The 242,784-nt window shown below is 43.0% G+C and overlaps 7 protein-coding genes and 1 long non-coding RNA gene across 20 annotated transcripts; 4 read left to right on the forward strand and 4 right to left on the reverse strand.

Moving 5' to 3' along the window:
• The first annotated feature begins 16,343 nt into the window (after positions 1 to 16,343).
• On the forward strand, positions 16,344 to 52,827 carry LOC6507057 (glucose transporter type 1). The gene is given in 16 exon segments (XM_044714618.1): positions 16,344 to 16,725; positions 24,527 to 24,844; positions 29,952 to 30,110; positions 31,731 to 31,850; positions 32,019 to 32,181; positions 38,133 to 38,298; positions 38,383 to 38,520; positions 39,275 to 39,531; positions 39,637 to 39,761; positions 39,821 to 40,099; positions 40,405 to 40,682; positions 41,083 to 41,205; positions 42,985 to 43,188; positions 43,252 to 43,391; positions 44,973 to 45,076; positions 47,682 to 52,827. Coding segments are annotated over 15 exon segments (4,890 nt in total). The 5' UTR covers positions 16,344 to 16,725; positions 24,527 to 24,834; the 3' UTR covers positions 50,306 to 52,827.
• A 676-nt stretch (positions 52,828 to 53,503) lies between these two features.
• Positions 53,504 to 60,305, forward strand: LOC6507059 (divergent protein kinase domain 1C). Of its 2 annotated transcripts, XM_044714619.1 has the most exons (7): positions 53,504 to 53,853; positions 53,914 to 54,066; positions 54,138 to 54,275; positions 54,332 to 54,540; positions 54,600 to 55,742; positions 55,828 to 55,909; positions 60,241 to 60,305. In XM_044714619.1, exons 1-5 carry the CDS (start codon positions 53,704 to 53,706, stop codon positions 55,171 to 55,173), a joined length of 1,224 nt encoding a protein of 407 aa, XP_044570554.1. In that variant the 5' UTR covers positions 53,504 to 53,703; the 3' UTR covers positions 55,174 to 55,742; positions 55,828 to 55,909; positions 60,241 to 60,305. The 2 variants fall into 2 exon arrangements, with proteins under 2 accessions (XP_044570554.1, XP_001956738.2); XM_001956702.4 differs by having other exon boundaries at positions 54,600 to 55,909.
• Positions 56,665 to 100,376, reverse strand: LOC6492957 (kalirin). Of its 5 annotated transcripts, none has more exons than XM_001956701.4 (17): positions 100,244 to 100,376; positions 98,997 to 99,441; positions 93,940 to 94,483; positions 91,346 to 93,451; positions 89,387 to 91,276; positions 89,129 to 89,332; positions 73,671 to 73,965; positions 73,544 to 73,601; positions 63,568 to 63,658; positions 63,249 to 63,494; positions 59,346 to 59,405; positions 59,173 to 59,268; positions 58,982 to 59,097; positions 58,798 to 58,914; positions 58,545 to 58,734; positions 58,103 to 58,483; positions 56,665 to 58,039 (listed from the first exon to the last, which is right to left on the reverse strand). In XM_001956701.4, exons 2-17 carry the CDS (start codon positions 99,173 to 99,175, stop codon positions 57,830 to 57,832), a joined length of 6,783 nt encoding a protein of 2,260 aa, XP_001956737.1. In that variant the 5' UTR covers positions 99,176 to 99,441; positions 100,244 to 100,376; the 3' UTR covers positions 56,665 to 57,829. The 5 variants fall into 5 exon arrangements, with proteins under 5 accessions (XP_001956737.1, XP_032309539.1, XP_014764159.1 ...); XM_032453648.2 differs by lacking the exon at positions 100,244 to 100,376 and adding an exon at positions 100,145 to 100,220; XM_014908673.3 differs by lacking the exons at positions 89,129 to 89,332; positions 89,387 to 91,276; positions 91,346 to 93,451; ... (1 more) ...; positions 98,997 to 99,441; positions 100,244 to 100,376 and adding an exon at positions 83,397 to 84,154.
• A 409-nt stretch (positions 100,377 to 100,785) lies between these two features.
• On the forward strand, positions 100,786 to 102,101 carry LOC6507060 (oxysterol-binding protein-related protein 11). The gene is made up of 3 exons (XM_001956700.4): positions 100,786 to 101,160; positions 101,328 to 101,724; positions 101,780 to 102,101. Exons 1-3 carry the CDS (start codon positions 101,073 to 101,075, stop codon positions 101,967 to 101,969), a joined length of 675 nt encoding a protein of 224 aa, XP_001956736.1. The 5' UTR covers positions 100,786 to 101,072; the 3' UTR covers positions 101,970 to 102,101.
• A 132-nt stretch (positions 102,102 to 102,233) lies between these two features.
• Positions 102,234 to 161,229, reverse strand: LOC6492956 (protein bric-a-brac 1). 4 transcript variants are annotated; one of them, XM_032454286.2, is made up of 4 exons: positions 159,096 to 161,229; positions 105,700 to 105,757; positions 105,208 to 105,632; positions 102,234 to 105,154 (listed from the first exon to the last, which is right to left on the reverse strand). In XM_032454286.2, the coding sequence occupies exons 1-4, from the start codon at positions 160,623 to 160,625 to the stop codon at positions 104,183 to 104,185; spliced, it is 2,985 nt and encodes a 994-aa protein (XP_032310177.1). In that variant the 5' UTR covers positions 160,626 to 161,229; the 3' UTR covers positions 102,234 to 104,182. The 4 variants fall into 4 exon arrangements, with proteins under 4 accessions (XP_032310177.1, XP_014764157.1, XP_032310176.1 ...); XM_014908671.3 differs by having other exon boundaries at positions 102,234 to 105,136; positions 159,096 to 161,228; XM_032454285.2 differs by having other exon boundaries at positions 105,208 to 105,635; positions 159,096 to 161,228.
• LOC26514815 lies at positions 118,671 to 120,075 on the reverse strand. The gene is made up of 2 exons (XR_006506974.1): positions 119,365 to 120,075; positions 118,671 to 119,264 (listed from the first exon to the last, which is right to left on the reverse strand). It is a non-coding gene; the product is annotated as an uncharacterized LOC26514815 (long non-coding RNA).
• Positions 161,230 to 194,137: 32,908 nt separating the features above from the next.
• On the forward strand, positions 194,138 to 196,465 carry LOC123257074. The gene is made up of 2 exons (XM_044714521.1): positions 194,138 to 194,156; positions 194,207 to 196,465. The coding sequence occupies exon 2, from the start codon at positions 194,312 to 194,314 to the stop codon at positions 195,506 to 195,508; it is 1,197 nt and encodes a 398-aa protein (XP_044570456.1). The 5' UTR covers positions 194,138 to 194,156; positions 194,207 to 194,311; the 3' UTR covers positions 195,509 to 196,465.
• Positions 196,466 to 206,382: 9,917 nt separating this feature from the next.
• On the reverse strand, positions 206,383 to 233,645 carry LOC6492954 (protein bric-a-brac 2). Of its 5 annotated transcripts, none has more exons than XM_032453930.2 (5): positions 233,166 to 233,645; positions 228,650 to 230,532; positions 209,440 to 209,518; positions 208,921 to 209,351; positions 206,383 to 208,769 (listed from the first exon to the last, which is right to left on the reverse strand). In XM_032453930.2, the coding sequence occupies exons 2-5, from the start codon at positions 230,417 to 230,419 to the stop codon at positions 207,783 to 207,785; spliced, it is 3,267 nt and encodes a 1,088-aa protein (XP_032309821.1). In that variant the 5' UTR covers positions 230,420 to 230,532; positions 233,166 to 233,645; the 3' UTR covers positions 206,383 to 207,782. The 5 variants fall into 5 exon arrangements, with proteins under 5 accessions (XP_032309821.1, XP_014764156.1, XP_032309823.1 ...); XM_014908670.3 differs by having other exon boundaries at positions 233,161 to 233,645; XM_032453932.2 differs by having other exon boundaries at positions 208,921 to 209,348; positions 233,184 to 233,644.
• Positions 233,646 to 242,784: the final 9,139 nt, after the last annotated feature.

The following is a 242,784-nucleotide window of genomic DNA, read 5'->3' on the forward strand; positions in this document are numbered from 1 at the left end:
AACACTGAGAGAAATTTCTCTATTGAAAGACTAGTCTAAGAATACATTTAAGCCAAGCTCTGAAATAAAACAAACATTTAGAAAATATTTTCTTTTTAAATCTCTTTTAAATGGTGGCCTCTAATTTTCCTTTCTTCATTTTTTTTTTCCTGTATACCGCCCATTGCCATTGTTGTTGTTCTTGTCGCCCTAACCGCAACAAAGGACACACAATTTGCAGCGTTAATGTCCTGGCCTGGTTCTTTGGGGCGAATGAATGCGGAGACTAAATGTCCCGGCCATAGAGCCCCTAGAACCGTAAGCCTGGGAACGAAGGACCTTGCAAGTAATTGCAATTGACGACGCCACGCCATCAACCAGCAGAAGCAGTAGCGGCAATGTGCAACCTCCTATATGCAACCTGCAGCCTGCCACTGTGCCGCGTGCAACCCATTCATAAATGCATTTAACGTGTCGTGGCTCAGGTTGAGGCTCACAGGGTCTGTGGGCTGTGCGGGCATGGGCTGGAGCTCAGGTGCCAACTAACAGGGAAACAATTACGCGTCTAAAAGGGATGGCAAACGGCATTAGAGGACACCATTCCAATTCCCATTCCCACTCTCCATGGCAGTGCCTAGCCCACTCCCTATTCCTGATCCCTTTCTGATCCTTTTCCCGTTTCAGTTTGTGTCACGGGGGTCTCATCGTACCCGCAAACACGGACTGCCATCTGCCTAATGAGCAAATGAAGTCGATTAAAGGTGTGTCGGTCCTGTCTCGCAGTCGCAAATGGGAAATGTCCTGTCTCCATTCGCGCCAACCGCTGATTATCACGCTCTGCCATCCTAGATGCAGGCTCTCTCCTCTGAGGTTAGATTAACTCGGCACTCGCCATGCCACTAGACTTTAAGATATTAAGACTTTAAGTGTGAAATATGTATATGATGGGATGGAATACAAAAAATAGTAAGGTAAACCCTATTAAGTAATCTTCAAAGACCTTCCTTTGAATCCTTGGAAACTGTCCCATTTATGGAACATCGTCAACAATAAATATTAATGCAGAATGGCTTCATTACCTAGGGTATTCGAAGGTTGACTGCAACTCTCTACCTATACCTTCAAATGGGAACACATATGCGTGACGGAGGACAGTACGTGTCCTTGGCCAGGACGCATAGCAAATGCATGGCAGTAAGGATCCATTGTGTATTCCCCAGGCCACAGACATGAGGCTGCATAATGAGCAATAACTGGGTTTCGTTTTACTCCACTGCTAGTTCCCTTGCCTTTCTGTGATGACCTCAGCCCGAGCACGTCATTTCGTAGAAAGAAGAGTTCAACTTGTTTTTCTTTAGAGCGATTTATGATTATCCCTGTGAGTTGGTCGTCCTGTCCTGTCCAGTCCGGTCCACCTCTAATCGCATCGAACTTTATGTGGCTAGATGAGAAAAGTTTCGAGCATAATTATGCAAAAGTTTAGTTTTTAATTGGCTTTATCTGTGCATCTTAACTTTCTCAGCAATTTTTTGCCTTTGAATTGAAGCTTTAACTTTGTGGCACAAGTTCTGTTGCCTGTTTGATTAAATGCGGCCAAATCCAGCTGCAGCAGATAAAGGCCACAACTCATTTAACTGTCATGCACTAAATAACGGCACACGAAATCTGCATTCCATTCCCCAAACACACACAGATACATACTTACGTTTATGGCTTAGCTTAAGGCATTACATAATGTATACCCAAAACCCCATACAATCATCTCAACTCTGGCCATACTATGTATAGTATTTGGGAAATGGAGTCGAGGCAGCCATAATGAGATGACATGACATATAATGAGGTGTTCTGGCCAAGTGTGTGTGTGTGTGAGAGTGGGTGGGTGGGTGGTGGCTGGGCTTGTGTGGCACAAGTTTGATGGCAGCAGCGACTAATTGCTCAGATGCCAGCGATTTGAATTCAATTATTCAGGGAATTCCATTAATTTCAAATTAGTTGATCGTGCCAATAGCAACACTTAATAGCATAGTGCTTCTGAGCGATAGTCGATAGATTGCAGATTGCAGAGTAATCGATAACCCAGAACAAGGAAAACAAGGCGGGACATCCCAAAAAAGCCACAACCTACAATAAGCTACCAAAATCCCCTCTGTATCCACAAAAAAAACGGCTTCAACTTTGTTTTATGCAAGTTTTTATTGTTTAAAATTGTTTGCGGTGAAGTGTGGGGGGAGAGAGAGGTCAGGTGGGTCCTTGTAATACCCAAATCGAAGATGTCCTGCCAGGTGGATGACAAGGCGGCTTACCGCCAAATGACCGCAGCAGGCTCAGAGCCAAAGGCATGAAATCAGGGTTCCAGCCCCGCCTTGCAGATTGCAAATTGCAAATTGCAATGTGTGCAGGTTCACACAGAAAGCTTTTGTTCCCCCAAAACCACCATCCACTCCACCACCTCTCCACCACCACCTCTCCCTTGAGGAGCACCACCGGATATAAAGTCAGGGCGGCGGTGGACATTGGCCAGTCTGGTTGGCCAGAATTTAAAGCCATATCGTGTGTATTTGAGGATGCAGAGTTTTCGTTTAAGGAGTCTATAATTGATTGGGCTTAATATGAGAAAGAGTTTAATTGTTTTGGTTTTTGAATAGTTTTCTATTTAATTAAGAAAAGAATATTTTGTTCTGCCTATTCGGATATTTTCCATATTAAATACCATTAGAGCGTTTGGGGAGATCTCTACAGAGACTTCAATTCAATTATAAATGATTGAGACAAATTCTTAATTCACCTCTTCAGTTTTTCAGTGCTGCCACATTGGCCCCAGGTGTATATAGGTGTGGGTGTGCGAGTGTGGGCGTTTGAGTGGCTGGTCAATTCCTGAAACTGGACACTGGACACGGGACACTGGACACTGGCCACATGCAAAGGTGCCACAGGGGCAGGTGCCACTCCCCGCGGGCCGGTAGCATGTGTATTTTTTATGCACCCACATATATCCACAGCTGGCAGGCTCGATATATACATTCTTTTTTTTCTGTTTTTGTTTTTCATCTTGTTGCAAGAGCAGCATCACCTTTGCCCCTTCTGCTTGCCACCGACGATGTCAGCCACCAACCATCAGGTGTCGGGGGCCGACAGTATTTTGTGGCTTTTGATTGGGTTTTTCGGGCGTTAAGCAAAAGTTATAAATGGAGTTTAGGGAGCAACATCGCAGGCAGGAAACTTTTCTGCGGACAGCTCATAAATACATTAAGTGCGGTTCTTGGTTCCCCAGCAATATGGATCAAATTCTCAAAGTAATTTTTGCCCTACTAAACGGATAGACTAGCTCTTGGGATGGATGGGATCGGGGAAGAAAAAAAGTACATGTTGGAGGAGGCGGAGTCGCTACTTTGTTTGCTCACGAACTGCGGCAATGCAATGGAAAAAACACACGGCAAATGTAAATAAAATCGCTGGGAATACAATGTGGGAATGTGTGCCAAGCCGCAGATAGCTGGGCGGGAATGGGTTAAGGAGGAGCTCCGAGCCCCACCCACGGAGCCCCTCGACAGTAAAAAGCAGTAACAGCAGCAGCAGAGCCAACAGCAAATAAAAGCGAGCAAATAAAACTAAAGTAAGCAAAGGCAACTCGCGTTATTTACTAAATTTTTGCATATACAACAAACCAAACCCCGAAATGGCAGGGAAGACGATGGAGCAATCCATAAAATGGTTAAAGCAATGCTTTCGAAACACATCACACAAAAATATTTGCAATTTAACAAATTGCATAAAAAAAATGTGCAATTTAAATCAAAACTTCTCTTCTCGAAAGCAAGTAACATTTCTAGTTCGGCAAAGGACTTGCCAGTAAGCATCTTTTCTTGCAGTTCGTTGCATACTTTGTGGCAAAGTAGCCTGCAAGATCTAAGAACAGTCACAAAAGCCATAGGTCGGGATGGAAAATAAAATAGTATGTGGTGTGGCAAAAAAAACAAGGGGAACAATAAAAATTTACAACCAACCCGAAAGAGGCAAAATAAGCAGTTACTGGAGGGGGGTATGACAGCCCAAAAAATAAAGCGGCTACGCCACCAAAAGACAAAGGAAAACAAGAGGAACTCAATAAATTGTCATGCAGTAAAATGTAGTCATGGGCGTACTGGGAGAAAAGTGAAAAGAGGCAGGAGCTGGGGCTGGGGCTTCCACAAGCGGAAGGAAAGAAACCACGCGCGACTTTGTTTCAGCCGATGAGAAATGGCCAGGGAATTGGTGGAAAACCGAAAAAGGAAAAAGGAAAAGCCAAAAGGACGAGTGCACGTAAAATGCCAAGAAAGTAGCAGAGTGCAAGTGGCATGCAGATACAATCCAAGAGGGATATACATACATATATATACCTCCCTCCCTACACACACACACACACACACAGTCGTGTATATGCAACATGCACATACATATGTATGCGAATATCCTTTACATTGGTGCAATGTCTGACCGAAAATCACATGTTCTGCTGTAGCGGGAAGGATGTGATTTAAGTTGCAGTGCAACATCGAACAACCGGCAGTCCCAGCCAGCAACAAAGCCAACAAATGAGGCAACCACAAAATGAGGCAGCCCATACCTTGTGACATTTCGGTATTCGGAGTCGCGGCCTCCTGAATATTTCATGCCCCCTTGTCGCGGCATAAACTTGCCACTGCCACAGCCGCTGCCACTGCCGCTGCCACTGCCGCTTCGGTTTGGTTTCGTAAATTAAGGCGATTCTCGCTTTATTGGCTCCGGCTTCTTCGTGTTGCCTTTCGCTAATGGGGAAGCATAAAATTCCCAAAAGACAAAGGCTCTTGTATGCCACCAGGATAACTCTAAAGTCCCCTTAAATAATAAATATTTTCCTTAATAATTTGAAGATCCATAAAGAGATTTAAATTGGGTTTGGAGCCACCAATATGTTGGAATAAAATTAATAAAAGTATTTTCAATCTAAAAAGTTAATATCCCATTTTGTGGCCCAATTTCTATAGTTACTGTCGCCATTATTGCGGCATCATTTCGGTCTTTCGGAATTAAACCTTTAATTTTTGGCTCAGAGTCCGGGCTCTAACCCCTCGGCATCCTTAGAGGTATTAAACCTTTTTTATGTACCAGGATATGCGGCCGGACTGGCCACTGGATGGTGGAATGAAATTGGCGAAAATTAAGTATACGTAATGTGGGCCAGGGAAGAGGCCATTTCTTGACGCGGCGTTTACTTTGGCAAAATTGCATTAAAGTTGCATAAGTGCACACGGTTTTAATATTTAATTTGGCAAAAAGCTTTCCAAACACATACCAGCCAGGATCTGTCGCCTTCTGTCTTTCTGTCCGTCTGTCCCTCTGTCCGTTTGTCCGTTTGTCCGCTTGTCTGTTTGTATGTCTGTCCCAACGTTTTTGTGTCCTTTTATTTGGTGTCCTGCACTTAGAGCTGCCCTGGCGATAACGGCGCTGACATCCACGCTTAATAATATCCCTTTTCTCGCTCAGCCTCGCTTGGAAAAACAAAAGCGCAGCCTTGTCTCTGTGATTTTCCGCTCCCTCCACTCGCTAGGGGGTTAGATGGAGGGGTGGTGGGATAGAAAAAAAGAAAAGCGCAGCTCGCAAATGGAGATAAAAATTTGCGATGGCAAAGCTAAAGGAAGCGACAAAAAAATAAAGCTAGAAAAAACAACAGCAGCCGTAGCAGTAGCAGCAAAGTGCAGCAAAAGTATTTACAAAGCGTTATCACGCTGCGACCCTCTGTCGCCTCCATCTCCTGCCTCCTGCCTTGCGATCTCCCGGCACCAGCTCCTCCTGCCATCCACTCCCCTTTGAACTCTGACACCACTCTAGGATCCCAGCTCCCATCGCCCCCCCTCTCAACACGTTCGCTTGTTTATTTTCGCCGCTGGCGTTCGCTTCTCTAATTTCTGATGCGCTGCAGTTTCTATAGTTAAATAAAAAGGCGCTTAAGCAGGCGATAGAGAGTAATCATGGACTTAGAATGGATTGCAGATGTGGCTACAGAGTTTAAAAAATATTTATAAAAAACTATGCAGGACTATGCAGAAATCGGAAAGCTATAGCGGAAATACCAAATTACATTCTGATTCATCTCAGGAGGGCAATGGATTGAAGAATTCTAGGAAGTCATTGGAAGAGGTCCTGCAAATAAGACTCATTAAGTAATCTATTTAAAATTCTACAAGTCATAATAGAGTTAACAGTTTTCAAGTCTTTATCATTTATTTAAATTTATTCCCACTTTTCCCCCCAGCTGAATTTTAAAGGTTCGGCCCGCCATTCGAATCGCATTTCTTGTCCATCATCAGCCTTAGTGGGCTGCTGGATCCTGGGAATCCTTAGTTTGAAAGTATTTGCCGCTTTATCACCTTCCGCCTGCCGTGGCTTCTCCGAATCCCGAGCAGCTTCTGGCCAGCTTCAGCTCATCTCCTATTCCATTTGCGAGCGCTTTACGAGCTGCTTCTCAAATTTAAAGCTCATCAAGGGACAGAGAGCCTCTGAATGGAATGGGACGGGTGGAGGCAGGATGCAGGAGTCGAAATAGTTTCGCATTTTATAACTCACTTAAAGGCGTCTCTCAGGCAGCGGGCCAATTAAAATGGGAGGACTACCAGCTGATTAACTTTGGCATCTGCCACCCCCCTAATCGCGTTTTCGTACTTGAAGAATTACAGGCCCACCCCCACTGGAAATGCCATCACATGTACCTGCACTCTAAAATAAATAAGGAGTTAATAAATATATTATCCTGCTTAATAATTTTATTAACATTTTTCTCACCTTCTACTAAGGGTTAAATTTTAAAATATACTTACATTTTTTAAATAAAAACTTAACTTGTTTAGAAAATAAATTTTTAAAGTGTGCCCTTAGAGTTGAAGCCCAAGTGACCGTCGTCTTCGTTTGTTGTTGCCTCTCGTTGCAATGGTAATTGTGCGAGTGCAGCAATGACGTCATTGCACACACAGACACACACACACGCCCTGAGAAGAGGGAGTGCTGGGCTGGGTTCTGGGTTCTGGGCAGTGCTACGCCCACGTCCCTTAGAGGGCGGGGAAACGTTGCCACGGTAATTGTGTGCGCTGCTCCACGCTTCGGTTGGCAATATTGTTATGACCAAAAAACCAGGTCACAAAGGACAGCTGCCCCCGCATCCTTCTTCAGGTCCACGCCCCCACCCCCTTCCCTCCCTTTGGACGGTACTGTCTTGGCCTCAGCTTTCAGCGTGAACGCGCGCATATTTTATTTGATTTATTTATACAAAAAAAAAGACGTCATAATTTAGTAAAATGTTTAGCAAAGTAGGAAGGCAGGAGGAATGCCAGAGGGCACCAGGAGGTGAGATGGAGGAGCAAGAGGAGAAGGAGGCTGGCTAAAATCCCTGCTGGTAGTTGGTGATTTCTCAGCTTCTCCCTCTCTCACTGGCTTTCGCCAAAACTCTTGTGCTATTTTGCATTTAATATTTATGCCACTTTTCCCTCTGTTTTGCAGGCATGCATCGAGTTCCAGCCTCAACTCAGCTGCTCAACTCGTTGCTCCAGCGACTTGTCGACTTTTGGCCCAAACCGCTGACCAGGACCCGGACCAAGACCAGGCCAGGAGCGGAAAGGATCCAACGGCACGGTTAGAGACGAATTTCGAAACAGAACAGAACTGAACACCGAAACACTGAACGGAACCAGAACAGGGCAGGACAGGCCAGTCCTCAGCCATGGCTGCTGAATAATTAATGCAGTTTCGGTAAGTGCATTTGAGAAATACGTTCCATTCTGCTTCTATTTTTTTTATCCCAGTTTCCCCCAGCAGTTCCCCAGTTAAGTTTGGCTTAGTTTAGAGTTTGGCGCAAATCGCCAAGCTGCTAATTTAAATGCGCACTCGCAGAAATTTAAAATATTTAACTTGAGTTTTGGGGCTATAGAGCTTACAAAGACTTAGATCAGGATTCTTACAGTGTCCTTTTTATTCCTTCATCCGAAAAGTACTAAGCCTGACAAATGAAGTGTTTCATCGCCCACTGGCTTCGAAAGGGGGCGTGGCCTAATGTCGCTGGCCAGGCTCATGCATAAACCAATATGCGACATCGCTTCGCTTTTTCACTTCGCTTCAGTTCAGTTAGCGCCTCTGCGTTCACGCGCCGGAAGCGGAAATTGTCCAGCAACAATGGCAACAAAATGGCAGCCGCCATTGAAAGAACGGCCACCCACAGTCAAAGGAATGTCAATGAGGATGGCATGACGGCAAAAAAAAAGTGTGGTGCTTTCGGGGGAAACTGTCCACTATTTTCACACATTTGTAGAGCTCATGGATGGGGGCGAATGGGCGATAAAAGAGACAAGGGTGTGCCATTTTTGGTTACTCACTGTATTTTATAGTTTTGGTAATAAATTCCGGAAAGGGATACGACGTATGGACACTAAGCCTAAGATTCTCTATAAAGGATATTTATGAAATCTTAAAAAGTAAAAGGATAAGGTATGCTAACTAATTCATTTTCTTTTTTAGCTCTAGCTCTTCTTTTCGCTCTAGTCCTGCTGATGAACACGGTTTCCTTTTAATGTACCTCGTCCTGATTATCTCGTGTTATCCTGTTCTCTTGAAAAATACCTTACCAATTTGGTCACTATCCTGAGCGACATCTTTCAAGCAAGAATCCCGGAGTTCGTCATCCATCTCGCTGTCCACTCGCCTTTTTCCCACCCAGCTGGGCGTTATTTATGCCCTGATGCTGTTGCTGCTGCTGCTGCTGGCTTTATCTTAATGCTGTTCAGATACAACGTTTTCATCGTTGTCGTCGCTCATCGCTGTTGTCCGAGTTGTTGTTGTACACGCTTATTGCCATTGCTCAGTGCAGTGGCGTGTCCCCGGAATTTATCAAAGGGATCAGGATTTTATATTAAATTCTTTGGATACTTTTTACATCTCATATATCTTTTAATCTTGTTAGAATTTCAAATAAATACTTTAACCGGATATTCAGAGGTGGACTAGCGCCCCCCTCTGCGTAAGCCACTGGCCGTGCACTGCTTATCCTTATCCGCAACATCGTCTTGTCCTTCTCCTTCGTCGTTTGTTTTGTCATTCAATTCAATGAGGCTAATGTCCGTTGAGGCCCCTGCCCCCCTGGTTCCGGCCCATGGCCCCCTTCTCGTGGTCCTGGCCACATGGTTTTGGTGTCTCTTCTGCGTCCATTGCTTCATGCTGTTGTTGAAGTGCCATTAAGTTTAGTTGTCACTTAGCCTCTTTGCTTTTATATGCCGTTCTCTGTTCTCCCCCTTCCTAGCATGTCCTTTCCTTGCCCCTCTGCCTGGCTTCTGGCTCCTGGCCGTTTGCCGCTTGTTGTCTGCCGACCGTTGTTGTTATCCTTTTGGCTTGAACGTCTTAAGCGCCTAATGCCATGGCCATAAAAAGTCCAACTAATGCTTTAAAGTGTGCCACACATACAGAGATAGAAGAAGACTAGGACGGGGAGAGTCTTCGAAGGATAATAAGCAAGACAGGGAAAGGACTAACCTATATTGGTGATCAGCATGGTAGAAAAATATGTTAAGCAAGTTGTAATTTATTTTTTAACCAATTGAAAGGATCTTTTTTGGAAATACTTCTCCCTTAAAATGAAATTTATTACTAGAACTATAACACTTTTTTTTCCTCTGCAACAATTTCAGTTTCTTGACTGCAAGACAGCCCTAAAATTGCCAACTCTTGCCTTGGCTCGCAGGACCTCTCTTATCTGGCCGGCTTTATCGATCGTTTGCGTGTTGTCTTTTAGCTGTTTGATTTTCGGCTTTAAACGAGTCCATCCTTCCTTTTGCCACTTTTATTTTTATTTTTATTTTCATTTTGATTTTTATTCGTTTCGTTTTCGCTGTTGTCGGCCTGAAAATTGCGTGTTAATTTTCACACAAACGGAGACAGTCGCATTTTCCACGTATTCTGTTTGTACTTTTGCGGTTTTCACCCGAAACGTTGGCTCTTGGTATTTGTGAGGATTTTGTTTAAATATTTGCATTTTTATTGTTGCCACTGCCACTTCCACTTCCACAGCTGGTACTTCATTTCTTCCTTGCTTCATTAGCCGGTTTGTCTGTTGACAGTGCTTTCTGTCAGCTCCTGGCCAGATTTCCCCACTGATTTTGTACATCCTTTCGGTGAACTGGATGGCTGGCTGGATGGCTGGCGTTTAGCGGGCCAAAAGTTCATCTAAATTAAGTGCAACCCATTTTCAATTAACTTTCGACGAATTCAACTTGCTCCCAAAAACTTGTAGCCAAAAATGCAAAAACTTTCGCCCGAACTTTTCGCCTCCTTCCTCCCTGTTTTTGCGCTTTTGTTGCCTTTGTCGATGAATTTTCATTACGCTGCATATTTGTTCTCCTGGCCCCAGACTGCCAGGACGATTTCTTCTTTTTTTTTGTTTTTTTTTTTGCATGTAAACAAGCCGCGCCAATTTGTTGCCCCCTAACAAAGGAGAAAAATTTCAACTTCAAAACTTGTCAAATTCTGCAGAAACAACAAAACCGAATTTGAGTGGCACGGACATGAAGGAGTCAGGGAAGTAGGAGGAGGAGCATCACGGTGGCGGAGGTGGAACTGGAATAATTTAGTGGGCAAGTGGAATACATTTTGCACTTTAATGGTAGAGGAAGAAGTGCATTAAAAATGCAGATACAATGCCCCGAAAAATGCCTGACAGGCCACTACCATGAGTGAAAGAGGTTCCGGGGTTTAGGGCTTTCTTCCTTTTTTTTTATTGTTTTTTTTTTTGGGTTTCTCGGGTCCTGTAAGGGCAGGTCTCGGCGTGTGCTTGTGCAAATTTCAAGTTGTCAATTTATGATTATGGCACCTCGTGAAGCGAGCTAAAATGTAAATTATACTCCAGCACCGAAATGGAAACTCAAGCGAATAACAAGCCGAATTGCATGTGCGATAGAGGACTAAAGTGCACAGTAAAAAATCATTTAACTCTTTCCATACAAATTTTAGTCTTTATTATTTATGTATTTCTAGTGATATATTATTTAAAGTATCCTGAATAGGGAAGCTTTTGAATTATTAATTTAAACTCCTTTGTTTCTGTGCATTTGAGAGTTAGTATTTAGCTGCCCGTTTTAACGTTGGCTTTTATTGTAGTAGCCAAGCTCCTGCTACTGCTGGCTTGTTACATTTAACGCTTTTTAACGCCGAATTGACTGCACTCACTCAATACACTCACAAATACACTCGCTTACACAGTCGTTGTTATGTAAATGAGAATCGCGATTCAACGCTTTCCGCTCCGCTCCGCTTAGCCCCCTTTGACGTCCCCCCGGCCATTAGATTCTATCGACAGGCAGCACAGGTGCAATCAAATATTACGTATACGCCGCGTTGTGCACAATAGTTAGCAATAAAGTTGGCTTGGCAGGAGGAGGGTTTCTGCTGAAGGCCTGGCTTCCAGCAAGGAAGGCAGCAAGGCACTGACTTGGCTAGCAAACTGTCAATTTGGTCGTTGGCTGTGCTGTTGTTATTGCCTTTATTGGTCTTTACCTTATAACAACGTTAAGATGTGGAAGGGTGGGAGGAGAATATTGAATTACTTAAAATGTGTGGAAAATGAGTGGAAAGAAATGGCATTACAAGAGCATGTGACCTGGTAGCGACTTGAGTTTTAAATTGTTATCATCAAAGTGTAGTAAGTTAATTCTGAAAAAGGAAAAGGTAAGTTAATTCTTGGCTTACAGAGAGTCTCTAACCTGAATCCTTAAAGTCTGAAATATAAGAAAAGTTTGGCTCTATCAGTAGCCATCAACAGACTGCGATTGGATTCCACTAAGCCTGGCTCTCAACTCTCTATTCTTTTTGGCTAATAGTTGTTGTGTTGTGGGTATTTTTGGCAGCGGAAACCGAGGTGGGGTCTGTACGGTTTGCACTCGTTTCCGTGGAGAGCTCTCGTCACTCTCCAATCTCCACGCCACAGGCAGCGGCTCATGTGAGGGCATAAAATTTGATTGTGATTGAAAGGTGTAGCCTACTTTTGGGCGGGCGAATCTAAAATGCATGTAATCAAGCGAAATGGCAATGGGGCCAGCAAATGGAAGATCGTCAGCATGGGCGTCCGTCCACCCGTCCGGTGGAGGGGTCATACGAGGTGCAGTGCATTTGCATTTGCATTTGCAAATAACGCCCTCCGTTCGGTACTGGTCACGCCCACTGGCCAGATGCCAGGGCAAACAATAATTGAAATTTGATTTGATTAGTTTTGATATTGCGCTTGTTGTTTCTGTTGTGTTTTTTGTTGATTGTTGCTATTGGTATGCCTGTTGGGGGTGGTGGTGCTACTGTTTTTATTGTTACGTCCGCCCTTGAATGAAAATGTCAAATTAATTTAATTGTATTTTCGCTGGAGCGCTTAACATCGCCGCCCCGGCAAATCCCTTTATAATTAAGTCGTCCGCGAACTGAAAAGACCGCCGGAAAGAAAGCCATTTTACAAAATAAAAAGCAGCTCGCTTTCCGTCATAATTGAACTATTTGGTTTCCATAATTGAAATTTTCCACAGACAATTCAATAATAATTATACGGACCAGAGCGAAGAGGAGCTATGGATGCCGTCTGTCTCCTCCGGCACGTGAACTATTTAATTAAGTAACTTATTGTTATTATTTGCATTCCTTTTCGGCCGCCCGCCGGCGGCAAGGATAATTCGCAGGATTTTTCGCACGCCGATGCCTTTGTCCTCAACGCAATTAAATATATATTAAATATTTTGCGAAAGCCCCATCAGCAAAAACTATACATTGTAATAAATAACATATCCCAGCTCTATATTCCAACTTCCCACCATTGCAGCCCGTAGCCTATAGGTATTTAATATTATTTGCCCGAACTTGGCGCATATTTGGGCGCTTTAATGTGGCCATATTGATAAGCTGGGGGACGGGGACAGCCCGAATGGTAAATGATGAAAAATGCTCTGCATTTTCCGCACCTTTTTTGTGTTTCCATGCGGAATAAAAAGCCGAGGAACAGAGCAGCAGCCTTCCAGAGTAGCAGGGGAGAGAAAAGCAAATAAGATGAAAAAAAAATCAAAAGAAATAAAGAAGCCAACGCACAAATATTGGCTCGCTATTTTTTCGAATGAATTATGACTGCGCCGAAGGTCCTTTCAGTGGGTGGGTGGCGGCGCCAAGGAGTGGCGGTGCGGGCTGGCGGAGTGGCCAACCACTCAGTGGCGCGGATTGGCGGAAAAAAAGAAAATTTTCAAGAGGGTCGTTGGTTCGACGAGTGGCCGACAAAAAGGTGTTCGAAGGTAGTTGAGCAAATAGTTTTATTGAAACCGATATTAGCATATGGCTGGACTCGAAGGAGAACAAACAAAAGAAACTAGAGTGCAGGAGGAAGGAAAATGCTGACAGATTGCGGTAAGCTAATCAAAGGACTCGTTCATTGAGATTTCAATTCTTTAAGTCTTGAGTATTCGAATAAAATTGGATTATTTCACGTACTTGTGCCTTAAAGGATGGAGCTGTTTATTCCACTCGAGTAACTGCATCTTCGCCAATTATTCCTTCGATCTACCCTCGATGATCCTGCGCCTCTGTTTTCTTCACCTGACTTTCCTTTCCGACTTTGCTTTCTTTACTTTATCACGCGTTGGCCTCTTTGTTGTTTTCCTCGCCCTCCCCCACTCTCTGCTCTTTTAATTTTTTGTGGCCCTCGTACCGCTCGTCCTGCCCTGCCGCAGCTGCCTCGCAAGGATACCATTGTTGTTGGCTTTCTTTACTGACAACATAATAATAAGTTTTCTCGCTCTCCCCCTCACTGGTTTATGCTGTTTCCCCCCTTCCCTCCATTGCGGGCAACACTTTCAAAGGCCAACCTGCAGCTGCTGCTCCTCCGCTGCCAGTGCCCCTTCCTTGGAGCTTGCTCCTTGCCATCCTTGCTGTAGTTATTTGTTGTTGTTATTGCTCTTGCGGTGTTGAGCGCAAAAGTTTACGGAACGCTGGAAAGCGGGGTAAAAAATAAAAATAATAAAATAAGGAGGGTGGAGTACGGAAAGGAAGTACAAAGTTACATACTATATCCTTTTTATGCGAAAACAAATTTAAGATTTTTTTTTAATTTATATATTTAATAATATTTAATAAATTTATATTTTTGATTTCAATCATTTATTCAGAATCATTTTAATAGCCTATATATTTTCTTGCTGTGTAAACAGGCCAACTGGCCATAACTGCAAGCCATCTTCCACGTGTGTGTGTGTGTGTGCGAGCCGCCATTCCGCCAACTTGGATTCCAATTCCATGCTCCTCGCCAGCGAGGGCGCTTTACGGCGATGGCCGCCCAATGTTTTTCGCAGCCGTGTCCTTTACACACACTTTAAATTATTTATTTTTACACTTTTGCTGTAACACATTTTCAGTTGCCAGTGTGTGTGTGTGTGGGTGTGTGTGCGTGCGCTGTTTATGGCCGCTTTACTGTGGGTGTGCCTGGGTGTGTGTGTGTGTCTTTGAATTGCTGTTGCAGCCTACGAGAGCAGCAGCAACTTTTGCTGTGTTTGTATTTGCTTTTGCACATGTTCACGCTGGCTATCCTCTATCCCCGGCCACCCCGCCGGCTGCAGGAACTTGTAAATTATTTGCCTTTTGCCTTTATTCCTTACACATACGCGCACAAATTGTCTTGAGTTTATGTGTTAAACTTTACATCCCATCCTTGGGAGGGAGGGGCTCCAAGAAAATGTTATGTGGGTGGAAGTCCTATACACTGGGAACTAGAATGAACTTTAAACATAAATGAGTGCTATTTCAATACAATGTCTTCTTTTCTAACTAATACATTTTTTTAAAATATATTTTTATATATAAAGTTTCAAGAATTGATTTCTCTTGGTGTATCTAACTTGGCATGTAAATGATATGTTCCCTCGGCCACGTCCAACGTCAGAAGAAGACGAGGACATGGTCGCCTTTTATTGCTTCTACGCCTCAGCCACTCCACCCCAGGCCGAGTTGCTCTGCTTTGTTCAGCTGTCGTGACCGTTGAACAAATGAACAACATAAATAATTGCAAAAGCACACACGCACTCTCACACTCACTCTCCCATCCACACCCAGAACAGAATGTGAACATCGCAGGATTCGCAGGACTCGCAGGAACGTTTGAAGCTTTCGAATTGAGATTAATGAGCAGAAAAAGTGATTCAATGCTGGCATCTTGGGCCTGTAACCATTTCAATATCTTATATGTGGGCAGTCATATATCCTACAACATTAGAGACATCAAATGTAATGTTTCGGGGCTTAATTAAAAGGCAACTCTTGTTATGAAAGTTTTCAATGTTCGTTTTCATTACGTGACTGATAAACCGAAAAGTTAGTTCTCTAGTGTGCTACTGATTTCCCCCCTTAAGATGGAGTGGCTTCCGTTATCTATCCACCAATAATTACAAGCACTCCCGCGGCACGCTTCTGTCAATTCCCCCCAAAACCCTTCCATCCCTTCCCGATTTAATCGGCACTCCAGAGATCTGACACCCCTGTATACTAATTGCCGCAACACCCGTCGTCAGGTACTTATTGCACACCCTCAGTTACCCACTTCAGCTCCCACTCCACCCTCTCCATTCCCGGTGGCACTTAAACAACTGATAACAGACCGCAATCGAAACCGAAATCGAAATGGGAATTGGAATCGGAATCCCAATCGGAATCACAATCAAAAGCCCAACATTCGTGTAATTGCAGATACAAATGCGATTACACTAAGTAGCTTGTCTCGATACATAATAAATGTTCGAATCGAAGGGGGTGGAAGGTGTTCTATACTGTGCTATGGTGTACTGTAATGTGGTGTGGTGTGTTGTGGAAATTCAAGTATAAGCCTTGCTTTCACTTTCCGTTTGTTTGCCTTGCCCACAGCGAATTCAAGTTCGTTTTGTTCTCGGCTCGTATACGTAATTAACAACAGGGCGTATGCGTAATCTGAGGAATTAAGGGGAAAACCTTTGTGTGTATTCGTGGTTTTCCCGCCAAGTTGATGAAAAAAAAAGTGAAATAAATATACAAATTATTTATAAAATAAAGATTAAAAAAATTAAAAAAATTCTTAAATGTCTTATATTTTTAGATTTAAAAACTGCACATTTCTCTTTCTTCTGAAAATGTTACTTATCTCTCTCTTTTTTCTGATCCCCATCTCTTTTTCACACTTCCCTCTCGCTCAGCTGGTAAGCAGATCTCCAGAATTCTGGTCAGGCAGGTTTCCAGCATATCGGTTTAATCTCCCAACCCATGGAGCTCTCGCGCTCCACTCCCACTCTACCGTTCTCCGATGTGCCGCTTGGGAGGCTCCGCTTCCACAGCTCCACAATGGAATTCTTCTCTCAGTTTTATCGCGAGCTCCGACGGCTTCAGTCACTTGCCAGGCACTTGCTGTGACGCTTTCGGCTTCTAATTTACGTCCAGGTGTAAACATTGTTAATTAGGTATTGTTGGTGTGGTGTGTGGTTATTAGTGCTGTTCGGTGTTGAGTTAGTTCCTCGTCCAATCTTTATTATCAGTCGCGTAGTGCTAATCGCGGAATCTCAAGTGCACTTGCCTCATAAACTTGCCCCATCACATCTTTATTTTTTGGCCAATCACTTGAATCAATAAATAATTCCCAGTCTGGGGTTATCGCTCGCGTGCGTTTAAAACAAAAATAAATTAATATGGGACGGCATTAAATAAATTAAATGAGAGGTAAGCAGTCTTCTCGAATGTGAAAGCAAGTCTTTACCCTTCTCACTTGCTCCACTGACACCGACAGGTTACAGAGAGAAAGAAAGAAAGAGCATGATGTGGGGAGAAAGAAAGAGGTGATGGCGATGGATGTTGGATGTTGGATGTGTTGGGGCGGCGGAGAAGACAGAAATCGCGACAAGATAAAGCAATAAACGAAAATTGCAACAAGTTCGCGCGTTTAAAAACAATTGCATTTCCATTCAATTTATAAACGAAAATCACGATGCAGTTTCAGTCCAAAAACAACAACAGTTCAACTCAATTAAAAAGCTTCGACAGCCAGGCTGGCAAAAAAGATGAATTGAATTGAGTAAACACAACAACAACAGCCACAAACTTCAACGCTGCACGCCGTTACTCTTTTTCCCCACCGACATCACTTTTTTACATATTTTCGAATGTGATTACAGTAAATACTCGGTAACAGACACGGCGATTAAATTCAATATCCGTATATATTTTGAATAAATTGCATTTTTTAAAAGAAGGCTTAACGGCTGTTGGTAATCCAGATGGAAAATATTCATATTCTTCTATAAGTTTTAGGATTTAAGTGTTATCTAGAATTTTTAAGATAAGAAGAGATTAAAATTTAATTAAAATAAAAAATTTTATATTAAGAGAGTCTGTAAAATAATATAAAGAATTCTATAAAGACTATATAAAGTGTGTAAATAAATGAAGACTTTATTTTAGAGACGTTTATCAGCTAATGATTTCTAAATTACTCTAGAGATTGTTCTTTCTATTCAAGAACTTTTCATTATTATTTCCCCAATAGAGTACATACATATACAAACCCATTAAAGACCATTATCTGCCTGTTCAAAATTATCAACTAATTAACTAGATAATGCTTGAATGGCACATAACAAGCTTTAAAAATAAAATAATCAAGATTATATCAACTCAAGTAGCTTAACAAAAAAGGTTAACGAAAAAGTTACTATTCATCTTTCGATTAAAGGTGTTATTTATAGAGTGTACTTTAAACCATCTTTAATTTTTTCTATTTCCCAGTTAATACTTTAAAGCTCTGTTTTTTCACATTTTCATCGTTTATGATTTTTATGGCGCCCTTCCACGCGACTAAACAAACGCCATCAAATTTATAGGAGAATATATCACGACGCCAGAAACAACAGCTCCCCTCCCCTACGTTTTTTACTCAACTTTATCAAATGATCTTTGTTTGGGAGTTTTATGACCAACACTTTCCAGTCAGCTATGAGTGCATTTCAGCCGTGTTTCAATTTTTATGTGTAATCAAGGGAATGATCAAATGTGAAATATTCGAAAATTAATACACAGGTATTGGGGACGGAAGCCGAGGAGTGTACCTCTGCGAATGGGACTGGGGTGGCTAGAATTTCATGAGGTGCATTGAGTTTCCATTAAAAATGTGCTTAGATTGGCTTGGGGAACTGGGACCATGTCGTTTTCAATTTTTGAGAACGCACTCAGACTTGTCAAGCAGGTCCCAGTAAAAAATAGGATGAAGCCATGGCTGACACAAGAAATAAAACTCAAGACTATGCTTATCTTGAAATTATTCTCAAAATGGTGTGTAATATTTTTGGCTATTTGCTGTAAGTTTTCTTCATGACTCTGCAATTATAGTTCTTCCTTAAAATTAATATTCTAAAGGAGTACCCTTTTTCCCTTAGTGGAAAACAATTTGCGCTTTTTTGGTACACCTGCCCAGGTGAGGAGAAGCAAAAACGGCAGAAGTTTTCGCAAACATCGAATCATCAAAATTGCATTGAAACTATTTTAACTTTTCGTAGCTAAGCGAGGTGGGCTGCCGAGGCCGGGAAGGATCTGGGCAGGAGCTGGGAGCAGGGCAAGCAGGAAAGTGAGGACTTGGTGTTAGTTGCTGTTTTCTGGCAACTGCAGAGATGCCGCTTAAAAATTCATGAGTGCGAAAAGCCACAGCAGGAAAAGTCGCATATAGAAGAATGGTTGTGGGGCTGAGATGGAAGGATTGGGCAGGACCAAGGGGCAGAAGGCAGAGGGATCAAAAGGCAGCTGAAAGGGCGAACAAAGTTTCGGCAGCCAAACAAAAATCATAACGGAACCAAGGAGGATTGTGCCAGAGGATTCCATCCTTCGCTCGACTCCGGCTTCCTCTTAATTCCCCTACTCGTTGGCACTCCCTGGCCATTGGAATGAATGTTTATTGAAAGACAATGTCACTACAAAACCAGAAAGGGTAGCCGGGAGAGAATCAATGGGCAGGACGACTGGGAAGGACGACAGAAAGGACAACGACAACGAAGCTCGCGACCAGAAAAACCTCAAAAAGGCATGAAATGTCAGAGATTTGACGCTCGGGAAGCTCGGGGAAGTAGTTGGGTCTTCAAAGCCCACGGGAAAAGTGAACGTGCTCATATGCATAAGGAACTACAGGGAGTACTCGATAATGAAAATGGATTAAGGGTTGCCTTCCGGAAACTGAGTCCTTTTCGAGCTTAAGATGAACGTTATTTTTTGAGTAGTTCTTAATATTTATAGTATCAACTAAGGTTTAAATATTAAATGTTATTTTTAATACTATTTTCATTTAGTATTCAGTTGACTTGAACCTTAGTTGTACTGTATGCAAATGCGAAAAATTGCACTGGGTTCCGGACTTTTCCCAGACTCCTGTCATTGTCGCTCGGTAACAAAACAAACTGCAGCATTGCAAGAAAACAGTGCAGAAAACGAATACGAAAACAGGGCTCAAGGGGGAATAGTTGGATGGTTGTGGGTGATGGGTGATGGGTAGTGGGTGGATAGGTGGTGCTGGGACGAGTGGGAAATGGGAGCTTGGGCAGACTTTTGCTTTTCATTCATACGAAATTACCTGCGGCCAAGAGCTTAATGCCAGTTGGACTGCAAAATCCACTTAGGAAGTTGATACAATCAGTTCCTCTCCGGCCAGAGATGCAACCATTCGCTCCGGTCCTCTCCCTTTTTACCATTTTCCTACTTTTCCTTCCATTTCCCAGCGCATTCTGTGGCCAGAATGTCTGTGGATGTGGATGTGGATGCGGATGCGGACGTGGGGTCTCCACTATGGGGATGTAGATGGATTCATTAAAACGAATTGCTGCGAGTTTTAAGGCCTGTCTTGCCACGAATGCCATCAGCCAACGACAAACAGTGAAAGAATATACAAAGTTTTGTTTTTTTGACTCGACTTGAGAGGTTTATGGTTGATGGAAATTAAACAGAGATTATCTTTTAAGAAATCAAGTTAGTCATCATGTCTTTTTCATCTTAAAACTTATAACTTCAATAGTAATTTTTTCGGTGCATGCTTATATTCTTGTATGAATCCATTTGTATACGTGTGTGTTTCGAGGAGGGGAGCTGTTTTTGGGGTTTTGTTGTCGGGGCTCATTGACGTGCAACATATATGGCGAGGGAGAGCGACCCACCCACCGACCGACGGATGGGGGGCAGTGGCTGCTCTGTGGCTATTCCAGAGCTCGGTTTTGTTTGCGCCGCAAAGTATGCAACGGCTGCTGGTTGCAAGTGCCTCTGGGAAAGAGGGGCTAGTGTATCGGAGCTTCGGGGGATGTGGCTCCTAAATGAAATTTGGCTTCGCTGGCTTATTTCGGTTAAAAGTTTGCACACCGCCTCCTAAAATCCGGGCCTTCTGACTGGCCACAAGTGGAAAACGCATTAAAACAGCAAATTAACTGGAGAATAGGCCTGATGATGATCAGATCCCCTCTCAGTCTCCCCTCCTCTTTTGGTTGACTGGGAAAAAACCCGACTAATTAGGGGAAGAGGCTCACAGTTTCCAGTTGCATTCGTAAGCCAAGCTCTGAGGTCTGTTAATTATTTATGCTTTACATTTAAATGCACAGCTTAGACGAAAGCACACACTCTAGAAGGGGTTTCCATACATATTTGGAGCGCTTTGAGCTGCTCCATTTTGAAGTGGAGAGGAGGCAGCTGGGGTAACACTTCCGCATCGAGAAAAAGAAAGCATAAAGCATACAGAATACAGCACAGCACAGCAGAGCTCAGCCACACATCCAAACACACGCACACCCTTCCTATTCACCTACACACACACCCTCGAATACTGAGAAAGCCAGATAGGCGGGCATATTGTGCTTACGCATACATTTGCACAGACAAACAGACCAAAAGAGCCTCCTCGTATCCAGCATCCAGCATCCAGCATACAACAGCAGCCATACAACATCCATAGTGGAACGGAGTAGAGTCCCCAGACCGACTGAACTCCATGTAACATGTTAATGAACTGCGCCAACTGTGTTTGCACAGAACTTAGTGTAATGTAATCCTGGCCAGGCACAGGACCTCGCCTAGATCCCACATCTGCACTGCTCGAAATCGAGATCATTTTAATTAAACGATGGGGGAGATGTTTATGGGTTTTTATTTTTAATGATAAAAATATGAGACTTTCTTAAAATGTGGCATTTATCTATGGAATAGTCACTTTTTAATATTTATCAGATGACTTGTTCTTAGACCTTGTTCTTAAACAAGACAATGTCCTTCAGTTTCTCAAAGTGTATCCCACACACACACTCACTCACACCTCAACGCCCGATGTGTCGAATGTTACGCTAAGGAGTAACTTTGACATTTACCATTCAAGGCTTATGAGTGCCACCGCAGAGTGGGCCGCATAGAGACGAGGCGTGGTGCAGGACGTGGGACGTGGGAGGATGCTGTAACCCGCCCGGGCAATTGCCTTATGGTTATTTTCATAGCCCTGGCCTGGCCACAAAACTGCGAGCCAAGTGTGACACGGACATGGGCAGGGACAAGAAGGTGAAGATGGCTGGCAAGGAGACGAAAAGGAGGCAGGACTTGAATGGCAGGGATGCGGGAGGAGGTGAGTGGGAGGCTGTTTTGGGTGGGTGGTACGAAAGGACGAAAAAGCGAAGGATCCTTCTCTAGCTGGTCGGAAAGCTGGGGTTAGAAAGAGTTTGCAATGGCGACAATCCAACTGGGATTTTCTCGTTTTCGTCTTCATCTTCCTGGCCCTGGCCCTGGCACCCCTCCCTCCAACACCATGTTGTTTTTCGTGTTTTTGTTGTTGCTGTTGTGGCAGAAGGGGACACGTAAGTGCAAAGGCCTTACATAGAGGACATCATCAGGTGGAAAATTAAATTGCATTTAAGGCAATTGACAGACGACAGCACCGTGATGGTGATGAATACCCTGGGCAAGATGGGGGGAAGTGCTTTGTTAAATTATTGGATGCAAATTCTAAAAAGGATGTGCTTAGCTTACAGATTTGTCAAGTTGCCATTGTCCAGGATATTGCCTCGAGGACATTAACAGAAAATATACAAAAATTTCAATCTATATCCAGACCTGTATTACAAATCCCCCGATGACATTCAAATCGACAAGGCCTGTCATCCTTTTGGCTTAATTAATGCAATTTCCTTCGGCATTCGGTGTGCAAATCAAGGAATGCCAGTTGGATTCCATAATTATTCATATTTTTGGCCCAAAGTGGGGTGGAGAGAGCAAAATGGGAGAAGCGGGAGCAACTAACATTTGAAGGGAAAAGGACAAGTCCTGGCCACTTGCACTTGCTGCAGTGTCATATTAATTTAGTCAAGTGGCCACTTAAATTTTGCACGACAACTACAACGGAGCAGGAGATAGCCGGAGATGGTGGGGCAAGGATGACGCGGACGAGGACGAGGACAGGACGTTAAATGTGCAAATGGCAGTGGCAGCGTGTCCTGCCTCCTTCCATACTCCTATCTCTGTCTCTATCTCTGTCTTTCTCCTTTATTTTGAGGTTGGAGTATCTGTGTGAGATTTGCATAAGTGCATGGGTATTAGTTTGGGTAGAATGCCACTGACTTTTGTCAGCCGCTTGTCAAATGGGCGCCCAAAAGTGTGCAAAAAGCAAAGTGGGGGCGGCGAATGGAAGAAAATGGAAGCGGAAAGACCCAACAGAGATAGCGACTGTAGATAAAGACGGCGATAGAAAGTGAAACAGCAACAGCAGCGGCGACAAGAATGCCTAATGATTACAAATTGCCAGTGGCAATTTTAATAACCGCCACGACCGCAAAGCAATAAATAAAATTCACAATAAACACATTGCAACAAAGGAAGCCCCAGAACCCAAGGGGGGGGTAGGTGGCAATAGCGGTGGCGGTGGCGAGGAAATGGCAGCAGGAAAATCTAGATGCTAAAAGCGGCTTTAATGCATAGCTGCGATTAATATTAATTTCATGCGGTGCAGCGCACAGTTGGAGGCCATCCAACTAAGTCAACTGAGTCTATCCGGGGGATATGCTGGCTTTGCATGAGCCTGGCCTGGACTGACTTGTCCTGGCCTGGCCTGAGGGGGAGGCTGTTGCAAGTACTGCAGTTGTGCAGTTGTGCAGATGAAGATGCAGATGAAGTTAAGTTGAGGCTGCCACAAACACGCTGACGCCGCTGATGGGCCTGGCAAAAATGGGTAATGAAAGGAGGTTGATGGCGAGGACAATGCCGCCACATCATGCGCATCATTAGCCGGGCTACAGAGCCAAGTTTGCAGCGAGGCGTGGATGCACAGAGAAAAAAAGCTGTGCAACCAGCAAGTAAATAAAGATTAATGGTTATGCGGGGTATTGGATTTACTAACTTGATTATTGAAAGCTTACGAAACAGTAGTACAAGAGATAGAAGCTTGCTTCTCTTCTCCCAGTGCACTTGCATTCATTTCAGGCAATTTCGCAGCAATAGCTACCCAGCCAGCCGCCTCGCCTCCTTCTCATTTTCCAGCTCATTTCGGCTGCAAGAGATTCCTTGTTCCTTGTTCAGTTTGTGGCTCAGTTGCGAAATCATCTCGAATCGCTGCCGCTGCCGCTGCCACTGCCGCTGCCACTGCTCCGCTCGATGCCAGATAACCCAATTCTAATTGGTATCCATAACTGTGGGGCCGCAACCCAAAATTTGATATACTCGAGAGCTCTTGTCTTGTTTTTACATTTCCACAAACACCGATACACGACCACACCGGCAACGGCAACGGCACCGGCACACAGCACACGGCACACACACTCGACTATACACACTTTTGCCCCATTTGCATATTCATTTTCGACATAATCATCATCCCCGCCAGTCTCGTGTGTGATCCGCACTGATGGAAAACTATCAAATTCATGGAGTAATTAACAAAACTGGTAGGGCACGATGGTAGAGCATAGCAGGGACAGGTGTGAGGGAAAGCGAAAAGGGTTTACCAGCATTTGGGCGCCTAAAAATAGAATTTAATTTGACTTTTGCCAGTTGGCAGCCATACACCTGGGGGAAACGGTCTGGGGATGAGGATGTGGATAAAGTTACCCACCGATGTGCTGACAGCATTAATTTCACTGCGGTTGTGTGATTTCGGTGGCGAGGATTCCACCGAGTTGCTTAAAACGAGCAATAAGCATGGGAAATTAATTCCGGAAAAACCTTATCATGGAATTCAAACTGAACTGGCAGAAAAGTTTCATTTTGGATTATATTTCATTCAAATATTGATGCAATCTTAGCACTTTAAAGTCTTCCAACTATCAGGTGCTGAAAGCGTAGCTTAAAAGTTGTGTTTTTTTCGTAAAAACTATATCCTTAAGTAGAAAAGCTTGTTCACTAATGGAATCAGACGATTAGAGCTGAAAATATAGAGCCAGAGCCCCCTTTGGAGGCAAAAGTGCAGACTTCCAGCCGAGTTGAGCTCATCTGACTCATTCCTTTCGTCTTCTACTATTTTTTTTTGCAGATCCCCCGTGTACTGGAAACGGCAAAACTAATTTATGGCATTAAAAATGCATATTTTTTAGCAGTGCGTCGCCAGTTTTTATCATTTGCCAGCTGCCGCAAGGAGAGAGGACGAAGGACGGGAGCCAAGAACGAGGCATACGGCATACCTGCAGTTGTGGTGGCAAAGGAAGAGAGTGCAGACACGTTGGATGAAAATTGGATTTGACTGCGGACAAATCTGAATCCGAAAGTTCTTTAGTCAACTCCAGTTGGAACGAAGGATAATTCTCAGATTTTGCCCGGGACTGGCAACGAAATGGCTTTCCTATGTGCACCGGTAAGTTATGCTTTATTAATTAGTTTCACATCCAAAAACGAATCAGCCCCGTCATACATCATGTCCCGATACTGCAGTAAAATTATAAGGAAATGGTTTGCACTTATATCGAACATTATTCTTTACGAAGCTGGAATGTGTACGCGGCGTATACGTGATATTTTCGCCATTTAACTTTTCCGCGCTCGTCACTCTTCGTTCGCCAAGTGATTTTAATAATGTGAAAAATGTCAGATCGTTATGCTTAAACTGCCGCATGAGGCGCTATGGTCTCCTGCATTGATGGATTGCAGGCGGCAAAATTAATCATACGCCGCATATGCTGCAACAGTTATGGCCTTTAAAGTATATACACGAATGTGGTGATAAACTGGAGCGGGCTGGCTTGGTTGACTTGGCTGGCTGGTCCCGGGGATGTTGACAAATAAACACATTCAATAATACGTGCAAACTCTCTGGCTAGAATAACGAAAACAGGACATAAGCCAAGGCGAAAGCTAAGGCTCCCGCTACGTTTGGACAGATGGAAGCCGAAAATGGAGAGTTTGCTTTGTATTATCAGCATCCCGCACTGTCAATATTCCCCGTAGCTGGCCACGACGAAGGGTTCGACGGGGCGGAGAAGGAAGCATGACAATGGCGGTATTGCCACAGCCAAGATCCAGGACAAGTCACCAGCCAGCTAGTCCATTGCGCTGAAAAAAATATTCAATATTTACTTCTGATTACAAGTAAATAAAAGGGGGTTCTAATAAATGGATTAAGTCTGATACAATAGAGATTAAAATTTCATAAGGACAGTAGTAGTATTATCTAAGATGTTTAGCGAAAGGTCTTCAATATGCTTTGCATTTTTGGCAGAAACAGTGTTATCTTCACTTAACACCTTTGCTTTTTCGTCTCTGAAATTGAATATTTAACGAGGTTGTCCCTACAATATTTTTCTTTCTATGTACTTTAGTGTTCGAACCTTTTGTCTGTCTATCCTTTTGGCCTGCTGTCGTCTGCCGGCTGTTGTGAGAGCTGATTGTCAAGTGCTCGGCCCAGACACATGCTTACACAGCTATCCACAGTCATCCTGTCCCGCAGCCGCTGTCCCGCAGCCGGCCCTCAATATTTGTTGAATTTCGAGTTAAGCAAACGTGCAAGTGTATTTAATTTGTAATATCATTGAGGGACAGAGAGAGAGAGTGGCGGGAATCCTTGCAACAGTGAGGTCATTCAGCTTATACCCAACTCTCGTGTGGGTATGTGTATGGCCATTAATGCAGCGTTTAAGGATTTTGCGGTCGGAGATGTATGCACTTGAGGGATGGATGGGTGGGTGCTGTGGTGGCAGGGAATGCGAAACAATGCCGCATTCAAGTGCATTTGAGCAGCAATAATTTTTGTGGTGAGCAAAAACAAAAGCCTATTAATGAACACACAATAACAAGAACGGCTCGAATATCTTGCATTCTATCTGTGGTGTCAGGTGTACGTGTAGTTTGGATGCATTTCTCTACATATTTGTGTATGGGTATGCCTGTGCCTGTTCCTGTGCGTGTTCATGTGTATGTGTTGGGCTTTTATTTCATTTAATCAATCATGCATTTAGTTGACAAAACGTTTAAGACAAAAGCCCCCCAAGTGGTCGAGTTAAAAGGCTTTTCATCATCGGCTCAATTTGCTTTGAATTCGAATATGAATTCATAAATCTGAATAGCAATGGGTGGCAAATGTATCTATTTAAGGGCGGCAGGAGAAAGGATAAGGAGCAAGAGAAAGGAGGATCAAACTACTAAGAAACCCTTCCAGGCTGTGCGTCTAGTTAATTGAATTTTAAATTACTCCCTTCTCGAAAAATGATTAGCGGCCGCTCATGCATAAATAAGTTTTCAATTCAGTTCGCTAATTTGATTTGCCGTCAAGAGAAGGCTGGAAAACCTACAAAGGGTATCAATTATCCTGGTGAGCCTACAGCCTTGCCGCAAGGATTGCATAATGCCCGATTACTCCCGAGGGGGCTGGCATCTCGGCCAGTTAGAGGCCACTTGTCATAACTGCCAGAACCGGGCCAGTCCGCCCTGCCGACTGCAGGCAACTTTTTGTCAAAGTTTTCTGCACAAAGAGAAAAATTTATTAAGAATCGGCAAGTTCAAAGGTATTCAAAATTGTTGAATAGCTTCGAGTTAAATTTGTGAAATTTATTTATGGCGATTTTGATTGGCCAAATTCCATTTGTGGTCTCTTTGAGGCAGCTGGCATCATGCTGGCTAATAAGTTTCTGGTTTCTTACTCTATCTGCTCCAATCTTGATTGGACATAAAGTTGGGACTATCAGGATATATGTACATATGTGTGTGTTGAAAATTTGTGGCATTTTTCTGGGTGTGTGAGTGTGTGTGAGCAGAGCCTTGCACTCATACACATGAATGACTGCTCAATGCTCGGACACATACACATTCATATGGTTGACTGCTTGCGTCATCAGCATCGTCAGTGGAGTATCAGCCTTGGCATGCAGTCAAAACGCAGCTCCCGCCCAGCCCAGCCCTCCACTTCCATTCTCCACAACTATTTTTCTATGTCAGGAGGAGAGAAAGGACACGGAGGACAGAGGACGAGCGAACTGAAGCGGATGCAACTGCCCCAGACTGCGACGGAGGCCATTCGATGTCATCAACTTTGCTCTGCCGAGAGTATCCGCAAAGGCAAGGCAAACAAAAAGCTTAACCTCAGCACAAATTTAAGCAAATATTTGCCAAGCCTTCTTGCCATGCCTTCTTGCATCGTGCCTCGTGCTCCACCTTCTGCTACCAATCCCCTTCTGACCATTTTTTTTCTCTCAAACGGCCTCTTCCAAGGCAAACTCCTCGTCGTGGCCCATTCCTATTGATGCAATTGAAGCCGGAAGCAGTTTATTTTTATTTTGCGGTGTCAGCAAAGAGTTTGACATTACGCAGGTACAAGGACTAACAAGCGATGCACAGAAAAAAACCATTACCATTTGACATCTAGGATTTATTTGGTTTCATTACCAAATTAATCAGGGCAAGCCATTCCTTTATCTTATCCTAAACAGTAGCTATAAAAACATAAATTCTATAAAGCGATTATCAGATAATTATTGATTTACAATAAAATATATATTATCTGCTAAAAGCTTTGGCCTTTGAAGAAGGGATAGTCCCAATATATCTTTCAGATAATTATTTTATTGTCAGTCAGCTTATCCTTTGGCGAAACTCATTTAATTCAATAAAATAAGAGAAAAAAAGTTAGAACAGGATATTAATCGTCCTGTTTTTTAGTGTAAACCTTTCCCCAGCTGGTGAATGGGGAATTCGCTTGATGCATACACGATTTTAATCGGTTAAATGCCAGGGGAGAATGCAGGCCATATCTTCCGAGCAGCGCCAACTAATGATGCGCAAAATGTTTACAAATCATTTTGTCAATAACGACGAAGGGATAAAGCCCAGGACCAGTACCAGGGCGAGGAGGAGGGCTGGGTGCTGGCAGGATCGTCTCTGTGAGGCCCATAATTTGCCCACATTTCTTGCATTCATCCGCTGGCTGGCTCTGGGGCTGGGGCGGCCATGAAAAGGTCATTAGTGTGTGCGTGTGCCTCTCTCTTTTTTTTTCCACTCGCATGTGTATTTGTGTGTGTGACACAAATGGCCATTCAATATGCCAAGAAAGGGAAGCCAGGAGGTAGGACAGGAGCTGCGGCAGTAGCAGGAGCAGGAGGAGGAGGAGGAGGACATGAGCTAAAGCCAAAGCCATAACAGCCACATGCTTTTTTCCACAACATTAACGCAAATTGCAAATAATAAAAATTCAAAATACCGAACCGTAGAAAAAGCAGCACGTGTTGCTGTTGTTGTGCGCCACTATATATATGGGGGTATAGTGTGTGTTCGGGTCGAGGCTCAAGTGGGTGGAGGACTGGGACTGGAACTGGGACTGGGATTGGGCCTAAGGCAAAACCACAACAACGAGAAGCCATGGGCACATTTATCGCAGCCAACGAGGCATTTTTTAAGTCCTGCAAAGGTTTACATATGGGCTGGGCAAAGCGAAAAGAAAAAAATCAAGGACTATAGAAAAGGGTAATACCGTGTGGGGCTTCCCATGGTAAATGCCCGGCTATTGAGCCTTGATTGATCCATTTTCTGGGAAGTCCTGCAGTGCCAGCAGGTTGATCTTTGTGAATGCGTGCACTTAGTGTTCACTTCCACGGAACATATATTGTGGGTAAGGACATGGCCATCAGGACATGGAATTTAATAAGCTATAAACCTGAAATGGAGTTCAAACCAAAAACATTATTTTATTGAGAGGTAGCAGGGAAATCTTTGCATTCCTGAGAAGCCTTCCGAATCAAAATGAAAATCTATTTTATGCAAAGGCACGCGGTCTGGCCAAAACCTTTGAATGGTTGCTCCGGAGTGCGGACCTCCTTACTCGTATGTGACTATATGGGATTCCGGGACCTTATTCTTTGCCTTCTCCATTTCTCCGCCACTCCGACGATTCCTTTGCCGATTCTCTTCTCCGTTTCTCTGGTCCGTGACTGCCGAGGCGTTGGCGTAAATGCTTTGCGTATGCATCCATGCATGCGACGCCATCTCGTGCAGCTGCCTTTGGATATACCGCCCCCATCGGTGGAGAGCTGGAGAGCTCCCCTGCTGCTCCTGCTCCCACTCCCCCCCGCTGGCCAAGACTTTCAACCGGACCCGGATCCGGAGCTGGCATACAATTTATGTGCGAAATATGGCGCCGCACACCTTTTACTTTACGTTACCTGGCTTTTCTCTGTCGCTTCCTTTGCCTTCGCCTTGTGCCATTCGCATTTCCTTACCCTTTTGCTTTTCCGTTGTTTGTGGCCAACCTGCCACGTGCGGGACAAAATTAAAAGCCTTTGCATGCTCCACTTCCAGTCCTGGACCCAAACTATTATTAAATGCAGCCAAGTCAGGTGCAGGCGTTGGGAAACGCGAATTAATCGTAAACCAAAAAGTGCACATTCAATCTGATTTTAAGATTTGTGTTTATAGAACTTTAAACTTTATTGCAGATAACATAAATTTAACAGACATTTTGTATATTTTATGGATTATAGCTGGCCAGAATAATGACATGGCGACCATTGGTGACATATCGATGATCTCACCGCCAACGTCTTCCATCTCGAACGAGCAAGATCCGTTTGGACAGCTGCCACCGCTACCACCGCCACTGCGTTCCACCCAAGTGCTTCAGCCGCTGAGCGTGTTTCCAGGTGCCCCCTTCATTCAATTGCATATTCCGAAAGTTCCTCTTTCTCCTTTATTTTTCTCCTTTTAATTTTTGGGACTGCACGTCCCAGTCCTTTAAATTACTTGCCGCATATATTGTATATATGCCAATTTATATTTCTTGTTCTCTCTCGTTGTTTGCCTGCAGTTGCTTCCAGCTTTTGTTTGGGCATTCTCTTACTTTTTTCCTATGATTTTTTGCATATTTTTTGTATTGTATTGAGTTTGGCAAAGTTTTTGTATAGCTTTTTGGCCCATTAAAAAGTTTGTTTGCCGTTACTGTGTTGCACCTTTTGTAAAAATTGTGATTTCGTTTTCTTTTCGGTTGTGCCATTTCCAATTGATTGCAACTTTAATTGGTGTGTGGATTGGGTTCTTTCGATTGGTCCAATTGTTTATTTGTTGTTTTAGCCACATACTCGAAAAAAAGCATAGCCTGCATCACCGCCACACGTTCATAGTCTCATAACTCGCCCGTACACTCAATAAACACACACGTACACCTTACACACCACACCTGACACCAACCTGTACATCCATAGGTCCGCCACACTCGAACATTCCCACAAAGAACATTTTGTCCCAAAACTTTTGTTTAGCATTTCAGCAGCAATACCACCAGCCAGTCAGCCAGCCAGTCAGTCAATCAATCAATCAATCAGTCAAATCTCAAAAACCAATCAGTCAAACAGTCGTCCATTAATTTATTGATGCTCTCTCTTTCTATCCCTCGCACATATACAACTTTCTCCGTCTCTTTCCGACTTTCTCTTTCTATCTCTATCTATTTGTCTAGTTCCATTTGCTTGCCATTTGAATTGCCAATTTTTTGACTATATTTAAAAAAAAAAAAGAAAAATTTTTTATTTGTTCTCTACCCCACTCCAAAAAACAAAAAAACAAAGAAAATTCCAAATCATTTCAGAGTTTCGAATTTTTCAAGTAGCTCTTTGCTCTGTTTTTGAACGCTGCCACTGCTATGCTGTGTGTATTTTTTGAAAAATTGTTTATTAGAGCAACAATGCCAGATTGCAGATGCTTTGTTGAGAGTTTTTTGAAACGCAAGAATTACCTGTGTGTGTCTGTCAGTCTTTAGATACCTTTTTTGTGATGTCCATGAAAATGAAAATTGCATCGAAATCAAAGTGCTAACAAACTGCAACATTTTGTGCTCTCTATTCTTCTTCCATTTCGTCCAACCGTCCAACCAACCAACTAACCAACCAACCAACAACAATTATAATAACAACCAAAAACAACATCAACTACGTACTACAACAATATAAATGAAAAATGACAAAATCTCGACAATTTAAATATTTGCGTTTATTCTAATGTTTACTTGCGTATTTCTAACATTTTTCTTATTTTAAAAAAATATTTGTGTATCATACATAAAATGTGTAGAGTGAGTATACAAAATGGAATAATAACAGCTTGTGATATTATCCTTTAGTTTGAGTTTAATTTCGGTTTTAGTTTGTGCATTTCTCTAAGTTTTATTTTTGTGTTTATTTATATCTTTTTGTTTTTTTATTCATACTACTCGAAAAGTGCTAAAATGTGTGTTATGTGTGTTTTGAATTCTCCTCATGCCCTGGCAGTGTCCAATTTGAGCGAAGATTCCTACGATTATGTTTTTGGTGGTCGACGTAAGACTCCGCCCACAACAACGTCAACACAACTCAAGCTGACCTCACCGCCTGTGCGATTGCGACCCGAAGGTGGGTATACTTTTTGAGGGAAATGTAAAATTTTAGAGATTACTATACTTAAGTTTTAGAATAAGACTTAAGAGATCACAGCTTCTTTTGTTTAAAATGTATAGCATACTTTTTAGGGCGTAGGAACCTATTCTTAATATCCTAACTAATTCGTAATATAATATTTAGACGCCTATCGTGGAGCTAACATAAACAACGGCCGCTTCTACCGCCACTCCTTCAGCTACGCCCCCAAAAGGCAACGCCACTCGAGTCGAGATGATCGAGACCGCGAATCTAGGCTGAGATGTCATGGCGAGGACGAGGCCACACTGCGCCAATTGCTGCTCGAGTACGTAGATAGTAGTCTAATACTGATACCCACAACCTGCCCTCCGATGATCCGCTGCCAAATGACCTCGTTGTAATGGTTGGCCGGTGGCTCCACCATTTTCGGTGAGAGCCACCGAAAGCTCATTACGGGCCATTAATTTGCAGAAGCGACCAAAGGATTGCAGGCCATAAATATCCGTTTTTAGTTAGATAAATAAACTGGAATTATTTGTGTGCGCCATGTTTATTTAATTTATTAAACAAATAAAGAACGATATTTTGGGTTTCGGCGTAAATAAATTTTAATTTCAATTTTAATTTGTATATTTTTGTGTGCTATTACTGCAAACGCAGGAAAAAAAAACCAAAAAACAAACAACGAAAAAATAAACCCATAAGCATTTCCGTTTTATTTGGTTTTCAGTTCAGTTTTCAGTTGAAGTTTGTTTTTGTGGCTTGTGATTTGTGATATTAACGAGCAAATATGCAATGTATATGCCAACCGATTGTTTAATGTTCTCCTCCCACACAGATTTGCGCAAGTTATGTTCAGTTAAGTGTCCTGCGTGTGTCCTTAGACTGTCAATTATTCATTGAGGGCATTTGTGTTGTGTTGTTTTTGTTGCGCAACCCGTTCCCGATATAGATATCCAAGTATAGACCCCAAAAAACTATACCGCGCGGCCACATACGACATTCACCAAACCCCAATTGAAAAGAAAGCGAAGAAAGTGAAGCAACTATAGACATACATACATTATTGTAATAAAAGAAAAGACTCTATAAAGAAATCAATTTATCGACGACGAGTGTGAGGCGAAGGCCAAAGAAAAGCCAACAAAATGATGGGCACAATGCCACCCAGGTACATGCAAACATATTCATTCATTCCGCCCTAGCCATAGAGTTAATCTAATAGTAAATTAATTAACATTAACATTAACAATTATCAATTAATTAAAGATGAGATCGCAGTACGAACGCATCACTCATACGCCATGTATACCGAGCACACATTTTCCTTTCTTTTACGTTCTTTTTTTCTGCCCATCACTCTCATTGAATTGGTTCAGTGTCTGTCTCATTGCTCATATTAATAATTGTGTAAACGTGATTGTAACTGAAATGGCTTCTCGTACTCATTCCCATTGATAGAACTTTAATTAAAAATTGTTAATTAGCAGCATTTGTTTACCGTTTGCTGCCGTTTTGCTTTCACAACACCACCATGCCACTTTTATGTTGCAGTGTCACGCGCTGTACCATACAAAATTGCAACTCAATCGAGATGTATTTACTTTGCTTAAATGTCACTGAGTGATTGAACACGCATGTGTCCACAATTTCATTTCCACACAATGTCTGTCAATCACTCAAGTGTGCCTTCCATACAACATACAGTATACAGCATAAATGCATACAATATAGACACTTATTTATAAATATGTAACTATATATTCTATACTTCTGTACGTACGTATATAGCAGTATTTGTCTGCAATCTCCGGAAATGCATTTCGCTGGCAGTACGAGCTGTTTGAGGAGCTAATAAAATGCATTACCGGAGCTCCTTGCTGCCTCACTTGTTGTACAAATGTCTATACGTGTTCTTTTATCATCCAATTCCCCACAATAACTCTATGTACTCCATGAACTCCATGAACTCTACCATGTATCACCATGATAAACAACAATAACAACAACAACAACAACTCAACTCAACTAAATCACCGTTACAACAACAATAGCCACACGCAAAGTGGCCTGGTATTCACGCCACTCAATGAGTATGCAATTACAACCAACTAACTTCAATTACGAATCTAAATATTTTTGCTACTCCTCCCTCCTTCCCCTCTCTCTTTCATATACTCTCTCTGTATATATAGTATATATTGTAATGCAATAATCCAGAAATTTATCCCCTCTACTCCCCCTCTTATTGCACTTTTGCACACTCTTTTGGCACTCGTAGCCCATCAAATTGATTTGTTAATTATTAGAATATTTTGGCCAAAAACCCAGTCAACTATAACCCTCTCATCTTCTCTTTCTCTCCAAATATCTCTGTTACTGTCTCTGTCTATTGGCGCCCTACCCATCGCACTGCATGAATTACAATTAGAATTCAATTAAGTTCAAATAAATTAATTTAGTTTCGAAAACGTGCCCATCATCAGCTCGAGTGAAATGGAGAGAGAAAGTGTGTTTTGGGGTTGTGATTGTGGTTTCAGTATTGCAACTCGAGAGACCCTCGAAAGCAACCACAGTTGAACACTTTCCTAAAATATATATTAGGTAATCAGCTGAGCAAATAATCTTTAAATATTTTATTGATACCGGATTACTTAATCAGATTAAGCTCTCAGGAGATTTCATCGAATTAAATAGCTTGTGAAAAAGTGGAGATTAACTTGTGGTTGCGATACTCCAATGTGGCTATGTGTGTGAGTGTGGGTGGCTGTATAGTGTTTTTTATGACATGCCAAAAAGTGTTTGAGTGCCATTAAGTCGCTGTTCGCACCACACACACACACACACACATACGGACACAGGGACTCACACCACCACACACTTATTCGCAGCCATGTAAAGCCATTGACAAACATCCTTTGGCCGGGCAGTCAATCAGCATGCGGTTGGCCACTTCAGCGCCCTTTCTCTCTCTCTGTCGCTTTCGGTGTCCTTCATCCTTTTGCATGTCATCAAGTTCATAATTAGCTTAACCCCCAGACACGTCCACACCCCCAGACCCCACCATCCACCGTCCACCACCCATCGTGCTTAATCCCTTGCCCAATACATCACTCAGTCAGCCAGTCAGCCAGTCAGTCACACAATATTTTCAGGATTTTTCAACTCGTTAAATGTCCTCTCCTCCATTTGTGTCGTTTGTGTATTATTTTGTGTTGTCCTGTCTCTTTGGTTCCATACATTTCGTTTACTGCAATGAATTGCTGTACACTTTTTTATGGTTTAATGTTTTAATGTTTGCATACAACAAATCCCAGACTAATTGGCGTAACGGTCCCTTCACCAAAATTAACAAAAATAAAACTATGAAACTATGAGAATACTGTGACAACCAGAAAATTTTCGTACAACCACATAAAGTATAAGTATCAAGTTTGTTGCTCTTTGTTGGTTTTTGTTTCGTATTCGAACTTTCACCCCACATCGTGAAATATGCCGAGTAGAGAGTACGTACATTTGTTTTCCGTTCATCCGCTCATTTGGCTTTGCATATCTCACTTTTTAAGGCGAAATAAAAAACAATTTCATAATATAAACAAAATGTTAATCATGCAAATCATAATATATTGTCATGCGAAACGAATTCAACGAGACCACAAATAAATTTAAATTGATTTACAAATGCCATCGCACCGAGAGCTGCAGCAAAAGAATATATATATTTATTTTTAATAAAGAATATAAAAAAAAACAACCAGAAAAACAACAATTTGCAACGTTTGGTGAATGTCCTATATGCCAATTGGTTTGAATATCCCCCCCATCCCCAACAAATCTCCGAGCCCCCAAACAATCCGATTCGATCTGATTGATGTACTTGTACTTTATATGCAGCCCCAGCCATATATAGTCCATGTAGCTGTATGAGAACAAACGATTTTGATTTTAATTTATTCGCTGAATTTATTGTGTGCACTGAGATCTGAACCCTACAGAGCTGTGATTGTGAACCAAAAACGAAACCTTGTAAACCCCCAAACCCTGCTCAAGTCCCACCATCCATAACCGATGTACATATGAAGGTGAAACGAGTCTGAATATTTGACGGATGCTGTTGTACTCCATCTACGGATTTGGGAGGGTTAATGTGATTGAAATCCTGACCGGGATAATCCGCTGAGGGCATAACAGCTTTGTCTTGTCACAAATTTGATATTCCCTTCTCGCGCGGCAGCGGCAGCGGAGGCCAAAATGAAATATCCTTTTTGGCAGAACGGAAAACGGAAGGAATGTGAAATGGGCGGATAGGAGTAGGGGGAGTACTGCACGTACTGAAGCTTTTAATGAATGCACAAGGCAGGAAGAAATTGGCAGAAAATTTATTAAATGCTCACGTATACAAATCCTTTACACAAAACCGAAAATTCCTGCATCTGACATACGACGGCACTAACACATGGGACAGCAATTGTTTACCCAGAGAACAATAACTTTCACAGGAAACGTACGCTCGAATCTGTTGTCCTGGTTCTGGTTTCGGTTTCTGTTCTGGCTCTCGATTTTGTTTTGGATTCTGTTACGGATTCGGTTTATGTTTCGGTTTCGTTCGCTGATGTATGCATAAAATAATCCTTTTATGCTCGGCATAACAATGTCCGTGAAATGCAAAACAATAACAGAACTAACGATAGCTCCCAGCTCACAGGGAGGTCCTGTCCCGTTCCTCCCCTCTTGCATAGGCTTTGCATTAACATAATGCGCAGGCAACTCAAGCACGGCCTCGCCTACACTCCGCTCTGGCCCACGTGTCGTATGCGCATTGTGTGCATCGCCGAGAGGCTACATGGCCATATCGCAATTCCCTATCCGCCCGGCGCTGGCAACTGTTGTCCGCAACTTTTGTTGCAGTTGATTTCAATGCCACTCCCCTTTCCCCACTATCTGCTCCTTTCCCAAAGCCAAACAATGAGCAGAGCGATTTACGATTTCAGAGGTAGAAAAGCCATCGACTTATCTAGACTAAAGTTTAAGCAGAGAGTGTGGAATTTCAAATATTTAAAATTCAATTAGGCTTTAACTGTAACTTATTTTATGCCAGCCATGGCACTGTCGCTGATAAAAATGTAAATCTGAGCCATTTCCAGAATGGAAACAGGATTATGACCACAACTATGACAGGGTCTGTCTATCCATCTATCACTCGGACTAGGACTAGGACTGGGACTCGGAAGAGTTGACTTGCCAAAAAAAAAGGGGCGACTGTCCAAAATAAATGGGATGACTGTGGCTATCGTCGACAGAGGTTTTGAAAAGATACAGAGTAGAGAGTACTGAGTACAGCTCTAGCTTAAGTATATATAATGCCGTCAACTTTTCATTCTCGTGCATTGTACATTACTCTTGCCTTAACCTTAACGAAATATGCCAACAATTTACTTTAAGTTACTTTTTATGTACTTAGTGGCCTGGCTTTGTTATTATTGCTGTTCTTTCGTTCGCCTCCTTGTTGTTTCTGCCCCAACACAGAAATCCTTTCGCCAGACCTTTGGACTTCTGCCCAAGGAGTGCTGAGTTACTATACTCTTTCTAAAGAACCCCCAGCCTGTCCTGGGTCTGGCGTGCGTTTTCAGTTCAGTTTCCCAGTCTTTGGTATTTTCTGTTCAGCTTTCTGCTTCTGTTTCAGTTTCAGTTGCTGTTTCGGGCTGTGGCCCATAAAATTTATGTTGCTTCATTCCTCAATAATTGCATAGCTCAGTAAATTTTAATGCAAGCGGTCATAAATAATTTCGTTTTGTGTTTCGTTTACGTTTTGCGTTAACGTTTTGCTTTTTGCGTTTTGCCTTTACGCCAGTTGCAAAATAAATTACGTATACGCTAAGTAACCTACTCTCTTTATCTGTGTGTGTGTGTGTGTGAGTGTGGATGTGCTTGTGGATGTGGATGTGTATGTGCGTGTGTAGTAGCGAGTGTAGTAGCTACCAGTACTGAAAAGTACAAGGAATGAAATCAGCCACAATGGCATTCCTGCCAACGTACGACTAAAGTGCATTTCTGCTTGATATTTTCTTTGACTCCAAACCGCAATCTGTAATCTGCCGCCAATCTACAACCGACTATGAACCCGAAACACGACCCCGACTAAATGAAATAACAAATGAAACCAAAAAAAAACATACAAATGAAAACCCTGGCGTGACCTCAACTCACGTCATGCATTTGAATTTTTTGGCGAATTCGGAAATGAAATCCTGGGGAACCCCAACCACCCAATCATAGTTTGCAAAAGCAAGTTAGCGTGATGAGCATGAATCTGTCAGCGAAACTCGATGAACTCCAGCGAGGCGATCGACACCTGGAGACGACGGTCGCCTTGTGCGAGATCCGGACTCAGCTCCAGGAGCTGACCAAATCGGTGGAGAGCTGCCAGAGCGAGGTGTCCGAGGTGAGTAATGGATAGTACTTGAAGGCTCTTCCGGTTGAAATAAAGAATGTAAATCACTCAAATCCATATCATATAATAATACAGGTAAAGCGTGACATGGTGGCCATCAAACATGAACTGGACACCGTGCAGCAGGTCAAGGAGGAGATCGAGGAGCTGCGCGAATATGTTGATCGACTGGAGGAGCATACGCACAGACGGAAGCTAAGACTTTTAGAACAAGTTTGTAGCTTAAATTATTTGCCATGTTGTGTAATTAAATACTTGAATTTCATTTCTCTATTCATGTACAAACCGAAACACCAAGAACCAACAACCAACTACTATCCAGAGCCAGACAACCACACAAACAAACCAAAGACAACCACCCCACCCGAACCAACCAACCAACCTGAAACATCCATCCCACCAGACACTCTGAACCACTGACAGCAAAAACTGTTACCATGATGATGGACAGATGCAAATGTTCTTCAAATTGGTTTCACTTTTTGCCAAAAATGATTCCCTCAATTTTTAAATTCGCATTTAATTTATGAAATATAATCTCTTGAATTGTGAAAGTTTTGGGAACATTTTTTCCGCCAACACTCTACACGTACAGACGGCTTCTTCATCAACGTATTTTAAAGGAACTTGTTATTAATTATTTATATTATTTGTTGTAGCAAAAATTGAGAAATAAATTTGAATGGTTTGAGAATATTATTAGTTTGTTTTATTTGATTTAATTATAATTTCCCTCATCAACACACTCTCATTCATTCGACTGTCGTTTGCTTTAGTTTGGCTTGAGTTCTAATTAGATAATTGGCCTCCTCCAAAGTGTTAGGTTTGGTTTCCTTGCCGCACACTCGTTTGCAAAGCGTTTGATGGACCCGCCCGCACAGCCCCCCACCGTATCCCCAACCGTCCCGCCTTCCGCTCCCCCACTAAATAAGTTCAACACTAATGGAATTCATTCAACACCTTCCAGGGTCTCACCTTCTTCCTCACCTACTCGATATTCTCGGCGGTGCTGGGCATGCTACAGTTCGGTTACAACACCGGAGTGATCAATGCACCGGAGAAAAATATCGAGAACTTTATGAAGGATGTGTACAAGGACCGCTACGGCGAGGACATTAGCGAGGAGTTCATCCAGCAGCTCTACTCGGTGGCAGTCTCCATATTCGCCATCGGTGGTATGCTGGGCGGTTTCAGCGGCGGCTGGATGGCCAACCGCTTTGGCAGGTTAGTTATCTATTAACTTACATTTATTTAATTAGGGTTTCTTAGCTACTACTACTAACTAGTAGTACTCATACCTATATATTTATATTTCATTTATAATTACAGAAAAGGCGGCTTACTGTTAAATAATGTGCTCGGAATTTCCGGCGCTTGTTTAATGGGATTTACCAAAGTTAGTCATTCCTATGAAATGTTATTCCTTGGCCGATTTATCATTGGTGTTAATTGCGGTACGTACTGTAATAAATAATCCAATAAACTGGCTCTTAAAAGTTCTAAAATTTAAAAGGCCTCAACACGTCGCTAGTGCCCATGTACATCTCGGAGATAGCGCCACTGAATCTGCGCGGTGGCTTAGGTACTGTTAATCAATTGGCTGTGACTGTAGGTTTACTATTATCCCAAGTGCTGGGCATCGAGCAGATCCTGGGCACCAACGAGGGCTGGCCCATCCTCCTCGGCCTGGCCATCTGTCCGGCCATCCTGCAACTCATTTTGCTGCCCGTCTGCCCCGAGTCCCCCAGATATCTGCTCATCACCAAGCAGTGGGAGGAGGAGGCGCGCAAGGGTGAGTCACAATAATTATTATGCACTATTTAAAACTAAAACAAAGTGTCACAAACAACAAACTAAATTGCAAATAGATAAATTGTCAAAGAGGCTCTCCAAATCCTTAATGGATTAAAATGATTTATCTTTTGCAATTATGCCAGGTTAATTATATTCTAATCAGTTTAACAAAAAAGCCCCATTAATGATAAATATATGTTAATATATTTAAGCCACAAGGTTAAGAGAGGTTTTTGTGGATTATTAAAATTTAATAAATCATAAATATGAACGAAAATATGTTTTGAAAATGATATTTTTTAGCCCTGCGGCGATTGCGGGCCTCTGGCTCTGTCGAGGAGGACATCGAGGAGATGAGGGCCGAGGAGCGTGCCCAGCAGGCCGAGAGCCACATATCGACCATGGAGCTAATCTGCTCACCCACCCTGCGTCCGCCCCTCATCATTGGCATTGTGATGCAGCTGAGCCAGCAGTTCAGTGGCATCAACGCCGTCTTCTACTACTCCACGTCGCTCTTCATGAGCTCCGGGCTGACGGAGGAGAGCGCCAAGTTCGCCACGATAGGCATCGGCGCCATAATGGTAAGACAAAAACAGATCGATGGAGAATCTAGATACGAATCGTTTAAGGTCAGGAATTGAATGAAAATTGGCCAAGACATGACCATTGCTGTATACCTTAAAGAGGCTCTATACATTTTCATCGATATTCGAAGATTGATACCAGAAACCAGACGAGAAAATTTAAAAAAAAATCTTAAAAAAATTAAGTTCTCAGATTTTGATGCAGATATATGAAGAATCGATATAGAAATCGTTTAAGGTATTCCGCTCAAGAATCGGATGAAATTTGGCCAAGATATGCACTTCACTGTAGGCCTGCTCTTTGCTGCTCCCAGAAATTTCGACAATAAATACTTTACACGATTTGGAAGATATTTAAGTTTATGGTGCTATTTGTAATCCTATCTTTCTTTCCCAGGTTGTCATGACCCTCGTCTCCATTCCGCTGATGGATCGCACAGGACGCAGGACCCTGCACCTCTATGGACTCGGTGGAATGTTCATCTTCTCCATCTTTATCACCATTTCGTTCCTGATCAAGGCAAGTATAGGGGTTTCCAGGATGCTAGGCTCCTGCTCCTGTAAATTTGAGCCCTGCCTGCGAATGCGAATGTCAATGTAAAAGCTCCTGCCTGTGTGTTACTTTTTTACGAATTTCGTTGGAGTTTTTTAACCTTTTACCCCATTGCTCCATTGAAATTTACTGAGTGGGCCCACTTAGCGGGCCCAACGAATTTGCATATGATTTTAAAAGTCCTAGAGTTGCTAGAGAACTCAAACCCCTAATTCCCAAAAACCCTATCTGCACTTCGTCCAAAAAGCGGAGTGCGTGTGTGTTTATAAATATTTGAATATTGATATAAATTTTTTATGCATGACGTTGTGTTTAACCCCGCCCCCCAAAAAACCCCAAAGAACCCAAACCAACAAAAACCAAAAATAAAAACAAAAAACAGAAAAAGTGAAAACACTCACACATTTACAAAACACACAAATACAAATACAAGCATGGTATGACAGTCGTCCCGCGCGTATTTCTATAAATTATTGATGTGAGATATATTTGAATTTATAACAAGTGGAATTTACGACGCTCCCTCAGCCATTAAATGTATGTGCATTTTTTTGTGAATTTGGTTTGGTTGATGCATTGCATTTAAGTCATAGATGTGTTTAATTTATAGGCCAACACTTGGTCGCTTTAGATATTAATTATCTCTCCCCAGTCTGCGATTTTAAAATATGTTTTCGCAGATTATTTTCCCTGCATGATTAGCTTTGGAATGCTTTAGTACTAGTCTGACATATTTTGTCTACTTTTTATCAAATTATATATATATTTTTTTACATTTTAAACACTTTTGCACGTTGCTTGCCTTTAGATGAATTCTTGTCTGTTGTTTTTTTTTAGTTGCTTAGGCTAAGTTGTTGCACTTTGGGGCTGCCTTTTAATTTTGTATTAATTCCAAGAACTTTCCTTCTCATTGTCAAATGAAATACGATGAAAGGCAACTTCCTGGATGTGAGTGTCAAGGTCAGCCCACCTGTGCAACTGTCCCACCCCTGAACTCTGCTATTCTCGACTTGGCAGGCTTTTGCCCCACAAGACACTCACTCGAAATCAGTTGACGAATTCGTTCAGTTTATGATTTATTGCTTTATTTTCGCTTGATCAGGCCACGACTAGAAGCAATTCTTCACACAGTTTCAAAGGCAAGCAAATGTTTTGGAAAAATCAAAAACCAATCAAAACCCATTACACAATTCTGCAAAAAGTTTCTCGGGCACCAGTTCCACCAGATCCACAGAATGTAAAAAAAATCCAAAATCAGAGGAGAAAAATAGAGTCGAGCACCGCGCTGAAATTTCACACACATGAAGCTTATATACTTTATACAGAAAATACACACCATCAATGTGACTTTCTTGTTTTTTAATTTAAAGTTTTTGTTTTCGGTACTTGTGTAAGATATAGATACTTTACCAACTACAACTAAGCATTCCTAAGCCTCTAAAGCCAGAAAAACTCGAGCGGCAGTCCAATAGGCAAAGGTCAAATCTTTGAGAACCAAGATTCCGCGACCAGCCAGCTCCAATCTAATTTATCTAATACTCGTACTTTCGAAATACTTTATACAACTCATGCATAAAAGAGGTCAGGCCCAACAGAAGGTTAATTTGTTTGATTTATGATTTAATTATAAAGAGATGGTGGTGTCTCGAAAGAGTTCGTTAATCGCGAGTAGAGAGAAAAAGCCTTCAAACGATCGAGAATGCGAATACTATGCATTTTGTATAGGAGTTTTTTGGTTATGTGCAGGAAATGATCGACTGGATGTCCTATCTATCGGTGGTGGCCACCCTCGGCTTTGTGGTATTCTTCGCTGTGGGACCCGGATCGATACCCTGGATGATCACCGCCGAGCTCTTCTCCCAGGGACCCCGGCCCAGCGCCATGGCCATTGCCGTTTTGGTCAACTGGATGGCCAACTTTGTGGTCGGCATTGGTTTCCCCAGCATGAAGGTGGGTGGAGCTACGCTAAACTAACTACTAAAATGATCAACTAATAATGTTTTTACTTTTCAGACTGCCCTGGAAAACTATACCTTCTTGCCGTTTAGCGTTTTCCTGGCCATCTTCTGGATATTCACCTACAAGAAAGTGCCCGAGACCAAGAACAAAACCTTCGAGGAGATCCTGGCCCTCTTCCGGCACAACAACGGCAGGTATGTGATTTTTTAGTTTAATCATTACCCAGCTAATATTCTGCACACAAATCATGGCAATTTGTCGACTAGTTAACCAACTCATAACCAAAAACATTCTCTAACCAACACAAGAACATCGAGTTTGTATACTCTGTCCCCTCTCAACATTACTTGGAAGTTTATTATGCGGTTTGCATACCCCACTTGATCCCTTGAACCCAGAGCCCTAGTGTCCAGTTCAATGATCAAATCTATTCATTTGTTTTAGTTTGAAAATTTTGTATATATTTTGAAGTTTTCGCACAAATGAGTTTTGAAAATAACCCTTTGACTTGAAATACGTTCCATGTGTGCCCCGAAGGACTTTTCGAGATAGTAGACTGTACGGGTAAGTTGCATGAAGTCATCGAAGGTGATCCAACCCAGGCCAGGCCCAATGGGTCGGCACTTTTAAATTCCGAATCTAAAATCCCACAATCAAATCCGATCCGATGCGTTTCGCTCTTCAAACTACCACCTTTAAAAGTAGCTCGTATTGCTGTACTTTATTTAGCCACTTTATGTACAAAATTTTAACCGAAAAATCAAAAAGAAATTATTCGATTCGAAATTGTGAATTCCTGCGCTCAAAGTTTCTACAAATTTTTCGGCATGTCTGCTTAACTTTGCCTGTACTTTGTTACGAATCGTTAATTTGTTACTCCAACTACTACAACTACAACCCATAAAAAACTGGCTGCCGTTAAAGCAAGATAAATAAAAATATTAGAAACAAAAACCAAAAATATTTAAATACCCAACTATTTAATATCAATTTTAATACTCTACTCTCCAACTCTCTCTCTCTCTCTATGCATAGCTATATCGTTACCTATACTTACTATATAATAATTAAGAGTCGCATCTCATCTGTCTGTGTCCCCATGTATCGAATCAGAATCAGAATCGCTCTCATTGCGTATATCCCCTCATAGTCCATTATCTAAATAAATTGGTTAGTTTAAGACAATTATAACTCATGATTCATGAACCCACTCACAACCACACACCTACACTGACCTTTTTTCTAAACTATTTTAGCGAGGAAGGTGCTGATAGTGGCACCCTGGAGATTGAGGACTCCTCCTCACGTTCCAAAGCTCAATGATAAGTTCCACTTCCCAGAACCAGTGACTTCTCTTTGATCAACCCTTTCTATTAATGTATAAAAACCAATCCCTTCACTCATTTCTGGAAGAAAAGATGTTGCCGAAAATCTGAAAGCCATTTACTTCTAGAAATAGTGTTAGTTTAAATCATGTTTATTTCACAATTTATGTTTTATTTATAAAATAAATGTTATTTTCTTAAAAAAACTTACATTTATTATTATTTGTTAATTTAATTAATATTATTTCGAAGTCGCGCCTAATAACTTCCAAGCAGAATTACATACCAGACACGTTACAGCTACAGAGACCCCTTTGTGTTGAACCAGAATCCTTTTTCTGTGTCCTCCCGACAATAAACTCTCCAAATTGCTCTCATTAGTTGCAAAGAAATTAAATTTACCAAATACGTTTACACTTAAAACATAATCGTAGAGTGTGCGAATTTCAGGAGTATGCTAAACTGCACAAATAGCTTGGAGCCACAAAGTATGAATTCTGGCATCGAACATGCCGCCTTGATGGTATCCGAGGAGAAGACCCAACATGACTCACGTAAGAATCCAAAACACGCCTACGTTCCTACGCCTAGTACACCTCAATTTCAATCTGAATCCGAATCCGAATCCGAGCCCGAATCCTATACCTGAAAACCAAACCAAAACACAACATAAAATATATAATCCCACAACCCTAACACCTTGATTGCGTTTCAGTTTCAAATCCCCTGTATAAATTTGAGTTTTTAATTCACGTTATTTGTTGTGCAAATTGCTCGAACGACACATCCAATATTTGCATATCCATAAACACATGTTGTTGCTAAACAAACACAAGCCAGAAATGTCCTCTAGGTAAAAAAGACGAACCCTAATTTAAAATATATATAGACTTGTTAAATGTTCAAACCGAAAACCGAAAACACCGGCCCATAACCAAACAGACCGAACGCATCCACAATGTAAATTCCTTTATAAGCAACACGTGTTCAACGTGTCGCATAATTAATTTTTTGCTTGGCCTGAAGGCGAAATTATTCCCCAAATTAGAAACAAATAATTAAGGGATGTTAGTCGAATCTCCAAGGATATTAAAAATAATTACTTCCCGAATGAATAACATGCCACACATTACCGAGCAATTAGCTGACACTTTTTCAGTTTCGTTTTTAAGCCAAAACAGAAATATACATTTCCCGAATCCATTCAAAAATCCCTCTACCAATCTCGGATCATCTCCACTCATTAATATGAATATTTTGTGTGTGTGTCAATAAATTTCTGATTGATATTGTTTGCCTAGTAATTGTATATTTTAGTTTGGAATGCCACTATTGTTTAGTTTTTAATAAAAAATAGACGCTTGTTATTGTAGAACTTCAATCTGTACTCTTCTAATCTGTAATTAAAATCTTATGCGATACTCTCTCGTATCTCTGAATAAATTAACTATCTCGCATTATTTATTTCCATTTGGATTTATGAATTGTGTTTTGAATCAAACTGAATTTTAAACATTGGAAATCTCTCAATTAATCGATCAATCGACCAATCATCACAACTGGACCAAATAACACACAACCGACACTCAACTATTGTATGTAACCAACCGAAAATCCCAATCCGGCGACTATCTGATCTTGCATGAAACGAAAAACTAAACTAAAATCGAATCAAAAATCGGCAATCAAAAAATGTCTCCACCGAGATATCCTTTACCGTACTTTTGTAATAATCAAGTGTTTGGTACGACCTCGTTTTCCCTGACGGTTGAAGGCATGGGTCCCTATCCGCTGAGCGATAGCACCAATCTCCTGGGTCCCGGGTCGAGCAGCTATGGTCCGGTCGGATTGGTCGGTTCCGGATCAGGGCCCGGGTCCGGTCAGTGCTACACGAACTACGGCACCAATCTGCAAACGCCGCAGCCGGTGCGAAAGTGCCACTACGATGACATCGATGACTACAGTTTCCGCCGACACTCGGCCCACGGAAGGATGTCATGTAGGTTGACCCAGCACCACCGCTAACTAAATAAGCCACCACGCAAGCTAGTCAGCCCATCAGCTAATTAGCCATTTGAGCCACTGAGCTATTAGCTATTGAGCCACCACGCAGCCACCGATCCACTCAAGCATTTACATGACAAATGCCGATAGCGTGCTGCGTCAAAAACAACAAAATGCACTCCAAATAAATGCACCCCAACAACCATATAATACCTATATTTAGTCGAAGGCTTGAACAGAAGCCAAAACGAACCAAAGACTGTTCGGATTTGATCTGAATCGTAGCTTATATTGTTTTCCTTTCGTTTATATCCCCTATACAGTACGCAAGTGAATGGGAAACAACTGAACTGGGGACCAACTATCTAAATGTATCAAGCGAACCGATTGGCTAAGTAAAGAAAAGTCGCACCACTCTGTCTCTGGATATACCCACAGAACAAAGAACAAACCCACTAAATTACAACACTCGCTCAAAGATCAGAAAGCCAAGTGCCAATAATACAAACAATCACATTCAAACTCGTGCGACACTTTCATTTCAAATCATTTGAAATAAAATTGATATTGAAAGCCAACTAATTAAACCATAATCATTGGCTTGTTATTATTCTTTTTTTTTTAATTTCGAAAACCATCTGCCTCGGCAATTTTAATTAATTTGAAAATACTCGTTAATACTATTTTAAGTATTACAAGTTTCAACAAAAACTGTACTCCATATTGGCAATCATAAATTATAAACCGCTCTCCGAAAAAACCGAAATCGTTTCAGTAAATTAATTTATCAATCAATCAGTCCATCAATCAAGCAACCAGCCACCTAGCCCCTCTCGAGTTCATCAACGCCATGTGGATATTGTGTTTTGTTGATTTTATCGACTGAGCATGAGTTTTTGCTGCATGAGTATTATTGGCATGGACTTTTTGCATGCACTGTTTAATTAGCAGTAGTGGAATTTATATTTATATAGCAAAGCTACCAATGCCCGCTAAAAAACAAAATTAAAAACGAAATAATAAATCAAATACTAACGATGCATAGAATCAATGAAATTTGGCACGCAATATTAATTGGTTAATCTCTTTGCTTTTTATTTTTTTGTACGTTTTTCTGTTTGATTTTGGTTGGCGTATGTTTTTTATGCTGAACAGCTGCATCCGAGCGATTTTTAGAAGGCGGCCGAAGTACACACCAGGGCCGGAGCGCTGCCTCTGCGCCCCATCACCCTCGTCAGCCTCCACCTGTCTGCCCGAGCAACGGGCCTTGACTGAGGAGCGCCTCGCCTCCTGACTCTGCCAGTGTTCGTTCCACGAGTCGCGCTGAGGATCAGCTGCAGCATCTACAACAACAACAACAACAACAGCAGCAGCAGCAGCAACAGTTGCAACACCACCAGCAGGTGCACCACCAGTCCTGCTATCCCACACACGAATACGTACACTGTAGCTATGAGAAGGAAGTCGTATGTGATCAAGCCAATCCAGCACCACAGCAACCACATCTAGAGCATCTTGAGCAGCTAGATCAGCAACCACTGCAGCAACAGCAACAGCAACCATCGCACCACTGCCAGCAGCAACAGCAGCAGCGCAAGCACAGCCATAGTCCGCACCACAGTCGGCACACCTCGCCGCACTCGCACCACTCTGTTTCCAACAACAACAGCAGCAGCCACCACCACCACTCGCACCACAGAAGCCACAGGCGCCGTCGCCAGGGCAGCGGCAGTCTGCCAGGAGCCCACCAGGCCTCCTCTTCCTCGGCCAATCCCGCCTCGGTGCGTCCCTCCATCTGCACCAGCCGCCGGCATCGTTCTGTCACCGAGCTATCCTCGCACAACTGCCAGGACCCCGCTTGCTCCGACCGCGAAGTCCAGGAGATCCTAGTTCGCAAAACATGCTGCAACACTGCCACCAATAGCTCGTCCAGAACAGAGCTGGCCCAGTGCTTCGCCGAGGACCTGTACGGCTCCTCCAGGAGGCCCAGTAGCTGCTGCACCAGCTCGGATTATTGCTACCAAACCGATTCCACCAGCTTGTACGGCTCCCGTTCCTCGCTCAGCAGAAACAATTCCATCAAATCAGCATCCGCTTTGGTGAAAAAGCACCACAGGAGTCAGAGGAGCCTGCTGCCCGAGCACCGCCATCCCAGCTACACCTCCATATCCTTGAGGGGATTGAACGCCAGTCGTCCCAACAGCCAGTTGGGATCTCTGACCTCCATATTCGATCGGGCCAAGAACATGGCCCCAGAACAAGGATGCTCCCTGGAGCGGCAGAGCTCCAAGGGTGCCTTGAGTAGCACAGAGTTGCCGGAGTACGCTTGTTCCCCCTCGCCCATACGCTGGAGCTTCCTGGCAGATGGCAGGTCTCCCACGGAACTGGAAGGAGCTGTTGGTGGTGAGGGGGCCGAAAAAGAGCCGGAGGATAAGCTGGATGCCTGGCAGGTGCCAGAGCCCGAACCCGAAAAGAAACCATGTCGGAAAATCACCTCCAGCACCACCACATCCGAGACGTGCTGGAAGAGCACAAGCTCCGTTTATGACGAGGGTCCTAGCACTTCGGCAGCCGCCGCCAGGAAGCGGCGGGGCAGCAAGGGGAGTCGCGGCAGCCGGGGCAGCAGGGGGAGTGGCAACTACCATTGCGAGTTCGAAGAGGAGACCACCACCACAGTGATGTTCCACCAGGATGCCGGTGATTCGTACAACAATTGCTGCAGCAACAACTACAACTACATACAATGCAACAGCTATCTGGACCAGGACCTGCAGATAACCAGTGAGGACATCCACCAGTACTTGTCCAAGGGCGATGCCACGGCCAGCGATATCCTGAACAACTCCAAGAACTATCCCTTCCAGCCCAGCAACGCTCTCGAGTTCCAATACAAGAACAACTTCCAGCAGGGACAGAATCTGAACAACAACAATACGAACACCACGAACACGGCTTCCAGTGACGCGGCGGAGTGCTTCCAGAGCTACAGAGCCAGCTCGAAGGAAACCAATCTGAACCAGAGCTCTACGGAGCAGCTCTCGCCCACAAATATTAATTTATCAACGAGCTCGAACAACATAAATATTGTATTCAGCAGCAGCTTGGAGAGGAATGCCAATGAGGTGAAATTCATCAACAATAGGGGGGGCGCTGGAGGCACCACCGGCGAAATAGGATGCGAGAGCCACCATGCCGGCTACTTGCCCTACACCTATCCCAGTTATGATTACACGAATATGTCGGGAAATTCCCATTTCGAGAAGCCCCTGGGAATCGATGAGTTGCCCAAGGAGTTTGCCGGAGCAAGCGCTGGGGCAGTAGTTGGGTTGGGAGTTGCAGGATATGGAGGTGCCTCGACCACCAGCGAGCACTCCTCATCGCTGCCGTCGCCACCACCGTTGACACACCACCAGCAGCTGCACCACTTCGAGTCCTTCGATGCCGCCTCCGAGCACAATTTGCTGGCGCAGCCCCTGTCGCCCGGATCCCCACTCTCCGGCTCGGTAAATCCCGCTGGTGATGATTTCGTGCAGATGCATCACTACCATCACAGCACTGACTCCCCACAATCGCAATCGCACCAACCGCACCACAGCCACGCCCACTCGCATGCGCACCACACCCACCAACACCAGCATCAGCATCAGCACCAGCACACGCACCACCAGCATTCGCACCACACCTGCGACCTGACCGAGGAGCAATTCCGGCTGGGATCGGCTTTAAAGCGAGTGCGCAAGCGAGCACGCAAGTACACCGACTTCATGCGCAAGAAGTGAAGCGGTTGAAGCCCATAAGCCAGGACTCACGGCATCCTGCATCCCCTATAGATTCACCCTACTTTGGCCGCAAGTATCTGGTGGTCTCGAAGCGGCGCTCCCAGAGTCTGGACGAGGACTAACAGCCTGGCGGCGACTGGACAAGCAATAACTGAATCCGGGAGCGGAACCATATTAACATTTATAATTAAAATTTTTACACTGCCAAAAAAAAGGAAGAGGATTAAACTTAATTTTTTGCTAAGCCAAAAACTCTGTTAAAAGCGAGAATCACTGAAACGAGACACTAGCACAATGGGAAGAGTGGATTTTTAAACGAAAGACAAATAGTTTAAATCTTAAATTAAGTTACAGAGATAAAAAGACAGAGAGAAGGTAATTAATCAAAATCTGTTTCAAATCTGTTGGTTTGTTTGATCAGAAAAATCCACTCCTCCCAGAGCACAACCACACATACGAATCACATCAGCTACAAAAACCAAAAAGAACACAAAACACCTACACATACAAAAAAAATGGAAGATGAACAACGACTATTTTAAATAAAATACTTAAGCTAACAGTGCGTATACATAATAGCAGAGTTAGGGGTGAGAGAGGAGAACATTTGTATATTCAACTTATATATTAAGCGAAGGTTTTGAATTTGCATATTTAAATTGACTAAAAACCATATACATACATAGATAAGAGCCAAGGCAAATGGAAATAATAATGCACACACCTACTCAAGCCTAGATGATAGAAAACTAAAAAAAAATAAATTATAAAAATGGAAAGAATCAACCAATCTAAAATACCAGTTAATGATAGCTATAAGGATGCGATGGATCAGATCGGAGCAGCGCCACAAGATTTAGAGTTTCAGCAACCGCAACTGCAAACTGCAACCTGCAACTGCAACTAAATAATAATAAAAACATTATTAAAAATAAATAAACAAAAAATGAAAACGACAAACGAACAGAAAAGTGAACAGCAACTGTAGTTTGGCACACTAAATGCAAAGTTTAAAGTTATAAACAGAATATTTAAAAAACAAACAAAGAGTTAAGATTACACAATAATGTGAGAGAGGGTTTTGTTAATATTTTTTTTGATAAGCGCGTTTTTATGATTGAACGAGTTTCTTCAGGGACTGCTTGCGATTTTTGTAATAAAGCAATAAGCCGTTTTGCTCAAGGATCAAACACGTTTCCCGTTTCCCCCATCCTGCCCCCGGTTTTCTCTTCTTTTATGAATTTTATCTTATGGGCAGGGCCGTTGAGAGGGGGGGTTAGCCGGGTAATTTTCCCGGGGCCCGCAATGGACAGGGGCCCGGCAGCGGGGTCTAATGACCGGGGCGTCAGCGGGACGAAAACGAAAAAGGGCCCGTGAGGAATCCATGCCCCGGGGCCCGACATGGCTTCTCGACGGCCCTGCTTATGGGAGAGGTGTCCTGACGGCATGTCAGGTCCTCTGCTTCGTGTTTTCGTGAATTATCCCCAACAACTGTCTTCCAATTATACTTTCTAGTTGTATCTCTCTAGTTTCAGTTGCTCTGTTTCGAAAGTGAACAAAAATGAAATAACTAAATGTAAACTAAGCACTCGAACTTAATTTAATAGCCGTTGAATCAGACGTACCTTGCGTGAGAACAAAACGAGAAAATTGTAAATAACTGCTGTTGATTAATTAATAACCTAATTTACGACTAACTAACTAAATGAACTTAATTTGTAGACATTAGCCAAGGCGAATCATTATGAATTAGTGAACCGAAAATAATAAATATAAATGCACTGCCAAAAACAAAGGTTTTAAGTAAATGAACAACAAAATAGGATTCGAAACAGAAGTTCACACAAAAAAAAAACCAAAACCAAAAACCAAACCAAATAAAAAACACAAAATTGAAACGAAAAAGAAAAACTGCTGTAAATATAAGAATGAATACATATAGAGAAATCATAGACATTTTTTAAAGGCACATTAATTAATGAGAAGCATGCAATTTGCAGATTTTTTACATTATTTTAATGAACTAAGCAAAACAATAATGAGTTGAAAGGAATTACGAAAACCAATAATAATTAAATGAAAGTAAGAGAATAAATTGCCAAGCGGCGACGCGATTTTGTAACAAAATCAAAAGAAAAAATGTTAACATTGCGTAAAGTTAAAAACAAAAGAGAAAAAAAAAACAAAATACCAGAACAACACTAACACGACACCGGAAACGGAAACGAAAGCGAGTAGCGAGTATCAACCGATAGCCGGAAACCGATAACCGATAGGCGAACAGGTCTTGAGTTGTGTGCACTAATCGAACTGTAAATACCAGATCAGCGAACTAGCTGAAGCCGTAAGGAAGATTATGAAATTATCCAGTAATAGGAGAACGAAAATAACCAAAACCAGGCATAACACCCTTTTAAAGTTCAAGTAGCAATGACACTAACTTACCAGTTACCCCCCGAAACCAAAGACCTCGATGGCGGAATTAATAAATGGGGATCGATAATCACACAACAACAACAAAAACAACAAAAGAAAAACAAAAAACAACCAGCTGCAAGAATTAGTGAGATACCGTTTGAAATATATAGAAGAATTAACACAATTAACAATGACATTATCCCCCTAGCCGTTATTTATACCATTTTTTTACGTATTTGTATTTTAGTTAGTGGCTCGGATGGAGCGATCCACAATATATGTTCTAGCATTTGTCATAGCCACATATAGTTGTGTACATAACTAGTTAAAATTGTGCATACAAAACGGTTATCTTAAGTATATAAATACACGAAAAGGTGAATATTAGACAGGCACACAGAAAAACTCACAGATACAGACTTGACACACGGATATAAATTCTGATCGATCCAATTATTGAATTGGAATGAAAAACAACCAAAAACAAAATGGCAATGAGCGCAGAAATAATGCGAAATAATAATTATTATAATTATTAATATACAACAATAAACTTGAACTTAGGTATATGATTCTGAATTTAAATAATTTTTAGTAAAGCAGAACAAAGAAACCGAAACCAAAAGCAAAAAACAAAAACCGAAACTCTAAACACTTGGATGAAATTAAAAGACAACTTATTAAAAATACAAATAAAAAATTGATGAATTAAGTAAAGTAAATTGCTCAATTTAGCAAAGAGTATAAATAAAGAATTATACGTTAAGTAATAATTTCAAAATACAAACTCTTGTTATTTTTTGGGAGGAGACATGGGATCTTATGCGATATTAATCGATAACAAAACGAAAGGACATCTTTGCGCATGTCCTGGAGAAGTGTCACGCCGCAACTAACACTACTCTGAGCTTCGAGTGTATATACTGGGGTGTGTAAACGAGCAACTGGCTAAAATGGAAAGCGTATTACAAGTTTAAAATATGTTAACTGCCTTGCGTCGAAAAATTCGGCTTGGAATGCAGCGCACGGTTTTGATTGCAGTCCTCCTGGCTGTAGGGATCTTCAGCTACGCCTTCCTCAACCTCAAGTTCTGCTTCAAGTTGATGTCCCACCGGAGCCTCAACCTCATGGTAACACCGTGATTTCCGCAATTAACACACTCACCCAGTTTTAAACTCCCCCTTTCCCAGTGTCAGAAATTCGAGAAACATGAATACAGCGGCTCTCTATGCGAGGAACTCTGCGGTGCTCAGTCTTCCTTCGACAACTTCCAATGTCCTTTGAACGATATGAAAACTATACTTTTTACAGCCGAGAAAAATGGAGATATGTATGCGGTGAAGGTAGGTCCGGGTTGCCTCCATTTTCCGGCTTTTGGTTGTCATGGTCGCGAATGTCCTTTGTCGCATTTCAGTTGGCCCGGCATAATGATGACGAACTGAGCTGGACAAACAGCAAAGGAGAGGCCATTTATCCCAAGATAGAAGAGTTCCATGAGATTGTTAAATTGCATATCATACTGGCCTATAATGTCACATTGGATGACAATATGGTAAGTCTTAAAAAAGGATATTTAAAGTATCATTGCATGTATTCCTTGAACTATAGATCCGAGCCCTGGTCAACCAAGAGATATCTGATGATAACTCCCAGCAAATGGTTAGTTTCTGGAGGCTTTTCAAGGATAATAACTACATGATGGGCAAGCTCTTCGACGAGGAGTCCATTTTCCCAGCAGTTTTGGGGTCCTGTGGACCTTATTATGCCACTGAGGGTTTGGAAATAGTGCAGTCCAATCCAAGCATAATGCAGTATCTGTAAGTACTTAAGCCCACAAGGATATATTATAAATTTATGTGATTTGGTGATCTTTTAGTGCCTCAAATCGCTTGCAACGCCTAAAGCATGCTCTCAACATAATGGAGTACATTTTCCGACTGGACGAAATGAAGCCGGAACCCCTAAAAATGTGCAAGATGCAAGTGAATCGCTTTGGCACCACGCCGGAAAGGAGATTGAAGTACCAGAGTGCCGAGCATATTTATGTGGAGAGCCAGCTAGATAAGAGGCTGTCGAGGGGCGTCAAGTGCCACACCAACAAGGACTGCCACTTCCACTCCTGCATCGGGATGTGCGACGAAGAGAACAAGGCCTGCACGCACATTCAGCAGAACAACAACTTCCAGATATTCTGTGAACACGTCCTCCTGGGCGGAGGAACCTTTCAGCCAGGACTTCTGAGCGGAGTGCGTCTGTCGAAGCCGCTGCAAAAACTAGTGAAGATGTGCATCCAGCCGCCGAAGGAGCATCAGGTGCCAGGACGACAGCTGGCTCCCAACGCCCAGCTTGCTCTGAGGATCTACAATGAACTGAAACAACTGCACCAGGCTGCGGCAGCGGCGGCAGGATCCGAAACCTCCGACGAGGGGCAAGGACAACGGGGTGTCTGAAGGCAATGGGAATTTTTTAGTAGACGGTAGATCAATTGGCGTATTGCTTGGCAGGTTTGCTTGCTCAAAACTCGTAGCATTTTTACATATAGAATTAATTATATCGAAATAAAACCGAAAAAGCTTTTTATTAACTTGAAAACTGTGATTTGAATTGCAATTCTCCCGTTTTGTGGCGCCCTCTACCGTGGAATAGAAGAGTTATACTCTCTACATGTATTTGACACGTGTAGTCTACGTTTACATGACTTTTAACGCCAAACGAATTCAAAAACCAATTTAAATTTGAGTATTTTATGTTTATTCAGCTACTTTTGCTTTATTATTATTCACTTTGAAAATTTTTAAATTCAGATTACATGCTTTGTTTGGGTACATACAATTTGCATATTGATTTCTGGTTATATTCATATTTTGCCGCCATTACCACCGGAGCCCAATTGTTGATCTCAAAACGGCATTGTTCGACCTGCGAGCCCGGCTAGCAGCTGCTTACTTGGCTAAAACACAGATTAACACGTTTACTTCATGCTGTTCGCATTGCACGGGCGTACATTATGTCGTATATTGTAAGTATGTATATATATTTATGTTAGTTAGATTAATTAGATAAACTAAAACACACATTTCAAATATACCACCACAATTATCTAGAACATCGAGGGTGTCGCGGCCTTAAATCGCGGCCTCTGGGATTTGACTCGTAACGTTTTTAAGTACAACAATTAGTTAATTGGTAAGTGCCATAAATATGTATAATCAAAAAAGAATTCAGTATGTTACATGTTACGATCGATCGGCTGGCTGTGACTTAGTGGGGGTTTAGTGGGAGTTCGAGTCCCACCTACGAGGGGTATACAGTGCAAAAATGTAGAAAATGTTGTGGCCATTTGAATAGCTCCTCACTGTGCGTTTGCTTGTCTGGGGATCTTGTCTAAGCGATCCCCCCATATCGATCCTACCCGATCCGATCTGTCGTCGCGACGTTTAACATTTAATTACGAATTATGCCGGAGGTTCGTTTCACAATTTTTGTAAAAAAATACATTTCATGTTCGTCTTCCACGCTTCGCTTCCTACATTTAGCTATGCTAAATCATTATTGTTATTCTTCGCTTTGATATATTCAAATTGCATTCATGTTCCAGACTGTTACCGGTGTACTAGAGATATCTTAGCATTTCCGTCCGATTCAGAGGGAGTGTGTGCTTGGGGTGCTTTCAGAGAGAGAGACAAGCTGGATTGGAAAGTATTGTGTGAACAACCGCTTAGTAACTTCGTCTGGTGCTTTATACATTTAATCGTTTTATCAAATCCTGGTCCTTTGGCGGTTACTTTGCTCGAGGGATATATAGAGAGACACACGACACGCATGCATATTTTATATCCCTGGCCCTGGCTTATCATCGTATGCTACACTGTACATTATCCTTACTGTCTCCTTATTACAAACTAACAATAACGCACAGACAGACACCAATGAGAAATATATACGCTTCGAAAAATCGCTTTTGGATATACATTTTTGGATTCACTTAAGTGGTATTGTTAAGGTATAAGAGTTGCATTTTTTGATGACTGCTTACTCGCTAATGTTTTGTGTTTTGTTCCAAAAAAAGAAACTGAAAATCAGAATATTTGAAACCAAGATTAAAGTATATATGTAACTGAGCCAGATGATGTCTATTTTTTAAATCTGTATAAAAACTAAAAAATAAAGTAAAAACTCAGACTGGTACAACTTTACTGTTTCTTGTTTTGATTACGTTTAAAGCTTACATATTTTATTTGTAAAACATAAAGTACAAAACGATTTGCATTGCATTCTTAAACTAAAGTTACGCTTAAATTATTTCACGACGTTTGCTTACACGAATCTCTGCTTCAGTTCTCACTAAAGCAAATAAGGTTACGTTTAAATTATGATTAACATTTAGCAGTTAAAACTAAATCTAGGTACCGAACTAAAACTAAAAGTACAGTATACGCGTAAAATAGTTATACTCTTACTCAGCTTCGCTATCTGCGTTTAATGCGAATACGAACGAATACGAAACGAAATTATAAATTGCTTTTGATTCTGAGTGTTCTCGTGTAGTGCTCTCGACTGCCGGTTTATAAATATAAATAATTCCGAGGCGGTAAAGTACAAAATGTAAGAGCAAAAAGAGTCTAAATTATGGTAAAAATGCACACAATATATAAAAGGTATTCTTGAGCATATAATACTTTGCGTTTCATATACACAAATCCGGAAATGGTAACGAAACGGAATAAATATAGAACAGAAAGACGGCTCAAACTAGTCACTAAAAGGTATTCTCTGAACGCAGATGAGAAAAAATAAATAAATTACAAGTTACATACAACTTAGGATTGAGTATGTGGTGTGGTGTGGTATGGTATGGTGTGGTGTGTGGTGTGTGTGTTTGGGTGGGTGTGAGCAAAACTAACAGTAAACAGACGCACAGACGAAAAACAAGTGCGAGGCAAAATGCTCACTTCGGGGTGGCGGGTGGTATTAAAACCTTTTGCCCAAAAACACATTACAATATCATTTTCTCCTACTTCCGTTTGTTTTGTTTTAGCCCAAAAGCTTATTAATTTGCTTGGAGTCTAGCATTTAGCTAACATGCTGCTTTCCATCGACACACAATTACTTGTTTTTGGTTGACAGCGGATTGGAGAGCATGAAGATCAGGTCGTTCTGCTGCTGCAGGATCTTGTTCAGCATGTCCCGCCATCCGGCATAGCTCTCCTGTGTCGCCGCCTTGCATATCATTGTGACCTCTGGTATCTTATTGGGGTCAGTTGATTTGATTTGGAAGCGGCAGTCGCCCAGTTCCTTCATTTGCATGTGATTGAGCTGAGTAACAGAGAAAATTATTAAATAATCAGGTTTATAATTAATTTCATAGAATTCCCTTACCTGTATATGCGAGCGGTATTTGTATGTGGGACTGGAGTACTGATTCTTTGCCTTTTCAATGTCCGCAAAGATAATGATCTGCTGGAAGAGGAACATCTGCAACTCGCGCTGCTTCTGTCCCGCATCCACCACACAGCTCATAGGTCCTTGCATCAACAGATTGCCCTGGGCGGTGATCTCACCCTCAAAGTCCTGCAGGCTGCGCAGCACCACCATCATGTCATTGACGGCCTTCACCACCACCTTCATCTGCTGGTAGGCCTCCTGGAGCATGGGCACCTCCTTGTATAGACCCGCTCCTTCGGTGGCCTTGATGATCTCCTTGATGAGCAGTTCGTATTTGGTAATGCGCTGCACTGGCTTGATGATCAGATCGCTCAACTGAAAGTGGAATAATTTAATTAATATTTGAATTACACAAAGTCTGAAGTCGAGTACTTACACACATGCGATGTCCCAGCTTTTGGCGTATGCTATCGAAGTAATCATTGTTGTCGCTGACTATGTACTCGGAGAGGGGCTTGTTGCTGCAGTAGGTGTAGTACAAAGAGAATTTCGGGGCCGAGCGCTTGATGAGCGGTCCCAGATCTGCAGGTGATTTTTGGCAGTTTCGCAGGGCCCTCAAGAAGTAGCTAACGAAGGGAAATGAGACAGATTAAGTAAGATTTCAGATAAATTTGCTTCTCTTGACTTACTCCCTGTGCCACTCGTAGATGTCTTTGATGTTGTTGAAGACCAATTTCATTTTGCCGCCCTTCAGTCCCTCGGGCATGGGGATATCACTGTTCGGGTTGTTGATCTCTGTCATGTAGCTGGAATTTTAAATTTTAAGCTTTAGGAAGACTCTTCTTTAAACCAAAGTGGATTTCGTGAACCTACCCATTGACAATGTCATTCAGATCCTGCACATAAGACTCCTCCGTGGAGACCAGTTCCACCAAGACGCACTGCCGCTTCTTCAGGGCACTACTCTTGTCTGGCACACTACCGTGACCCTGTTGAAAGGACGATAAGTTGTGATGGTTATAAGTGAGCAAAAACACAAGGTAGCTCCCTAATCCGATTCTCACCTCTTCATTGTTGTCGTGGGAGCGTCCATGGCCATTGGTGCTGGCATTCTCGGCTCCTACACTGCCATCCACTCGACTATTGCACTCGTGCTGTTCCTGAATTGCAAAAATAATAATCGAAGAATACGGTTAACATCGTAGTCCATCTGGCTGGAAGTCCTTAGGACACTTACCGTCCTCTCCCTGACAATTTGTTCAATTTCCGATATGCCATCCATTTTGCCGGGGCTGGCCTGCAAAAATAAAGTGAAAAGGAAAAGGGTTAAGTCAATGATGGTCGGGTCAAATGCGAGCAAAAAGTTTCATTCTCTGGCAGCGATTATTGCATTATCCTCCCACCCTACCCTACACCACCTCATCGCCCCATGCAGGCGGCTAATTGAAAAAGTTTTTCCCACCAAAATGGATTGCAATCTAGGGAATATCATCTATGCACTTGATTCAATAGCTTTCGAGGCGCACAGTCTCTAATGAGAATGGGCAAAAATTGAATAAACGATGAATTGAATCAATCTCTGGCGCTTTAATCTCCACCCCGCATGCCTCATTCCTCATATGCCACTGCCACTGCCATGAAAATGAATACAAATAGAGTTGAGTGGGAAAGCTTTTATCATTTTGTGGCAATTTTCAAAATAAATATACACATTTGTATTATAGCCTAGTGCGGACGGACCCCACGTCGGTTGCATGTTCAACCCGAATTGAATCACTCGCTTATTTTTGTTCTCCCACTTTCTCCCACTAACAGCACACTGGGCCCCCCAATTAATTTCAGTTATTTTCGCTGCCATTCCTGTTGCATAAATAACAAAACTTAACTAAACACAAACACAGCAAAGCACAGCACACGTATCCGCGACTTGTTGGTTTTACTAAATTTATAACCAAAATCAAATGTGGCAAATTTGCTTTTCGAGGAGGGACGGGGAAAACTTTGCCTTGGCAGTTGGCAAACCAAAGATAATATTGTGTAACTAGCCTGCTTCTTTATTTATTATTCTTAGGCCAAACTTTCCATTATTTTCAATACAACTATAAACTGTTTTTTCTTTTTCTGACTTATAGATAAGATTGGGAAGTCAGCTGTTCAGGTGAGAGCCTGGTGAAATGTACATTAATTGGTCATCGGACTGGAGGGACAATAAATGAGTTGCACACGCTGTGGCTATTACAAAATGAATTGCAGCTTACAAACAAGCGGAAAAAGCAGCTCATGGCACGTGTTGCTTAAAATTCCCAGCACAGCACTGAGTTTATATGAATTATTGTGTTTTTTTTGTTGGCTTTCCTTTTATGGAAAAGTGTCTTTTAAATACAAATTAACTGTGGCCTCTATAAGGATCTGGTTCGAAGCGACGACGACGTCGACGCATTTTGGCAACGCGATACCGGAGAATCTCGAAAGGCGACTGTGCGCCGAGCGATGAAAAAAGCGACTGACTGACTGCTCGCAGCACGGCCTAATAGTTTCGCCTGTTGCCCAAGCATGTTTTACATATGTAGGCATACTAACCAACCCACCCACCACACAACCACCCAACCACCCACCGCCCAACCCATCCACCCACTCACGCATACAATCAAAACAAATAAGTTGTGATTCCCCCGGCCGTCTTTGGGAGCGACATCAAAAAGAAACTCTCAATCAACGCCTCGCCAACAATTTCGTCGCTCGAAGTCACTCGAGGAAAAGCGTTGAAATAATTGTATGGCATATATAGTATTCTCTGGCCAAACACAGAGATATATTAGCGATAGCGATAGAGAAACGGAGAATCAGGGATATATATACTACAGAGTGGGAGAGAGCCAAAGAAATGTCTTTGTATTCCCCGTGAGCGTAAGTGTTTTTGCGTAGCTTTGCAGTGCCTTCTGGGTGTTGTTGTTATAAATTCTTAAATACATAAATTAATTCGCATTTTGCGGCAACGGCAGCGAAATATTCTAGAGAGTGTTGACTGATCGACAAGGAAATACCTCTGACTATAAATTCTGGAAAAAAAAATATACAGTGCTTGGTCAATTTGAAGGCAATTGAGATTAAAAGTTATCAGAAATTAAAAGTATTTTCTGGAAGTATTAGTAATTTTTGCACCTTAAGAGCCTTGTTATGGTAACCAGGCTAGTTGCCCTGCAAGTCTGATATCAGAATAGAGTTTTCCATTTGAATTTCATCAGAGGGAAAGCTACAATAAAAGGAAAATCCAGTCGACCACGTACCCACGCAATGACGTACACCACTCTAAGTGGTGTGACATTTAATTAGCCTGTTCAAAAAAAAAAAAAAGAACGTATAGAAGGGGGTGGGGCTAGCAGTCAGAACGGAAGGAAGGCAGTGGGCCCAAGTTGGTCGACCTGCAATGGCTGATGTCACAGAAACACAGAAATTTACACACATAGAGCACAATGGGCGCGAAATTCGACAAGGAAAACTATTAAAAATTAATGACAATGCAAATAGGCGAGCTAAACAAAGGTGAGACAGAAGGAAGAAGGCCGAGACCCCAATGCCAACTGTGCCAAAAAGTTAAGGCGAATGACAGTAACCTAACTGGGTTAAGAACCCTGAAATAATTCACTGTATTTACTTTATTTTCCTGTAAACAGGAAAGAATACAATTATATGTTGACGCATCAAGGCAAGCAGACGATATTCGGCTAATAAGCCATCATCATAGCAATTGGAATAGAGAGCCCCGAGAAGAGCAGACCAGGCCAGGCCAGGCCAGACCAGACAACATTCAATTTATTGACGGACAAAGTGGCTATAGATGGCGACATTCTGGCGACGGACGCCACCACGCACGTCGGGATAAAATAAGCTCGAAGAGCAAATGGATTCGGATTCGGATACGGATGGGGGGCAACTGAAAATTAGGGAGCTCTCAAAACAGAACGAAAAGAATCATTAATCAAATCGTGGAACACCCAGCAGTAGAATTCAAATATGAGACGAAAGAGTATAGGTTCTCAAAAAATATGAAACTGTCAGAAACATAAACTTGAATGGATTTTAAAACAAAATAACTTTTTCAATTAAATAGCTTGTATTATGGCATTAATAAAAATAGGATTTATGTTCTTTTTATTACAATTTAAAAAATAAACAACTCATATTCGTTTTATAGGCAACCTTGATTTCTTCCTCAAGACCGTTTTATTAGTCTTTCTATTTTGGTTTTTCACTTTCTTCGATTGGTTCGTTCGGGTTTTCTAGTAGAAAGTATGAGACTTTGAATGAAAATTGCGAGTAATTTAAGGCCACATTCCTTGGAGCATGAATCAGCTTCCCAGACTCATATCCTTTTCCCTGTAATTTGCTCTCAAAAGTACCAGTCGAGTGGAAGTCCCGCCCCCACACACACTCACACACATCCGCCCGAAAGACTACGGCTAATTTGACTGTTGAAATTTATGCGTTGTATTTGCGAATGTGGCGAGTATCTGAGTATCTCAGTATCTTAGTATCTTAGTATCTCGTATCTGTGCTGCTCGTCTATCGGGCAAAACCACTCATTTCTCTGCCCGGCTCTGCTCTGTATAGAGTCTCTTGCTCCGTGTGTAAACAAAATAAAGTGGCGCATTTATGCCAAAGGTGGCTGGCCCAAAAAAGAAGAGCTCCCAAAACGCGTAGAATCCCCCCACTGCCGGCAGTGGGAATGTGCGCCTTCTGCTCTCTAATTGAGCAGAGGCCGTGCTTGGATTGCCGATGACGTTGAATGGAATCGACGTGGCCCGGCCAAGTCACAATAAACCGCTTTGATTTGTGTGGGAAACACATATTAGAGGAGCTGCGTGTGCTAACCAAACAAACATGGCCCAAACGAATGAGTGGCAGATGTGGCGCAGAGGATATCATTCGCATCAGGGTGGTTCAAAAATATATATCATTTAAAATCAATCCATTAACTAAATATTGAAAAAGGAGGCGTGCTTTTTAACCTATTCATTGCCACTAGAAATCATTTTCTTTTCCGACTTTGAAGCTTAAGATCTTCTCTCCACCCTTCTCCCTACCCTAATTAATCCCCTCGGGAAATCTGCTAGGATCTGTACGGGATTTCGCAACTCACCAAATTGGCTGAGCTCTCCTTAGCATCCTTGTTAAATGCGGGCGGTCCGTTGGCAATCAGGTGCGGCTCCTGGATGGGCTTCATGGGCGGCGGCAGCTCCAGTCCGGCCTCCTCGTCCGGCTCAAAGTCCCCACCCGGCTGAGTGGCAGTGCTGGGGAATTGGGACGATGATACCACTGTGGCGGGACTGCCACCTGGCTGTTGCTGCTGCTGCTCGGCCAGCTCTTCGGCGTGCTTTGGGGTTGGCTGTGGAATAAATATATTAAATGTTATAAATAAACGCTCGTAAATGTGCGGCGACGGCGAGTGAGTGACTTACTTTCATGTTCTTCTCGGAGGGCTTCTTCACGAGCTGCTTGTTGCTCGGCGGCTTCTCGCCCTTGCGGTTCATCATCGGCAGCCAGTTGCGACTGCAAAGTACAAGAAACAAGGACATTCGACAGTTAGTGACAGGTTGGATACTTTCTCGAAGAGTGTGTCGTTACAGGAACTTGCGAATATTTGTTGTGGTATGTACGAATTCGTCCATATCTCAGCTCTCTCACGACATGACGTGCCGAAAACAAACAAAATATATGTAAGTATAAATAAATAATAAAAACAATGCTAAAAAGTAGAGAGAAATGCTTGACGGCTGTCCAGCTGTGTGGCCAACATCAGACTGTCGCCAGCAGCGGCGGGAAAACTTGGCCAACCGCCCGCTGTTCGGCTGTCGCCGCTCGCACAGTGGGTCCAAAATATAATTTCCCCCCAAACCACTAACGAGTCTCCTTAAAAGTCAGTCGCCTCAGTCGCCATTATTCACTGCAATTGGTTTTATGATTCTACGATTTTAAAGTCGATTTTCCTCTTATTTCGCTTTTATGCTCCCAACTTTTTACCGCATTTGTCGTAAAAAGTATACGCATATATATTTCTTCCTCTGCTCCTTTGATTAATTTCCAGAGCAGCCAGAGCAAAGTTTATGGGTCAAGTTTCGACTTTTTGTGATGCGCTCGTGAATGGAAAGTCATTAATCAGACGTTCCTTTACCAGGAACAGTCAACTCTGCCCGAAACAGATGGCTCATTTAGGGGAAAAATATGTATTTCCCCAAGGGGTAGAGGGCTCTGGCCATTGCGGTTTAGGGAAATGCAGCGGAAAACCGCAAAAACCACAGCAGATGAAAGCCCCACCCGCATGTCCCCATTGTCCGCGAGTACTTTTTTAAAAAGAAACCATGTAAAATATTCATTAAGCTTAATTAATGAGCAAACTAGTCGCTTAAAACAGCTTGCAAAATCGATTTCAATTAAACACAAAACACAAAAAGAGTGGAGCAGAGTCGTGTGGCCACCAGCCCCGTGGCATGTAACATAATTCAAAGTAAAAACAAACATTGACACAGACGACAAAGGGAGCAGGGTCACCAGGATGCCGCCGAACAAGGATGAGCCTCGATGTCCAGTTCCCGGAATTGTATTTAATTTATTACGAGACTGTTCCTTGGTCAAAATTCATTTGGCTGATGTAATGTTTTGGCCAAATAGCCAAAGTTGTTGCTGCACACAGTGTATGTGTGTGTGAGTGGGAGTGTATTAATGGAGGACGCCGCAAAGTATGCAACAAAGCCAGTTGACAAATTTGCAGTTTCCGTTTCCTGCTGATTACAATAGAACAGAAGCACTTGCACAAGCTATCTATACTTTTGGAATTAAAATAAATTTTCTCAACTTTTTATTGCAGTGCTTTTTGGGTAAATATGGTAAATACCAACACCGTTGCAGGACGAGTCCATTTAGTTCATTGGACTTGGCAGCACGCGCTACTAAGCAGCTCCTCTTCCCCGGCCCCTGGCCCCTGGCTGTCCTGCCTGATGTCCTGGCATATCCTGGACAAACACACGCGCATATTGACACAGTGCTTGAGACAAAGAGCCCTGACCAAAGTGACAGCCAGAAAGCGGCAAGAGCGCCATGGAACGGGGTGAGGTGATATGGAAGTAGTGGTCGGCGACTCGAACAATAATCTATATTCATGTTGAGTGGGAATAAGGCGATGACGATGACGACGACGACGAAGAAGAGCATTAGAGCCAGAAGCAGATGTGGGAGAAGAGGACTGCCATCACTTAATGCTCACTCGAGTGAGCCAGCAGCAAACAAAGTGCCCAATTAGTGTGCAAATATTGAAAGTGTTGTTGTGTAATTTGTGTCCCTCTCCCGTTCCCGCTCCCAATGGAACAAAAAAGAAAATTCCATAATATATACATACTTCCCAAATAGTGCCCAAGAGAGCGGTGGTGTTGCTTCTATCCTATCGATAAGATTCTCAGAAATGCGAATAATCTAAAAAGCTTCACCCAAATGTGTAATGCACAGCGCTTTAATATGAAAACAAATCAAAAATCAATCAACTCTTCGGCTCCCTTTCTTTTGTTTTTCTTTTTTTAATTTTATTAAAGCCCACAGGGCGTATGATTAATACGCATGGCTTCTTATCGGTTGGCGATGCGCTTATTGTTCTTGTAGGAAATTGTAGGGAACTATGACGAACTCTGACTAAGAAGGACAAAGCAATCCACTTACAATTAAAGATATGGAATCTAATTCTCCCTGCACCAGACTAAAATAAACTTTCATCGATTGTGTGGCTCGAAATGGCAACTGGTTTGGATCGAAGCCCAGTGGTCATTAGACGATTGCACAATTATTGTAAATGCTGGAGGGAAAAAAATGAAACCGGTTACCGGGCCAGGGGGTATTCCCTATTAGTTTCGGATGTTAACATTCTGGTGAGAAAAAAAAGATGTTTGCAAACAGTTGGATCTGTTGTTGCATACACAAGTGTGTAATTATATTTCTTTGCAAAAAAAAAAAAAAAAAAAACGGAAACACCCGAATACAAAAATCGAGACTGAAAGATAACACTTCGGGGGAAATCCAACACACAAGATAAATCGCATCAGAAAAAAAACACCAAAAGCCAGTCTGAACTTAATGAAGCTCATATTAGACTTTTGGGCAAACAAACAACAGCTTCTCTGTCCCACGGAATAGAAACGTGCCGGACCGGCAACTGCAGCTGCATAATGAGCGATAACTATCCGGAGTAAGTGGATATGTGGACACAGAAACGGACGGAGTCCATTACACGTTGGTGACGATAAATCAAACTCAATTCTGCCAGAACTCGGCCAGATCTCCGGCTTAGTCACTGGCCATTTGCCGATTGTCGAAAGCAAACAGACCTCAAGGAAACGAAAACACAATCAAGGCGAGGAAAGAACCAAACCTTCAAGTACACTACAAGGGGCTTGTACTTTAATAAATTATTGCATTCATAAATTGATCCCCAACCGGCAAGACGAATGAGCAGTGGACTGTAGAGTAATATGTTCTTGTCAGTTTCGCTGTCTAATTGGTACTAAAGAAAATTTACATTTGTGGAACTTAACGATAGGTGTGTGTGTGTGCATACAAATTGTGGATTCTAAAGCTAGTAGGTATAGAAAATATAAAGATGACAATATAGGTGTCTTATAAACTATGTATCGATAGTTCCTAAACATCCCGGGCCACCCTGAAACACGGTTTCTGAACTGGGTAGTTTCGCAATTTTCGTTATTGGCCGGGTTTTGAGCCGGATGATCCGGACTGCTCGAACCTTATTGTCCTTTCCTTGGAAAGTGTCGATCACCTTCGCTAGTTGCCATGATGCTGGTGAGAGCTTGACCAATTGAGATTGGTTTCCTAGAGCCTTGTTTGCGCGTAGCAACTGGAACTCCTGTTGAAAACCAGCTTGAGCGTGTTGCAGCCACCGAATCCTTGCTGCCTTGATCTCATCGAACGTTAGAGAGTTCGATGTTTGTTTCGAAGATGGGTGCTTCATGCGATGAATGAAGCGCAAAACGTAAGCAAGTGTGTGTATAAGCTTCAGCCAAGATGAGTTGCGATTGAGAAGCTTATCCCATGGGTTGTCCGTCGTGACATTCGTCTGCGCAGCTAGGCAGGTAGTTTTGACTTCGTCTTGTATGCGTTTGTCTGAAAGAGAAGTACAGTTATGAGTATTGTTCAACCTTTCCAAGAATTGTTCCTTGTCCCTCAGCCATGAAGGACCCTTCCACCATAATTGGAAGTCAATGAGCTCGGATACTCCCAAGCCACGGGATGCGCAATCCGCTGGGTTCGATTTTGAGTCTACATGCCGCCATGCATGCTTCGGGATGGTTTCGAGGATTTCTGAAGTGCGGTTCCCAACAAACGTCTTGAGTTGGGCTGGTAAATACGATAACCATGACAGGACTATCGTCGAATCACTCCATGCGTAGATCGTTACGTCGTTGTTCATTAGTCCAGCTTTTATGGATTGCAGAAGTTGACTCAATAGAAGTGCGCCACATAGTTCCAGGCGCGGCAAAGACTGCTGCTTCAAAGGTGCCACTCTGGTTTTTGCAGCAAGTATGGCGACCGAAATGGTTCCATCGTCGTTAACCACTCGGCTGTATACCACCGCTGAGTACGCCTTGGTGGATGCATCTGAAAATCCGTGCAATTCGATTCTCTGTTTGTCGCTTTTAACTAAGCGCGGTATCTGGAGCTTGTGAAGGTTGTCCAGATCAGCTCGCCATTTGAGCCAGTTGTTTGCTAGTTTGCTCGGTAGTTCGTCGTCCCAATTCAAATTCAACAGCCAGAGTTTTTGAAATAGTATTTTGAATTGAACTACGATTGGTGCTAATAGACCGAGAGGGTCGAATATACGTGAGACATCCGACAACACTTGCCTCTTGGTGCAGCGAGGGTCTTTCGATAGGTTTACATTGTACGCCAATGTGTCCTCTCCAGGGTGCCAATGCAGCCCTAGCACTTTGACTGGTGATTGTGAGGAATCCGTGTTATCCTCCGATTTGATGCGTTTGGTATTCGATACCCATTTCCCGAGCTCTAGGTTAGCACAGGACATCAGTTGGACCAGTTCGTCCCTGTTGCGTAGCAGCTCATCCTCACTATTTGCTCCAGTGAGAACGTCGTCGACATAGAAGTCCTCCAACACGATTTTTGCTGCGTTCGGAAACTCGTGCTTATGGTCAGCAGCTAGTTGCTCTAGCACTCTGACTGCTAGAAATGGTGCGCATGATGTTCCATACGTCACCGTGCATAGTTGGAAGTGCTTGATAGGATCTGAGGGATCCTCTCTCCATACGATTCTTTGATAGTCTCTATGTTTTTCGCTCACCCATATTTGACGGAACATCTTGACTATGTCCGCTGAAAAGACGTATTTGTACATACGGAATCGCAAGCACACAGCAAATAGGTCTCGCTGAATACTCGGTCCGATTGAGAGCGTGTCGTTTAACGCCATGCCTTTGGCGTCTTGATATGATCCGTCGAAAACCACTCGAAGTTTCCGACCCAATACGGGATGATGTGGCAAGTAGAAATTCCTACCCTTGGGAATTTCGGTCGGTGAGATTTCTCGCATATGTCCTAGCTCCTGGTATTCCCTCATGAACTTTACGTAGTCGTTACGTAATTGTTGATTCTGTGCTAAACGTCGTTCAACTGATTTGAACCTCTGCAGCGCTCCTTGAAGTGTATCTGCGAATTGTGTTTCGGATACTTTAAACGGAAGTTCCACTATGTACTTGCCTTGTTCGTCTCGAGTGTGTGTTGCAAGAAAGTGTTTCTCCACCTCCTCGTCTTCAGGTTGAACTTCTGCCTTGCGTTGTATGCTCTCCAGCTCCCAGAACCTTCTGAGATAAGCATCGATGTCTATTGTCGTTGTGAGTGCCGTAGCGCTGCATGCGCGTGATGAAAGCAGTGATGTAATTACCCATCCGAAAATTGATGATATAGCAATGAGCTTTCCTTTGTCGTCGTAGATTTTTCTTCCAGTTATAACACTCCAAACGTGTTCGCTGCCCAAAAGAATGTCAATTGGGGCATTCGTGCTAAATTGCGAATCTGCCAATTGCAGATCGTTGAAAACTCGAAGTACAGACGCGTCGATGGTCTGCCTTTCCAATGATGACGTAATCTTTCCAAGCACGTGAGCCTGGACTACCAGCTGATTTTGCGAAATACGGGATTGGATGCTTATAGTGCTGCATCCCCTTGTAGTGTCTGCTTTGGTTGATGAAATTCCCGTAACCAGTATGCGTGATGGCGTACGAGCCAAACCAAGTGTTTGTATACAGCGTTCAGATATGTACGACAGTTCTGAACCCGTGTCCAATAGGAGTCGGCATGCAACCAAATCTCCCTTTGCGTTGCGAACGTTGACCATGGCCGTCGGCAAGGTGCTCCTGTTCCATCCAGTTGATTGTTGTGAATTTGCAGTGCCTTGTGCACATACCATTGCTGCAGAACCTTCTGCTTGTGCGATGTGACTCGTAGTCACCGTTGAGATGTTTGCGCTAGGATCCTCCTGATCCTCACCAGTTTGTGCGATTGTTCCAATAGCCTGTTGCGTGCGTTGCAGGTGCAACAGTGAGTGATGCTGACCTTTACATTGTCTGCACTTGAACGTGGATTTGCATTTCCTGACCCCATGACCAGGTTTTAGACAATTGTAACATAGAGCGTTCTCCTTGGCAAACGAAACCCTCTGTCCTGCTGACATATCCAAGAATTGTTGGCATCCATACAGACGATGCTCTGTAGAATGACATTTGCTGCACTTGTTTCCTTCAAGTACAACCAGCGAATGTGTGACCTTCCTTCCCTTGTCACCGATTGAGGCTGTAGTCTTGCCTCCGATTGTTTCACGCTTGCTGAGCTCTAGTTCCTCGCAACGTGCATCCAAAAATTTGAAGAATTCCTCCAGTGTGGGTGAGTCTGTCTCCACACTGCGCTCGATCCACCTGCGTCGAGTATCTGCATCCAGCTTCTCCAGCGTCAAGTAGATGATCCAACAGTCTCGTCCTGTTTCCTCTATGGCATCCAAACCACGCACTATTTCATTGGCGCCGTCTGACACCTTCCGTAATGTTGCTGTATCCGACCTTGTTGTTGTTGGCAGCTTCATAAACTGCTCCAATAGTGAATTCACGATATGCCGTGGACGATTATATCTTTCATTAAGTCGCTCCCACGCAGTGTTGTAAGCTGAATCCGTAATAGCCAAATGTCGTACCAGATTTGCAGCTTCGTCGATCAGAAGAGATTTCAAATGATGAAATTTGTGCGTATTTGTCAAATTCGCCTTGTTGTGAATTGTGCTCTCATATATGTCTTTGAAAGCTGGCCACTCTGAATAATTGCCAGCGAACCGTTTAATTTGAATTTTAGGCAATTCGCTTTGAGCTGATGCCCCTACCATTTGAGCACTACCTGAATTCGCCGCGTAGGCGTCTCCTCCTTCAGGTCTCGACATGTTTGCAGTGGCTCGATTTGCCGCCAACTGCTCGAAGAGTTGTTGTTGTTGTTGTAGCAAACTTATTATTGCGTCGTTGTTTTGCAGCACGCCGCTGCCGTTTTCACTGTTCCCAATTGATGGACTAGGTCTTGTACCTACCATCGCCGAAAGTAATGCATGCGCCCTTAGATATTTTTCCTCGTAGAATATGTTGTCATGCTCCGGATCCACATAGCCATCTACTTCGTCGAGCATTGCTATTTCATCACCAAATCTATTGAATTCTTTCCATGTTGTGTTGAGATGCTCCAGCCGCGAAGACACCTCTGCCCGTGTGGCGTTCGAATGTTGCGCGTCCTCAGCCCAAGCCAAGCTCCGTGTGATATTGGCCTTGAGTCTGGCGCGCCCTTTTGTCAATGCTTTTAATTGCTCCATGCCGAGAAACAATTACAAATGAGAACCAATGCACAGAAAACTACAAAACAAATCCGGATGCGAAGGACCAAACAATGATCCCCAACCGGCAAGACGAATGAGCAGTGGACTGTAGAGTAATATGTTCTTGTCAGTTTCGCTGTCTAATTGGTACTAAAGAAAATTTACATTTGTGGAACTTAACGATAGGTGTGTGTGTGTGCATACAAATTGTGGATTCTAAAGCTAGTAGGTATAGAAAATATAAAGATGACAATATAGGTGTCTTATAAACTATGTATCGATAGTTCCTAAACATAAATTTTCAACAAAATATTGTACTTTTGATACGTCAAAAGCTATAAATAAATAAAATATTTATAAAAATATTATTCCTAGTCAGAGGCATAGCCTAATCAGAATTAAAGCTAAAATCGCAATACCCTCTGTTCAAAGTATCAAAAAAACAAAAACAGAAGCTTAAGCTTAAGTTGGACAATTGAGAAAATGATGAGCCGTATGAAAAACATAAGCTACATGATACCCAAGAGCTTGTTATTGCAATTGAGCCGAATAGTGACTAATTGAAAGTGAGGCTTACTTATGGAAATGTTTTGGGTGCTTAGGTTTGTTTTCAAGGGAAAAACACAGAAATTATTCTGTTTAAAGGGGTTCATCGAGAGAGCTATATGATAGCTTAAGCGAATGCCTTTGAATTCTGTATGGTTTCATGGATTTTGAAGTCTAACCTGAATGAGAATGGTAGCAGAATGGAGCGACGCTTCTGCTTTTTCTGCTCCTCGGTTATGCTTTCGCAGCAAACACACTTGAATCCCGACTGCCTTCCGCCCAAAGACTGTTGATGCTGCAAGGCGATTGATCCATTTCCGTTTCCGTGCGTTAGAGACTGCGACTTGAGCAGTTTGGGCATCGACTTGGAGCGCATGTGAGTGGGCGCCGAATTGCGCTTTATTTGATTTGACTGACATTGCGAATTAGAATTGGAAGTCACATTGTTGTTATCACACAGTTCGCCAGCATTACCGCAGAAAGTGGCTGAGGACGCAGGTAATGCGGCTTTTTCAAAATGAAAACCGTTTTCGGTCAACTTATCAGACCGGCAGTGGTGGCCGTAGTCACTGCCATTGTTGTTGTTATTACACATGGCGATAGATAAGCGTTCTGCGGAGGTGAACACTTCTGGCACTGGGGCGTTAATTGATTAGCGAGCAAGCGGGTCTAAGCACACCGCGGAGTCCCGGGGAGACGTACTTCCAGTACTGCGTCTAATCGTAAACTGAGCGACCAGCCAACTGCCACCGGCGAGAAAAGGTTCTGTTCTGGTTCTCCCCCCGTTGGGGGCTTTCGATTTCTGGAGAAAAAGTGCCTCAAACATACGAACGCACCCGCCTACAAAAACAAACTTGCCAAGGGAATGAAATAACAATGGGAGCGACGCATGAGAAATGGTCAGTACACTCAGAAAAAGGATGATATATAACATTGTCAAGGGACAAGTAATATGAAGATGCTAGAATTAGTTTATCTCCTTGTAATAATCATACTTTGTTAGTCATTTTTCAGATAAAGCCATGGTATAATATTTAATAATTTATTGAAAAATATTCAAGTGTAGGGAACTGGCTTCAAAGAGCGCACAACAAAAGGAGAAATAATAATAATAATTCTCCAGCTGGCATCAGCTGAGCGCCTTCTTTAGGTTAAATATTTGTTTTCGAGCTTTTATTCTCTCAGTTCAGTGTAAATGGGTTTTATATCTTTATAGCTTGTGCCTCTGAGCAACCCGACACACGACTAATAGCCCAGCTAAAAAAATGTTAGTACACCTGTTGTCGAGTGTTAACTTTGCAATTAAATTGGTGTTGGGCGAAGGGTTAATTAGATAATGGATTAAAAGTGGATCAGAAGGACGTTCTAAACCTAATCCAACCAGAGCTCAGATAGTCACCACTTTCCAGTTAAAGCCAAACACGATTCAGTTGCGTGGTTCCGCTTTGGCACAATCCCCAATATCCCAGCCCCCTTCCATATTTCGTTAATAAGCCATCCGCCGGTGACGCATGACAAATGGATAAGCACCAAGCAATCGGTAGTGGCCACCCGGGCAAAGTATGATGAATTACCCCGGATCAGGAGGAGTTCTCTTATACTCGCTGCGGCACAGAAGCCGCATACGAGACAGTTGGGCGATGGGACGGAGATGGGACCGGCAATGGCGGTTATCTGGTACTCCGGAGTCCGGACTCCGGAGAAGTACGCACGAGTGACGAAAGTTGGCTACGAGGGCTGATAAATATTATGAAACGATTTATGAATTTGTTTTTGTCACCCCAAACAAAGATAACATCTATTTCGTGTGTTCTTGGACCGTGTATAGAAAAATCCATTAAAAAATATTCAAATTTTACATTTAAGATAAAGAAGTTATAACAAAAAGTTCACAGACTATTACTCTATAAATATTACTCTACTTTTCTGATTACTGATAGTAATATTTTTTTGTGATATAATATATTACTCACCCGCTGAATCCCCGACGTTTGGTGGACGAGGAAAGAGCATCCGTCTTGCTGCGGTTTCCTATGAAATTAAAAAAAAAACGATAAAAAATCATGGGAAAATTGAAAAAAAAAATGTCATGTGACGTACCCTGGTCCTGCATGTCGGATTTCTGTGAGCCTGGTGCTCCGGCTGCACCCGTTCCGGATCCGGAACCGTGTTTGTGTGAGCCCGGCGGCGGTTTGAGCACTGAGACAGGGACTAGGCCCTCCTGCACGGCAGCATCGTCGTTCTGAGGATTCAGGCGCACTAGGCAGAAGTCCGGCTCGCCGGCGGTGGGCGGCTCGATAATCTCCACCTGCTGGCCCTTGGTCACGCTCAGCTCATTGCTGCCAGGACTGGCGATGTAGTCTGCCACCACCCAGGTGGCCTCCTGGTTGCCCAACTGGAAGGGAAGAGAATGAAAAAATTAGTTAACACTTTATAGGCTTTGAAAGAATAAATATAAATTATAAGTTACATTTCTAAATAAGAGGTTTATTTGCTTAATATACTTAGAATTCATTGATTAAGATTCATTAGCCCTTTTAAGATTTAATAGAAGCCGTTATAAGCCACCAAAGGGTTAATCCACGTGGCTGGAGGTCGAGGCCTAGCCATCTTATTGATTGACCGTCAGAACAAAGGGCGAGGCCCCTCACAGCCTCAAGGATCATCGGCAAAGCGAACGAACTAATTAGAAAGCCATTCGAGCTTAGAACACGTCCATTATGCCACGGAAGCACACAAGGAGGCTGTCCAGAGGAGCGCTTCCGTTGGATTTGATTGGCGGCAAGCCGGGACCCGAACAACCCGTCTAATCAAGCAGCCTCCCAGACCCCCCACCATCCGTGGTGTGCATTAATAATTCACAAGTTTATTAATTTACATGCGGCTGGCTCCTTGGTGGGTGTCGATGTGTGGGTTGCCTCTGTCAGCTCTTTAAATCCCAACGAGCAACCTCAAGCCTCCAGCCCCCGGGGAGGCAGAGTGTCAACCAGATGATGGTTGTTGCATGGCAAAATTGTGGTTAATCGTCAATCGATGCCACAGCATCTCTCCGAGCAGTGTGAAAAATAATTCAAAAAGTATGACTTTGTCCTCAGAATCAATATAAACGAAACACTGACGCCGTAATCTGCCATCACTTTATTAAATAAATAAGTTTTTCTGACACTTTAACGCAGAATTTAAAGTTAATTATGCCAGTTATGCAATTAGTCAGTCACACGTTCTGCTTTTATCTAAATATTTTATCAAAAGAGCTAACTAATTGACAAACAGAAACAGAAAATTCCATGAATATTTACAAGTGATTTACTAATAAAGACAAATATGCAGATTGGTTGGCTGTGACACAATAAAATCCTTTAAATATTTGTTAATGGTTCAATAATCCTAAACTGATAATTAATTATTTAGCCATCAAGTGTAGTGTTTACTATTTAAGGTTGAATGGATTCCTGTTATATTTTTTCTGTGCACGATTGAGGCTGAAATATTTTAGCACGATATGAAATTCCCAACCGCCGTGGGATGATATTTATTTCACATATAATATTTATGTGGGACACGCCATAAACTGGCTGAGGGAGCAGGCCGCATGGAAACACCTGCCAGGTGGGCTGATGGAATGGAAATGGGAGTGGGACTATGCCTGGGACTGGGGGGCATGGGCTAAATGGCAAAATGATGTCGCCAAGGCAAACGGCAGGTGAACCGTGAGGAGGGGCGAGGCGAGGGCGTTTGGGTATAGAAAAAGGGGGCGGGGCTGGCGCTCATAAGCGCAATTAAATCAACTTCATCAGCGGACAGAAGCAAGAGCAGCGCCGAAGAGCTTAGTTTATTATGCTCGCCTGGCTGCCTTTAGCCACTGCACTGGTGTGTGTGTGTGTGTGTGTGTGTGTGTTGGTTGGTGTGCCAGTGTTTGTGAGGGAGAACTCTGTTAATTTTATGCACAGAAAAAAATTATTAAGTCAATTAAGAAAAGGAAACAATTATTGAAACTTTTCCAACAATTATTACTTTATTAAAACTATCTTTCTCTTATAAACTTTTTTAAAAATTTTTTAAGAATATCCTTGATTTTTCTGAGTGCTCTAGCACATACACTGAGGGAGCCTGTTTCCTTTTAGGACTCCCAGCCATGGTGCTGTTAATTAAGCAGCACTGACACGGAAACGTGCCGCGCTTCAGTATGCGAGTATTAGTGTGCGAATTTGTGCCCCAGTGTGTGTGTGTGTGTATTAAAGCTTGTGAGTGCGGGTGTGTGGGTGCACGTTTCCGCTTGTAATGCAATTAGTTGAAAAGTTTTCGAGGCAAAGTTCTGACAACAAAGTTTTTCGACAACAATTCTCTCGAAAAAGACAGCCCGGCCGAAGATCCTACTGGAGGGCGTGTCAGCCGCCGCCTCCGCCCTCCAGCCTGATGTCAAGTTATTTTTTATTTCCTTTTTTTTGTTGATTTTGTTGGCTATTAAATTGCCACTCAGCCTCAAAGAAAATTGATTGGCGAAAATAAGGAAACAAATCGGGAGGAAATCCAGGAATTTTTCACAAAAACTTTTTCCATAATTGCTCCGAGAGCTGCAACCGGTGGCGTATACGTAATGCGAGATTGCGTATACGCAGTGTAGGCATCATCATTATCATGATGGCAGAGGGGACATGCTCGCCACTTAACGAACAGAAAATTGCAGCAGTCACGCACACACACACTAAGAACCTACCGTCAGGTGGAATTTTCCTGCACATTTCCCTCAGCTCATGATTTCCCTGCCTGGTGAGCCTGATGATTTGCAAAGTGGTAGGTGAAAAGTGAAAACTAGGAGCCAGAGCAGATGCCAGGAGTCACGGCAATCAGAGGAGAGCTCTTTAAGGCTCTCTACTTTAAACCGCTTGGTAGCCTCACCAGCTCAAATTCCCAATTTTCACCAAAAATTAACTCGGCTCTCTTCTCGTTTTATTGCGGCTACAAATTAAGTTCATGTTCTTTCGGCTTTTGTTCATCTTTGTTTCGCCCTCTGACCGAGTCTTTCATTAAAATAATGAAAGGATATTCCAGTCCGAGACCCAGTCCCGGAGAGTTGAAAGCAAAATGAAAATCGCAAGGGTTTTTCAGCTGCAAAATGCAATCAACGTTGCCTTGTTGGGTTTCGTCTTCGTCGTCCTCGTCTTCGTCGTCTACTTTTTTGCATAAAATAATTAACGTGGCTTACAGTTTCTTTTCCCCATTTGCATATTTGTAGAGTGAAGAAGGACGGCTTGCCGTTTTGCGTTTTACTAACCATCTAAATTTAAAATTCCTTCTCTCAGGCTTTAAAGTTATCGGGCCAATTCCGAGGCCATAAATTGGCCCCACAAAACAGTCGCAATTCAATGGTAAATCAAACCTCACGCTTCGGATCTATTTTGCATAGTCAATTGAAAACTTTGCCAGCCCGAAACTCCGGACTCCGGATGGATTTGCATAGCTGAGTGGGTGGGAACACAAACAGAAGATGAAAATAGAGGGAAAACGAAGCCTAGGATGCAACCGAAATTGAGGAAAAGTTTGCAGATTAAAGTCTTGGGAGCTGTTCTCGAAAGACACAAGGACAACGCCACCCGTTGACAAGCCGGTCTTTGCAGTTGACACTCACTTTGCCAGGACCGACATAAAAAGTTTTCCTTGGAGTTTCCGTGCTCTCGTCCCTGATTACATGCTGATAACAATAATAGCTCAGAAACAGGCTCGAATTTACAAAAGCGAAAGAAAAGGCCTCAGCCGGAAAATGTGTGCCTTTCGCTTCTACTCTCTTACTTTGTTTTTATTATTTTTCCTCTTTTTTTTTTTTGGCAAATTGTAAAGCGATTTGGCAAAATGTTTACGTTATTATTGATGGGTTCTCCCACTGACTGGCTTTCACGTTCGCCTCCGTTTTTTCTCCGAAAGGCCGGATTACAGGGGACGCATGTATGTAAGCTCATGTCTTGCCGGTTGCCGTTTGCCGTCAACGATTCGAGGAGAGGCATCGTAAAAACGCAATTGCTGCGACGACCCAAAAAGCCATCAATTGTTAAGTCATTAAAAAATATGTTTAGGGGTGAAGGGGGGCCATTGCGGGGCTAAAGACATAAAAGCAAGCGTCAGGGGGTTGTCAAGTGAAATTACAAACATCATTTAACTGATTGGAAAAATGGGCGAACAAGCTGTTTCCTACACTCGGCGAAAAAAGGATCCTTTAACAGGACACACACAATTTAAATACAACCTGACATAGGCAGAAGTCTTAATTTTTTCCAAGTGAAATCCATTTTTAAAGCATTAATCAAAAAAAATCTTGAAGATACTTCAGAACAGAGAGAGAGAATGCCAAAGAAAAAGGCAATTCCTATCCGATACATTTGATTTGAGTGAGATATTGAGAAGAAAATGGGAAATTTTAGACAGATTTTGTATGCCAGTTGTTTCTTAGCCGGAATTTGTTCGCCTAAATGCCCTCATGGGCGCCATAAATCACACAGATATGCCAACGCACACACAGAAGCTGGCAAACAGGCAAACAGGAATATAAATAATACAGAATGTGAGCGAACTGGAGAAGAATGAACCAAATATATACATATTCTCATTTTTGTGTAAATAAGTGGTGTGTGTACTTATAGATAGCCGCATTCTGCCGGCTCTGCTCGGAGGTACATAAAACATAAACGTCTATTATTCAATTAACTCGCACAGTGGGTCCAATGGCAGGTGCAGCGGGTGGTGGGTGGTCTGTCAGGATCCCGGGATGCCTCGGGTTGCCCTGGTCCTGACATCAATTACGTTGTGGCAAACGGCAAGCACCCCAGTCAACAAGACTGGCAAACAACAGGAACAGGAATCCCCCGGAAGGAGGAGCAGCCACCGCCCAGGAGTAGGTGGAGCAGTAGCTATCGTTTTGTGGTCTGGTAATTGTACGACAACATGTTAACACCAAGAGCGACCATATTCCCAGCCCCTATACTCCCACCATCCACTCATCGATAGGCCCATTGTCTGATCCGCCCGCCCCTCAATATATATCTGTGTATATTCATGTATTGGTGGGAGTATCTATGAGCGGAGGTGTGCCGACTGGGAGGGAGTGTAAGTGCTGAATGAAAGTCATTTACAGCGCAAATCGAATAATATTCTAAATCAATTACGTGCAACTACGACATGACCGATAACGGAATTTTACAGGGAGAAAAAAATGATTGAACAAAATTTTAAAATTGTAATTTAAACCGTTTTATCTAAGCTATAATTGTCTTTAAGCTAAGAGCCATTTAATTTTATTTCCACTCTTATTTTCTCATCGTGCATCATAATTTCTTGAAATTTGACTTCACTTCCTTTGCAGAAAGTCCCAACAAGGACGAATGGCAAGTTAATGGCTGATGATAACAGCAATTAATGAACTTAGCAAGGAGCTGCAGAGCTGCAGGGTTACTCAGCAACCATCCCAGCCTTAAAGCATCAACCTGTAGTCCTTTAGTCCTGATTTCTGGAACAGCAGAGCCGAGCAGGACAAACAATTTGGTGCGAACAGCAGGCCGGCAAAAACCAACAACGAAATAGCCGGATGCCTCGGGCTCAGAGTCGAGTCTCAGCCTTGACCAGCCCGAATCCTGTTTGGTTTTAAAAGAGTTGGCCCCATGTCAAGTTGGCCCCCCTCTCGCTCTTCAAACCAGAGAGCAATCAATGGGGGGACACACTTTTCAAGGGGGAGTTGGGGTTTGCCTGCAAGTCATCCTGGAAACAAGAGCCCAGGACATCGGCAATTTGTGGCTGGCAGAGTCTCGTTCATGTCCATCGGATTGGATTGCCAGTGGGGATTGTGTATGACAGATGGGGACAACCCCTTTAGGCCCCCTTTTCCATGGGGAGCAATTGTGCGAGACAGCCTATTTTGGTTAAAAACAAAAAAGTGTCCATCGATGGGCATGTCACAGCATTCGCCATTGATTTTATGGCCAAAAATAAGAGGCGTTGAGCCAGAAGTTAAGAGCGGCATCGGAATAACGAAAAATTCCGCCTAAGGCCACGAATTTTGATGGTCATTTCAGTGCCATGTGCCAAGTGCAGGGAACATTACTAGAATTATGGCCCAAAACAAGGACAGCGAAAGTGAAGAAGATATTGTTACAAAATACCATCATATATTCGGCTTTATATATTAGCCTTTTTTTATATTTGTAGCTATATGTTAGCCACAATATAGATCCCGCAGTCATTGTTGGTATAATCATCCGCCAATAATCATCCGATTCATGATCGTAAACCAATAATACATTAGACTTTTTTTCGAATTTTCTGGAGGACCAACTGTAACGTGTTTTTTGGAACGTGCATGGAAGGCCGATACGACCCACAGTGAAGTCTACAGCTTTGCCAATAGTCATCCGATTCCTGAGCGGAATACCTTAAACGATTTGTGGATCGATTATCTATCATTCTGCATCAAAATCTAGAAACAAAATATTTTTCAAATTTTTCATCAAATTTTCTGGGGGATCCCCTTCGAAATGATGAAGAATGCATGGATGCTCAATATGGCCCCCAGGGATGTCTTTATCTTGGCCAATTTCCATCCGATTCTTGAAGGGAATACCTTAATCGATTTGTGGATCGATTCTCCACCATTCTGCATCAAAATCTGCCAACAAAATATTTTTTAGATTTTTTATAAATTTTCTGGACGGTCCCCTTAGACAATCCATAAAAATGCATGAAGCCACTATATGGCCTCCAGCGATAGCCATATTTTTGGCAAAAATTATCCGATTCTTGAGCGGAATACCTTAAACGACTCGCGGGTCGATTCTCCACAAATCTGCATCAAAATCTAAGAACATAATTTTTTTACATTTTTCGATCAATTTTCTGGGCCATCACTTTCGGAAACCTATAAAAATGCATGGGACCACTATATGGCTCCCAGCAATGTCTATATCTTTGACCAAAATCATCTGATTCTAATGCGGGATACCTCAAAAGATTTGTGGATCGATTCTCCATTAATCTGCATCAAAATCTACGAACATAATTTTTTTTATATTTTTCGATCAATTTTCTGGGGATCCCCCACGAAAACCTATCAAATGCATGTAGCCACTTTATGACCCCCAGCGATGGCTGTATCTTTGCCATTATTTATCCGATTCTTAAGCGGAATGCCTTTATCGATTTGTATATCGATTCTCCATAAATCTTCATCAAAATCTACAAAATATATATTTTTTTAAAATTTTTTTATAAATTTTTCTAAAAGGCCACATGTGGAAATGCTTGAATTTGTGGTTAAAGCGTTTCTTAAACTAGGTTTTGTACTGTTCTCTTTTGGGAAATGGGCCCCTCTTGTTGAGAGTCATGTATCTTATGGCTCTGCAGTGAAAATCTCGAGTTTTGCTGTCATAGCATACTTCTTAGGAAATTTAGTTACACATTTGTTTGACCTTCTGCCTTCTGCAGCTTCTCAATGTTTCTGGCATTTTTTCTTTTTGCCATTCTGGTTGTTGTTTTCATCGCAATTTGCATATCAGTGTTGCCATTGAGGAAACAACGACAAGAGTCCACAAAGCTTCCGGGCTTTGGCTGTTTACCGTGTTCTCGAGGACTTGAAGAGCGAAAGTAGTTGCTATCCGAAGGTAACTTTGTCCTCTAGTTTCAGATGTGGTAGAGCAGAACGATGGGATTTATTAAAATTGTTCAACATTTTCTGCGCTTTGTTTGGTTGCATGTTTTATATTTTGAGCCATAGGACTTTTCCATGGTTTGCCCAATGCTTTTTCTTCTACTTTCACTGCTACGAGATACAAACAGAAAAAGAAATGTCTTTCACAAATAGTTTCTATTGTTAGAGTGCCAGAGCATTTCTGCTGGCTCTTGAAAGAGGAAAACCAACCAACGTTGTAAGCCGAATGCAGCTGACAGTTGCATCAGCAGCAGCAACAAAATCATGAGACACATTTTCGTGCACCCGCAAATTTCTTTTTCAACGCGCCACTGCGATTTATTTTGCTTGTGCGCTGAAAAGTATGCTAGCATAAAATGCATAAAGCATACGCCCCGTGGAATGCACTTGGCAACTTTCAATGGCTGCAGCTGCGGAACAGAATGGCGATGCCTCACAAAACTTTATATGTCCCATACAAATTTGCTTGGGAAATATTCAACGAGCACATAAATAATTCGGTGACAACAAATTAAAATCTTGCAGCTTACTACACAGAGATGACAAACTTATTTTAAGATTTTTTTTATAAACAAAAATATAAAATAAAAGTATATGGATGAGAAATAATTTCCTCAGTGTCGGAAATATTCCCATGTTCAGAAATGAACTGGAACTGGATGCCCAAGGCAACAAAAAAACTTAAATGTAGCGGAAATTTATGAAAGGCCGGCAGCATCAGCATAAAGCAAATTGAGTAGAAAGGGCAATGCGATTATAAGGAGACGAGGAAGCTGTCTACTAGCCCGAGACATCACTCAAAACACCGAAGCAACTGACAAAAGGAAGTCAGTTGTGGACTCCAGGAGTTCAGGAGGGCTAAGAGGGTGAGGCCAGGGCAAGGTCAACCCAAGACACAATGCAGCAAGATACCAGAGGAAGAATGAAAAGGAGAGACCCAGCAATGATGATGACGATGATATGCTTTACACGGCCTGATGAAGTGATAAATACATTATGTGATATGTGCAAAGGCAAGCAACTAGTTTGGGGGGGTCATCAGGACGCCGAGAGCTGGGCTGGAAGGGAGGACAGTAATTGAAGCAGTGACAATGGTGAGTAGCGAGCAAATAAATTAGCGCGCCACACTGCGTATGATTAATGGGCTTATTAAACGGCGTCGCTGCTGTCTGCTTGGGTCAACAACCAGTTTACAGGCAACGCAGGCACTTCCACGACTAATCAAAATAAATGGCACAGTACTAAAAAAAAAGTGTATATATATAGACAAAGAGCCGCAGAGATAGGGAATAGCGAAAAGAGAGCAACGGAGGGGCTAACTTGGCCAAGAGGCGAGAGTCCTGCTGACTAAATTTCGACAAGAGTCTCATTGAAAGTTATGGCCACCATTAGCATAACTATCATCCGCCAGTCAGACCAAAGTAATAATTTCCACTAAAAGAAATAGCAAACTATAGTTGGCAGTCCAAGCATAAAAATGGTTGGCATTTAATTCCTTAAAATTGTTTCTTCTAAATTGGATAGACAGGAATCACAATCACCATAAACTATTTAAATGATAAACATGAGTTATTACTATTTTCCAAGCTATATTTTTCCAATAACTATGATAGCTGAGAGAAACATTAATCGCAGGTCAAGTCGAACCACACTCAATAGCTCCTCCAACTGTCGCATGATTTGTGGTGCCAAAATCTGTGGGGGCAGCAAATCCAAGGGTATACGAGCCACAAGGATATCTGTGCCGCAAGCTAGTGACTGACCTTTGCACTTTAGGCCGTTGGCGGAGGAGGAGGCGATGTTGGTAAACTTTTCCCACATCTAAATAAAAGATAAGCTGGCCAAGTCGCCCGATAAGGTCAAGGCAATCGGGGCCGTGCTTAGCATTAATATTTGATGACCGGCCGTCAATCGAAGCGGGGCATCAATCGGAAACCCTTATCACGAGATGGCCCACAATCAGAATTGGCAAAGTAGTTGTCAAGTCGGGAAACCAGAGCTGCCAAATCTCTGGGGTCTTTAACAAAAAATACCAAATCAATATTGGTTCATTGTGTTTCCTGGCCAATTACCCAGCTACGTAAATAATATTGCTATTGTGGTATTAATTTCTATTACAAACAATGCCCCGAGTATACCTTGATTCCGCTGTTGCTGGGCTGCCGAAAGAATCGAAAGGAGCTGGGCGTATCGATGGTATGCTGCCGGGCCAGTCCTCCGTGCCCGGTGACGCTGGACTGCCGGAACCAGGGCAGGGAGATTTTGCGGCGGCTTTTTCGCTGAACGGGAGCGGGAATGGGGGCGGGACTGGCCGAGGGATCCGGAAAGGTGAACGGCGACTCCTCCGGCTGGCTGAAGCCGTTCTTGCTGGGAGTACCGGCTGTTCCAGCGGTGGCCGGCGGTGGGGAAGTGGAGTCGTCCTCCTGCAGGGTGCACAGTGGGGTGTTAAGAGCCGACTCCGCCAAGGAGGGCGACGGCGACGGATCACTCACGGCGATGGGTGCACTCGCCGGCAGCGGAGTATTCGGCAAGGAGACGTATCCCTTTGCCATCCCAGAGTCGTCCCCGGCACCGCACTTGAGCCGCTCCAGCGAGCTCTTTTTGCCGCCACCGCCTCCAACACCATCTGCGGAGTCCACGCTGTTCATCCGCTCGTTGAGAAACTTCTTAACACTCTTCATGATTTCTTCTTATTCCCCTTATATCTCCGGTCCAATCACTTTCATTTTTTTCCGTCACAATCACACAGTCTTGGGGGATGTTCGGGGGATGTGGCGAGTGGCGGAGTGACGAGTGACGGAGAGTCCTTTTATTTTTAAAACAAATTCGGGGCTTTGTTCGCTGCCAGCCGCAAATCGATAAAGTTCTCCGACTCCTAGACCGAAATGTTTTATTTTTATTTTTCACCATACAGCATGGGAGTGTGTGTCTGAGTGAGAGCCTGATTGGATTTTACATCCTGTAGGATATTTTCACACACTCACACACACAAGCACTGTGTATCTATAAGGATTTCAGTTATGGCGGTGACAGTTTTGCTGCGGTTTCGGTTTTCACTGTCTTTGACTTTCAATTAGTGCCACACGCCGTATGATCAATATGAGTTCACGGCCTGCAGTTTGCATTTTAATTAATGACTCTGTTGACACGGACTCGGCCCGAGGGCTGAGCTGCTCTTAATTATGGCTTTAATTTGATTGAATATTTCAGCATCAAAGGAGTATCCTTGTGCAATTTTAACTTTTTTATTGTTAATTATATTAAAAGTGATTTTTTTTTAGTTTTTATAAGCCTACCAGTTGTAAGTCAGACCTAACGAGAACCCCTTTTTAATTCCAATTACATTATTAATGCCTTTGTTGACAAGTTAAGGAAAACAAATTAACGTTTTCCATTAATTTGTACGCCCCTTCAATGATTGATATATTTTTCTGTAAATTCCAATTAAAATAATGTACATTTCTATAATTAATGGCTTCTGAAATGGGATTGCTTTTATGCAAAGCAGAGAAATATAGTGAGGTAATAAAAATAACAGCCTTGCCCTTGCCCTCTGAAAACGATGCTTCCACCCACACTTTTTTTTATAGTTCTCCTTTTTTCGTTTCTTGTTTTGATTTTGGCATTTAGCTATAAGCTCGAATATATATTTTATTTATTTTATTCGAAGAGATAAAAAGCTGATGGCACCGCCAAACGGGCGCACAATTTTATCTTGAATTTTCTTAGCCGCACGTTTGTTTACCCCGAATATATTTTGCCTATTTCTATGCACATAGGTTTGTTATTTTTACACATTTCTGTTTGTTGTTGCCCGACGGACGTTAGTTGCCAGCCATTTAGCGCGTGTTTCCGAACAACACAAAACAAAAACTGTTCGAAAGGCCTCACAAATTCAGAAGATGCGGCAGGTGCGCTATAGCGACTGCCACTTGGTCCGATCTGAACCGATCCTAGCAATTATGATTGCGATTTTCTAGCAAATAATAGTTCTGAGGAATATAAATTAAAGAGAAAAGAATGAATATATGTGGAGAGACCTGCTTTAATCTTAAAAAATAGTTTACTAGAAATTCCTATAATCTATCCTAACTTTATGAATAGTTTTAAGAGGTTTCCCACTTAGTTAGGGTATCAAAAAACATCTTGTTTTGAGACCATAATGACCGTGAAAATTTACATATGTTCGGGGAAATTCGCAGCCTCCGTTTATGTAAGTTTGAGAACGGCAGCTGTTTGCTAAGTGGCGAGACCATCACTTTCGACCAAAATGATGCTTGCGGGCTGGGTTTTCTGTTTTCGATTCAGCCTCCTTTTGTGGCTCAACCGCTGCGAAGGGCATTAAAAACTTTGCTACTTTTTGTGGCAAGATTGGGTGTGTGGGGGTGGGGGGAAGGTACTTCCACATCCACTATAAGGACTCGTTGACATTTTGTGGCGTTGACAAAATGCCAGAAATATTTGCCTTTTTCTTAGCTCGCCCCCAATTTTCATTCGCTTTTCTTTCGTGCTAATACTTTCATTTCATTCATTCGCTCAAAAAGCCAACCTAATTCAATTTTTGCAAATGAATGCACACCGAGTGTGGGTTGGATGGACTGAGGCTGAGGCTGTGGGTGTTGTCAGAGCAACGCTCAGATTACAAACTGAATTAAATGAATCCCTTGGATTGAATCCAAGCCTCAAATCAGCTTGCAAACTTTTGTTGCGCAAAAGGTCGAGAGAAAAACTAAACATCTGCAGTTTGGAAATTGTTTTTTAGTCAGTCCTTTGTGCGGTTCTGTTGGGTTAACTAAGCGGTTACCATCGGCCGCAGTAGTTAGTTAGCTGGCCATTGGCCATTGGCCATGTTTGTGTTGTCCGTATGTTGTTTTAATTGCTTCCGACTGCAAATTGGATTAGATTAGACCGAAACTGCCCTTTGGCGAGGGTTTGGTTTACCAAGGGGTCAAGGGGTTACCATTATGGAAATGGAAATGGAAAATGGTTCGTCGGGGTGACAACTGATGGATATATGGGAATGGGTCCAAGGCTGGACATTGCACTCTATCCCATCCAGTACCGGCACTGGCAATCCCACCAACTGGCACTCAAATTAAATTGCAATGAATCGACTCGATAATTATAATGACCGAAACATGTCGTGTCTACATCAGAGGCTAAAGCTAAAATGAAAACATTGGAGAAACCCGCTGTGGCGGTAGAATAGACAACGCAGAACCGCAACCCTATCGCGTTCAAATAAATATTAAAATGCAATAGATAAGCGTGAAATTAATGGCCCCAACGACTCGGCTCAGCGCGTGCCCGGGCAACTGGCCAAGACCAAAGAGAACAAAGAGCTGGAGAAGAGCTCTGGGAATTGGGGACCAAAAATTGCTCCAGACATCTAGATTGAATGTCTCTCAAAAGTGTTATTATTGGCTGAAGAATATAAAGTTAATCTGCTTCTAAGAAGCCTTAGGCAAGGTGGCTAACTATTTTTAAGACCTCCTAGCATAGCCCACACCCTCGAAGGCAGGTTCACTGAACACGCTTGCTCGCCTGCTGAAGTCACGTTGCGATCGCTTTGCAGTTGACAGCAGCACTCGAGGGCTTTTTTGGGGCCAGAAGGCAGGGGGCATGTGGCATGTGGCATGGTTGGAGGGGGAGGGGGAGAGAAACTGCTACTCAAGTGACTAAAGGCGTGAAAAAGGTCAAAGGCAGCGAAAAACTGGGTGGTTGGGTGGAATTCCGCCAGCGGCTGCTGCAGACATTTTCATCCTCAGCTCATTTCTGTTCCCCATTTTTTGTTTTTTTTTTTTTTTTTTTTGCAAAAATGCTAAAAAGGGTTCTCGCTCTTGGTCCTCTTATTTATTTTTTGCTTCGCCCTGGTAGTTTTGGGAACAAAACAGCTTTTTATCATATTTATTTGCATTACTCGGATTGTTTGTTTAATGTTTTGTGTTCCCCTTCTGTTTTTAGTTATTTATATAAGCCAGATCTTTGTTTACAACACTTTGTTGGACAGTTTAGGGCCTTAAAAAGAGCCTCTTATTTATGTAATCTTTGTTTTTATTTGTGTGGATTGTTTATTTTTATTTTTTGGTTCAACAGTAAGTACTTTTGTTTGAAAGCGAACAGCTGACCGATTTTGATTATTTTCTTGGTATATTTATCTTTGTGGAGCAGCACTATCTGAGCACTTGTTATCACACCGATTATATGCGATTTTCAGTCACTTCACACCGATGGTTTCTCTACGAATTTATGATTTTTTGCGCTGACTTTGTGGCTCGTTGAATCCGTATTTTTTACTTCCAGGAAAGTGTGCAATTTGCAGGTGTTTTTCGCTCGTAAAGGAAACTAGAAAGTCTGTGCAAGTTATAGGTGCAGTTAGAGTGCAGAGCGAGGCAAGAAAAAGGAAATTACTGCCACTGCCAGTGGCACTGCCGCTGCCGCTGCCGCTGCGGATGATGCTTCTGCGTTTTTTGGCCGGGCGGCGCGCATCTGCAGGCAGCAGGCAGCAGGCGATGGATGAAAAACCCGGAGAGGAGGCGAACAACCGACTAGCCGGCGGAGAGCTAACGAACCTCTTGGCTGAAACTCTGCGGAGCAACTGGAGCAGCAGCTGCCCCACACGAGTCGGCTCCGCATCCGAAATCCACGAACGTACGCAGACCTACCGAACGCACCGAAAACATTCGCACAACAACAAATTCCTTAACCCACCGACACCTGGGGGGGCTACAATTGGCAGAAGAAATGGGGGGTTAAGCTTTCGGGAGAGAAAGCTTTCCTCCTCTCTGGTTGTTATTGTTGGCATTCTGGCGTTCAGAGGCGGGGATTCTATATTATTTTCTACGAAATAATATTGAAATCAAAACAGTATTCGAAATCTGAATTTTTAAATATTTGAAATATTTTTTAAAATATATATAGGATTGTCAGCTCATACTTTGAATCATAATCGACTCATGCATAGGCTGATAAGATGTATCATCTTTCAGCGGTTAAAAATAATTAACCACAAATCGCTGCTAAAAATAGTGGTTATCTCCTGACTCCCAATAGCTCCCAACTAACGTATCGCGAAGCCCTTAACCTCAGCCACCTCCTCCGTAAGACAAACGGTTATGGAGGTCGTAAAAACCGCTCGAAATCTGGGCTTCTTGTTTTTTAGTTACGGGAGCCCCAACACAAAATCTGGACGGGAATGCCGAAAATGTGGCCCGATGACAGTCGCGAATACGAATGGGAATGCGGACACAGACTAGGACACACGGACAGGACCAGACAGACCTAAACTATAAAGAAGTGTCACATAAAATTTACATTAAGCGAATGTAACGAAACAGCGCTAAAAGCAGTCATATATAATCCAGCACACACTCGACCCAGAGCCGGGATATGAGAGCAAGAAAACGGATACGGATGCGGATGCGAAGGATACAGGCCTGGTGGTGATGCCGAGGAATCGTGGCTGCCAGGTCCGGGTCTCAAAGATTTCCCAGCTACGCACTCGGCACTCGGCACGCAGCAGCGAGGAAAATCTCATTAAGCCCTGCTATGAATTTTAAACATGTTGCAGGACTCTGACTCTGAAGCCGAAAGGAGCCGAGTCCTAGCCGCTTTGCCAAAACTAGTTCAGATGGCCAATGGCAGAGAGTGAAAGAACTGGGGGTTGGGAAAGGTGGCTGCAAGTAGATTTCATGTGAGGTAGGACCAACTCAGAAGCTTTCCTTTGGAGCTTAAAAAGCTTATACAAAAATAGGGGGAAAAGTTCCACAATAATAATAGGGGGAGAAGTCTTTTAAACCCTTAAAAACAGTATATTCTAATATTTAATATTAATTAGATGAAAATGAATGAAATACTAATCGAAACTCACCTTATTATCACTATCTGTGGTATTACCCGATCCAAAACTGGCCAGGGAGCAGCGGTCGTGATCATTTTCAGTCAGCTGTTCATCCAGATCCCGGGAGGATCGTTGCGAGGAGCCAGAGTGCTTGGCCGGAGACTTTGGCAGAGTCAGGGAAGTGCCCGAGAAGCAGGTTTCCTGCATCACTTCGCGCAACTTCTTCACCCAGATCTGAAAAGGATAATCATTAATTTCAGGACCAACATATTCCATTAGATGGCTTACCTGCTTGGTCTCCAGGCTAGTGGCCTTTAGAACTATCCTGCAGTCGGAGAGCATGGGCGAGCGACCTGTCCAAACGGCAAACTTGGTCTCATCGCCCTCGATGTGCTCCGTGATGCCCATGTCCGTGGTCATGAGCTTGCTCTTGAACTGGTACTTCACCACACTGGACTCCTTGACCTCCTTGGCGAAGAGCAGATACAATTCGAACAAGAAGACACGGCGCTCGCGGCCCTTGCGAATGATCTGCTTGGTGTCCCAGGCCTGGAAGGCATCCTGGAGGACCACCTCGCCCAGCTTATCCACCGACACATCACAGTTCTCCAACAGCGACAGATGCATGGCATCGTTGGCCTTCTTGGGGACATTGAGCATCACTTCGAGGCCCTCCTTGATCTCGCCATGGCTCTCCTCGCAGCAGGAGAGGAGATCCTTAAGTAACAGCTGGTATTTGGTGATCCTCTGCACGGGCTTGATCAGATACGCGGGCAGAGGGTGCTCAACCTCCAGGCGGCGCTGCAGCTCCTCAAAGTAACTGCCCGCGTGCTGGACGAGCAGGTTATTCGATGTCGTCTTGTTCTTGCAGTAGTGTACATACATATCGAACTTGGAGGCCCAGGTTACGAAGCAATGGCCCACATCCTCGGGCATTGTTTCGTACTTTTCTAGTTCCTTCAGGAAAATCTTCTGATGGAAATGATGGATTTCCCTAATATTACCAAAGATCACATCTTCCTGGCCGACGAGAGCGGGCGGCACATTTCGTCCGCCCCGGAATTCCTCCAGGAAACACTTGATGCACGTGGCCAGATCGTTCACGTACGCCCTCTCCGTTTGCATCAGCTCGGCCATGATGAACTCTTTCCTCCTAGCCGACTTTCGCTTCTCCTCGTTGATCTCCTTGTTCTCCTTGCTGCTGCTGTTCAGCTTGGCCTCCAGCGTCGGATCCGAGTGCCGATCGATGCTGCTGACGCCCGAGGAGGAACTGATGGAGATATTGGCGTCCGAGCCCAAAAGTAATTGCTGCTGGGACATTCCCAGTGACTTCTCCAGCTGCTCGCAGTAGCTGTCCATGCGGTTGCTAAAGTCCTTGTACCGCTGATCCACCGATGCCACCCATTGCTTAATATCACTGGCATGGGCATGGCCCTTCTCGACCAAACTGTCGGCCAGTTGGATGAGAAGCTTCACCCGTTCCCTCGTCTCCTTGGCAGTGCTGCGGAACTCATTGTGCTCCTTGAGCAGGCCCTCGGTTTCCTCCTTGCTGATTCCCACCAAATTCGATCTCGAGGAGAGGTACGCCTCTCCGGTGTTGTGGATCCATTCGATAGCATTTTTGGCACTCCTCTCGAAGAGAACGAACTGCTGGCATTGGTCTAGGGACTTCTTGCGCAGCGTCCAGTAGTCCAGGACCTGATTCTCCTGGGTCAGTAGCTTGTCCAGCTTGCTCTTCACGTGCGCCTCGCAATTGCCCTTGTACTGGTAGCACTGCTGGGATCGGTTGGCGTACTTCAGGAAAGTCTCCGCGGTGCGGCGCGCCAAAGTACAGGCCTTCAGGAACGCCTCCTTTTGCTCCTGATGCTTCGAGATTAGTTGGATTAGCATGGCCTTATCGCTACCACCACCACCACCGCACCAGTCGTCCTCGCGCTTGTACTCCCGCTCCAAGCTGTCCAGCACTGAGCAGACCTGCTCGGCGGTTTTGTAGAAGTTAATCGAGGCGGTGACCAGTTTGTGGCGCTCCTCCGCATAAGTCACCAGCTGCTGCCACTTCTTGGTAACGTCATCGCTGATCTCGCGAATGGATTGCGGGTCGTAGTGCTTGGCGTTGATGAGAGCATCAGCACGGTACTTCACCTGCACCGCCGATGTATGCGTCTTCTCAATAGCAATCTGGAAAGGAATGGGATTAATTTCACTTCATAGAATAGTTAACGGACACTCTCAGAAGATAGAATGTACCTGAAACTGTTCGTGACCCTTGCGCAGCTGCTCGGCTTCCTGCAAACTGTTGGGGGTCACAAAGCTGGCTACCAGCATGGCCTCTCCATTGCGGATCCACGAGATGACTTGATTGGCATCGTTCTGGAATTGACACAGCTGCACTGCTTGCTCTAATTTAGCCCGCTTCGCCTCCGATAACTCCTCCAGATCGATTTCCCGTTCCCGCAAAAAGTCCAGCAGATACTCAATCCTAGCCGGAGCCGTGTGCGTGGAATCCGCCATGGAGATGAAGCCAGCGTTCTCAAAGTGCTGCAGTAGCTCTTGACCCTGTTGCAGAATCTCGTAGGTGGCGTTCTGCATGTCCGTCACCGATTCGTTGTGCATGCGAAGCAGTTGCTCCGCCTTCTGGTAGTCCCTGGACAGATCAGCATGCTGCAGATCCTCGGACCAAATCTCGAGCTGTGAGGATAGCTCCATGGCATCCCGCTCGAAGTAGCGCAAACGGAGAATGAGATCGGCGCGGAACCTGCGAGCGGACCACAGCTCCTCAAGCTCCACCTTTTGTTTGCTCAACTTTTCGAGAGTGGCCTCCAGAGCAGCTATGGAGCCCGTATTGTCCTGATACTCCAGGGAGCGCATTTCCTGCAACAGAGCCTCGCCCTGGGTAATGGTAATCATGCAGACGTTGACCACGCTCTCCTGCTGATCCCGCTGATACTGCTGTATAATCCGTTCGATTCCCTCGAGATTCTCCTGCGAAAGTCGCGTCTCATCCGCACTAACATCCGTTCTCAGTTTGTCTATCCAGGCGGTCACATCCTTTTCGTGGGTATAGAATATTACAGCCATCTCCAGGCGGCGTCTTCGCTGCTCCACTCTCTCCGCAAAGCTGCCCACCTGGAGCTCCAACTCCCGGGCCACGGAATATATCTCATTGGGATCCGCCTCGCCGCTCCTGGCCAGCTCATCCGCCGCGGCCAGTAGCTTTTGGGCATTACTATACGTATTTTGAGCCACATTCTCAAAGTTATCGTGCGAGGTCTGGTAGACTCTGGCCTTGTGGAAGTTCCTGCCGATGCCAGTGTTTTTCCTCAGAAACACTTCGCCGTGATTCTTCAGCCAATCCAGGACCTGCTTCACATCCTCCTGGAAGAGCCGAAGGGCCAGGGTTTGATGCAATCGAATCCTCTCCTGATGCCACTTGGCCTCCAGCGTGCGATGATGGCCCAGGATCTGATGAATCACAGCCAAGACATGACTGGCACCCTCGCTGTAATCAGCCGCCGGATTCTGTCGCTCGTACTTGTTGAAGCTGCCGCCGTTGCTATTCTTCCGATGATCGGGCACTCCGGGCGGCGGCGGCTGGTTGCAGACCTGCACCAGATGATCCAATTGGTAGAGCAGCTTCTTGCTGGTGGAGTGCACTTCGGTGTAGGCCTGGCACATGGCCTCGTACAGCGACTGATGTGTTCGAATGGCCGTTTCCAGGCTCTGGATGTCCGAGGGCAGTGGCTGGGAGGCCTGGCAGGCGGCTGCCCAGCTGGCCACACTGTTGCAGTACTGCTCCGCCTTGTGGTGGAACAGTACGCTCAGTTGCAGGACAGCTGTTCGCTCATCCAGCCCCGCAGCAAAGTCCTTCCATGTCCGATCCAATCTCTGGGCCAGCGTCTTGATGTGCTGGGCTGCATAGTGCTGGCTCTCGATGAGGCGAGCCGCCACAGCCAAGATCCGATCTATATTCACGGAGACGTTCATGGAGGCCACCGCGAACTTCTGGTGCTCATCCTGCAGGGACTTGGCCACCGAATAGTTGTGCCCGATCTCCACGTAGCTCATTTGAAACACGTCCCGGTTGTGCAGGATCCAGTCGAACATTTTCTCGCAGTCCTGCTCGAACAGCCGCCATTGGAAGCACTGGTCCAGCTTCACCTTCTTGTGCTGCCAGAGCATCAGCAGCTTCTCCTGACCCGTGTGGATGAGGTCGATCTGCCGAAGGGCTTTGTTGACGGCCGCCGACATATCCGGATTGCTGCTGACCGCCCGGGAGTTCTGCGAGGTCTGCGACTGCTGTCCAGCGGAGGAAGTGCCCGAGTCCATGTCCGATCCACCGGAGCCAGCAGGAGGCTGTTGGGAAATAAAAGGTTAATACGTTTTCTCTTCATGTTATTTATTTGAAAGCAATTTGCAATTAAAATGATACTCTCCTGATAGCTAAGAACGAAGTCTAACTTGAATAATTCATAAACAAATGTAGAAATTTAAATTTGGCAAATAAAAAATCAATTCTATGGAGCCTTCGCCCACCTACTTTATGGCAAACAAAACAAACATCTCCACAAAGGCAGTCTTTTTGTGTCAAAAGTTTCCTATTCAGTGGGGTGACTGCTGGACTGGAGGCTATTGACTCTTTCTGTGAAAGCATTCACGGCCTTACATATTAATGTAAAAGCCGTAATACTTATTTATTTGTTTACTTTTATGTTTACGGAAGAAGGGCTGGCCGTAACATCGAGTGTATTACTCGATAATACTCTTTACTTTTAGATAATAATTGTAATAGTTACAATCTATCACCTTTTAATTGCATTTTGCTTAAAGAACTGGTAGGTTACCTGGCCTCCAGGTGGTGCTACAGCGTTTATCTTGGCCAGGAGCTTCTTGCCCTGCATGTCGAGGTCCTCGATGGGCAGCTTGGTGATCTTCTTGCGCATCTCGTTGTGATGATCGATGGCGTGCCTGGCCAGGGCGACGTCCTCGGCAAAGTCGTTCCGATTGAGATCCTCCTGCAGATCGTCAATCCGATCGGCCATGTCCCCGGCCTGCCAGAAGAAGTCCTCGATGGCCAGGCGGGCGTCCGTCCACTGCTGATGATCGTACGGCTGCTGGCCCTCAAAGTCGCCAGTCAGCTGGTGGCTCTCGGCGATCTTGTTGAGAGATTCAATGGAGACGGTGGTCGTCTCGAACTTGTACTTGTGCGAGGAGATCGAGGCACGCTGCTTCTGCCAGAAGTTGTCCGGCTTGATGATCACCACGTTGTGGATGTTGGCGCTGAAGTGCTCCTGCAACACCTTCAGTATCGTCTTAACGTTCGTCGAGCAGTTGCCATTGCCGCGCATATCGATAATGACTGTGAATCCGAGGTTCTTGGCGGCGTCGCTGAAAGACCAGGTGAAAGGTGTCGTTAGTTATAGACAGAGAGAGAGAGCGATCAAGCATATATGGATAGAGAGAGTACACTGTTAAAAATAATATTTAAACCTAACAGACGTGAGATCTCCTGCTCCAAGGCCTTCTTCAAACAAAACTACTCAAACCCAAGGCTATTTGTGTTTTGAACTCTGACTGCCTTGGACGTAAGAGTTCATCTAACACACTAATCCATCAAGATCACTCAAAGTTTATACTTATTTCTTGGAGTGGAGAAGATTCCCGCTAGTACGTGAGTGAGAGTGTCGTGATTCGCTCATGGTTCGTTGCTCTGTTTACGTCGCTTGCATAAATTATGACAGCACGGCCCGGTATGGTCTCAGCTCGGTTTCTACTGCTCTGACACCGATTTCAGCTAATAATTTCCTCCAACTCTGATTTGCATTCCATTTGAATTTTAATCGCACCATTAACTATAAATATTTCTTTCATTGATGTGTGCGAGCGAGCGACTCCTCCCCCTCCTCGACAGTTCCAATTCCGCCTATTATTGTGGACCGGACCGCCCTTCCCCCAGCCGGGTCTTGGGCCGCTATTTCTTGGCCTGATTGTGGCCGGTTCTGGATTCTTGGTTTCCCGGTTCCAACCACGTTATCTTCTCCTCTCGTCTCTATTTTTATTTCCATACAAACACACATGTCGTGCGGTTGTTGGATGGGCATTTCTAGGGGTTTCTATTGGCCCGCCGGAGAACAATGCGAAAGTGAAGAGGCGTCTTCGGAAAATGCATTTTAAATTCGAGCATTGGGGTTACCTCTTCCGCTGGGAACTGAGACCTGTCTTGTTCCCAATTGTTCAGCCCCATAATAGTTTCCAATCCCGCCCGCAAACTTCTAATCGGGTGTTCTTCTCAACAGGAATGGGACACTTTTATTTTGGATGACTAATAAACAAGCTTCGGAACTCGAATCCGGCTATTAAAAATCGAAATTTGTGCAGACAGACAGGGAACAAGACAGGGGGAGAGAGAGAAATGTCGCCCGCATTTCAAAAATCGACAAAAGAAAAGCAAAGTCCAATCAGAAATCGTTTATTTAACCCATAAATTTGAGACTTCTGGAGGGGATTGGTGGCGGGGAAGTCGTCGTCGTCCACCCCAAAGGAAGCGGCAGTACGTGTCTAAAATGCTGAGAACTCCCCCGGACTCGTCCAATTCACAGAATTTGCATTGACGACAGCGGCGGGAAGGCTTTACTTGCCAAATTGGCCGAGTCGCGAGAACTTCTCCTCCAGCAGTTCTCGCGAGAAGACAAAGGAACAGAGGCCGCAGAAATAAACAAAAAATGTTTCACACCAAAAGCCAATAAACAAACACAAAAGCCGACCCAAACAAAAATAAAATCTGAAGCCGGGAAACGAATATCAGTTACACTCACAAAGTAATTAATTGGCTTGTAAGAATTATGCAGGAAATCAATGTCTATGGGGAGTGATTGGGTTATGCTGGTTAGAATTATTCAAGGGTATGGGACTATAGATGTAACTCAAGGGTTAGAACTTCTATAAGATCTTATAGAAGTTGAAATTCTAGGTCTTGAAACTATAAATAATTTGAAGATCTCTGAGATTTAATCCAAAAATAATATATATTATTATATCATGTATTATATTGAAAGATCTTATAAGAGTTGGTAGATATATCTGAAAGTCTAGGTCCTTAACCTATGAACCATTTAAAGATCTCTAAGATTTACATTCCTATTTTAAATCTATTTAGCAGTTAACTCTTAATCCATTTAATAACAGAATATACGTGTTACATGTTACATGTTACATGTTACATAATAGATTATAAGATCTTTTAGGAGTTGGGAGATATATGTAGATAAAATTCTAGGTTCTGAAACTATAAACCATTTGATGTTCTCAGAGATAAAAATTATAAATACTATATTTATAATTTATGATATTACATAAATATATCATGTATTATATTAAAATATCTATAACAGTTGAAAGATAAAGTTGGAATCCCAGATCCTTAAAATATAAACAATTCCAAGTTCTCTGAGATACATGTACATTCCTTCTTTAAATAAACCTAACCATTAACTCTTAATTCACTTAACAATATATTTTATTATATTATTATTATAATACTATAAGATCTCTGGCCTTAAATGTTACATTATAGATTATAAGATCTTATGAGAGTTGGAATTCCAGCTCCCTAATATATAAAATTTGAAGCTCTGAGATTAACCAACTTCTGAGATATTCCTACTTTAAATATTCCTAATATTTGAGTCCTAATCCTTGTAATAACATATTATTTATAAGAACTATTACAAGACCTCATGTATTATGTAACATGTTACATTATAGATAATTACACCGTATAACCCCCTTGTAGAGTGTGCTAACTAACAAAACCAAACCCCGTCATCAAATAACAGATAGAGTAGAAACCGAATCACATTTTAAGGCGCACAGTGGACGCCACATTCCGTGGATGGAAGCGATGAGATAAGGAACACCCCTCATACCCCATACCTCCTACCTCCTACCTCCTGCCCATTTAGAAGATACGAGTGCGAGTGCTCGGAATATAGGCTATGGCACTTTGACGAGTCGATTTGCTTATCGGCCCAGACCTGAACACTTGAGAGTCTGCTGGGGTTCCGGTTTTTTCTGTCATTTCGTTAGTAGGTCCCGGTGCCGGGCTATCTGGGACAGTGATAGTACAATGGTCTGGCTGTTAACCCGCTGATAAGACATGGCGTTGGCGTGGGAATCCGTCTGCCAGTGAATCATGGCCAGAGAAACTAGTTAGCACCACAATTTGGCCAGCATAGATATCTCGCTTGGATTGCGCCAATGAGCCAAGACTAAATAAGCGAGGAACGTGCCTTTCCCCCCCAGTTTCTCAATGATTGCCGGAGAATGTCGGCTGATGATGCTTCTTATATTTGTTGCTACTTTTTTGTGGCTCTTTAGCCCCCGAGAAGAGGTACTCTCTGGTCGTGTGTCGCAATCTTGGGTCGCCATCATCATCATCTCGAGTCTCGGGTCTTGGGTCTGATTATCATTCCGAGTTTGTTGCCTTTGGCAGCCATCTCGATAGCAGTTTGTGGCATGCCCTGCCCAAGGAGTCCACTAACTTTGAAGGTCTCTTGGCCATAAAATCATAAAAGACTTTCATTCAATTGATCTTAATCGAGTGGCTTCTAGGAATTCTCTTTGTGGGAGATGCTCTCACTTTTAGTTCATTATTCTCGAGGCTCTACTGTCCCCCCAAATTACCCTTTCTTTTATTTTCTTCTTGTTTTATGGCTCATTTTGGTTTTTTGTTGTGTGTTTTTTTTATTTCTTTTCTTTTTGGGCAAAAAATCTTCGCATTCTTTTGAGCTTCAGACTCAGAAGTCGCTGAAGCCGGTCCCCGGTCTTCTGACTTTTCTTTCTTTTTTTTTTTTTTTTTTTTTTTTTTTGTCGAACTGCTTGTGTATTGGTTTGTATCTGTGTGTGGAGCTGCTGATTCTGCCTCTTCTTGGCTCTTATTGCTTTCTTTGTCGCACAGATTTATGCAACTTTTGTTGCCCAGACTGCCGCTGCTACTGCTTCTGCTGCTGCTAGTTTTTATTTAAAATTGGCCCTGCCTCGCCCACCGCCCCCTCAAGCTTACATTCAATGTCAAAACCAGCAAGAAAGGGGGTGTGTGTGTGTGTGTGTGTGTGTGGCAAGAACAATGTGCGTGCTGTTCTTGGACGTCGAATGATGATTCATAAAATATGCGACTGCAGTCGAACTATACACCGACCAACCGACCGACTATAACAGGAAAATCAAGTGGAATGTGGCAGTGCAGCTGCAGCAGCAGCTGGTCGAGACTCGAGACTCGAGCTGCACTCCCCCTCATTCATTCCACCCCCGATTTTATATAGTATCCGTATCCTATATAGTATGCTAGGCGACGACGTCGCGACGCTGCCCGAAATTGCAAACGAGGCGCAGAGAGCGATGTCGCGACGTCAGCTGACACAATGGGTAGTCATTGTACTGGTACGGTGGGCACTCGTTACCACAAACACGGAGAATAGGACACTTTAGGAGAGAGTATTCGGGGCAGGTCTCCACTGTACACAATAACAGTCACAGATGCGGAGAAATGGAGGGCAAGTGCCGCCAAAGGCAAGTGGCCAGTAAAAATATCCAAAATCTAGATGACTTTCCTCCACTTTCGTCACTAAAACTGGCAATTATGCAACACACCTCTCAGTCTGTAGCTTAGATTAGTGTTTTTACTTTAAGATTTTATTAGAAAATCGTGCCTATAATAAAAACAAATGGCTTCTGGCAACAGATTTTATTAGGTGCAACATGAGTTGGGTGGAAAGTGAATCATTTTATGGATTTTCTAATCACTTCGTCACTAAAAATAAAAACCAAATCATTTATTTTCTTAATAATAGTTTAGAACTAATACTTATGATCTCTCCATCGCATCTGGGAGCCAAATTCTCACCTGGGTATGCTGATCAGGTAGCTGAGCAGCCGACGCAGATCCTCCGGCTTGAGGCGATCCCGACGAGGCGTGGCCGGGAAGCAGAGCAGCGGCCCGCCCCTCCGATCCCGGCCGCCCGTAAGGAAGACGACACGCTCCTGGAGCAGTGTCAGCAGATCCCTGGCCCGCTGGCCGTCCATTTCGGCCGCAGAGAGTGAGGAGACTTGGATACCAGCAGGTTAAGAGGGAGAGGCAGGGGGGTGATTCGATTTTTATTAATCCAACGAGGGGCACTCCAGCATAACGGATACCAGCTTCGAGTTTCACTTAGTGGTTAATAGTATTATTATAATTTTTGTTATTATTTTGATGCCTTGTTGTTGTTGTTGTTGTTGTTGCACTCTTGTTGGCCTGGCTTTTAATCATTGATTTTCGCAAATTTCTCGTTGGCATTTTCATGGTCACTCTTGGATGTTGTTTTTGTTGTTGTTTTAGTTTGTTTGTTTGTTTGTTTGTGTATTGCAGGGGGTGGGTGGAGATGGATGGATGGATGGAGAAGAAGAAGAAAATAAGATACAAATTAGCAAAATGAATTTCATTTTTTTTTCACATTATTTGCATATTTATTTTAGCTTGGCACGCAGTTTTCTCGTTTATTTTTAAAAGTGGAGTTTTTCAGTCTCCCCTCTTGGTCGGTTAACCCACTGGTGGACTGGGGGTGGATATTAACCTTCAGGATTAACACTTTTTTCAGCTCACTTTTTCAAAACTTCTCAGAGAGTTAAAATCTTTTGATGCTCAGTGATTTCTTAATTGAACAATTATTTATTTTTTATTAAAAATTGTATTGTTGCCACACGACACACGGGTTAAAGGGGAGTGCGAGTGGGAGGGGGGATACCCAAACACACACACACACACACGACAGACACACAGAAGGAGGGGGAGGGGGAGTTGCGACTCCGGTCGAGGGTGAAAAATAGGGGGCCCGGAGCCGGGGGCTCTATATAGAGGGTGCTGCAGGAATATGTTAAATGTCATAAATCAACTGACGCCGTCACGCAAACAGCCGCATAAAAACATAAGCATAAAATAAGACTCGCGCATACACACACAGTCGCACTCGGGCGCACACACACACACACTTGCTTATTTTTAAACACAAACACCGTTCCAATTATGATTTGTTGTTGCGACTCTTTCTCGCCTCCAATCGCCAATTGCACTATTTTCCTAACTCAAACACAAAATCAATTTCACAAACGTACGGTCATAAAGATCGGGGGAGGATATATCTATATCTATATATTCTCCATCATCCGCGAAATTCTCCCGTCTCGGCTACTTCTTCTTCTTCTTGTATCTCTTCTTTTCTCTAGGGTTGTTGATAATATACCAAAATATATCGAATATATCGATATTTCTTTTATGAAAATAATATATTATATTGGAAATTAAATTTTATCCAAATGTCCATTTTTTAAACAATATTCTGTAATACACAAGTATCTTTAACAGAACTTACATTTTAGAAAGGCCAAAATATATATTTCTATAGAAATATCGTTTGGACTTATTTTTACATTTATTTTACATTGATTTTTGACATGCTAGTATTTTTTGAGTCATACTGAAAGTTTGGCGCATTTATTTTAATTTTGCAGAAAACGATAAGTGAAAAGAAAATCATAAGTAAATTAGTATTTCGGGCCGGGTAACCTCTTCGGTAGTAAAAAATCGCAACAAAAAACTACTATAAACTAGAGTTCAAAGATGTGGCAACTTTATTACTCATAGTGTTAAAGGTCGTAGTTAACCCAGTGTTGGTCAACAATAATATTCATCACAATACGAGTCTTCAGATTTGTTGTTGGTCAATGTAATTTTGCAAACATTTTCCGAAAACTCAAGAACTCGCTCCGCCAGCGCAAGAAGAAGCATCGCCCACCGCCTCCGGCTACGCCTACTTCCGACGACGCACCATATCCAAATAATGCGATAAAGCCAGAAAACTCCAACAACAATCTCTGCGCCAAGACAAGGCCCACTTCCGTGTCTATTCCTCGGAGCACCCTCTTGGGACGGACCGCCGAAGCCATGGAGAGCAACCTGAATCGGATCATAAGCCAGTCGCCAAAGCTGAAGCTCAGCGGGCAGCTTAGCAAATACACAAATGTGATGAAAGGTGAGGTTTCCGGAGGAGTCTGTTGGTCTTGAGGCATCTTCATTTCTGTCTTATCATTCCATTACTTATCTTCAACCGGAAAGGTGAATCATAGATCAAATTTGCACGTAGATATACTATAGATACTGATGTTTTACCATTTGATTGATTTAATGTCCCTCTTTCAGGCTGGCAATATCGTTGGTTTTCTGTGGACGCCAAGACGGGCTCGCTGAGCTACTACCTCTGTGACTCATCTACGGTTGGCGACGACATTGCTCCCTCGCCACACGTCCTGGCCAGTGCGCCGCGAGGCCAGGTGCAGTTGGCCGGCGCCGTGGTCTATCCCAGTGACGAGGACTCGAGGACCTTTGCCATCGCCTGCGCCTCCGGCGACACTGTAAAATTGAGAGCCAACGATGCGCGGGCCAGACAGGAGTGGGTGGATGGACTCCGAGCGGTGGTGGAGAGCCACATGAAAGCCATGGACATAAGCAACACATCCCCTCTGCCGCCGCGCGAGCTGCTGGCCGCCTCGGACGCGATGGTGTCCGCTCGCCAGGCCCTGTTTCTCACAGAGCAATGGTACTAGGTTCGGTTCACTTTTGGTTACAAATCTTTAATTTTCTTTTTCCGATAGTAACGCTTCTCTGGCCAGGGCCATCGAGAGTATCGACTGTGCTTCCTTCTCGCCCACTGATCCCGATCTGCTCCTGCTCAAAGCCATTTCTACGGCCAGCACCCAGTGCCTGCATCAGTGCCTGGGCCTCCTCCAGCGCCATCAGGAGATCAATCAGCCCCCGGCCGAGGCGACCCCCATCCTGCTCTGAGAGTCAGGAGATAGCCCAGAGAGAGAGAGAGAGAACCCCAAAGATTATGTCCAGTATCCAACATGAAATGAAAGATTAAATGATACTGCATTCCAGTAGAACTGTGGAATGATGGTTGTTAAAAAAATGAAACTACAATCCGAGTTGGGTTACTTTTCAATGTTTTTATAAAATACTTTTGTTCGTTTCGGGTTTTTCCATGTTTTGCGTTTTTCACGTTTTTTTGTTTTTGTTTTTGTTTTCTTGGATTAATTAGAACATTCATTTCGACATTTAAAGTTAATTTGAACATAAAGTTTGCACTAAAGTTGATAGAAAATGTTGAGTTTTTTGGACTTGGACTTGGACGCGTCCAGGCCGTACAGAGATACACATATCCAGGAGATTTATTTTTTATATTTCTAACTCTTGCCATTCTTTACATTATACATTCTATTCCGAAAATTAATTCAATAGGTTTTCGATACGTGTGTGTGTGTGTGTGTGTGGAACATCAAATGGGGTGTCTATGGGGGATGGGGGGATTACATAGAGATGCTTATATCGTGTGAGTGGATTGTATATATAGGGTATATACGGGCTATGGCTATTGTAGATGAGTTCTTGCATGAGTTCGTATGCAAAAATAGTCGTGTTTATCCATTATCGTAATTAACTTTTGTCCGATTAATCAATTGTGTGCTTGCCAAACGAAACGGTTGCCGAAAGTACGCCTAAAGGTGTCAACAAAACATAATACATATATATGCATTATCCTCAGCATACACATATATATCGTCCTCATAATGTCGCCAGACTTTTCAAATAAACCAACGAATCCTGCTGCCATATGCCTGCGGCCTGAAGGCGTTTTTTGGGGAGCAGAAGTGGAGCAGAGTCCAAATTAAGGCTAGAAAAGGCACTTTAGAAGGGGATCTAGTGGGGGGAGCAGAGCAAGGGTTAATAACAAGGGTTAACTAACGTCCGGGTATCCATATCCAATAATCCGAAATTAAGTCGCCCGACAGTGCCAGAACAGATCGCAGCAGTTATCGTTATACAAAAATTTTGCTTCTAAATTTTGTCTAAAAATTTCGCTTGTATAAATACGTTTTTAAAAAATTTCACTTGTTTTTTTTTTTTTTTTAGTTTACGTTATTTTTTTTACAAATTTTGTTTGCGATTTTCTTCATCGCTGAATTTAATTCCGAAAGGCATTTTTTGTGAATCTTTTTTTTAAATTTTTTTCGTTAAGCCTAAACATTAATTTTAGTTGATTCCACTTGAGAAGCATAATATTAGCTTCTCTTATTTAATTTTTTATAGTTTTTTTTTTTTTTAGTAATTTTGTACATTTGATCTTTTTGCTTTTTGAAATAATAATCTAAATAATATTCGGGCACACAATTACCAAGTTAAATCCGCTTAAACTCTTTTGATTTTACATTTAATTAGTATTATGCTGCTGGGGACTGGCTTTCAGTTTCAGTTTCAGTTTCTGTTTAGGTTTGAATTCTATTTCCGTGGAATGTTCCGGGTCACCATCTTCCACATCCGTGTTTGCTTACAAACTAAAGAGATCGATCGCTATTTATTTAGTTAGACTGAAGAACTATAACATAATAATACTTTCAATTTTGATTCAATAAGTACGCTAGGAATAGAAACTAGGTGGCAAAGATCGCGTAGAGGAAGCTAGAGGAAAACTAGCACCTAATTCATATACGAAGCACCTACACCTTGGATCCTGCTATCCTTCAACTTATATATTTAAATAACTGAGCTTAATTTTTAGTTTTAGGCCAAATACAGCGAAACCTTATACACTCTTTTGATTTTGCTTATTTACATACTTAGTTTTAAAAACTTAAAACATGAGAAGCTGTTATGGTTTAAAAATCTTTAAAAAATTCTGAAACTTTTGTGGTTCCTTCAAATAATTATTTTAAATATTAGTATTACTAATATTTTCTGGTCTATTGCTTGAGTTTTTTAGTTGTGGATTTAGTTTATGGAGTTCCTCTTAAAGGATCTGGCTAATAATAAGTTTTTAATATTTTTAAAATTAATATTTGAAAAATATTTCGAAAACTCTCCAAGGTGTAGGTGTTTACAGATGTGCTTTTGAAGCTGCCGGGAACTGCTCCTGATTGGCTTCAGATTTTAGATCCCTCCCTTTTCACTCATCCTTTCATAACTTTCATTCATCATTTCGAGTTTAAATTCTTATCCCTTTACTCGCTGGTCGTGGTGATGGGTTCCACCTTGATGGCTCCTGGCGCGGCACTCGACGAGCTGGGGGCATCCACTCCAGAGGATCCTGCACCTGATCTATCGGCTCCGGCCACAGCGCCGGCTGCTGCCGCCTGGGAGGACGAGGAGGAGGAGACACTGGCGCCGACCAGTTCGGCCAGGTCCTCGGCGAAGAGGCGGCTGGGCGAGAAGTCCCTCTTGTAGCCGGCCATGTCCAGGCCGAGATCGCCGAGCGGAGAGTGCAGCCGGGGGGTTTCGCTGCGCAGAGGACTTCCCTTGGCCTTGGAGGGATGGGTCGAGGACTGAGAGGAGGAACTGGCACCGAAACCACCAGCTCCACCACCACTACCGCCAACGGACTTGTGGGGCACCTGGTGGTGGTGGTGCTGTTGGTGTTGCTGCTGCTGCTGGTGGTGCAGGTGGGCGGCTTGCTGCTGCTGTTGTTGCAGGTGGAGCTGCTGCAGGTGGTGGTGCGCCGCCTGTTGCTGCTGCTGGTGGTGCGCCGCCTGCTGCTGCTGGTGGTGCAGAGCGACGGCCATGCTGGGCGGCAGATTCGGCAACAGGCCGGCGGGACCGCAGGGCGATGGCGCGTGCCGTGGACCACTGCCACTGCTCAAGGCCGGTGATATGCTGGCCCTGCCTCCGCCCGATCCCGGAACCGGCACCGAACCCACCCCCGGATGAGGGGGCAGGTTGAACAGGCCGGGTGGAACGGGCGGCGGCCCCGCCTCCCCGTGCTGATGCTGCACGGCCGCGGCCATCTGCATCTGCTGCCGGATGTTGTGCGCCACGGCGGCCACCGCTGCGGCAGTCTCCTGCGACATGTGCGGCTCTCCTCCGACCCCGCCCTGGGGTCCGCTGCCGTTGGGACAGGCCAGGGAGCTTGGCGGCCCGGCTAGGGCGCCACTCGCTCCAGGATAGCTGAGGGGGAGATCCTGCATGGGAAACACGGGCTAACCCGAGAGCAGTTAGTTCAATTCCAAGGATCAGGCCCCACATCACTTACCGAGTGGCGACCGTAGGGCGGCAAGTGCGAGCCGATGCTGTCGTCCTTAAGGTCCTTGGCGTCCCGGAACACCACCGTCTTGATAACACCCTTGATATGCTCGTCCGGCCATATGCCCAGCAGAATCCGCTGTGGCCTGCCCCGCCCCTTGGGCCTCAGATCCGGCCCGCCATCGATCGAGGGTCCCAGCATGTTGTGCACCCGATTGGCGTACAGGACGAAAGTGGGATACGGAATGTCATACTTGCGGGCGGCTTGCGACAGGGAGAGGCCCTCTTTCAGCACACTGAAGATGGCCTCGGCCATGGTCTCGGGTCGCCAGGACTTTAGAGGACCTCTCTCGCGGAAGCGCATATGATGCATCAGGTTCTGGTTGGTGTTCCAGCACTTTTGCCACATGGACTGCAACTGGTACTGGTAGCTGTCTGCTGGAGGATCAAAAACATATATATATTTAGGTTTTCATTTTCTGTGAATGATTCCTTTACAAACCTGCCAGCGTGGATCCTGTGGCGCCCATCCAGGCGTGAGAGTTCTCCATCATTTTGGCCTGTGAAGAGGAAAAGAAATTCTAGAATCAGATATATGAACTGACACTGTAGCAGTCTCCTGTTTGGACAAGAGGTCCTTCAATTAATTGTGTGACTCGCTTTGGTTAGCACTCAATGCGGTGTATCCTTTTGTCTCGATATGTGTTTTCCGCCCCCAAGGAGGCCCATCCTTTTCAATTTTGATTGACATGCAAATGCGACCTATTTTGGTTTAATTTCATTTTTTTATGTTTGTTGAGACAAAAAAGGGGCTATTGGTTATGACAAGCTTTTTGTAACATTAAGAGGAAATTGTGAATTTTTCTAGAATTCAAAATAATAATATTTTAAACCTATCTTGACTTAGTTTGTCTTTTAATATTTATGACTCTGTCTAGACTTCTTGAAATTAATGACTTAACCAGACGACTTCTTCACAGTCTTTTTGAAGGATATTTCCCTGCTCAATCTATAGCACTCCTTGCGATCCTTGCCAGCACAATTCTAATTCAAATTGCAATTTAACTGGCTGGCTAAACCTTCGAGTGGCGCTGCGGTTGTCTGTTTGCCGAGTGCCGAGTGCCTTGCATCGAATTCACTAATTGCATAACAAAGTAACATTTGCATATTGTTCTACATATGTTAGTTAGTGCTGCGATTCGGATCCACCTTGTCGATAACTTCATTACAAAAAAAAAACCATTTCCAAGCATGGCAAAAAAAAACACACACAACAAAACAAAAAAAATGCAAAAAACAACACACACATATTGGACTTGAAGTGGGACTGGCTCAGGTGGGCACTTGTGCCCATTTAGCGTTAAGTATTACTTGTAACTTTTTGCCATGTGACTGACTGAGAGTGCTCCTCTGCCTTCCATTGCTCCGACTGTTCTACTGTGCCCCCATCCCAGCGCCAGGACCTCCACGCTTAGGCCAGACAATATAGCGATGTTCTCAGAAATCGTTGCCTACTTTTATGGGCCGCGAACATGCGATGGATGGATTTACTTTTCGGCTCATTACGTCGCAAATTATATATTATTCAAAAGTTTTTTCTTTTGCTTTTCGTCATCAGAAATTGCTTTATTTAGGAAGGGTGACTAATCCGCCTAGGGCTATAACTTATAAGGTTAAATCATATTTTAAAACCAAAAATTGTAATAAAAATTATATAATTATTAAGTTAATCCTTAAGCTCTTTCGGTAGCACTCTTAGTAGTTGTTGTTTCTGGAAACTCTCGAAACTATTGAGGCTAATGACACTAATGCCCCAGTCAGTCTCAAAACGCGGGCGACAGATGGCGCTGCTGTGTGTAGCTATAGGTGTGTGTGTGTGTGTGATGGTGTGCTGCTCCGGTTATCCTGCTGCACTTGCCTTCAATAATACGCCACGCCAAATGCCAAATAATTTATTTATTATATGTGCAGCTGACCAAAGCTGACTGAAACACACACATGCACACACACACTCCGATTGCGACAGTGTGTGTGTGTGTGTTGTGCAGAGTCCTGAGTGAGATTTCATTACAACTCATTTGACAGTCTTGGTGCACTCGACGCTGCCAAAATGTCATAGCTGAGTGGCATGCATCGAAAGGGGACAGCGGGGGTGGCACAGGGAGTTGGATATCGCTCGGTCTACCCGCCACAACCCCTGCTCCCTTCCAAAATTCTCTCCAATATCCACCGGATTAGCGGACACGCATCGCGCATAGTTCCCTAAACATCCATAACTACAGTCGTACTTCTAGGAAGGTATATTCCTTAAGGGTATTTATTATATAAGGATATTTTATTAGGAAAAATATAAAAAAAAAAATGGTTTTATTTTAAGGACTAAAATATTTTTAAAATTGAACAACTGTTTGTTGCAAGTTGTTAAGACTGTACCACGTTTATGTGCCTCAACACGAAATTAAGCGAAATGAAGTTGACCACGCTTCGATTTTGGCATCAAAGCGAATCGTTGCCGCTTGCTGCTTGACCCGCCCTCCGGTTGCAACACCGCCTCCACTCCTCCCTCCCTCTCTCCCTCCTACCACCTTCGGTTGCTGCACTTGCTGCTTGCATTGTTAATACAATTCGAGTCCAACGTCAATAACCAAGTGCCACGAATGGACCATTAGTTGAGTTGAGTTGAGTTGCGCTCCTCCCGATGCGGGCAGGGTCTATATGGAATATCCTCTTGCACCTTCCCCACCACCCACTGCTACTACACACACACTACACACACGTTTGCGGAGTTTGTGCATCTGCATTTATGTATTCTATATATAATTATGCGGCTTAGCGATTGCCTGCCTTGGCGGATTCCTCTGGCCAGCTTGCCAATTTAATCAGGCTATTGATTGGCACAATGGGAAGCAAGAAACGAATATGTTCTAAGGCCAAAATAAATCCAGTTCATTAGGCACAAGCATTCATCTTTGGACCTCTGAAAATGTTCAATTAATTTAGATCTCTTCTTAAGCGAATTCTGAGAATTTTGAAAAGCTTAAGTTCGATTCAGTTTTGATTGAAAATGTATAATCTTTTGCAGAGAATTCATGCATTTATTTAGAAACGATTAAGTCTACTTGAGAGGTAAATGAATGCATTTTGTTTGAAGATAATTTCAATATCAGTTGTCTCTTGGGATTATAATTAGAATAATGAGTTATAGTTCCAATTTAAATGCAATTTTCATTTATTGAAATCTTAATTAGCAATAATTTAAATACTTATTATTAATATAGTACTTATATAAAGAGTATTATTCTTGAATAAATCATATACCAAAGAGCTGTTCGTTTTTGGGGGACTTTGTCGTCCTGGCCTCTTCAAATTAGATTATCCTTAATCGTTGGGGCGTTCGCATCTTCCGCCATTTTCTGTCTGGAAACGCCCCGTGTCAGAGAACCGGGAAAAAGGCGTTCCTTGCGATTTCCACGCCAAACGAAACCGAAACCTTTATTTTTTTCTGAGGCAGTTTCAGGTTGAACCCAAAAACCCGTAGAGCTCCCCCATAACTGGCTTCTAGTGAGGCGTTAAGCCCGCATCAATTGAGCGTGAAGGAGGAGTAGATTCCCAATATCCTTCCCACTCAACACAACCCAGCCATCCTTCCATCCAACCATCCATCCACCTTCGAAAACAGTCCAAGTCAAGCGGCACTTGTGCGGCACTTCTGCGGTATTGGGTTGCGGGGTGGCTGCCACAATTTCTGATTCGCTCAAGCAACAAGCCTCAGTTGCCTCAGATTAAGACCTTACCTCAGACTCTGTTGCGCCGGCAATGCAATTTAGCCAAATTCGCAGCAGGAAACGCCAAAGGGAAGGCAAGGCCAACAAATTCTTTAATGTCTAATGTGCTGAGAAGTGCCAGAAAAAAATAAACAAGACCTTGGGTTCCAGGGGTGACGACTAAAGGATATCCTTTGCGAAGAGGTCTTTGGCTTATAAAGACTATAAAATTTGTTCACCCCACGAAACATATACCCTTGTTACCCTTTTAAAAAAAAATCCTTCAATTTTAACGTCCCAAAGGGAGGAAATAAATTTCTTCATGCTTCCAGGCTGGACAAAATTCGTTCAGGACCACCCCCCCTGACTTCTGGCACGGATTTTCCAATCTTTTGACGCTCAGGAAATTGTCAAGTGCCGGCTCAGGGAGTGGGGTGTGTGTGTGGGTGGACTGTGATTGGGTTCGTGTTTGTGTAAAACCAAAAATTAATTAGCGTGAAAAGCATTATTGAAAGCCATTGCGAATCGAGCGGGTAAACAGCAAAAGGGGGTTAACGAAAAAGGATGGCTGATAAAAACTTAGCATTAGTTTTGGCCAAAAGTCAAGCCACAGCCAAGAGACGAGCTCATTTCCTAGTCTTTTCCTTTAGAGACAGGAAGGAGCATATGTGGTTTAATTTGATTTAGTCGCGAAACTTGCAGCCAATACTCGAGTTCATTAAAATTCTGCAGAAACTGAATCAAAATCAAGTTGGGCCTTCTAGTTTTTGGCGCGCACTTTACTACTTGAAACATCAATTACAACGAGAGGAAAGGAGAGAGGCTGGAGTTCACCAAGGGAGGGGATCATAAGTGTTCCCATTTATAGGAATATATTTCTTACAACCTATTCGCTGCCATCTGGGCCCCTGCCGCCAGGATCCTGGCATCCCCACGATATATCCTGCAATGCTCAGCCCTTAGGCGCTGCCAACGAGTGAGTCGTTGTGAAGTGTGCTAGGATTTCACTTGAAAACTGCAATCAAGTGAATTTTGATATATATACACTCACATACACACACTACGTGTATGTGGAAAAACTTCATGGATTTAATAATCAAACCATTCGATGGTTAAAATGTTCCTCGAGCCGCCCTTCAGTTCGCTCATCGGGCTTTCTCCGCTCTCGACTTGTTCGTCATTTCCTGTACAATTTTATTATATTTCATACATAGCTGTGCCCCATTCTCCCTAGTCCTTTCCCCACCACTCATAACATATACATATATAAATATATATATATATAGAGCAGGATATAGCCCGGCGATAACATCAAGAACAACAACAAATTGAACAGCGACCGGCAAACGTTGCCTGTAAAATTTATACAAAATACGGAATCGTTCGCTACATTATGAGAAATCCTGCTCATTGGAATGGGCCAGAGGTCCTTTTAAAGGGGGGCAGGAGCTTGGTTACTATTTGCTCATATGTTTGTTGCATTTAGCTTTCGCTCCGGGTGAGTGGAAATAAAGGAAAAATCAACGAATGCCGAGCATGGAAGTGTTCAATAAATTTTTACCGCTGAGTTAAGCTTAAATGGGAATCATGGGAATGGAAACTGTGAAAAGGGGTCACTCCTCTATATCGTGGGGAGTGGAATGGGGGCTTATAAATTAGCATTTCGTTATTAGAAAATATTAAACAGTACGAGTACAGTATAGTTATGCGGATACTTTAACCCTGTACCTTTAAATATTACCCTTTTTTTTAGTGGCTCACACTTTTCAGACTAATTGCTGAGGTAATCACATTTAGCCAATCTGCTTCAGGACTGAAGTTTAATTTTGTTGTGCGCACAATTTTTTATCATTTGGTTTGTTAAAAACTGCAGTAATTTATACATTGTGCTTAGAAGGGAGAGTGTGAGTGGGAAAAAGTTTTGTAAACGCAGGCCAGACCGGGTTGGGTTGCAACTGAATTGGTTTCGGAATGGCAGCCTGCGATCAATCGACAAAATAATGCGTTAACTTTTACGTAAAACAAACAACAAAGCCGACAAATACACGCAACTTTCCGCAGAACAGAAAGGATATGGAGTAGTCGGAGTAGTGGGAGTTGATCAACTTTTTTCAGCTCAAAACAGGCGGAAAAAAGCGATTAGAAAAATTATTGCCACCGCCGAGGCCTCCATCGATAACTGCTACAACAAAAAAAAAGGAACAGAGAACTGAACAAAAAGTTTAAAATATTGAGAAAAGTTGGCTTACACGCAGATATAGTACGCATTTTATAGTCTGGTTCGATTTGAAACTTTGGCTTTGGGGGCTACGATTTTATTAAATCGATACCGACTTTAATGAAATAATTAATTAAATTATATTATGACTGGGATATGATTACTTTTGTTCAATGAGAGGATAATTACTAAACGGATTCCCAAAATTGAAACTATTTTCCGCCTCCAAAGAGCATACTGTCCCGTCAAATCAAGTTTCAGCCATGCACGGCTAAATGCCAATTAATACAAATATCCATAAAGAAAAATAAATTCAATTATTGGAAAATTAAAATGTAAACAAAACGCGGGCCAGGCCAGGCCAGACCGGGCCAGGGCAGTATCGGTATCGGTTTCTGTTTCATGTTTTCGGCGTCATAAATTGTGGCACCTAATAAATTGACACTCTGTCATTGTGCGGCATTTACAGTTTATAGAATATGCCTCTGCCACAACCCCTTAACATCCCGGTGGCCAGCGGCCAGTGGCCAGTGGCTGATGGCCAAAATCCCCCAGCCCCCCAGTGATGTTTCCCTTTTTTTGTGCCACACTTGCAGGCTGCACGCAACAATTGTGTGTGCAGCCAAATGGTCAGAGTCAGAGTCAGGCAACAAAAAAAAAAAAAACGAGCCAACAGTCGAAATGCAAAAGCTGCTACCCCAACTCCAAAATCACTTCGATTGGGAGGGTGGCATGCCCCACCACCCTCCACCACCATGTTGTTGTTGTTGTGTGGCTGCTGTGGTCGAGTTGCGGTGCACCGCAGCGTTTAAAACGGTTTGCCAGTCATTTTTTCACATCATTGATTGCTTATTAGATTATAAACCGCGCCACTGACTCTCGGCCCTTCTTTTTTGTATTTCACATTTTATTCCGCTCGTGGCACGTGCTACGCCGTGCCTCCCTATATCCGTAATGTTCTGCCAACAACAACATTGCAATCAGCATCACAAACAAAACAAAAAAATATAAAACAAAAATAAAAAAGCCAAAACATCGAGGGAGGCCGTCTGCATCTGTTGCAATTTGTGCGCCCGAAAATAGGCAGCACCATTTTATATTGGCAAAATATTTTGGCACGGCTTTGGCATATTTTTTACGGCCAGCGACCATTAAAGATGCGTGATTTATAACCTTCCCTGTCAGTGTGCAGGATAGCTGGGTGAATAAAGGATATCCACAGAAAATAAGCCACTGGATTCCAAACTGACAGGTGTAGTTTATCTATTCGAATGAGTGTTGATTTTTGCATAAAATAAAATATCAAATAGACCGAATTACGGTCTATTAAAATTAAAATGTTTCTCAAATATGGGTATCCGTTAGACAGATATATTTTGAAATAAACTTCGGTTTGATATTCATTTGAAAATATAATTTGAAAAAGCAATTAAAAGAGCTTTTCTCCCTAGAACCCTTGACACTTGCACATTTAGATAAGATGGCTTCTTGGGGCCAACTTTATTTATATAAATAAATTAAAATATGCAAATGCCCATAAATATGAAAAGGCGAGTAAAAAGGCAGGTCCTTCTAGCCTTCTTCTTATTCTTATTAAGGACTCACAACGCCCTACCTTTGCGGTCGCCTGCCTGGAAGCCCCAAAGTCCCGGCAACTTCTCCTTATCTCATCTCAATTTTGAGTCTGAGAAATGGCGAGTTGTCTGCCAGAAAATGTCTTCCCCGGTCTTGGCTAAATTTAATTTTAAATTTTATGTGCGCACATCAAAAAATCCTTCGCGGCGCTGTCTACTCGGGAGAAAGTTGTGTGGCCCTAAAATATGAAAAACAATTAAGCAGGCGTCTGGCTCTAAATTCGGGTGGGTTAAGTGGGTGAGTGGGTGGGTGGGTCGATGAGTCGATGGGTGGTTGGGTTGTGTAATAAAATGGCTGACTTGAGAGTTGAGTGGCTTTCGGTGCTGGTTCATTCCCAGTGCAACATTCAAATGCTGCAACAAAATGAGTATTATGTATTTCAATTCATAATGAATTATTCAACATTCGGCTTGCATTTTTTATAAGACAGAGCGCGGCAGAAACTTCACCTGGGAATGCTAAAGTGGGGAAATTGGGCACAAAAAGGGCCACAAGATACACAAGACACAGATAGCTAGATAGCTGCAATTTAGCCATAAAATGAAACGAACAACGACAACCATTCCAAAGACAACAACATCAGCGGCAACAATCAGGGGCAGACACATCAACTGACACAGTGGCATTCTCAATTTCTCTTTAGTTCTCCACAGTTCTCGGTAGTTCTCATTCTTTCTCGGTCTCAAAAACTGGTTGTACCTGTCGTTCAGCAATAAAATTTAATAAATTATTTACGCTGGCAAAATGCATATTTGTTGCATCATCAAAGTGGAAAATGGAGGCAAGAGCCCGAGATTTCCTTAAAGTTTCGCGTGGCTCAATAACTTTTCTTCAATATGCAGAAGGCTTTCTAGATTTATGCAGTGAGAGAAAAAGTTTACAATGCTGAAGTCTGAGGAAGTCTATTCTATGTTGTTCTAAAGAAAACTCTTAATTTCTAAGCCTTCTTTCCCCAAGTGCCTTGTTTTTAAAGCCCCGTTTTTTCCAACTACTAGTGGGAGTGGGGTATATTTTCACAAAAAGTTTACTTCGTTAATCTATGCAACCGGCTGGCAAAAATATTTTGCATATAAAACAAGTCAGTAAGACATTGTTCTGTGTGCAGGTAGCAGGTGGCACGGTGGCAGGAGTAAGGGGGTCTTTTGGGTTGCTGATTTTAGCCAAGTTGGTCTTTGGCTGTCCGTCAGTTGGTTTGTTAGTTGGTTGGCCGCTTTCGTTGCCACTTTTCAGGTCATAAGACGTTACGCTGAAAGCCTTAGTTCCTACAATATATATATTGTACATATATAGAAGCGAACTACTCCCAACATTTCGTTCTATTTTAAAGACATTTCATGTTGTTGCCACTGCCGCCGTCAGCTCTCTAGATTGGCACTTGATTGGCGTATATTTCCTGTTGCATATTTAAGTTTTAGCTTAGTTTTCGTTGCCTCCGCCACTGCCACTGCCGCTGCCGTTGCAACCGAAACCCATAAAGTTTTCCAAGTGCATTTCTATTTGTATAACTAACAATGAATTTTCCATGGCCTGGTATGGGGTTGGTTTTCCCTCCCAGGACTCTATACTACTTTGTTATTAGTAGAAGTCAATTTTTACCAAGTAGTCCGTTGTAATTTGAAAGGATTTAACTAATCGATTCAGGGGAATATCTTTGGGTATTTTAATAACTCGTTTAATTAAATAAATGAATTAAGTAGGAGCTGCATGCATTGACATTTCATCCGTCGCGTAATTTATAATTTCTGTTGCCATTATGGTTGCGACTCCTTCTTCCCTTTCTCTGGCCATTGTTGTTTTTGCTTTTGTTGACTGCGATGCGAATATTTCGCATTAATATGGCGGAAAATCCATAATCGAATTATAGCTCTGCGGCTCTTTTGTTTACCATCTCACTGTATCTGCATTTCGATGTCCATACATGTACACATGTCTGTATGTGTGTGTGTTTATGTCCTTTACAGTGTTTGTGTGTGTGTATGTATCGCTTTAATTGAATCCTTAACACTTTTGAGCTACTTACGTCCAACACGTTGCGTATGCGTAACTTGTTATTATTGCCGCCTGAATTGTTGTTGGCCGGCATTGATCTAGGGCTGGCAAATGCTCTAAAGGACTTAAATTCCCATCAAATGGCCGATTAATAATCCTTTCAAATCAAGGATTATCCTGCCCGAAATTTTTTTTTAATCTAAAGCAGTTTAAATCTAAATACATGTTATTATATTTTCAATTGTTTGCTTTTAATTTTTTATAAAGTTTTGAAATATTCATGAGCAGGTGCTATCTTTTTTTTGTAGAGAAAATATTTAAGTGATACATCCGTAACCTTATTTTTAAAATATCCTGTTTTTTGCTGCATCCCTGAACCGCTGACTCTTTTCCGATTGATTTCTCTGCTTTCAATAAACTGAAACAAACAATCACATCCCCGCCCATACTCCGGTTTCCTTTCATCCTTTTTTTTTGTTTTTTGTGTTGCAGCTTCAGGTTGGTCAGGCGCCTCCCCGGTATTCGATTATTTTTATATATATTGCCACACGCAGCTTATTGGCATATTGACAATTACACGGGCGATACATATAAATTAAGCAAACGGCGGAGATCGGTCGGTCGGTCGGTGGAAGGGGAGGGCCAGGACATTCAGGACATTCCGGACCAGAGGCCCGACCAGAGACGTCGGCAGAGCGGCTGCTTGATGTGGCTGACCAAATTTAATTGACAACTTACTGTTGCACTGACCAGAAGGAGAAGGGGGCGGCCCAGGGGGTGTGGCAGTAGCGGGACAAGAACGCGGCAGGCAATCTGTCACGGCTCAAAGATACAGGAAGCCTGACCCGGGCCTGGTTTACAAATTAAAATTCAATATTAACGACACGACAGCAACAATAACAAAAATAATACAAAAAAATGGGGAAAAAATATAAAAATAAAATGCAAATAATTTAACAACAGAAGGACATTGATGATGGAGTGACTGGCAGTGAATTTCCATAATCGCGGTGACTTCATGAAAATTAATCTTCGATTTAAATGAAATTGGAATCGGGGAGGCTCAGCCGTCAGAATTAAAAATTCGGAATTAATGAAGTAATATTATTTGCTGAAAAAAAGCACCTTTCAAACCCTTTAAGTTCTCTTTCTTTCGATATTGTAAATATTTTTATTACGCGACACATCCGACCGCGATACAAGGCAATTAAATATTTCGAGCCAGCGACAGAGCAGGACCTTTCCCTCTCCGGCTTCCCTCTCAGTTTCCGTAAAACTCAAAGTGAGGCTGGAAAATGCCTGGCAGCAATCCAAAAAAAAAAAAACAATAAAAAAAATAAATAAAAAAAAAAGAAAACCAAACGGCAAACAGTTTATCCACCTCCTGCTCTCAGTTGGTCTCCGCGGTTGAATCGGTTGGTTCTGTCCTGTTCAACATCTGCATCTGCATCTGATTGTCACTATCTTTTTGTTGTAACTGTCGTTTCAAGGGGTATTTAAAGAATAGGGTATATAAATTGTATATTTTATATAGATTTGTTAAAGGTTTCAGATCTGTAAACTATATATTTTAATAATCAAAGGCATGGAAAGAGGCATAGTAACATTAAACTCTTCTAGCATATTTCTTTAAGCTTCTAACCTCACTTAGATCTTTCTAACCCTAGAATTATTCAAATAGTGTCTTATATATTATTTTATAATTTTTTAAAAAATTCCACAGTATTTAAATACCAAACCCCCTACATAAAAGTATAGTCCTTGTTTTCCTCGACTTTTTTTATTTGTTGCCGCCACGGCTGTTACGGAGCTGGACTCGCATCCGCAGTCGCTTTTCCGTTCGCGTTGTCTTTTGTTTTAATTGGCGGCCATAATAATCAAATAATTTGTTTATTGAAAACATTTTTTACAATTATGTAAACAACAAATTGATATCCCAAATGAAAAATTGTTTCTCTTGGCGGGGAATGGTCGGCGAATCGGTCTCGGTCTCGGTTTTGTCTTTTTTTTTTGGCGGTGAATGCAATTATTATAATAATTCCAACTCTCAGCCTCTTCCGTTGTGGAAGTCCTCACTGCCTCATGCCCCATGACCCAACCCCTGTGTACGTACCCCTTGCCACAGTGTGGCAGTCTGGCGTCAAATGTCGCACTTTCGGCTGGCGTGGAAAATTCGTCGCGTGTCGGATGCCTCAAGTGTCAAAGTATGCGGCAGATGATTAAAAAATTCCTGTCCTGCGGCGTGTCCGGACTCCGGAGTCGGGGACTTAATTAATTATTTATCGGCAAATTATCAATGCAGCGGATGCAATTGATTTGTGTTATTACTTAATGAAGACATCCTATCCATTTTCCAGTTCCAGTTGCCTACCTTAGGGCGTTTGACAATTAATATCTTAAAATGTAATTAATCGGAGAAAGAGAAGATTGTCGAAGATTGTTTAAAATTATTTGATTTTTAGAAAGTCTGGGAGTGAGTGTGGCAGGTTCTCTTGTTTATGCAACAAACCTGTAATGTACGTCTCAATTATCATGTGGTTTCCCCCGAATGAGGTTTAAAAAAAAGTTATTTTCGCTGGCAAGTTAATTGCCAACTCCGGCTCTGAGCCCTGTTTTTACTCTCTTGGCCAACAATTCTAATATCAAATTACGGCCGAAAGTATTCATCATGCATACGGCCGACAATTACCCGGCGCTGATTCGAAAGAGTTTTAGTTTTTGGCTTTTGCACTTGATCGAATTTCCCGGCCTCTTGCACCATGTGGCAGGGTGGAGGGTGGTGCCACACCCCCTTTTCTGCCCGACTCCCCGACAGTTTGTTGCCCTGCCATGTGCCAAACAATTTGCTAGCTAATTTGTGCTATGCGTCCGTCCGATGCCAGATGGGGGTGGGGATGGGTATGCATTTGATAAACTGTCAGGGAATGGCAACTTCACTTTGGGCATATTTAATGAAAATGTTGCCAAATGGGTTCCACGAACTGCAAGGGCCACTGCAGCGGGGGAGTGTGGGTGGACTGATTTTGACGTAACACTTTGGATGCGATTTGACATGACAAATATGTGCGTTGGGCATCGCAAACAGCAACAAACTAAACGGGGGAGACGTTGTTTTTGGGGGGTGGATAGGACGGATAGAGTCACAGGACGAAGGGGGCACCAAACAGAATCATAATCATTCTCATCGTCATCATCTTTCGGTGATTATCGTCATTATCCGAGGCCCCAGCGATGATTATGGTGCTTTGACTCCGGGAACAGCTCAGATGCGGCGGATGTGGAAGATGAGAGGCAGTTGCAGCAGATGCTGAGATGCAGATGCATCTACAGCTGCAACGTTTCGCATTTGCGCATTGCATGATTCAATAATGATTGAATTAATTGCGTTAATAACTGACACTAGGCTGGTCGGCAGGAGGATCCTTCCAACCCGGCAATCCTACTCCACCTCGTACTCCTCCCGCTCAAAGGCCCGCTTTGTGTCACCCTCTACATCCGCCTCCGCCTCAGTCACTCCGCCTTCCCCTAAAATCTCCGGAGTCCGGAGCCCGGGCTCTGGCCACCGTCCATCCGTCCGTCTTAAGTGTGCGCGTGGCAGGCCGTAGACAGAATCCGGTCTGGCAAATCGAATTTGTTGCTAAGTAGCCGCAGCCTTAAAGGGGCCAGGCAGGTTCAAGTCTTTCCTGGCTGGGGGCAATCGGTGGTTTCGAATTTCTGATTTTGATTTGCGCATTACGCATACGCCGTGTGTGTGGCATGTGGTCTTCTCTACTATGCCACTCATTCCCCTCATCGTGAGTACGGGCTAAGCTGGCTAAATGGACCCACGTGCCAGGCCTAACAATGTCAATTATTAGGTGTTTAGGATCATGTTTTAAACTGTTGTTTATTAATCATATTAATAGAAAAACTTCCAAAATATATTTCTTAAAATTTAAAAACTTAAACACCTTATCTTTCTACAGAAATTCTGATCCCTTTCCTTTCTATACAATCCCTACTGTAACCCCTTGGCTTGAATTTCTGATCCATTTCAGGTTCTGTCTCTGGACACTTTACGGCCCTGACAATGGCAGATTGTAGTTGTTGTTTGATTGATAACATGCGATTAATAAAATATTGAATGGAGTGCGACACCCGCACACCTCCGGCACCAAAACAGCATGCAACATTGCAACAAAAATGCATAAATCACTCAACGAGTGGGAATCCATCCTTGCCTGCGAATCGATGCCCGCAGCAAATCTATAATAAATTGATGAGCCCTGGCCAGATTTTTGTGTGCGGTTATTATTAGATGACTAATATAATTTGTTTATTTGCTGCACTCTCTCTCTCTCGTATTGATGGATCTGTTCCGGGTGTCTGGGCAATAGATTTTTGATTCGGAAATGTTGCTGCTACTACGGGTACTGCTGCTGGGAATGTGTATGAGAACGAAAGGTGACTTTGCGACTTGTCCTTTGTTTGAAAGCACCCGACAACGACAACGACAACGAAAACGTTGCATTTTAATCAGGCAAATGTATATGTTGTATATTAACATATATGCCGAGCTCACCTGCCGACGCATCGAAGTATTTTCCGCGCTTTTGTATCAATGATAATTATTTTTCTGCCTCGTCGCCGTTGGCTGCACATACAAAAGGAATCAAACAAAACTTTGTCCCTTTGTCTAACATTTATAAGAGGGGGGCTGCTGCACATGCGGAAGATCTTCTACGCCGTCGTGCCAAATTAAAAGTGACAAACAAATCCGAAACAGACAAACAGACAAAGGTGCCAAAGGTGTGTGTGTTTGTTTTTTTTTGTCCAACACAACCCCCCATGTCTGAGTCTGAGCTTTTAATATTTTTTCTGTTCTTGCGAGTGAGTGAGCCTTGCTTTTCTTAACCGAAAAACTTATACGCAGATGGGCGACAAAAGAAAATAATAATCAGGCCAGGACAATAACATATTTACAACAAAGGGCACCAAAGAAATTCCTTCTGGAGATTCAGCTTCCAAGAAGTAAACAAAATTCCATATTTAAATCAAACTTGAAGCTGCAAGTGCAAGGTTGTGGTTCTCCACAGTTCCTTGTGCAGCCAAACCGCGAACTTTTCTCAAGGAGTTCTGGCCAGCTTTCCTGGCCGCCCAGTCGAGAGTGCAGCGAATGTGCACCCCTTCTCCATAATATCCTGATTTTTCTCGTTGTCCATCCCTCCGACCCTTCAGAAAATGTGCAACCAACCCGAGCCAATTCAGAATTCTCCCGAAGACTGTACGGACTCCGGATGGACTTTTCTTGTTCATGTTTTGCAGAATGAATGCAACTGCTCCTGCTACTTACTCGAGTCAGCTTCCCTTTTTCCGATTTCCCTGCCAGCTTGCCACTTTTGCACTCGACTTGGCTTTAAAGCTCCGCTAAGAGCTCCGGGCTCAACAAGTTGTTTTTCAGTTTTGGTAAAATGGGAAGTGAGGCCAACAAAAGGACAAAAAAAATGGAACTCGCAGAGAGTTCTAGGCAACGACTATTTGATATCTGTTAGTATAGGGCTAATACAAATTTAATAAAATTAGTAGAGATTAAATGTTATATCGGAACAAGAGCTTCATATTTTAAGACTTAAACAGTTAAGACAATATTTAGGGAATAAGATACAGTTTACAGTTATATAAAAAATGAAAAAATTAAATTAATTAAAGATATTTCCTTATATATTTTTCTATAAAAATGACAATCTTGCCTTAAAAAAACATTTATTTTTAATAATATTTTACACGAAACCACTTAAAAACAAGATACCCCCTTACTTAGCCTTATAAGCCGGATATAAAAAAGAGCAAACAATGAAAGCGTGAAAATATCATGTCGACTCTCAAAAGCCAACCTTTTTCCAAACAGGAACAGGACGAGTTGGGTGGGAAGTGGCAACAAGCAGCCACATTAGAAGCCCCTCAGCAGCAGCAAAGCGCCAAAAGTAACAGCCACTCCCCCCTTTTTGGCCCGTCCTACTTGCCGCCCAAAAATGTTGGCAATGTGCCGCAAAAAGGGGGGTTCGGAGTTGGGGTTGGGTCTTGGAAATGGCAAAGTGGGTAGGAAATGTCTGCGATGTCTTTCGGTGTCCTGCGTTTGTCTGCTCTGCTCGGCTTGGGTTTATTTTTTTTTGTATTTCCTTTAATTTTTTGGGGTGGCTGCTTGGCTTGTACTTGACCTTGAAGCCGCACAAATACAGCTGCAGTTTTTCGAAAACATCTGTGGATATGAGTGGGTAAGTAAGTGTGCGTTGTGGGGTAGCACAGTTATGGGGGCTGTTTGTGTGAAAGGACTTGGACTTGGACAGCTTCCTTGCTGCAGGATTCTGATGCCTTGGTGGAATCTGTTTGCGTTGATTTCGGCATATTTTTGGTGTGTGCGTGTGCGTTGCAGGCCTACAATTACGCAAAGGAACAATTGCCTTTTCAAGTACATATATACTATATATAATACTCCTCTATGTTTGTGTGTTTGTCAAAATATTTGTGGTTTCCGGGTTTTTGTGGTTTTGGCCAGAAACAGTATTCAGTGGCCCGGGCAGATTGAATCCTGTGGCAACATGTTGCCGTAACTTGTTGCTGCTTTGCCACATTTTTACTGCCACACCTCGACACCGGACAAAATGCACAAATTTTAATTTGTTGATTTACTGATGTTATTAAAAAGCCTGGCTGAAAAAAAAGCTCCTACTATTTTTCGTGCCTCGTTATTTATGTTATGCATATTTAATGGGCTCTTTTTTCTGCCAGCCACATTGGCAATTTGTCAATGTTAAATAATTTGCCAGCATTTAGTTTTTCCCTTGTTTTATTCAACTTGTGCGTGGGTCGAGTTTATTAATTTTGTAATCCGTATTTACCTTTTTTTATGCCGCCTCTAATTGCCGGCAATTGCATTTGGCCTAATGCGACTTTTGACTTTTGTTGTGGGGTCTGTGATTTGGCATTTATGGTTTTTGCTCTTCACGCCAATTTGTCAGCCTAATGCGATTTGCTGGATCATGTAAAAATGTAATTAATTGTAACCAATAGTTGCTTGTTTCTGGTTTTTCTTTTTTTCTATATATGTATGTATGCCAACTTAGAGGATGGATGGGGGATATCCATAAATTATACATCTCAAAAAGTAAGGCACTTCCTGAAAGGCGTTTGAATAATTCATACCCCAACTCCCCGACTATCAATTGCAACATGCTGATGAAAAAAAAAACGCTTACAAAACACTGCAAAAATAATGGACAGCCAAGCGGCTTTCAACTGGCGGCAGCAACCAAGTAAAAAGTGTTTCTCTCTGTATTATAATAATAAAGTGGCAAAGTAGCAAGTGGCATAAATTGCAACCTCATTCAACCGATTCGAGGCCAGGCCGAGGCGGAAGTTGTCGTCAGTCGTGGGCCAAACTGAAACTGAATTGCGTAGACCCATGAAACACAACTGCAACATAGTACACACTATGCACTATATGTATTTATAATAATTGTTTTTCTTCTGTATGTCGGTATTGTTTCTGTTTCTGTTACTGTTACTGTTTCTGCAGTCGCTGCTTTTGCTAAAAACCCAACGTCAGAGCCTCTGATATTTATCTTTTCCATACGAGTGTAGGTAAGTAAGACTAGTTCCTCCTCTGCCTGTCCGCCTGTCCGTGAGTCCGTTCGTCTGTCCGTCTGTCCGCCTGTCCGCTGTCCGTATGTAGATTTGCAATCAACAGCAAAAAGCGACTGAGGAAAGCAACTTGCAACACATACAAAGAAAACATTAAAAACAAAAAACAAGGAAAACTAAAACAAAAAGCCACAAAAATTGCAAAAGTTGAAGATTTAAAAACACCAAGGGTTGCATACACTTTTTGCATAATTTGTTAAAATAAAATAAATAGGGATATTTTTCTTCAAAAATAGGCATTGTTTACAATTAAATGTTTTTTTTTAATATATGATTTATTTAAATAACTAATAATAACAAATAGTTTATGGTTAGTATTATGGTTTATGGTTTACTTAACTTTTATGGCCTATTTTTAGAGTATTTTATGAAACAGGCAACAACAACAAGAGTAATGTGCTCTGTTGCGGCAATAATCACTGCCTGTTGTTGTTGTTGTTTTTGTTGGTTTTGGTGTTGCTACTACCATGATTGTTGTTGCTGTGTGCCACATATGAATGAATGCCTCGCCATTGTTGTTGCTACACGCCACTAGATGTCGGCATTTAACTTCTCAACTTTTTTTCGCTTTTTTTTTTTGTTTCAGCATTTGACCGCGTGTGGGCGGATAAAGGGGGCGGGGTGCATATAGTGGGTGGTTGCATAGTGAACAGTTAAGGTAGAAGAAGCAGCCGAGGCAAGAAGCAGAGGCAAGTGCAGGAAACTACTTTGCATTTAATTGTCTGTAATGACGTGCAATATAAAATGTTAAAAATCTGCACTAAAATCCAAACATACTCCGTCGGGGCGGAGGGCATACCAGAAGTGTTTTCTTTTCCACAGCTTTTAATTGAGTGCAAAAAAAAAAAACAGAAACAAAAATAGCTTAAGAATTATGGCCATAAAATTAAAAAAAAAAGATAGAAGCATATAATTATTTATTTTGCAAACAAGTTCTAGAATACTTAATGAACAGCTGCGATTATAAATTCTAGCCGAGTGCTTGGCTCGAAAGTGTGAGATCCATAAATAATGCAAGGACAACCCTTCCTTCAGGTCTTAGGTTTAGTCCTTCGTCCTCATGTCGATACGTGCGCAATTGTGCGCTAAAACCAAACATGAATATTTTCACTTATTATTTTCATACATATAGAAAAAAAAAACGGAAAAAGAATATGTTTGGGGGGAGTGATGAATGTCAGGGCGCACAGGAAATCCACGCACTCCTGCTCTATTGAGCCGTGAATATGTTGGAATATATAATCAAGTGTAAGACCCTTGCCGAACCGCCAAGGGTGGTTGTGAGCAAGTCAGAGCTAGGAATCAGACAACACCCTTTTTGAAAAATTTTGCGAGGCAAGGAGAGAATCGGCACTTGCTTCGTTTGCCGCACAAGTGTATCATAATAATATTAAATTTGATTTCCAGGCTGAGAGGCTCAGGCTCAGGTTCAGGCTGCCTGCCTGACTGCCTGCCTGACTGACAGACTGGCTGGCTGGCAGGACGAACTTCGACTTCGACATCGTCGCACACAAATTGCGCTGATTGCGCAAAAGTATCGATGACTTCTTGACAAGGCGTCGCGTCTCGATAGGGACACTGGGATGGGTGGCAGGAGGTACTCTGTTCTGCTTAATCAAATTTGTGCAAAACAGTGGAGAGAAGTCAACTCGATGGCTGCCTGGAATACACACACAAATAATGCAATTTGCTCAGGCAGTTGCTACCCAGCCCCCAACATTGTAGTTAAAACACTGGCAGGATTTTTATTGGGCCAGGCCAAGGAATAACAGAAATAAATGGCAAGTGTGAGGAAGGGATCCTGCGTCCCTGCGTCCTGGGCCTGCATTTTTATGGTTAGCTTGCATTTTATATAAAAGCCGGGCTGCCTTTTACGGCTGCTTTTGGCAGCCAGGTGGAAGAAAGGTGCACAGCAAAAAAAAAAACATATTTAAAAAATTAGGATAAATTATTATTTCAAAACTATAGCTAGTTAATAGATAATAGTTTTAAGTAGTCTTGCCTTCTTAATTAAATTATTTTCTATTATTATTTAAAATATTTCCCAGTGTTATTGTAGTAAATTTTGATTGTGAATAAAGCTAAGAAGTTCTGGTTAACTCACTAACAACAATGTAGCCACCTCCGGACCCATACGATTTTTGGCCAAAGAAAGCTGAAGAATGAGTTCCGTGTTTATCGTAAAAGTTTCCCACGCAACATTCTCGAAAATATTTGTGAATTTTACGACATTGTCACTTTTTCCCTACCGGCCACTGGTCACCGGCCAACGTACACTGTTCACCGTCATCTGCTTAATATAGTTTGCTTTTTTTTTTGTAATTTTTTTTCAGCATACTTAATTATTACCACTCCCCCACGTCCGCTAATGCAGCTGCAACAGCAGCAACATTTGAACATTTTATTATTTAGCGGATGTTTAATTGTATCTATTTAATTTTCACATTCAGCTGCTGTTGCAGTCAGCCAGCTTGCCAAACAGTACAGTATACCATACCATTCCCATTTTCATTTCCATTTGCAATCGCAATTGCAATTGTCATGTTTTTTGCTTTATTATTTCTTGCCGCAAAAGCAGGCAGCAACCCCAGGCAGCGGCCAGCAATCGGGCCCGCTACCGGAGAATAACAATTAAACTAAATTTAAATTATATGTGTGTGTAATGCCTGCAGTTGGCTGGCCCATTTTTTGCCATAATTATACTAAAAATACAGCCAAACAGCAGCAATAATATTCGTCATCGTCAACGCTGAGAGCTCTCAGCTGAGTAGGACCAACTTGTATTTATTTATTATTTTATTGACAGCGTATCGGGTATCGTGAGTCAGGGCTTAAGGCTGACAAATTTGATTGAGTATTGCACAGTAAAAAAAACTATTAAATGGATATAATTTTTAGATCCACAAGTACTCAGTAATAACTGAAACCATGCCAGGAAATTGCTTGTAATTTGTAAGAAATTCTTAAGAAATATTATCTTTGAAGGTATAACCTTCTCCAAGTGCACAGGTGAAGGGTATTTGACTCTTCGATCTCCTCGAATCTCAAGCCTTTTCTTGTTTATTGTTATTTGTGGCTTGTGCGTGGCTTTGTCGGCCCGGCCTGTTCGTTAAGTTGGCCTTTTGCAGTTGCCACTGCCACTGCTGTTTTTATTGCATTATAATTTTTACTTGGCCAAGCCGAGGATGTGATGCAACAATCTGTGCCCCTTTGATTTCATTAAAAACTATACAAAAAAAAATGTTTCTCCGCTGTCGGTTATTTCCCAAATAAATCGCACACATTTTGTATGCAATTATTTGTTTGTTTCTCCGGTGTGTTTTTTTTTATATTTTGCTGACAAAAGGCCAGACGGTAGACAGCAGCCAAGTAAGCAGCCTGTAAGTCTGTAAGTCGATGCGAAGAAAAGTTGCCTCGGTTTGCTGAGATTTTCGCCGTAAAAAGTCATTTGCATAATGCAGCGCCGGAAATTGTTATTAGTAGGTTCGCAGTTGTATTTCGTAGTCGGATCTGTAATTTTTTTTCTGTATTTTTTTTTTCGTGCTGTTTATTATTATTCGGCCCATGAATTGCACTTTTAAATGCTGCCTTTGACTCGACGTTTTCGAAGTTTTTGTTTATTATTGTATTGTACACGAAATTTATTTATATGCAAATTGAAAATGCAAATGAGCTGCAAACTAAACAATAAGTGTCTCACCCTTTTTCACATGTGATTGCGATCAGCGGCGTCGCTGGCGGCCTCAAGGTGCCTATATTTAATATTATTTTAACTCATTTATTTTTATGCAAAATCCGTCTGTGTCAGCTTAATGACACTTAATTGCCCGCTTCCGGTCGGCGGCCTACCTCAACATCTCGGGCCTTATCGCCCTCAATGCCACTTTGTCACATGACACGGCCAACTGGGCGGCTATGCCATTGGGCGGGGCATTAAACTACATCCTCAAATACAGCCACTGCCCCACAAAAAAGAAAAAAAATGGGGGAAAAAGCAGTAGAGAACAAAACAAAGTGGCAGTTGTTGGCGCCATCGTCGGGCTAAGAAGTCGAGTCCTAGTTGCATTCAGGACCGGACAAACTGTGAACAAAGCTTTAACTTTACAGCTTTCAACTAAATTAATTTACGTTTACGGCCACAATAGTGGTCAGTACAACAGGGCGTATGAGTGCTGTTTGCAGAAATACCCTGCTGGAAGTGTGGGCTTTAAGTCCTACTATGTTTGAATAAGAATTTATATTCCAACAAGAATACATTTTCATTTAAGCAATTAAACTAAATCTTTTTTAATAACATTTTACAGAACAATAGCTTTTTTTACGTTTTTATTTAATTATTTACCTTTTAAAAACAGATATCAAGGGACCCCCTCCTGCCATAATCAATTTTCTTGGTTGCCTGTTTTTTCATTATACAAATTGTTATTAATGAAATACAATTAAATATCCCAAGCCCAGGGACAGTCCCAGGACTAGCCCCAGTACTATACCGGGCCAGGTCAAATGCAGATTACGTATACGCCGCGTTGACTGGCAATCAGAGCTTCTAGCTGCTGACTTGGTCTTCCAGGTCTGGGGCTGGTTCGAGTTCGGGTTCGGTTGGGTCACAACTAATGCAGTCGGGCAATAAGTCAACGAGGAGCAAACAAAAGGCCACCGCAGTCCGCAAGCCCACAAAGTGTCCGCAGTGACGACCGGTGACCACAAAAACACCGACAATAGGGGCGGACGCCCAAGAGGGGGGCGTGGCGAGCTGGGTGAGCTGGGACCACCGCGCTAAGTGCGAAGTGCAAGCTCTGACTGCCATTTTTATTATTTACTAAATTGGCGCCAAATGCAAAGCAAAAGTAAAGCCAGAACAAAAGGCGAAATGGGCGAGAGCCGAAGTTGCTAATACACTTAGGAGATAATACGAACGGTAAGTCAAGGTATTTACTAAAAAAGAAGCCTTAAATATTTTTGAATAAATTTTAAAAGCCATAATTCCTTGTTAAAATAGATTATTTTTGAAGCCACTTTAGTAAATTATTATTTTATGTCTATACATTTTTTTAGAGTATTAAAAACTGGAATGAAATCGCCATTAAACTGCAGCTTAGCTGTGGTTTTCCGTGGCTTTTTCTTTCATTCGTTCACACCCCAAACCACTTTCGGGCCACGGAACTCCTTCCCAAGGCTCGCGTCCTTTTTTCCTGGGCTGCGGTGTGTGCCAATAAATACGGGGACAATAAAAAATGCAAAGGAAATTGCAGAGTAAAGCAAATAAAATTAATTGAATTCCAATCAACTAGAAATTGCAGCAACAACAGAATAAAAAAAAAGAATAAACAATAAAAAAAATAAAAACAGCGAGAAAACAAAGCCACAGGGTGAGCAAAAATGTATAAATTCAGCCACAAAACAAAAAGCCAAAAGGAAATGCAATTTAATTGTGAACCCGAAGAAAGCGTCCTGGCAAGGACGATGGCAGGACGAGGACCAACTGACGCCAGCATAATAAGTATTTTTTATTATAATGTAATTTTATGATTTCGCCGCCATTTTCTTGCTAAATTAAGGCATAAATAGAAATAGAACAAAAAAGAAATTATATATATTTATATATAAGGCGAAGAGACCGCGCGCGGAGGGGCTTGGAGGGGGGCAACGCAGTCAATTTGCATAAAACCGATCGATATTTTTGATTACATTTACAATACAGAGAAACGGAGAAGCCCAGCGACAGACAGAGAAAGGGAATGAGACAAAGAAAGTAAGCGATAGAGACGGCCATAGGGGGAGTGAGTGAGAGGGTTCGCCAATCTAGAAGGTCGACCTGGGCTGGTGGGGCACTAAATATATAATTTTGTCATTTAAATTGTCCAGTCTCTGGGCCCAGTCTCTACCCCTCCCCAGGACCTTATTCTTTTATATCTCCTACTTACTTGCGACTTAAAATGCGCTTAAATGTAAAATAAATACAATTATATCCGAAGAAAGGCCAGGGAAAAAGTGCAAAATTAGAAGACGAAGGAAGGAGGAGAGTCCTGGCCGGGACGCCAAAGTGACGGCATATTAATTATTACACAAGGCATAATTTATGTGGGCGTGGCCGGCAGCCTGTAAAATTATATAAAAAGAATGAATAAGAAAGAGGGCCGGATGATGCCTTATCTTCTTATTATTATTACTACGAAAAAAGGGAAAATAATAAATTATAATTGAGCTCGGTGCGCAGCGCAGAAAGGAATGAAAATAAAAGAAAAGCGAAAGGTCAATGGAAGGCGCCAAAGGACTAAAGTCAAGCCAGATGTGCAAAAGGGGGTGGCGGTGAACGGGGTGGGTGGGTAAGTCCAGCAAGAACCCTTAAGACAGACAATGGCGGGGAGAAGGTCCTGCCCTGAATCGGACCTGAAATTGAAGTATTTAAAAATAAAAATTGTATTTTAATAATCAAGAAGGTCGTTCAATGGTCACGACCCAGACACTCTTAGAGTTGCGTTCTCAGAATTGGTAACTACAGTATAAACTCCTTAAAAGGACTCTCTTGACATTGCTTTCTTAGGGGGTGGCGTGTGGCTTGGGAGATCAATTATTAAAACTCAGCCATTATTTAATTTATTGATTCTGGCTCAAAACATTACCATTCAACGCTCTTATAAACTGTGTCTCCTCCGACACTGGCCCTTGGCGCTTCAAAATGAGCTTTCCGTGTTCCGAGCTCCGCCGGACATCTGCATACCGAATGTACTATAGCGTGTTGTATGCGATGTGTGCTCCATATTCCATATCTATAGCCATTCACATTCACCTTTTCTCTACTGTTCGAGAGTGTGTTGTCCATAATTATATTTGTGTTTCTAATTACATTCACTTTGCCCGGGTATAGAGTGTGGAGTGTGTGTATGATGTGTGTGTGGGGAAACAAATTTAAAAATTCAATATAATGAAATTTACTTAATTGTATAACGCTCGTAATTAATTCACTTTGTATGCTAATTCGTGCCTAAGTGGCGTATTAAATTTTAAAATGTCTTCAATATTTATGTCTCCCACACGTGTCGATTATTGCACGAAGGCCAAAAATAGATGTAAGTCAAAGTGTGTGTATGTTTAAGCCCAATTTAATGAAAATTTCGTCACACGTTTCTTGGGTGATTATGCATTTTAAGACGTCCAAATACGGCAATAACTATTCTCGCTCTCTAAAATTATTTTGTGTTTAATTAAATCAATACAGATCGAAGAGGCGACACTCGAGGGCCACCTGGGCGAAGGAAGGCCAAACAAATGAAAGCCCAAGGATTAGGCTGCAATCTAATTAAATGTAGGATTCGAAGGACCTTAACTTTCAGGCGGGGAGTACTGTTTACCCCAAGCACACATACGGCAAAAGGACATGTTCTAAACACTTTGAATAATCTTGAGACACTTTGTGGAAGATTACTTTCTTTTACTAAATATGTTAGTATATTTTCTCTCTGTGCATGCGGTAAGCACAACTCGAACGCCGTAAAACTACAGAATTTACAACGCAACTACTCAGGTCTGAAGCGTAATAAAATATTTGCGTTTTTGCCGAGTGGCCACGTACAAGTACGGGACTCAGGGCCCTGGAACCAGAGTCTTCTCTTCTCCGCCGTGCTGGGTCTTTTGAGGAGTCCTTCCTGGACAAGCCCATGCGGCCAGGCATGACTCAGGACTGGCCCTGCCCCGTCCCCGTCCCCTTCGATCCGCCTGTCAGCCAGTTTACAATGTAAACGCGAAAATGCGACAGCAGTGCATAAAAATCCTTGGCCCTGGGCAATGGCGATTTTTATGCGTTTAAACATTTTCATTACAAAAATTGCATTGCTTTTGGGGTCGATTGGGATGAGAATGGGATGGATTGTGGGGTAGGACTTTGGGGTTTGGAGCAAGTTTTTCCTTGTCATTAAATCTGCAGCGATAAAATCAATTTATGTCAATTTCCACTTTCGGCTACAACTACACCAACAGCAGCAAACAAAGACAGCCAGCGCCATTGCTTTTTAATTAAAAGTGAAAAACTTGAGTGACCAAACAAAACATTGTCCAAAACAGACAGAACAGAGTGGTAGTGGGAAATTGTCAGACAAAGCCGCGCCTCTGCTTCCAGGGCCTGAGCCTGAGCCACCCTCATGTTTCATCAATTTATGCAATTTATAAAATAAATATAAAAATACGACAATAAGTAAACGAAACGTAACGAAACGGGGACGCAGCCCACGAAAAATTATGACCAAATGCACGGGCAAGGAATTTATTAATAATGCAAATACATAAAAACAGAAATCAACCCCTGATTATACAGATACTTACTGCCAAGGTACCGGGCTGAGGTCCTGAATCTACCACCCAACGTCAGCGCCGGTACTCGCGGCCTCCTGCCCCGGCTTAATCTATTATTTAAATATAAAAAAAATGAAAATAAAAATGAGAATAAAATTGGATCGTTCTGAACAAAGAAGACAACATACCCTTAAAATTTTCAAACCATACAAAATTATACAAAAAACGATCGTATATCAGATTTTGGTTTGAAGATTTTAATATTCCGGTCGGGAGATTTGTAATATTATTAAAAATGGGTCATGAATATGTGAAAGTTTTCTAAAATTCAAGGGTTAACTTTATTAGGGATTGTAAAAAGGTTTGGGCTTCATCGCTTTTGAATAAAGAAACCGAATTAAAAATTTAAAAATGTTTCAAACAAAATTCAAAAGCCATGATACCCAATTGGAATGAGAAACTCCTGGCTGAATGGGGCGCAGTGAAAAATTGCCGACACTGCCATCATCTAATATTTATATACGTAATATAAAATATAATGATTCCCGGGCTAGACGCGTTCGCAGAACAGAAACCGGGGCAGGACCAAAAGCCAGGACCCTGGGCCAAGGGACCAGCGATTGTGACTTGGCACATCGACAGGGCTGCCAAAATGCGACGCGGAAAATATTCAATAATTTATAATTTAAATAATACCCACTACAATGGGTGGGGAGGCGGCAGGCCGGGGCAGGACTAGACAGGAGCGGAACTCGGTCCGCCACAAGGTGAACTATGCTGCCTTCAATTTGAATATTCCGGGCGCAGGCAGCGACGGCGACTGCCACAGTGACAGCGAGACGCCTTTTATAATTTTTCATTAAACTTGGCAATAAAAGTTTTCGCCTTTTCCCCATGCGAGCACAAGGAAAAGGCAGAGACTCGCTGGTCGCGCGACAAAAAAAAAATATAAAATGAAAACGTATATAATAAATGACATTATGGCATATTTATGACTGCTAATAATTTATATGCAGCCACAGACCCACCGCCCTCCTTCCACCACCCCCATAGGAGTCTCTGGCACCCCCTTTCTCAAGAAAAAGTTGCTTTCTTTTTTTCTCTCATGCACCATGCGAAGAGAAAATTTTTATTTTGGCACACATTTTTTCGGTGCGACATTTTGCCTCAATTTATATCAGTTCTTAAAGACATACCTTACAATAAATTATATTTATTTATTAAATTAGAATTTGACTTTTGGTTTGTTTAATGTTGCATTCGGGGGTTGCATTTGTTGACTATTGACTAAAGTTGCCGCTGTCAATATGTGTATTTAAATGCAAACATAAAATTTATGTCAAATGTCTGCTTGACACGAGATATTTAAGCCAAATGAGCCGCGCCGCTCCGCTCCGCCCCAGCTACCAGACAGAGTAAATACAATATTAAATGTGACTTGATAAAAAACCGCACTCAAATTCAGCGGAAAAAACTACAATAAAATGTAACCAAAACACAAAAAAAGAATACGGGTCAGAATAAGAAGCGGTTATAATGCAAATATAAATAACAATCCAGTTCCATGTTTAACAATTTATTGTAATTTGTGTGGCAATCATGCAGGCAGGTTGTAGGTTGTAGGTTGAAATCGCCTGTAAATTAAGTATTTCCCTTCTTTTACAAATTTTTTTATTACCCGATTGTTGGTTGACCATTTGTGTGGAGGTCTTGCGATATAATTAACTTGAATATGTGGATAATGTTTATTGTAAATGAGTCTCAATTTGTATTTGTGCAGGTTGTCCCCATATTTAAACTAAATGCCTGGCGTTTTGGTTCGCTTTTTTGTGCGACATCCACTTTGTGGTTTTTTGTCATTTTCCTGGGGTTATTGTTATTATGCCCCACTATGCCCCACAATGAAAGTCTAGAGGGCTGTCTGTCAATCCCAGCTACGCAGGGGGGGTTGGCTTTTCTTCCAATTTTTCCCTGCTGCCCTGCCCTGCCCTGCCGGCCGTTCGGTGTGTAATTGTTTGTTGTAATTAGGACTGAGCAAATAAAGTGCTTCCGTTGATTTGTTTCAAAGGCAAATAGTTAATTGCCAGCTATAGGCAAAGTCATTGCTGTTGTCTCGACTCCTTGGCTAGAAGGATATGGATCCAGCTGCCAGAGAGTCTCAAGTGCCATTATTCTAAATTTATTTTAGCATTAAAAACAAATCATATATCATTTGAGATTACTTCTTATAAGTAGCAACCCGAGTGATATTTTTTTCGCTGTGCAGTTTTTGTCATTTTATGCGCCTGCAGCGGCAGCGGCAATGGCAACGGCAGCGGCGACGAATAAAAACTAAAAGACCAAATAAATGCAAACTTAAACTATAAAATAAACATTAAACAAGCTAGAAATGCTTTTATGGCCGCCAAGACGCCCGTCGCTCTATGGCGATGACGATGACGATGTTGCTGCTGTCTTGTAGCCTTCTTCTGTATATTTTCAGTGTGTTTTCCTTTTGAAAAGGCCAGTTGCCTCAGTTGCGTTTACAATGCTGGGCGGGTATTTTGTTGCAACTTGGAAGGCTTCCACCCCATTCCTCTATACCACTCCTGCCACTATTGCAATATAGTGTGTGCAGCACTTGGGGCACACAAACACACTCAATGTTTTTATACTTTAATGAAGTCGGCGTGCAATAAAAATTGATTAAATATAATTCAGCAACAAAGTATGTTTTATAGTTGCAACATTAGAAGTAGGAAGGCCATAAGCTGCCTTCTGCACTGCACTGTAAAAGTTTAATTGTCTTGGGGAGCCTGATAGATGGATGGATGGATGGCTGAATGGGAGGGTGGGTGGCCTGTTTTGGTGGGGCAGGTGGTGCAGATGCCACAAAGTTACAGCCAACTATTTGCCCAGGCCCTTTTTCACTTGCCCCACACACCCACCACCCCCCCCAACTCTGATGAGTAAAAGCACTTAAGCCTTCAATATATTTTCAACATTTCATTGGAATTTATTACGCCTAATGTTAATGTCTCAGACTGGTTGTCTTGGGAGTTTATTTAACTACTAGGATATATTTAGTTTCTCCTTAAAGTCTCCTTGTATTGATTTGCACAAAATGCCCTTGGAAAGCGTTCAAATTATAGAAGTTGGGCTGTGAATATTTCTATTTGCTCGCACACATAGCATTTCCCTTAATTACATTCAGAATGGCTGGATGGGTGGCTCCAGGGCAGGGGTATGCCTTGAAACGTAAATTTATTTTAATATTGGTGCGCAATTTATTTTAATTGGAATAATTTTATTTGTCTTTATGTTTATTCATTATGCAGACTAATGAATTTTCCTCCCAATACATCGACGCTATCTCTCCGCACACATCTATTGGGTACCCGGCTATACAATAGTCCGAAAGTGGTGGTGCTATCGGCGGTGCTCAGGGGTCGTAGGGGGTGCTCTGCCATTAGTGGGACTGTTGTGGGTGCTTGGCTTTTGAATAATTAACGAGGGTGCCACTCTCAGTCATTACACATGCACATATATTTCTATACCATCCATGTGTGTGGGTGTGTCGGTGTTCGGGAGTGTGTGGCACGTTATGGCACATAATAATATTATATGTTATTTACCAAGAAAATGCTTAGTCAGCCTTATACAAATGTCTATGAATGTTCAAAATATAATTATAATAATAATTGAATTAGATTTATTGATTATTTGTATAGGACAGAGCCGCACGAACACGACATGCAACAGAAACAACAGCGATAGACAAATAGGGGCTGTTATTCGGAGGGGTTGGGCGTGAATGGGGCAGGACATTGGGGTAAGTTAGTTGACTTGGCTTTGCTAGAAAACTTTTTTTTTTTATTTTTGATTTTCTTACATCATTTAGATTTTTGATTGATTTTTGCTTAAGACTTGAGTTTCCCTAAGACTTGAGAATAAAAAGCGAAACTAAAGGACTTCCTTCTTCAGTTTACTTTCTTTGTTGCAGTTGGAAGTGCGTCAGTCTCTCCCACCTCCCCTCCCTCGAAATCATTCACTCAGAAAACTTGGCCCAAACTTGAGACTCACACAGATACCCACGCACACCACGAACCCCATTACCGAGACACACAAAAGAAGGGCGACGCGAATTTTGCGCGCGCTTTCTCCTCCTTTTTGGCGAACATCTTCGGGACTGAGACGGCGACTTCGACTTCGACTTGCACTTGTACTTGTGCTTGTGCTTTTGCTTCGCAGCTGGCTTGTACTTGTGCCGATACTTGGGAACTGGGAACTTAGAACTCGGAACCTGGAGTGCAACGTCAGTGCAGCTGAAATGCTCCTGTCCGCCTTCTGCCGATGCTGGGCGCCTGTTCGCGGCGCAGTCTGTGCATTCGACTGCACTTTTTGAGATGCACCGTTTCAGCGGGGGAGAACCACAAAAAAATAAAAAAAAGGAGAGCCCGCATAAGGGTTGGCCAAAAAATGCAGTTCCCTCGGTGAGGCAGGGGTTGGAGGGGCGAATAAAATGCAGGGCCAGTTACTGCTTTTTTTTTTTTGGCAGATTCTGCGTGCGAATCGATTTTATCCGAAGGTTTCCTTCCTTTCCTTTCAGGTTCTTAGTTTTCTTTTTTCTCCAGAACGGGGGTTCCATTGTGTGAGTGCGCGAGTTGTTGAAATCCTTCGTATTTATGAGAGCGCATTTTGAAATTTATGCGTTGCCTTCGAGGGGCTGGGGTCTGGGAGTGGGGCTAAAAAAAATAATGGATGGGGTGGCGCTGTGGAGGGGCTATGTGTGAGAAAGTTTTCCAAAAACTTGCAATTTAGATGCTGCGCGAGGTATTTTCTGTTCTCTTTGTTTACAGCTCTGCCAATTTCTCTATGAGTTTTTGTATTTTAGGTCAATGTTTAATACTCTATATAAGGTGGAGATATTAAAATTATAAAACATACTTTTATCCTTAAACTATCTCTATTAAAAACAGCTTTTCATTAATAATTTTTATAAGGAATATTATATTGAAAGAGCATCACAACTTCTACTATTTTAAGACCTGATTCCCCATTCGTTTTTATTCTAAGTTGAATTATTATATTTGCAAAAGTTTTGCTTATGAATTATTGGCTTTGAGGGTGGGGGTTATGACGTTAGAGGGAATATATATCGAAGGCAATGCACTTTATGAGGTCGCGGGTTCAGCGAAGGTCAGGAAGCGATTTTTATGAGTTGCCGAAAAGAAAGTTTCCCAACAATGTTGCCTTCTACGGGAGTGTAAACTTTGACGAGTGAATTTCCAAGTTTCGTACCAATTAAATAAATAAAATGCAACCTGACTCATGTGGCATGTGGGCCCAATTGTTCCCAAACGAAGGCCACACCCCAGGTGGAGGATCTAGTTTCGTTTGATGATTATGATTGCGAGATACATTTAAATATTACACATAATAAATTCACAAGTGCGACAACCGCCCTCGGCTTGACATATCCAGCCATCTGTGTGGAGTCGGCCGATATCTAAACATAAATATATAATTCACTTCAAACATACACTGGCATATATTCTTAATACCAAGCTCAAAGAGCATCCCCGAGGGCTTTCGATCCCCGTCGAGTGTCGGTTTTACAGGGGTTGTGTCCCATCTCCAACCCCTTGCATTGTTCCGGGGTATCTCTGTCAACTGTGCGTTGGCTTATTTGCGATTTAAACTTCTCATATTTTACATATTTCACACCCCCATAACCGGTCACCCAGTCCGGCCACCTAATTACTTCTGCCCATGGCAGCCAGTGCAGGATGAAAATGAAAAAAAATCAACTCGTACAACAGAAACTACACATAGATTTCTTAGAGTTTTGGTGCATAATCATGCACCGGATATGAATTAATTTTTTTACTTGCCCCTTTCCATAGCTCTGCTCTATAGAGCGAGGGTATAATTATTTTCCAGTTTTTGGTCGAACAGACAAGCGGTTCGAGGGGAAAGTGAACAGTCATTGGTTTTTGTTCAAAGGGGGAGTTTATTCTTCTAGGGTTATTTAGAAATGTTTTGCGTCTATTAATTATATAATTTAACAAACGATTGATCGCGATTACTAAAAAAAAACAAGATAGACATCTGTTGTTTCCAGAATGATTTGCCAAAAAAATATTTTATGAATATTTTAATAATTGTTTCTGAGAGGGCATTAAGGGCTTCGTTATTTCAGTTTCCAGCGGAGGTTTTTCTTGTGCCCTTTTGCTATAATTTGTTATTAGTTTTCTGCAGTTGTAGTTAAATTTGCAGTTGCAGTCACAAAGCACTGGCCACCGACTGTTGGGCTTCCATTGAAATCATTTACATATCGCACATAGGTCTGGAATCAGGCAACTGGGGGCATGGAGGGCTCTGGGAGCTGGTTGTGTGCAGCTCATTGCCTTCAGAATCGACCTCAGTCGACGATTTGTTATTATTATTTTCTAGCTGCCTGCTACTTGGCGCCGTTCTTCATTAATTTTCACTCGGCAGGGCCCTTAATTACCGGCCCTCTACCCGGTTTTACCAATTTCGTCTTGCGCTGCAATTTTCACGTCACAATCGAGGTGTTGCAAGGTGTGCAGACTTGTCGTCAATTAGAGATTATTAATACGAATGCTACGTACTTACGTTATGATGGAAAAAAACGAACCCCAGGACACAAACTTACCTAGAATGGAAAGAGAGAGCGAGTGAGAAAGATTTTTAATAATGGAAAAATATTGCTGCCTATTTCTGGGCGCGGATTTTTGGGTGAAAATTTGTTTGCTCGTCTATGCAAGTGTGTGAGTGTGTGTGTGAGCAATGCATGTGTATGTGTGTTTTTGCATTTTATGGTGCGTATACGCAATGCGATCTAGACAAATATACATATAGGAGTACATGTGCGTATATATCGTACTCCAGACTAGAGTCTACGGGGCGACGACTGCGGCTTGAGCTCCGGCCCCTCCCATTTTCCCCTAGGCAGCCAAATCCCCGGAATTTTTCGTTGCGCGCCTGCCGAAAACGAGACAGAGCCCAACAGGACCCTGAACCCCGCCCACGTCTCCCTCCGCCACGTCCTGCCACCAACCGAAGTTGCAAATTCGTGCCCAGGCAATAGGCCGAGATAAATGCATTTTCCTAACGTGTACGCTATCAAATAGATGTACAGTGGTGATTCTTGAAAGAATACTTTTATTTTTAGTTCTTAAAAACATAAGGGTTTTGAAGATTAGATTTTGATTAATACTTATTTATTATAACTTAAGAACTTGGAACTTCTAAGACCCTATAAGGCTTAAGATTTTAACTTAAGGTTAATCCATTTTTTCTGGTACTTTTCTTTTTCGTTATAGTTGACATCTACTGTATATAGAAAACGCAGCTACGACTACGCGTTGCTGACGGCGACCGCAGCAGACACACGGCTCGATTTGGTTAGGCACTAGCTCCTAACCACCCACTCCCACCCAACACCCACTCTCTCTGGGCGTGGATATTTGCATTAGGTGCATGTGCAACTCGAGGCTTTTGGCAAAAGGCGCAGAGCAGAGACGCGGAGTAGAGACGCATGTGGAGAAAGCCTGGCCCAGGCAATGCCTGCCATGTTCAAATAGCCAACATTTTTAGGGAAAGGGTGGAGTTACAAACAAACATAAACTCACACACGCACACACACTCTGGCAGATACAGAAGTTGCCAATAACAGGCGCAACGTTTTGTTCGTTCAGCTTTTTTCCTTTGACCAAACCGGAGGAGTATACCCCCCCCGAAAATATCCCACTTTTCCAACTTCTCGCACTAGCCAGACGCATTCATTTGTAAAGCTAAAGCTAAAGCGGATGGCCGGCGGTATGGGGGTGGAGTGTTTGGGGGCTGGTGCCTAGGGTTGGGACTGGGGGGTTGAATATCCTAGCGGAGGCTTTTACGCACCTTTTGCCAACGTGTTAATGAAACGTATTGGAGAGCCATAAAACATGCAGCACTCTTAACTAGCCGGGCCCTTAACTTTTCCTCTTCGAGAGCAGACTTAAAGTTTCAGAGAAAAAAAAATGGTAAATTATAGAGCTACTCTGAGAAAGTTGTATCAAAAGTACTATTAATGTAGAATTTATAAGAAAAATTAATAATTTCCAGAAGAGACTAGACTTCCTAAGTACCCAAAAAATAGTAATGGCTCTTAAAGAAAAAATCTGTCTGAAAGAGCGGAAAGATTTTTCATTTCCCCGTTTCGAAATTCTATTATTGGCGCATTCTTTTTGTCCTTCGTCCTGGACAGGATATATACCATCCGCTGGCATATAATTTCATTAGTATATTTCTAAATCTGGCCAGTAGAGGTTATTTTTTTTTTTCGATGTTTTGAGGACCAAGAATCCATATTTTTCTTGGCCTATGGAGCCTGGCAGTTATTGCCTTTCTAGCTGTCATTGTGTAGGTCTATGCCTGTTTGTGTCTGTGTGTGTGGCGAGAGAGTGTTGAACATTCCAGCAAGTTTCCAAAGCGAACGACTACGAAGCAATGGCAAAAACGCGGCATAGAAATCGAATTAGATTTTTCCGATTGAATTTTCTACATTTTTAATTGCTTTCGACGTTTCAACTTGTCGACGAGCCGGCCAAAGCTGCTCCCCCTTTCCTCTACGCCCCTGAATTGTTGCCGGCTTTACAGGCGATTCTGTGACGTGGCCTGACATTTATGGGTTTTTTCGGCAGCGGGTATGGGGCCTGGCGCATATAAAATGCAAGTAACTAAATCAAATATGTGCGCTGTGCCTAATTTACTTTAGTTTAGTTGCATTTTTGAAATGGTTCTATAAAAAATGAATTAAAAACAGCTGGCATTTATAAATAATGTACAATTACTTAATTAAGAAGATGGAAAGGGAAACTTCGGGAGAACCGATATAGTATTCCCTACCCTATATTCCGTAAATCCTAAAATATTTAGCATTAGTGATAATTTTATAATAGAAACACAGTCCTATGCACAGATTCGTGGAGAATCGACCGAATTAAGATATAGGCCATATATTGGCTCCATGCATTTTTATACGTTTTCGAAGGGGATCCCACAGAAAATTTGACAAAAAATTTAAAACTATTTACGTTTTTAGATTTTAATGCAGATTTATGGAGAATCGAAATACAAATCGTTTAAGGTATTCCGCTCAAGAATTGGATGATTTTTGACAAAGATATGGCCACCGCTAGGGGCCATATAGTGGCTCCATGCATTTTTGTACGTTTTCGAAGGGGATCCTTCAGAAAATTTTACAAAAAATTTAAAAATATTTACGTTTTTAGATTTTAATGCAGATTTGTGGAGAATCGAAATACAAATCGTTTAAGGTATTCCGCTCAAGAATCGGATGATTTTTGACAAAGATATGGTCATCGCGGGGGGCCATATAGTGGCTCTATGCATTTTTGTATGTTTTCGAAGGGGATTCCCCAGAAAATTTTACAAAAAATTTATAAATATTTACGTTCTTAGATTTTGATGCAGATTTATGGAGAATGGATATAGAAAGATATAGCTTTCGCCCGCATCACATTGTCCTTTTCATGGATTTTTTCTGAATTTCTTAAATATGCAGAATTGTGATATCTTTAACGTTCATGGGTTTGTCTAAACTTTGAAATGCGCTAATTTATTTTTCGATTAGACTCCGCATGTTGGTTTTCATTTTCCGATGGCTTGATGGATCCGCGGGGCAAATTATCCGCGTTATTTCCCCATCTTTGCACCTTCGAGGAGCTGCACTTTTAATTTCCCATCAACATCTGCATCGCGATGCGAACTTCAAACGCTGCCACAGCTCGTGGCACATCTAATTGATGATGAGGTGCAGCATCCACTCGTGCAGCGCCCTGCCCTGTCTTTTGTATCTATATATCTGAGCAGAGTCCCTATCCCCAGACGTATCCGTATCTGGATCTGTATCTGAATCTGGCGAGAATAAATCGAGTGAGTGAGCTGCGTTTGCCAAAAAGGGTTTCTCATGCATTAAAAATGTATTAAAAGTAAAGTAAATAAATAATTGAATCGAAGTCGGAGCAGAGTGAAGTAACGAAAGGAAAAGCAAAGGAGGAAGTGCAGCGCTGGTAAAGCCAAAGAGGCGAAATCGAAAGATATTTATCTAAAAATAATAAAGTTGCCCGTGCAGCAGAGCAGGGCATCTGTCTAGGGCCACTCCCTAAGCCAGCTGCCTTAATTTGTAAATCATTTCCCATTTCCCAGCGGTTCGCGCTGCCAGAGAGAGATATATTTTTTTAATATCAAAAATGAACTTATAAATACTTTTTGGGCTCTATAGAGCTCTGCCGGTCGGTCTGATGGTCTATGGTCTATGGTCTATGGTCTCTGGTCTATGACTGTATGGGTCGGTCGATGCATCTTCCGCATTTGTTTGTAATTTACTTTTATGCTTTACTTAATTGCATCTAGATGCATTTTATAAATTACAACACATGGTCCGCCTGGCATCCCCCAACTCCCCAAAAAGTTGAACATCAAATTGACGCCGCCGCCAGCACTTATGATTTTTATTAAATTTTATGTTTTCTAATGACTCGCTGGGAAAGCGAGCGAGCGAGCAGCGTAGAAAAGCAAATGAAGCGGATAAAGCTGACTTGGAAAAATTCAATTAAATATTACAACAATTTCTCTTAGAGCCCTATCCCCTACCCTACCCACGTCCTACATATATCTTTCGATGTAGTTTTTATGGCCCGGCTCGTCTGCATTTCCCGACATTAATTACGCCAAATGTAACTCGCCAGATAGGCCAGTGCCTCGCTGTATCCGTATCTTTGAATCTTTGCAACTCGCAACATGCTGCATAATATTAATTTTCGTTGTACATTATTTCTAAGAAAGCTGAAGCAAAAGAGGCAGTGGCAGTGGCAGAGGCAGAGGCAATGGCAGCAACAACATATAATAATAACCATAATGAATCCAAGATACAGATACAGAAACAGAAATGAAGCAAATAAATGAGCAAGAACAAGCTTTCATCTATTTCTTTCCTTTCCAGTTTTCAGTTTAGTTTTTCGTTTGCTTTGTGGGGTTCTTTTGTTATTGCCCCCCCATATATACCCCAACCGTATCTGGCAGATACTTGCGGCAGCTCCTACAACAAAAACAATTAGCCTACTTTAGTTTCTTTTTTGTTTTTGTTTTACAAGTGGAAATAAAATTAAATAAGAAGTGCAGCACTTAGTTAAATGCAACACCGTCTTGACGAAAGTATCTCCATCTGCTTGTATCTACGTGAGAGTGTCAGCTGTATCTGTATCTGTATCTGAGAGCTCGTATCTGTTACGATGTACCCACGGAATATGCAATACAAATAACGCCAACAACAGTTAGGGGCACACGAATTTAATTACAACGTTTTGTTGTTCTTTTGCGTTTTATTTAGTTTATTTTTTGTTTTCAACGTTTCTGTTACTTTTCTTGCGCCGCCTGTCATCGTGTATCTTTGTATCTGATGGGTGCGCATTGCTGTTTGTAGCTGCGAGTCGTTTTTTAGTTATTATTGTTATTATTTCTCCATTTCTACGTACGTCTACCGCTCAGATATTGAAATTTATCGCCGCTATTTTGTTGAAATAATTGCCTACCGACTTGCCTCCCTCCCCATTTCCACGAATCAGCTCTCTAAATATGTATCTGTATCTCTGCCCAGCGACAGACACAGTTCAGTTCACGTATCTCATTCGAATGAGTATTATTTTCTATATCTTTGGCCAGGCATCTTATTATAATTTTAATTACAAGCTGTTATGGAGCAACGCTAATTGCTTCCGTTTACGAAACTGTATCTCCGAGCCGACTGTATCTCAAGTTCGAACTTGAGATACATTGTGAATAGGCCCGGCTAATTAGAGGGAATAAGGAATCTGGCATTCGATCACTGGCCGAGCTTCCCACCTGATTCTCTACAATTAGCCCGACTAAGCTCTCCTGGCCGCTTTGTGGGCCAGCTGATGAGATGCGCTGCTTTCTTGGCCATTTGCTGCTGCAGCTCACATAAAAATCAGCAACAAACTTGCCCTGGCCCCATAAAAAATTGCTCACAAACAGCTCTGGCTGTTGGAACAACAACAGAAACAAAAAACTGAACAACAGAATGGCATGGAATAAAATTTATATGAATAACAAAAAGCGGCAACAACGGTTTACGGCTCCGGCTCGGATCTGAACAGTATAGAGTATATAGTACAGTAAGTGCCCGAGAATGCATCCCAGGTTGAGTTTGTTGCAAGTAGAAGTTGCAGCATGCGTCCAGCATTAAAATTGTGTTTATGCGTGTTTGGTAATTTTATAAAAGTTAAATTAGTTTTAAGGCCATAAATTCTGTTCTGGCTCGCTCTCCCAGCAGCAGCAGCAGAAGTATCTCAGCAACAGCTCCTTTTCCCTCCTATCCCCATCCCAGTCGCCCCGGCATTTTAACTTTTATTACTTTTAATATAAAAAAGCTGGCTAGAGGAGCGCAGGCCAGCTGTAAAAATGCACGCGGTCATAAAAAGTTGCAGGAGGCAAGTCGGCTGCCGGCTGTCGGCAGTCAGCAGTCGGCAGTCGACGATGTTGCCCCGGCTTGCTGGCAACATCATCCAACAATCCAACACAGCAGCAACATCGTAAAATAATTTCTTGCAGTGCGGTCGCAACATAGTTGCAACATTTATTCGAATTATTATTACATTTTAATGATTAATTCTAATTATATGCGACTTGAATAAGGCCGCGAAATGGCAACCGAAGAATGAGAAATGCACTGCCAGCCTCATAAAATGAGAAATTCCGGGGCAAAGTGGAGTGGATTGTGTAGATTTTGGCCGTGTGGCGGCCCCAGGGGGTTCCCGGGGCAGCCCCGGCGAGTGGCACATAAAAATTGGCGCAAGTTAATTGTGGTAGTTATTTGCTGTTTTGCCATTTGGCAATTTTACAATTTTACCATTCTGCCACAACTTTTCACATTGCCTCGGTTACTCTTAGTTGCAACATTGTTGCAGCCAATGGCGGCATTTGCCGCATTCTCGCACTTTTACGAGGCGTTTTTTATATCACTTACTTAGTTGATTAAGGGCGTGGCCGATGGGCCCAGATATGTTTAGATTTTGTCTTTCAGGCAGCCCACTCCTCGGCTTTTACGATCGAAACGGAAACGGATAAAAAGTTATTAAAACTATCAAGTTGGTCTCGAGGTAATCCGCTTATGAAATGGTGCCGCCAACTATCCCACAATCTGATTAATTCTAACTTATGATGTTGTTTCACATTTAAATTGTATTCAATTTTATTTAACTATGCACTGTAAACAATAGATTTTTAAGGATTTCTAGCTACTTCTTATACTTTAAGACAATATATCTTACAATAGAACATTGTCATCCCTTTGATCTCAACTTTATTAGTTAAAAAGTAAAAAAACCATTCCCCAATGATGCCTTTTAAATGGAAAACTGTTTTAGACAACCTTGATGACAAATAAAGATATCATCACATCGATTTTTAACCCAAACCCCCGTTGGCTCCGTGTTTGTTCTTTTATAACGCCAACGCTAAGGCCTCATAAACTGTTCGTAATAAAATATATATTGTGCAATATTTAGCTAAAGTTATATAGCCTCTCGTACACATTATATAAATATATATATGCCCAACTATATAAATGTGTATATATTGCTTATCGCCTTTATACTCGTAGGTAGAATGTAATTTCGTTTTATGCGCAGTTTTGTCAACGGCTTTGTCCCGGGCCGTTCTGGGGAGGATTGAGGTCGGAGCAGCGAGGAGCCACGGGAAGAAGCCATAAAACTTTATGCATTTTGTTAGAAATATAAATAATAATTATCTCTCGACTTGTATTGGATTTTCAACCCCCCGGGAAACACACAATCCCATATTCAAATATACTGAGTCGCTCTCGGAAAAGGTCTCTTCCGAGGCTCTGGCCTCCGTTTTGAAACTGTCGCAGGCAATAGTAATAAGGTTATTAATGTTATTGTTATAATAATAATTCGAAATCCGTAACTTTTGCCATTTTATTAATGGGTCGAACGTGTGCGAGGCTCTTGGCCAAGATATTTTCTGTTTTTATGTTTTTATTTTTTTTCCTCCTCCCTCCGCTCCGAATGGCATTACATACGAGTACTCTGACGGAATGTAGGCTGTTGTTGGCTGTCGTAATAGGAAAACGCATATCCAAACACACTTGCTGGAGCTATTTACCAGCGTTTCTATTTAGACAATAATTTTAAGTTTTAAAAACGCTAGAGCAGCAAATATTTGATTAACTCGATGGCAAACTAGACGGTGGGTAAATAATGGTGGGCCAATGGTGGAGTAGCCTAGTCGTCGCCTCTGTGCCATTTACAATATTTACCCGAGTGTTTTTTAACTTATTATTTATTTGCACTTTATATTTATTTTAACGCTTTCAATTGTGCCCTGCTTTGAGTGTTTTTTTTTTATTTTTTTATTTAGTTAAGTCGCTTTGTCTCGATGCCAATGGAAACTTTTTAATGTCGCAAGCAGAAGTCGAGGCATTTTTGAGGAATTTATTCCATTAAGATGGCCAATAAATCGAGCTAATAATTTTTCATTGCTAGTGATTCGGGGTAGCAATCGAAATAAATAAAATATAAGTATTTCCGAAGCTCCAAGTACAAGTAAGTCGTTAAGGAATTGCATATAAAATTTAATGCGCCCGAAAATTATGCGAGAAACTATTTGAGGAATGCCTTGGGGCACTCGGGCGTATGCGTAATTTATTTCATAAGCGCATAAATAAAAATTCGCCCGAAAACTAAATGCAATAAAAATGGGAAACAGCCAAAATACATATTTAAAATAACAAACCAATTGCGCACAAGTAATAATTTATCAAATATATGTATCTCGAAAGAAATCGAATTGGAGATGGCAGGGTAAGGGGATCGGTAAGGGGGAGGCTGTACCAAAATTTATTGGGCCACGTATTTCGTTTTTGTACTTGGCCAAAAGGTAACGAAGCTGGTCTAGAAAACTTTTGCGGACACAGAACCGACCGAGCAGCAGCAGCAGCGGCGGCAGCGGCAGCAGCGGCAGCAGAAACAACTGCAGATACAAATACTGATGCAGATACAGATACAGATACATTTGAAAAGTTTTATCCACAAAACAAATCGCACAAAATCGAAACGTGCGGACCAACCTCGTCGGTGTCTCCGCTTATTTTTTTTTTTTTGCTCCTCCAACCCGCCCCTTTCCCCCTGGGGGGCGCCCCTTAACCCCTTCGGCCGCCCCATGTCCTGCGTTTCTTGGCTGCCAACTGCGGATGGCGTATGGATAATAATTTCTGAATTCCTGCTCATTTTGATTGCCCCTAATAACTGAGTAGAGTTGCCGCCTCTGCTCCGCCGACTTCTGAGGCCGGGGCCAATTTCTGTGAGTGTATTGGTGTCTCCACTAGCCCCCTCGCCACTAGTGGCTCTAACTCCTGGGAGACCACAACTCGTTCTGTCTGCGTTATTATTGTTACAAATATTTTATTCCAATGCCATATATTTTATTCCACCTCTGCTGTCCCTCGTAGTGCCCCTCGCATCGGTTCTTTTATTTTATTGCATTGTTTATGCAGCCGAAAGTAAATTATGTTTTTCTGCCAAAGCAGTCGCAGTGGCTGGATTGGTCTTGGAACTTGAGATCGGACTTGGGAAAGAAAGATGAGTTCTTTGGCGGAAGAATGTATCTAAACACTGAGAAATATTTTCAGTGAATTTGAAGATAAAAATGTAATCAAGTTATGACCTAAACAGCCCTACTTATGTATCTTAAGAGTGTAGAATCATTAAGTTTTGTAATGTTTCCTCCTGAAGTCTTTTTTGAAGAGCATTTCCTGTTCGTCCTTGAACAACTCAAGACTCCTTTGAACTTTTCAATAATGTTTTGTTGGCCTGCTGTCATTTCAAAAGTTATTATGCCAGTTGCTGCGGCTGTTTCTGTTTCTGTTTTTGTTGATTGTGGCCACCGGTGCCGAGTTCGCCGAGTTATTGTTTCACTCTCCCCACCTCTTAAAGCGAGTATGAGTGTGTGTGTGTGGCACATTTTGAACAATTGCTTTGCATATTTTATTGCTAAATAATAAATGCCTATTAAGTTAATTGGCAAATTAGGCAACAAACAACACGGAGGCGACTGCAACTGCAACAGCAACTGCCACTGTTACTGCCGGAGTGGCATTGCAACCAAACGGCGTTCTACATTTTAATTGAGAGAGCCTTCTGGAAGGCTGCCACACACAAAAAAAAAATGGGAAATGGGGACATGGCAGGAGCTCAACAAAAACAAAAAAATGATTGTCCATTTGTTGCATGCCTTAAAGTTTAATGAGGCGCCCATTACGCGCCATTTGCATATGGCAACTGCGAAAAGTTTAGGAACAAAATCGATTGGATTGCACCCGCATTCAGGTACTTCTCCATAAACCTTATACATACATATGTAGTACATCCCCAGGCCCCCCTTACCACCACCACCACCACCCACGCCTGTCACCTTCGCGGGGTTTATTTTTTAGCTCGGTCTTTTGGGGGGAATGACGAGGCAGAAAGCGCGTGCCTGCCAGTGCCAAACAAGCAAACACAATTAAATGTTATGCAGATGCAATCTAAAATGTCATTATATCAAATTCATTAATCCCTCGCCCCCTATCCCCCCTATCCTCCATCGCCAGCAACAACAGCAATACCCCACAGCAGATACACAGATGCAGATACAGATACTTAGGCCAGGCCCAAAGGCAGGGCCCCAGCAACATTGCAACTGCAACTTGCAACAGCAACATCGTCATCTGTCCCCCTGCACTCGATTTATTTTTTCTTACACATCCAGAAAATATTATATACTAAAGGTGTGAATTATTACTATGATTAATGCATAACTTTTTGACTTTTGAACTATAGTTTTAAAAAGTGTTAAGTTTGAAAGCAAATAACTAGTTGTTTGGAAAATATTTTCCAGAAATTAGCACCTTCTTGCATAGGCTTTGTGGCAATATTTTGTTTGTAATTAATACTTTTTCTCCATGTGTACTTCTTCGCAGCTAAGCTCCATGCCCTCTTCTCACACACACACACACCGAGAGAGGGGCTCGTGTTCATATGGTTTTTTAATAATTATTATTTTTTGCATAGAGAACTGAAGAGTGGCGAAGGAATGGGGCGAGCTGGCGATTAAAATCGCTGCATGCACCGCTCGTGAATATTTTAACGTCAGTCAATCAAATGGCTTAAAAATGCTTTGTCATAGCAGGCCCCCCCTTACCACCCATTCCCATCCCCCCCAGCTGAGATACTTCAGCTCCAATTCCAAGCCAAAAGGGGCAGATACACAGATACATTCGCAGATAGGGATGTGTGGGTCGGAGTGAGCCGCAAACACACATACTTCACATTTCGCATGTGCATGTAAATCGTCTTTGATTCGATTTCGTTTGATTTGATTAATCGTGCGACGTCACTGCCGTCTGATAATGAGATAGCAGCCACGACTTGCACGCAATTAAGCCAAATTGAAGCCAAACCGCTGGACTTGTAGATACATTTTTTTTATTTTTTAATATTTAATATTCAGCCATTATTCTGTATCCGCAGCAGCGAGCGGCGAATTCAACGCGCTTCAAGCCCACATAAAAAAAAACTGGTAACTTAAGTTTACAGCACTTATTATTATTGTTTATATTAATACAAATGGTTGTGTATTAACACACACAGTCGTGCCAAACAACAAAATTCGATGGGAGTGTGTGTGTGTGTGGGAAACAGATATACATAAGAATAATAATAAAAAAAAATTATTCCATTCATCGTCATAAACTTCAATTTTCGAAAATCATTTCCTTAGCAGCTGCGCATTAAAAAAAATACAGAAAGCTGAAAAATAAAGAACAGCAACAATAAAAATGAATAAAATGAATTAAGGCTCATACAGTGGGCATGATTTGCAATACTTTCCGCAGATATTGTAAATCAGATAGTATACCCCGGAATTCTATACAATCTCCCGCACCTTTCCCTTCCTGGTATGGGGGCCACTTTTCGAGAGTCATTTGTCAGCTCACAAGCTGCTGATTGATGTCCAAGCACAGCACAAGTTATGCAAATATGTCGGAGCAGTGAGCCCAGGAATGGGGGTAAATAAATGTTGTCACTATTGAGCACAAACTTTGAACTTGGAGTGTGAGGGGTTTTTCAGCTTGAGGGAATAGAATTAGCATAGACGTAGACTGTTTTCATGGTAACAGACAGGAGAAAACCTAGAGTTGAGACTGTTAAGTTTAGCTTTTATTTTTTTTTGAATCTGCGCTATAATTCTCAACTGGTTCTAGTAGTGCTGCCCTGAAAGGTAGGCTAAAAAGGTGTTTCTAGTCCTATTTTCTTTCTCTTTTTCTCTGAAACGTAGATTTTAGATTGTTAAGTTCAGTTTTTCTTGTTCTTGATTTGACACTATAATTCTCAACTAGATCTAGTACTGCTGCCCTGAAAGGTAGGCTAGGAAAATGTTTCTAGGCCCCTTTGCTCTCTAATTTTTTAAAGTAGAGCTTAGATTAATTCCCACTTTGCTTTTCCTTGAATTTACCTATAATTCTCAACTAGTTATAGCAATGCTACCCTAAAAGGTGGGCTGTTTTTAGGCCCCTTTGCTCTTTCTTTTCAACTCACTTTTAACCAGAAATTGTATGTTCAAGCCCCACTGTTTTCAGTTTGTTCAGTTTTTGCCCTTTGCACATCGTTAAGGAATATTATAAATTACTACAGCAACAACACCAACCGCAACAGCAACAGCAACAGCAACAGCAGCCGCAGCAGTGGCAGGCACATCAGCAACACCAACTACAATAACAACAATAATATAAGATACAACATCCAAGCAGTAACCAAGTCGAGTTTCTTGAAATATTTATTTTATATTACGTTTTTTCGTTTTATTTTTATTTCCCTTTTTTTTTTCTTCCTCTCAAGTCACTTTACTTTACGGACAGGGGCGCGGTCTAAATTAAAGAATATTTCTTTTCAACGACTTGAGTCTGGGGCTCCTCTGCCTCTTCTGTCTCTCAGCCTTTTTTTTTATTATTTTATTCACATTTTTTTGTTATTTTATTTATTATATGTATTTGTTGTTGGTGGTGGTGGAGCTGCTGCAGCCCCGTCTTCATTTAAAGTGCGGTTTCTTGTCTTTCTCCATATATATTCATTATTATGGCCGCGACGGCGACGCTGCTACACATAACTTCAACTTTGTATCTGTATCTTTGTATCTCCGAGTGTGGATACCGCCAGCTCTACTTTATCTGTATGTGTGTGTGCGTCTGTGTGTGTGTCCATGTATTTAAGGAAAAAGAATGATGCAAAGACGATAAAATATAATTTCGGCTTTATATTTTATTTTAATGATGAAAAATGTTGAAACTTTATTACGAACTCATAAAAAATTTAAACGTAGGTAGACACGCACACACAAAAGACGGTGCCCAAAGACGGCGGGGGGTGGGGGTATCTTAGCCTCCTCTTTCTCTTCTTCTTCTTCGCACTCATAAATAACAAAAACACAAAATGCTCTGTGAACATTGTTAAATGTTATAAAAATCCAAAACGTATTTATTTTTATTGCACAATGCAGGCAGAGGCATAAAGTGTGAGTAAGAGAGTATCTCACAGATGTATAGATACAGCACAGCTCAGCGGGCTTGTCACAGCAGCTGCAGATACAACAATAATTAAAGAAAGCGCAGAAAGGTGTGAAAATACATGTCATAAGATACAAATGTATCTAATTGAATGAAAGCGACGTAGCGAGCGATTTACTCTAAACACGCAGCCCCCATAGCACCTCCACTGCCAGCCGCCCCCCCACTTCTATGTTTTCCCAGCCCCCCCGCTGGTGTTAGTAGAGCGTGCGAATGAATCGCATCTACCGCTGTCCGTCCGCCGCTGTCCGCCTGTCCGCCGCTGTCCGTCTGTCCGCACGTTTTGTGTGAACACCGCGAACGAAGCGTGCGGCCAACGCATCAAAGTCAAAGTCGACGTCGCGGCGAATTCTGATTTCCTCGTTTTCGGTGGATTTCCATTGATCCCCCAAGTCCATAAACTATTTCAAATACTTTGGGGGGAATATTAAAAAAATAAAATATTAAAAACCATAAAGAGTTGTAAACCCAAAAAGCTGATAAGAACTACATTTCGTGACATTTCTGACCCAAAAACTAATCTCTAGAAAACATAATGGCTCCAATATAGTTTTATTAATGTAATTTTCTTTCGTATCAATTAAATGCTGATATGACACTTGGGCGGAATAATTTATTGGTCAGTCTTGAAACCCCCGGCGATAAGTGCAGATTAGTTTGTCATTTTATTTTTTTTGACTTTGTCATTAAATGACAAAATAAAGTCACAATTTATGCTATATCATTGCTTTAATTCGTATTGTTTTATGAAGAGAGGAATATAGAAAGTGTATTGGGTTTTCGGTTCATGATTTGTGACCTTCCGCTGCTTCTTTTGCGGCTATGTGTGAGCTTTCGTGTTGTGGCAGGTTATGGCCCGCCGCAAGCACCCCGAACACTGGCAAACACACGCACACACCGACACCCATTCACCCGCAGATACACCGATATACAGATACAGATACAGATACAGATACAGATACAAAGCAAGGCAGATACAATAGCCAAAAGCGAGGTGCGACGCGTCGACAACAGCTGTTGAGGCTGACGATGACACGGGCATGACGATGACGGCCGCGGCAACGCCAACACCGACCGCAAGTATTCAAGTATCTGAGTATCTCAGTATCTCGGTATCCGCGGCAGAGTATCTTTAACTGTTTTAAGTGGGCTAATCGCTAATTCCAACACCTGAGTTTGGGTGAGAAACTCCACCCCCGACTCAGGTGGCACTTTAAACAATCACTTGACCAGTCTTTCAGGCCCGGGTTACCCAATTCTTATCGTGGCTATCTTATCGATGCAATGACGGTTCGAATTCGGACATTCGATCGATTTCTGATGGCAATCACGTGCTTGCTCTATAAATAAAAAGTCCAGTCAGCGAATAAAATACATACCGCTCATTATTGTTGTAAATAAATAAATGCAATTATAAAAATTACTACTGCCTCTGCCGTTGACTCTGTCTGTCGTCTTTTCATAAATTACAAAACACAAAAAAAGCGAAAAAAAAAGAAATATGAACAAAAATTAAATTGAAAAAATGTATCTGCCCGCTTGACTGCATTTTTAATTAATTTATTTTCGTTCGATATAAATTGCATGAGAAGCAGGGGGATGACTTGGGAGGGAGGAGCTCGCAGGCGGAGCGGAGTGGAGTGGAGTCACTCCTCGATGCACAAAGACAAAAGCCAAGACAAACTTGTATCTTTCAGATACACATGATGATGCTTCGCCTTTCTTCGACGTCAGCGACGGCAACAGCAACGGCAACTGCTGATGAAGCTGATCTTTGTTGTTGTCTGCGGGACTGCAGCTCTGCCATTTATTTATTTATTTAATACTTTTTCGTATTGTGTCGGCCGCTCGGCTGTGCGTTTGATTAATCGGCCGCTCATTGTAAATATTTGTCTTTAGTTTGTTGCACCGCCACAAGCCGGGGCCTGGCCACCTCGTCCTCCAGGCAACGGAGGTTCTTCGACGATTCTTCCCCGCCTTCTGGAGACTGTTCTTTGTACTTTTTGTCAGCTGGGTGAGGCCTTAATTTCTTTCCCCCCTAGCTAGTTTCTTTTTATTTAAAATGCATAAACGACTAGTCAGTGGAGGATTAAGGTATTCACACCATGGCAGGATCTAATCCGAGCTCATCAATAATTGATTGAGAGCCTGCATTTCCATTACGGCTTATAAGCACAATTGGCAGAGTGGCAAGAGTGGCAGAGTGTGGCGGAGTGGCATGCCCCACATCAATTAGAGGCGATCTCCCGTTCTCGCTAATTCGAGAAGGTCTCCTCCATCATTCATGCACTTACACCTCATCCTTGCACTCCACTCTCTTTTCTGATTCTGGTCCTTGTCGATGATTCACAATTATTTTGCACTGGGAGAAAAAGTTAGTGGGCTAGTGGGATAGTGAGAGAGGAAATTCTTGATCTCAACTGCTTATTTTTTACAAGAAGAAAAGATACTATCATCTCCTGAACTTTTTTCTTAATAATTCATTAATTTTCTATTTCTTCTTTATAACTTCTAGAATATATTTTCAGTGTAACAGCTTCATTCCTTTCCTTAATCCTGGGCGCGCCTTCTCCACCAAACTCCATCAAGAATGTATCTGCCGCTCCCTTCCAGCGACTTTGTTATATTTTATACGGTAATTTATAATAAGTTTCCTTTTTTTTTCACGCACCTTAAGCCCTTGCTCCTGGACCTGGCCCTGGCCCTACTCCCGGCCCTCCTGCTCCTGCTCCTTAACCATTTTCCCCCCCACGCACTTCAAAGCCAGAAAAGGCAAGACACTACTCAGCAGGCCACAAGTTCTCTTGGCGGTTTCGGGGCCGGAGTCTGGGCCTGACTTACAACTAATGCAATATAATAAATTTATACAGGGTTACAAATAAATGTGGGCAGGCCTCTTTCTCTGTTTGTAAAGAGTGTATATATATATCTATAAATAAATGTGTGTGTGTTTGAGTTTGAGTTGAAAAATAAATAAATAAATATTTTTAGAAGGATACATGAGATTGAAAACCCTTCTTGTCCCAGGCCTCCCTATACCTATACCTACTATTTCTCGTTTCCTGCCTTTTCAGTCCGTCGGTCGGTCGGTCGGATGGTCGGTCGGTGTGTTATGTTTTGCTTTATGTTGATGCCTTGGGATCGCCTCGCATCGCATCGCATCGCATCGGTGGCTCAGAGGGGGGGCCTTTCGGTTTCGGGTTATTTATCAGCATAAATTATTTATGCCGCATTACAAGCATAAAAATAAATAAAATAAATGAAGCCGGGGCCAACTAAATCCGATTAGAAAATGCCGAAGGAGGCCCGCCGCCAGCAAATTACACACAGTAATGGGCACACACAGATACACAGATTCAGATACTCAGATACTCTACTATACACAGTGCATAGATACAAATTTATTTTTATAGATTAATCAACGAATTACTTGTGCAGCTGTTGCCGCAATACCATTTCCATTTCCATTCCCCATTTTCCATTTTCCATTTCCACATCGTATACGATTTATTTGGCTTAGCAATAAAAATGAAAATTTTCCGCCAAGTATTTGAAAATATAAACATTAAAAAGGCTGTTATGGCTTTTTGTTTTTAATTAAATGTTTATGCCATGCATTTAAACTAAATCGACCGATCCGCGGATATAAGTACAAGTATCTGTAGCTGTGCCTGTTTTGCATCTTTATGTTTAAGATTTAAGATTTGCGCTGTAAAAACTACTTGGCGGAGTACTCGAATGGGTCGCTTTGTATATTCTACCATATGTGGATCTGTATAGATCGGTATGGATCGGTGCGCATATATAAAATATGACTGAATAATATAAAACAGAAGGCGATACATCAAAGCGGATTATACAATTTATTTTTGCTTTTATTTTTAAACGCTACGCTGTTGGGGATTCTTTTTATTTTCCTTTTGTGTTCTTTGGCTTTGGGGTTTGTTTGTCTGTTCTGAAAATATATTTCTTCATTTTTATTTTATTTATTTACTTTCTTCGAAGATGTTGTATACAAAAGAAAAAATATAAAATCTTCGTTCTAGAATGCGGAATGTCCGTATTGTGGATGCCTATCTTGTGGATGCAACAGATGTAGCTGTGTGGGTCGGCTAATGCATCTTTACAAATGCGTGTAAAAAGGCACATCATGCTGAGTCACCTAATAAATTGTATTATTTATATTATTTTATTTCATTCAACCCCCTGCTGCAATCCGAGATCTTTCAGATACTGCAGTCGCTGTCGGCAGTCGCAGTCGCAGTCGCGCATAACGGAAGCGTCACAGGGCATTTCTTAAGTTGAGTCTGGGGGTCTTGAGGTCTGTGTCTGAGAGTGACGAGTGTAATGACTTTTGTCGATTGGGTTAAGTGGCTTGTTGGCTTCCTTCGCTCCACTTCGCTACACAGGCGCATCCCGGAGCCACACGGATGCAGATACAAAGATACGCGCCATCAAATGCAGTGTTCGAGCTGCGAGAGATTCCTTTTTTTGAGTTGCATCCACACATTTAGCTCCTCGTCTCTCGTTTCCTCGCTCTTGTATCTTTCCCTTTTTTTTTAGCCTTTTGGTTGAAGTAGTTTGAATGTGGCACGTTTAGCTGTGCTCCTCCTGCCCCTGCCTCTGCCCATTGTCTCCTGGTTATTTTTTTCCTACCCTGCGCCATTGAGATGCGGTAATTTGTCTGCAGCGTTTTCTTTTTTTCGGTTGTTGCAGTTTTTTGTGGCTCTCGAAAAAAGGTAAGCGACACACGCTAATCATGAGTGTGAGATTCTGTGAGATTCTGAGAGATTCCCTTTCTACCGACCCTCACCCACCCTGCGGTTTGGCCCTCATCCGAAAACTAATTGAGTGGGAAAGTGGCAAGGAGACCGAAATCGAAAGGGATTGCTTCCCGGAAAGGGAAAAGTGTGCGGGATCTGGGATTGAATACAAATATTGATTGTCTCGATCAATCAGCAGTTGCTGTTATTCTTAATTGATTCCCCCAGGCAGCTTCAAATTGATTGAAAATATTATTCTTTAATTGAAATTATATGTGATGAAGTAAGAAAATATTTTCTTTTATTTTAAAAATATGGAATATTATTATTTTTAATTTATTCAAGAGATCTTAAATTTCTTTAATGAGGGATATAAGAGTTTCATCCTTTATTTTTAGAGAAAGGAAGGGAAGTTGGGACTCTTTTTCTGAAGATATAATTTTTCTTATAATTAAAAATTAATGTGAATGTATTTTGATACTTAGATCTTTATGGATTTTGAAAGAATCTTAACTTTCTAGGGAGAGGTAATAGTATCATCCTCCATTTTTTGAGAAAGGATAGGAAGTTAAGACTCTTCTTCAGTAGATATAATTTTTTCACAATTAATGGTAAATGTAAATACATTTTGTAACATAGATCTTCAAAGATTGTTAATAGATCCTAACTTTCTTGGGATAGAAAACAAGTTCTTGATAGATATTCACATATTTTCTAAAGATTCTAACACTCTAGGGAGATGTAATAGTATCATCCTCCTTATTTTACTAATTTATCTTCTAAAGTTATAACTATCTCATAATTATAATTATATTTTAAGAAATACAACAAATACCTTCCTTATACTTAGATCTCCATAGATCTTCAACAAATCCCAACTTTTTTGAGCAAGACAATAGTTTCCATCCCATTACTCCTCATTTATCTTCCAAAGTCATAACTTTCTCATAGCATTCTTTGTGGATCAAACATTTTTGAATCATTTATTTCCCCCTCTGATGCGTTTTAATCGGCTCATTATTCTCAATAAAAACTTCCTCTGCACCCACGCTCTGCAAAAAGTTCAGTGAACTGATCGAGCAACCACAGAGTGGAAACCAATAATAATATACAACCTCTAATGATGCACACTCACACAATAAAAAAAAACTCACATCTAAATGCGTTGGCAATAAAATATGAAAAAAAAAATAAAGAAAAATAAAATGCGTAAAGGAGAAAAAATGATTTTTAACAAAGGCAAACTCAGACAAATAAAAGTGCAATTAATCACCAGAAAGCGAGGCTCCAGACCAGAAACCAAGGGCCAGAACCGAGAGACCCCCGTTTCCCAAAGACTCTGACACTTATCGGCTTTATCTGCTTATGGGCCGGGAAGAAAAAAATATAAATGTATATAAAGAATGGAAAATAAAATCAAGGAACCGAAAGATGCATTCACACAAACATATAAAATAAATGGGAAGAATTATAAATATTAAAGAAGCTGCACCGGATCAGGCTTGGCATCCTGGCGGAGTGCCGGGTTGGGGGCTGTCAATATTTGATTTTTATATATGGATGGCATTTGCCTTGATGCTTGATGCTGATGCTGCTGCTGATGCTGATGCCTTGATGCGATCGCCGCGAAGCAACGAAAAATGCATCAATTTTTAATAATAAATGAAATGTGTGAATAAACGTTGTTGGGGAGAGATATGGGGATATAGGGTGGGGGGAAGAACAATCGGAAAGGCAAACAGCAGGAAAGCATAAACACGACCGGCAACACTAATACCAAGGCAAACAAACAAAGATGCAGATACAGATGCCGCAGAGGCAGAGGCAGAGGCGGCAGAGGTTGCAGCAGCGGATTCAAATGCAGATGCACACACGTTGGTATATGCATTTTCCAAAGAATTTCTAAGCACATAAAAAGCAAAGCAAACGGTCAGTTGGGAAAATATTTAAAAAAGCATAAAAACAAAATATTTATTGAAAAGAGACGCTAACGAGCAAACGCAAAGCAAGCTGCCATACTGAGGTGGAGGCTGGAGGTGCTGGAGGTGCTGGAAATATGAAATGAGGAAAACAAACGGCTTCAAAAATTGAACATATGAGCACGCTAATGCAGACCCCTCCTCACTCATCTGACTATAGCTATATAGCTATTTGATTAATGCACTCGAAAGCGACAATAAACACGGAACATGGCAAAGAATCAGAGAGAAATACACACCGAAGATGGAGCTTTCAGAAGATTTCTTCTGCCTCCCAGACAAACAAATATATGCATTCCGATTGATGTCTCGGACCTGGATCGGGGATCGGGATATGGTCGTGGACATGGACATGGTGAATGGAACTCCTCGAGGCGAGATCTCTGGGTCTTGAGTGAACGAGCGTCTGTGTCGACGTCTATTAGATAAATAAATACAAATTTTTATTAAAGTGCGAATTCTGCGGTGAGCACGGTGCTAATGCAGACTCTTGAGCCGAACCGGTCGCGAATTTCAACCCAGAAAGGAGTCACTACACTGGGAGAATATTTGATAACTAGGCTTGATGGAGAACAATAGGGATTGGAATATTAAAAAACACTTTTTTGAAATTTTATTTAGATACAAATACAACTCTAAATATAATTTTGCTTAAACAAAATTATCTCTTTCTTATTTAGTATTAAATTTTCTTATATTTCAAGATTAAACACTTAATTGTTTCAATATTACTCTAATATATAATAAATAAAGTTGTATTTTAAACATAAAGCGTCATTTTTTGAATAAGAATTTAATGACAATTAAAAATTGAGTATATATATTTTAAGAAAAATATTAAGCAGTTGTTTATTTTATTAATAATCTGTTTCAAAAACCATTTCTTTTTGGATTCTAATTTTTGAACCTCCTCTTCTAAAACTTAAAGATATCTATTTAAAAATTAGATAAAAAAAAATAAAATCGCTGAGAATCCAAATGAAAGATATCTTTTTTATTGCCAGATCCCGTTTTATCTGAAAGATACATAAATATCTTATGATCACCGCCAGAACCACCGCGCAGATACCTTTGGCAGTTGCCCTAATTGAAGCGCACTTAGGGAACCACAACAAGTCACAAAATGCGCCACAGATCGAAATCGGACCGCAGGCCACAGGAATTTCAATCACTTCTCAGTCACCAAACTGTTCCAGTGACTGCTCCCCAAGAATCGGAATTGGAATCGGAATCGGAGACGGGAAGGGGGTAGAAGGGGGGCAGTCTCTGACCACTCGAATCCCAAAATGTGGAGCAGATCTCCGCGAGGGGGCAAGGCAAGCAGCCCCAACAGAGAGCGAGAAAGATATAGGAAGGGAGAGCAGTGCCGGGGAGCGAACAATAAGCGACGTGGAGCACGTGAATGCTGTCAATCACTTGTGGACGAGGATACCCGGAGGAGGGGGTGGTGGTTTGCTATTGGAGCTCCGCATTCCGCGGGCTCCAATGCTGTTGCTGCGGGTGACGTCACAGCACGAGGCGAAATGCCGCCGGCAGAATTCTTCAGCCGAAGATTGCTGAAAGGAAAGATCGCGCGAATCGTGAATCAAAACAAACCGGGGGAAACGATCGGAGAGCCATCGAAAGAGAGCAATGTTGGGGCTTGGGGGCAGCACAGTTGCAGCGCGGTCGCAGCGCAGCTGCTGCAGAAGAGTACTCATTAACGATCGTAATTCGCCGCACCGATCTCTCTCTTCTTTTTGTTTGAAATTTAAGAGAGTGTAGTCTCCAAATAATATCCTTTTTTTGGAGGATATTTATAATTTTAAATATGACACAGAGAAAAATATTCTTGTTTTTAAATTTAAAAAATTGTAAAACTTTGACTTACCCTTTCTTCCTCTCGAATCATTTCGGCGATTCCCGGCTTGATCTCCAGGTCATCGGCTAGAGAGGATCCTCCTCCGGCACCTGATCCTCCGCCTCCTACTCCGCTTCCTCCACCGCCCCCGCCATGGTGGTGCGACGGTGGGGGCGGAAGGCGTGGCTCGGCGGGCGGTCCTGGTCCCAGGCCACTCAGCTCCATGGCAGCGGCCATGGCGGCGGCGGGTCCGAGGGGGAACCGCGAGTCTGCAGCGGGCGATGGCGGATGGTGGGCGGCCGCGGCTGCCTGGGCGGGGTGGGGGGCAGGTGATGCATGATGGTGGGGATGGAGGGGCAGAGGCAGCGGGTGCTGACTGGCGCCCGGCTGCTGCTGGGGACTCTGGGAGTGGGTGCGCGAGGATCGGGACAGAGGTCCTGGGGTGGCTGACGGCGAGGGCATCTCCAGGCCATGGATGGCCGTCTCGAGGCGCCTGGCTGCTCCGGCAGCTCCCACTCCCACCGCAGCACCGCTCATCGGCGGCTTGGGCGGCGGCGTCATCAGGGAGCAGTCCCGCTGTCTCTCCCGCTCCTTCTGCTCCAGCTCCAGTCTCTCGGCGGCGATCAAGCTGCTCAGCGGACTGGGTGGTGCGGGGGGATTGAAGATCGTGTCCGCCGAGGGCCACCGCCTCTTTCTTACGTTCCGGCCTTGCTGCCGCTCCAGCGGCGACAGTCTCAGCTCGGCGGGATCCCAGTCGGTGCGCAGCTTCTTCTCCGGCTGCATGAAGGCCAGCAGCTCCTCGGCCTCCCGCTCCGTCTCAGTCCTGGATGCGGATGTTCCCTCCTTCGGGGAGGGAATCCGGCTCTCGGAGGCCGCTGCGGCAGCTGCTGTGGCCGCCTCCATGTTGGTGACATCCGCCAGGCCGCGCACTTTCAGCATCTCCGCGATCCGGAGCAGCGGACCAATCTGGTCCTGGCTGACGTTGATCTCGCCGCGGTACATGAACTCCACAATGGCCTTCAGATCCGACCAGTTGACGTCCCGCATGATCACGATGGGATGCTGGCAGGGGGTCTCCGCCAGCAGGGTCTGGAAGTATGGAGAGCAAGCCGACAGGACCATCTTGTGGGCCTTCATGGAGCGGCCGTCGCAGGCCAGGGTTACGTCCACGAAACACTCGTTCTGGAGCAGCTGATCGAAGATGGTGGTCAGGTTGGTCTGGTAGTTGTTCCATCGCAGGCAGAACTGCTGCGAGGTGGAGCTGGGCGAGGCCACCGAGGAGCTCCTGCCCTGGGGCGAGCTGACGGGCGAGGATCCTCCGACACCGCTTGCCCCCGGGTTGTCCTTGTCCTCGTCCTTTACACCACCACCGGACCCGGGGCCGGCTGGGGAGTTGCGATCTTCGCTCTTGGCCTGCTTCTCCTCCTGGCTGGGAGAGCTCCGATTACTCTTCGGTGATCCTGCTCCCGATCCCGTGCCGCCTTTCCGCTGCCTCTGCGTCACATGGGCCTGCTGCTCGGCCGGCATGCCCGCTTCCGTTTCCGATTGCGCCGTCGCCATTTTGTTTTTTTTTTGTTCGATCGACACAAAAAGTTATCGATCGTTAATCGCCAATCGAAACGTAATCGACTCGTAATACGCGCCTCGTAGTTACATAGCGCCAGGAATCCAGAAACGCGACAATTACAGTTACGGCGCTCAACTGAGAGTGGGCATGTACATGTGAGTGTGAGTGTGTATGGGTGTGCGTGTGTTGGCAAGTGTGTGTAAATTACGTATACGTTACGTTACGCGCACTACGTGGCCATTTGGCAATTAGCCCGCCTCGTAACCGTTATTCTTTTCCCGTTAAGTCCAGTTAGTAGAGTTTCGGTTTCAGTTTCAGTGTCAGCCTCGTTCTGGGTGGCTTCGTTATGGGTCGTGTTCCGTTCTGGTCGAGTACTGTGTTCCGTGTTCCGTGTTCTGTGTGTATTTGGCTATTATGGCCAACAAACAGGGCCAAAAGTCTTCTCAGCACGAGCGTCTGAATTAGACTGAAATCGTTTTGCACATTTTGATACGGAAAAACTCAAAACAAACTTAACACACGACGACGACGATGGCCACGACGATGGCGTTGGGCGGAAAACTCGGAGGTCGGTTCATGTTGCTCCCGTGATGTTGCTGTTGCTGCTGTTGCTGTTGCTGTTGCTGTTGCTGCTGCTGTGTGCTGCTATGCTGTGTGCTTGGGCTGGTTGTGTAGTTATTGTAGTTGTTGCTCTCCTCAGGCTGCGACTGAGTTCGCGACGAAGTTGCGAATAGTTCGCGAACTGTTGCGATTGCGATTGCGACGGTGACGGTGACGGTGACGTTGACGGCGAATGCGAATGCGAATGCGAGTTTCTCCGCTGCCGGCGTCGCTGCATTTCGAAAGCAGAAGCAGAAGCAGAAGCAAATTCAAAAGCAGAAGCAGAAGCAGCAGTGAAGGAAAAGCGGCAACGGCACTGCCACCCGGTACCCGGCAGAGAAAGAGACAGCGACCGAGACTGAGGCCGAGACCGAGGCAGAGGCAGAGTCCTGCGACCGAGGCAGAGAGTAGGCGCCAAAAAACGCCGGCTAACGGTACCACACATTCCTTTACTCGGCTAAATCGCCATGCCCCACCACCCACCACCTACCACCCACTGCCGTGCCGCTCTCCTCCGCCGATTGCCAAAATCGCCGAAGCTTCTGACTCGTACTCGTTCTCGTTCTCGGCCTCTTTGCTCGTTGCAACCCCCAAAAATTTTTGGCGCTGCACCAATACAAGGATACAAGGATACACGGGATGCGTGGCGTTGCGTTGCGTTGCTGTGCGTCGCTGCAAGTTGCAAGTTGGGTGCCACGGCGCCTCGATGCCCCACGATGCCCCATGTGCCTCATATCCCTCATACGCCATGTGCGTCGCTGTTTGCGCGCGATAGTGTGCGTGTGAGGAAACGGAAGTTGGCCGAAAATGCAGAAGCGCCGCCGACTGCGCCTCTGACAGCCGGCAAGTGCGGCGAAGAGCGAGTTTAGGCCTCTAATATTTTTGAAGTTTTTTGGAGGGGGGTTAGTGGGGGGCTAGTGTGGGTTAGAAAGGAGGAGGACCTCCCACCCATACTCCACATAGAGGGGGACCCGAAAGAAGTTGCTGAAGCGGCGAAAATAATATTAAACGGAAAATTGTTAAGTGTTTTTTTGGTTTAGAAATTGGGTTTTTAAATTTTTAGGTTTTGTTTTATTGTTTTCTTAATTTATTAACTATTTAACAATCAATTTTTTCATAGTCTTACATTAAATTTAATATTTAATTGTACATAAAACTCTCCAGAAATGTAGATTTTAATAATATTTATTTTTAATACAAAAATTGTGACAAGAAAAGACTATTTATTATTAAATTTTAATAAAATATTAATGCATTTGATGTTAGTTTTTTCATTCCAAAATTAATAAAAACTGATCCTCCAAGTCTCTTGAATCTTAGAATTCTTCTATCTCCGAGTCTTTCTTCTCCATCTAAGAAGCACACTTTCTTCCACCGCTTTCTTCTATCAGTAATCCCACATCTAGGGAATAAAACTCTGAAAGATGCTTCATTAATTAGTTCCGTTTGGGGGGCAGCCCTGCATTGGCCCCATCCCGCCCCCCCTACCCCCCTCCCAGCCAATAACCAACTCTCTTCGTTGTGGCGCTCTCGGTGGCAGAGCCGCTGACCGAGCAGCCGGCGTCGCTGCCCCAATCGGGCATTGTAAACAAATGCTTAGGCGAGCAAGAAGTACGGCAATTTCGCCGTGCTCCCCACCCAATTCGCCGCAGTCTTTGGGGCTCGCGCTCTCTCTCTCTCCCCCTTTCCCACTCGCTGGCCGTCTCTCTTTGGCATTTAAGAGACGTTTCTCTTGCTCTTGCCTTTTGGTCATTGCTTTGGATTTGCTTTGCTGCACCTGCACCTGCACTTTTGTCCCGGCGACTATTTTGCCTCTTTTTTCTCCCGCTTTTATTTTTTGTGCTCAGGTGGGGGGACAGGGGGCGGTGACTGTTGCCCGAGACTGGTCAGCCTCGCTTTTCGCAATGCCGGTGTATCTGTGAGATGCAAAATCATTTGCACCTGTATCTGTGTATCTTGCCTGCACTTGTGTTTTGTGATTATTTGTTGTTGGCTTGCGCATTTATAATATGCACTATAAAATAAAAAAAAAAAACACAAATCTAGCTAAAATAAATTTCGCAAGCGTGCGAGCGAGACAAAGGTGCTCCAAGGTAGTGAGCGAGCGAGAGGGAAAGCGGCTCCAGCCAGTCATAAATTATGCATAATTTTTTTTCGTGACTGGCAAATGGCGGCTATTCAAGTCGGTTACATTATTATAAACATCGGCCATGAAACCAGCCAACAAAAAAAAATAAATAATGGGCGAAAAAAATGAGAAATGATCGCAAATATTCGCCAACGGCGACACTCGATCAGTATTCAGTATTCATTGTGGCAGCTGCGAATGAGTGATTTTTAATGTCTTTTATTCGCTCATTTCCGGTGTATTATTGCCACTAAGTGATACCTTTTGCTTACTAATAGCTCTCCAAAAATTTCATTAATATTTAAGACTTGAGATACTTTTCAATTTCAGTTGAGGGGATGATCCAGTCAGGTACACCTATACAGGTGGTTTTCAGAAAAAATGTTTAAATATTAAGATGCAAAAATTTTAAAATAGTATAACGACTCTAGAAACAGAATTTTCAAAGAAAATCATTCAAATTATGATCTTTTAAGCTTAAATCTGGTTTTAAAAACATAATATCTTCAACGTCTCAACTTTCATTAATACTTGGTACTTGAGATACTTTTCAATACAGTTGGTTTTAAGAAAAAATGTTTAATAATATTTAAGAGGTGTAATATTTAAATATTTTAATGTGAAAAAAATATCAAAATTGTATAATGACTTGTTAAAAGGAACTTTAAAAGAAAATTATTTAAATCATAATTAAATTAAGCTAAATTGGGACTTGAGATACTTTTCCATTTCAGTTGAGGGGATAACTTAGTTGTACAGGTGGTTTTAAGAAAAAATGTTTAAATATTAAGCTGAAAAAATTATCAATATTGTATAATGACTTTGTAAATGGAACTTTAAAAGAAAATCATTAAAAAAATGATCTAGAAAGCCTAAATCTGGTTTTAAAAACATAATATCTTCCAAGTCTCTGAATCCATAAATCTTTATAAGTATCTCTCTCCCTTTCTTTCTCTCCCCCTCTCTCTTTCTCTCTCAGCCATCTCTCATGGTGGCCCACTGTGTCCTGGTGTCCTGGTGTCCTGGCATCTGGCAACAAATGAAATGCAGCAAACAAAATTGGGATCAAACACAGAAACACGAAAACGCATCATGCATTCTCTAAGTTGTTTGTTGTTGGCCGCTCGCTCGCTGATATCTGCTGGACGAGGAGGAGGAAATGGGGAAAAAGCTCTGGCAATGGGGGAAATGGAAAATGGGAAATGGCTGCCTAGGCTGGCCGCGACTGCAGAACGCGTTTATACGAAAATTTATGTATTTAACTGGTGACGACGACGCTGACGAGCAAAACGATGACGCGGACGTGAAAGGACACTGGAGATGGACGCAGGACACACAGGATTCAGACGAGGACGTGGACGTGGACGTGGCGCTACACTGGGATGAGGCATGAGGATGTTGGCCCGTGGATGCGAACGCACGATGTCCAAAAAAGCGACGAAAGCCGCCTCTACGACTAGGCTGGTGGTTGGGGGCAGTAGAGTGGGTGGGTGTTTGGCGAAATGTGGGTGTGTGTGTGTGCGGTTGTATAGTTTGTGTGTATGTGTGTAGAGAGTGTGCCTGTGCCTGTATGTGTGTGCGGGAAAGATGACATTTGAGCCAAACAGACAAAGTTGCGGACGGGGTGAGAGGTCGTCGTCTGACCCACACACATGAATGAACGAACAAGCAAACAAACAAATAAAACGGTTACCATGAGTGCGACTTCACTGTACAAAAATCTGAGGAAATCTTTGGAAAAATTCTAAAATTCAAACTTAATAAATTTTCCATTCATTTTTCATTCCAGGAAGTTATAATAAGACATTTAAATCTCAATAAGCTCAGAAGCCTCAATAGACAATGGCTTTATTTATTAAATAATATTTAATATCTGCCCAAAAATAATAAATAATATTAAATATATATATTATTAAAAATATGACTTTTATTCCCGTGTCCTTGTGAGGCCGTGGAGGTGACCAAACGTACACAAGAGCCCCGCAAAGGCAAAGGGTCGAGCTATTGGAGCTGGGATTGAGGAAGGGAGGCGGAGTATAGCCAGCGGGGAGATCAGCGGGAAAAAATGTTGCATATTAAAACGCCAAATAGAAGAGTGCAACAGCAACAGAAACAGCGACATCGGCGACGTTGCAGCTTAGAGAATGCAGAAAATAGGCAGAAGGGTTAGCTAGCCCTTTACTGTTCCTGCCACAGCTTTTTCTTCATCCTCAGCTGCTGCCACCGTTGCTGCTGCTGCTGCTGCTGCTGCTGCTCCTGCTGTTGTTGTTTCTACCTTCGACCATGTCTAAAAGTTGGCTTACACACAAAAGCGATGAGCGATGATGCCTCAAATATGCAAAAATGCCTAGCGCAATAAAACCCCCTTGAGGGCGCAACCGAGGGTATGGGGCATGTGGCATGAGGCGCGGGCTGGGGGTTCTGAAAGGGCGACAGGCAATGAAAAAGGGCTTACCAAGGGGGCGAGTGAAAAGTATAGAAGTCATACTCTGGGGTTGGGGGCAAGGTGGACGTGGAAGTTCGAGCTGACCATCGGGGTTGCAGTTGCCTCAAATCCACAGCGAACTTCGAAATGCAGGCGAAACTCCAGGCAGCTCCAGAGTCCAGAGTTCCAGAGTTCCAGAGTTTAGAGTCCCGGAGTCGCGTTGCGTTGCTAACGATGCCGCTGGCTGTCTGATTGGGAAACGAATCGGTGGGGGTATAGTATGTCCTGTGACGGGGGGATATGTGTTTGGCGCACATGTGGGTGGAGATTTCGGGTGGTAGAGGGTGGTACTGCGCCGATTCAGCGGGGTGGGAGATCAGGTAGAGGGGTGCATGCCACAGACACAAACAGATAGACAGCAGGCTGAGGACGAGGACGAGAATGAGAATGAGAATGAGACGGAGGACGGAGTCCTAGACTAGAGTTAGAAACAGAAAAACTGAAAGAAAATCATATATTTCATAAGAATTCAATTTAAAATATTTTAGAAGATTGAAGGAGCTATGGGATATGCCCCATTGGTGACAAAAACCTTCCACCATTTTCTCCCAGTGCACTCCCCCATTGGGCCCGCATTGATGGACAGTTAACGCGGCAAAACGAACGCGAAAACATGACCAGAGATGGGCAGCGAAAAAGGGGGGGGAACTCCATCTAAGAGTGGGCGTGGGGTGATTCCTCCGGCTGCTCCGGTTCCTGTGCCTGCGAAGCCACCAGGCTTAGACGGCGCAACTGTACCGACGACGACCGTTGGCAGGAAGAGGTCCTCGTTCTCGGTCCTCGGTTCCTGATGCTGCCAGCATCCCGTGGCAGTGGGGATGGCACGGCTTCCCTTGGCAAGATTTTCGCGTGCGTTGCAAGTTGCCTATGTCCTTTTGCCCCATGCCCCTGGCTGCATGTGTGTCCATCTGCTGCTGCTGCTGCCGCTGCCTGTATGTGCCCCCTGTGGGTGTGCGAGTGTGTGCTTGTGTTTTTGTAGATTTTGCGCGCTGCGCCATTTGATTGCATTGCGTCGCTTCCGCTTCCACTTGGCCATTGTCGCTCCTTTGGAATCAAGCTCACCCGCCCTCCCTGCGGCAACCCCCACTGCCCCCCCTCACAGTCATTTATATACAAATGAACGCCTCCGCTGCCACGCCCATTCCCTAGTCAAGTGCAGACGCAGGCAAATAATTTCTTTTTTTTTTTTATTGTATTTGCTGGGCGGCATCGACAGACGACGTCTGTTGTTGCAAGTTGTTAGACCATGTGGTCGAGGGGTGAAAAGTGGTGGGAGGGATGGGGGCAGGGGATGCTGCATGCTTCTATCCGGGATTAGTTGTCAGCAGTCGCACATGTGTCCAGCGGCAACAGCCGGGACTTGGGAGGCTGGCTCTTGGGAGCAGCAGTTGCATCTTTAAGTCCAACTTCGCTTTAAGCCCCCGGACTGAGTCATCTCAGAGCTCTGGAAACTCTGACATAATTTCCGCGATTCGGAAATAATTAAGCAGCCAACTGATTGATGTTCTGCTCAAGGAACTCTCACAAAAGCCCACAAACAGCCACAACTGCCGGGGACTAATTAAAAAAACATTCCACAATGACACAACACCAGAAATATTCCGAAAAACAACGCGGCGGAAAAGAAAATATTCGAGAAACAGAATCTTTGTGGATGTTGTGTTCATCCTTCCAGGGGAAGGACTTCTTATAATTGCCACCGGTGTTTGACAATGCCCCGATTATTATAAGCAGCAGAAATCAAGAAAAGGCAAAAGACACACACAAATTGTTAAAAAGCGAAGGAAACCCCAGGTAATTGTCAGGGGATTTGTTTGAAGTTGTGGCAGGGGTGGTGGCATGATTACTTCGGCAGCGAGTTGCAGCAGTTGTGGTTGATTTTTCGAGGCATGTGCAACACAGTCTGTGTCCCTAAGGAAACAGTCTTTGTTATTTCAGGTTCTTTTTCTCTTTTCATTTTCATTTTCATTAAATTTTATATTTTAATAATAACTATTTTCAGAGAAGGTTGAGAACAAAAGTATTTTCTTTCAAAGTCCCCTGATTTGTTTTCTGGTTTGTTGCCCAATCTCATCCCCTTGACCCCTGAATGCCCGTGAATAGTTCACACCTGAATGCCCCGTTAACACCTGTCCAAAGTCAAAGCCACAAATGGCAACAGAAAAAAATAAAGCAGAGAGAGAGGCATGCCCCACACATCCCTGGGCTTTTCTGCATTCCAATGAATGAGGCATTCAAACTGAATGAATTTGCTCGCGACGCACACACAAAATGCATGAATGAAAATTTGCCCGGTGCATGCCACGCGACTGCTGCTGCTGTTGCTGTTGCTGTTGCTGCTGCTGCGACGCCAACATCGACATCGCAACAGCGATGACTGCAATGCGCGTTCAACGCAATGGAACGCAACTGAAAAAAACAAAAAACGCACAGGGGTTCTGGTTGTTCTGGTTGTGATTCAGACAAATAGGGTCTGCTATATGGCTATATACCCGGCTGTTCAATGGGGCACGCACCCGAAACGGGGACGCGGCCCCAAAAAGTTGCTCCCGGCTGATGTTGCTGCTACTGCCACTGATGTTGCAGGTTGCCAATGACAGCGAAAAAAGCGTTGCATCGCGGCCAGAAAAGTGCAGCCGGAAAAAAATGATAGAGCGGGCATGGTGATATGTACTGTGTCCATGATGATGACGCCGCCAATTTGGCTGTCCATTCGATTGTTCAGCATGCGGCACACGCGTCAAGGTCACCAGCCATGCCACGCCTACTGCCATTTTTCCCACAAATGTTGCACGGCTGCAATCCCGGTGCCCGGTGCTCGGTGTGTGTGCTCAACAGTTGGCAGCTCATCCCGAAATGGGTGCAAAAAAAAAAAAAGGACGATGGCCAAAAAAGAGCACCGTTATTGCCAAGCCACCCCCCCTCTCGGCCAGGATTCACCCTCGCGTGGCACTTAAAACTCCCGCCCCCCCCACTTTTCCGCTGCTGTTGCTGCTGCATTGCACTTTGATTGCACTGGCTGCGATTATCCTGCGCTGCATATCAATGTCCTGACCGGCATGGTTAAAAAAAAAATGGAGCAAAAATCAGTGAAGGTCATTTCCATTCAGGCCGACTGAGCCTCCCCATCACTCTCCCTCGAAATTTTTGCATTTTTTCGATACGAATAGCCCCTCGACTGGATGGTCGATTTTTTTTACGCGAGAAGTGCATTCAACGCGATTATTAGGGATTTCAATCGACGCTGCACTCGCCGCGGCTATGCCACCGATTGGGGAGTCTGTTTTTTTGTTGCATCGCCCCTCTGCCCCGCCCCCGACCCTGGAGTGACCCCCCTGGCCGCTTGTTTGCGGTTGCTGTTGCATTGATTTTTTTCCGCTGCTTTCTTTTTTTCGACTTTCGCACGCGCCGATTTTTGCATGAATTTTTGCAGTAGGCTTCTCGCGCCTGCCACTGCCCCGTGCCCCGTGCCGCATGCCGCCCGACTGTGCACATTTTGGGCCATTTGAATTGTTGCACTTTTTATGCATCGGCCTGTCGCCTTTTTTGGGACCATCCCGCCTCTTTGCCACCTCCCCCCTTGATGTTGCTGCCACCGTTGAAGTGTGAAAATGCAGTGCGGAAAAAATAAATTTGGGGCACGGTCACCGGGAAACAAGTGTGCCCCGGTGTGTGTGTGTGTTTATGGGAGGCACCATCCGCGTTTGGCTTTTTGGCCAATGAGTCGATGCATTTTTGTTGCACATGCAACTGCCGTCAATTTGTGTCTGTGTGGGTGTATTCTTGTTCATTGTTGCGGCAACTGCCCGAAACCCAATTGACCGCAAATTTGTGGCTTACCTCATGGCTTTTTCAAACTGATTTTTATCGCAACATTGCCACGGTTAGGGGATATGTGGAAGGAGTTATATGGGAGGGGGGGAATGCATAAAGATGCAAGGACATGTGATGAACAGTTGACAGGATTCTATAAGCTCTTTATTGTCGGAGATTAGAGAGGGCTTTCAGTTTCTAATCTGGGTATTATTGTTTTAAGTAAATGGGGTTAACTATTTTATTGGTTTAGGAACAGAAAAAGATTATTTAAAGAAGAAATAAGAGCTTTTTCTTTTAAAATATACCAAATAAAAAAAAAGAGAAGTTAAACCTTTTATATCAAATATTTATGATATGAAGAGTGAATTTCTTCAAATGTGGTATTTATCCGTAGGATATTATTGCGGCTATGCCAATAGTCACTTTCTTAAAATGTGGTATCTATCCTTAGTATTTATATACCAACAGTCACTTTCTTAAAATGTGCCATTTATCTCTAGTATTTAATATTAAATTCAATAAGCTTTTGAAAATTAAAGTGCTCGTTTTATGAATGAAAATGTGTGGCACGTGGAAACTATTAGCCAGTGTGTAGCTATTAAATGTCACAACAAAAGCCACCAGCAACACCATCAACAACTACAACAACAACATAGGCACACACTCACAAGTGGGCAGCGCTGCTGGCGTCGCTGCTGTACAAATTGTGTGTGAAAAAGTGCACACACACACAAACACCGCCATCGACACGACTACGAGTGCAAAAAACACGCGTAAAAAGTGTTGCTGTCATGCGGTTGTTGATGTTGCTGCTGCTGCTGCTGCCGCCGCTGCTGCTATTGCATGCAACAGTGCGTTTTGGCTGCAACAGGAATATATACACACACACACACATGGACAAACAAATATTGCACATGCAGCTCACCCACAAATGCAACTCTTTATTTTTATTTTTTTGCAATTCACGCGAAATGCGTTTGAAAGCGAAAGTGTTGCTGCCACCCACACACAAACTCATACAAATTGTTTTTGCTGTTGTTGCCGTGCTGGTGTTAACAGCATGTTGCACGTGTCAACATAAAGCTGTTGCAGGTTTCGGGCTAAAGGTATGAGCCAGATGCCACCCACTTCTGCCCATCAATGGACCAAAATCCGCGTGTAATTGATAGCGCATTTTGGCCAACTTTATCACTCACTCTTTGTTGCTCTTGTTGTTGTTGTTGTTGTTGATGTTGCACATTTTATTTGCATTGCAGTTAGTCAGTTTACGGTTTTTTCTATTTCACGGTCGGATTGGTAAAGTGGCAGGGGGCTAGGTGGTTCTCGGGGGTCGGATAGGGGTTAGCCATTAATTAGTCGGAGTTGAAATGAGCGTTGTTGTTGCTGATTAAGCCAAATACTCTACACAACATTGGCATTGATGATGAGTTGATTATATTCTAGTGGATTTGATTTAAAGGACACACATCATAACATACATAGGATGTTTAAGTTTCTTTGTAAAGTATTGGAAACTATAAGTTAACACTAAGAGTTGAGAGAGACTTAATCTTTATGATTTCCCCTTAAAACTCCTGTTACAAAACTAACTCTAACTTGTCTTTCCTTTTATTCAAAATGGATTAAAATCCTTACAAGGATTAATCAAAAATTGTAGCTCCAGGACATGTGCCTTAAAGTAGGCAGTAACTTTCCAACCAGTAAGCTTTCCAAAAAAACTGTGACCAAGTTCGATGCGCCTTTTTTGGTTTAGTATTTAGTCCTTCGGACCCCTGCTCCTTTGGCAGGACAACGTTTGTGGTGCGTCCTGGAGGATTCGCTGGCCAAGTGCCTGCAAGAGGAGATATCTGCAGAGAGGCAAACACAAACAGACACCCACCCATGCAGGCAAGTCCGTTCCACTCTGTCACATGTCAGGCCCTTATACTAAATGCGTTTTTTGCTAGTTTTATTGCCGCTTTTGCCAACCAGGACCCCTCCGCCTCCGCCTCTGAAAACGCAATGCGTCGGCATAGAAAATCGACAGGAGGTCCACCCCGTAACTCCTCATCCTTGGTCCTTTAAACTTTTTGTGCCAAAAAAAAAGAAGAAAGCCCCGGCCAAAAAAGGACAAACGCAATATGCAGACAGAGCAACAGAGAGTCTGAAGCCTGAGTGCAGTAAAAATCAAGCGAAAATCTATACGAAAAAATTTAGAGCTCCACAGAAACCAAACAAAATAGATCGGGGACGGGTCGAGGAGGGAGTGTATCTAGAGGGTGGCGGTGTATTTTCTTTTTCTATTGCTTGTCCAGCTTGTTTTTTGTCTATCGAGTTTCAAATTTCCCGACGTACAATGCGTCGTGGCATCAGCTCCTGCTGAAGCTGAAGGCTTTGATAAAAAATTTTTCGGCAAATGTTTTCTGAAATCCTTCACTCCCCCCGCAAAAAACTCAAACACATACAACACACACACACACACCACACCACGTTACAGGGCAATGCAGCAGCCTCGCATATAAATGGCATGTTTGACACACGAAAGGGATGAGGGGGGGCCAGAAGGCCTGGGGGAGCTGGAGGAGATGGGCAGGAGGCACATCCATCCACCCAGCTGCGTTTCAAACAAAATAATATGCAAAATGTTAAAAAATTAAAAGCGGAGTTGGGGGAGCACTGAGTTTAGAGGGAGATTGGCACAAAAGTTATCCAACGGAGAAATTCGCGAATTTTTAGTTGATTTTCTACATGTGCCGGCAAAAGCCCCATTCGCAAAAAGTAGTGGGTGGTGGTGGGTGGTGGGTGTCCTGCACATGCTCGCCGTTATCTGTGAGTGGGTGGGGGTGGTGCGCCAGGCTTAGGGGGTGTGCATGCGTTTTTGTGTTTTGATTTTCTGTCGCCTTGCAAAAGGACAACGAGTCCACAACACATCCATTTGCTTGAGTCACCGTCAAAGGGAAGAGCATCAAAGGGGGCACCACAGGATGAGGCATGGGGCATCGACTGGTCTCGACATTAAAAATAAATCAAATAAAATTAACACAACATCGTCTAAATATACTACACAAGCCAGCCACATAAATTAATATTTTTTCCATTGCTCGCCGACAAAAAAAAAATTGTAAATGGAAATACTTAGCAAGCTTTTATTTTATTTCAATTTTTATTTTTATTTTTGGCGAGAATTCATTTGAAGCTCATATTTTAGGGGTGGCATTTAAAAAATGAATCATTCAGGATTTTAATATTGCCTTTCTGGCAAGTTGTATTTGAAAATGTGTGTTTTTAAAGAGAATAATTAATAAAAACTCATACTTTACCGATTTATTTGTGGAACCTTCGAGTGGAAGACCTTTTATGTGTGGCTACAATGTAATAACCAAATCATGGTGCCCCCTGGTAGTGCCGTAAATTTAATTGAAAATCCATCCAGGGACAGACACGACAAGAACAAAGGCCATGCAGATGTCGGATGTCGGAGTGGTACAAATAATAAAGTATAATAAACATTGGCGATTAAGTGAACGGCTGCAGAAATGTCCAAATCGAGACTTGCAACATATGACGACAACGAAAACGACGACGCCACGTTGCCATAATATGCGAAATATTAACAATAAATGCGGGCCATCTGATGGTTGGGGGGCTAGGGGGCTGGAGTGCTTGGGGCAGCAGCAACAACAAATCATGCCCAAAACAATGGGCCACATTTTTAGTCGTTGTTGCTGCTGCTGCAACAACTTATATCAAACAATTACACATATTTTGCATGCGGTAGCAGCTCGAAATTTGAACAATTGCCGTAGACGAAGACGAAGGCGCCCCCTTCTTACCATTTTTTCTTTTTTTTTGTGGTTGTGCCTCCCTATCTCTCTCTGTGGCATTGCTCTTCTTTTTGTTGTACGTTTCGGACAGGCTGCAACAAGTTGCAGCAATATGCTAAATCCGAAGCAGCGGCAACAGCAACAGCAGCAACAATAAAAGCTGGTTAGCCACACACAATGCCAGATGCAAGTAGCTCACCCGGCAACCTCGTCTTCATCTTCGGAAGCTGAAGAAGTTGTAGCCATCAGCGGCAGCAACAACATTGGCCGCAATAACTGCAACATCGTAGCAGCAGCAGCAGCAGCAGCAGCAACAACAGCAACGTGCCCAACCATGCATGCAAAGCAGTTGCAGATGCTGCTTCAGTTGCAACTTGCAACTTGGGAAGTGAGACGCTGGCACAGTAGCAGCCAAAATAGTTGTCTTCCCCAGTTAACCCCCCTCCGTATTAGCCCCCGCAATCCATGTGGCATCGCCCACGAAGAAACACGACGCGTCTGCGGTGGCGTCGGAATCAGAATCGTCGGTGGTGCCTCCTCTCTGAGAAAACGTGCAACGGCGGTGGCTATGGATGTGGACTTGGTGGCTTCATCTGGCATTTCTGACTACTGTGGCCACTGCAGCAACATGGAATCTTTTCGATTGGCCTATGTAATTGGTCATACCCTGGGTCACTACTCATAACATGGAAAGAAGGGACTAGGAGGACATATTAGTTAACAATAATAGTTAAGGATTAAAAGGATATTATAAAATAGATATATAAACAGTATAGTTGGTAGATTAAAGTCTTCTTTAAGACTTCCCTTGAGCCTTATTTTAATTTAAAAAATATATATTTTCTAAGGTATGGAGTAACAAATAGATTATTTTAATCCACAGTATCTTGACTTCTTTACTGATTTTCCTCTATAAATTATTACTGGTATTTTTTTTTTTGGCTCTCCCTAGACCATAATGTCTTTCTTACGCGAATCGTTTTGGCCCAGGGGCGTAGTAAGAGAGTGGGAGGGAGAGCCCTCTGCGAAGTGAAACTAAACTTAAACTTCATATGTTTGGCGGAGTGCTGCTGCCGAGCATTTTTGCAGTAGCAATTGACTTCATTTGCAATTGTTAGAGCGCTCGCCTCCCCCGTCATTTTTCCTCTTGGCCAGGTTTAATAAATATGTCCAAGGAAATGATGTTTGGTAATTGTTCGTTTTCGTCGTTTTTGGGCCCTTTTGAAAGATGCCGGAGGAGAGTTGGGCAAAACAGGAAACGCCGCAATGGACCCTTACTATCAATCGTGAGATCTCCGGGTTTTGGCCATGTTTGGTAAGTGTGTTTTAATATGCCGAAAAACTCTTTCTGCCAGTTATGTAAACATTTGCATAACTCGGCAGTCCAACTTTGCCTCCTCGACTGCTTCTTTCGTTATTAACTAGAGAGCCATGGTACCTGCAAAGGTCTACTCATATTACGAACTCACACGCACACATGTACAGTTCAGAATCTAGCCCAGAATCGAATTGAAATGAATTCACGCATTTTGACAGGCCTACGTGTCGTATACGCAATGTGGCTGAGTGAGGCTTTTCCTTTGCCGTTGCTTCTGTTTCTGCTTGTGTTACCGTTACCGTTACTGTTGCCTTTGCCATCGCCATTGGCGCAGGTCAGTAAACCGCCAATAAAAACAACCGTTGCCCAGCAGCCAGTGTCCTGGACATCCTGCAGTAGCCACTGCCACTGCCACTGCCATTCCCGTTGCCGTTGCCGAAATGAAAATTGAACTCATATTTATTTAACTGAGGCCTCCAACTCGCAGTCGGCATGGCAACTGGCCCGGTCCGTAGCTGCATCATCCGCTGCTGCTGCTACCAGTTGCCACCTCCGAAACTCGGTTCCTAGGTCCAATTCATCAACAGACATCCTAGCTAGGTGGTTTACTGGCTAGAGTCCTGGATGCTGCACCGAAACATAAATAAAAAATATTTTCAAAAATTTTAATTATAATAATTGAAGAAGTAATGCTTGTTAAATCCATACTAGTGGCTTAGACTAACTAAATCTATATCCTAATATGAACATTTCATTAAAATTATTTACTGTGTAGTTCCAGGATCCTGACTAGTATCCTGATTCTACTGCCGGTCCTCCTGTGTGTACTCTTTTGTCTAGGAATTTTTGAGTTTTGAGTTTGCATACAAGATGAGTTTCTGCCCCGTGCCCCGGGATGAGAGGGAGGGATGACCAGAACACCGGGATGGCGGGCTGGTCATAAGCCTAGGCCCACGCCCCCTTTTTTTGGCCTACGCCCGCCCACTCTTCGACATGTGCGTGCCCCTCTGGGTGCCGTAATAAAATGTCATTCGTCATTTGGTTTTTGCGTTGTGCGTTGCCGGCTTCCCAATTTTCCTCTACCCCGACCGACCCTAGTCCTCCTCCTCCTGCTCCTCCTCCTGTTCCTCCTCCTGTTCCTCCTCCTGCTGCTGCTCGTGCCGCATCTGAAAACTGGCTCTTGTGCCTCAGCAGCAACGACAACGACAACTAATCGCATTGTCTGCGCTTTTTGTATGCACCACGCAGCCTGATACGAAAATCCATATATACTACTAACTACCTCACACTGCCGCCCACTCTGCCACTGCCGCCCCCAACCTTCTATGCCACACTGCCACCCACCTTCAGCCCCTAGCCCCTAGCCCATCTGGCATTTGGGTTCTCAGTCGCCACATTTGCCTGTCACATTTAACAATTCTATTAATTTGTTTTGTTCTACATAAAGCTCTCTGGGCTCCCTGATTGCATTCAACCACCTACCTACCCACCCATCGTCCCATCTCTTTCATGGCCAGCAGCCCCGTCTCTTTCTGCAGCACCTGCTGAATAAGGCATGGTTTGCCGGCTATGCAGTTTTATTATGACAATTTTGATTTGATTTTGATTTCTTATGCAATTTTCTTTCACCGAGTCTCATGCCTCTTCATTTTGCGTAACTCATATTTTTGTTTAGTTTTGTGATTTGCATTCCATATGCATAGACATGGGATTTCTGTGGCAGCCACTACACAGATCCCGATCCTCCTGCCTCACAGAGTCCAGTTCATTTGTTATTAAGGAAACCATGCGGAGCACCCCCTCGGAAAAAAATACACAAAAGTCCTGGCCTCAACACACCGATATCGCCAACTGCGGTTTTGGCCAAAAATACTCCCCTCTTGGCCGACTGGTCTGGGCGACGTTAACCCATTATGGCCCTGCCTAGATATTGTCTTCGGTTGGATGACGATGACGCCGCAAAGGCAGCAACAATAACAAATGTCGAATGGCGGTTGCATTCGCAAAATTCTACAAAACTAAAATATATCACTGAGGTACTGACCTCGCTCCCCAGTGTCCTTTCCATTCTTCCCCTTTATTCCGAAGTGCGTAAATTTTGGGATGCACTTCAAAAAAATACTGGAATCATGTTAATTATCATACACTGTGGACTCTTAACTGAAAACTTATTTTGTCCCTGTGTATTTCTGTGCAATTCCAAAGGACCCTGGCTCCTAATCGTGGTCCGCTTCTAACTGAAAATAATGATAGGCCCTGGCGACATTACTCCCTTTTCTGTAAAGGGGGTGGTCTTTTTGGGGGCATGGTATTGCTGCATGTAATTGTCAATGCATATTTGGATGATTTGGGAGCGGTGGCACAGAGTGGGGCACCCAAATATTTGCGATTGGGATTGTTTGGCTTGGTTTGGTGGCCTTTGGTCAGCCGGTGGCCCGGCCGACGACCATTGTCGCTCGATTTATGATTTATTTTTTGCCATGGGTCGCCATGGCTGCCCAGTGGCCAGTGGTGGTGGTGGGTTTTGGTTTCTGGTGGTGGTTCAAGTGGATCCGCAGTGACACTGCTAAATTAAAAGATTGATCGCCACTCTGATGGATCGCTGATTGATGGCAGCGTTAATCAAATTAAAAAGTTTAGACATAGACAAGGGTAGAAAGGGTTTGAAACATTAAACAGGTTGAGGTAAAGTAATTACTAACTAAGGATTGAAATAATTTACTAAACTATGATAGCTCTTTATAGGATCTACCTTCTATTGCCTGGCAATCGATCCTTACTATCCTAATGACTTTTTGGGATTTGGCTGCCGTTTCTTTCTCCATGTGCATGACCGTAAAGACAATTGTCCTTGTCATCAGCTGCATTATCGAAGCAGAGGTAACTAAGAGCCTGCCGCAGGTCACAGCCTTCTTTGTGGACATTCACACAAGGATATTCCCCCATTTCACCCATCATCAGGACTCGGCTGCTCCGTCTGTTTCATAGCTTTTTCTCTGGGTGCCCGGCTCCTTTGTTTCATTGTTATCGCCTGGAACAGAAGTCCTTTTGGAACAGAACTCCCCACTTACCCCACAGACTTTCTTTTCTGGTATAATCCGGCCAGCCAGCCTGATAATTCGAATGGTCATTATTTATATTCTTTGAAAGTGTTTTTGCGTATTCAAAAATTCTATTAAGGAAGTTCAAGTACAAAACTTTTGTTGCCTCGACTGCGTTGTTGTTCATGCATGTCGAATGCATCATGGGGTGCGGGTGGGGCACACAGAGTGTTTGTTGCACACAGAGTCCCATCCACATAGTGACAGTGGGTAGTGGTTGGTGGGGCAGTGGGTGGTGCGGCCTGCAGGCTGCAATGTCGTCGCCAACGTCATCGGCATCGTCATCGTCATCGCCATCGTCGTCCTGAACGTCATCATCGGCCAAAAACTTGCCCATTTTCCATAGAACGTCGTCATCGTCGTTGGTTGTTGTGTAGTTTTTGCGTTTATTGTTGCATTTCTGATGTGATTTTTAGTATTGTCCAGCGACGAGTGCAATGTGCTCAGCATTTTTGCATGTATCCTGCCCCAAAGTGTGTCCATGTGTGTGCGATTGGACTGGGATTGGATTGGGTGGGTGGCTCTGGAAGCTCCTGTGTTAAATTGTTTGCTTGATGCTCGATCAAAAATGACAAATGTAGCAACAGTGTTTGGCAAAAGTATATTCATGCTTGTCCAAAAAGGGTTATAGGGTTTTATGGGGATAATAAAAAAAGAAAAGTAGTTTATTTTAATGTTAATTATACCAACTATTAGATGCCTAAAGAGTCTTAGTAGAATATGATTATTTCTCTTACATTTCTTGGCCAGAAACTAAGAACTTGAAAAGATAAAAATCATATAAATTATAGCTATTCTTCCACATACTTTCCATCCACACTGTTTCTATCATTTTGGCAATACTCACAGCTGCAGTTTCGTAGCATTCGATGTCGCTGGGATTGCTGCAAAATGTTAATTTGAATTTGTGAGCATGTCATTAACACAGGCCCACTCACCCACTGCCCAGATAGTTGGGCGCACTCCGATGCCACGCCCCCGACGAGCCCGACGAGGAGGCGGCATGCATATGCGTTTGACAAATGCGTTGTTAATGATGCAAAATGCAATTTTCGAAAATTCAGAAAGTTTTGTTTTCGATTCCGTGCACTGACCGAAAAATCCAAAAGTCTCTTTCACTCTCACCCCTATTTCTTTTTTTTGGGGGAAGTTCTAAATGTGATTTAAACACAAAAATTATAAATACAAACAATGGAGATGGTTAGAAAAAGGTGGATATGTATATTTTTATATAAACAAAACATAACTAAACAATGTGCCGCTTTAATCAGTACCGCCTCAGCCTCAGCCTCAGATACAGATACAGATGCAGAGATACAGATACAGATACAAAGATACAGCTACAACTCAATTACCAACAACAAAAGAGCCGGGCCAAGCAAACGTCGGCCAACATTCATCACCACAGAATTAAATTGCCATTGTTTATATACATTTTCCCGAAAGGGCAGAGAGGAGTTGGGAAATTTAGAGAAATGCTGCGTTAAAAGCAATGGAAAATTATTTTTCAACGCTGCCAGCATTTGTTTAATTATAAATTTCTGTCAAGACTCGCTGTCTCTATCTGTACCAGCTAGTCCATCTCTTTCTTCAGTCTTTAGGCTCAAAGAAGCGCCGCCGCCGCCGTCGTCGTCAACATGTTGCCATCGTCACCCTGGAAAATAGTTGGCTCGGAGTGGGGTGAGGGTTACAAATGCAAACACACACACTCAATACATCCAGCACAACCAAAAAAAAAATATAAAAAAAATAAAGAAAAGAAAACCTCTGAGACAAAAACAAAATGCAAACAAACAAACGATTACCAAGTCTGAGGAGGAGTAGGAGGACCTCCACCTCCTTAAAGTCGGGAGTTTTTCTTTCCCATTTCTCAGTTCGAGATGCATTTGCCAATGTTTAGTTGTTGCAGCGTTTTTGATGTTGCTGCCACAAGGGGGCAAGCGGGCTAGGTGGCACGGAGGCCCCATGGAAGCTGCAGATCGCTGCGGCTCTGTTCTGTGTTGTTTAGTTGAATTCGAATTTGATTTGTTTGTTCAAAATTTATTAAAGATCAAAGGCGAGGCTGAGTCAACTTGTCAATGCCCGGGACGGGGCCGGGCAAAAAATATCACAAAATATCTGCAGGCAGGGGATATTGTCAATAATACATATAACCAAAACAAATAATCAGCCAGATCATGAGAAAGATTTGGGATATGTAGGATCAGAGCCCTGTAAGTAATACTCTTCTTAAGGGTGTCTGATCCTTTTTTTTTTTGTTTAAAATAAAATGGAGAAATGCAGGAAGTAGTTGAGACTCTTAGATAAATATTATAAAATACAAATATCATGGGAACATATTGGGAATTGTTAGAATAAATATTATAACTTATCTTTTTAAGACACGTTAAGTTCCAGAAGAAAAAGACTTTTGTAGAGCAATCCCTCATAATTTCTTTTTTTGCTGAATTTATTAAAAAATACAGCCGTTTTGGGGGAATCATCAATTCTTTATTAATAATTCCTTTGCCAATTCTAAACACAATTAAAATCGCCGGGCCATAAGCAATACAATGAAGTCGGAAAGAAGACGGTCGCCTCGTTAAAGTTCCCGCTCCCATAGAGGCGACATCCGCGGCTTCCTGCCCCCCACTGCCCGCTTAGCGGGCATGCAACCATACTGACTGGTCGTATACAAAACAAAGTCGCCAACTATAAAAATTATAGTTAATGTATAAATTTAATGGCAACTCGTTTATTAAAAATTTTATTTGAATTCTTTTATTTATACGTTTTATACGCTCTTTTGCACTCGCGCTCGCTGCTCGCGGACTGGCTGCAACAATGTTGCACAGCATTGGATGGCCAAGAAGCAGACGATGAGGTTGCCCCAAGCCCCAAACCCCAAGCCCCTTGCCGCTTGCCCCACCGTCCCTGCCATAAATCGAAAGAACAAATCGCCGCAGCAAAGGCAGTAAAAGCAAATAAACCCAAGTGCAGACATAATAAACTCGCTGGTGTTATGCGCTGGATTTTGTTGAAAGGAGGGATGGGGGGAGGCTTATGGGGAAAATTCACTTGCCCAATTGGGCAGTGGCAGTGGCAGTGGCAGTGTGGCAGCTGGGGAAGTGGCAGGAACTTGGCAGAATACAGTGAGGTCATTATTGCAACTATTGAAATTATTCCGCTCGTGGGTGGCTCAAACTCAAGCTGCATTTCTAAGCTTCAACAATTTTATATGTACATGCAATTTCCGGCTGCACTTTTTATGGCCCTGATTATGGCCAACTTTTTTTCCACCTCCCTCGCAGCTGGGCAGGGCCACCGCCACCACCTTGTTCTACACGCAATTTAAAACTAAATGGACGGAGTGGAAATGGCAACCGCTGTTTTTTGCAAATATTAAATGTTCCGGCCCCACAATGTTGCACAAAAGAAATAAAAGTCATTTCGTGGGTCGCTAGTCGGTTGAATTTTTAATTACAGTGAAATACAACGAATTTATGGCATCTTGCTTTTAATTAAATCATAAAAAGCAAAAACAAAAGATATCAATTAGGACAACAAGAACACACACTGGCAAATGGCAATGGCGGTGAAATCGAGTAAAAATTTCCTAAAAATCGAAATTGCTCAACTGCAAGTGCCACTATCTGATTAATTTCGTATAATTTCCGATACTTCCAGCCATCGTGCTTGGAATTTGCTTGCCTCGCTCTCCTATCAGCAAGCAATTAAAAACAAGTTTATTTTACAACAATAAAATGACTAATTATTATTATTATCATCGAGAGCGACGATGACGACGGGCTATCAGTATCAGGGCGGCAAATAAAACTTAACATAAAATAGGTAAAAAATGGAGAGGCGGGTGGGTGGACGGGTGCCTATCGAACTCAACAAGTTTCAATTATGTGCTTGAGACGTAGCGAAAAAAAGAAACTACTCATACCACAAATGGGAAAAAAACAACGAAAGCAACACTTTCGTAAGAAGTGCTCATATATGCCTTATAGTCGTTGTTGTTCTTGTAATAATTAATTGACTATTTGTTGGTGTTGTTGTACACTCAAGTGTCGGCTTCTAACCGTTTCGCAGGTGCAAGTGGCACGACTGGGGGGGAGTCGACTGGGGGGTGTAGCATGTTATATTATTAAATTGTAATTTTATTTATTTTAAGTGAAAGATATGATAACAGCCACACATACGACAGCCAACAGCCTTGTCTGTTGTTGATTGTTGATTGTAGCTCTAGTTTCAAAGACTGCCGACTACACAGGGAGAAAATGATAATAAGAACAAGTTAATCAGGGTAGTCTTACCTTTAATATTTACCCAAAGTCACTAGAAACAGAGCAGAACCATAGCCATAATTATAATAATTTTTATGGCACTTTTTAATTCTCTGCCATCGTAGTGGCTCCAGGGGAAACATCCACTCAACTACAGTTGCCAACTTAATTGCAACATTTCTATAAATATAAAAAAGCCAAGTTTATGACACTAAACTAATGCAAAGGCGCTTGCTAACTGCGGTGAGTAAATAAATGGAAAACGAGTTGCCGCAACTTTGTTGCAAGAATCTAGAACAACAGTCTGCAGCCTCTCAATATCTTGAACTTGTTCCAAGATGTTGGCCACAATTCGTTGGATTATCCACACCAACCGATTAGCTAGGCTTGCCACGGTCTAAGTGGCAAGATTCAAGGGCGTAGATGTCACTATTAACGAGGGGTATTTAAAGGTATACTTAACAAATAAGTAAATAATTATGATCAAGGTGTCAGTCTTTCTTTAATCACTTGAGTATATTATATATCATTTTCCCCGATTCCCGCCAACTTTTTGTCTCTCCAAGTGTTACATTAACCCAAATGCAACTCCAGTTTTGGCCCCTCCAGTCCAGTCCCTCTCTCCTCATCGGCCAGTTCGATTGCTGAGCTGTCCGGCCCACACCGTACCTCAATTAGTGGCATAATTCATGTTTCGCAGCTGCCTTGCACGGGGCGAGTTGTTTACAGTCGCCACATATTTTGTCATTTACTTAAAGGCCAATCAAAAATGCAGACGACTGCCAGTTGCAATATGCGTATGCATTTATATAGTATCTGTATCTATGCTTGTGTATTTGTATCTGTATCTGTACCTGTGTGGCAGTGTGTGTGTGTGTAAATGACAGAGCATAAACAAAACTTTGGACGCGTCTAAATTATTTCCGCTGGACAGCGTCGAAGTCAACGATCTGCAATCGACCATCGGCCATCGGACAAGCCCCGATCAGATCGGCGATCGACGATCCACAGACGATGTCTATCGGTAAACTTCCTTATATAAATTTCAATAAAAAGCATATTGACAGACAAACACACGCGACAAATAATGCGTAAAAGTTATTGAATTGAAAATTGAAATAAAAAGTAAGAGAGTGTCAGAGAAACTAGTTGGATTTGAAGAGATACCCTAGAGTTTTAGGAGCTTTTAGTTATAATATTGAACTAGTTATATTACTTTCCATCGTACTTATAATCTAAAGTATTTACTATTCGCGTAAGTAATAGTTTAATCATACAAATTATTTAAAAAAAGAGTATTATATATCCCATATTTTAAAGAACCTATCCCCTCTTTGAGAGTTGTTGAAGTGCGGAGGACAGAAGAACCGACTCCGGACGCCGAACTCCGGAGTTGTTTATGAATTTTTTCAACAACTGGACTTGGACTTGGAATTGGAGTCGAAGTCGGAGAGTCCAAGTCTTTAGCTATCGTCTCTGTGTCTCTGTTTCAGACTCAGTGTCAGTCTCGCATCCATATCGACAGACACATCCATATTCACAGCCATATTCGCGTCCCAGACATGCAACATTGTGTGGCAATGTGTGTGACAACGACTCTGTCGAACTGGTTTGCTGCAACATAATAAAATATTTTATTTAATGTTTAGTTTATTTTGTGCAGTTTTCAAATTTATGGGCCACAAAGTTTCGCCGCATCGCCGGATCGGATAGGAACGGATCGGGGGGCCATCGACTCCTTGGTAATCATTCCCTTAACCCTCCTTTAACTCACCCTGATTTGTTTGGTTTAAGTCTGAACTCTTGTGTTTGCTTTGGCTAAACATTGTAAAAATATCTGCGGCCACATCTGGGACTCAGCCGGGTCTGAATTCGCTCGGATCACTTGATCTGCGAGCGTCCATCGATCGACTCTTCGGTCATTAAAATTGCAACGTGCTGTTTACTGTTGCTGCTGCTGCTGCTGCTGCAGCTGCCACGGCATGGAGAGTGGAGGGGGAATGCTGCCACGGAGTTGCTGCTGCCACATTTATTGCATTCGCTGGGATTTGTTGCCCGCTTTTATTAAATCAGCGCAGCAATTGCAATTTAATATTAAAAATAATAACAAACAGCACCCAGCGGCAGCAGCAACTGCAACTCCAACAGCGGCAACAGCAACAACAGCAATTGCTGTAGAAGCAACTTCAGCTGCCTGCTGCATTTTGCATTGCTCGTGTTGCATTCTTGCAGTTAATTATTTGAATGGGGAACAGAGACCAGACCCAGACCAGAAAAATTTAATGGAGGGGCGGGGGGCGAATATACATATAGCGTATAGCCTATAGCCTATACTATAGATGCCTGTTTGCAGTTCCATTGAAAATGTTTTAATGCACGCTTCGTCGGTCAATGCATGTCAGTTGTTGTTGCTGCTGCTGCAACTGCCTCTTGATGTTGCATCTGCGTCTGATCTTGCAGCAACTTCCTATTTCTTCGCGGCAGTTTGTGCAAAATGTAAACAAATTAATTAATTGCCTTTAGTTGTGGTCTTTACCTCGTGATCTCTTCAATCGATTGGATCTAAAAAGTTCTTCCTTTTTCTCGAATTACAGAGAATCTAAAATGTGCATTATGCCATAATTTAGGATTCGGAATGCAAATATTGAAATAGCTCCAAAGTGTGGACAAATAACGGATTATCCAAATGAATTAAATAATCAGCACTGCAGCAGGCATAACGCATACGCCACGTACGCCGGGGGAGATAGAAGCAGGAAAGCAATCAAGAGGCATCCCCACCCACACGATGTCAGCAACAGCAACGGCAGCAGCAGAAGCAGCAGGAACCATAGAGCTTGGAGCATCCTTGCTTAGAATGGATACACATGCATATTCCAGTCGTGACCCCTCGGCCACATCCTGCCACTCCCCGTTCTGCTGAACGCCCACGCGACGTCGGAGGATGCTCGTCGGAGATTGGCTGCGTCAGCCAACCAAAAATCTTTACTGTTTCGAAAAAGTTGAACATTTTCGCACAAAAAGGCGCGGCAAATGGACTCGCAAGGATAAGGACTATGACGAGGATGTGCAAGTGGACGTGGTGGAGGTAGTGGACGAGGGCGAGGACGAGGAGCAGAAGGATGCCAAGCAAACGAGAGAGCTGCAGTTGAATTTGAAATTCAAAAAGCCCACACCCTCCTAGCACCGAACCTCGAACCGAGAGGGTGGCAGGCCGTCCGTCAATGTCCATGTCCTGCTGCTGGACATTGGCGAAAAATGCGTTAGCCGTTGCCGCCGAGGAAAAGTAGAAGGCAAAACTTTTCGGGCCTGGCAAATGAAATGAAAGCACCGCGCCCCGAAAAACTAGACTGGGGCGAGAGTGTGAGGAAAAAGGATCAAAATAGATAGTGTGAGGGAGTAAGGGAGATAGAGTCAGAATGAGAAAGAGGCATCTAATGCGCAAGGATATTCGTAAAATGCAAATGTGCAGAAAACAAACACACGCAGCACAGAATACACAGACACACTCACACTGGACTCCGGACACTGGGCCCTGTACGCTCTGGACTATGGACAGCAGGACGAAGGACTAAGGACACTCTGGGCACTCCATCTTGCTGGGCAACCAAAGGCAACGAACAGGCCGAAGGTGGTCCAAAGTTGACGGTGGCGGTAATGGCATTTTGGGCCACGTTCGACGATTTCGGACACCCACGACAGCATCCAAATAGCAAAACAGCAGCACAAGCAGCAACGCATCGCCTCCTGGGATGTGCCATCCTAGCATGTGTGTGTGTCCTGCTCCTCTGCTCGTGTGCATTTCCGCCAAAGTCGCAAAATGGCGGCTTGAAAAATCGCCACCCATCGCCATCGCCAATGCCATTGCCTACTGCCCATTGCCCATTGCCCATCATCATCGCTGTCGTCATCAGCAGGAATGGCAGGAAAACCGGGTAGAGCAGCCAGCAACTTTGGCAGCAGCATAACAAAAGGCGGCGAATGAAATTTCGGGGCAAGCCTTTTCAAATAGCGCTCAAGCCACGCGTAGATGGATTTTAGACGTTGCCATCTACCATCTACCATCTCGTGTGTCCGCCGTTCGAGTGTGTGCGAGTGGCCAAGATGGTGGCAAGTGGGGTGGTAAGGCGAACACTGGGCGTGAAGCTTCAAAAAGGATATGAAGTTCTTGGAAAAAATATATATTTTTAGATTTCTGCCTATTCATCATAAGAATTGGACGCCTATTAAATGAAAAAATACATCCATAGCCAAGGCATATTTTCCTTCACATCCATTCCTTAGAACATTTCCAAAAAAAATTTGCAAAACTAAGATTTTAATGCAGATTTGTGAAGAATCGATCTACAAATCGTTTAAGGTATTCAGCTCAAGAATCGGATGAAAATTGGCCAAGGTATGGCCATCGCTGGGGGCCATATAGTGGCTCCAAGCATTTTTATGGATCTTCGAAGGGGACCCATCTAAAAATTTGATAAAAAATCTGAAAAAATTTCCGTGCCTAGATTTTGATGCAGACTTGTGGCGAATCGATCCACAAATCGTTTCAGGTATTCCGCTCAAGAATCGGATAAAAATTGGCCAAGGTATGGCCATCGCTGGGGGCCATATAGTGGCTCCATGCATTTTTATGGATCTTCGAAGGGGACCCACCTAAAAATTTGATAAAATATCTGAAAAAATTTCCGTTCCTAGATTTTGATGCAGACTTGTGGAGAATCGATCCACAAATCGTTTAAGGTATTCAGCTCAAGAATCGGATGAAAATTGGCCAAGGTATGGCCATCGCTGGGGGCCATATAGTGGCTCCATGCATTTTTATGGATCTACGAAGGGGACCCACCTAAAAATTTGATAAAAAATCTGAAAAAATTTACGTTCCTAGATTTTGATGCAGACTTATGGAGAATCGATCTACAAATCGTTTAAGGTATTCCGCTCAAGAATCGGATAAAAATTGGCCAAGGTATGGCCATCGCTGGGGGCCATATAGTGGCTCCATGCATTTTTATGGATCTTCGAAGGGGACCCACCTAAAAATTTGATAAAAAATCTGAAAAAATGTAAGTTTCTAGGTTTTGATGCAGATTTGTGGAGAATCGATCTATGAATCCGGTGTTCCGCGCAAGAATGATTTGATTATTAACAAAGTTATGACCTTCCTTATGTCCCCTTTTGTCGATTTTCGAAGAGAATCCCCAAGACAAAAATTAAAAAAAATGTTTTTAGATTTTCTCACAATGCCCAATAATCCTTAGCCCACTGTTCCCTAGTCCTGGATCTTTTTGTCGGGTGGCTTCCCTTCTGGGGGGCTCCGTTCGATGCCTGTGTCGCTGTTTGGTCATCAGCGATGTTTGCTGCGCCGTTATTTTTGCTCCTGCTCCTGCGGCCATCCGGCCACCTCTCACTACCCCCCTATCCTGCTACGACTCCGGCTCCTACTGAAACTCCAGGTCCTGCTGCTCGGGCGCATTCTCATCCTGATGCGACTGGTGCTGCTGCTGCAGCTCCTCTTGCTCTTGGTTGTTATTTTTCGCAGAATTTTCGTTTCCGTTTCCTGGGCCCAAACGTGCGTGCCTGTATGTGTGTGTGTGTGCGAGTGTGTGTGCTGTACGTGTGTGTCCGTGTTTGCGCAGCAGTCCTCCCCCCACCAACCGTTCCTAAAACCTCAACATGCAGCAACGGCTGAACATAGAGAAAACAAAAACAAAAATCTTTCAAAATGAGAAAACGGATGCCAGCTTGCACATTTGCACAACGGGCCCCACATCCTTCTCCCACCACTGACGCCGACTCCGGCTAGCTTCTAGCCCCCAGTCACTTTTATCGGCCCACAAACACCACCCCCTTCAGATATATATATATATATATATCCGAGGCCTAAGCCCGATGCAGCAGGGGCTTCGCTTGAGGGCGCCTCATCTGGCCAAAGTCGCTGGACTTTTCAGGCATCGCACCGTTATCGATGACGATGGCGATGACGACGCTGGCACAAAGCCACCATCCACCATCTCTTCGACCTGTATTTGGAGCGTCACCCGGCTCGCCCGGGTGCCACCTGCATTCTGCACCACCGACAAAACTAGTTGCCATGCATAAAATTTCGTTACCTCAATGCCGGAAATGACGGAGCCGAGACCAGCAAACAAAACGAAATTTCCAGGATTGGTCCCCGGAACATGGACTCTGGACTTTGGACTCTGAAGTCGGGAGTTAGGAGTCCTCAGGAGAAGAATGATAATCAGTTTGGTCTGTTCCACAGCTGGAAGCTCTAACAGTTCATTCACCTTGGATCGAATGCGTGAATCGGAACAGGATGTTTGCTATCCTTACCTCCAGTTCTCTCGCAAAAAAATCATATATGAAATGATCTTGAATCTTTAATGAACAAAATGGTATAAGAATATGACACTTTTTCTCTTTGTGTAATGGCTTGAACTTGCCAAAACTCTGCGAGTTGTATGTAATATTAAAAGTTTGACCCGTTGGCCAATTATCAATACCGCAATGCATTGGTTGCGCTTTTAACCCACCGCCATTGCCACTGCCACCTCACTACCACTCTACCTCCCTTTACTATCGATTGTTTCCCCTTCGAAACTAAGCCCGCAGTTGCATCTGTGGATCGGCACGGTTTTCTGTTTTCTGTTTTCAGTTTTCTGTTCCTGGCGCGCCTTTATACGCCTTCCTGCACTTAATTATTATCAGCAAATATGCAGCAGGCAGAAAACCCAATTGCACCACCCAAAATGCACCACACATGCCACCTCCACTTCCACACCCTCTATCCTCTACCGTCGACCCACTTGACTAGCCCCCGGAAACCAATACGAATGCCACGTTTGTCGCGCCTACAAGCGAAATTTTCTCTAAAACAAAATTAATTCCAATTTTGTTTTTGTAGAAAATTTTTGGCCGGGCCAAAACATTACAACAACAACGACATCAACAAAACAGGACCAACAAGGACAACAACGAGAAGCCGTTGACGACGACGACCGCACCACACAGCAACGGCAATGACGTTGACTTTGCCGGGACTTCCCCTTTCGAAACAGGCCGCTCCTGCCCAGCACCACCCACCTTCCTGGTAACCTTCCTGGTTCGTCTACGCTTACGCATATGCAATTTTCGCCTGCAGGCCTCCGGAGGGGGAGGGCTCACAGGATTTGATGGGGCGGGCTTTTAGGACTGCAACCGGGCCCAGGACCCTCAATACACCAATACATAAGCAGGCCCAAAAACTGAACCAAACCCCGAAATGGGCCCCGAAAACTTTTCTAGGTGCAGCAGACACTTTGCATGCGTATTTTGCACGCATTCTAGAATTTCAATTAAAAATAAATCACAAAAACGTTGCCAGGACCCCGGCTGCCTGCATCCTGTCTACGCATAGCGATGGCTATGTGTGTGTGTGTGCAGCTGACTCCGTGTTTGGCTACACTTTCAGAAATAAGGTATAGCTACTTAACTAAGAAATATATTTGGCACTCTATATGTTAAGAGACTTAGGAACTAATCCTCGAAATATATTAACTTTTAAAACCCCCAAATTTTAACCCCCTGTTTCTCCCAGTGTAAGTGTGTATCTGGACTGAGTGCCGTTGCATTTGCATCTCGCGCTGCATCGTCGTCGCCATCGTAGTTGTGTTAGAAAATGCATTTTGCACACGCATCCAATTTCTCCTCGGCCACCAGGCCCTACCATCGGAGTCCTGCACCGCCATCCCACTCACCCACCTTGCACCACCCCCTCCGCCCCGTTGCAGTTGCAGCTGCAGTCGCCGTTTGGCACCCATATCGATGACGCGCTGACTTTGGCCTCGACTGTTGATGCTTCCCCGTGTCTGTGTATGAGAGAGTGTATGGTAGTGCGGCTTGGGTTGCCATGTGCAACGCCCAACAGCGCTGCAATGTGCTGCGTTTTCTTTGCCACGGGCCATGGCCACCAACAACAACAATGTCCCGGCCAAAGTTGGCAGAAAACTTAATGGGCGCTCTTCCATAATGGCTGCCCATACCCTGTGTGGGTATCCTTTTTGGGCTGCAGAAACAAAAGGATATTCCATCACACTCTAATGGATAAATACTTGAAGGATTCGGAATGAAAAATTATAAGAATCTCAGAATCATTTATTCTTTGTAAGTATCTGAAGTTAAGATAGTTTTATTTGAAAAGAAACGGCAGGAAAAGTCTTCCTTTGGCTTGAAAATTTTGAAAAACTATTTTTATTTGTATCTTATTCTCTCAAGAATACCTAGTTCTTAGGCTCATATTATTCTCCATTTTGAAAAGTCCACCATTTATGGAACTGCCATCTTTTTTGCAGCTCTATCTCGCTTTCTCAATCGATACTCCAAACCCCTGTAAATAATGAATTCGAATTCGTTTTTGTTGAATTGAAAATCCTTTTCGTTGCCGCCGCGCAGTGATCTCCTGCTCTTGCTCCTGGAGCAGCAACAACAACTACATTTTGGGGTAAAGCATCTCCCATAACTGCCACAAACATCTACACACAGACACAGACACACTTAAACAGAGGAGCAGAGGCCTACAAAGCGAGGAAATCATGTATAATGGCCAAAACATACAAATACGCATACATACAAATGAGTTGGTACGCACACACTTGCCTCTACGCATCTCCGGGCATATATGTACATGTATAATACTTAGAAATGTCGCCCATGCAACACCACCCAGCTGCACCACCACCCATCCACCCACACCGGCCCAGTCCACTCGTTATATGTCCGTTGCGCCTCGGCTCCGAAAATGCAGCAAATGCCACATAAGTGCCCCTCGCTGGGCTGGCCAATGCCTCATTGACAATCGGGGGGATTGGCTGTGGGTGGTCACTAGTGGGTGGCAGTTGGTGGCGCCTCCAAAAGCGCTGCATTAGCAGGCGATGGCTGTTGTTAGTGAGTGAGTGAGTGTGTGTGCGTGGCGAAAATTCGTTGCCACGATTTGGCTATAATTATGTGTGTTATATAACAAACTGCATTCTGCCGAAATACTCAGCATTGCATTGAGGGTGCAGTGCAGTGGGTGGTTCGATGGGTGGATGGGTGACTGGGCGGTTCGATGGTCCGTTTGCCTGCATGAATATTCAATAGCTCAAATATCGTATACGCCGTGTTGCCCGCCGCTCCTCCGCCTTCCGCTTTTGACGCTACCAGCGATATAGTTGATAATAATTATTTAATTTCATAATGCATTGCCATTGCCTAAATTGTACCTCTCGATTTTGTAGCTCAGCTCGTCGAATTCTCGGATTCTCCGATTCGGGTTCTCCGTTCTCCGTTCTCGAGTCCCGGTTCTCTGTAATTGGAAACGTCAGCTCGGCCTCAACTTTCTTAATGGGCGATGATTTCTGGCCGAGAATGGGAATGAGAACTTTGACTGCAACTGAGACTGGACTGTGAATCGATCGTCCGGTCTGGCTACTGTTTAATTTGAATCGTTTTCTTTTTCTTTTTGCATTTTTTTTTTTTGTTCAGTTCAGTTGTTATTTTGCATTTGTTGCCGACTCAGGAGCTGAGCTCGCATTACTGTAATTACGCACAGAGGCAACACAACAAAAAATACAAAATAATTCCAAGGAAACTCATAAAAAGAACCAAAACGAAGTCATTACAGTCACACATTCACACACAAAGTCTTTACTGCCAAAGAAAAGGAGAGATCCAATCCCGTCCAGCCGCCATCCAATTCCCAATCCCGGGAGTGCGCATGCTAAGTGGGGCTAATTATGGAGAGAAATGCGAAAAATATGCTATTTGAATAATGGCATTGGTAATAAATGATTCAGAATTGTGAGTCTCTATCTGGCTTTTTGTTTGCCAACATTTTTTATTTATCTTTGTTTTATAATTTTGAAGTGGAGAGGATCACCTTTATCAAGGTACTCCTAACAAAAACGACGCAATGATTCCGCAAATTTAAAAAGCTTACAAAATACTAAATTATCTCAACCTCAAACAAAGGAAGGGAAAATTAATTCAAAGAGAAGCCGAAGCTTATATACCCTTCCATTTAGCATTTATGGATATTTTTCTTAAACTTATGGATGCATGAGGACTACTTGGCATAGGTATATTAAGACCATAAGGCGAAAAGAGAAACTTGTGGCCAATTTTGGAATATTTTTGTCCAATTTTCCGCTTTGGAAAATAAAAGAGTATGGGTCAAAAATGTATTCTACTCGAAGAGATAAGATCGGAAAGCTATAACATTTCAGGATCTGTCAAGTATTAGTCGAGTTATATACATTATTCCATTTAATAATGGCTGAAAGGGGAAAAATATTTTCTATTTGGTAAAAATCTTGATCTCTTGATGCATTTGTGAATATTTTAGATATTTCTTAACCGATCCAAGAACTGAATTCCACTCATGAGTTAACTATTTAATCACCTTAAGACTGAAACACAAGTAACTTGATTATTTTAATGCAAGATGTCTGTAGTCTTCAATTAGCTGCAACCCTCTTGGCTTAAACTCAAACAAATTTTATCTCGGAAAAAATAATGGTTTTATAATTTCTGTGTTTTTAAATATTTTAATGAGACCTTCAAAATCTGAAATTTTGATTGCCGCTTTTTCCCGAAGTTTATGTAATTGCAACTTCAACTATTCCTATAAGATACTCGATCCATGCAACGCCGGCTAATGCAACATGCAAAACAGTAGCAAACTTTGAAGATAACTCACGAGTCTCGGAGCTGCAGGAAATGGGGATGGGGATGGAGACTCCAAATCAGAAACTTGCATGCACAAATATATATTTTCATAAAAATTATTTTCCACCATACCCTATCAAGGGGTACATTTTATTAAAGTCCATAAAACTGAACCTTCGAAAAAAGTTACAACCTCTAAAAGTGTAAACCCTCCTCAAATGAATCATAAAATCATTAAAATTAACCTTTACTTGTGAATAGTTACCGCTGGCATTTAGGCAATTATTTAAATTTATTAGTTATTTATGTTCTAGGGTATTCAACTGAGACTTTAACTGCTTTATGGCCTTTTGTTTTATTTCCTTTGGCCGGCCGCTGTGTCTTCATCGCCGCTTTCGTCTTCGTTTTTGCTAAGCTGCAAATCGCGGCAATCGTTAAGATCACGAAAAACAATTCAAAATTAATGGTAATAAGCAGTTTGGCAGGCCAGGCCAGGCCAGGCGAAGGCCTCCTCGGCACCGGAGTCTTCCAGCGAAATTACTGCGTATACCAGAAGCCGTCTGGCAAGGGGCCGCTCCTTCAGTTCCTCCAGCTCCTCAAGCTCCTCGGGCTTCTCGAGATACCCGTCGAACTCCTCGATCTCCCCTCCATTCGACGGCAATGTGCAAACGCAAACAGTAGCCCAGTCTGGGATGTTGGGGCGTTCCATCCGATGGCCTGGGACTTGGGACTCCAACTCTGCCCTCGTCCATGCAGCCTCTGTCAGATCGCTGATCGATGGATGCTGCTGGCGTCTTCCCGTTTTTTTTTTTCGTTAGAGCTGAAAAAGCTGAAAAAAGCCAGCAAAAGCCAGGCCCGGCAATCATAAGATATTTTCAGCATCGAAATTATTATAATATATTATTATTAACGGCTGCCGTGTTTTTTCCAGCCCGGTTGTTCTAATTGTTGGCTAGTTAGGCGCACATAAGGAGGAAGGTCTGTGAACCCATCATATGGAAGCTGAACTTCAGAATAAAGAAGGTTTAAGATATTAAGTGTGGCTAACAAAAAGTAAATTATAAGTAGGGATAAGTTTAAGAAGAGGGATATGAGGGTATTCCTGAAAATATGATAATATTTTGTATGATAAAAAATTATTAAATTACTTCAATAAAGAATGCTTAATGGAGACTTGGCATAAATGTATTAGCCTCACAAAGCCTTTTTGCTAAAAGCCTGATACGAAGGAGTCGCCAGCTAAAGACCAGCTGCCACAAAAAATATATATATGTCGTAGAATGGTTAGTTTGTCCATAGTACATGTGCGTACAGCTTTGGTGTGGCGACACATTGTCTAGTAGTTGTGCGTCATGTGCGTACAGCTTTGGTGTGGCGACACATTGTCTAGTAGTTGTAGAATGCACAGCAGCTGAAAGGGAAAAAGGGACACACTCTGCTGCTGAGCATGGTCTGATCGGAGAGCGCGGACTGAATGCAAGAAACAGAGATGGCAATAGACTTTGGAGAAATGATGAAATTAGAAACAACTCTGTGTTACGCAGGTCAGTTTGGATGCGTCTCTTGCAACGAGCAGAACTTGCTGTGCAAACTTACTGAAAATATGGAATCGTTGGAGGGATCTCTGTCATCAGAAGTGGGATCTGCTTTGCCTACTGATCGTGCCACCGATCCGTATTTGTTGGCGTTGGAGCTGCAAAACCGCAACCTACTGGAAATCATCAAAAACATGCAGACACCAAGGGCACCGCCAACCGATGGAAAAGCGTCATATGTAGCTCTTCCAAAATTCAATCCTGACAGTGCTGGAGCAGATGCTTCCTCTTGGTGTTCAACAGTGGACCTAATTTTTGCGGATAACGTGCTCGAGGGTAGCAATCTGGTGATCGCCCTAAGCAAGGCACTAGAAGGCGGCGCATCACAGTGGCTTTCCCAAATTTGCTTTGCCGGCATCACTTGGGCGCAGTTCAAGGAGCTGTTTATACAACGCTTTGTTGGAATTGAGACTTCTGCCGCCATGCTGTTAAATGTTCTGAATGGTCGACCAAAGCCGGAGGAGGGCTTCGCTGAATACGGTAGCCGTATTGTTACGCTACTTATGTCAAAATGGAAAGCCAAGGATTTGGAAGAAATAGCGGTATCTGTGACTCTGGCTCACATGGCGCAAATAGATAACAAGTTGACGCACTTGGTTTTTACAAACAACGTAAAAACTCGCAATGAGCTACAACAACAGTTACACGCACACTCTTTCAAAAAGCGCAGTATAGATGACGATTCAACAGGCTCGGAGCGCAAGAAGTTCAAGTCTCCGACACCGACGGAATGCAATTACTGTGGAAAGGGTGGTCATAAATACGCCGAATGCCGTGCTCGCTTGGAAAAGGGTCAGAGCAAAGGCAAAATCAACAGCGGCAGCAACATGACTGGACCGAAGGATTGGTCAAGTGTCAAATGCTTTAAATGTGACGAAATAGGACATTTTGCATCCGCTTGTCCAAAAGGCCGTACGTATGAGAAGCGGGTAGATATCTGCACAGTAGCTCCACCGACTGGAATAATGAGGGCATCCGGTGAGTCTATTCCATTTTGTTTTGATTCAGGTGCTGAATGCTCCTTAGTGGAGGAAAGCGTCATGGATAAATTTAAGGGGAAACAAAAGAATAAATAACATTGTAAAACTTAACGCCGAGGGTACATACATAGGTGGTAGGCATTTTTGCAAATCGTTTGAGATTGTCAAAATATTAAATGGAGATAGATGTCTGTCCTTAGCAAGTAAGCGAATTTACAAATATTCCCATGAATTCTTAAGAGCTTTGCCGAACAATCAGCTAATACGCAAAGATAGAGACGGCATGATGGAAAAAGCGTCTGACAATAAAGAAAGAGATTCAAAAAGAAAAAAAAAAAGGGGTGGCATAAATTAATGTATAGAGATATACCGAACAGAATTTAATGTTAAAAAGTGTTAAAGGAACTACACTAAAGTTATTTCATTGTGTTAAAGGAATTACACAAATGTTTAAAAGTGTTAAACGAACTACACTAAAGTTATTTCAATGTGTTAAAGGAATTACACAAATGTTTAAAAGTGTTAAAGGAACTACACTAAAGTTATTTCAAAGTGTTAAAGGAACTACACTAATGTTATATCGTAAGACGTGTAAAAGGAATTACAAAATTGTTAAAATGTGCCAAAGGAAATGCACAAAGGTTTTATTTTACAAAAGAGAATAATGTTATTAAAGAATAACAAAATGAATTAATAAGATTATGTTTAATTGAAGAAATGTAATGAATACAGAAGATTTGATATTTATGTAAGTGATTTTTATTTTTGAAAGCTTTTGTCCAATACATGAAGTAAAAAGAAAGAAAAAAAATATCTGTTTAAGAATAAAGAAAAGTTTAAAGAGAAATTGAGTCTCGTGGTATTGAAAACAAAACACACGAGGACGTGTGAGTTGTCAGGAAGGCCGTGTCGTAGAATGGTTAGTTTGTCCATAGTACATGTGCGTACAGCTTTGGTGTGGCGACACATTGTCTAGTAGTTGTGCGTCATGTGCGTACAGCTTTGGTGTGGCGACACATTGTCTAGTAGTTGTAGAATGCACAGCAGCTGAAAGGGAAAAAGGGACACACTCTGCTGCTGAGCATGGTCTGATCGGAGAGCGCGGACTGAATGCAAGAAACAGAGATGGCAATAGACTTTGGAGAAATGATGAAATTAGAAACAACTCTGTGTTACGCAGGTCAGTTTGGATGCGTCTCTTGCAACGAGCAGAACTTGCTGTGCAAACTTACTGAAAATATGGAATCGTTGGAGGGATCTCTGTCATATATATATATATGTGTGGCAACTGGGGGAGGGGTGTAACAAAAAATAAAAAACAGAAGCAGCAGAAAAGGACGTTGGCAGCTCGTGTGTTATTTTTTGCAGCGCTCCTTTTCCCACTTGGACTCGCTAGTGCCGGGGAGCCGGGCACTCGAAGGGTGGACAGACACGCACTAGTCTCGCCCCAAGGCCCGGCCACTACTGCACCAATCGAAGCTCGCCGCCATGTTGGCCAGAACCACCGCCTCAACCTCCTCATGCCTCAGCCTCAGCCTCACCCAGCTCATCCTGCTTGGCTTCGTCTCCAGGTCCTCGGTTTGCCTTGTCCTTGCATTTTCTTTTTATATACATTTTTTAGTTTCAGGTTTTTTGTTTTATTTCGCTACCGTGGAGGAGGTCCGACGCATGCCTGGACTTCACCTCTCCGCCCCTCCTAAATCACCCCCTCTCTCTGGCACCAAAAGCCCGGCTTTATATCAATGTCTGAGCTGCCATGTTGTAAGTTATGCTGAAAAAAAAAAAAACCGATGGCAAGGCAAAGAAATACACGCAGGCCTAGAAAATTGTTTTCTGGCGCATCAAGGCAAATTCCCATTGAAAGCTGCAGCGTTCCGTGAAATGCTTTACGGTTTTGCCCAGTAACCATTTCCATTGCCCATTTGGAAGACCAAACACACACTCCCAGTCCGGCACCTGGCACCCGGCACCCACAACCCGGCACTTTCGTCGAGCGCATTTGTGACACCTCTGGAAAAAGGAGAGCTGCCACGGCAGCTAAGGCAAATGGATTTTTATGGATTGACATCGGACGAGGCCAAGGTAATTGGGTGCACTTCAGGAGTCCAAGTCTCCACACCCAGTTTTCCATCTTATGCAACAGGACACTGGAAATAAAGGGCTTACAACAAGTGTCTTACTTATCATACTTATTCCTATAAAAAGTAATTTATTAACAAAATGTGTTAAAATTGTAGCTTAAATACTTATTTCTTAGTTGCTAAAAATATAAACATTTTCTCTCAGTGCTTTCTGTAAGCAAAGATGGGTAAAAGCCTACTTAATTGAGGTCCTGAAAATGGAAAGGGGACCTGCCATGGTATGTCATGTAAAGTGCTGGCCAAAGGCGCTGCTAATATGATATTACCCCAAAAGAGGGGGAAACGCATTTAATTGCAACTCACACGAGTCTGGTTTTTTTTCGAAAAAAATGGTTTCTAGCCTTTAGCTCCGAAAATTGAGGCTCAAAAGGCTCTTACTTTTCTGAGCCATTATGATCTGAAGAGTAAACTCGTTTCGAGCTTCCATCAGTCACCTTATTAAGTTATTTTTAGTCAATAATTAGGAAACTTAACAAGATCCAAGTTAATGGAGTAATCATTAAGGAACTACTTAATAGTAATTGAGTTTCCCATTAAAAATTTTCTTCCTTTGGAAATCATATATCTCTCATTGAACACTCGATCATCCTGCGAGCATCTTGCCACATATTTCAGCTTATCGGAATCATGAAATATTGAAAGGACCAAGACATATGGCAAACATAGAAACTAAATGAAAGCAAATCCCATCCCCCCTCTTTTGGGGAGCAGGATGGAGCCTGAGGAGGAGGGAAAAAGGACGAGCCAATGAACGTGACGAACTGGCAACTAAAACAATTGGAAGAGCAGAGCCAGGGAAACTAAAGCTGGGAATTTATATATGTGCTCGTATATAGCCAGCTTTCCTCCTTCTGTACTTAAATTTACTTAGAGTTATTTATGCCAAAAAAAAAAAAAGAAAAAGTGAATGGGGCGGAGCGGTTGGGAAAATAAAAAATGGTGGAAAAGAAAAACAGTCGGTGGCTGGTCAGGTGCAAGATATATTGTAATTACTTGCAGTGCTCAATGAAATTTATGCAAAGCCAAATCAATTTCAATAACAAAAAGCGGTCCCGTCTCCTTTGGATATCCTGCAGTTCTAATTAGACAACGCCCCATCAAAAAGGAGCGGGTGTGGATAGTGGGTGATATATCCTTTTTGGTCGGGCAAAAGGGTATGGGTCGCGTAATGCATCAATGCTTCTCGGAGGACAAGGAAACGGGGTGCCATAGATTGCAAGGATGTGTGGCGGATGGCCAGATCCTTCTAATGCCTGCGCAGAAAAGTGCGCCGTCTTTTTCGCACGTCCTCGCAGTTGACTGGCCAGCTAGGATTCCGGCTCTCTGGTCCGAACTGGGCGGCAATTTAGTTTCGTGGTTTCCGTCAACTTCTTCTTCTCCTTTGGAGTACATAGGCCTTCCTTACCATCCTGCCTCCTAGTCATCCACACCTCCTGTGTGCCGCTGCCCCTTTCGGAGCCATCATCTTGTCAAATGCGGGCCGGCCGGGTCGCCTTCACCTCGCCGAAAGATTCGAGAGCCACGCCTAACGCGTACATACATTACCCCACCCCCTCCCAAATCGTCCATTTCGCATTTTCACCAATTTTCCTCACCCAACACCCACATCCACCCATAACCCCCCGAAAATAGTACTCAAAATCATACCACCACGGTGCATAGGCCTGCCTTCGCATTGCATTTTCCTGCAATTTTCGTTTTGGCCAAAAATGCATTTTGCTCCAGCCTGCAGCCTCCAGCTCCAGCAGGCGAATATTTCAAAGCCAGGGCTCGTTTATCCTGCGAAGGACCTCCCCGGCATATCCCCAGCCTTCCAGTTCTAGGGTTCGACTAGGCCCAGTTCCTGGCTACGTTTCTAATTAAATTTTATTTTATGCCACCATTTCGGCGCCTTCCCCCGTCTGAAAATTTATAGCACTGCACTTGGCTGCGCTTATCCTCCGAGTTGTCCTGCACCTCCTTGTTAGGCTAGGGCCTTCAATTTTCGGCCACCGACACACACACACACACACACAGGACATCCCCCTTTAGTTAAGAACGCGTTCGGTGTGCGAAATTTCGCCTGATTGCTCTTTGATGAAAACTCAATTATTGCCCATAGTGCGTAGGACATGCGAGTCGGCCTCTATTTTTCCTCTAGTCCTGCCACATCCTGGAATGCCCTGGCTTAAGTAACGTTAGTCTGCTGCACCAAGCTTTGAATCTGGACCAGGTCCCTGGATCCAGGCTGCAGGACCTGCCTGCTGTTTCTGTTGCTAATTGAAACGCAGCCAAATCTGATGCATCTGATGGCTATCCGTCATCGATCAGAAAACTCAGTTACTATGCTGGGTAGGATATTAGGGATTATCGTGGGAGTTTCTTGAAGGTGTATAGAATTAATGGAAGGTTCTATTAGTAAATTTAGGAAGAGAATTACAAGAAACTGTTTTATAGAAAAGGGAAATGACATAAGAACCTAAACTTCATAAGAACATGATCTTTGATGGTTAAATATCGTTTGGTTATAAAAATAATTACAGAAATATTTAAAGATCTTTTATTTTAAGGACCTTTTAAGGATCTAGAACCTAAAAATTTATTTTCTAATTACTAAAATTCAATCATAAGACTTAATAAGGATTACTATTTCCTTGATTTGAACTGTTGATGAGTGCCAGATCTGAAAGTCAAAGGACGACTGCCCCCCTTAGTTAGCATTGTAATCTTATGCGAGCAGCAGGGCCAGCGGTTTCTGGCTTTTCCTTAATGAGTCTAAGGTGATATGACGAATGAATGATTGATTTTTTCCTCTGCGTTTCCGATGCTCGTTTTCTAGGCTCAGTTTTCGCTGCGATGGCCCCCAGCCGGAGTCGGCAGGACCACAGCCACTCCCACATTTTCCTTTCCCCGATTTCTTTTGCAATACATTTCGATTTCCCTCAAACACACACAACACTCACACTCACACCCACACTCACACAAGTGCAGATGATTGGATACATGGGGATACTGGCCAGCATCATCAGCGACGCCATGTTCGTTTTTAGTTTGCTTTCTCCCCCTACCCCCTAGCCCCTACCCCCCTTTGGAAAAGCCCCATCCATCCACCCACCAACCCCTTTAGATTTTCCGTCCATCGGCTTCGATTCGAGTCCGAGGCTCCTGGCTCTGGCTCCTTTGCTCCTCTCGCTCGCCCATACATAGTTTTCTCTATTGAACATTTTACATATTAGAAATTTTGCAAATGGGCGAGTGTGCCTATGCCCCCGTGTATCCTTCCCCCTCCGCCATGTCCATGTCCTGCCGTCTGCCTTTTGCCATGCAAAAAGTTATGTGCCCATTCGGCGAAAGGGTTGGGTCAGTAGGGGACTTCCCCCACTCTGGGGGGTTGGGGGATGTAACGCACACGCATCCGAGTTTAAATTTCGGCGTCGTCATAGCCGGAGAACCAGAGAACCGGAGTCCGTAGACCATAGACCGTAGACCGTAGTCCGGCCATAGAAATAGGAACAGGGGCCAACGTCATTTCTATTTCTCTGTCGTGGCCAGTGTCGTCAGCAGCCCAGCATCCCAGCCACCCACTGGTCCACCACCCTCTAGACCACCCACTCATAGCCCCAATCCCCCTCGTAGCCTTTTTCCCATAGCCCTGTGTTATTGTTGTTTTTGTCGTGGACGTCGCTACGGCTTTGGCTGCTCATGTGGGCTTGTGTGTGCGGGAGGGATGTGTGTGGTATTGCCCCCCTTTGCCCCCTTTTAGATGTGTGTGTGTGGGTGTGTGTTTGACTACAACTGAGGCACAGGACCATGGTCCTTCCCTTCGCCTTGTCCGCCAATCCACTAACGATTGAGGAACCGCAGCAGGAACAGCAGCACCCAGTCATTCCATTTATGCGTGGTATATTGATAAAAGGCACTGAGAAAAAAGGTTTTTAAAGTATTTAATGATTTATTTATGTATATTTTTTTATATATATTTATGCAAGACTTGTTCAAAAATTAAGAAAGTGTTTATAGAATATTCTGATATCAAATTTTTATTTAAATTTAATTTTCTAAAATTGTTCCAAGGTACAAATAGTTTGTTTCTAAATACTTCTTTAAGAAATTAATAATTAAGACCCTAATTTCTCAATAAAGTCTTCTTATTTCTTTCTATCTTCTAGATACTAATATCCGAATAATAAAAATTTTCTCTCAGTGGAACGCACCAAAAGGCATCTGAAAAGCAGTCGCCAGTGTCGCCAATCGTCGTCGTCGTAGTCGTTGGCGCTTCTGCTTTCTCCATTCTCCGTTTGCGTTTCTTCTGATCCTGCTCCTGTTCCTGCTGCTTTTGCTTCTGCTCGCACTTTTGGCTAAGCCAGCACTGCTGTTTGATGCGGCACCCACACACACACACACACACACATTCACATATGCGAATACATAGAATCACGGCCTAAACAACAACAACGACTAGGACGAGGAGGACATCGTCAACAAAAACAACAACAAGAAGGACTAGAACCAGGACCAGGATGTTCTGCCCTCAACCCCCTCAGGCCCACCCATCAAAAATGGAGTTTTTCCAGCCCCCCCCCCCCCCCCCCAACCCTCTAGGACTCTCCTTCGCCACCAGCGAGGAGGCTGCTGCTGCCATTGTATGCATGCATATTAAATTCAATCGAATGTATTCTCTCCTCTCGATGCTCCATCTCCATCTCCAACTCCATCTGTAGCTCCACTTTTCCTCCGCAACTCCAGAGTCCACACAGTCGGCTGCGTTCTTTTTTCGAACCAACTCGCCAACTCGGCGTATACGTAACGGAACGATACAGAACCGAACGAAAGCAAACGTTACGTATACGTACGTCGCACATTCGTTAGGAATAGGAATAGGCGGAGTTATCAACGTTTTCAAGTTATAATAAAAATGCAACACATTTTACAGACATGCCACTATGTACACACACACATATGTACATATGTATGTGTATGGTATGTGTGTGTTTACACACATACAGATACGACGGGGATGAGTCTTCTCGTCCTTCGTATTTCTGCCCCCCCCTGAACAATTCCCGGTCTGGGCTTTGGCGCTGGCTACTTTCCATAGATTTTTTCCTTCGTTATTGGTTTCGAGTGGCGCAACATATTCTTTTTCTTTTTTTTTTCTATCATTCTGCATGTTGTATATACAACAGACTTTTTTTCCCATTTTTTTGTTGTTGTTTTTTCATTGCGATTTTTATTATTTTTCAATGCTCAAAACTCGACGTCGCATAAAACTTGTGTTTTTGCTGCTGCTACTGCTACTGCTACTGCTGCTCCTGCAGGATCTGCTTCCCGTTCCCCCTCCCATTTTTTTTTTCCATCTCCAGTCCAACGGATGCTGCTCGTTACAGAGTTTCCATTTCTCGCTGAGAGCGAGACATTTTGCTAATGCATTGATTAAAATTGAATTTTTAATTAAAATATTTTAGCAGGATGGGACGATGGAGCGGATATATGATATGAGACTCTGCACACAAGTTTTTGTTTGATTTTTCTTAAATCCCTGGATGCTGTCATATTTTAAGCTGCTCACCAGATTAGATGAAAACTGTATCTGAAATGTATTATATATCAGGCTAAAAATTGTCCAATTAAATGCATAAATTTTAAAGGGAGATGAATAGATTTATTTGAATCTTTTCACTTTCAATTTTCCCAGAGAATTTTCCCCAAAACTCAGCCATCTTAATCCAAATAAATCACAAGCAATTATGCAAGCCAAGCATCCTTAAGGAATTTTCACACTTTCACACGTTGCCACAAAGCCAAGTCGAGCAATCCCAGGCGTGCCATCTCCAGTCTTTCGGATTGTATTCCAATGTCCGATTGTCCGGAATTCGATGACCAGAAAGCCACAAGTGCATTATACCAGCATAAATCTCTCAATTGCTTTCTTATGCAGTCCCCCAAGTCCTTGTCCGAGTCGGAGAACCGGAGACCCGGCGTCCGAGGCAAATGCATGTTTACAGAAAATATTTTCTTTGCATTTATTTTTGCCTCAAAAATCTGGCGTCGTAGGCCGCAGAGGGACGCACACGCAAGCCGGGTGAAAGGTGGACAATGTCCAGCATAAGTGAGCTAATAAATGTACAGAAAATTTCGACAGCAAACATTTACTTAAGCAAACGGCAATCGAAAGCATAGGGACAGGAGACGGAATTCAAAGTTGAGACGTTCGGCAGGAGGAAATGAATAAGTGTTGGGTGCACTGAGCCAATAAAAATTATTTACATTTTGGGGGGAAATCTTAATGGCTTTTGAGGGGTAAGAAATAAAATGAATACAATTGTTAGAAGTTTTTATGGGAGAAGGATATATCTTCTATCGAATAAAGGACTATTTATCCCCATTTCTCATTGTATTTTTTTAAGTGTTGTGGGTGTGTGTAAGGATGTGTATAAGTGGTGTCAAGCCACAAACACCTTTTGCGTAAAATAAAGCAATCAAGCAAATAATGTTGCCACATTACACTATCAACAGCTTCCTGTTTTCTCGACACCCACACATACAAGCACACACTCTCAAGGAGCAGGGCAGGAAGTCGAAGGCAGTTGGCAACTGCAGGAGGTAGGCGGGGCAAGTTGCCCACTCACAAGCTGTAGAAATTCTTTAATAGCTGACACACACACAGACACACACACACAAATAAACATTCAGGACAAAATGGTTGTGCAGACTAAAGTAAAATTGAAACAACCTTGAGGAATGCCGTAGCAAGCACACACTTACTTACTCACAGGATACTCACTCAACACACACACACACTGTCGGGCAGACAGAGATGCAGACTGAGAAGCAAAAGTGTCTGGCAAAATGTCTCGACTCCTGAATTTCCTTCCAGGTCCCCCTCGGCACTCCGGTCCTTGGCTTTTCTGCTCCCGTTCCTGTGACCGACTCAGTGGAAGTCAAGGCTTTGAGCCAACGACGACAAGGTTGTCCTTGCTTAGCAGCAGCAGTGGCAGTGGTAGTGGCAGAGGCAGTGGCAGGATAAGGAAGTCAGCAACCACTACCACCACCCTGCACCCCAGTGCACTTTCGCTTTTGGCCTGGCCCAAAATTGCACATGCTGCCAGTACTATACAGCCACTACAGCCACTGTGCCATATTTAACAAATTATCTGTAATTTCTCGAGAGCAGGCAGCAGCAACTTGGGGCTTCAGCCGGGCTTTGCTCGAGTGCATCATCCCGCAGAGCGTGAGCCCAATTGCCAGGTTCAATTAACCCATGATATGAGACTATAAACAGACTAGGAACTTCTTGTTATGAACCTTAAACCCACATCTTAAGATAATTAAAAAAGGACTTCCCAAAGCAATATTTTTCAATGGCTAGCCGAAAACCAAAACTGAAGTTTATATTCCCAACCATAAGCCCTTTGAAAAGCCCGAACCTCAACGGGTTAAGGCGGCGCCAAACCACTTGTCAAGATGGCTAACGGCAGAGTGGCTGCTAACTGTTGCGGGGTTAAGAGGTAGGACAAGAGGCAGGACAAGAGGGGCCAAAAGGCAAGGCAGCCAAACAACCGGCAAACCAACCAGCCAGGATTTTGGCTACAAGCAGCCGCAAATGCTTAACTTCAGACACAAATCGAGACAGGGATAAGGGGGTGGGTTTTGCAGGACGAAAAGAGGAGCTAGCCGGGTGCAGGGAGCAAGGACAAGGCATAGAAGGAAGACAGACAGCAGAGGCGGCAACCACAGCAGGCGCATTGCTGGCAAGGACGAAGCGAAGCAGGCAGGACGACGAGCACAAGGCAGCTGCCGTGGCTGGAAGGAAGTTGTTTTGTGGGTCGGGTCGCAATTCAAGGCTGACCGAGAACGAGGACGAGAACGAGAATGAGACTCGGACCCTTTTGGTGCTCCTGTTGCTTCTCCGTATCCTGCTTGCCTCGCTCCTCCTACTCCTGCCATTTCTGCCAAACGCCTCTGACTTTGGTGTTTGTGTGTGTGTGGGTGTCTCGGAAGATGAAAGCTATTCATGACCAGTCGAGTGGCTGCCAAGCACTTTGGCTTTAATGCACTGTTAAAAAAAGGGATATTTTATTTAAAATTTAGGTTTAACTTTCTTATGATGAGCTTTTACTCCAAAAGCAGCCAGGTTCATAAGAGAGTTAAATTTTTTTTTATTTTCTTTTTTGAAAATTAAATTAGATATAATTTTTTCCAGTGCAGGTTATACTTTCGTCCGTTGGGTGGCCAGCAACTGCTCCGGAATGACCTTGAGCATTACAAATGTATGGCTGTCCCCTCCCTGGACATCGGGCTTTGCTTCGGTTTCTCCTATTTATCTGCAGCCTGCAGTTAAGGATGCTGAGGATGTTCACGAATGTTTCGGCCAACCAAGGACCAAGGACCACAGGGCACAAGGCAGAGGACATAGGACGCAGAGCAGAGCAAAGCGAGACAAGCAGACCGACCGAGTTTTGCATCAAGTGCAAAGTGATGTGTTAAGCTGTTAAGTGCCAAAGTAATTGTTTTCTTTCACCAACACAACACAATACCAGAGGGAAAGCATGAAGAGCTTGACGTCGCTTTCACTTGCCACTTGACCTTGAGAACTGGCCCCGTCCGAGTGTGTGGCATGGGGGGCAGCTGTTCCGGATGAAGTTGCATTTGTTGGGGGAATTAAGTGAATTATGTCTTTGGAAGCGAGGCCCCCCGAAAGGGGTAAGATGGCTTATCTTATCCAAAAATACGATTGAAGTAGCAAACATTTTTATCTCCATTACATTAATATATTTCGAGAGCTATTAGACCTTTACAATCTGGAAATTCCTGAAAGATCCCCGAACCCCTTAAGAAAACACCTCCATATATTGGTTGACAATTAGTTTCTCAATTTGTTTTTATTTTCCGTTTATTGTTGTATAATTTACGGTTCAACTAAACATAAGAATGCCTCGTGCATCTTCGGGGACATACAGTATGTATAATAATAATAATAGTCGTAATAATAATAATAATAATAATAATAGTTCACTCACAGAGTACGGACAATACATATGCAGTCGAGGGTATTGTGTGCGATTGTGTGTTGTGTGTGGGTGTGGGTGTGTGTATGGGTAATTGTTTACATAAAATTAGCACAATTATAATGTGATGCTGCCTGCCTGCCTGCCTGCGTTGTTTGCTCATTCATTCATTTACAATGTTACAGTACGAGCTTCTCTATCCGATTATCATAGAATAAGTGCCATTTGTATAGAGGGGACTTGAGGGAGGAGCTCTATTTGAGGGAATGGGAATGGGGATGGGGATGGGGCTTTGGGAGGCGGTATATCTAAGATTAAGTCGAAGCCTAAAGCTATGGAAATTTGTACATTATTTACAGTTACATTTGGAAATACCATTAATATAATTATATATGTTTTGGGCGTGTGTAAGTGGGCGTATTCTCTATATATCTAAAAGTATATGCATAGGCTTGTATATAATATATTTATGTATGTATCGTAATTACCAGTTTTTTGACAACATTCAGTGTGATTGTATGTCTATGGTAGGGTTAAGCTACATTTAAGAAATGCACAAGTCTCTAATGGTAATATTAAATTTTCTCTCATTATGGTTAACTTTACTCTTATCTTAATATTATTTTTATATTTTTCGCGTGGCAAAAAAAGGCAATCAACGCAACGCATTCTCTCTCGAAATAAATAAGAAAAAGTACGAGATCCTATCCTTACAGGAAAGTTTCGAAGTATGTGATTATGCGTGTGTGTGTGTGTGTGTTTTTGGATTCATATTAGTTTTTTTTTGGGTGTGCTTTAATAATAGTTTAATACTTTATATGTACCTTCCTCGTTACGCTCTAAAACTAGCCTAGGCATAAAAACCAGTTAGCAACTCTTCAACTAAGCACTAAACTCTAAAAACGTTGGGGTTTCCATCAGCAGTCCAAATTGTTATGTTTTATTTTTAATTGTGGATTAGGGGGTGGTCTCATGTTATTTTCTTTATTTTTTTTTTGGCTAAAATCCTGGGGTTAGTCTGGAGAACCTTCTTAGTTTATCTTTTGAAAGTAATAAAGTTTAGTTTTTAAAACAAATTAGAATAATTGTTTTTATTTTAATTTTAAAGAATAACGTTTTTAAAAATAATAATTTTAATAGCTTCTTACTTTCAAAGTCAAAGACTTACAGTTCTTCCACGACCGGAATTCCCTAAAAACGACCATACCCCAGTGATTGGGGCAATGCCCCTCCTCCCCTGATTCAATCCTCGTGCGGCAGCTCGGTGGCATGCTGCTGCTCCAGCTTGATCTTCATCAGAGGCGACTCCCGGATACCGGGACCACCGCCTGCCCCGCCCACGGCACCGGGGGCATAGGCGGCCGCCGCTGCGGCAGCTGCCGCCGCATCCGGATTGGCGAAGAGTTCGCTCATGTCCTGGCCGGGTCCCGGGAAGAAGTCCTCGAAGCGCGGGCTCTTGTTCACCGACTTCTGGAGCAGGCCGTTGGCAATGGCCTCGAAGTCGATGCCGGCGGGCAGGCTCTCCAGGAAGCGCTTGTTGTAGGCGCTGGCCTGGTGCTTCGCGTAGGCGGAGTAGGGGGAGGCAGCTCCGGGTCGTTGACTGGCCGACAGCGACTTGGCGCTGCCGGACCCGGAACTAGAGCCCCGCGACTGGCTGCCATATTGGCGGGACAGTTCGCGCTCCCTCTCTCTTTCGCGCTCCCTATCGCGCTCTCTCTCACGCGACAGCTCCCGGGCATATGAGGCGGCACTGTTCGGAGCGGCGCCTCCAGCTCCGCCCGCCGATCCTCGCGAGGGCATCACATTCAGGCCCGGCAGACCCATCAGACCCAGGGCACTGAGATCCGGAAGGTTCTCGGAGCCCCGACGGTCGCCCTGCTGCTGCTGCTGATGCTTGGCCGCCGCCGCAGCAACTGCCGCTGCAGCGGAAACCTGGTCTTCGATCTCGGATCTCTGCAAATAGGCCGGCGACTTGTACATGTTCATGGACTGGCCGTGGGGCGACTGCTGTTGGTGGTGCGACGGCTGTTGTTGGTGGTGCGACTGCTGTTGCTGGTGGTGCTGCTGCTGTTGCTGCTGCGAGAGGATCTGGCGGCGCAGAGTCTCCGTCATGGAGCTCAGCGGACTACCAGAGTCCGGCGGAGCCAGTGCGGCGGCATTCTGGGCAGCCATTTTGGCGGCGGCGGCGCTGTGATAGCCATTCGAAGCAGATCCTGGTCCAAAGTGGGACTACATAGTTTGAGAAAAATTAGAAAAATTGGAAAAAAGGGGGAAATTGTTAAAAGGCTGGCAAGGGATACATTCTTCAGTAAATAAATAAATTATCTATCTATCAAGTCTTAAAGATTATAAATTTTTTATAAAATTCAAAAGTACTTACACCATGAGCCTGTCCATTGGCGTACTGATGGGCTCCCATGTCCTCCTTGATCTCACGGTAGTCCCGGAAGACCACAGCCTTGATGACACTGCGGATGAGCTCCTCCGGCCACATGCCCAGGAGGATCCTCTGGGGACGACCCCTGGCCTTGGGCCGAGGATCAGCCCCGCCATCCAGGGAGGGTCCCAGCATGTTGTGCACTCGGTTGGCATAAAGGACGAATGTGGGATACGGGATGTCGTACTTGCGGGCGGCTTGCGACAGAGACAGACCCTCCTTGAGGACACTGAAGATGGCCTCGGCCATGGCCTCGGGTCGCCAGGACTTCAGGGGTCCTCGCTCGCGGAATCGCAACTGTTGCACGAGGTTCTGCTGATTGGTGTTCCAGCACTTCTGCCACATGGACTGCAACTGGTACTGGTAACTGTCTGCTGGAAGTAACGCAAAATACCGGACACAATGAAAAGCCTGCAAGGAGAGGCAGGTGGCCCAAGGAAGGGCCGAGATTCAGAAACTTACCCGCTACGGAAGCTGCTCCAGTGGCTGCAGCTGCGGCGCCCATCCAGCCGCCATGTCCTCCGCTCTCGATCATTTTGGCCTGAAAATAAATGGAAAAATAATACAAATTTAGAACCGAAAGTAAACTGTAAGATTGCCCCATTATAGTAACCTTTTTAAAGAATTAAAAACTATGGCGGCCGGTGGAATGGAAACCTCCGCCCAATCGTTGTCACTAGGTTTTCTTTTGGCTTAGTTTGGGGCCTTGTGACATTTGCACACGAATTGTGGCTGGCCGTAAAAGTTTATGAATGCCATAAATGTTGCCAAAGCATTTTCGTATGCAAAGGGAGCCGGAGTCGGAGTTGGAGCTGAAGTCGGAGCCGGAGACACAGAGCCAGCCGGGAAGCCAACCGAAAGCAAATTAGTATACAAAGTGGTGCTATCCCCGGCTACCATTGTCTTGGCGGCTTTTTACGGCCCAGCTGAGCCCCAGACCACAATTCCACCTAGTTTGAATATACAAAAACCCATTTATTTATTGCTATTATTAGGAATTCAGGTGGAAGCTATGTACCGCTTAATTGAGACCGCCTTTAACCCTACCGGTGGTATTAATCAGTTGCCCCGGCGGCAAAAAGCAGTCCATTTAAGGGTTAAGCGCTACCAGAGACTAAAACTCTAAAAGCTTCAACTAAACCTGGAGACGCTTGTGTGTTGGAATCACCATTTTGTTGAAACTCTACAGAGCTATGGTTTTTTTCGTTTTGACTCCATGGGGTATAGGAAAAGTTAAATTGATGCACGTTTCGTGCCATGGTCGGAACAGAGGCTCCGGCCATAAAGCCTTCCTTCGGCCAGTTGGCCATTTTGGCCAGTTTCAGCTGGCCACGCCCACCCAGCGCACGTAGCCATGCATTTTATATGCAGAGGCGTAATACAAATTATGTGCAGCAAGCATGAGCCACAAAAAAAAAAAAAAAAAAAAAAAAAAAAATGGAAGAAACAAAGAAAAAAATGCATCGCATAAAGAGAACATATAATGCAAGGCTTAAATATTTGAGAAGTAGGCGCCGTAGAATGGAGAAAGGAGTGTAGAGTTCGGAGAAAGGAGAAATGAGAATGGAGAACGCAGAGAACGCCGCCTGACATGCCAAGGAAAAAGGTCATAAAACGTATGAATAATTGAAATTGAAAAGTCGGAAGCATTTTTACATTTTTACAGGAACTACAGCTGTAACTGTAACGGTAACAGTAACTGTAACAAATGCGGCCAAGCTGCAAACAAAATGGCGTTAAAAATGCTATTTTATGTAAAACACTTTGTTAATAATGGCGGCGTTGGGCGGAGGGTGGCGCTGACTTATGGCAGGCACAGTTCAAAATTTAGTGGCTTTTAAATCGTAAAAGTAATGAAGGGAAATATTAAATTATGGCTTAGAACTTTGTGAATTTTTACTATTATTTTGTTATTTAATTGCTCTTAATTTACATAAATATTTTAATATTTTTTTTAAGTTATTTCTCTCTGTGTATAAGTCAAGCAATTGTCGGATATTAATCAAAAGACCCTGCCTTTTAGAAAACTCTCTCGCATAGTACAATTCATATAATAAAATATTACGAGCTCTGCTCGAAAAATGTTTAATTAATTAAATTTTCAATTCCACTCCCCCTCGGCTAGCTCGGCAACAACCATCCCACCGTCCCATCCCTTCCTCCCATAGCCCACTGTTCGACAAAAACAAATTTGAAGTGTGCGCGCATTCAACTTTCTTTCAACTCATTTAATTTAATTTGCGGCGCCTCGCCGCTGACGTCGCTGTCGCTGTTTCTGCCTCTGCCACTGCCACTGCCTCTGCTGGTGGAGCTTCTTCTGCTTCCTCTTCTTCTTAGTCAGCCCCATAATGCTGTTCTTGTTCTTGTTCTTCTTGCCAATTACTCATCGTGTGCACGCCCCATTCACATAATAATTTATTTAATTAACTTTTCCGCTGCTACAAATTTCTATAAAAATTTATTGATTTTTGTTTATCTCCCCTTCAGTCCCCTTCCTCCAGAGGCGAGAAACGAAGGCAAAGAAAATATTTTTCGTAGCCAGGGCCTGGACTTTTTCAATACTTTTTTTTATTAGCGCCCCCACCCTCACACACACTCCCGCAAATACAGAAACCATATATATATATAGATTTCTATAACTTTGTGTGTCTGTTGGCAATAAAATATAAATTTATAACACGCCCTCACACTCGCATTTACCATCAATCCAAATGCATAGAGCCCTTGCCTCCTGCCTCCTGCCCCTCCTTGTCTCCTTTCAACAGCCTTCAAGTTTTCACTACATCGCGGGCTTAGCCGCCCCCACCGCCACACCCCTCCTCTGGGCTGTAATACCCCTCGGATTCTAATGCAATTTTAATTTTATTTTTCAAGCGCGCACATAAACTCTACTCCTCCCCTCAACCCCATCCTTTGGAAAAGCACTAAAAACTACACCATTCCCGGGCCCATCCCCCCCTGCCGGCATGTCCTTTATCCTTAACCCGTCGCCCCCCCATCTCCTTGGCTTCGAACTTTTGCTGTAGTTTCCTTCTTCCACATCGCTTTTGCTGTGTATATTTCTTATATTATATAACACTTTATTTATTATTCATTTTCGATTCGTGTTCCACCGTGGTGGCGTCTCAAGTTTGTTATTTCTCTTGTCTGCAACTTGCTCACCGCAAGTCCTCCTGCCACTCCCCCCTCTCACACACACACAAACACACACACAGAGCAAGCAACCACCTTGTGCGTCACAACTAGCTGGAACTTTGCGATTTCCTTTGCGTTTTTGCGAAAAGCGTCTCATGCTTTTGCTTTTCCTGGGCGCCTGGTTCCTTTTAGCCTTCACTATTACTACTGCCAACTAGTTTTCTCTCTCTAGCTCCTGCCGGCCAGCTCCTGCCGCACATCGGACGCTCTTCGTTCTCGCTCCGGCAACTGGCCTCTCAGCTCTTCTGGTTCATTCATTTATTTGTATTACGCATGCCACCCACCCACCGACCCACTCATCCAGCCATCTGTCCCCCTCTTTTCCGGCAACCTTGGCCACGTTTTCTACTTCCGAACTTCCTCTCCAGAACTGAGGGAAATTCTGTTAATTATCTAGTTCTTGTGAGATTAGATCTTATTTAAGAAATATCTCACTTTCTATCGGCCATTCATTAATCTTCCAACGACTCACCCACAAATAGTTCCTTAAACAAGGATCGTCCTAAGGATCGTTAAGGTCCTGTGTCCAAAAAAACTGACACTATTTTAGGAGATGCCCGCGAATCCATTTGCATTTTTATAAATCCCGTACCCATTCCCATTCCCATGGCTCCTCGAATTTCTAATGACTTTGGCAAAAGCCAGTAGGAGGTAGGAGGCAGGACACCCAGTGCTCCTTTGCTCCCTTTTTTCTTTGCCGCAAGACAAAAACGTCGACGTCGGCGGCAACTAAATATTTAATAGTATTTTATTGCACGAATTTCACATAAAATATGCATATTGGCCCAATGCATTATTCATGGGAATAATGTGAAAAACACATTTCGCGAGCTTGGCGAGGGTAGGAATGGTAGGAAGAGCTACTGTATATAGATACTTCTTGGGCTCGTACGATATCTTGTATATATCTTTCATATCTTGTATACATATACAAGAGTATGTATTGGAATATAATGAAATGCAAGAGTGCAATAAACAATTGCACTTGTGGAAATGCTGTCCAAGAAACCAACAGAAACAGCAACAATAATTGTAGCAATCATAAAGCCAAGTGCGAGTGCATGAAGCTTACTCTCTATCCTACTTCCCTCCACTCCCTTTTTCCCAACACCCCTGAAAGTTTTGTTTGCCACACCAACAACAACAACAACAATAAGAACAACAACAAGACACCAGCTCACCTCACAACAATGGCAACAATAATTTAAATGTAATAAATAATTATACGCCAAGTGTTGAGTGCAACGTGCATTGAGGTGTGTCAAGTTGCCGACTAACCAGCAACTGCCAACTGCCAACAGCAACAGCAACACTAGTAACAACAAAAACAACAACATCAACCGCAGCCGACAACAGAAATTGCTATAAAACATTTAAATGGGCCGCCGACTTCTTTCAGAGACCCTCGAAAATACCGCGATCCGAGGCAGGCACCCCTTGTAGTGAGGCGAGCCTGCTGCCTGCCTGTGTGGGCTGCTTTTGTTGCAGACCCTCCTGCCCCAGAGTTGTCTTGCGCTGCTGTCCTGCGAGCTCAGACGGCATTTGGAACTGGCCAGAACTGGCATTTCGGACTTTGTAAAATGTTTAAAACAGTGATGGGAAAGTAAAAAAAAGGATTCAAGATAGTATCTATTAATTATAAAAGTTTAGAAAAAAAGATTAAAATATTGCTCTTAAACCTCTTATTATTCCTTACAAAATATTTTATTTTTAGTAAATATAACGACCTCCCATTATCCTTTTCACTCCGCCATCTCTAAAAGGCAACTCCCCTATATGTATTGGTGGAATTTGTTCGCCCGACCCTGGCTTTTGGCTCCTCTGCTGTTATTTTTGCCGGCGTTGTTGAGCAATTGTAACTTCTGCAGTCGTTGCTCATGTAATTTCTGCTGGCTCGTGTAGTTGCAAAGTAAAAATTAACCTCTTGCAAATACTAATTTATTGTTTTTAGCACAGAGGATAATGAGGATATACGGCTTTGGGTCCTAGTCCCCCATTTAGCCCCCGTCCCGAAGCTTGCGCATTGTTGGTTATTGTAATGACTTGGGACTGGCCGGAGCCTTGCGTGTTCTTCGGGCTGATTGAAAGCGCGCTTTCACTGCGAGAAAAAGGATATACACAATACTAGGACGAGAGTCCCAAGAAGAAGGGAGAAAGTCTACAAAGTGTTAAAACGGCTGCACACAGTCATTAAATATTAAACCTGTATAAGCTGGCAGACTAGAGCGGAAAAAACACACGCCTCCATCGTCAGCGGCTCAAAGCTGGAGAAGAAAAACTGGCACCGCACTAATTATTCATGGGCGCGCAAATCTCGCAAGTTTAAATAAAAAGAAAAGCCATAAGGATAGCAGGAAGCCGAACGCCATAGCAACTCCGGTCAAGCGCTCGAATGTATGCTACGTTTTTTTCCTCACTCACATCCCACACCGCCACTGCCAATCGAATGGCTCGAAGGCCTGCAACTGCAACTGTAACTGCAGCGGAAATAGCCAGGGCTGTGGCGGGGAGCAGTGAACTGCAACGCACTGCAAAGCCTTGAAATAATATTTAATATTTAGAGAGACATAAATATTAAATGAGTCCAAAGCTATGCAAAAAGGTAGCACAACTTTCGCCCGGCCGCCCGCCTTCGTCCTTCGTCCTTCTGTGCCGCGTCCACTCGGCCATATAAGGCTAGAATTACAGCTAACATTCCGCCATTATTTTTGCAAGGCAATAGAGGGGTAGTATGGGCTATAGATATAGTTTGACAATATATGTTTTTAATTAAGATAGTTAAACTTTTTTGTATCTTCTAAGTAAGATTTTGAGTTTCTATTATGATTAATTTTTTTAAATTTATTTTTAATGAGTACTCTATTGTCGATCACTTTAGATTCTCTATTTTGCTTTGAGGCCGAAAACTGCAACTATTTTGCAGCCGTGGCACGCTTTTCTTTGCTTTTGGGCCACAGTTTTTCCATTTGATACTTTGGGGAGTCGACCAGAGACGCTCTACCTCTACCTCTTTCTCTATCTCTTTCTCCAGCGCCCCAGCCATCTCTCTCTAACCGTTTCTCAGTCGAACTCTGAGCCGCGTCGAACATCGCCGGCACCATACGAAGTCTTATGAAATATGCACGGCCTGTGTAATTTCTTATTTAAAATGCCATTAAATTTTTTGAATAGCATAGAGAGGAGATGCGGCCGCCCACTGTCTAAAACAGAGCGCAGCATGCACTCGGTCCCAGATCCTGGGTAAATAGAGGCCCCGTATACTACCCTCCTGCCCTGTCCTGTCCTGACATCCCATGTGTGTCTCTGTGTGTGTGTGTGTGTGTGGGCCCAGGTTAGACAAATATGGTTTGGTCTGGGCTTTGGCTGCTGTTTGAGTTGCAGGCCATGGGGGAGTCGAGTCAAGTCGAGTCTACTCGGATCGGTCCAAAAACGAAACTAAAACCCAAACGAGACGAGGTGAGTGGAGAGCTGAGAGCCAAAGTCGGGCAACTTTTAAAATGCATATTTTATTGTTTCTTTTTTTTTCTATGATGCCCACTAAAAGCGGTGGAGCTAAGCCTATAGATGTCGGATATCGGGAGTACGTGTAATTAATACAAATCGGGGACAAAAACCAATCGGAAAGGGGTCTCATTAAAGTGCAGTGGACAGGACTCCAGGCTATCTGCATCTTTCATGACCGGAGACTAGGAAGGGGATGCACTGATCAAAAAGGATAGAATTATTTTAGCATTAGCTATCCTTGGACAGTGATGATAACCAATCTGTTTATCTCAGTGTAGTCTCGTCTCCATTTATATTATTTCCAACTTATTTCTAATGCCCTTTCCCAGCGACCTGTCAAATGTCTGTCCCCAGCAAATGCATTTGTATCTGTATCTGTATCTGTATCTGTGTCTGCAACTGCAACTGGCATTGCGGCGGCGGCGATTGTTTCTATATTCAATTCCGTATCTGCATCCGTGTGCGGCGGCAGCAAATGTATTAGCGTGTGTGTCTCCGTGTGTAACACCTTTATTAGTCAGCCATAATATTGATTTAGTCGAGCGCTGTCTGCTCAAGATAATTATTATAGTCCAGGCCCATCTGTGAGTGCGAGTGGGTGTGCGGGTGTATGGGTGTGTATACACACACAAAACCATTACATATGTAAATAGATACAGACACAGACACAGCTGAGATTGCAGTTGCAATTGATTTGCAGTCTGCGGATGGCGAAAATAATTCGAAACACACACGGATTAAATTTGCATTAGGACCTCTGGCAATTAGCGGATCTGGTAGCTAAAGGCCCGGAATTTCCGAAACGGAAACTCTCTGACTGTCTTTGACTTTGGCTTAGCTCACCGGGAGATGGTATCTGTGTCTCGGACTTAAGTCCAAAAACCCACATATGATGCATCCTTTGTCCCAGGATGAGCCGACAAATGCCACGAGCACTTCCTCCAACTCAAAAATCATCTCATCGGCCGGCCATCAAATGAATTTCCCCATAATCTGCTCTAAAGAAAATATATGGCTCATATAATTGGCTGCCGGTTTTGAACTTTAATTTCTTGGATTTGTTTTTCAATTGTTTTTTGGGGGGGGGAATGAGGATGGAATTTATAAGTACTCGAGAGTATATATCCAAAGTAGTTGTTCCCCACGACGGAGGAGGAGATCGCAAAAAGGCTGCGTCACTTTTATTTGTTTCGCTTGAAGTGCAGGAAATTGTCTGTAGCCCATTCAAAAATAAACAACAATAAAATAAATAATTAAGAAATACGCTTTCTGCGTTTAATTATAAACAAAAAGGCAGCCCCACATTGTTGTGAAATGAATTTGCTCGCTAAGGCCGGCCAAATGAAAAATGAAATAATAAAACGCGTATTACATAAACGCTCGAAATAAATATTAAATCGTTCGCTGGCTCAGGCTTTTTAAAAAGTGAATCATACTCATGATGGAAGAAGCATTTCAAGAAGCCATCAGCCATCAGTAGCTATAGCTACACGCGCAACACAAATTAATAAAATAAATAAATGCCAAACTAGATTTTTATTTATTTGCGGTATTTATTTTTGGCCTCGCTCACAGAAATAAATCAAATTGAATGCGAAACCGAACGGCCAAGACTCGTACTAAATTGAAATGGTTTTAAGAAGGCGGGGGGGCGGATGACTGCTCCACTAAGGGGGCGTGGCTGGCCATATAGTTAGTTGGCTTTAGAAATTTACACGACCCCCATTGTCCGAGTGCGTGGTGGAGCGTTTTAGCGGTCGCGCCTTCACTATTTGCTCTTCGAATATCCATTTTATTCGCGTTTTGATGTGTATTTATATATTTTTTATTTATTTAACATCGTTTTTTCAACAAGCATCCGAAACGCTTCTCGATTGTTTCTAGTATCTGATTTTTTATTTACTTTTAATGAGTCGCCCCGCCGAGCGGAAATTTCAGATGCTGGGGTATCGGTACTAGTACTATGTAGAGAAATGGATTAAAATGGATCTGATCTCTCGAGAAGAAGCAAGATTTCCTAAGCTTGTTCCCATTTCTCACTCGCTAAGAGGCTTTTACGTTTATTTTCTTTAAAAAGTTGTATTTTTTATGGCCGGCAAATGACAGACAATGAATGCGTCAAAGGAGGCCGGCAGTTAACTTGGCTGTAAGAGCTATAAAAAGAATAATGCATAAAAAGTTGTTGCTTATAAACTTTATTTTAGCTACAGCTTAACCCTTAGTTGGTCTCTGGGGGGAGGGGAGGCGTGAGTATTCATCCGAACACCAGAATATATTCATCCGAATCACGCTCGAACCAAAAACGAATGGGAACTCTGACTTATCTGCAGTTCGCAGCCTCCGGTAATATATTTAAATTAATCTTCATGTCTTTGTCTTCCTCTGCCAACCACATTCACATTCGGAATTGACTTATTAATTAATTTATGCAGACACGTTTTAGTTTTATTATTTTTAAATTTGTGTAATTTGCTTTCCATACCCCTTACTCCTAACTCTGGGAATTGGGGTATCTCCGGCCACCTGAAATCCACCAAAAAATTAGTGTGATTAGGCCATGATTCTGGGCGATTACTGGGTAAGATAAGGTCGAGAATTCCGGTTTATAAAGTTTATATCGTTTCTTTCACAACAAACAGCCATTTTATTATGTCTTTTTCGGCCATTGAGCATAAATTATTTTGCATTTGTGTTTTTCTTTTCATTTATATTGAGATATTCGGTTGTTTTCTTTATTTTTGTGCGAGTATTTGATTTTTTTTTTTTTCTTGGTTTCATTTGACAATGTTTGTGATTTGATTTTTATGTCCGTCCATGTATGTCCCTGTGAGCGTTTTGGAATTTAAATAAATTAAATTTTATTAGTTAAAATTGACGAGAAATATGCCGCGCTCAATGGCACCAACAATAAACCCAACAACATCAACAAACTCATCCACAAACAAGATAGTTTTGATTAATAAATGCTTTCTTATGTATACACCAAGAGTTTATGATGTAGCCAGCTGGCCAAGATAGATTTTATTATGACGGGGGGATGTTCTTTGATATTTTCTACAAAACACTTTTTGTATACACTTTTATTATTTTATTATTATGATGGATAAATGCGATATAGCGTGGTGTGCCTGCAGTTTGGTGCGTTTATTGTCGCGTCACGACTAAGAGTTTCTGGGCCAAGAGGGGTTAAGCCGGTTCATGGTCTAGCTATTGTTCAAATATTTTTCATAAAATTTTCGGTTAGAGGGTTGGAGTGAAGGAGATATGTTTTCATTCATGAAGACAATTGAAATGCTTTCATTTTGGCTTTTTAAATGACCGCTTTGGGATGCTGTCTTGGTGTAACTTGTTTTTTATCCATTTTTCTGGGGCTCATTAGGTCGCCGTCCCCCGCAGAGTCGTATAATTAGCCCCAAGAGCCACAACCATGCCACTTCCATCTGTGAGCAAGCATAGTTTGGAGATGGAATCAATCAGTCGAGTGCTATTTTTAAAGAGAAGTCGACTTTTTATTTGATTTTTCACTCGACAGCCGCCACACGCCGCCTGCCAAGTAAATAAGCCAACAAGAAATAAACGGCTTTAACAGCTGATGCCACTAATAAAAGTGAAAAAATAGCGACAACAAAGAAATAACACCACAAATTAAGTCCAAGATTCTTTTTTTTTTTTGTTAGCTGGCCACAGGCGAAATGTATTAAAATTAAATTCAAACATTTCGTCGCCGTTTCTTGATTCTTTGTATTTTTTTCTGTATTTTGTTTTTTTTTTTTTGTCAGTCAGTTTTTATAACATTTGCGCATGCGCAAACTGCCAAACGAGCAAATTAATAATTAATGCAAATAATCACACAAAGCGACACGACTAAAAAAAACAAGCTGCTAAAAAAGATACAAAACAACAGCAACAACAACCGTTTCGCACAAAAGAAGATACAAAATCAGAACGCACGTGTAACAGAGCTTTGATTAATAAAGTAACCATTTAAATAAATATTATTAATAACGCCACTTTCGGTGGCTATAAATAAGCGCCGAGGCAACGTTCGACTGTCTTTATAAATCTGGATTCCGATTTGGAATTAAAAAAAAATCTTTTTCTCTTTTTTTTGTTATTCAGAGATTTAAGATTTGTGAATGTGTTTTTGAGATCAGGCAATTATTATATCCAAGGCGATTGAAAGTTATGAACCAAAAAAATAATATAGAAAAACGACTTTTCATTCATTTCCGTTTTAACCCAAAAAGAAGTGGAAATGGAAATGGTTATGAGGGGAGGGGTAGGGAAGGAAAAACCACTCCGTCACGATGACAAAGGTGAAAAATGCCCCCATATTGCGGCTTACAATAAAACTATATAATTACGAATGTGGCTCAACTGACCGACCAAAATACATTTGGAGGGAAATGGAAATGGAAAATACATGCGATGGAACTTGAGACTTCAGACCCGGGAGGGCAGGCAGGCAGGCTCTCCAAGAAAAGCCATTAATTAAAAACTATAAAAAATTACACGATCATATTTTATTGTATCTTGACAGACACAGACATACACGTTGTGGATTATTATTATTTTTTTTTTCTTTACATTTTATATTTAATTGCTGGCAGCGCGGGAGTCATCAACGTAAAAGTTTTCCCACTTTTTATTATTATTTAAATTTCTGTGTAATTACTGCGAGGATTGTCGTTCCTTTGTCTTCGCTTTATGCATATGCGATTAAGTATATTGTATTCTTTTTTTGTGTTTTTTGTTGTATGGTATGGAAAGTGGGCGGGGGTGGCCTGCCCTGAGGTCTGGGGGAGTGGCAGTCGCTTTTAATGACCATTGCAGGCGTTGGCTTTCGATTGACATGAGCGCCTGTCCCTCCGTGTGTGAGTGTAGCCGTGTAATTTATATATTTATTAGTTTGCCGTTGCCGCACTTAATTGTTGGATTCAATTGAACTTTTTTTTTTTTTATAATTCACCAGCGTATCAATTACAATTTATGGCTAATTACATGCAAGACGGTAGCCAGGTGCCTAATTAGAAGCCTTTCGAGGAACAATAATCACAATGTCAGAGCTAGAGAACTGAGTGCCCCACTAATCCGTACCAGATCGAATTACGATATCACCCTTCCAACCTGCACGAACTCATTTCCATTCGCACTTTATCTCCGTGCTCTGGCAGAATTTATTATATCATAATTCAGGGTCTTGAGTCACTGAGAGGGCCTTCGCCACACCCCGAAACGGAAAGCGACAAACGTCCCAAATTATCACTAATAAACCAATTTCATTATAAGCCGATGACATGAATCAGCCAGAACACACAGCATCTCTTACTTACAACGCGTCGCACCCACTACTTGGCTGTTAGTCATTTGGCTTAATGCTAACTATAAATTTAGATTTTAATTTCGAATAATTATGCTCGTTTGCATAAGTTCTTAAGAGCAAACAAAGCCAAACAAAACAAAAGGCAAAAGCGAGCTGGTGAGCGGGTGAGTGAGTATCTTGTATCTTGTATCTGGCGCACATGCGAAAACAGTTCAAAGACCTGTTCGACGGCAGAGCCAAACGGTATACCATATTATAAAATAAAATAAAATACAAAAGCCAAGACTGCCAAGACTGGCGGCAAGTGCCAAGCCAGCCAGAGAAAATAATTACGAATAACTGGCGGGGCTAAGTAAATGTGAGGAAAATAGTCGGAGATCGAGATTTCAGAGCAGAGTAATACAAAGATGAATAATAATAAAATACAAGCAATTAATCACTCACAGAAATGCACACAATTCGAGTTTCGTTTGGATAGGGATTGAAAAATATGTACATGATATATCTATGCATTTGGATCTGTGGGAAAACTGGTAAATTACAAGGCGCTGACAAAGCGTTTTCCCCGCTGGCATTGTGCAACAATTCAATAAATTAATATAGATACATATAAATAAATGGAATGGAATGGATTGGTACTGGCATTCTACAGTTGATGACACAGAGTGGGAACCTACACTCCGTATAGGCATTAGACATTAGACCATTATAGAGACCATTGACCAAGTTGGCGTCCATTCATCGCACACGAAAATGACTCAGCCACATAAATTTAATTATAGCTCGGCGCGAAATTTATTTAGTTTTGCTCAGCCCATTATAAAGTAGGCAAACACCCCACCAGCACACACCAGAGTATAAAAATATTTAATTAATTATGGTGGAACGTATATATAGTATAGTATAGTATTCCTGGAAATGTGCTCATAAGACATACTGTTTGCCAAATAAATAAATAAATAGATATAGACTATAGGTATGAGTATAGGGCTAGGCTTTCCAAATCGAGTTCCCATTTGGCCGTTTTGGGCTCCCCGAGCGTGGCAATTTAAAAAATTAGGCAGCATTTAGTTTCCAATTTTTGTCGTGTGTTTCCGAAATGAGCGGCACACATTTGCGACTCATTTAAATTTATTGCTGCCGGTTGTTGCTGCTGCTGCTTCTGCTGTTGCTTTAGCTTTTGCTGCTGTTGTAATTAATAAAGTAAATTTGACCTCACAGAGATGCAGAGACAAGTCGAGGCGACAATATAATGAATGAACGCCAACGATGAGAACAGCAAAATAGAGGCATGACAAACGGCAGCGCGTGCAATTAGCAGCAAGTTGCAGTTGCAGTTGCAGATGCAGATGCAGATACAGATGCGAATGCAAATGTGCGGTTCTGTTGCAGTGGCAGACAGTGTCTTGATAAATGTCTTTGACAGCGCACAAAACAAACTGTGCAAATATTTGACAAAATACAACTATAAATATTGCTTAAGAATTAATGCGCCGTCTGCCGGGTCTGCTGTTGCATCTGTATCTGTATCTGTAAATGTATCTTGTATCTGTAGATGACAGACAAATAGACTCGTACAGTGACACCAAAAAGTGCGTGGCTCGCTGACAACTGGCTGAGACGCTCGGCGCAACTGCGGCTTGCGGCCTGTCAACGCCATGCAGCAACAGCAACATCACCACCAACATGCAACATCTCAGATGCAGCAGCAACAGCAACAGAAGCAACAGGCGACAGAATTTACCGCAGAATCTGGGGAGTAACGGTGTCAATTGGACGACCACAGATACTCGCATCCATCAGATACAAGCAGCAGGCAGCTGCTGGGCGTGGCAGCGGTGGCGGTGGTTCGGGCCAGGCCAAGACAGACCACGAACTTAGCGTTTATCTTTTGTTTAAGCACATTTCCCTTCGACTGGTGCTGTTGACATTTGTGTTTACCGTTAAATAAATATTGAATAGAAAATGTATTCGTTGAGCAAATATTGTAAATAAGATAGTTTCTTCTTCTACTGCTGTTGTTGTAGTTGCATTTGTTGTTTACCTGCCAACGGCGGCGAAAGAAGTTTCGAGCACACTTGCATTTGCATTTTTGTGCAGTACACACAGGTGAGCTGTGTGGCTTGTATCTGGATATCTGACTATCTGGTATCTTGTATCTTGTATCTTGTATCTGGCGGATGCTATCTGCAAGACCTACTTGCCAGTTTCCAGATGCTAGGGCTTTGGGGGCGATAATGTGGAAATAAAAATAACAAATAGATATAAAAAGAAAACTGAAAGCCATCTGCCTGGAGAATGGCTCTGGCTCTTATGGCTTCTGCCATTAAAAAATCAACTTTCAATGGCTTTCCAAACATTATCTCCTTCAGGCTTCAGTCATCAGACTCCTAAGCATTAAAAAAAAAAAACACAAAAAATACTTCAACTAATAAAATGCAGCAGCAGCCAAGGAAAACTAAACTGGAAACTGGAAACTGAAAACATATGTTTCGCTTTACAAATTATATATCCAATCGTAATAATTACACGCCGATCCGAGGGGGATCCGACCCGATACCTCCCTTTCTCCGGCTCGCATCTCTCTTTGTGCCTTTCTTCCGCAGCGGACCAAGCGGGGGTGCCACAAAGTATAAGAAAGAATGAAAAAAAAATAAATAAAAATAAAAGAACAATTGCAGGAGGAAGGGAATGGGAATGGGAATAAAACACAAACGAAGCAGATGAAGAGGAATGGCTAAATTAAGAAATGCAGTTCAGAGTGCAACAGAAGGGAGGGTGGGGGTAAGAATAAATAAATGAACAAAAAAAAAAAGGAAAAAAAGTAAAAGAATATGTTCTACGGCAAATGTACACAAAGTAATAAATATTGATGTGCGCGGGAGGGAGGGAGCGGAAAGGAAAAGAGACGACCGAACATTCCGTTTACATGTGTTCGTTCGGTGCTGGCAGCAGATACAAGATACAAGATACATTTAATAATTCACAGATGCATTTCCAGCAGATGTGTTAAAATTCGTAGAGTAATAAAATAACAAATCAAATGCAGGAAAAGGCAACTTCAAAGGCCCATCGAAATGTTCTGTTTACAGATGCGACTCGAACCGCGCCGATAAACAAATAAAAAATGAAAAGCCTTAGATCTGATGAGTCGGAGATGCATCGTCGTCGGATCCAAGTCCAAAAGCTGCAACTAGAAACTCAAAACTCAAACTCCGACTGAAGACTCCATTTCGCTCACTTTGCTGGCTAATTTCACGCCGAATCATCCAGCCGTACTCGCGCGGCAACCACAGGATGCACAAAAGGACTCAAGCGGCTGGAAAAAGGAAAGCCACACAAGTGCCAGCCACGCAGTGACTGCAATCGAACCTTTCCAGCAAATTGCATTCGCATAAAGGAGAGAAAACTGCAGTTGCACTCAGGCCTCAAGTGGGTGGTGGTGGTGGCAAGTGTGGTGTGGATTGTGGCAAAGAGGCACAGAGACCATTATGCCTAAGAGGCAGCCAAGCCAAGAGAGGAAAGAGTTTTTTTAGTTGATTGCCAAATTAGAGGCGTTTACTGTGTGATTTTCCTTCTGCTATTATCCTGGCCAGAGAAATTGCGAAAAAAATATGTATCTTCTATCTTTAGGTATCTCTTTACCTGTAAGATACTTAATAAATTTCTTAAAATTAGTTTTCATTTCGCAATAAGCCATTATTCATTTCGAAAACAATTGAAATTTTTCGCTCTGTGGAGCTGCTGACAAATTATAACACATTATATTGCCATTTGCGGCTGCGGTGACACTATCAGATACAAGATACAAGATACAAGACACTTTTCTTTAATTTCGGTTTCTCATTTAAGCCGTTATCTGTGCTCCCTTTTTTGTGAATGGCCCTAATTGTGGCAGGCTGCAGCAGAGTGTTAGGACTTTGCCTCAGAAGAGTCGTGCATCCGAATCCGCATCCGCAAGATGCACTCTGTTCGCGTTCTGCCGTATCTGCCGGCTATAAATTTTGTATCTCCGACTCTGGGGCAGAGTCTCGGATCCACTCCCCCGAACTAGGTTTTGTATCTCTCGGCATGGCCCTGTGTGTCTGTCTGTTTGTAATTGCGTAAACAGACTCGTACATATTTTATTTTATATTTTATTGTTTCGCTCCGCTGCGCTGCGCCATAAGGGCAGATACCTATAATTTTCTTATGTCTTTCCTACAATGAAAACACACCGAAGCAGCGACCGACAAGCTGAAACTGAAACTGAAACAGAAACAGGCTATGGCAATAATAATCATCATCATCATCATCGTGGTAGTCGTCGTCATAAAGACAACAGTCGCGACTGCACTAACGATGGAAAAGTGTATCTGTCGGTATGTCGGTGTCTGTACTCTGTAGACCACAATAAATGCTGGAATAAATAAATAAAGTGTAACAAAAGGCAGCCAAATAGATGGAAATATAACAAAACTTAATACAAGGAAAACAAACGAAGGAACACAGCTGGAACATTAAAATGATGGGAGCATGAACGGAAATGGCAGGAGAACCTGCTCAGATAGTGGGTCCAAAGTTTTAATATCATAAAAATAAAAAAAATCACATGGCTAATATTACAAAGGCTTTGCGCACAAGGTACTAGTCCCAATAAAATAATTCACACTATCAAAAGAAATAAAATCACATAGCAAAAATATTCCAAGTTATATAAACTAGACTATAATACGATAAAAAAAAATCAGATAGCGGGTGTACAAGTATTTGTTATTAGCGACTCCAATCTGATACCAGAGCTATACCTCTTAAGTCCAATTAGCCAAAAATGTTTCTATAATTACCCTTCAAGCCAAGTGCACGGACTTGGACGATGGCCATTGAAAAACCCAGATATATGGTATATAGGGTCATATAAATTCTATAGTCCCCCCGTATACGCTAATCGTTTTATTTTTTTTTTTTTCTCTATTTAAAGAATCACCGTCGGCTTGTAAATACAAAGATGATTTGGCCAAAAATGATTCTAGATTCTAGACTCACTGCGTCACTCTCCACGAGTCATACTGTTTTGGCTTTATCAGTCTTAATAGCTGTAGTTCTATAGAGTACTGATCACGTAGCGCCAAGAAACGAATTAAAAATAAAATATAAAAAACAAAAATAACAAAAAATATACTATACAGCAAAAAGAAAAAAAAAAGGAATCAAGAGAAATCTTATCAGGGAAATTACCAAAGCCAAGAGCTGGAGGTGGCTGGAATCGACGCGACTTAAGATTACAAATTGTTATTATGATTATATTGTTGTATTATTTGCACGACGATAAGATCTATGTGGGTTTATGGCCAGCTCGGGTCTGTCATAAAATAAATTACTTATTTATTTCGAGTGCGGCCCGAGCACCGGGCACCAGGGTACCAGGGCACCCAAAATTTTTCGTTCCCTCTTTATATAACAAGAACAATTGCTGCAACGTTTATGGCCCAAACGACAAACTAAAGAAATTATCGAAATTGCCTCGTAAATTATAGAATTCACATATAATTCATGCGACTGAATTCCAAAGTGCCGCCCGCCTTACGAAATCCTTTAATCTTCGAAATGGAAAATGCCTCTAGCCCTCTAGCTTTTTATATTCCCGATAAGAGAGGGCCTAACCCTATAGATTTTCCCATTGGTTAAAGCTACCGGGGTGGCCCAAGCACTAATACTTATAGTATACTGTGCGATCGGTTTCGTTTATGTAACAACGGACATAAATTTGATTTATTTCCCGGCTTGGGTTCGAATCAATCAAAGTGTTTTAATGAGCTCTCTAATCCGGACCATAGACCTCACAGGAAACAGCCCGTTGACATAAGGCTTACTCTAGGTAGGGCCCTAGGCCCGAAAAGAAAAGATTCACACGGTCAGAGTAAATATTAAAAAATCATGAAAGAAAAGTATAAAATAAAGAAAAGAAAACCTCTTTAGCCACTTCCTTTAGATCGTAGTAGAGTTCAAGCAACCTGCTTAGCATAAAACATAGACTCTGTAGAATAATTATGACTAACACTGGAGAGGACAAAGCTGGGGAGCAGTAGTTCTAGGAGCGAGTGGGGGCCGAACCTCACCCCATCGCCCTTGGCTGTCAAAGAACTTTCAGCACTTGGCAATTTTCAGTAATTTTCTTGCAAAAACAATTGGCAAACGCACAAAAGAAAAGACAAAGCAAATACAAGGAAAAGTCAAGGAACTCGCACAAAAATTTGTGTGCGACGGGATCTGCTGTGGTCGGGGGAGTGTCTGGAAAAGCCCTCAACTTGTGACTTTTCCTGACGGCTGGGTCGCCGGAAAACTGCGTGTGTGTCTCGGTATCTCTCGCTCTGGTCCTGCGTGTGTGTGTGTGAGTGAGTGTGGCTCTCACCCTGCCGCTGTGTGTGCGAGTCCATGAATGAAAGCCCCCCAAAAGAGAAGAAAACTCTCACAATTGACTTGGCCAAGTGGCATGGACTCTATTAAGTAACAGGCTCCCAGCTTCATCTTCCTCTTTTTTTATTTTTTGGCCAAGAGACGTAGGGACTCCCCCCCCCTTCAGTGTGGTCGTGAAATTTTTGGTGGTCTATAAAGTAGCACTTTTTGCTTTAACTGCCATCTGTGTATTTTTTCTTGATTTTATTTCTCATTTCATTTTAATAAATTAACCAAGGAGCCCCGCATAAATATGCAGTATCTTGGAGCGTTTATCTAGTATTCATATTCATGAGTCTGGCTCATTTATTATATAGATTTATTTATACAGAGTCTAGATATATGTCTAAACAAATCGAGTGCAAAAGCCTGTAGAGTCTAGAGTCTAGAAAAATATATGCCAGCTCAAGAATTAATGCTCAATGTCAGCGGTTGAGGCAAAGCAAATATTAAGTGTTTATCGCAGATATACTAATACCACACCATACTATGTATACTATATATATGTCTGAATATGATATATCATATATGAAAAGTATATGAAGCTAAAAGTTAAGAATGCAGGGGAAAATCGGAGGCGCATTAGTTGCAATTATGGAGAATCAGATGCACGAGACGAACACAAATCAAATATTTGTGCGTCTTTTGTTTGCCTTGCCATCAATTTTTGCCAATTGTTTATAATTTTGTTGATTTTCTCTACCGCTTTGTCTCCTTAGCTGGATTTTTATTATTTTCTGCGGCATTTCAGCCGTCTTCAGTCGTTTCTGGCGCATTTGTATGCGTGCATTGTGCAATTTTCGTCATTAGCATTAAATGTTGTTGAATTATTTTTCAAGTCGCTGACGCACTTAATGTCGCGACCTCGCCCCCCTCATGACCCCACCCTCCTCCCCCCAGTAATACTGTCGTTTTAAAGTGCTTCTTATACAAATAGTAAATCGACTTTAATTTGCGATCTAATAGAAATAACAGCGCTCTGGGTAAATGCAAAAGATTTCGTTAATATGCATGCACTCCTGCACTTTCCAAACTAAATAAGCGGCCCACACGGCGAATGCGCAATATGCTAAGCAGTCTGGTGGACTGGCGGACTGGCGGGAGGGGAGGGTCAGAGGTCAATGGGGAAGCGGATTCCCAAGATCCCCATCCACTTGGCTAGGAATTTCAATTCCAAACAATAAGCTCGTATTAAATGTAGAGACTGCCACTTACCCTCTCTTCCTCGCGGATCATTTCGGCAATTTCTGGCTTGATTTCCATGTCGTCGTGATGGGAGCCCACCGAGGAGGCGGATGCACTGCCTCCGGCTCCGGCTCCCGACGAGGGGGCAGCGGCTCCCGCTCCCGATCCAGCAGCCGCAGCTCCGGATCCTGCGGCGGCGGCTGCCAGGGCACTGGCCATGGCGTGGGAGTGAGCCAGTTGGTGTTGGGCGGCCAGTTGCTGGGCGGCAGCGGCTGCGGCATGGTGGTGCATCGAGGCGGGCGGGGGCGGTGGCACGACGGCGGCATGGTGGGCGGCTGCGGCCACGGCGGCGGCCATGTGCGGGGGCAGAGCAGTCTGGGCGGCACTGGAGCCGGGCGGGGAGTGCAGAGCAGCTCCGCTGTTGCCGCTTCCATTGCTATGGGCCGAGGGTGGTGGCGGGGAGCCCCGGGAGGCGCCCCTCTCGTTGGCCGAGGCGCCGCTGCCCTGCAGGCTCTGGGGGTTGGGCGAGGCGAAGGGATTGCGGACTATCGTGGATGTGGTCATGGCCAAGGGCTGAGTCTGGTTCTGGTTTCCTGGAGTGGCCCGTTCCGAGGTCTCGGACTCTCCGCCCTGCAGAGAGGGGCTGGGCGTGGCATAGCTGCCGTCGCGGGAACGCTTCCGCTGGCGCTGATTCAAGTCCAGAGCTCCATCTGCCAGCAATCGTGGTCTTTTGGCCTTCAGCTCGTCCTCCGGATCGGCGTCGTCGTGCTGTCGGAGAATGGCAGCTGCCGCCGCCAACTCCTCCTCGTCGTCCTCGTCGTCGTAGACGGACATGGGATGAGCGGAAGCTCCGCCGTCTCCCCGGCCGGCACTGACCTCCGCCAAGCCACGAATCTTCAGTGTCTCGGCCACTTTCAGCAAAGGATTGATCTGATCCTGGCACACATTAATCTCACCCTTGTACATGAACTCCACCAGAGCCTTCAGATCCGACCAGTTAACGTCCCGCATGATGATGATCGGGTGCTGGCAGGGATTGTCGTAGAACAGAGCCTGAAAATACGGCGAGCAGGCGGACAGCACCATCTTGTGGGCCTTGATCGAGTGGCCTTCGCAGGCGAGAGTCACGTCCACGAAGGACTCGCTCTGCAGGAGCTCGTCAAAGACGTTGGTCAGATTGGACTGGTAGTTGTTCCAGCGCAGACAGAACTGCTGGTTGTCCCCACCGCCTCCCGAGGGCGGGGCCACTCTCCGCCTCGGAGGCTTTACGTCCGGATTGGATTTGATTTTGCTCTCCACCGGGGCTGATCCGCGACCGAACTCGAAAAGAGCCGAGGCGGCAATCTTGAGATTTTGCTGGGGCTGCGGGGAGACGGGCAGGGATCGGGACTTCTTGGCCTCCAGGCGCAGTCGCAGCTCGGGGTCATCGGGATCCCGCAGGCCCACCACCTCGCTGGAGGTCAGTGGGCGTGGCGGCGGCGTCAAGGCCTGATCGTTCAGCAGACTGGCTTTGGCTTTCGCCACGACTGAGTCTGAGTCTGTTTCTGCGGCTGTTTTCTCTGGCATTTCTTTGTCGGTGTGCGAAGCGTTTTCTTTGGGCTCTTCCAGACTAGCTTCCATTCCGCTCTCCTGCGGGGACTTGACATCACTCTCCTCCGGCTCCTCCAGAATGGGCTCCACCACCTCCTTGGGCTCCAGCAGGCCCGGCATTGTGTAGTCACTCGGCTCGTACTGCTCCACACCGGCCATCTCGGTCTCCGACTTCAGCTCGAAGTCGACAATCTGTTTGGTCATGTCCATGGTGCTGGGATGGTATTTCGTCTTTGTCTATCAAGTGCAGGATTCACACGGGGATTCCTAACACATTTTTAATGGCCTTGTTTCCAGATCTTTTCCTGGGAACAGTTCAAAAGCTGCAATCGAAAGAAATTACAAATGATTTTCACAAAAAGCTAAATAAACTTGAGTAATATTAAATGGATATTTTTAGCAAGAAATATGTATCTTCCGGCTATCATCTGGAAAAGATTTCCAGGAGAACGTATTATTCATAATTTGAGGGGAATTTAATTGGTAAATAAAACTATCTCTCATATAAACAAATAGATACAAAGATACAAAGTTCTTGGAAATTCAAGACAGTCACTGTTAAAAATAATTGTTGGGCTAACAGAAAAATTAGTAAGTCTTCAAGAATGTTTGTAAGTGAGAGATTTCTAGAAAATAAATGGATATCCCTTAGTAATTGAATATGTGCGGATTTATTATCTAATATCTTGGCAAGCATTTCATCCCCATCTGAACCGTATCACAACTAACGCATTTACTCTCAGCCATAACTCTATTAAATAAGCCTATTAATCTTGCCGAAAATTTCCATGAATTTCTATTAATTTATGTTTAGTATTTTCCCTTGCAATCCCTCCACCCTGCCACGCCCCATCCACCCACTAACACCCACTCACCCAGCCCAGAAATGTGCTTTATTAGCTAAAAGCTAAGCACACATTTATTTATGTTTAATTTGGCTTAATTTATATTACTGAGCTGCAATTATTTGTAGTCTCCTATACGCTTCGCTCGGCTCTGCCAATTGTTATACATATATGTATCTAGATATCTATATATTTATATATCTGTATCTGAACAGATACACAGAGTGTGTGGTGTGGTGTGTGTGCGATTATTGCTTATTTTGTATTGTTGTCTCTGGATCTACTTGCATGCGCATATCGCCCGTCTATAGATTTATATTTAATTAAATATTATTATTTATGGCAGCGCTGAGAGAGAGGCAAAAGTAATTATATTTATTTAAATATTTTGTATAATTTTAATTTATGAGTGTGTGCTCAGGGGACATCTACGTGGGGTGGTTGGGACGAGGACAATGGGTTTTTGGGTTTGGGTTGAAAAGTTGCTGCCGTTGCTGCTATTACAGTTGCTGCCTCTGCTGCTGCTGCTGCTGCTGTCATAAAATTTAATTATATTTATTATTATTGTTATTATAATTCTTCTTCTTGCTACTTTTTATGTTTATTATTATTTCATTCCAATTAAATCTTGTGGCTCTGTAGCGACTCATCGTCGTCGTTGGCTGTTATTATTTTTGTTTATTTTATTGCCGCTGTTGTTGCTGTTGCTGGAGAGTCATCGTCGAGGGAGCCTTGCCTCCTGCCCCTGCCCCTGCCCCCTGCTACATCCTTGGCCCCCCCCTTCAGAAAGGAAGAAAATATCTCCCCCTTAAGCTAACCCCCTCTACCATTCCGCCTTTTTGGCAACTTTTGGTTTATTGTTATGGCCGCGCTCTGCCTTTTGTTATTCCTTTTATTTATTCATGTTGTTGCTGTTATCGTTGTTCGTTCGCCGTTCGCATTAAATTTGATGCTTCTTTGGAAAAAGTCAGCATCAAATAAATAAATAACTAAATTGCCAAAATGCAGGGCGAAAAATTGAAAATTCATAACAAAAAAAAGTGAACTAAAGAATCGCCTTCTAGTTGCCACCAAACTGCCTTATCACTTCCTGTCTCCATTTCCTCATCTCGCTGATGTTGCTGCCGCTGCCTTCTCATTTTTTATTTTTGATTAATTATTTATAACAAGCGCAGCTGTTTACAAAAAAAAATAAAATAAAAAATGAACAGAATACAAAATACAGATGGGAAGTAAATAGCGGACGGAATGCGAGCCACTTCTCCAAGCACTTTTATTTATTTATTATTTTTGTATATATTTATTTAATTTATTTTCGCTTCGTTCTCGTCTCGAGGTTGCGAGTCCTTCCTCCAAGTTGCCAAGCACAAACACACTCACACACAAACATGCACAGGACACCGACACACACACACAGACACAGACACAGAGAAGAAGGAGCAGCACATTTATATATATATATTGTATATTGTATTTATTTATTAACGCTTATTTATTATTTATGCAGCAAGTAATAAATTACACAGGCAGAGCTCGTTGTTGCTGCTGCTGTTGCTGCTGCTGCCTGTGCTTGTGGCAATGGCAGTGCCAGTGCTCTCGGCTCGTGGAAAATGTTTACAAACTGTTTTTGGCGCGTGCCTCCCACTCGAGGGAAACTCGGAAAAGTTGCTCCTTCGCGTAAGTTTTCTTCTTAATTCCTGAGCGCCCAAAAGACGTCGAATCTACAAGAGCAACAGCAACAGCACTAGCAGCAACACCAGCAACATCACCAGACACGGCAGCAACACCATCGCTTTTTACGACCATGAGGAGGTTTTTTGTTTTTTTTTTTTTGTTTTTGGAAGACTTCAGGGGGAATGTGGAGGGACTGGATTGTGTTATAAATTAATAAATTACAATTTCTTTGGGTGGAAAGGAAAATGCGCGGAAAATGTGCGGGGCCACTGAATATAATTTATATATATATATGTGTATAGTGAATTTCTATAAGGAGGAAAATCGATTTTCGTGCAGTAGCAATTAAATGCATTGCAACCAGCCAGGTCTCGGCTAACTCACTGTCATTTGTCATAAATAATAATACACTACAATTATTATAATAATCACCGTACACCGTACACCGTACGTACACTTGGTCTGCTATTTTATTTGTTTCACTTTCCGACTGCAGTTTTCTTTACTTATTACTTTTTTTGATTTTCTCTTTTTTGTGGCATCAACTATTATTAATAGAATATATTGTTTATGTTCGCGGCATGCAACACATGCTGTTGCAACTGATTCTTGTTTTTGTCAACCGCTCTTGTCTCACGTCACTTGTTGTTGCTGTTCTTGTCTATATTCTTGTTGTTTTTGTTATTGTTGTTGTTGTTGTTGGTAGTGGTAGTGGTGGTTGGCTCTTGTTGCCGGTACACAAACGATGTTGCACTCACGACGAAAGTCAGATACGGACTGAAAGATACACGAACTGAAAGATACGCTCTGCACTGGGGTAGTATCGCACTCTCAGCTGAAAACCCGACTGCGGAGAGAGTTCGTATCGGAACGAACTAAAAGATACGAATTCGAAACTGAGCGATTTCACTGAATGGAACTCGAGACTGCTCAGCCGGCGTCGCCGTCGACGCCAACAGCGCTGCCCACGAACATTAAACACTCTCGGCAGCAGAGAGGATTCCGGCGTCGGCGTCGATTTTCCGGTTTTTGCGGCGAATTCGGTAAGAGTCTGGTTTCTGGCTAAGAGAAGGAAAATAATTTCAAAAAGAAGTTCTCTTCGGGTCTTTGTTTTCCTTCAAAAGTGATCTTAGGAATTCGAAAATGTAATATTTTTTAAAGAAATGGAAAAATTTTTAATATTATTTCTTGGTTATATAGAAAATAGAAAATCGAATTATTTTTTACGGGAAACATCCTTGTTTCTTTACAATATCCTTGTAGTATCTTAACTCTCCCAATCTTAGAAAAACATCACAGAATTTCAGAAACACTTAAATACCATAGCTGTTATCCGAATATTCCTGATATCCTTGCAGAGGGATTGCCAAAAAATGTCCTGTATTGGCAACCAACTTACCATAGGAAATCTCCAGTAAGCCTAAATCGAAGAAAATCGCGAATCAAGATAGCAAATACCAAAAAACAACAAAAAAAGCAATTAAGCCTACTCAAATGCTGGCACCTGCAACCTGAAGAGCAGCAACTTGCAACACTGCAACAGCAACAACTGTTGCAGGCAAGAAAGAGAGATGCTGGCCAGTGTCCAGTAAGAAAGTGTTGCCAATAGTTGCCAACCCTCTGGCGGCTGGCTTCTCCTTCTTCTGCTTCTTCTTCAGCTTGCGAGGGGGCCAAAACTATGGCAAAAAGAGCAGAGAAAAACCTGGCGAAAAGCAACAGAAACACTCTGTCACTTGGCCACGCCCCCAAAGCTCACGCGAGTGAGTAAGACAGCAATCTAGGTGCTTGCCCCAACAGTAAGAGTAAGAGGCGGCAAAGGAGAGAGTGAGAGAGAAAGCAAGTTGGTAGTGGGGGGGAAAAATACAAAAAAAAAGGCCAAAAGACGAACGGGCCAACGAACAGCCGGGAAAGAACGAATGCGGCTTCGGCTCTCTTCTGGCTATTCTTCTTCTGCCTCCGACTTGGAGGTGGCAACGAAAAGAGCAAAGAGAGAAGAAAATGCTGAACGAAAAAAAAAAACATTATAGCCAGAAAAGGGGTGAAGACCAAGGCGGCAAAGACACTAGTGGCAAGTGCAATGTTGCTGTTGTAGGTGCAATTTTCATTGCACATGTTGCTGTTGTTGCCTGACGTGTTTCTCTTGATGACGTCACATGGTAGGCGGTGCTACGAACGCATTTTTAATATTCGGCTCTCTCTCTGAGTGTTGTTGTTGTTGTTGCAACACGCACAACTGCAGCAATAGTAATTGTTGTTGTTGCTGATGTTTTTGTTGCTGTTGTTGTTGTTGTTATTGGTAGTTGACACGTGTGCGCAACCAATAACAAAAACTAAAATAAATCCCCCATTGCTCTCCCCAGTGTGTGCGTGTGTGTGGTGCGATTTTGTATATTTTGCATATTTTATTCCACTTGCCCTCTCTTTTTTTGCGACCTTTTTGGCACTCGTGCGAATCGGCGAGCCTCCGAAAGCTTCGTGCTCGACGCCGATTGGCCCAACCACTCGAAATATATCTACAATATATAATATATATATGTGCCGGCATTCGAAATACTTTTATATATATATCTGCATATATAAATTGTTGGGTGTACATGGGGGGGAAAAAAAGCGTATCGCATCGCAAATTATTTTCAAAGGCCTTCGTTGGCGAATCGCTGACACGAGGCTCTATTTCTTCCCACTCTTCTGGCACTCTTCCTTCCTTTGCGTGTCCTTTGGCGAAAGGATTTTAAATCTTGAGATGTTTTTTTTTGTCGTGTCCATTAAGGTAGGCATACATTCTCTGAGATTTATTGTGTCACCTGTCAGTTCTTTTCATTTCAGGAAATAAAGCTTCTAGAGATTCAATAAGGCTTCTTTCTAACTTTATATTTAAGTAAACTATAGACTAGAAGATCTAATTGAATATTTTCAGATATCCATAGTAAATAAAATATGTTTAAAAATATCCCAATATCCTTTCGATATATTGCATTTTGTTTATGAAACTAGGTATTTAGAGGTTTTGTATTTAAAAGATTAAATAACTAAAATTTAAATTATCTCCTTATAAGGAGTAAGTCTCAGTTATAAGAAAATTATCGTATAGATTTAACGATCAAGAATAAAAGCTGTGTAATATTTTCAACAGAATCACTTTTTTTACAACCACTATTATTTTTATAAACTTTAATAAACCAAAAAATAAATACCAACGATCCTCACTAAAGAAAATGATCATTTCTCCCAAAACCAAAGAAGCCCTAAAAACTATGCTACAAATTTTACAACTGCAACTCAAGGATTCCTGCTCTCGTTGGAGATCACTTGAAGGTGCCTTTAGTTTCCACTTTATACTTGGTCAAGCAATTGAAATGGTTTAGGATGGCGGGAAAATCGCGAATCTTTCGAAGCGGAAATGAAGGCCCCTTCCGCTTTGACAGCTCAGAAGATGGAGTCCAGAGTTTGGTAGTTCGAAAAAACAACGGGAAACTAACCAGTCTCCTGGGAAAAGGAAGCTAGAGAGCTTCCGTGCTGCAGCGATGAGAAAAATTCAAAGTGAAATTATCGGAACAGCCAGCGTGAAGAAGGCTTGTGGGCTGCGACAAGGGCAGTGGTCTGGAAACCACGTTAAAGGACATCCGCTGCCAAAGCGAAAGAGTTCAAATTGCCGGTAGTCACAAGGACCAAAAAAAGAAAATATAAAAAGAAAATGCTAACACATACTAACGTCGAAGAGAGAAGGGAAAGCGATGGCCAAAGAAATGGCGACAGGAAATGACCAAAGCCACGAATGGCCGGTGATTGAATTGAACTTTTCGTTACTTTATTTTACTTGAATTTTTTATTTAAGTTGGAGTTGGAAACTTAAATATAATTTATTGGTATAAAAAGCATTAATATTGAAATCCATGAAACTGTAACTTAACTAAATAGTTAAGAGCCAGCTTAAGAATAAAATTAAAGCTGAAAGTAATAATAAAATAAGGAATAGATTTTATGATTTCGAAAAGGATCTTTGTAGTTTTTAATTAAAATGATCGTAGAGAATCTTCTCCTGCTCCTTTGTACCAAGAGATCCCCAGTCTTTTAGAATAAAAGTTCACACAGTATTTTTGATAATTTTTTCTGTCAGTTATAATATGTATTTCTTGTCTATCAGTCTTTTCATAAGGTGATCTTTAAAGCACTCATACCTTGTAGTAGTATCTCCTACCATTCGAGACCTCCTCCAGACAGTGTAAACTGGAACTAATCGCTTAGTTAGCAATGCAATCCTGCAGCTTGCATTTATCCCATTCTTTGGATTTGAACTCAAAGGGATTTCTGCAGGCGCCCAATGCGGCTATGGCTGCTTAAAGTGTGGATCACGCAAAACCAACGACCGACGCATAAAAAAGTTAAATGAGACTGCCACAGGAATGGAGAGGAAGTTGGCGAGCTTAGGAGTTGAGGAACCATTGGTGGGTGGGTGCCGGCAACAAAAGAAGTAGCCACATCAGCAGCAGCAGCAGCGTCCACGGCCACCTCATCCACCGAATGCCACCAACTCACCATTTAATGCCCCGCAGGTCCTTTCTCGGCCTCGGTCAATTGGGTAGCCACTCCAAAACACGGTAAAAAATGAGGCGTTTATCTAATAAGGTTTTATAAAGAATCTTATCAGCTGCCAACAAGATTCAAGAATAGTATTTTTAGATTTTTAGAATTTAAAAAAAGGATTTCTGATCATTACTGATCGAAGATTTTATTATACAATTCGTTTAATATAGTTCTTAATATTAACCTTTATTATTAATCACTTTTTGATCACAATACATCTTAAAAAATAATTTATGTGCATCTAGTGCCCCTGTTTTTGCATCTAGTACCCCCTTTTTTTAGAAAATTGCGCATACGCGACGTCGTCACCCATCAGCTTCTCATCCTCGTCGGAAAGGAAAAGCCTGCGTCGGAGGAGCTTCCTCTGCTGTTTTATTTTTCCCCGACTTTGGGGAAAGCCTGCAAACGTGAGCCAGCTAACAAAAAGAGTTTCTAATGATTTTTGCGCCGTGTTTGTTGTTTTCCTCTTAGTTGTTGTTGTTTGTTTTATTGTTGTTTTGTGCCTGGAGAGGACACGGAAATGAAAATCGAAAGAATTGTTGACCAGGCCCGTAGCCGAGGCCTCTAAGTCTCCACCTCGTTCTTCTCTTTTGGCGCCCATGCGAATGCAAATAAATTCAATCGATAGCCGGTCCAAGTTGGCAATGCCAGTTGCCAGTTGCCGCAAAGGGGCAAGAGGTAGGAGTTAGGAGGCAGGAGGCAGAAGGCAGGTGGAGATCTGCCCCAGCCTTTGGGCCATGCATGCGTCTGCTGCATTGTTTGGTTTATTGCGGGGCTTGGAGGTCGTGGTGGTGGTGGTGGAGATCTAGGTGGGTGGGTGGAGCTGTGGGTGGGTGCAGTGCCTCCTCGAAGTTGCCGTTCGCGAATCCTATTATTTAGAAAAGCAGAACACATACCCACCGAACCGTCCAGTTCAGTTCTAAGCTGCGAAATGAAAATCCCCTGTGAAAGGGGGTAAATGGGAGTTAGGGGGAAATGGGTCGGAGGAAATGGGAAAAAGAGGGAGACACATGCTCAAGCCCAAAACCAACACAGAAGAGCCGCAGCCTCTGTCTGTTTCTCGTTCTCGAATTTTCCGTGCGATTTGCAAGCGCAACATTTCCACCAAAAACCCAAAGACAAACAAACATGGTTCACTTGGAGAAAAAAAGGAGTTGCACTCCAATATTTTGGAAGACAATTCTTTCAGTGTTTTACCTTTCCAATTTTTAAAAAATTATTCCCTTTAATTTTTCTCCAATAAATGGCATTGCATTCTTAAAAGCTGGTAAGTTAGGTAGATCCAGTTTTCAAGAAAATCTATACAATATATCTTGAGATTAAATATCTTATGTCTCGATCAGCAATATAACTTGGTGATAAGACTCGAATCCTTCCACTTTCCTATCTGTTCCCCTATCAGAATTTTCAGTTAAAATTTTCCCCGCATATATCGAGAAATCGAGCACTGAGATCCCCACCAGGCTCAGAATGAGGAAAGGGGCGCTCCTCAAGCGGAAACGCAATTTCCAGGCCTCCAAAGACAACAAACAAAAATTTTGTTTGAGCCAAAGAACATTCGGGCCTGTTTTCCGTACCACAAGCAAAACAGGTAAATGAGAAGCAAAGGGTCATCGGGTGCAGTTAATGGAATGGTGGAGCTCTCCAGGAGCATAGGACTGGTAAGAATTCACCTGCCTTTTTGGTTTTCGTTGTTTGATTATGCGTTGGCTTTCCTCATTTGGCCAATGGCCAGTTTATCACCAGCATACTGTTGGCCAACTGTTTTGCATTTTTACTTTAACCGGCCAACAATGGTCTTGGCCATTTTCAAGTTAACTCGACTGCAGGATAAATACGAAATGACCGCAAATCGTCTTCAACGATTTCTCATTTAAAACGCACTTAGCACACACTCTTGGCCAATAAAAATATGGGGGAATGGTATGAAAATGTTGGTCCAAAGTACCGGGAAACAACAAGTGGTTGGCTTATTGTTACTTTGGTTCACACCGCTATTTAAATCATAATCCGTTTGTTCCAACACAAATAAGTCTCAGAGCTCGGAGCTTATCTCTTCGGAGGTGTGGAGAAAAATCAAGTGTAGGTCTGCTTTCTATTTTATAAAAGAATTGTAAATATTCTTCTAGGGAAATTATTTAAATAATATTATATAAAAGTTAGGCTTCCTTAAAAGGAGAACTAATATATATTTTAAATATGTTCCATCTCTTTATAATAAAGGGACCAACGAGTTAATCCTAATCCAGAATGAATCATTTTTATATCACTTAATGAACTTTACCTTTGGAAAGAGTATAAAAAAAATGACAACCACAAAGCCAGCACATTTTTCTGCTCCGTTAGCTGGTCCTTTTTTTCGCTGCCAGCCACTCATCCTGAAAAGCACAAACACAGGATCTAAAAGGCTACCCAAGCCTGTCAGCCTGTCGCCCAGACATCCCCGACCAGACTCCGAGTCAGGCGTCATTGTTAAATATATATATAGAAAAAGATTTCCTGTTTTTTTGTTCATCCTCCACTGGCTCAGCCTCTCCTCTGCCGTTACTGCCATTGTCCTTAGAATGAACTCCTTGCAAAATATATCCACACACACGCAGTCGAGCACAGACAAAAATGTATAAATTGTATGCGTGAAAATATAAAAAAGTCGACGCTGTCGTTTGTCGAGGTTGCAGAGTTGAGTGGCTCCGCGGGTGCCCCTTGGGTCTTTGGATCTCCGGGTCTCTGAATCTGTGGCACGCGCCACGCCTTTTCGGTTGCCAATGTGGCAAGAGAAGCAGATGTTCCACTGGAAATTATTATTTGAAAAAAATATTTTAGAAGAAATTTCTGGGCATAGAAATTCGTGCCTCATGTGAATCCTGATAGCTTTCTTCTAGGCTAGACCTAATTTTATGGATCTCCAATTTCTCTCAGTACCTAGCAATTCCTTTGGAGTTGGCTTTGGCTTTGGCACTGGCTTTTGGGAGTGGAGAGCCGCAGGAATCCAGTGGTGGCATCTCGCGCTTAAGTGTTATTTGTCTACGCTTACGTGGGGCAACCCACACGGTTGCCAGAAAAGGCAGAGGGCATGAAGGGTGTGCTCAGTGGGGGCATTGCTGGGCGGTGGTATGTCCTGGGCGTGCTTGGGTAATTGTGCCGCTCATATGTGTGAATTAAATGTGCCGTAAAGGATCCCAATTTTCCGGTCACTTAACCGAAAACCAGCAATGTACCGCAAACAGAGAAAGGACATTTTCGAAAGTGTTTGTAAAGGTTTCCCTTAACTCACTCTCTCTCTCTTCGTGAGCCTCAGCATCTTTTGACCATTGTCCTTGCCACATAATTTACTTATCCACGGTCCGCTCACATGACAATTTAATTGCTGACATAATGTCAAACATGGGCGGCAGGACATCCGCTGGCAGGCCAGCCCTTGGGCAAATGTTATCCTTTGCGGTTAACACATTCGCTCTCAGTACCCAGTGCCCAGTACCCGGTACTCTGCGATGGCAAACAATGTTTTTAATATAAACAAAGTAAAACAAATTAGCGAGTAAAAAAATGTCCGGCGAGGACCAGCACAGGACACAGGAAAGGTCCGGCCACTGCCGGCCATTGAGGATGTGTGAAGTGGCTTTTATTTTATTACGTTATCCTTGCTTTACCGGACACATTATTATGCGGCGAGCATAAAAAGTTTACATATATTTATATTGAAATAACAAAAAAAGGAAAGGAGGACTTGATGCCCTGCCGGGGCGCGTGTGTGTATGTGTATCCTAGGTGTGTGCACAATTGTTTTGACTTAATTTGCATGCCCGTCCAAGGATCATCAGCGCTGGTGTTAAAGGACCCAGAGTGTGCGGCTAATTACCGACACACGGAGACCCAAAGAGCAAGGACTCTGACTCCGGCTGTGACTCGGACTCGGGCCAGGACTCTGACTTCAGGTCCTTGCTTTCGGGCAAACGCACATTAATGACAAGCGGCCAGGATAAGGGGAGGGCCAAAGGGTGAAACGGGAGCAACGAGAGGAAGCCGGGCCGGGCCAGGCCGGGCCGGGCCAATGATGTCGGTCTGTTGCCGCAGTTAATTAGGAAATTAAATTGACTAAAGTGCTTGAGCGTTTTGCCTGTTTGTCCTGTTAGCCCACACTCCTTGGAAAATAATTTAGCGCAAATAAGTTTAGCAAATGTCCGCTCTTCTCTGATTGATTTGTTTGTGAGTGTGTGGGTGTGTGTAGGAGTGGGTTGTGTGTTTGGGTGTGTGGATTCTAGGGAGGTAGGGAATCGAATTGAAAATGGAAATGGAAATGGCAACTGAAACAGAAACAAAAACAGGACATTGCACATACGCCGCGTGGGCACGCAAACAGTTTTCTTAGAGCTCTTTTATCCATCGCCCCCCTCTTTTCATTCGATGGCTTCCTCGTCCTAGGCATGGTCCTGGCTCGGCTGCTCTATGTATTTGGTAGGAGGTTCTTTTGCCTACTTTTAGGCGCCTGCCATTCATTTTCATTTACTACTGCTGCTGATGGTCGTCCTCCTTCGTCTCTGGCATATCCTCCTGCTTCTACTTCGCCTTATCGTTGGATTTTTTGGTATATAAAGCGCCAAACGGACGCACAGAAACGCACCAACGGCATTGGGAGGCGGAGCCAAATCGGGGAGAATTGAGAAATGGAGAAAGCCGAGTCCGGCATGAGGAGTGTGGAGAAAGGCCGCCAAAGAGGTCCTGAAAATGGCAGCCTCACCGCCAGCCTCTGCCTCTGCCTCAGACTGATGACCGGCCTGCTCCAAGACCCGACTTTTGGTGTAAGGATTCTCGGCCATTAATTATAATCGACATGCGAAGAATTACAGCATCTTCCACAGCCGAAGGATCAATCAAACTACAAATCACAAAGAGCTGAAAATAATATCCAAGCAACGGGCAAAAAAAACGGTCCCTTTCTGAAGGAAATTGTTCATCGCTGTGGGTCTTGAAGCTCTTTTGGTAAATGTTAACCCTTTGAATTATTTTTTGACAGACAACTGTTAGGGAGGGATGGGGGATTATATTTCCATCTGTGAGCCACAAATGCCAACAAAATGTCAAATAGAAAATGTTTTAGCGGAAATTTGATTTTAAAAAGCGTTTTGCCAGCAACTAAATGAGATTATGTGCTGCCAAAAGTGCAGGACACACACAGGACACTCAGCGATGGTCTCCACAGCTCCTCCACTCTGCTCTTTAGCGATTCTCCGTTCTGGCTCGGGGCAAGTGAGGCATTAAAAAATGCAAAATTATATATCAAAGCAGCCGAAGGACGATAGACGATGGACGCAGGTCGCAGGACGAAGGAAAACAGCGAACGGAGACCATACAAGCATCCTATAGCATCCTGCCCCAGTACGTTGCATGTCACATGAAATTATTATATCCCGCCACACATCCCTGCCAGGACATTGAAAATATTCCAACGTGATCCGGCTGGCAAGTGGCCTC

The sequence above is a fragment of the Drosophila ananassae genome, chromosome 2R, assembly GCF_017639315.1.
Source record: "Drosophila ananassae strain 14024-0371.13 chromosome 2R, ASM1763931v2, whole genome shotgun sequence".
Classification (NCBI taxonomy): Eukaryota; Metazoa; Arthropoda; class Insecta; order Diptera; family Drosophilidae; genus Drosophila; species Drosophila ananassae.

Coding starts and splice junctions, on each gene's coding strand:
- LOC6507059 (XM_001956702.4), top strand. CDS start 53,704: ATGTTAACTGCCTTGCGTCGAAAAATTCGGCTTGGAATGCAGCGCACG. Junction 53,854..53,913: donor ACCGGAGCCTCAACCTCATG/GTAACACCGTGA, acceptor CCCCTTTCCCAG/TGTCAGAAATTCGAGAAACA. Junction 54,067..54,137: donor GAGATATGTATGCGGTGAAG/GTAGGTCCGGGT, acceptor GTCGCATTTCAG/TTGGCCCGGCATAATGATGA.
- LOC6492957 (XM_001956701.4), bottom strand. CDS start 99,175: ATGGACGGCCAGCGGGCCAGGGATCTGCTGACACTGCTCCAGGAGCGT. Junction 93,452..93,939: donor TAGCACCACCTGGAGGCCAG/GTAACCTACCAG, acceptor ATTTCCCAACAG/CCTCCTGCTGGCTCCGGTGG. Junction 89,333..89,386: donor CTAGCCTGGAGACCAAGCAG/GTAAGCCATCTA, acceptor TATCCTTTTCAG/ATCTGGGTGAAGAAGTTGCG.
- LOC6507060 (XM_001956700.4), top strand. CDS start 101,073: ATGGAGAGCAACCTGAATCGGATCATAAGCCAGTCGCCAAAGCTGAAG. Junction 101,161..101,327: donor ATACACAAATGTGATGAAAG/GTGAGGTTTCCG, acceptor TCCCTCTTTCAG/GCTGGCAATATCGTTGGTTT. Junction 101,725..101,779: donor CTGTTTCTCACAGAGCAATG/GTACTAGGTTCG, acceptor TTTTTCCGATAG/TAACGCTTCTCTGGCCAGGG.
- LOC6492956 (XM_032454285.2), bottom strand. CDS start 160,625: ATGGCGACGGCGCAATCGGAAACGGAAGCGGGCATGCCGGCCGAGCAG. Junction 105,636..105,699: donor CACAGGATCCACGCTGGCAG/GTTTGTAAAGGA, acceptor TTGATCCTCCAG/CAGACAGCTACCAGTACCAG. Junction 105,155..105,207: donor CGCCCTACGGTCGCCACTCG/GTAAGTGATGTG, acceptor CTCTCGGGTTAG/CCCGTGTTTCCCATGCAGGA.
- LOC123257074 (XM_044714521.1), top strand. CDS start 194,312: ATGCAAGAAACAGAGATGGCAATAGACTTTGGAGAAATGATGAAATTA.
- LOC6492954 (XM_032453930.2), bottom strand. CDS start 230,419: ATGGACATGACCAAACAGATTGTCGACTTCGAGCTGAAGTCGGAGACC. Junction 209,352..209,439: donor TGGAGCAGCTTCCGTAGCGG/GTAAGTTTCTGA, acceptor CGTTACTTCCAG/CAGACAGTTACCAGTACCAG. Junction 208,770..208,920: donor CCAATGGACAGGCTCATGGT/GTAAGTACTTTT, acceptor CAAACTATGTAG/TCCCACTTTGGACCAGGATC.